The sequence below is a fragment of the Phaethon aethereus genome (genome assembly GCF_964289735.1).
Source record: "Phaethon aethereus genome assembly, chromosome: 1".
NCBI lineage: Eukaryota > Metazoa > Chordata > Aves > Phaethontiformes > Phaethontidae > Phaethon > Phaethon aethereus.
In genome coordinates, this window is record NC_138575.1 from 187,751,347 (window position 1) to 188,014,807 (window position 263,461).

Here is a 263,461-nt window from a genome sequence, read left to right on the forward strand (position 1 = left end):
CCGCCCCCGCGCCGAGCCGGCAGGGCCGGGCCGGGGCAGCGGGAAGGCGGCAGAGCCCCGGCGGGGCAGGACGGGCTGCCGGCGCCCCGAGGGGGCTAACCCGCCTCCCCGCCCCGCGGGGCGCATACTCGCCCGCCGGCCCCGCCGACAGCCGAAGCTGCTGTAAACCGGCTTATGCCCAAGGCGATTTGCACCGTAATCCGTTGGGTTTCCCGGGGCGGGGAGGCTGGGGGGGGGGCGGCGGGCGGGTGTGCACGGCACCGGGGAGCCCCCCGGGGCGGCGGGGGCGGGCAGCGGCGGCGGCGGCGGCGATGATGTGAGCGGCGCGGCAGCCGCCGGCCGGCTCCCCCGGGAGCGGGGGCTGAGCCCGGCGGCCGTGGGAGGGAGCGGAACCGGGCGGGCAGGGAGGAGGGGGCCTGGACGGGGCCAGGGGAGAAAAAGGGAGGAGCGGGGCCGGGGCGGGGGGGAGGAGGGCGGCGCGGGGGGAGCGCTGCCCGCCGCGGGGGCGGCAGCGGCGGGCGGGAGGCGCAGCCCGGCGCAAGCGGCTCCGCGGCCCGTCGGCGCTTTCCCCGCGGAGGCAGGGGAGCTGCTGCGGGGGGATGGAAGAGCACGGGTGCCCTTCCTGCAGCGCCCGCAGCCCCGCCTGGGATGAACTGGTAGGTACATGCGTGCCTTGCAGTTGCACAGGCATTTCCTACACTTTTTCCTGCCGGTATTGTTCAGCCGGGGGGGTCGGGCTGTCATCGGTGGGTCCCCCAGTCCCGTCCCTTCTTCCGACCCCGCTCCGCGCCGGAGCCCGGCCGCCGGCTCTCGTCCACTCCCCGCGGGGAGCGGGACGGCGGGGGCTGGAGCCTTTCGCCCCCGGCGTGACCGGCCATTTGCTGGCGGGCTCGTCCTTCGGGGGGCCGGGGAGTTCATTGCCCTCTCCGAGTTTCACTGCCCGGGTGGAAAGGCTGGGATTAACACCGAGAGCCTTGCCTCCAACTTTGCCGGGGGTGGGGGGTATTGGATGTTGATACCATTAAACGCCTTCTCTTAGCACCCCAAAAGCAACGTGTCCAGAGTTGGGAGGCAGTTTCCAGAAAAGGACACTTTTTTTGTTGTTTCCCCCCCCCTTCTTCTGTAGCCAGGCTGGGAGTCGCCCCCGTCATAGCGCAGCAGCAAAGTGGGCCGTGGCTGGGGCACCCCGCTGCCACCCTGCTTTGTGGGGTGTGGGGAAAGTGGGTGCCTTTCAGCTGCTATGAAGGGAGGAGGGTTGCCCAAAGTGGCCTGGAGGAAAGCTGCGGTGCGGTGCCTTTGTGGTTTGTTTAAAGCAACTCGGAGACCTTTCTTCCAACCGAAGGAAATAATGTCACCAGCATCCTCAGCAGGTGATAAAATCAGATTTCCCTTTTCAGGGCCATCTGGTCCTGCTGTTGGTCTTTTCTCCATTGTACAAACACACACACATCAGGCAGGGAAGGCTAAATATAGTCTTTGGGTAGCTGCTTGGGAGATTTCAGGCTCTCCGAGAGGTCAAGGCTAGGCTGTCTCTGGCTGTGAACTTGGTGAGGTGATGTGAAGCACAGACTCATGCCACTGCCAAGCTGCCCTTTAGATGACTGTGGCATGTTTTGCTAACTCGTTGTGTTGGTCCAGGACCCCTGGTTTTACCTGTAAACCCAGCTTTAAGGAGCAGCCAGGGGAGAGCTATACTTTGGCTGGACAGGTCTGCTTGCTCCCAGGACAGCGGCAGCCCAGCCCTGGAGATACCCACGGTGAACCAAGTTCACCCCCTTCCCTGTTGGGATTTGTAGCCCTCCCAAATACATTTTTACTAGCTGCATTTTTTGCTGTGAAGTTGAGCATCCCCCTTCACTGCCCTCTGCAGTCCTCAAGCCCTGAAGCTGCTGGCTGGAGATGCAGCTGTAATAGGGAAAACAGCTGTATGCGTGTTCCGGTAACATGGAGCTGACACCGAAAGGATCAGGCAAGGGAAACCCGAGATTTTTGCCTGGAGAGATGAAGACATCGTGGGAGGAAGGCGGTGAAGCTGATTCCCGCAAACGCCTTATCCTATTAAACAGTGACATTTAAATTGGCTGCCGTCATCCGAAACTCAGCTGAAACTCGGGAGGCAGATGGGTTTCAGCCCCTCCGCTTGGAAATGCGGAGTCCCGGCTGAAGCATCCAAACCCATTTCCTTCTGTGCGCAGGGCTCAGATAAACAAGGAGTACATCTTTTTTTTCTTTTTTTTTCCCCTTCCGTCTCTCCCTCCCCCAGTAAGGGACAGAATTTGGGTCATGTTTATCATTTCACTGCTGCATTTGTTAAAGAGTACATCCATGAATGCAGTTTTAAGGTTAACCACTGCACTGATTTCCTTTACAAGACTCTAATTTCAGCTAAACCACTCAATCCTTTACCTGGTAACCTGCTGGTAAAATACATAGTCTTTATGGCAAAAGCCGCATCGTTCTTCTTTGTATCTGCTCGTAAGCAGGCTTTTTATTACAATGGGGGCAAAGGGAGATTCAGGTCAAGAACTACATGACGAAGGGAGGAAAAAAAAAGTGCCCAGACCTCTCCCTCCCTCTCAAAACCCAGAAAAAGAGCAGCAGGATAGGGGAAACTATTTATTGCATGTTTTGAATCTGTGCAAGTTACTTATCTATGCAAATTGTCAGAAGTCGTTGGGAAGCGCTGTTCCTATGGCTGTTCAGAGAAATAACTGACGGACATCAAATGGAGCCACAACTTCTCCTTTGACTGCCAGGGTTAGATGTGTCTGTGTGCAATTTCAAATGTCTGTAAAATCCTTTCCTTAATTCACAGCTCACTTTTGAATGGAAAATCTCTTCCTGACTCCACTAAGAGTTGCATTAGGCCCTCCATGATGGAGTTAAATAAAAGTAACAGAAAATGTAAGGCTCATCCTGCATTCTTCCAAGAGAGATTTGGTGGCTTTGTACTCAAAATATACATGTTGTACAAAGTTCTAGATCCGACTTTCATGTTTTTTATGAGACCTGAGTCTTGACTTTACCTTTCCCTTGAAATGCATAGATGGGTCCTAACACATTTGCAAAGTGACTCTTTGACAACCACCGCTGGTTCACACTTTTTCACTCTGAAGTGTACAACACGTTTTTGTAACCTACAGGTTGCCTCGGCTATTCCCGAAACAGCCATGAACTAGGCAGTTACTCTCTTTAACCGTGGTATGGTATATTTTGTTATATTTTGGCTTCATCTTTGGTAAGTAAGGAAGCCAAGAAAGAGTAACATCACTAACTTGATCTGCGGAGAGAGATCAGAGAGGCAGATCTGAAATGAATCTGCTCAGTGTGGAGAGCCCAGTTAAAAACTATAGTTATCACTAACCACCAAAAGTAGGAAAGATTCAATAAAATCTTTTAAACATGATGAATTGTTAACCTGACACATAATACCACTATTCATCCAGATCCCCTCAGAACAACTTTTTGGGGTGGAGGGAAATAAAGTATTACCCTTTGGTTTATAGATGCCAAAGTGACCTAGAGAAAAAGAGGTAAATATGCTTGTTACAAAGGGAATCAATATCAGAGCTGGAATCATTCATGTTCCTGAAAATCAAATAATGCATTAATCTGCATTATAAGCTATAATCTCCAGCACAGCCACAGTGCATGTGTATTTGGATTTTTTTCCATATTGCATATGCATTTTAGCAACAGATATTCTATGATTGGGACTGGATGTAGTCAAGTTAAAACCTTCTCACAGTGCATGTATGTACCCAGCGCTTTGGGATTCATTGAATATAAAGGGCAGATCATCAGCTGATATGAATTGCCGTAGCACAAATGATGTCAGTGGAGCTGTTTTATATCAGTTGAGCATCTCCCTTTAAATGCCAACCTTTTCTTTACACCTTTCACCAGTCTTCCCTTGCTTCAGTTAGGAAATGTAATGCAATTACTAAGAAGCGTGGAATTGAGTATGTTAAATGAAAAGACATGGGTCATGCAAATATTATATGTGTTTTTAATGCCTGCATATAGCCTCATATTCTTCAAGAGCCTGACTGGCCAAAGTCTGGTGGTACCATTTGTACCACGGTATTCATAGCTGTATTCACTGAGCTGAAATGTGCTATTCAGTATTTCTCTTACTGAGCCTGCCATCGATCACCTGCGAGAATTTCAGCTGTGAGGTGAAGGGATGGAAGTCAAATTGGCAGCCCTTACTGAGGCGACTTTTCCTGACTTTCTTAGGCAGCATTACCTGGATAAAGCTGGGAACTGGACCCTGGTTATTTATTAATGCCTTTGAAAAGCAGAACAAGTGGAAACGGTGACTTCTTTAAAGCCCTTTTTGTGCATGGACAATATATATGTTTGTAGAAACAACTTTTTATGCTAACATGAATGAGTAACTCGGGTACTTTCAGCAATGCTTGACACTTGCTTTGTTTCTCCATTCTGAAGAACTTTGTACACATTATCTGACTACAGATTTTAGAGCCTGTAATTTTACAGATTCCACTACATTACAGAACCCATGTTCTCATTGAACCGTACTTGCGGGATGTTTCCTATCATTTGCAGGTTTAGGTCATTACTACTAAAATCTTCACATCAGCTGACCCAAGAGAGTATTCCTAGTACTTGAATTTTTTTTTTTCATAACATTCTGAAGTTTATCAAGATATGATGAAAGAGACTTGCTTGGAAGTGAAAGGCTGGTGCATTCCCTCCTTGTAACGCAGTTTTTGTGTTTGAGCAGTCAGGAGAGAGGAAGACCGCAACGGGGCAGCCCACACGAGGACACATGATGCTCTCTGCATGGTGCAGAAAGTGCGCAGAAGCCACTTTAACTGTGCAGAGCCAGTTAAGCTCTGAAGGTTCAGGAATTGTATTTATTTATTTACTGTATTTATTTATTACAGATAGTCTTTTACCAGCTTCTATGCATTTGAGATGAAATCTAGCGAAGGAAACCTGGGCTGTCTATACAGATATGTAAGGAGATCTCCAGCTCCTCTGCTAGCATGGTAATAGCCACCGGATATCATGGGAGCCATTAAGTTTAAAAACCAAATTATTAACTTGCTTCTATTTTTCCATGTAATATATGATGAAACAATGTATTTATACCCATTGCTAAATAGTCCAGTGTTTTATAACATTCAAGATGAGTTTTTAAATTAGCTTGCAGTGTAACCAATTGTGAAAGCATTTTGAAAACAAACCAGATGATTAGTGTCTTGCTCTGGAAGATACTGGTGCTGTGCATTTATTATTCCAAAACTTCAGTGGAAGGCTGTTCTTGGAAATACACTTTAACAACCTACTGTTTTTAAGGATCGAGGTCTAAATATGTAAGGAACAAGCAACCAGATGATGTTTTATTAAAAAAAAGTCCCCAAACCCCAAGGGACAAATTTGGGGTCATCAGTAGAGTCAACTTCATTATCTCCCCAAGTTCAAATGTCCTAATCCCAATTTATACACTTGCGTAATAGGCTGTCTTTGTGTGCCTTTCCCCCTCGCTGTCTCATCTCTCCTTTTCAACTGAATTTGGAAAGGTATTCTCCGTGGGTGAAAAGTCTACTGGTAAACATTTTTGCACATAACTTTGCACAGGATCCTAGTCCTGTGATACAAATACATAGCAGTCACATGCACCGATATTTTGAATGCTTTTTTAGTATGGGAGCAAATCTAACAGTAGTGTTGTTCAGCTAGCGCTCTTTAATTCAGTTGAATTAAATGGAGTTAGTCAGACTTGCTGGCATTCTGCAAGAACTAAACCTTCCTCGAATCACAATTACAGATAATACATATTAGCATTAATTAGCACACTCTGTCTTGTCCTCTTGCAATGTTCAGTTGTCATTGACCTTCAAAAGACTCAAGGAATTGCAGTGAGACATGTTCCAGTGTAATTTGCTATTCCTGAAATTAAGGCGGAGAAGAGGAAAAGAAGGTGGAAAGAACAAGTGTTCATAAACTTTGCTCTTGACCTATCTTTCTTCCTAGCCGTGCCCTAAATTAATTCACCGAGAGCAGTGAACATACTTGTGCTTGCCCAAGTTTGATCCCATGCTTTTGAAAAAGGAGAACTCTTTCTCGGGTGAGGAGTGAGACAAGACAAGTCATCCCTTAGTTTCACAATAAGCCTGTAAGGAAAAGGGACTATATGAGAACTTCATCTATTTTGAGAAGTGGTATTAATGGTAGGATTTAGGCCCTATTATTATTCTAATAGGGAATGTAGGTAATACGATCAAAATTCCTTTAAAATATAACTTAATAGAAATTTTGACATTTTTAAAATGCAACTTTTGACAGTTTTTTACATATAACTTAATAGAAGTGATCCTAAGTGGAGGAGGGTAGTAGAATTGCATTTGAAGTGCCTGATGCAGTAACACAGAACTAAGCTACACAACATGCAAGGCTTCACGGAAATATCTAATGTTCCCTACTATGAATAAAAGTCACAGTAAAAGAAGTGGGGCACTCTGGATTATACAAAATTAAGATCAGGGCAAGGTGTCTACAGTGTAGGCTAGGTTGTGCAGTATGGGTTTGTTTTTGTTAGAAATATAAATAGAATTGTGGGAATATAGAAGCCACAAGTATTGATTGCTTTCTTATGTTTAATCTAGTCCATGCAGCTAGGAGTTGTGTGTTTTATTTAGTATTGCTGTGATTTAAATGCTTATTTTGAACACTGACTACATACAAGCCACAATAATTTCAAAGTCCCACAATTCAGAACATGTGGTGACATTTCAAGATTGTGTGAGCTGCCAGATCTGCGATAAAAAGGGAAAACTGACCCTTTCTTTCCCCAAAAGTAAAGGCTCCTCTTTTACAAAGACAAAAAATGAACAGAAGAATAAGAAAATAAAATTAATGGGAGAAAACAACTGGAAAGCAGTTGTACACATTGTCCAAAACCGTCCAACGTTTTGACGCTGAAGGATACCACGGGATCGACTGGTAGGAGGCGCGGATAAGGAACCCATTGCATTAGATGCCGTCCACCCAGTCTCCCAAAAAGTCACCCTGTGCTCCCGAGGGAGAGCAACGCAGTCCTCGGCCGTGACGGGCCGGCGCGTGGGAAGGCCACCCGCGGTCAGAGCCGGACGGTTTCGCGCTGCTTGCGTGAAACGTTTAAACCTCGGCTTTCCACCGACGGCCACTGGGGTTTCACAAAGCACACCGTGGTGTCCAGCGAGGGCTGCGAACGGAAGGTGCTCGGATCCCCGACGGCCGCTCCCCGCCTGTGCCGCGTCCCACCTCCCGAACCACGCGGGACTCAGTTCACGCGGGCGCGGCGGAACGCGGGAGCCTCGGCAGGTGCGGGGGGTGCCGGGGACCCTCCCCACCCGCTTTCGACACCACGTTCGCCCCTCGGACTCGCCCCGGCGCTCACCTGCGGCCCGGCCGGCGGGGCGGCACCGGCACCCAGCGCCCACCGGAGCCGGCGGCCGCTCCCGGGGGCTCCCCGCTGGCAGGGGCGCAGGGGGCCGTGTCGGGCCCGTCCGCTCCGGCTCCGCCCGCCGGCGGGCGGCGGCACCTCAGCCCCCCGCCAGCGGGGAGCGGCGCCCGCCGCGGCCGGGCCGGGGCGAGGGCGCGGCCCTTCCCCGTCAGAGGGGGCGGTGGAAGATGGCGGCCGGGCGACCGACTGCTCTCCACTCGCGCCCGGCTCCGTCCCCGCCGCCACCGCCTCTGTCTCCTCCCCCCTGCACCGCCTCTTTCCCCACCCTCCTGTGCCGCCTCCTCCTCCCCGGGGAGGGGAGCGGCAGCGGCTGCCCTGGCTGAGCCGGGCTCGTGTGCTCTCTCTCGGTAGGAGTCCGGGAAGATGGCCGGGGCCGAGGCGGGGATGAGCGGCGCCGGGATCCCACAGCAGCCCCAGCCTCAACCCTCGGCAGCGGCGGGGCCGGCGGACGAGTCGTCGGACAGCGAAGGGGAGCACGAGGGCCCCCAGAAACTCATCCGGAAAGTGTCCACCTCGGGCCAGATCCGCAGCAAGGTAAGGGGGGCAGGAGCCGGCCAGCGCCGCTGCCTCCGGGGCAAGTCTCGCCGTCCCCACCCAAGAGCGGGGCCAGCCCGGAGCTGGGGGCGGCCGCTGCATCCCGCCCGCATCCCCGGGAGCGGTGGCGGGGCGGGGGGGGGGGAGGCAGCCGTGCCTCTTCCTTCCTTCCCTCTCCCCTCCTCCCCGTCCAGCTGTTGCGTCCACATCTGTCCCCGGCTGGCAGGAAGAGCCCCCCGGGGCTCCGAGGGGCCGGAGGGGAAGCCGCCTGCCCCGGCGGCCGCCCTGCCCTGCCTGGCGTCCTGGGTGTGGGGGAAGCGGCGGGCTGCCTCCCTCCGGCTCCTCTTCCTCGGCGGCGGGCACCGCGAGGGGATCCCGCCCAGCCTCCCCACGGCGCGGGTGGGCTCTTTCAGCGAGTCTTTCCTCACCAACTTTCCTTCTCCCACACAGCCCGTCTTCTTCACCCCCGGCACCCGGGGGGGGGGGGCCGCCGCCGTGCGCTCCGCCGGAGCGGCAAGGCAGGGCAGGCAGCGGCAGGCAGCGGCAGGCAGGGAGCCCGCCGTGGCACAGGGGACTCCCGTTTTGGGAGCGGTAGTGCCGCGAAGGAGGGAAGAGCGGTTTCCACTTTGAAAGGCGCCTCGCGGGACAGGAGTCAACTTCTATGCATCCTCGCCCGTGGGGCTGGATACGTAAAGCGGCTGTCAAAATTTCAGGTTAATGCCGTTTTGTGGCTGGCTCGGGCTGCCAAAGTCATCCTGGTGGAATTAGCTTTTTGATGGATGGTGTATTTACATTACTTCTTTTTTTCCCCCCCCTGTAAAATGAGCTTCAACAAGCACGCATTTGAAAGTACAAAAATAACAAGACCTGACTTACTTTCTGTGTAGAAGGATCTCATGGCTTTGTGTGGTCCGCATCCAGGGGTGGGATCTGCACAAAACCTGGTTGGGGAGAGCCAGTGGGTGCAGTGACATCAAGATCAGGGTTTTTGCTGTAAGCGTCTGATTTGAGGGGCAAAGTGAATCCATGCAGGCGCAGAGAGATCACACTTACGGTTTGGTTTCTACACAATAGGTCATGTGTTGCTGTTTCCTTTACAGAGCACCCGTTAAAGTTTGTAAGGGGCTGTTTGTGGAGTCCTGTCGGGTTGTTGCTGTTCTTCCTTTGAGCTTTTGCTTCACACGCTACATCCAAAGGGCAGCCACCTTTAAACAGAAAGCATTCGTTGTTAAACAGTAGCCTTATCCCATTATGTGAGGTGGAAAGCCATTTTTTTTCCTGAAATGTCCTGAACACAATGTGTGATCCCATTTTATTGCTAAATGTTAATTTTGCATTTGCAGATGTTGGCCCTGGCTGAAGGGTTAATATAGTAAATATATACAGCTGTTGTTGAAAACATAGTCCTGCACAAATGTTCAGCTTTAACACCACTTCTGTGTGGCGGTCTTCAAAATGTTTTAAAAGTGACAGAGCATGGTACTTTATTAGCTGTAGTGGTGTTAAGTGCATTTGAGGCTTTGCTCTCATAGAAGTTGATACTTGCGTAAGGAAAAACGTGGATTATGAAAGTTACCGAAACAGGTTTGTGAGCATGAGATCCCAACCAATTCTTACCAACTGTTATGGGTTGGTGGGATATTCTGTATCTGAGGGCTATGAATGAATGCAAAGCTGGCATGGCCTGAAGTTCTAAGGCAATTCCACAAGTGATGCTTTCGCTTATCGTAGTTTGCGTTTCAGTTCTATTCCTGTGAATTGGATATATATAGGAAAAACTGACTGCTGACGTAATTGGAGTCATAAAAAGTTATTTTACTGGTTGCAATTTACAGTAATATGCACCCTGAATATACACATCTTTCTTCCCGTTTAATTAAAAGTGATATATCTTTGTTAAAGATGAGACGCATGTTAAATAATTCAGTAGCACTTTATTTTATAACTCAGGATGCATTATTTAAAAGTATCTATATTTAGACAGACAACTCCCATTTAGTTTAAGGGTGTTGTATGTTTGCTGTTGTAGTAGTTGGTGATCAGTGGTTACATGAAACCACTAGAGCAAGGAACATCAGGGAGCTGCTCCTTTACCCAGCTAGTCCCTTTCATTCAAATTAGATTTGCTAAGCTTCACTTACTCGGTGAATGTGTTTGTAAGCTAAGGTTTTAATTAAATGGATTGGGTTTGCCTTACAGCTCAGAATAGACTTTTGAAAGAATCCGAAACATGTATATTACATTTATCATTGATGCTTGCAGGCCATTTAATGCTGTGCTGTTTTTCTCTGGAGGTTGCTTATATACTTACATGGAACGTTTCTGCAATGTGATATTGATTCCTTAGCTTAGAACTATACCCAAAAGTCTCTGCTGGTAATTGTTTTTATTTTGCTTAAGGAAGATGCTATTTTTAGATGTTTTGGTACAGCTGATCATTTGTGAAAGCTACCATATGGTGATATATTGCAGACAGAATCATTCAGGAGTGGAATTTTTTTTTAGTGTGTATGTAATAAGATTTAGCAAATGTATGTATACGAGCAAACCCCTTTTGCTAGCACAAACTGAAGTCTAAAGATTTCTAACACCTGTAATGCTCAAAGGGAGTTTTGAAGCTTTTCCCTCTTCTTTCTAAATAAAAACAACTAATTATTTGTCTGGGGGCAGGGGGTGAAAAACAGGATGGGAAAATGGAAAGAAAGAATACTATACTGGTCGATATAATAACTCTGAAGTTCATTGCTTGTTTGTGATACACTAATCATATGTGTACTGTTCCACTCAGAAATCTGTTGTCCGGTTTTACCACCACTTGCCCACGTTGAATAGCAACTTCCTCTGTAAACTGCTCGCTTGATGTCAATGGAACTACTTTTACAGTAAATTGCTGCAAGAAATGGATGGGTGATAGGGCCAGATGTTTGTGTAACTTCTATTATGGGTATGTTTTTAGTTTATGCAGATGTATTCCTCACATTTTGAGAGTGCTTTAAAGGCATGTCTGTGTCAAAAAATGGCGATTATTGATTTCCCCAAACAGAAAACTTGAAGATCAACATGTTTTGGTATCTGCAAACCTGAGGAGGAGGGAACAAGTTACGGTGCAAAGGACTAAAATAGCCTTTGGGCCAACACCTTTTTTGTACCCAGGAGACGTTCGCCCCATGCTTGGTTACAGAGTGACACTGTGGCAGGAGGTGTCTTGAGGGGAGTCAGGACCAAAATTAATTAGTACTTCTGTGAGATTAAGGTCAACATCTTTAAACCTCATCCTGGAAGCTGGTGCCATCTATGGAGCTCGTATATGTTCCATGGAGACAATAATAAACAGTTGGCAGGTACCCTGTGAAGTTGAGCAGTTTTAAGCTGAAATCCCCAACAGAGAGCGTTGAAATTATTTTTGGTTTCCTGATGTTTACTCACAATTTCCCCCCCTCTGGGAGACCTGAATATTTAGTACAGAAAAAGTGTCTTGGTAAAAAAACATTTTTGGAATACACATTTTGTTCTTATGAGGACTTTGGAAAACTGTAGTCAGACAGTTTTGAAGTAGTATATATGATGCTGTACAGAGTGTTATATTGGGAGTTTAAGTTGTGGAAAGTTCTTCAGCCGTCTGCGTTAGATTTGTCTTCTTAACTTTTAAAGATGCTGGTTAAGACAGGCAGCATTGGTGCCTTTCTTAAATGAAACAGATGACTTCAGTTCTTTGGGGCTGCAGCTCAAAAACTCCGCCTGTCATCAGCTGGGTTGTAGTTTCTTCAAAGTTAATCACTGTAGTGCAAAGTACATTCCTTAAAAAAGATAGTCTTGCTTCAGTTCTTTATGGCTGGGACCTGTCGAGAAGGGAACATTCAAATTAGAGCTGACACTTTTTCTCTTTAAATTCTGCTCATCTTAGGGGTGAGCACAAGATTAAGAAATGAAATGGTCCCTGGATATGTGGAAGTAGAGTCGTCAGATGAGCACAGTTATAGTTCCTACTCTTGTCTTGAGTACTCTCTGCTAAAAAGTGGGTATAAAGAATAGCACTTTCATCGCTGACCTGGCTTCCTACTTTAATGGGTCCATGTGCAGTTAATGGGAAAGCTCTGCTGGATACATGTTTTGCTCTCAAGTCTGCGATTGGGTATCTGGCCTGTGTTTATTTTTGGATGAAGCAGACATTCTGGAGCAGAAAGTATAAATCAGGAAATGCAAGAACATAGAGTGTATTGAGCGAGATAAATACACTTGTAATGTATCCGGGAGAATTGTTTCTTCCTCTCCTTCACCCTCACTAGTTTTTGTTAATAATGAAATTACTGTAATGTGGGAGATGTTCAGAAACACTGGTGTGTTATAATTAGTGGAGATGATGCAGCGTTGTTCAATTAAATGGCAAGAGTTGTTACTAGAATTATCTTATCTGGGGTCTTAATATACTTTTTTAGATAGCCTAAATCATTATGGAGTAATAAAAGTAAATTAATTAAATTCCCCACTGTGTTTTTATTGGCCTTAGTGGATAACACCAGCCATTTAGGAACTGAGCCTTCAAAAAGTTTCCAACCTCTTCCATATGGTGACATTTGACAGTGCCAAGTCCCAGTAGTCACTTCCAGTTTGTTTCTGCTATACATTTCTCTCCGATTACCATAGCTTGTTGGTTCACCTAACTGTAAAGTGCTGTGGTTGATACCGGTGCTAGACTTCACCGACACCATACTCTGCAATGTAATCTGCTTTTTCTAGCTTTGATAGTTCCTAATTTACTTAGCTAAGTAGTGGTTGATTCCTTTCTGGTTAAGGAGACATGATTTTTGGGTACCAGAAGTTCTCAGGAGAATGCCATGGTAACAAAATTTAACCCCATTGGGGATCCTGTATGTGCATTAGGATTGTTTGAATCTGCACAGCTTTAAAATGCACTGTAACTTGCAATTTATTTTGCAAAGGCAGTAACGTGTATAGTGTCATTAAACTTTATCATTGTGTTTACACAGCATGGGGCAGAACTGAAGTGACCAAGTGCATAGAAATTGTCCTCAAGTTCTTGGCGCCTGGCAGTGCCTACAGAAAATATTGAAGGGTGCTGCAGGATATCTGTCTGCAGTATTCGTGTTTTCCATTATTTTTGCTCTGTAATTAAATTAGTTGTTCAGTGCCTGCCATCCTTAGTAAAATGTTTCACCAACAGTTTTTCACAACTGTTGTAAAAATCTCGGGCAAATTTGATTCCCTCCCCGTATCCTGGGGTCTTTAACCTAATTTTTAGGGGAAATATTTAGAATCAGTTCATCAGTGTATGTTCCTGATACATGCAGACACACGTACTGATGCACAGAGAAGTATATTTAAGGTTTCATGTACATACATGTGTTATTCAGTCCTAGAGTAGGCCTGGATGAAGCAAACCAGTTTTTAGCGTGAGATAGTGTGCAATATTTATTGCTTCTCCTACTTGCTGTATCTTTACATAAGCTTTCAGAAAAGGGTCCATTAATGGAAAATTTCAGCCAAAGATGTGATAGTTTTGGGAAGTTAAAAGTGAATGAACTTGCTATGTAGAAAAGAGCAGCCTTAGGATGGAAGGAGTTAACACTATTTAAGGCACAGTGGTCATTACCACTCCAAATCCTGACACATGTTTGTATAAAACTGAAATGAAATCTGCTAAGGCATTTTAGTGATGCATGTATTGGCAAAGCTTAAATTGCTAGCTAAGTACCAGAAAGGAGGAGCTTGTAACGTTTTTAGTAGATATTTGCAAGAGGTCTTCGCAGAAAATTTGCTTTTGGTCTTTTTTTTTTCTTTTTTCCCTTTCTTATTTCTAGACTCTTTAAAGGATTAATGCGATTTTGTACTGAAAAATAATATGAATTATACTTCCCCCCCCACCAGCTGGTGAGCTATGAATGTGAAAAAGACAAGATAATCACACTCTCATCTTGAATAGAAGAGATTTTGATTGTTTTGTGTTTCATTCCAAGGGGCTGGGGAATACTTTTCTGCCAGAAAGATCAGGTGAAACACATTGAGCTTCTTGTTTAATTTAGAGAGAATTTCTGGTTTTAAGAAGCACAAGAAGAGACTAATTCAAGAACAAATGACAAGTGGGTATCCCTTTCCGAGATGCCTTATCTTGTGAACTTCATGCACACAGACCCGAAGACACATAACAGCCATGCAAGAGCTCGAAAAAGGACTATTCTATAGCTGTGTCTTTATCCTTGTAAGGCTATATAGATAATTGGTGGACATTTTGAATTGTTTCCAGCAGTTACATCAGAATCTAAGACGTATGACTGTTGTATGACTGCTGTATGACTAGCTGGACTAGTCAAGTTAGTTTGGATTATCTGTAGCAGAATACATAGAATTACAGTGATTTTGTAATTGAAGTAGTGATCACAAGCATAGGCTTTGTGATATCCAGCAGACTTTAGCTGAGGGAGGTATTGAATCCCCTTGACTTACTGAAGGTGCTAAAGGCAGCTTAGACTAGTGTTCTTGCTCTGGAATGCTCCAACAGGCTACGTTTTTTTTAAACATGTTACTCTCATTTTCTTTGAACTCTGACCAACCATGCTTCTGGTCAGGGATCTATAGAACAGCATAGTCTGGAGATCTCAAAATCTAAGTGCAGGCAAGAAGGTCATGTGAAGTGTTGTGTGTTTGTGTGTGGATTCACTGAAGCTCAGGGTATGGAGTTTTGGATATAAAAGAATGCTTCTGTAGTCATTCTGATGTTTTGGATGTTTTCCTCTGATAGGGATAATTAAGACACACTTTGGTGTCTTGTGAAGGTAGTTCAGTAGCTCACTTCCAGAAGAATCGCAAGACCAATATGTTGTGCTGGTTGGCCGTTAGGTTTTTGAGATTCTCTATAGTTATTTGTAATGTAGGTGGATGCGATGTTATAAAGTTATTGACAACATGGCTAGCTTTGTTCATTTTTTTCAGTTTGATACTTTGGTACCTGGACTTTATCTTCTATGAAGAGAGCGAGCTCGCTCTTTCACCTTTATATGTGCCGCCACTATACACTACTGTTTTATCCTTTCCCCTCCTGCCTCTAAAAAGTAAGTTGCGTTCTCCAAAATCTTTTAAAAACCTAAGAACAGGCTACTAAATATCAGTGCAGTAACCGTAGCTCTATTATACTGAGTTCGAGCCACCACTCTCAATTTGCTAGCAATGGCAAAAAAAGCCTAGCTTGAGGACATCCATAACTTACATCCTCCACATGATAATAAAAAGAAACCTCATTCTTTCTTAATGTAAACATTGCATTTATCACAGCAAACAAGATTAATGCTGACCCAAAATAAATATTATTTTGTTGATATGCTAAAAATAAGACCGCTGCATTAGATCATTAGATGCTATTTAAAATGAAATAAGAGATTTATTCTAGTAAAACATTTAAGCACATACTGAAACACTTCAGTCGTCCTGTACACTTTTATATGATTAATTACTTCTTAAAATTAAGCCGTTGCTTAAGTACTCGTTGGGTGTGAGCCATAAAAATTTTGTACACGAAGTCAGAACGTAGTTGACTTATAACACTTCTACCATGTAGGAATTATCCTGATATATTGCACGATTATGAAGAAAGAGCAAGTAATTTTTTTTTCCAGCTAAGTTTTTTTATTTGACTAATGTTCTTGTTTAGGAATATTTCACCACTTAGATACTGAAAGCTTGATAACAAAAACCTGAGCTATACTCCTGGGAGAGTCAACGTTATTGTAATGAATTCAGCAAGGCTTTACACTTGATGAGAATTTATTTGTTTATTCGATGGGCAGCATGAGGTTTATGATGATCCGAACCATTCATTTCCTTGCCTTTAAGCATTTGGGGTCTGCAAATAGTGCGAGATCGCGCGACGTTATTGTCACTTAGCAACCTTAATAGGGTTTTGCAGCTGAGTAGTAGCTTGTGGGTAGTGAGTCTCCCTCTGTATTTGCCAGGTGGGAAGCAACACGAGCCCCTCTGTGGGCGGCCGCCGTGAGAATGCGTGTCCAACCCAGGGTCTTTCTAGATGTGCTCGCTGAGGAGAGCCAGCCGTGCCCTCGGTGTCGTTTTGCACTGCTGGCATAGTTCCGTGCTGGGAAGATCTGCCGAGATTTTTCATTCCTGCAGAGATTTAAGTGGATCTAAAGGGCTGTCATGCTGCTCTGGTCAGTTATGTCCTGTTGTGCGGTTGCTTAAATTTAGCAACTGAGTTTGACTGGCTTCAGTTTGACAGCTGGTAGTCCTTATTGCCGCTGTGATGCTCCGGAGCGAGAGGGAGGTCAGTGTCTTCCCAGCTCTTGGTGAGAAGGGTGGCTTGCTCTGCTTCAGCTAAGGATGTCTGGAAGCATCAGTGTGGCTAACCAGCAGTCCCGGCCGCCCGTCGGGCCGAGACTCCTTCCCTCCCCATGCACACTCTGTTGATCGTGAGGACGGGCGCATACTTCTGTGTTTGTTTTAATGCTCCCATAGAGACACCTTGCTTCTTGATCTCTCTCTCTCCCCTTTCTTGCCTGCTGCTGTCACGGTTTCTTCAGGAATTTGAACAGGGAAAGGGTGACATCGCTTTTCTTTTCAGCCTGTGCCTCTGCCAGGTTTCTCCCAATAATCCCCGTAAAGAGATGAGTTGCCCAAGATCAAAAAAGTTTGTTGGACATGGAGTCTTAGAGAGGGTGCAGATGTATGAGGTTGCTCCTCTGGATAGTTTCACTCTACACTGCCTCCTCCTTCGGTGGTACCAATCAGTCTTGGGAGCAGGTGGTTCCCTGGGGAGCTGTTGTCTTGAAAACTGATGCACCCTTTTTGCTGATTTTTCAGCTGTAACTGTCATCTTTTGCCTGATATCTGGGGGAGCTTTGGATGAGTTACATTGGTTGGCCTCAGTCTCAGAGGTCTGTTCAAGCGGAAAAAACAGAGAGCACAAAGGGTAACGGGGTTTAGTGAGTCAAGGAGCCCATCACTGAAAGAATATGGTGGTGTTTGTGGTGTAAACAGTAATTCTTTCTATGGTATATTAACTCAACACATTTATAATATGTGGATTCTGCCTGGGAAGAATGCTGGGAGGATGCAGGTCTGCACAGGCAGTATGAGTGAGTTGGGTTTGAGATGAAGAGACAACGTTTCTGATTAAACCAGAGCTTTTATGGGAAGAAATATTTTTATCATTCACACAGCTTCTCATTACAGACAAAATAAACAGGATAACCTTCAGAGCCACCTATCTGATGTTGTTAAACTTGATTTTCTTTCCCCTGAGTGAGTGAACTTGTCTTAGAAAACTTTGCATATAATCTGGAAGTCTGCATTGTAATGCTTTTGTAGGAGGAAAACAGAATTTAAGAGAACTTCTTGAAGCTCAGTTGACTGCAGCTTGGTTTTTGGGGGTTTTTTGTTATGAATGAATGCTGGGCTAGTACACATTTGTATGCTGCTTCATGCCTGCTTCTGGAAGCAGGCAAGCTTTAGGAAGCAAAGAAAGGACTTTTACCTGTACTGAGCCCACTGGATAACATTTTGTAGGGAGAACATTTTGGTCCATGTGCGTCAAAACTATGTGCAGGCAAGATAAAATTTATACCTGAGACACTTTACTGCTTAGGCCAGTGGCCTCCAACCTTCCCCGATCCACTGGCAAATAAGCTTTCAAAAATTCAAAGGCGATTACACAAATTAGGGTCTGTTCTTCTATGCAGTCTACCAGATGAGAAGCTTTTTCCCTTGCCCTACTTGGTAATTTTGTAAAACACATTAAAAAAAATACTCTGGGCTTCAGAGGGTTGTTAGATTTCTAGCTATGCCCCTGATGCTGCATCGCAAAACTCTGTTCTGCTGCTTCTTCATCATTTCAAAGGAAAAGATGATCCTAATAAGTACAGAAGTTCTGATGAGCTCTTGTCAAAAGCAAGCTATTAAATGTGCTGGCAATGTCAAGCTGTATGCTTAAAAACCCATCAGTGCTTTTGTCTATTATCTCATGTTACCTGGTGTTGCCAGGTAAATGCAACGGCAGTGAATAGCTATTTTTATTTTTTTAAAGAATACATAATCTTTATTGCAGTTTTTTGAAGCTTTTCATTTTTCCATAGTTCTGATTATATGTACACTTCAGATGATCTTACTTCTTGCATAAAGAGACCAGTAATTCTGTGCACATGTGTCTGTGCATGTGAACAAATACGGAATTTTGGTTTTTTTGCTTACACTGTTTAGTGTAAAAAAAAAAAAAAATACCAGTTTTTCACTTGGTTGCTGTGTGCACCACTGAGGAGGAGATAAAAGGAGTTAACATCACAGGTTCTACTCCTTCCCCACCCTTCTCCAGCCAGGCATCTGCTGCCAGCAGTTTTACAAAGGGCTCCTATTATAAATTACCCTTTGAGCCCATGATACACCTGTGTCCTTGGGAGGTTATCTCACAGTGAGGTGTTGGAAATGACTAGGAAATCTTACATTTTTCTGTTTGAGTAAAAAAAATAAAATAAGTCACAGCCAGGGCAAGAGGCAAATGAGCTTCTGCTGAATTTTATGCTAAGGATGATTACACCTTTCTTTGAAATATACACCGAGGTTATTTATAGCTAATCCACAGTTTAAATTACTGTGTGTAGGTGTGAAAGGTTATAGAGAGGGACTTTTTCTAGGGAAAAAAAATACTTACGGGGGTTGTTACAGAATCATAATAGTAATTTGGGTTGGAAGAGACTTTGGGGGGTCATCTGGTCCCACCCCCATGCTCAGAGGAGGGACGTTTTCAAAGCACCATTGGGTTGCCCAGAGCCATGGCTCTCTGAATGTCTTACGAGTTGCTGGAATATGGTTCCTGATTTATTTTGAACTAATTTTTGTCCTGCTTCCTTTTACACAAGTGTCAAGGATTACCTGTGTCTGCTGAGGAAGATTTGTCAGTATTTAAAGGCCTGGTTAGATACCTTCATAAGCAAAAAAAAATATTACTTCTTTTCAGTGGTACAACTTTAAGAAAGGTCTTAAAAAAAGGAAAGTGCCTTTCTTCCCCCTCACCCCCCATAACATGGAGCAGCAGTGAAATGCTGTGGTTGCTGTCTATTTATAGAGTCTGTAATGTGCCAGTGTACACTTATTATACCTAATTAGGAATATTCTAAATAACTTTTTGTTTGCATTACAGATAAAGCTATGTGATTGCAGATCAATGGCATGGAATCATGTCATGCCTTATCAAGGTCTAAAGTCTTTCTTCTCTAAATTAAGCCTCCCTGGACTGATGGCTATTTCGAATAGTCTCCCTACTATAGCAGTGATTTATTTGCCATAAGACCTTTCGTATGCTGCTTTAGTTAAAATTTGAAAGCTAGAATTTTAAGAGGCACTTGGGGGAACTGGGAACTAAACGCAACTAGAATTTCCTACACAAGGAGATTGCAAGAACTTAAACTATTTCCACATTTACTTTTGTTTCTGATGTCATTCTGCATCATGTTTGATGACCTAGGGTTTGACCAAGACGCAGTTGGTCAAGATGCAGTTGAGGGTGTCTGTCATCATCTTCACCATTCTTTCCACATCACTGGAGGTGGTTCTGCACCTCTTGCAGGTGGTGACAGATGACTCAGAGGTCATGAGCAGGGTACAGAATAGGACCCATCTAAATGCAGCAAAGAAATGCTTGGCACAGGGACTTGATAAAATGTAGGCTTCTTGACCCTTTCTGTCCTGGATATACTTTTAATACTTTCCCCCTTGTAAATTATTTGTCGTGGAAGTGATTATAAAACTTCTCAAACTATGCAGTTTAGTTGAAAGACTGTATGTCTCTTGTTTGAGCGCAAGCTTGGTCTTCCCTTTTACTTCACCTTGGACCACTTAAACTTTGTCGGTTGTTGCTAATACCACTAATCAGTTTTACCACATCGTATCGTGATGGAGAAATACCGATTCCAACTCCTCTCCCCAAGGTGTTAAACGATACTAAACATCTGATTCTTGATGTGTGCAGAATTTTGCAGGGTACGGAAAAGCACTTACGTGTTTTTCTTTCATGGGGGAGGTATGTAATGTAACTTACACAAAAATAAATTTATACTAAGCTGTATGATAAAAATAATATGCAGTATCCACAGAAGAAAAATGGTTGACAGTGCTGAATTTTGCTTGAAAAATTTGATCAATGATGAATGCCTAAGAATATGTGCAAGGCTGTAGCACTGCTGTGTTAGAAACACGTGTAATAGAACTTGTGTTCTCTAGGTAGCTACGCAGTCTATAAAATTATTATTCATCTGATAGGTATAAATAAGGAAAAATGTTCTGACACCTAAGATTTAATGGTGGCTTTTGTTTTAATTGCAAAATTACCTTATTTTTAGATGGAAAGGTTGAAAATCATTAGCAGTATCTTGTTAAGTGGTATAATAGGCCAAGTTTTTCTGTTCTTTAGAGCCTCCTAAATTTGCCTGAATCTGCACTTAATTTTTACTCTAGGGAATAGAGCTTACAGGGGGAATTTCTGTACATGCTGTCTGAATATTGCTTATTCTCAGATTTTTTTTTTCCTTAACCATTATGTATTAGTTATTCTCATCTTTACAGATGTTTCTTTCAGGTTTAAAAATCAGGAAAAGCAGTGCAAGGCATGAAGTCTGAAGTTCAGGCAGTTCCCTGACAAAGTTCAGCGTAGCGCCTATTATAGAAGCACTGTTTATATAGTTCCAGTTAAGAACATCATAGCATGTCTATTACAACTATCTCCTTTTATATATCGTCTATAAAAACTAATGCTAAACTGAAACACGAACATGGTCTTGATGTTTTATTGCTTGGAGTTAATATATAGTAAAGCCCATTTGAGAGTATTCAAGACTAAATGCTGCTCATCATTGCAGTCTCTTGGCAACCTGTGCCGAGTTCATTGCATATAGGCAGGCAGCATTGGTGGGAGGTTTTTATCTTCTTTGTTATTTTCATGAGTTGCATAGAGATGAGTACAATATGAAATGTCAGCATCCTGGGGATGGATACGCTTAGTGTTCCTAAAAGCGTCCGCGGAAGAGAGTGAAGAATGGAGCGAGCAGCCAGGACGTTTCATCAGGGCAGTTTAAATGGAGCGTAACATGTGGGACAGCTTCCTTCTGAAGCTAGATCAAAGCGGAGGTAGAGGATTGTTTGCGAACAGCACAGTAACTTGGGAACAGCTTTTTGGGCAATGTCTTGGAGACCTGGAGCTCCAAATCCCACTAAACGCTTAGCTTGGCTGTCTCTTTCAGTGCACTCTAAGTCTTTTTTTCCTTTTTTTTTCTCTTTTTTCCCACTGGATGTGGGCATAATGTGGCCAACAAGGACAACTGTTGTAGCTTCCAGGGTGTCTTCACGTGTTGTCACAGCCAACAGAGGCATAAATGAAGGCTCAGTGGAGGGGAGGGTGTTCAGTGCACCAACAAGGAAGGACGTAGTACTTGATCCACTTGTGTAAGCTCCTGCTCTGGACAGAGAACCAGATGGAAAGAAATCAGGAGCATCTCTGGAGTAGGAGAGAGAGTGTGTGAGATTTTTAGCGCGTTGCGCACTATGCTTAGTGCACACCTAACCTTCTGCGTTCATAGTAAGCAGATCACACTGAGGAATTTTATAGCAAACAAGAAACAGGGTTTAAGTGCCTGCAGAGTGTGCTGGCTGCTGCACGTGTGTGCCTAGAAATACCGTGGGGTGGCTTGGTCAGGAGGGTGACTTGTGGGGGTGTTCCATCTCTAGCATAGTGTCAGGTATTGCCTGTTGTAATGGCTTTATAACAGCTTTTCTCCTGGAAGCTAGTGATGCTTATGGGACATGCTTAATTCTGTGGGTGGATTTTAAAAGAGAGGATGTTGCCTGGAGGGCAGCATTCTGCCTATGAAATTTTTCATTATTTTTCTGCAATCTGTAGCTCCTGAGGCACTCTATTTTTTGTTTTCCTTATTTTTCCTCAGGTAGGTCCCTACCCACGAATTCATGATGTCATTCAGTTAAGAGTATATTTTTAATTGCTGCTATTTGAGTCCAAATAATAAAACATGACTGCCTGTCTTCTTAAAAATCTGGCTAACCCTTTCCGTCTTTCAGGAGTGAAATGATGATATTCTAAGCCTTGTATGTCTTCTGAGGATAAGAACTTATTTTAATATAAAAACATTTATTTCCCTAATCATCTGCTACACAAACGTGGAAGGCATAGTAGGCTAGTGGGATCAAAGGACTGGGATGCGGATGCAAGTATGGGAAGCCTTTCTGTAACTATTAAGACATTTTAATTTTGCAAGGCATGTGTGTTCTGAAATGTGCATTCTCATGCCGTAATTATCTGTACTTATGACATGAACTTATATTTTAAAGCCTATCTGTCAAACCAGAAAGGCCAGATTCTTTTTTTTTTTTTTTCCTTTTTCTTGGTGTGGTTTTTTTTTTTTTGTTTCGCCTCGCAAATGAGCTTGGGGATTCTTCAGAAAGCATTTTAATTCCTGAGGAGAAAGTTACAACTCCTAAGCTGCGTCAGGTACTATAGAATCTATTGAATGCTCATTTAAAATGCCTTTTAATTTTTTCTTTAGTCAAGTTGTGTACCACTTAGGCATTATGTCAAACGCCTGAGGTCTGCTGGTTACAGTGGTGGGAAGGGGGGATGGCTGCCATGAGTGAGTTCTTTAAAGTTGTTTTCTCTTCTTGTGGCTTTTCTTTTTTAAAACTGGATAGCTTCAAAGGACTTTTGTGTTGCAGAGAACACCAGGGTAGGATGCTGGGCCATAGTGATGATCAGATATGGCAGAATGCCGATCAACAGCTAATTTTCTTGGCTGGGATAAGCATCATGACCTGTTGTGAAAGCAGCCGTGTAGGAATCTGTGCTAAGGCAGGATCCGTGCTCTGCCAGCTCCTCGAATGGAGGAGCTCCCTTCCAGCTTCGGTAAAACAGCCGACGTTTTGGGGTGTAATTGGATGTTCTCAACTTTCTTTTTTACAGCACGTACTTCACAAGTACTTTTCCAGTGAAACTCCGTCTCTTCCTGGGGTGATGGTAATGATGATAATGATGATGATGATTATTTTTATTGTGTCATGCTTTACAACTTCAGCTGATACACCAAGGAGGTGTCTATCTGGAGGACAGTCGTGCCATGCTGAGGTGCCCTAGCTAGCCCTAAATGAACTTGCTTGCCTTCTGGATCCAGTGCAGCCCCCTTGGGCTTTGTTCCTGAGGGAGCCGATTAGCTGGGGTGTTACATCATGCTAAAGCGGTTATCTTGCTTCCAGTTCCAACGTGCTTCATTTAGCGATAGCTCACATATCTCTGCAAAACACAGCGTTGTATTGTTTAGGCCTGTCCCAAAATACTTAACGAGGAGAGATTTATAACAGTGCTCAGTTCTGCTTCCTTCTTTCCTTGGTCTTTGCACAGTGGTGAATTAGCTCCTCAGTTTGGGATGATTTCTTCCACACTGGTGAAGGCCTCTTTTTGCACCACCTGTTTTCTTGTTTGTCTTCGTCTGCCTCGCCACCAAACTCGCCTTTCTGCATCCTAACTCGCCCCTGGTGCTTCGCTGGCTGACGGCGACGGTTGCCCTAGGAGCAGCCTGCCTTTGCTTCTCTCCGTGCTTATTTAGGAGCAACGTATGTGAAGGGTTATGTCAGGAAGGAGAGGGAGTTGTGTGCTTCCACTTCACCGCGAGAGGAGAGTCCGAAACCTTGCCTGCTTTCTGTAGGAACAGTATTTGCACCTGCACGGTGCAACGAAATACCACTAACCGGTGTGCGGCAAAACTCCAGGAGCATCCTGGTAGTTGCCTTACTTCATTCCAGGACTGAGATCAGTGGATGTGGAAAATAGTGCGGGGAAGAACCGTCTCGTGTTTTCAACCGTTTCATTTTTTGTGATCTATGTCCCCAGTAAACAGTTGATGTAAAGCTGAAGTGGAAGGAGATTCGAAGTGCCCTAGTCCAAGTAGAAATACCGACACTATGAGATGGTCTAATCAGGATCAGAGCTTCCCTGGTTCAGAATTTTCCAATGTGTGTTTGTTGCTTTTTTCTTTTTTATTTGTTTGGGTTGTTTTAATCGTCCATTGACCTAAGAAATACAGTTATTGTAGTTAACAATACTGTTATAACACACACTGACAAAATCCAGATAACTCGAAGTTGGACTGACACTTGATCTTTTACTCATACTATTGTTCCATAATATTTTTTCCTCCATGACATCATGAACTATGAAAGTGCCAACATTTTTTTTTAACCGCTTAGCCTTTTCTTCCTTCATGCCATAACCTTTACGATTAAAAATAACTTATCTTTTTTATTTATTTATTTTTAATTTAGTGCACATTTCAAGAGGAACCTGATGGCCATGTGAGAATGTTTAACATCTGCGGTGATTTTACCGCTGCGTATCCCAAGCAGCTGGCACATGCATTTATCTGCAGGGGTACAATGACATTTTTCTCGGCAGCTGTATCCATGACAACAGCTGGGAATGTCCATGCCTCCTCTTTAGTTTTCAGAAGATTATGAATTCTTACCTTCCTAATGAAAGACCTGGAAGCAAAAGCTGTGCAATTTTAATCACGGCATATTCCCTTCAGCCATTCAATAATGGCCTCTCCCAAGTGTTCTAGTACCAAGAAAGTATCAAACGAGCAAAATTAAAACACAAGTATCCATGTGCACTGCGAGAAGAGTGAGTCTGTTTCGTGATCACCTGCTACAACCTAGGATGAATTGTGCAAGTGTTTGAAAAATAAGGGTACTTGGGAAGTTTGTTTTATTTTCATTGTTGACATCTATACAAAGTATGTAATTTAAACACTTAAGTTCAGGGATGTGAGGAAGAGTGTATCGTTATGAAATGTATTTCTGTAACATCACAGAACTGTTCTCCCTGTGTGCCTAACGATCAAAGTTACTCCTGAGTAGTGCATTGTCTGTCTATCAATGTCATCTTTAAATCCAGTGAGTGGTACGTGAAGTGGTACAGAAGTAGTAGATGGGGCAGCTCTTCAAGAGCACTCAGCATCCAGCAGATCCAAAGTAACTTATTTACATGCCAAAATGGGAGTTGTTGATGCTGAATGCTCTTGAAAATCTGATGGTGTTTAAAGCAGTCTCTTCTCATGAACAGAGCAGAAGTTGGAGAATAAAACAAAGGGCCTGGGTAACTTTATTTTCTCTTAAACAGAAATCTTACAAGGACAAGGCCAATATAACACGTCCTGCTAAGGCTGCCAAAAAGCAGTGATTTCTTAGGAGTTGAGATTTTGATTGCTGTGAAAATGAAGGTACAAGACTTACTGCTTTGGGAGACTTAACATCTGTCTTAACACCTCTTCTGCATACTGTCTACTCTGTTCTCACGAGTAGTTTACGGACCTCCAAGAAGAGCCAACTATACCTCATACCAGATTTTCAGATCATTTGTTGCTTCAGGAAACAAGAAACACTATGGCAGATGGTAGAAGTATTTAAATTGATTTATTCATAGTTACCTGTACAGATGTTGTCTATTTTTTCTTCAAATGAACGAGAGTGTGCGAAACAGGGTAGAAGACAGATTGTTTACCATTTTCTGCCTCTTGCTCTCTGGCAAGTAGAGGGGAGGGAGGGGGAGTTGGTACCTTTAGCTTTTCAGAATTTGCAGGAGAACAGGGGAGCCATAGAAGTGATGGACGGAGAGACTTTTTAGAAACTCAGAGGGGCTTCTGAAGAACATGTTCAGTTGAGAAAGCGCTGAGAGCTGCTGGTCTACAAAGCAGAGACTTGGCCTCTAAGGCTGTAGGTAGTTAGGGGGAGCTTTGTGTGCAAAGCTTTTAAATGTTTCACTTGGCAGTTCTGAATTTTCACTATTTATAGGTATATTATGTGTTATAATAAAGTATTAGTTCCAGGGTTCAAAGTTGTTTGGTGCCTTTTTCTATGCCCACCTAAAGGGAAAGGAGGTAGAGGCCACCAAACAACAGTTTATGACTGTTCAGGCTAAGATCAAAAGCTTTGCCATTCCCAGGCAAGAAGAAGCAGCTATGACAAACTCGGGAGTCCCTGAGGACCACCTGGATCCCCTTCTAGAGAGAAACGGTTCTCCAAAAGAGAGAACAGCATGCCTGGCTGTTACAAAGCCAGTACATGGAAGAACTGCCTGTTTTCTCATCAGGGCATGGACAAGCCTGGCTTATCTGATGATTTGTGAAAGAAGCTGGAGGCAGGATAGAAGCCCTTAGGAGGGGGAAAGGTAGCCAAATGTATGTGGGTTTTGGCGTGGAATAAAGAGAGGTCTTCTCTGCCTCATTGTGGAGCTTCTGAACTGCTCCATGGGAGAAAGATCAAAAGACTTCTTGCTGGGAAGGGTGTCGGGACAGTTTCTGTTTTGTTTTGAGCTCCCAGACTCCCAGCAGAAGACCTCAGTAGATCTGCCCCGCTGATTTAAACCCTGAAGCTTTAATCCTTTCTCAGGAACAGCTTCTCGTGAGTTTAGTGAGTGAAGTAAATGAAAGCTCTTATTCTGAGCAAAATCTTGGGTGTGATAGAGAATATGGCCCTTTTATCCTTGCAGGAAATGAGGAAAGCCTTGGAAACCAATTAATTGGAAAAACAATTAAAAAAAGATAACTTCTGTTACATGAGCATTGTTGCCTGTAAGAGAAATTTGGTTTTACAAACAGAGGTGGCAGAATTACATGCTTTATTGTACTGGGGTAAGAACTGGCTATCCTTTTGGAAAGCTCAGTTGCTGAAGTAGCTCTTTACTGCGGGGTTTGTGAAATGTCTGCAGTCCTGGTTATGCATCCACAGGCTCCTTTTCTTATCGCACGTGTTTAACCAGAAGAAAAGGATGTAGAGAAACTGTCGGTGAGTTTTCAAAGTGGCAACCCCAGAGCAGCACCTTTGGATGCAGCACGTTGGCTGGGTGTCCGACGGGCACTTACGGCGTCTCTTTGTCTCTCGGCTATGGGTGGCATGGCTGGAGGGGTCACCTTCCCTTTTCGGGGGGGAATTGATGGGCAGCACCTGCCGCAGTGAGTCAGCAGGGCTGGACTGGCATCGGCTGCGACGTTCCCGCACCTGTCGGGAGTGGGTGCCAGCCAACCTTTGACAGCATCAAAAAAAAAAAACAAACCCCCGACAAAAAAACGATTCGATAAACAGCGGCGGGCTCCACTGTCGGTATTTTGTTGCTGTGGCCTGAGTTAGCGCCCTAGAAATGTCCTCCCATCCCCGTGTTGCATTTGCTTCTCTTTCGCAGCTTCTTTTTCTTTTTGCTTTTACATTTGTTGCATCATTTCGTGGCAAGTGATGTTTGGTTTATGCTGAATGCATACCTGATGGAACTACTCATTTGAGCTCTTGGTCTCTATGCCAATAAACAATATACCTTGGCAGTGCCCAGCATTTTTTCCCAGTGAATGTGTCAATGGTTGCGGGGACTGTATGGGAATAAAAACTCATGGATGATCTTGAAATAAGATGCATATTTTCAATGGTTGCACCACCTTTATTTTTTTTTTTTTACACTTTGTAGTTATTGCGTCCAACAATTTTATCAAAGCCAGTACCCTAATTTTTCTCAGAAAAAAATGTATGTGGCCATAATTCAGCAATTCAATGAACTTATTCATTTTAAACCTCAGTATTAGTTTCGTGAATCAATTTACCAATAGAACAGGCTATTTCACTAGAAAGATCTAAAAGAGGGATAATTAACTCTGCATCTGATTCTGTCTGTCTGTCTTTTGTCTGATGCAGTCTGGAAGCAGCTTAATAGAATATAAAGTATTTAAAACTTCATTATCTAAAATTGCTTTCCCGAATTCCATTCACTTTGCATGTTGCAACACCGAATTAGGGTGTATTCTGTTCAGAGCTGCTAATGAACTATGTTCCATTTACCTGGTTACTCCTAGGCTTCTCTAATAAAGTCATGAACTAATAAACTTCAGAGTTGAGGTACAGCAGATGTATCTGGAAAAGTGTCTGGTAATAATGGACTGAGCTTCATCTGTTTTGTTACAGACAACATGGAAAAATAGTCTAAACTGTGGGGTTTTTTTAAGGGAAAGGGATCTTTGGTTTTTGATATTGATGTAATTTTCTAGCTGGATCTTCTTGCCACTTAGGTTCACATTGTTCATATATCATGTCCATGCAACATTTCTCAAGCAATCTTTGAATGATTACTTTTAAATACTTAACAATTTTGTAAATACAAATATTAATGCTTCTTTCATTAGAGAATTCATACTCCTTTTATCATGCTTTGCCTTCAAGAAACTGTTTTATGATGCAAATAAACAGATGATATCTGTCCTTTGAAATGCTTTTAACCATCATTGCGAATATAAAGCCATAGTGCTTTTTGAGGTGAAAACAGTGTGTGAGAAAAGCTACATGAAAAATTAATTAAAAAACTGCTCTGCTGAACCAAATTTTTTTACATAAAATTTATGCAATACATACAGCTAACATAGAGGGAAATTTAGCTATTGTATTGTGAAGATAATAGCTTTTTTAAACCTCTGAAAGCAGTAGGTAAGGTGGGATTCATGTCACTTCATTTCACTGATACCAAGGTTAGTCATTTACCTTGTCACCCAAACTCCCTCTATAGCCAGTGGAAAGAAAAAGGTGCCTCTCCAAAGCAGTTGGAGAGGCACCCATTTCCCCTGCGTTTTTTGGGTGTCCCTTTTCTTTTTTATCACTTTCTTTTATCTGGTCAGCTTTTGCTTCATCCACATGACAATTGGTCAGCAATGGGGCTTGCTAACAGGGAGCCTGATGGAGCAGTTTGCTGTTGATGCCAGAGGTTTCTGTAGGATATTACTGCTTTCCCTCTCCTCCCTCTTCCCAGTAATTTAGTTTTTGAGTGTGCATTATCCATTCTGGGGTGCATTCATTCTCTTCTGCTGTAATATACATAATTTCCCCTGATAGTTGGGGGCGATCTGCTCTGCTCCCAAAAAGGTGACTGTGTTGGTGCTCAGTAGGGAGTTACCAAGTCCTACCTAGCATTTAGATCACCTGCTGAAATGTTGTATTAATTACCTTAGAAGAGCATGTTAAATAAGAACCTGAACAAGGTATTTGGATAGCAAGAACAATTCACTCACAAATAACTGTCTGAATGCTCATGGTTTCACTCACTGTTCAAAGCAAATCTCACAGATCTAATCTTTCCCATGCCCTTTTCCACTACATGAAAATGACTTTCGGTAGGGGAGTTTTACCAGTTCAAGACTGCTGGGTAGAAGAACAAAGTGTCAAGCATTTCATGATTGATTTTGTTAATATCTTCATGGAAAGTATGAATCAAAATAGCATGGGAAAGAGAATTGTATTTTCATTCACTAAGTATATTGGTGGATTGAATTTACACAAGACTCAGCTGACTGTTGCAGGAGTGCTCGCACTGTATGATAGGCATTAAAAAATGTTGCTCGCAAAACAGGGAATACGCATCTTGTAATGATCACCTAAGCCGTTTCACTTCCCTTATAGATAAATAAAGAGGTAATAGGTGTAGATGAGGTGCTTTTAATGAGAACAAAGGCGAGTGTAGCTCTTTGATGCTGGAATATAACTGATTTCTCTTTGTTAGAAGATTGCTTTAATCAATGGCTGTTTTAGACAAGGAAAAATGATTTTAAAAAAATACAGGTGTTAGTTAAAGATGTTAGTAGAAGTTTTTAGGATGTGTAGACAAGTCAAAGTGTCGGTTGTCAACTGGTTGAGGTGACCTTGGGAGGCGGAGGGCAAAAGTTCTGGTATTTACACTTCTTCATGTTTCTTCGACGCTTTTTCTCCCCCATCCTTCACTCCAGTGCTTTTGCACTTCACAGAATCACAGAATCACTCAGGTTGGAAAAGACCTGTAAGATCATCAAGTCCAGATGTGAACCCAACACCACCATGACCACTAAACCATGTCCCGAAATCACCTGTGCCATTCCATCCACCCCCCTTTTTTCTTTCTGTCCCCCTGCTCCTGCCTTGGTTCTGTATTTTGGGTTCCTACTTGTATCGCTTGTGCATTTCAAAATTACCCACAGCATAGAGGTCATCCATTGCAAGAAGGCTTTTGCATGAACATGAAAGGTGCTGGGAGATGAGCAGGAGTGTTTTCTTTTTTGTGTTTCGTTTCTTCTCTTCATAGCCCCTATCTCTTACCTGACCCTGGGTAGGCAGCAAGGAGGAGCAGAAGGAGTGGCTGCTCCCTCCTTTGAGCTCCGCGCTGGTTCAATCTCGCGTTTCTCTCCAGTTTGAACCGCACCGATGCTGATAAGAAATGCAGATGTTTAAAAATATCTCAAATAGCTGAAAACGTTTGGAGTGTAGCTCTCTATTTACTCGTAGATGGAAATTTTCTTTTCCTTCAAAGTGTCGTGCTCATGGAACATCCCAAACTGGAAGCTCAAAATATTGCTTTATATAGAAACATTTCACTGTGCAGTTTAGCCAATCGGGTGAATTCTTTCTATATTAGATTATGTGGGGAGTAATAAATCTGACGGAGGGCAGTGGCATATAAAAACCTTGAGAGGCAGACTAGCCACAGTACGTACTTGAAATCTTGCATTTAGCAGATCTGGGAGGCAACTCCTGGGAAATAAGAGTTAGACTAGACTTTGGGTTTTGTCGAAGACATAGTTCTAGAGAATCAGTGAAGCAGTAAGTATTGTAAGAAAATTAAGCCTGTGAACTATAAGTATATATCTGTAAAACCAGATTTCCGTGTAAAGGCAAATGTGTCTGAGAACGGTGGATTTTAACTGAGCTAATTTCAGTAGTAGCATTTAAGTTCAGTAAACTTGTGCAGTGGGCATCGTTTCTTCTAAAATAGTTTTGTTTTATAATTGTCAGTATATTGAAGGAAATGACATTAGTCTCAGTATTTCTCATCTCTTTCTGGTCTTGTGTCTGTGCTTTATCTTTTGTTTCATTTTCATTTTGAATTTTATTTTTTAGTAATCTACAGGTGTCTCTCTCTTTGTAATATATGCTGTTATCTGTGACTGGTTTATTTTAATAATATGCAGCGGGTACCTAGTTCTTTGTGCAGCACCTGTCCTCTTAATTTTTCTTTAGTTTGAGGTATATAAATGTCACTTACCTGAAACCATCTTCCTTATAATGTTTTCTTCTCAAACTTTTCATATTCACTGACAATAGCAAAGATCCAGAATATCGTCGTGCAGGAATCTAACTTATGATTTTGTGTTGCTGCTGGAGGTACAAAAATATTATCCTAGTTTTATTTTGATCCCCATTTCTCTGAAGATGAAAATGGTTAGTTATGAACACTTAGTGTAAAACATTGCGTAATGAGTTATTACAAGAGAAATGCTCAGTGGTTTGTGACTGCCTTCATACTAATTTTCTTAATTTTAATGCCAATTTTAAAAAATACATTTTGTCAACAGCTAGATCATCAGCTTCCTCTTGAAGCTTTTTACTCAAAAGACAGATACTTGGGAATCTTACTTTACTAAAATAACTGTGTACTTGACACTGCAGAAACAGGTATTTAGAACCTATCAAGGAGGGCATTGTACCTTGTTGCTGAATACTTACTGATACATACTAGTAGATAAATTGGTAGTTTAAAATGCCTTATTTTCAGAGCACAAAGAAGCAAGATAACAGTTGCCTGTTGAACACATAGCTGCTTTCGTCTTTTACTTAAGTTACTTTTGAATGTGACTATTAAATGGCATTGTGTAGTATTAAATAATTTAAAAGATTGATTTATTGATGTTTCTATTATAATGTCTACTGCACTGTCTGCATTGCTGTGAAGCAGAAGTGTGATCTGGATATCACCATCATCAAAAATATCTTCTTTAAATTATTGATTTCATTAAATGGTTCTAGTAAAAAGCTGTGAAATACTAAACATAAAATTAAGTCAAAGAAAAAAAAATCCAGTCTCGGTCTTGACTAAGTTTCCCACTTAAGTACTATAAAAAGTACTGTAAAAATGGGAAGTCCATTTCCAGTCAGTGAGTAAGTTCTGGAAGTTACTGGCGGTATAGAAATATCCCCACAGGAGAAGGGGGTTATTTTATATTATCACACCTTGTTATATATTGTCATATAGACGATATGACCAATTTCTCAAAGATTAAGGTAGATTTAAGTGCAAGGGTTGTCACTGGGATGCTTAGGTGGTTATGGAAGATTAGCTTGCTAGGATGTAGAGTGAGAATGCAGATAAGGAAGAGAAGGGGAAAACCTGAAACGAACCCATCAGGAAAGTGCACGGGTAAATGCATGGCATTGTTCCTGGAAGGGGATTCTGGTTAATTCAAACTTGTATCGAAGCCATGAAAACCAGCAAGCTCCATGACACGGTGAAGCTCCTCCTGGTCTTATGTTTGATATGTTTGCCTTGCAAAAGAAGTTACTCCAGTGTTGTTAACTAAGGTGGTTAAATGACTTGCTAACATGATTGAAAATACCATCTGATTTTCCCTCATCTCAGCTTCACTGAACAGGAAACTTTCATCAGAAAGCTGACCATTTTTCCCTGGTTTGGGCAGAGCTTTGCAAAACCAGTAGCAATTGCACTTTCTTCTGATTTTAGGTGAGGTGTGGCAAACTCTTTTTCTTTTGTGTCTTCATTGCAGTGTTTCACACTCCAACTACCAGTATGGTGAAGCCATACCGATTCTATTCACCATTGGTATCACCATTCAGAGATAAACCCCCGTTAGGAAATTTATGCCGCCCACAGAGGTCTCCTTCTGTGGCTTTTATTTTTTGGTGTTGCCATTTGCTCCTCTTAGCTATGCTGGTGCAGTTTTATGGTTCACTCTGTAAATGAGATTTTTGTCATGATCTGGGCTGAAAATAGCTTTTAAATAGAAATTTTTTTTTTTTTTTACCTCAATCATTTCATTGATCTAGGTTGCATCAGCATTGTTGACAGGGGGTGAAATACAAGTCAGTATATGGGTGATGGGGAATGGGAAGGAGAGAACGAGCAGCTTTAAGCTGAGTTTGCATGTAGGAGCCAACACGTCGTGCAATCAAGTGAAGTTTCCTACCTTGTCAGGAGAGTAGAGGAAGATGCCTCTGAAGGCCTCCAGAGGGAGATCCTGTCTGCTTCAGTTGAGGTACCTCAACTTTAAAGGGGATTCAGAATAAAGCTTATCGTATAATTAAGATTAATAGTAAATTCTGTAGCAGCTGCTGCAGCTCCATCATTTAAAAAAAAAAAATTAAGTGGATTGATTTCCCATGAAAAAAATCTCTATAAGTTGCCAAGTCATAATAATAAAATTTTTAGTTTATTCTTACGATGCTAAATTTCACTCCTCCTCAGTTCAGATATTCCTATTTATAAACTTAAAATTCCATGGCCCTAAATGTATGTGAAACTGGGAATATGTTTTATTTTTCATCTGCGTAGCTCTATGTCGATATCCAGATTGCTATTTAAGGAAATAAACTGTAAAGTAAGGCAAAACAGCTAAAAATAGGACCCACTAACTAGTACACACTCATCCAAGTAGAACATGTGGAAAACTTCCGTTGAGCGTGCTGGAGATTAATTTTACAAAGAAAAAAAAGAATTATGTTAAACTGGGAATAAACACAGCGTTTTAACAGAGAAGGGGAGCTACGTCAGTCTATTAGTTTGAAACCAGAAAGGAAATGGGGAAAGGAAGAGGGAGGTCTGTGCAGCCCGCGTGGTGAACTTGATCTGGCTCAGAAATAACTGGGAGAAAATTGGGAAGCAGAAACAAGTGAGAAAAAATCTGGGATGTTTGCATAGGGATTCTTGGTTGTGTCTGTATATCTACCGTTTTCATACCATCTCAACCCAGTGGCGAACTTAGAGTATCTCCAGTTGAGTGATTGGGAAATAAACTGGAGATTTCAAGACCCCTGTACAACTGCAGCATCAGAGCAAACACTTTAATTCCATTTTTTATGCTTTTTGCACACACTTTTTTTTAATTCCCTTTTTTTTTTCTGTCCAAGCAAATGTTTTCATCTAGATACAGCATTTTCTGCCCACTTGTGCTAAGAAGTACTTTCCTGGATTATTAAATCTAATTTAAAAAGGTCAGATAGAGAAGAAACAACCTGTTTTGAAATGAGATTGAGAAAAAAAAATAGTAAAAAGTAAATATATTTTGTTGAAAGGGCAGAAGACTAGATGGAATGAGTAAGAGAAAAAGGCATGATCTGCCCTACCAGTGTTGGTTGTTACAACGGAGCAAGTTGGGACAGACCTGCAGAGCACCAGGAAGTGAAAACCAATTATCTGTAGAGCATGAATTGTGTGGGAAGGGGAATAAAGTCCAATCTTTCCACTTCATTTAACCCGAGCACTGAAATTTATACAAAGGCCTCGTTTAACTGCCATCCTGCTCTATCACTTGAGCAAGGATGAGGTTAAAATTTTCATCAAAATAGTGTAGTATTTTGGCAATGGAGTAGATTCCAGTATCTTGAATTCTGTTGTTAATTTTAATTCACAGTTTAATAAGCATACGTCCTTATTTTGGGGCTCTTGATAGTATAATCAGTCTTCACCACTAGATTCAGTTCTGCTTGTATAAACGCAGTTTTTGAGATACGAGAAAAAAAGGGAGAATTTTTGCCAACAGTTTTAATATTTCTGATTCTGTCAGTAAACTGCTTTTGAAGAAAGCAGAAACTGGTTTCATTTATGCATTTTTATAAGATATTGCCCTACTGTTCAGGGGAACAATTTCAGCTTGTACATGACCTAAAACATATAGGGAAATTTATTCTCTAATTGAGAAAAAACTGCAGATAGATGACTGTGACACTTTGAGCAGATGATGTTTGGGAACTGGGATACTTCATTTCTCATGAGTTGTGGGGTTTGGGTTTTTTTTTACATTTAAAACTTGTCCTAACCAGATTACCAAGGAGTGTTTGTTTATTCATCCAGGAGGAGGACACCTGTATGCATGGGACCACGTATGTGGTAAACTGTACGTAAAATACGTATTGTACTGAGGCATTTTACGGTGTATGAAATTCTGACGTACCAAACTAAGCCAGTTGACTTGTGCTAATCAACAAAACCAAGAAACTCAGGTTGCCTGGGATAGAATTAAGTGTTCGGTATTTGTTAAAAAAAAAAAAAGTGATAAATAGATGCAAGCAAAAAGCAGTAACTTGTAGGAAATCAAGTCAGTCACTCTGGAGATGGGGAGCTCTTGCTATTTGTTGTGATTACTCTGGTTTAACAATTATAACTCCTTCCATGTTAATTCAGAAACCAGATGTTAAGTTGATGAGGACGAATCCATTGTTACGTTTTGCCGGTTCTGTTGCGAATTTTTTGTTCCACTTCAGTAAATAAAGTCCCAGTTCAGTTAGTGGAAACCTTGGGGTAGGATTCAGATGAAGCCCCCAGACTCTGCTTGACTTCCTGTAGTGTTATATAGCTGTATGAAACTGCATCTGTGAAATGGCGGTGATAACCCTCCCGTCTCCCCGCTGGGTGGGAGCGCTTCTGAAGTACATCGGCTGGGATGGCCTGGTGAACTGGAGATAACCTGGTACGGCATGCTTTCGCCAAATCCACTGCTTGTTTTCATTTAAAAAAATAATTTATTCTCTTTTTTTGCTCCTGTACTTCACCTACTGCCTGTTCATGATGAGAAGTTGGGGGTCAACACCTGACACGTGGAGTAAAAAGCCTGTGTTTTCAAGAAAATGGTGATCTTAAAGGATTGGGTGGGGAGCGTGGTGTAGGGTAGAATCTGAGAGCTTAATTTTCTTTGGGTCTAAGTAATACTTAAAGCTGATGTTCCATGTTTTGTAAGGACTTTCAGTTCTGACATTTTTCTCATGTTTTGATAGCTTTAAATACATTTAGCAGTTGAATCAAATAATACAATATAGCAGTTGACTTAGAAATGTAGAGAGGCCAGTGAGTAATCCCTCTAAGTCAAAAAAGGAAGAGTTCTTCTTTTGCTTCAATTAAGTTTCAGATACTCACTTTCATAAATTTCTGAGCTATGGCCTGTGAATTAATTAGTGCCTTTTGGGGCGCTGGGGAGAGGAATACGGTGTAGCTCTCCTCATTTCCAGGCTTGTCAGTACTAAGCAGCAGTGTGAAAAAGAGGACTGGAAATAAGAGTGATTAATGCGCTCTGCTGTGGAAACAGGTAACAGTCCAAACTATGTGAATTACGTATTAATAAATAATATGTTATTTATTATCTCTTTCTCTTCAGCAAAACTTAATCTTATTCTTTGGATGCAAATTTTGAGAAAGGAGGCATGGCTGAGATTTTGTATGTGTGCGTGCACATATATAAATATATATACATATAAGCATATTAACATATACAGAAATATCTGTTTGTATGTTTTTGCTATTTTGTTAATGTTATATACATATATAGCTATTTTATACATATACACACTGTACACAGACACATACCCACATATGTGTGTGTGTATATCTGTGCACGCTCTGTATGTATATTAGACATGCATGGAAATTTTTAGGGGGTTTGGGGGTTTTGGACATGTTTTCCCAGCAGAGGAGCATGTATTTGGTTTTGTTTCATGTTTTTCTCACTCTTCTTTTTCACCCCAAAAGCCGTTGACATGCACCAACATGTAGTGGCATCCCTGCTCTATTTCAAAGAGGAGAAAATTGTTTGGACATGAATGTTGGTTTGAAAGGCCATGTCTTCATTGCAGTTTTTAAACAGATGTGTAATTGGTGGATAGGGTTGGCTGCTTTCTGTCAATATTCTGTTAGTCACTACAGCTGCAAGCTAGTAGGATCTTCTGGATCATGGTTGTTTTCTAATTATCCATTTCCAGCGTCTTCTCTTTTAATTTAATTTAATTTGCCTTTTTTTGGTGTGGTTAGGACTGAGTTATTAGAGGTGTAAGTGTCCCCTAAGTATCTTGATTTTGCTTGTAGATGCATATGTTTTGTACGTAAGTATCTGCTTAGATACTACTCAGTAATAACCCATTTTCCATCTTTTTGGGGGGTTGCATAGCTAGTTCCATATGTTAATATGAGAACTGAGGGCTAACTTTTCCTTTGAGTCTGGTAGGGAAAGAGTAAACAGAATCGTGGCTTTAAATGGTGTTACTGTAATAACTGGGATGCTGTCAGCTCAATTAGAGTCTGAGAGCAAATGCCTTAAACAAACTGCTGGTGAATACCTATACAAGATCCAGTGAAGTAGGGCAATCAGTCTGATAAAAGGACATTTCTTTTTCATATATCTACTTGATTAGGTATCTCAAATATTTTTAAAACATACAGTTTTAGAAGCTCAAAGCCTTTAATGTAGTATTTTTACCAGGTTATTAGTGCAATGTTCCACCATAATCCATGCAATTTAACTATTCTTCTATGGTTTTGCATTATGCCTGTTTTCCATCTACAATGCCTTTACCTCCAGCCCACAATCCTTTCCAAAACATGTTGTGTGCTAAATTAAAAGATATGCAAACCTTGGTCTGGTCTCTAGCTTAGATTTAAACTTAAATTTGTTGTGCAATATATTCTGGATGGTGTGAGAAGATAATTTGTGAGGTATATTTTTGATCATCTCGTTTTATTTGATTTTGCTGATAATCTACTGAATAATATTGCTCATAACCTACCTTGATTTTACTCATTTATTTTGCTCATAATCTACCTTGATAATTTTTAGAGAAAAAAAGCTTTAAAAAATTGGTTTTATCTGCACCTGTTTTTGTTTGCTTTTTGTAGTGCTGTGTTAAGAACTGTAAGGCAATATATACACTCGTAGCATTAGTCGGAGATGGTTCACCTAGTTTTCACAATTTTTGCATCTAAATTTCCATATTTAATCTACATTTCTGCTGAAAAGCTAATGGAATTTTATAATTTTCTGTTTAATGTACTAGGGAGTTTTCATGCACTGAGACTGCAATTAAGGCATGTTTGTCTTGGGTAAAAAAGAGGTATACCTTTAATAACCATAATTATGTATTCTCAAATGGTTTTGCAGTTTACTCACTTAAATTGAAATGTGTTATTGAAATCTAGTTGAAAACTTTCAGTGATTAAAAGAAACTTTTAAAATTTCCTCCCTTTAGTAGCTAGTACATCTTAATTAAAGCAAAAGTAAGTTGCTCCCCCTCCTGCTCAGTCTCCAGCCTCAGAGATTTTTTTAAATCTAGGGCTGTATTGCCAGTTAGCCTAAGTCTTTGCGACTGAAATGAGTTAATAAGCGGTACAGTATTTTTGTTACTTGGAGAAAGGTCTGGTTAACATTTTCAATAATAAGTCATTTTTTTTTTTATGTCTCCTATTTTCCCTAGAAGTGCTGGAACCCACTATCTCAGTTTTTAATTCATAGGATTTGTAGATATGTAACATCTCTGTTAAAAGTGAAATTAGACAAATGAATTAGGAAGGGAATTGGACAGAAAAATGTTAGCCATAAATCTCTTCATATGTGAATTTTCAGCTGGTCACTAGACTGCATTAGAATAACTCTGTGAAGTTTGAAAACTGTCTTTGGGTACAACAGTTTAATAAATGATCTGTTTCTCCTTTATCTTCTGTATTAGTTTTGTGTCTTCTGTGTTATGTGCATAAACGTACAGCAACAGATACTTTTACCTAACAACTGGTAGCGTCTGGAGGAAAGTCATCCATGTAATGTTAATGTTACTTTTTTCCTAAGAAAAAGTACATGTTTAAATTGTGAGAATAATCTATTCAAACAGACTTATTTTTAAAATTAATTTCCACTCACTGCTCAGTGATTGTTCTGCATATCATTCCTTTGATATGTATGTTTTTTTAATGTCAAATTGATGTTTGGGTAGAGAAGGTGCTTGTAAATACAGAGTGACATAAAAATGTAAATTCTCAAATGATAGGAAAAATATTTTTAAAACTCTGCTTTAATGTTTCAATGATTTACTTTGAGGAACAAACACGTCATTTTTAAACATCCTGCTAGATGCAAGTTTTACCAAATGAGCTAGACTAAGACTCTTTACATGCATCTCCTCGTTGCTCTCGTGCTGAATGTCCAGATACCTTCTTTTTAGAGCGTACAACTGAATTTCCAGCTTGTGAGGGTATGTGAAGGCTGACAGATTTCCTAAACTTGCCTGCAGTGATCTGAAGCATGAGATTAAAGGCTGAGTGTCCCTAAAAGGAGGAGTATGTGGCATTCTTGACTTCATTAGACATATGACTATTTTTTGAAAAGAGTTTATCATAGAATCTTAAAGTAGTTTGTGTTGGAAGGGACCTTTAAAGGTCATCTAGTCCAACTCCCCTGCAGTGGTGGACCAAAAGCAGTGGACCAAAGCCCCCTCCAACCTGACCTTGAAAATTGCGTTGCTTTAAATAGTCAATCCATCAGCTCATTTGCTTGGCCCATGTAGTATTTCTAATGAAGAAGAAGTGCAAGAAATAGGAGAATATGTTTTTTTGGTAATTGACTAAATTAATCTGAGGTTTCCAGCTCTTCGGAATTTAGATTTTTATAGATGATCATTATTTTTTTCTTAAAAATAATTCAGATATATTTGATTTAAGCACTGAAGCATACATAGAACGGCATAAAATACTTCTTTCTTCAGAAAGGTCTAATTTAGTCCTGTTAATTCCATGTATGTGTTTTTGTGGGTGACCATGATGTTCTCCTCCTCTTGTTCTCTCTGTCTTTACCATTAACCATCAAATGTGTGAATTGACATAGTCCCTCCCTTCGGAAACTATAAATATCTCAGATAAAACAGCAAGTTATAGTTGTTGTTAGCAATCTGCTGAGGCCTGACTGCTAAGATACATATAAAGCCTATTTCAGCTGCTTGATATTAAAGAAGGAGAACGTGAGAAATAAGTGGTTTGAGCCTGATCTTCCCTATGGAGCCTTTTCTTTACTCCTCTCCAAAGGCAGGAAGTATCTAGGCAAGCTAAAAGCCAAAAAGGAATTAACATAGTGATATACATGTATAATGTACATGCAAAAATCCCAGGAGTATGAAAAATAATGATGAAAACCTATCGTGGGTAGTAATAAATAAAACCTAGGTCTTTATCTATTTATCACCCTTTTGCAGCAACTTGAGTCCCTGCATTGGGTGCATCATAAGCTTTTAGGCAATTTGCATGCAGACAGGATTCTGCAAAAACAAGTCATCTGCTTGGATTTTCGCTGTCAGGATTGGCTTTCATCTGCCTTGATCAAAGTAAATCCTGAAGTTTGTCTGTAACCAAAACCTTGGATCCAAATGTTACATTTATAATTAGCTTTTGTGTTCATTGGTTGGGTTAGGGTGGTGGTGGTTTGCGTTTAGGGTTTTTTGTTTGTTTGTTTTTAAACTGTATTTTTCATGCAGCGAATCCAACTGACATTTGGTAAGAATGATTCTCTGGCGGTGGAAAACAGATATTGGAGCCTTTAACTCCACGCAAAGAGAATTGGCGAAGAAGAGCAAACAGAATTTAGAAGTGTACAGGTTATGCTATTCAGTGACAGGAAAAAAAAAAGGCAAGCAGAAATTAGTCTAGACCAGGAAGAAATGACAGAGGTAATATTCATCTTACCTAAGGTTGAGCTGGTCACTTCCACTTTATAATTAGTGGGGAGAAATGGGCACTTTTAGGCTGATGTCTGGCCTGGTTTAGATGCCTACTTCAGGATAAAGTGCATCAAATGGCAGAAACACCTTTTCTCCACTGTCTGCCCAGACAGGCTGGGACGACTGTAAAACTTGTAAACCAGGGGTCACGAGTTCTCAGGCCCAGCCAGCATGGGTTCATGAAAGGCAGGTCCTGCTTCACCAACCTGATCTCCTTCTATGACCAGGTGACCAGCCTAGTGGATGAGGGAGAGGCTGTGGACGTTGTCTACCTGGACTTTAGTAAAGCCTTTGACAGCGTCTCCCACAGCATTCTCCTGGAGAAACTGGCGGCTCGTGGCTTAGACAGGTGTACTCTTCGCTGGGTGAGGAACTGGCTGGATGGCCGAGCCCAGAGAGTTGTGGTGAATGGAGTTAAATCTGGCTGGCGGCCGGTCACAAGCGGTGTTCCCCAGGGCTTGTTCTGGGGCCGGTCTTGTTCGATATCTTTAAAGATGATCTGGATGAGGGAATTGAGTGCTTCCTCAGTAAGTTTGCAGATGACACCAAGTTGGGTGGGAGTGTTGATCTGCTGGAGGGCAGGAGGGCTCTGCAGAGGGATCTGGACAGGCTGGATCGATGGGCAGAGGCCAACTGTATGAGGTTTAATAAGGCCAAGTGCCGGGTCCTGCACTTCGGCCACAACAACCCCATGCAACGCTACAAGCTTGTGGAGGAGTGGCTGGAGAGCAGCCCGGCGGAAAGGGACCTGGGGGTGCTGGTTGACAGCCGGCTGAACATGAGCCGGCAGTGTGCCCAGGTGGCCAAGAAGGCCAACAGCATCCTGGCCTGTATCAAGAATTGCATGGCCAGCAGGAGTAGGGAAGTGATCGTGCCCCTGTACTCGGCACTGGTGAGGCCGCACCTTGAATCCTGTGTTCAGTTTTGGGCCCCTCACTGCAAGAAGGATGTTGAGGTGCTGGATCGTGTCCAGAGAAGGGCAACAAAGCTGGTGAGGGGTCTGGAGCACAAGTCTTATGAGGAGCAGCTGAGGGAACTGGGGTTGTTTAGTCTGGAGAAGAGGAGGCTGAGGGGAGACCTTATCACTCTCTACAATTACCTGAAAGGGAGTTGTGGCGACGAGGGTGTTGGTCTCTTCTCCCAAGTAACTAGCGATAGGACAAGAGGAAATGGCGTCAAGCTGCGCCAGGGGAGGTTTAGATTGGATATTAGGAAAAATTTCTTCGCTGAGAGAGTGGTCAGGCATTGGAACAGGCTGCCCAGGGAGGTGGTGGAGTTGCCATCTCTGGAAGTGTTCAAAAAACGTGTGGATGTGGCGCTTCAGGACATGGTTTAGGGGACATGGTGGCGCTGGATTAATGGTTGGACTTGATGATCTTGAAGGTCCTTTCCAACCTAGTGATTCTGTGACTGTCTGGAGTGGATCCCACAGTACTGCCTGCTACTTGCAAGGATAACAAAAGGGTATCAAAAAAGATGCTTTGCTCCCAGAGGATTTTTACCATGTTGCTTAAAGTCAAGCTTGTGGTATAAGCACAGGTAGGATTCTGAACTACAAAGGAAGCAGCCTAATGACTCACAAAATAAAACTCATTAGAGGAAAAACTCTTATAGCCTCCAACAATAGGGAGAAACCTAATGAAGTGATGACAGAGGGTGAAATAACATTTTCCAACTTCATCTTCTTAGTGGAGTCCATCCTTCCAATAGAGGATCCAGTGGTACTCTTCAATGTGTTTACCAAGCTCATGCTGAAAGCACAGTTAAATGTCAGCCAGTTTTTTTCTTGAGTATATTAGACTGGAGAAAGAGCCTGCACCTCTTTTGTGACCAAATATCTATTGACTAAATTATTCCTATGCTTGATGTGAAGGATGAGAGGTGGTTTCCTCTTGCACGGTGTTGGGTAGCTTTTCTTTCCCGTACCACTGCTAGGGCAGGTTTACGAGGGGGACAAAGGACACACCGGTCCCCTTTTTTAGCAACCACTGATCATCATAGGGGAAACAGCTGTATAGCGGTTCTCCACATCCACATTGTGTCTGCATCCAGCTGTGTCACTTCTGTGCTCTGCAATTCCTATTACATCCCCAATTGGTTTTTAGACCCAGCTGAGGACTTGATCAGTCCTCAAAGATGTTAATGGACCAAGTCATAGCTGTATCAGAGACAGTCTTCTGTCTATACTTAGCAAAATACATTTCATTCTAGTAGCTGATCAGACACTTTGGGGGGAAAATACTTGAATTTCAAGAAGGAGTTTCTAGGCTAAGGATGTGCGTTTTGTCCCTGTCCCAAGAGAAGACTAGATGTGTGGAGGAAGGCAGATGTAATTTCCCTGTTGAGTCATTACCAACACATTACTGGCTGGTTTAGGACAATATAATGGCATATTGATGTTTCAGAGCAATTAATCTTCTACAATTCAGAGACAAATCAAACCTGTTGAATACATTTAACTAATGAAAGTTTTGAAGAAAGATGCCTCTGTGTGGATGTTTTGTAAATGCCAAGAGCATGATTTGACAGGATCAGTGAAAACTAAGTCATTCACATGGCTTTAAAACAATTAGTTATCATCTTGTATAGCCCACGTTTTTAGATTCTTAAAACGCTCCTTAATGTAATTCTGCTGAAGAAGGGGGGCTGCTTTTTCACTGTGTTTAATATTTTGAGCATGAGAACAAGGAGGTTTCAGTGTTGTACGTTACACAGAGTTTGGCGACTTTGACAGTTGTTCCCTCCCCCAGCTCTTTGAACCTGCATTGTAGAATATTTTCCATAGAAACCTCCGTGGAGATTCCTTTGCACAGTTTACTTTGTAGGTGAACACTTAAGATCAAAATTGTGATGGTTTTCTGTGGCAGGGGCTGCACTTTTCATAGCTACTGATTCAGAGATTTTGTCTCTCTTTTCTTCTGAATTTGAGCTCCCAGCTGGTTCCCTCTTGTTTCCCTGCCTTATCTTTGGGGGCAGGGATGGGGACGGACACACAAGCAAAAAACAAGCTATGAAAGAGGTGATACAGCCCCAGGAAACGTTATTTTAATTGCAGATAGTTGGTAGACCAGGAGAAGTATCTACTTTTGTAGTGTTGGCTACTGCTGCTGCCTGATGAACTACACTTTTAATTATTTTTTAAGGGCACCAAGAGTCTGTGGTTGATGTCCTTTTATTCTAGGCTAGGTTACCTAATACTTTTCGTAATAAAAGATTTTTGTACCTCTATTATTTTTTAAAGGGCATTCTCTTAAGTCTATTATTTACTGCAGGTCTTTGGAATTCAACAGAGATAACCACAAAGCCAAAAAAAGTGCTTTTTCTTTGTTGCTTGAAATCCTAGAGTGTTTTTTTTAGCTCAGTTACAAAAGATTGAAAACAGATATTCTTTTTCTCTCGTTGCTTTTGTTGTCTGCAGAATTTTGGCAGCTTGTCAAAACACTGCCTGAGCACAAATATTCTTATCAAAATCTGGTCCCACACTGCTGTCAGCAGCACACAGTGCTTTACTGGGAAGGAGGGAGGGAATGGTAACACTGAGAAGAAGAAACTATGAGAAGGGCAGGTTTTTTATTTAATACTACATGGTTAACAGATGGACAGGGCTCAAGAAGTTTGGTAAGAGTGAGGGCAAGATGCTGGGGCTGTAGTTTGAAGGTGCCATGTCTCACCGTGTGTGTAGGGAACGAAGCCAGAGATTACAAAGACACGTAGGCTGTTCTAATGAATTAGATGGATGATACACAGAGGAGGCTGTATATAAGCCTTGCTTTCTCTTTAAAGGATTAGTTAAAGTGATTTTAGGATGCATGGCCACTAAAATTGCAAGTCATCCCCTTTTTGGATGCTATTTATGGCAGAATTGGACTCTTATCACTTCTCCTGAGGTCCGTGGGAACATTAAATGCTAAGTCCATCTGTGATCTACAGGAATGAGCAATCTCTGAATCTGTGACTGGAGACTAGTTCTGAAATTCTGCCCTCTGCTCTATCAGTAATTCACTGTCCTTATTTATAAAAGGAGAAAGGTAGCATGTTCTTATTCCACAGGGCAAATACGAAGATGACATGCACTGATGCTTGAATGACATGATGGTGAAAAGTGTCTTATTAAAAGGAAATTAACAGTTCTGAAGCCAACAAAAAGACTGGATGGCATGGCATCCCCAGATGATCAGGATAAAAATAAATACACCGTTTTCTTGCCCTTTGGATATCTTCTGTCCTGCTCACTCCCTCACCTGCCTGGAGTGAGGCTCCAGTGGGAAGAAATAGCATACCATTTTGTAATTACAGGTCTTTAAAAATATGTATGTGATTTACAGAGCTACATTATGGTAGCTCAGCCAAACTGTTTTGCTGTTAGTTATTTTCTGAGTGCTTGACTCCGTCAGTTACAAAAGTGTTCAATGAATGCAATGTGATCATGTTTTTGAAATAAAGATAGAGCCAGTATAAATATTTGTTTCTTTGTTCCTCTTTTTTCCCCTGTGATTGTAAAATGCTTCTCATGCTCCGAATAGTAACATTTGTGTTGCTAATGCTGATTGTGTAATTAGGGCTTTTAATTTCCTGTATGAAAAATGGGAGTAGGTTTTTATTTTGCTTGTTGTTGTTTTGTGTAAATAGCAAAGTGTTATAAAGTATAATTAGATGTCTTTGCTGGCCTGTCTTCTTCCAGGCGGTAGCATCTCTTTTCAGTTTTGTATAAAGTCTGGCCAGAAGTGGGTATTTTGCAGGTTGCAAGGGGATCGTATCAAACTTTCTCTCAGGCTTCTTTCAGCTAAAGCTGTTTACCAAGAAATTCTAGTAATAATTTTAGTAGGAAAAATCTCTATTTATAGCTCAGCTCTCTGTACTCCTGTGTTTTTTGTTGTTATGTTCCTAGAGAGCTTTAGGAATGAAGGAAAGTACGTCTACCAAAGTCTTCCTTATACAGGCTGCTTAATATACTACGTACATGTGAATGTTTAAACAGACTTTTTATCTCCTGTTTATTCCAAGAAGAAGACATCACCTGTTTTGAGGCGAGTACTCAAAAAAGCAAAAAAAGTACTCTCTGCTGCTAGTGGGGATGAGCAGCTTCTAAGTATAAACTCATGACCTCCTTACTCTCAGTTTTGTGAAGAATGTGACTGGTGTTCAGGATTTTTCAGAGTGTGCCCTGTATTGCAGGATTGATCCTCCTCTGTATTTAGCTTGCTCTTAGAAAATAAGTCCTTTGCTTAGCAAAAGAAAAGAAGAAAATTTCTGTGGAAGGGGAAGGATGTTAAGTACTTGAAATCATGCTCTGATCTAATTCACTCTCTGCTCTTACAGTGAAATGTCTGTGTTTGGGACATTGCACTGTGAAGAACTGTTCTCCGAGGCAGTTCTCCAAGCTGTACATGGATATCCAAACCTGTTTGGCTGCTGAACTACCATTTATTGTTTGATCAGACTAAATTTGTTTATGAACCTCTTGGAGTTTGGTTACTTATCAATAAGGATGATCTATTAGCCTGAAGATGCAGAGGGGGGAGAATATTGTCTTTATGTCTCTTAATTTCCTTGGTGATCTCTTGTCTTTTATTTTTTACTTTTTATTGAGAGAAAAAATACATTTTAATCTGATTGAAAGTAGAATTTGATTCTTTAGATACGCCCTTATCTATGGCACCTTAACTGAACATTGGAAGAGTTCCTCATTACAAGAGGAAGTGAGAGAACAATTAATGTCTTTCTCTTTAACTGTTTTCATGTAATGATTTCCCATCTGTGCAGCCTCAAAATTCTTTCGGTTTTCTTGGCTGCCTTAGAACTTTCTTTCAATGGAAGTTTGGGTACTGAAGGGCAGTTGGCAAACTACAGAGTGTGGATGTGGGAAAGGGAAATTAAAATGAAAGATGGAGTAGAAAAGTTTTAAATCTTGCAGTTTGGTAACCAGGAGAGCTGGTCCTTTGGAACTGAACTTTTGATAACATCACTGAACCACAGAAAAAGTCTATTCATGAAATATGTTTTGGACTAGAGTGATGTCCTAGAACTTACTTTTGCTTAGTAATATTCTGCATTTTTCTTCTTTCCTTAAACACTTGACCCCCTTGTACAGAACACTGCATCAGGAAAATGTAACTGTAACTATTGGGTGGACTTTATTCATATTTCTGAGCTCTTTTAGAAGAAAATTAGGTGGTTTTATGACCAAAGAGATCTGGAAGATCTGCTTCACAAGCACACAGAATTCTTGTGGTGCTTAACTTGTTCCAGGCTTCAGACTTCTGTTGATAATAGTGTGTTAAATAGTGTGTTAAATTTGGTATATGAGGCATACATTCATGCAACTTTGAGCCAATAACCTAGAGCAAAACTTTTCAGATGTATCCTAGTCTGGCAAAATTGCTGGACCAGACATTACCTGCAAAGTAGCACTAGTTCTAACAACCTCACACTTGAGCAACTACTGAAAGTGTAAATCGTTTTAAAATCAGCTGTATTGCGGCTTGGTTTATCAGCCATAAATAGGAGAGGACACCAAAGAAAACAGTTTAAATCACAGATGATGTACCACATTTTGTTTATGTAATGCAGTAAGTCTCTGTCTCTTAACATTAAACTGTATATAGCAGGTGAATAGGATCGTGCTATCTCTTCAGTTCCTTCTTTTAGTGATTAACATCCTCAAATTCTCTGCAGGCACAGCTTACACCTTGTGTTCTCAGTCAAATCTGTAGAATGATATACCCTATAGTGTATTTTGCTTATACTTACTATTGACATTGCAATGTTTAACTGAAAAATCTGTTCAAAAGCCCACTGATACTTACTATTGTGAGAGCACGTCTTTCAATTATGACCTTCAAATTCATAAAGTTTGTAAATAACCCATATTACTTTTTTAAATGTCGAGTTTCCGTTTATATTTTCCACAAGTGAAGTTTCCCAGCCACTTTTACAACCAAGCAAGACTAACTTCATATCTTGTGATGAGAATGTCACGAGGGATTGTCAAAAAGTTTTAGAACAAGCTGATTTTACTGTACCTACAGGTTTGTTACCCTATTGTATTTTTCAGTATTTTCCTAGGAAAAATACTTTGGCCATTATTCTTTGGCTCTTCCTTTAATCACTTTTTAAAGACGAGGGGGATGTTTTTCTCTTTGGTCTTCCTGAGGTTGTACTTCCCAGACTCCCTGACTTCTCAAAGGTTATTGTTGATGTTCTGGCATGAATTCTGTCAGACTCCAACCAAATGTTGAGAACTGATGTCTTTTGCCAGTCATTTTTGGGAAGGTGGGTGAAGGGGTTTGGAGTCTGTACTTGTGCAACCGCTGCTTGACAGCTTTAATTTTCCCTTCCCCCTGCTTCTCCAGCAAGAGAAATCTTAATCTCCCTGGAGCAAAATAAGATCTACAGGTGGGTTTTTTTTTTCCTTCTTTGCAGTTTCATCATGTATTAATTTTGTTTTAATGACTTGCTGCAAATAGAAGAAAATGATACAGTGGAAAAGCTTTCCATTTGAAGCAGAGTCTCAGTTGGAATCAGATTAAACGATGAAATAATTGCTGTTTAATGGTCAAACAATCTCAGGAATAAATGTCATATTGCAAAAAATAACCTCTTTAGTGTCCTTTGGTTATCTTAAGGTTATAAGTTCATTTGCCTATGCCTCTGTGTCTGGAAATCAGTGTCAGCAGAGATAGCAAGTACGGGCCATAATTACTGGTTTGTGGTTGGATGTTGAGTGTGAAAATAACTGGGTGTCATTGAAGAGGTTAGATGAACTGTTAGAGCTGACAAGATATAATTGCTTATGAACCACTTTCTTTAACAATGAAAATTGTGTTACTTGAGGCTGTTTCTTCTTAGCATAATGTCTGTGTCTGGCTGTAGAACTGTTTTTAATTAGAGGTTGAAACAGCTGAGAAGTGCGTGCTCACTTATTTTTAGCCAGGGTAAATATCATCTAAACCAGATTTTCCTCAGAATTATATGAATAAAGGGTAACGACAGACAAATATTTGAAAATGGAGATACTGGTAGCTTAATTGAGTTTGAACAAGTGACTTAAAGCCCATAGTGTATATATAGAATGCCTGTCTTTTAATTGATTTCACCTTGATAGTGCTGAACTCTGAAATTATCACACTTTAACATGAGTTTCCTCATTGTGTCAGTGTGCAGACTCTCAATGGACCTTTTCAGTTGCCTGGTCTTGAGTAGCAAGCAGGGGTTGTTGGTAGTGGAGTGTAAGTCTCACATTGTCACAGCTGTCTTACTAGATGCAGGTTTGAGGAGGAAGGTTTTGTATATCAGGGCTGCTGGTGGATGCTAACAGAGTTCTGAGATTTTAAAGTTCTGACAAATTACATATACAAAGAGGCTTCAATTAATTTCATGTATAGTTCTGGAATAGACTTTATGATTAACCAATGCCTGTTTCCTCTTCGTTATTTTTTCCTTTGTGGGGCAGTACTCAATTGGCTGCACTTCACAGGGGCTTGAGTTCTTCAGTCACCCTTCTGGCTCATTTTGGGCACCCAGAATCTGTTGAAGTTTTTTGCCCATCTTGTGCTAGTGCCTTTGTATCAAAACTACTCATGCAATGGGAGAGAATGCCCGAAAGAATGTAAAAGCCCTTCCCATAGTGAGAGTGGTGGCCAGAAGGTGGGTCACAACACAAGAGTGGATCTCTGTCAAGCTGGGTGCTACATGAATTGTTCTGGAGGGTTATGCCTATTTCTTAGACCTAGGATGACTATGCCTGATCTACAACATGAAAACTTCAACACACATCTCCATCTTATTTTGTGCTCAGCACTAATGTGGTGGGTCCCCAATTCTTGAAATATTTCATGTGGCTGTTTGGAGTGCCTAAGAAAGGTGGTGATGTGCAGTCCACCACTTCATAGTCCAAATGCAAATAAGCCTTGTGTTTTGATAAAAATGTAGTATGAGAAGAAGTTTTGTCACCCCTTCTTGACTTGATTGATTTTTATATGAGTCTTTACAGGTTGGTCAGCTAACTGTAAACATTCTTATATGTTACTTGTATTAATGTTTCATCCTGTAGACTTGATGTATTTTTTTGAAAAGCAGCTCAACTTTCTACTGTATTTTGAAGAAAATTTGTCAAGGCTTTTAAGAGAAAACATCAACTTAGGGCTTATCCCTTTTCTCCTCATTCTTTGAAATGACCACTGAATCCAGCAACATCTTACAAAAAATTTGCTCGGGGACCTTTAGAATGGATTCTCAGGTCTGAAAGACTCCTTGGCCTAATTTTACCTTTTCCTTTCTCTGATCTCTCTCTTCATCTCTATGTATGTAGATAACAGAGCTGCATCTCCCATGGCTATGTGTCATGGAGAAGTTGGGCAGGTCTTGAACCAGTTTTAGGAGAATCATAGAGTCATATAGTGGTTTGGGTTGGAAGGGACCTTTAAAGATCATCTTGTCCAACCCCCTTGCTATGGGACATCTGTTGCTAGATCAGGTTGCTCAAGCCCCATCCAGCCTGATTTTGAACACTTCCATTTCTGTTAGTGCTCTGAGGCAGGCAAGGAGCGGAAAACTTATTGCCTTGACGTGTCTAGTTTACTTCCCATGTGGTTCTGATGAATAGCTCACCAGGTTGATATTGGTAGGTGGAAATTCAGAGCTACCGTATGGAGGAAGTCTGCACTGTTATCAAAGGATACTTTTCTTTCCTGGTCACAATCTGAGGTACCATATGAAAAGTCTTAATGGTAGGATATTAAGGCTGAGCTTTCCAATTCTATTGGCACCATTGGTGTGTCTTTTCCTGGGAAGGAATCTCAAGGTGAGATTTTTGAATGGTTTAGATTTCTTTCGTAGTGACAAAATTCTGCTTCTGTAGCCTTTTGGGAGAAAGGTGCTGCAGCTGTTTTCTGAATAGTTATGGAATTAGAATGGAATGTGCATTTGCAAAACTGAAAGGCGAACTGAGATACCTGATGGCCATCCTCTAAGGAGAGGGAAAACGTCTGCCTTTCCCTGCATGCCTTCTGTTTTTTGTTCTGTTTTGGTAAGACTTCTCTGAGAGCAAGGAATCCAAGCCTGTGGATATGGGGAGTGATGGGTAGTGTAATGAGCTGTTTAATTAATGCTTTGAGCAGCCGGAGTGACTCCTTCTGAGGATCACATGCCAGGAAACATCTTACTTTGCTTGTGTGTGAAGACTTACTGGCAACACTGCTCATGCTGGTGTGTGCGTTGTGCAACGCTGGAATGCTTTATGTGAGATGTACACAGTTCTTCATGAACTGCTCCAGCCTGTGTCCCCCCACGGGTGCCGTCCTTCAGGAACAGGCTGCTCCAGCCTGGGTCCCCCACAGGGTCACAAGTCCTGCCAGCAACTCTGCTCCAGCCTGGGCTCCTCTCCCCATGGGGCCACAGGTCCTGCCAGGAGCCTGCTCCAGTGTGGGCTTCCCACGGGGTCACAGCCTCCTTCGGGTATCCCCTGCTCCGGCGTGGGGCCCTCCCCGGGTGCAGGTGGAGATCTGCTCCCCCGTGGAGCTCCATGGCTGCAGGGGCACAGCCGGCCTCCCCATGGGCTTCCCCAGGGCTGCCGGGGAACCTCTGCTCCGGTGCCTGGAGCCCCTCCTGCCCCTCCTTCTGCACCGGCCTGGGGGTCTGCAGGGCTGTTCCTCTCACATGTTCTCACTCTCTCCAGCTGCAAATTCTGTGTGCATTTTTTTTTCCCCTCTTCTTAACTCTCTTATCCCAGAGGCACTACCACTGTCGCTGATGGACTTGGCTGTGGCCAGCGGTGGGTCTGTCTTGGAATCGGCTGTCTCTGACTCTGTGGGACACAGGGGAAGCTTCTAGCAGCTTCTCACAGAAGCCACCCCATCAGCCCTGCTGCTACCAAAACTTTGCTATGCAAACCCAATACACACAGTCAATGTACTAATATAACGCCTGTTAAGATCTGTGATGGCAGAGCTTTCTGCGGAAGGGAAAAGCATTAAAGCAATGCATGAATGGATTAAGGGAGGAAAGGGAATCTCTGTCTGCTGTCCACAGCTGTAGAAGAGGACTTGTTTGGAGAATGTTAAGGGACACATCTAGTACCTCAGAAGTGTTGAACGGCTGAAGACTGCAAGAGTACATGTGAAGTATGTCTCAGTCATTAACCACATGATCTTCTTGTTATCATCCAGCCAGGCTCCTCCATTTCCAAAAATCATGTCTGTGAGACTCTTTTGTCTCTCCTTAATTTGTCTCTCCTTACCTGTTCTTTTGTCTCGCCTTTGGGAACCCATGCCTTCAAAGTTTCTTTCCTTCCCTGGAGATCCCAAGAATTCTTTGAACATGTTTGATTTTTCATAAGACGGTTTACCTGATATTTAAGGAAGTGCCAGCAGCTGTAGGAAAAAGAAAAAGAGAGAGTTGGAAACAGATTCTGCTTGCACTCATCTGTCTCATGACAGCAGAAGTGCTGTCTCTCAGGAGAGTGTCTGACATCATGACTTGGTGTTGATTTGATTAAAAAAATGGAATCTGGATCCTACTGCATTAGACTGGTGACCCTTAAGAAATATGCTTGGCCAGATGTGTGAACTTTATGAATGGTCTATTTCACAGTCTCATCCCTTTATTATTGTATTGTATCATCCAGCATTTGCATTCAGATTCATGGCTTTCATGGATTTATGTCTCTTGTTTTTCTTGGTGATAAGATCCAATAATTTTTTGTTGTTGTCACTGATGGGGAATTTCCCAGAAAATGCACTGGTTGAGCAGTGAGATGTTTTTATAGTAAATAGTCTCATAGATACAGCAGCCCCAAGAGTTATATTGGAAACTGGAATGTTATCTTCTAGCTTTTTGGAGTGCACTTCTCAAAAACCAGCATTTTTTAGTTTGTGTCTAGGGACACAGGCTTCCAAAAAGTCATAGAGAAGAGCAAACCTATTGTCAGAGAGTGTAAAACTGGTATTCAGAGGTCTGTACCTTTGTTTTGAGGGCATTCAGGTAAAAAAAAGGTTGAAAACCACTGACGTGAAACTACACTTGAGTACTCTGGTCTTCCACAGTGATCTGGAGGTTTATCAACAATGCAGGACAAAGTACAGATGGGCTTTCAGACACTTCTTCTCAATGGCATGGTGGTCAAGAGGCCATGCTGATACTCATATAATAAAGGATATAACTGCATATGAATTCTTTATCATAAATAGTCACTGGCTGTGTGCTTGCACTTAAATTGCAAGCTAGCGGTGGGTCCACGATGACCTAATAAGATTCATAAATTCTCTAGCTTTTATGATATTCACATAAAAAGCTGGACTGTCCACGTAGCCAGAAAAGCATGAGGACTAATAATAGGAGGACTTGGTAGATAACCAACCATTACTTTAGGACAGTTAGACATACACATGCACTTCGCTGAACTTGTCTGCAAACGTACTTCAGTGTCAAAATACGCTTTCAAAATCGATATAACGATGTGTAAAACATCAAATGTTTTATAGTAAAAAAAAAAGTAAATTCAAATGATTGTGTTGCAGGTTAGCTTGAGTGATTGTACTTTTGAAGTGTAGATAACCCTTTAACTTAAGCTGTAAGTACTACTGGGAACATCCCTAAGTCAGGTACTTGATCTCGAGGCTTTGCTTTGGATTAAAACTCTGTTCTGAGATTCTGTCTACCTGAGCTTCATTCCATCTATTACCTGGGTTAGAGTATCTGTCCTTGTTATACTATATAATTTCTGATTAACCTTGAACAACTTTGCAGACACTAATCTAAACAGTCTCAAAACATTTTTTCTAGGGTTCCTGCAGCTAAAGTCATGATCTTCATCTAAATAGTTCAGCTGAAAATTGTCTGCTTTGTTTAAAGTTTTTAAAACATACACAGAGAAAGGTTTTCTATTTAGAAAGAAATTCTGTGTTCTACTCTAGAAAGTCCCCGATCAGAGTTATACTCTCTCCCTGGCGTAAAGGTAAGCAATGCTCCCATGTTGGTAGACTGGTGAAGTAAACCAAGAAGGTGTTGTCAGCTCTGCAGGCATTGGACTGACTCTAGATGCTTCCAGAAAATATAAGTATAAAACCACTATCTTAAGTTGATTAGGAAGATGTATCTAAAAACATTTAATAGGACTGTGTACTATTCAACACTGTGTTAAATTCATCATGCCATACAGTCTTTTCACTTCTCTGGAAATCTTACATGAATGCTCTTTAAAAGAATAGATGGTTCCCTTCTGATTGTTTGATGGACTGCAGTACGATTTGATATTGCATAAGGATTATTTGAAACTTCTGCCAGTAATGCCTGCCCGTCTAACTTATTCTGGATATTAGAATGACTCCGATGGCTATTGTACCGGAATGAATCATCTAAATAACTAAATTTATTTTTTCCCTATTCAATGAATAAAAGCTTATTTTTGCCATTTCCAACTGTGAAATGAAGGTAAAAAAGAGAAGTGAAAACTTGCCTAATGCAATCATCAGGAAGTCTGTGGCAGGTAGGAATTGAGTCCCCATCCCTGATTCACAAGTCATGCCTTCGCCATACTGTTTTTCCTGGGCTTCTTACAGTGTTTTGTAAAATCCATAATATTTTCAGTACTGTTTATATTCTGTAAGAAGTCTGTACTTGTTAATTTACTTTCAGTTTTGACATAAGATTGGGCAGGTTATAAATTCTGTTTCCATCCACCGTGTCTTTCGGGTTTCTCTTCTGTGAGATAACAGCAAAAAATCATCGAAGCCTCTAGACTGATTCTAACATAGTTGCCCATGTGAGCATTTGTAAGAGGTGTTGTTTTCAAAAATAGTATGATAAATACAAGGTAAGAAAAATGGGTGCGAAATACAGAAACCTTGTTTGCACTTGCAGTTGATTTTTGATGCAAAATTTTAAACCTTAATCTAGATTGCACAGGCTGTTTCTGAAATTTTTGTTCTTTAAGACCAAATGCCATAGCAGATCAACACTTGACATTCTCATGGGCTCTTGGATCAGGTCTGATTCTGATCAGTATTTTATTATCTACAATATAAGTGAAAGCCAAGACACCACAGTCCTAAATGGTATCACTGTATTTTGGTGCTAATTTTGTTTTCTTCTTTCTGGCAGAAATGTTAATGAAGTAACATAATGAGTAATTGTGTTTACTAAATATTTATGATTGGCATTTCAGTCTTGGTTGCTTACTGTTTAGAAAGAACTAAAAAGTATTTCAGGAGATAGATATTACTTTACTCTTAAGAGTAACGCATGTAAACTGCTATTAAATATGCAGTGTGGTAGGTCTATTGTCTCCAGAAAATAAAAAAAAAAGTTTAAAAATAAAATTATTTTGACATTTATTCATTGGTCTAATGCATAAAACTTCCTTTTTATTTGGTTCTTGCAGACTACAAATAATTTAACAAACATGATTTGCAAGCCAGGAAGTTGCCAGAGAAACTATGTTCGCAACATTGTCTGAAACAGCAGTCCCTATCCCAAAGTATAGAAAAACGTACAGTTTTAGTTTCTCACAGTGTTTTTTGTAACCAAAAAACCATTCTGACTTTAGGTGGCAAGAAAATGAAATGTGCCAAACTCTGTTCTGGGCTGCTTTAAAGCACAGTACGCAACAGATGGGGTAACACAGACGGTTAATTCTTCGTATGTGTCTGAGTTAGCATAAAGTTATGGAGTGCTCCCGAATTTGCATCTAAATGGAGTATGCACCCCATTTGATTACAGACACACATGGAGATTTTTCTGTTCGTACAGTTGAGCTGAGAATAGGGAGGGGGAAGATGAGATACGATGCTGTGAAAAGCCATGTAGGTCCTGGGGTGCAAACGACCTACAAGGATCTACAAGTGAAGCTGAACTGCAAGTTCTTTGGGAACTTAATCCTCCTCCCATCGAAAACAAAAGAATTTTTGCTGTTGACTTTAGAGGGGACCTTGAATCAGATCTGGGCATAACAGGTTGCTGCATCTGCCTTTGGGACTGCTGTATCAGTGCAGGAAAGGAAGAAGCTGTGCTCCCTGTTGGGAGTTTATGCCTGAAAAAAAACGTAATTTAGCAACCGTACTCAGAATTGCTTCCCTATTCATGACAGTAGTATCTAGACGTAGAGTGCAGGATATCAGGTGCTTTTGTTGTGTCTTAAACAAATGTAATCCACTCACTTGCCTTGGCGCTAAATGACTCAGTAACTCATGAAAGCATCTATTTGGGATTATCTGCAGCCCAGATATTAGAGCGTTAACCCAGTAGGAGGGGGTGGGTTGTTTTTTTTTCTGTGATAGTTCATTTTAAATAAATCAAAATTTCAGCAACCAAAGTACTTGTAGAGATTGAAATAGATTTGAAAAGTTGTAAACTGATGCGCTAAAACCAGAATATTAATTGCTGAATGAGTGTCAAATATAGTATGGCACATTCAAAAATAGTTTTTTTTGGGTACTGGTGGTTATTTTAAGGTAATTGGCTTGTTGACAGCATAAAAACAATGACAGTGAACTCAAAAAGGTACAGATGTAAAACTGAGATGCTAATTTACAAGATTTTGTGGTCTAAATACATCTATAAAACTAGATTTTTATTATTTAATTCTGGAAATAAAACTGCTTTTTTTCAGTCAAAATTTGTGGATTCAATAGAGGTTGAGTAGCATTTCTGGAGATACTACAGCACTGCCCCACCAATTCTGGATAAAAAAATACAGCCCGAGGTCATATTTCTGCAGAAATAGAAGGGAAATAAGGACAAAGCCAGCAGAAATTACTGTCTTTCTTGTAACTTCAGAGATACAGATTTTGGTTTAAAAGTTTGCTCTCGTTATGTTTTAGACATCCTGCTCACTTCCCTCAAGAGTTAAGTGGCAAAAGACATGATTATGATGTTATGGTCTGAAAATCATAGTGTTAAATCCACAAAGTGATGCAACCGATGCAAAAAAAATACATAGCTGTGTTTATCCAGTGGCTGTATGACATACACTGCATAAATGGTTGACGGAGCAGAGGTCGCAACCTTGGTCCGATGCTTTCTGGGAAAGTATCTGTTGGCGCATGGAGTCATGCTGATTTTTGAGAAACTCTTTGAACATTGCTAAGTATTTTTTTCAAGTGGTGCACCTTCAGCTTTGTTGAAGACAATTGCTTCATGGCTAAACAGCTCCCAGTGAAGTTATTGTCTTCAAAAGGGACATATGGGTTTGGGCCCCTTCCAGCTGAAGAATGGGGTGCAATCATAGGTTTCTTGCATCACGGACCAACACTTCAAACTCTGACCTACTGGACCATCAACGCTTTTGTGTGTTCCTCAGTAGAAGTGACTGTGATGGCTCTTCTGTGAAAACCTCTTTCCTGGTGGTATGATGTAGGTTTTGTGCACATTTATGTTGACAACACTTGCCAGATCAGACACTTCTGGAATATTATGAGAATCCCAAGCATGTTTCGATGTGAGGGAGCATCTGGACTGCTCATTGCTGCCAAAGTGGGGCCCAGTCTGGACACTTGTAGAAATAGAGCTTTAGCCCCTTATACAGTACTTTTTAGTATTTGGAAACTTAGGAGCCTGAAGAACCAGGTGGTGGGTTTTTTTGCAGTCATGTTTTGGAGCTTAAATACTTTATAGAAATTATTTTGTCCCAAACCAGAGAAATCTGTTTCTTACACCATCAGCTTAAACGTCTGTGGAGGGTATTTGTCATCTACCAGGATCATGCTCTGGGTTTGGGTTTGGTTTTGGTTTTCTTGGAAGAAGAGCTTTCACTTTTTGGGTAATTTTCACCTAAAGGCAGTTTCTGTTGAGAAGGTTTTCCTTCTGTTTCCTTCTCTTCTTCTGCTCGGTGGAGGTGAGGAGAGCAGAAGGAAGGCACTTACCAAAACTTGTGTTGGACAATGTGTTTTAACGAACATAAATGTTAGAAATGTATGGTGCTTAGAGTAAGAGGATTTAAAACCTGTAGGGCTGTGCTCCTTATTTATCTTCAGTGCTGACTAACGGGGTGACCTGCAAGCAGGCAAGTTTTAAAAGTGCAAACCAGTAACTGCCAAAGTTGTATTTATAGATATGTTAAAGTAGCAGGTATACTTTCAATGACTGTAGAAGTCTATTCATTTACCTCTTGCGCTCCTGCTATTCTAGAAAGAACTTTAAACAAATAAAACTTTTGGAACATAACCACTTTGCCTTCCAGAATGGTTCCCTAGTTTGTCATGAAACCGCTAATTTTGCTTGTCCCCGTTAATTGCTCATGTGCTGTGGTGAGCAATCAGACATCGTTGGGATGGGCGGCAGTACAGACCCGTACAGTGGACTTGCATCCTTCTGTACTATTTCTTTTTTCTCACCCCCTTTATTTTTTTTGATAACACGTTTTTTCAGGCTGTTGCTCACCTGTAGGTTGAAGTCTTGTGTAAGATTCAGGTCCACTAGGTTATGTTTTCTGTGGTGTTACTGTGTGGAGGATTATTACAAGGATGTGTTTAAGTTATGTTCATGGCTGAGAGTCAGAGTTTTTACTCAAGTTTTTCATATTTAGGAGGCATATATACATGAGATTTGTCTTAAAGTATGTTTCAGCCTTAGACTATTTGCAGTATAATTATATGAACTTTGCTCTTGCCTTTGGACATATTTTTGAGAGGGTATTAATTCTCCTTCTTTCCTGTTTATCCCCGTGTTTGTTAGTTGTTCCCTTATCTTCCAGACCTATGATGAAGTCCAGTATCATGTCTATTGCTATTTTCCTTCCACTTGGAGAGATAGATGCATGTAAGGTATGTAGCCTGTATACTGTTGCTAGTATATAGTTCCTGTGAAGAAAAGCTAGATTTTATGATGATTATTTTTGATGTTTATCCTTATCTTTGATCTTTACTAAATGGGATTCTGATTCTTGTTAAATTCTGTGGCTATTTACTCATGTAATGTTTCCAGATATGTCTGTATGGGACAATTAGAATTCCTGGAAGAAGTGTCCTCAGTGATGTACCTGAATATTAAGCTCTGTTTTGTTAAATATGAATTTTTTCTGTATAACTCTCTATTGAAGGAATCTGTATATCAAAAATTCAACTCCTTTTCTACCCCCCCCTTTTATTGGTATACCCACAAAAAGAAAAGGTCCATATTAAACTGAATTCTTCCAATAAGTCCCAATTTACCTGTTTTTAATGCTTGGATTTCCCAGTGCACAGTAACCAGAACCAATAACTTTCACAGTTTGTCACTTGAGAAAGAAAGCCTCAGCACATCAGTGTTATCACATCTGTGTAACACAATTATGTGAATCGTGTGCATTACATAGACTTAAGAGGCGCTTAGGGATTTGGGGGTAGATCTTTTCTTTTTCTTTTGCCTTTTTTTACTTTACCTCTGGCATTTTGCTTGCTTGATCCTTAACAGTGTCAGAATTTTGCCCGCTAGGAAGCTTCTCTATATCGCTGGTGATAGATTGTTTTTATTTTGGACTATTTATACATGCTGCGCATTTTTTGGGAGTGCAATATTTATGATTCCTTGTTCTGTTCGTGCTTGCCCGCGTCTGCACCTTCGGCTAACGGGACGCTGGGAGCGGCACGGAGGCGGCCGGCTGCGGCGGAGGGATGTTTTTTGTAAAGTGGAGAAGTGGAGGTTTTGGCAGCTGCCTTCTGTTCCCGCCTGCCAGCCTTCCTCTTTAACCCTACGCTAGGCACAAACTCTGCTGTTTCTCCTAACTGTGCGGTGGGGTTCCTGCTCCCCCGTGTCCTGGGCTAAATGAATTTGTAAATGCGTAGAAGCAAACGCTTTCAGATCTTCTGGTGAAAAGCTGGGTATGAAGAGCTAAGCCTTACTAATACTTCTGTTAAAATGCGAGCTGTCCATCAGCAGCAGGTGTTTTTGTAAGAATGAAAAAATCTCATTTCTAAGAAATCTACAGTAAAGCCTTTGCCAATCGGTTGTGAACAGAGTGGTAGTTTCTCGAGAGTGTTTGCTCTTCCTGAGTAGCAGTGTTCAAAGCTATGTCTCACTCTGACTGATCTGTTGAGGGGAAGTATGCGGGACAGATGCACTTCGTTCCCCTTATGGAAGTGTGGCATGGAGAGTGTGAGTGGGTATTTTATGGTTGCTAAACAAAAATAGTGTGACCTTTGTACTTAACTATTGATGTTGTTTTTTTTTTTTTTTTTAAAGAAATTGCTCCACTTAAAGCTTGAGATTAAGTAAATCCTCCCACAATGGGTCACATTTTAGCCTTGGCCTCTGTTTCCTGTGACCGTGATGCTTAGAGATGTAAGGTTGGGTTATTCCATCATCTTGACATAGCCCTGTACTGCTGGCTATTATCCAGAAACGTTAAAGAAATATTTTTTCCCCTAAAAATAACAGCTTTTGAATTTTTTTTTCCATTGAGAGATGTGACAATACAATCTGATCGAGGCCAGATTGCATCAGTCTGGTGAATAAATTAGGTTTGTTATAGCACTTTTTATCCCTATTTCTCTTGTGCTGCTACGTAATATTCTTTGTTGTATCCCTCAGAGTTTAGTTTACTAAATGCTCTAGAAAAAACTTCTTGCAACTTGCTGTTTCATGCCATGAAAAATTCTAAATTTTACTTCTAATTGCATAAATATTTGTAGCAACTATTGAGTGTGTTGACTGTCCATTTAGAAATATTCTGAGGTGCCCTTTAAACTGCCTCTGTTCTCTTTACAAAAGTTCACCTCCCACCACCGAACCGAGTAGATTATGGAGTTTTGCCAGTGAGAAATCTTAAGGGAAAAACACTGTGTTCAGAAAACGCTGCTGTATTCGGAATCCTAGGACTTGTTCTAAAAATAAACTTAATTGAAAAGATTTGGGTTTTTTTTCTAATGTGGTTTACATCACTGTTTTATTAATATTTAAATAACAGAATGTCGTAACCCAGAGTACAGAAATACTTCTGTACAGAGCTCCCACCAGAATCTTGGAAACCTTACATGAAGCCTTACGATGTTTATTTTGCCACTGGCAATTTTCTTGGTTTAATGTTGCAGTACAAAGGAAGATGAAACTCTGGGCTTCCTCCAGAATGAAAACCAGATGATTAACGGGTTAAAAAGGAAAGTAATTAATTTTACCAAGTCATTATGCATACTCAGGAATAAGGCTTTATTTGCCAAGGTTATTACTTGTGAGAATCCCTTTAGAAATTACTTGGAAATTTTTGCCTTTTTTCGCCAAGCCACCAAAAGACTGATGCTTGAACACAAAGAGCAAACCTGATATTTTTCTTTGTATCTGTAATATTGCAAACATAAATGTGAAACTGTGGATGTGGTATGCTTTCATGTATATCTGCAAAAAGGGAAAGTCCGGTTTGAAGAATCTGGCCCTACACAGCTTCTATGGGTGTTCAAACTGTGTTTTGGCATAACACATTTTTAATGTAGAGCTACCAAAGGGTACGCATTTTAGTTGAGTAGGAATCAATAAAATTATACTTCATTTTGTGTTAACTTCTCTGCAGCAGACAGCTGATTCTAAGCAAAGCCCTCTGAATTTAGAAGTGACTAGCAATGGGCAGTTTTAGAGCTTCCCATCACTGTGAGAGAAGGTGGAGGGCTACCAACTGCTTGTCTAATTTGCCTACGGAAAGCTGTATCAATGTAATACAGCCAAGGTTTCTGTCCTTACAGGTGTTTTTCCTGGGTACATGGTATAGAAATAAGAAATTTGCATTGCAAGAATTCAGTAAAATGGCTTCTTCGTGATGGAAGAAGTGGTTTTGTTCAGCTTTTGGTTCCAACCCCTATTTTACAAGGAGGGTATTTAGTCTTCAGAAGCCCCTTTTCCTCTGAGACTTGGGTCAGAAACTTGGATGTTAGTCAGAGGTGACCACCAACAGCATCCCTGCCTTGGTGTACGCCCTTGCAGAGGTGTTGGAGAGGGGATGGGGCAACTAAGAAATATTTTTCTCTCTGAACATAAGTACTTTCTTGTGATCCAAGAAGGGCACATCACTGCTTGAGTGAGCTGGGTCTGGATGGCAAAGTGGACAGCCAAATAGCGTGCTGACTGACGAGCACGCTCATGGGTTGGGAAATCTTAGCTCACTGATTGAGCAATTGATCCACATCTTAAGATAAAACTGCCACTTGCCTCAGTTTCTTTAAAAATGCTACTCAATGACAGAGAAACAGGTTTTTCACATCCTTCCCTCTCTGGCCCTGGGCTGTGTTTTGAGAAAAACATGTTCAACTAAAGGTCTTCAGCCTTTCCAAAGGCTTCACCAGTCTTTGGTCAGACAGTTGGGGAGAAATGAAAATGGGATGTTTTATTTTAAAATATAAAAATTGATGCTCTACTTAGTATCACAGAGTCAACATTTGGTAATTCTTTTGTCACTCAGTCTGGTTAGAAATTAATATGCATAATTATCTTTACCAGATTTTTTTCTTCTTATATTTAAAGAATGGGGCCTTTTAAAAACCCTTTCCTCTCTGCAGTGCTTTTTTTAATATGAAGGGTATTGAACTAAACCTTACACCCTGACAAGAACCTGAATATAGATAAGGCCAATTTTGATAAATTATATTTTAATTTGCAATTATTTCACTATATTAAACACAAATTGCCTAGCTTCCTATCCGTCTCCAAATAATTATCCTCCTATATTGTCTTTCAGTAATTTGAAGTGAAATAATTGGATTAATGCAAAACTACAATGACTGGCTTGTAAATGAAAATCAAATTTTCCAAAGGAAAACATTATTTTTAGTAACTTCAGGCTTGCAGCTTCAACTGAAAGCTTATGGTAAGCTGGCATCTCTTCCAATGGCTACCTTGGATATATTAATGTGTATCTATTGAGTGTATTGATTTCTTTTTCCTTTTTTCCCTGCTGTATTGTCCTCCCATAACCTGGTATGATTATTACAAATGCGGTCATAACAAAAATAGGTGCTCGATAAATTCAGATGCAATGAAACTAAGGTCAGCTTAACATCATCAGGGACTTTCTTATGAAGAGGTTTATGACATAGATTTTCCCTTGCAAAGCTTGAGTAGGAGTACAGAGCAATTTGGGGACCGGCCAGCGATTTCTATTTGTCTTTGAGTACTAAAGTAACAGTAAAGTGGTGAGCAGTGGTGCTTTATAGTCACTCTTCAAACAATTACTTTGTATGTGTATATAAAAGTTTCGGTTTTGTTATTATTTGATAATTTGGTGTATAAACTTGAGGATTTTCTTTAAATCATTTTGAGCTATGTGAGAAAATAAGAGTAGACTAGAAATGATGAGAAAAGTGAAAGCTTTTCCTAAGGCCAAAGGAAATCATGTTCATTACTCTTTTTAAAGTAAATCATTACTTAAATGTGATAAAAATGAACCCTTTGGAGACTGCGTATTTGTTTCAGCTCCAGGCATCCATCCTTGGCTGCTCTATTTGAAGTGATGTTGAACGCAGTTGTAGAGGTGAAACTTCTAATGGACTTTTTTTCCCATCAACTTTCAGCTGTAATTCTGCTGATGCTAATGGAAGCTGCACCACCCTGTTATATTTTAAAGACATTTTAACAGCGTTTTAAAATATTGAATTATCTAACATGGTAATGTGACGTACCAGCAGATGGAGACAGAAAGGAAACCAGGCTGTGGTGAAGCCAAATTTCTTTTATCTGGAATCACCTCCACTTAAAAAAACCAGTACATTTTAATTTTTCAGCTGTCCAGTGATTCAGATAAGCTGCTAATTTTAGCAAAATATATCAAACTCTAGCTGTTTGCCAGAGGTCTTATCTCTTGCCATGGTGAGATTGCTTAGCTAGAATCAATTAGAATCAATGAAAAGCTTTTCCTTTTCTTTTTGTGCTCTCCGTCTTAGGCTGTGTAGAATACTCACTGTTCTCTCCACTCACTGTTCTCTCCTGTTCATCTGCCTTTTTGGAAGAGGGATCAATGTGTGTGATATAATGAGAATATAATATATGCTATGGTGTAATATAATATATAATATCATGTGAGATATAATGTGTGTTCTGCCTCTGATTTTTCCCTTCATACCTTTCCTAAAAATGTAATTTCCTTGCTTTCTGTAGCAGTAGCATGTATGTGGTGTGCAGTTCCTCAAAATTCCTATGAAGTTGTCTACAACTTCCTCAAACTTCCATGAAGATCCTCAAATTTCCCATGAAGTTGTCTACAGATGGCGATTTTTGTCCCAATTCCCACTGCTGCTTTTTTGTTGGGTGGTTTGAACCTGCTGATCCGAGACAAAGATGGATGCCACAAAGAGAAGAGAGTCTTTTGGTGTGATAGAAAAAACCCGGTAGCTCAATGTCACTTATGGAGGAGGAGCTGGAGATGTGGCCTCTCTGTATGCAGATACGCTTGTGGCATAGAAGATTTTTTTTAAGCAATATGTGCATCACTGGTGCTCACGAGCTCACACTCACATATCCATATACACACCTCTTCTTCCATAGTTCAGTGACACTGGAAACTATTCTGAATGTTCACGTCAGGTATATGTAAGAATTTCACTTAAAGCCTTTTAGTCTGGGTGTAAATGATCAAAAAGACTCTATTTCCTTAGGAAGCTATTGTAACATTAATTTTTAAATGGTCTCCTCATTTAAAAATGAGGATATTGTTAAGTTGAAGTAAAACCAATGAAATGCAATTTCTGAAGATTTTTTGAATAATAATTCAACAAATAATTTGGCATAAAGCGTCTGATTAATACTAGCGTGGGGTGTAAGTTTCATTTGAAACTGTGACAGAAATGCACACCTAGCATCCAGGATTTTCCATTTTTAACAGGATACTGAATTCTAATATACTCTTATTTCACAACTGGAAAGGAGCAGCTAATTGAAGTAAAACACTTTTTTGAAGTTCATTGAAAAATTACAATAATATTCAGAGCCTTCAGAATTTTCAGTGTGATTTTATACTCATTTTCCAAGTCACTTTTTCCCGCTGATTCTAAATTTGGGGACGGTTATTTGTTTTTCATTTAAAATGGCCTGATGGGTTGAAATTAGCCAAGTTACACAGAATTGCTTTTGGTTTCCCGGTTGCATAAGCCTACCAGGAAGGTTGTGAGAGGTCATGCTGCCAGGGAGAGCCTGGCTGCAGTTTGGGTGTGCTCTGGCTGAACTAATCAGAAAAAAAATGTTTGTAAGGCAGGGAGTGGCTCTGTGTTAGTTTTTGCATGAGGAGAGGAACAACTTGCATCTATTCTTCTCTGTTTTCTAAGGCAACGGGAGAGGGCTCAGTGAATGTGGTTGTCGAGTCTTTTGCATTGCAATATGACTTCAATTTATAGACACCTATAATGTCTGTCTTTAGGTTCCTGAATTGCCATAGGCACATAGTTTCATAAAATTTGCAAAAGCAGTGTTAGGGACCTGCTGTTCCGCATTATTGTTACGAGTAACGTAGCAATTTGAGAAAGTGCTATTACTTCAAATGTAGTTCCTCGTTATTCTTGTCTCTGCTGAAAAATACTTTCAGCAAACTTCATACAAAGTCCTCTGCAAGAAGGGATGTACTTGGAGTTTTCCTCTGCCCTTGCAATCAGCATTCCTTTTACTTGCAGAGAGGGAAGGTGGATAACCTGAGAATATATTCTTTCAGTAGCGAAAGGTAGATCTAGCTCTATTCTGGATCAAGCATAGCTGGAGGAAGTGATTTAGCAAAGAAGCTGTTGCACCCCTAATTTTATTGTGTAGATGGAGATGCAAATTTCTGATGGCAGTAAGTAGAATACACAGATTTTATATTCCACAGTTAGAACCGGGACACTTACATCAGTGGACAAAACTCTGTTCTTTACGTGCTTGAAGGCTTTTATTAACTTGCCTTACCTAGTGCAGAGACCTACTTTATTTGGGTAACTGAGAAACAAGAGCAGAAAAATTGTGCAAAAACCTGATTCTTTTAATGTGCCAGAATATGGAGATTTTGCACAGGTGAAATATTAAAATTACACAGCAATGACTGTGTTACACCTCTACATGCACCTGAAATTATTATGTTTCAATTAAAAAAACCCCCACACTTTTCATAACGTTTTCAGATTTTTGTCTATGTACGAAACTGATCTTCCATTAGACTTCATGAAACAGGCCAGTCTTGCGGTATAAATGGTCCCATTTTCAGAACACTTGATCATAAATATTTTGAACCACCAATGGATAATGCACGTATTTTGGTAAACTGTGGATCTTAACATTCCTTTTTAAATATATGGTAATGTTCTGTGTTAGAAAAACATAGAAGGAGAAGATACAAGGAGAATACTTCTGCTTCTGGAGGTCAAGACTGTAAAGCTGAGTCTTCTAATAAGCAAGAAGTAGTGCTTTCTCTGTGAGTTTGGATCATTTGGTTTATATCCATTGCAGGATGCACTGAAAATAACCTGGCATACTGTAAAACATGTGGAGATCATACTGTGTACAAAGACTAAATAATTACTTCCTTGCCTTCTCTGATGGCAGAGGCGTTGTCCGCACATCGTATCATGGGAAACTCGGGTGCTGGAAGATGTAAAAGGCTTTCCAAGATTACTTAGTGGATCAGTGTGAAAGGTTTTTGAATCTGGAAAGCTTGATCCCAGTCTTGGTTTCCTAAAAAAAAACCAAACTCAACATTTCTTTACTCCAAGAGAAGTAATTGGAAATACGTATATTTTTTAGACTCATTTCCAAATCACACCTGCCCAACCAATGAATAATGTAATCAGAACAATACTCGGTTTACTGGTTTATGGTATTTTCTGCTCTAAGCCACTTTATTTTTTGAAACAGGTATGTATTTTCTAAGCAAGAGGAGTGATTTTACCACTATATTAAGTAATATAGTCTTTAATTCAGAAGTATTTTCTGTCTGCGTATCAGAAGGCGGCATGGAAGAGTGCAGTCTGGGCTAGCACTTTATGGAGTTCATTATTTCCATGTTCTCGCATTAAGTACATTGCATTTCTTAAAAATATGTGGACAGTTGATATTGGAGTTCTGCTGGAAATGGAATCTAAAGGTCTTGAATTTGGATACTAGCTTGAACTGATTGAAACCCTTCATTCTGTCCAGCTTTAAAATTATGCGGTGAGAGGAGTATGCAGCGTGATCATCTCTTTAACATAGATTTGACATGAATTTGTCAAATTTGTCAGTTCAGTAAAACTTTTTGGACTTGATTCTTTTTGAGTTAGGGTTGGACAAGTGCTCTTGCAGAATCTGTTCAGCCGGTGTTTGTGCATTGGCAAAGAGGTTCGGGATCTGTGAAGACCCAAGAGAAACTTGTGTCATTGTGAGTGTGGGATAGGGGTGTGATTACTCTTTTTTTTTTGGTCAGGAATCTAAAGACACTATATCAAAAAACACCAAAAGCTTTCTTGTACGGTTTTAAAAAAATTCTTTCCTAGTGCAGCTTAGAGTTCTTCAGGCAACTGATATAACTTCAGCTGGCAAAAATTTAGTTTGCTAATAGATTTGTCTGACTTTCATAGCATCTGTGAAAGTCTGTTGTCATACAGATATGGGTGTCATTACAGTTCTACCAGGGAAATATTTCTAATGGAAATGGAGCTAGAATGGAGTGGGTTTTATATTGCTGTCTTAAAAACCTTGGTGGAATCTGACAATGGACTTCTCCCCCATTTCTCTTCTTTCTTCTGGGCTTTGAATGTATAGTTTTCTGCTCTAGTACCCATGTGTTCATGGCCTTTTTCGAGGAGCAACCCATAACACCTCATGTGGTCCCAGGTAGCAGCTAATGCACCGTTTTCCAGCTCTTGAGCATTTGGTAACGGAAAGTTTCACACCGAGGTAGCTTTAGAGGAGTGAAGAGGTGACGTGTAGGAAGTGCATCCAGTGGCCTCATAACTGCTGCCTACTCTTTTCTATTCCAGATTTTGTGTTCTTTACCTTTCTTTGTTCTAGTATAAGGGTCACTCGAAATATTATTAAATACATGGTATAAATATAAATAAATGCAATATATTAATTATATTATTATAGCCTTTCAGGTACTTTAGAGGGCATCACATTAACAAGGGTGTTCCTTAAACAGTGAACTAATAATTTCATAGCCTCCAGACTGCTTAACACAACCAGGTGTATCATGCATCTGATTTTTGCTCTAGAAATGTAACGTATAGCTTAAGAAATCTTTGTGTGATGACTATCTCCAGGCAGAATTTCACATCTTTCCTACTTCCCATAACGTGACTGATACTCTATGCTGCTGCATCCTTGGGGGGTATGAAGAAATTGCAAAAGAACAAGAAGAAATTCAACTATTCCCTATATGCAGCAGTGAATATATTAAAATCCGAGTTTTTTGTCCCTTCAACTTTTGGATCATTTGTGAATGAAGTGATGAAAGAGAATTCTGAAATTGGAGTATGGCTGCAAATGCCAGCATTTGAGGTAATGCCAGAAAAGGCTGTCTGACTCCCTGGCACCCTTCGGAATGAAATTTTGGGTTCTTCTTTAACTTGTCTGGGCAGGTCTTTTGGGTACCTACCAGCCAAATGGAACTGCCTTCACCCAGTCCTGAGACCTGCATGTCTTCTGCTGTACAGGAATGTATTTGCTGCATTATGACACTCTTCTTGACTCCCTCAGAGCTTTTAACATTGGCAAGAGAAGCAGCTCTTACTCTTCTCAGTGAAGTACGAAACATGCAGGTTTACAGATTTAGATGAAGTGCAGAAGAGAAGCCCTTGGTATTTGCATAGACTCGTGATCCATGTTGTCCATAACAGTTGGAGGCAGAGTAAGACGCTGCCCTTTTTTTCAGCAGATAATGCTGGAGCTTTCAGTGATCAGATCCAGGCTAAGCTGGTTTTCTTTCAGACTTCTTAAGTGCTTTTTTCTGCAGGGGACCTTTCATGAGAATTGGGAAAGTGAACTTTCTTAGGATCTTTGGCATCATTTATCACAGAATCACAGAATCACTAAGGTTGGAAAGGACCTTCAAGATCATCAAGTCCACATCCACACGTTTTTTGAACACTTCCGGAGATGGTGACTCCACCACCTCCCTGGGCAGCCTGTTCCAATGCTTGACCACTCTCTCAGTGAAGAAATTTTTCCTAATATCCAATCTAAACCTTCCCTAGTGCTATCATTAGTTAGCTGGGAGAAGAGACCAACACCCACCTCACCACAAGCCCCTTTCAGGTAGTTGTAGAGAGCAATAAGGTCTCCCCTCAGCCTCCTCTTCTCCAGACTAAACAACCCCAGTTACCTCAGCTGCTCCTCATAAGACTTGTGCTCCAGCCCCCTCACCAGCTTCGTTGCCCTTCTCTGGACACGCTCCAGCACCTCAACATCCTTCTTGTAGTGAGGGGCCCAAAACTGAACACAGGATTCAAGGTGCGGCCTCACCAGTGCCGAGTACAGGGGTACAATCACTTCCCTACTCCTGCTGGCCATGCAATTCCTGATACAGGCCAGGACGCTGTTGGCCTTCTTGGCCACCTGGGCACACTGCCGGCTCATGTTCAGCCGGCTGTCAGACAGCACCCCCAGGTCCTTTTCTGCCGGGCTGCTCTCCAGCCACTCCTCCCCAAGCCTGTAGCATTGCGTGGGGTTGTTGTGACCCAAATGCAGGACCCAGCACTTGGCCTTGTTAAACCTTGTACAGTTGACCTTGGCCCATTGATCCAGCCTGTTCAGATCCCTCTGCAGGGATCTGTTATTAGTTATCTGTTATCTGTTATTGTTATTAGTACCTTCTGGCATTTTGAAATGGTCAAGTCCATTTTTTATGAAAAAAATCTTATGGTTTTTTTTAACCTAAGACAGAGTAGCTGATTCCTGAAGCATATTGTGCATTGATTTACAGATATGATGGTTTTAACTTACTTATTTTGTGATCAAGGTTTTTTGTAGAGACATATTCCTGTACAAATTCTTAAGAAGATGCATTAAGACTATTTTATATCAGTCATGGAATGCCCAGTTTGACTCATGTATCTAGCATTAAGGAAGGATATACAATATGACATGGGAAGTGAGATCACAGAAATTCATTAAAAAGTAATGAAATTTTCCTTGATTGATTTACAAGAGTGGGCTGTAACATGAAAAATTCCATTTACAGAAGCAACTTCATGGTTTGAGAAGGGTATTGCATAAAATACAAGCAGAGTAACTGGATGTGGGAAATGAGTCAATCCAGTAGTTTGAGAATGGGATTAGGATTTCAATTCACTGTTCTGTTGGTGCTGACTCACCATGACTTTACGCAAGTCAGTTAAGTTTTCGACATATCAGCAGCTCAGCCTAAAAATACACTACCCCTCTTACCTTCTTTTACTGCCTGCAAGCTTTCACTGTTGCAAATGAAAGGGCAGAAATCCTTTAAATAATTCTAAGAAGTTGTCAATACTTGTTGTGTTCTGAAAACACTCTGTGGTTTTTTTAAAGTTGCATTTTGCTGCTTTATTACTGTTTTGCAATGTTTTTCTCTGCTGCACTTTGGAGAGCTTTACAAAGGGCAAGAATTGACTCTTTACCATAATTTATAATTAAAGAAACTGTTTTGTAAAATATTTAGCAAACACATGAAGTAAAAACAAGAATAGCTTTTCTAATCCCCTTTGATTATGGTCATTTTAAGCCTAACACAGACGTTTTAGTTACCAACATGGTTGTGCCAACACAAACTGCTCAGCCTCATCTGGCTTAGGAAAAAGGGTATTAACCAACAAAAGAAGTCCTTTGGTATTACAGTGTGGTAATAGTATATTATATCGATTAATAATATTTAGTTATTGTAATATTATTATAAAATAATATAATTATTCAGATGAAGCGAGATAACATCATATTTAACCAGGCAGTTGAAATTCCTGTTTAAAAGTAACCTCCTCTTCCAGAGAGGGTTGGTGTGGCAAATAAGTTTTGTGCTCTTGAATTTTGTTGTGTTTAGCGGTAATCACTGAAGATGATGCTGCCTTCACTTGTCCACCGTGACTTTATCTGTTTTTGCCATGAGATGCCTTGCCCCATTCTGACCTTTTTTTCTTCCTGTGTTTTTCTTGGGTTGTCAGAGCTGAATTTGCTCTGTTGAAGAATTATTTCAGCCATAGCTGTTGATTTAATGAATCATCCTGACAGCGAAGAAGAAGTTCTTTAGCTGGGGATTAAGCAAAACAGGAATGCGATGCTTTTGCTTGAGCCTAAGAGTGACTGCACATTGGGTTATGGGCCAGCTATTACGCTTGGGTGTCAAGCACTCCCATAATCTGCATCAACTTTCAAGTCTGGGCAAGCCCTTAACAATACTTACTGCGATTTTAGTACAAATGCTGCCTGTACACTGATCGTAGGAAGGCTGGAGTTTATTGCAACATATTACTTGCAAAAGCATTGGGGAAAAAAAGGTTGGAGAGGAACAAATTGGTGGCCTATAGCTCAGCTTGGCATGCCAAGATCAAGACTTCTTTTTTTTTTCTTGTTTGTATTCTCTTGGCAGTCTCTGACCATGTATAGCAATGCTATCAGATGCATTTGGGACCCCTATACGTGTAAAAATAATATATATTTGTAATATGTGTTATTATGTATCAAAAATAGAGTGTATGTGAGTAAAATAATAAAAAGTCTGTGAATCAACATAGCTGAATAAGAACAAACTATATGGCACACCCAATTTGTTTAAATGCTTAGCTGTACTATATGATCTTGTATGTACTTATAGCTATTTATATAACAAGTAACCACTTTCGCCTTTTTTCTCCTCTATTATGTTTGTGTGCAGTACAAATCTAATAAATATTTATATACTTACCGTAAAAAAGGCAAGTGACTTTCACAAGACCAACTCTTGTGATTTATTTATGATACTGGCTGATGTAACTAAGAGAAAAAAAGATGGATGCTGTTTTACACTTGAAAGAGAATAGGAATTAACCTTTCTTTAGTAAAGTAGAAGAGTAAAGCCTGAGCGTCCTCTTTTATGTATAGAAAATTCAAATCTAATTTTAAGGCCAGAAGTGACTAACCACTGATAGCTTACCAACTTGCCTTACCAAAAATGTTTACTCTTCTGTAATTTAGGGACTGAAAATGTCAGCTATCAGTTCATGACTGCCAAAACTCCTTTAGATATTTTCTCACTAAATGTTAATTTGTGACTGTTCTGTTTTTCCACAAGAAATGCTTTATAGAAGGTAAGGATAATTTGTAACACTTTTTCCCCGAGTCTTCCAAATTTCAGGTTTTGATACTGCAATTGGCCACGTGTATGTGCAAGTATGTATGCTCTAAAGAATCAAAAACCTGCTGCAGAAATGCACTTATTTCACACAGCGGATACACTGGTGTTTCTGTGTGCTGCTGGGCGCAAGGCACTTGTACCTGAGCATTACTGTCACACTGCTACCCCCGCGTGGTCATTAGCTATAATCCAATTTTTAGAAAAAGGAATAAAAGCTTTTGTGGACTTATTTTCATTTAAAAGGAAATTACCATTTTTAGAGGGACGCTGTGCTTGTGTTTTATCTTAATATTTGTTCAAGACATTAGCTACAGGGTCTTGGGAGATTGTTAAAAATCAGCATATGTTCATCTGCTCACATAATATAGTGACAAGGACGGTGTTAGGAAGCGGCTCTAACTAGCTTTTCCAACAGTTTTTATGGCTTGATTAGAGAAATAACACCTGGAAATTTCAGGTAAAGAATCTACAATAATTTCAATAACCTGTAAAACATAAAATGGAATGTATATAAAGAAGATTAACATGACATTTCATTGGCAACAGCTATTTTGTATTAAAATATTCAGTGCAGTATTTACTTCCAAAGTAGTTTTTATGTCCAGAAAGAGTATGTGCATTGGAAGTGTCCGTGACATCCTGCTATGTAAAGAACGATAGTACTCAGAAGGAATCACAGAATCACAGAATCATAAAGGTTGGAAAAGACCTTCAAGATCATCAAGTGCAACCATCAACCCAACACCACCATGCCCACTAAACCATGTCCTGAAGTGCCACGCCTACACGTTTTTTGAACACTTCCACCACCTCCCTGGGCAGCCTGTTCCAAAGCTTGACCACTCTCTCAGTAAAGACATTTTTCCTAATATCCAATGTAAACCTCCCTTGGCACAACTTGAGGCCATTTCCTCTGGTTCTATCACTAGTTAGTTGGGAGAAGAGGCCAACACCCACCTCACCACAACCCCCTTTCAGGTAATTGTAGAGAGCTATAAGGTCTCCCCTCAGCCTCCTCTTCAGACTAAACAACCCCAGTTCCCTCAGCTGCTCCTCATAAGACTTGTGCTCCAGACCCCTCAGCAGCTTCGTTGCCCTTCTCTGGACACGCTCCAGCACCTCAGCATCCTCCTTGTAGTGAGGGGCCCAAAACTGAACACAGGATTCAAGATGCGGCCTCACCAGTGCCGAGTACAGGGGCACGATCACTTCCCTACTCCTGCTGGCCACACTATTTCTGATACAGGCCAGGACGCTGTTGGCCTTCTTGGCCACCTGGGCACACTGCCGGCTCATGTTCAGCCGGCTGTCAACCAGCACCCCCAGGTCCCTTTCTGCTGGACAGCTCTCCAGCCACTCCTCCCCAAGCCTGTAGCGTTGCATGGGGTTGTTGTGACTCAAGTGCAGGACCAAAGGATACACAAGAGACATCAGTGAAATAAATGGTTGTTTCAGAGCAATGGATGACTTCTAGGAAGGTGTGGAAATACTGTTTGTGTGTTTGTATGACTTGTCTATTTATTGTAGAAAGCAGCATTACTAATTATAAACCAGTTTATGATCTCTTTTCAGGAAGTATATAGGTGGGTATAAATTATGTAGAGTGTGAAATGCACCCATTAAATTAAAATAATTTTTATATTTCCTAATAATTTATTGTCATTGTAATATGTAATGAATTTTAGAAATAATTACAATTTATTTTTTGAAACATTGCGGGAAACCTTTGCTTCATAATGATATCTTTTAGAACCTATAAAGTATTAAATTATTTTCATGCAGGCTGATGACACACCTTTAAAGTCAAAATTACCACTGTCATGTATAAATTCCAAATTCTATCAGAATTCCTTACAGTTAGTACCATATTGATAGTGGAGCTTTGTGTCTTGCATTGTAAACTGACTCATTTGGGTATAGAGATTTTATATTCTCAGCTATATGTGGGTCCCATGGAAAGGTAATACACGATTCCTTCATATAGATAGCTTCCATATTCCTATATAGAGTAGAATGGTTTGAGTTGGAAGGGACCTTAAAGATCATCTAGTTCTAGCCCCCCTGCCACGAGTAGGGATATCCTGCACTAGCTCAGGTTGCTCAGAGCCCCATCACCTCTTTCTCCTCACCATTGGTGCAATTATAGCAAGTCGTTTCTAGGATTATTTAACTGGCAGTCATTGCTAACCATCAAGACCCAGAGTGACTCTGTTGCATCTCGTATTGATGATTTAGTATCATGTGGAATGCTAGGGCGGTGAGTGGTGGAGAGAGCTTTTTCTCCATCTGTTTCAAAAACCTGTCTTGATTTTCACTAAACACAAAAAGGTGGTCAGTGGTCATCATTTATTATTCAAATCCTAATTTGTGGATACCAATATATCAATCATTCTAAGAGACAGAAAGAAAAAAATTCTGTATTAATATTATCCAACCTCTGTTCTGAAATACAGTGGCTTCCACTTTCTTTTCCTTCCGTTTTTACTGTTAACATATCCAATTACACTATAGTTGGTGGATGCTGCTTATAGATTATTTCTCTTTTATGCTAGAGAAATGTTAGTGTAATTTAAATATTGCTTAATAATTTATACTTTTTCAGGGATCTTTCCCAGACAACTGATTAGAACCAGTTTCCAGCTATCTTTAGAATGAGAATATGCTACTTTGCTTACCAGTAGGTATGGTGATGTAGTTTATGTCGCTCTCCTGTCTAATAGTGCTGGGGCTTTCTTACCCAGAAAGATATCTCCTCTTTGATTGCAATGTAGTGCTCATGCCCTCAACAAAGGTTTGTGTTTCAGTATTGGTCCAATTTGTTTGTTGAAAAGGTTTCTAGGTAGGTGGATTAAACAGCTAAACTCAATTGTATGATTTCAGTGACACCGTGCATCAAATGATAACAAATGTTGTTAACAAATTTAAGCTGAGACTCCAAAGTATAGTTTTTCTCAATCGTTGATTATTCATAATGAATATGATTACTCATGCAAATAATTCTTGATTATTCATAGCATATGTGAATGGTTACTGTAAATCAGAGGATGTAGGCTCACACTGCAGGAGACCCTTGCTGATTTGTGTGTGGCTTTTCCCATCATTGGCAATGATGCTAGACTTAATAATCCTGACTTTTTACTTCCTTGCCCTTTTTTTTGTTCCAGTGGATCTTATTCCTCATTTCACTCATCTCATGCCACTTGTCTCTCTCCTTTTAAATGCCTTCATCTCCTTTTGGTATTCGAACAGTAATATAAATTTTGTTGCTTCTTAGTTAAAAATTGATGGAGTTCTTCCTCAAGGTGTCTTAGTGCATCCTTTTTGTATCTTGATTGTTTAAAGCTGCAGGCTCTTTGGGGCACTAACTCCTTCTTTTGTGCCCTGGACCAGATTCAGCCCATTTTTGGTCCAAATATAAAGAGCACCAAAGGGATGCTCCAAGGCACAGCAGGCTGCTTATTCATCTTTGGTGATTAAGGCAACAGAAAGTAAAACTACAGTAAAACTTCTTAAAAATAAAAAACAACAACCTGCAAAGAAAACACTTCCCCCTCCTCCAGTCACTGTGCTTTATATGTCAGTACATTTATTTTTAGTTACTTTTTTAATTAACCTCCCACCCCAATGAAGTTGAGTCTTAAAATAGATAAAGGCGTATAAGTAATAAAAAAAAGATGGTCTGTAATAGAAGTGTAAAAAATACAACATCCCTAACCTGTGTCTCCAACTTGGACAGCCAAGTTTTTTACATGTAGAAAATGAATATTGCCATTCCATCAGCCTTAAAGTATATTAAAAAACACACTAAGAAACCTTCTGCCTTCTCATTCAAAATTATAACCCAACCAGTTTCTAAAGCAGATGAAAAGAAAAAAGTCTTGGTGCCTAGCAGGACCCATTAATTAAATGGGTTTCTGTAGTTCGGTGCTGCATTCAGATAGATGGGATGGGCACAAGGAAGATGGAGGAGCCCATTAGCCTTCAATAACCAACCTGCCTCAAGGCCTCCTGCTGTTCTCATCATCTATTAGCTTGTCAGCGCCTGTCTGTGTGTTTTTCCCCACGGGCTTCTCTTGTGAGTTTAAGACCTTCATTAACTAACAGGTATATAAATTAAACCATGACTTCCAGTGGAGAATAAAGAGGTTTAAGACTGTTGTTGGCGATGGCGCCCATGGTATTGTGTTGACAGGCCATTTACCACACCAGTTAATGGAAGGGAATGTATGCCCAGTCCTATTCTGCCACTTCAGAGGATACAGAGCTACATTTTGAAGTGCAAACGAAAGTTTCTGAGGGTTTAGCAGTTCTGATTTGTAGTTTAGAGAGAAAAGTCTGGTGAGAAGTATTTCCTTTTTTCTAATTAAAATGCCTTACATTTTTGCTGTATGCTCGTATTGTGTATGGAGAACTATTCAACATCTTATAGGATAGTTTGAAAGCAGCAACTACAACATCATTAGATGAATAATCCTTTATCAGTTTGGGTAACTGTAGAACAAATGAGCACCCTTAAAGGCTGCTGCTCAGTGAAGCTTGATGGAAAGCCCTCTTAAAATCTCTGGCTGCTGTTAACCAGTTTCACTGATCGATCACCTTTCACTTGGCAACCTGAAAATTGGCTACTAGCTGTGGTGTTAAAGGAAAACTCAGTCTTTTCAGCTGATGGGATAAATCAATGGAACAGCTTTAAAATCAGCACTGCTGATTTGAGACTTGTCTTAGGTTGTAGGAAACATCCATTTTTTTGCAGTGTGAACTGCTGTGTCTCTAGAATTGCTAGTGATGGTAGTTTCAGCCCGGATAAATAAAGACAGCATATCATACATAGGAAAGTGGAGGTTTTTTTCTGAATCAGCGGGGCTACCATAGCAAGATATAAAGCATACAGGTGGTCTAACTGTTTGAGAAGCATCTCTTTGGTGTTAAAAAAAGTATATTAGTCACATTTATTCCCAGACTTCTTGCTAGTATATGACCATTTCAGGAATTTACTTGAAATAAGAGAGAGCGGTAAATTCAGATGACTCAGAAATTACTCTTCATGTAGGTGCTTTGACTTTGTTGTCACCTTTCTCTCATTCCAGGTCCTTCTGATCAGCAGCTCCAACTACTGTCTGGAACCAATTAATAAACTCTCAGTATCTTTGTGCAAATGAGATTTTGGACTAATAATTTTTTCTTAGAATATTCCATCTAAAGGATTTTTCATTTTTTAACAAGTAAAGCATTACAACAAATATCTAGAATTTTTTTTCTTGGAACTAAGATTGCATAAGGCTATAATTACCTAGCCTTTTCTTTGAAGCCTAGCGAGTTTGAAAGGAGACTGAAGATCTTCCTGTAGATTTAAAATTTTCATCATAAAGCTTAGATCTGATTAATAAATTTTTAATGTTTTTTAGCTTGTTCTCTATGACTTCATTGGTGCATGGAGAAAGTTCTAATGTAACTCTGCTTCCAGCACAAGTGTGCAAAGAAAATGGGATGCTCTGGGTCAGCAGTTTTGTGGTTTTAGTGTTAAAGAGCACCTGCCCTGCCTTTGTGCTTGAAATTACTGGTCCTGAAACATGTGCCTTAGTCATCAAAGCTCCTAACGTTTTGTCTCAACTCAGACTTACTGTTGTTGGCTGCTTAACCTGAAATGTTGCACGGTGGCTGTATCTTCCCTTCTGTGACTGTCACAGCATAGGAGACAGCATGGGCAAGATTTTCTAGGGTTTATCTGGCAAACTCCTCAAGCTCTTATCAGAAGGAACAGATAGCAACTGCAGACGTTCCTCAAGTACTTAATGCTTAGAAATTGGATGAATCTCAAAAGTTTATAGTACCTATATTAAACACAAGTAAGCAATTATGAGAATAAAAGTATTACTTCAAACAGAAGAGAGTAGATACCAAAGAAACATAATCAGGAAACAGAAGGGAAAATCTGATTAACCACATCTATTTAAAAAAAAAAAAAGTCCATGCTTTCCACTTTTATGTGAAAGGCCAGTGAAATAAATAGGACACTCGATCCGCATCCCAGAGAAGAATAGAGCTTCTTGCTCATAAATGCTCTTGAAGATGATACTTCATTGAGAGGTTTCACGCAGCATAATCATATCTATCTCAAGGGCTGTACGCTAAGCCTAATCTTAGTACATAGCAAGATGTAAGACTTTCATAACTTATATCCTCTGCGGAAAAACATTTGCAGTTCTCCATCTTCGTTCTGTTTAAAAATACTTCTAAATGTAAATTTATTAGTTTAGTCAAAAAGCAGAACAACCTTATGACTCATTTAGTAACTGTATGTTTCTAATGTTTTCTCCTGATGAAAAGTTCGTGTGATTTGAACAAAAGAAAGTTGGGACATGCCAAGTGAAGAGTAATAACAATTGTCCTATCAAGTGATTGCTGTTCTCTCTGCTTTTCTCCTTACAAAGTACTGTGAATGAGGGATGGCCTTTGAGTTTTGAGTTCATTTATGGACATTTTACGTCTGTATCATTGTCCTACAACAGCACTTTATGGGTTTAAAGTGCAACAAGGGAGGTTTACACTAGGGAAAACATTTTAGTGGTACAGGATGTCTGTAACTGGGGGCTTTAAGAACATCGTAGGTAAATGTCTTATGGAAATAGTCTAAGGATGGCTGACAAAGGCAGATGCAGACCTCCTTTAAATAGAAAGGAAAGGAGGATGCTGTATTTTTGTAATAACAGGACATGTGAAAAGCCATTTAGACCGCCATAGTTCTGTCTAGGGTTTCTGCGACTGGGAGCTGGACATGTGAAGATTAACTCTACAGAAGCAATGAACACAGGCCTATGAGATGCAGAGCTTCTGCTGCTCATGCATTGCTGCCTTCTGATGCAGATGTTGGATGACAGTGGCCATCTTGCCAACAAATGGGCCAGAAAAAAATTTCAAGTGAAAAAGCAGGACATCTGAATAAGATGATAGATAACCTGTTTCTGCAAATCTGTATACAGTTAGTCTTACCTTGGAGGAGAATGTGGATTATTATCTTTTTATGCCTCTTCTAGGTCTTTTATGAGTCTCTGATTTTGTTAGTGGATATGGAGGATACATTGTTAAACAAAGATTTCAGAATGTGCTTAAGGTTTTATTGATGCTGAAATAGAATTTGCCTTTTTTTAGCTCCCTTGAAAAGTAGCTTTTGCATAACAATCTGAAAGCAAACACACTGTAAAACACATAAATACTCTTACCTTCAAGGTGTCAAATCCTCTTAGGCAATGGATATGTCAAGTGACAGGTTTTATAAAACTGAGAATGTATTTATATGGAAAGTACTTTCCTCAAAAAACCCACAAACCTGACAACAACTATAGTCAACGTTTTATTCTAGCACATTTATTTCCATGTTTCTTGTTTTACTTGGTTTTGTACTAGGACTGTTTTGTTAATAGCAATTTGTATTGTTTAAATGGAAAAAAATACCATCAAGCTGTTTAAAACTGAAAAGGCAAGGTTCATACTTAACTGCTCAACTCATTGAAAAAAGAAAAGCGAGTGACTGCTACATTTGTTATATTTTAGCAGTAAGAGCTGTTGAACAGCAAGTGGAATGGGAGGTGCCATGCTACCCCTGTCTGATGCAGGGGTCTTGGAAAAGATTCCCCGATGTTCGGGCATGATGTTCCTTTGGTAAGCCCACACTAATTGTGTCCAGTCACCTCCTTCTCCTTCATGTGCCCAGAAATACGTTTCAAGAGGACCCACTCCCTGATTTTCCCATGGACTGAAGTGAGACATTGCACTGTATTACACAACTCAAGAGTTTGGACATGGATTAAGATCTTGAGCCTATATAGAGCTGGAGAAGAGGTTCCTTGATGGATAGATGATCGTGAACCACATTGTATAAAATTCTGAGAATTACTGATCTGCCTCATTCCAGTCAGAGACGTGTGTTTTGGAAGAAGAAGCTTTACTGTGCTTTCTGAATGAGAGAAAATAGCATGTACATGAATGAGCCTGGTCACAAAGGGAATGTGAATTCAAAAGTAATTACAGGCTCTTATTTCCCATCAGTAAACAGAGGGGCAGGGAGGAGCCGATGTATGTTATTCTTCTGCTCTCCAGTCTCCTCATCTCAAAAGAGAGAATTTCCTCCTGTCATTGTAATATGAGAATTCTGCTTCCACCAGGGTTGGCTGGTAAAGACTGAGAAGGAAAATAGAATTTTACCATGAAAAGCACTAGGAGCAGCTGAGACCCCGTCCTTTACTGAAAGTGCCTTGCTCTTTGCAGGAATTCATCAGTAGTCTTGCGATAATAATCTGTTCCCTAAATTCATACTGGTTCAGTAGGTACACATGTAATATTTATATGTAGCTGCACAAACAAGTGACTGTATCAGCATTATGTTTCTTTGAGGTGAAGAAGTATTATTCCTTTTCTGCTTGTTCAGAATCAAGGTACAATGAATAAGCCACCTACTAGAGGTTATAGAGGACTGTTAGTGGCCTGGAAAGTAAACTACAGATCTATTTGGCAGATCTGTATATTACATAGTATATATTTCAATCTGTTTTTTTATCTTGCCTCAAAGATATACCACGCTATCAAATATTTACCTACTAAATTTAATAACTACATATTATGTAAAATATAGTAACTGGAACTGTTTTTTTTTCATGCCAGTTTGGGCTCCAGACATTGTCTAGATTTTTGTATAATAAAATCCTGACTGGGAGAAATTGTGCATGGGGTAATTCAATAATATTTGTAATGAAATATAGGAAAAAACAAACTTAGGAAAAATGTGTGGTTTTGCTACAGGGAATTTCACTTTTAGAACTTACAGAAGGTAGAGTGAAAGACAGAGTGTCAGAATCTGGCTGCTTGTGATAGTCTTACAATCTTAAGAGCAGTCTACAGCATGGGTGAACAAGGAGGTTCTGACAAAACTCAGATGTAAAAAGGAAGCGTACAAAAGGTGGAAGCAGTGGCAGGTGACCCAGGAGGAATTTAGACAGACAGTCATTCAGGGATGGGGTTAGGAAAGGCAAAGCCCACCTGGAGTTGAATCTAGCAAGGGATGTGAAGGCCAAGAAGAAGGTCTGCTACAGGTACATCAGCAGAAATTATCCCCTGCTGAATGAGGCAGGGGACCTGGTGATAAAGGACATGGAGGAGGCCAAGATACTCAGTGCCTTCTTCACCTTGGTCTTTGCTGGTAAGACCAGCCTTCTGCAATCTGAGGTGCCTGAGACCAGTGGGAAAGTCAGGCGCAAGGAAGACTTACCTGTAATGGAGGAGTATCAAATTTGGGAACACTTAAACTGGGTGTACACAGGTCCATTGGACCTGATGGGCTACACCTCCAAGTGCTGCGTGAACTGCTTGATGGCATTGTAAGGCCATGCTCCATTGCCTTTCAAAGGTCATAGCAATTGGGGGACGTTCCTGAGGACTGGAAGAAAGCAAATGTCATTCTTATATTCAAGAAGCAAGAAGGAGGATCTGGGGAGGTACAGACCAGTCAGCCTCACCTCAGTCCCTTGGAAGGTGATGGAAGAAATAATCCTGGAAACCATTTCCAAACGCATGGAAGACAAGACAATTTTTGGGACTAGTCAGCATGGTTTTATGAAGAGGAAGCCATTGGCCTGGTAGCATTCTGCAGCCAAGGGACTAGCTCAGTGGATGAGGCGAGAGCAGTGGATGTTGTGATCTTGAGTTTAGCAAGATTTTGACAGTCTCCCACAACACTCCCATAGACAAGCTGATGACGTACAAGCTGAGTAAATGGCTGATGAGATGGACTGAAAACTGGCTGAGCTGCCAGGCACAAAGTGTTGTGATCATGGCACAAAGTCCAGTTAGAGTTCAGTCACTACTGATGTACCTCAGGGGTTCCTACTGGGGACAATGCTGCGTAACATCTTCATTAATGGCCAGGAAGATAATACAGAGTATACGTGCAGAAAATGTACAGACAATACAAAATGGGAAGGAGTGACTGATACACTTAAGTGGCTGTGCTGACACCAGAGGGACAGGCTGGAGAAATGGTCCCACAGAAACCTCATGAAGTTCAGCAAAGGCAATTACTGTGTCCTGCACCTGGGGAGGAGTAACTCCATATGCTGGTACAGGCTGGGGGCCAACCAGTTGGAAAACAGCTTGGCAGGAAAGAACCATGGGGCAGTGAAGGCCAACAAGTATCCTGGGCTGCATTAGGAGGAGTGTTGCCAGCAGGTCAAGGGAGGTGATCCTTCCCCTCTACTCAGTACTGGTGAGACCACACCTGGAGTACTGTGTCCAGTCCTGGGCTGTTCAGTACAAGAGAGACATGGACATACGGGAGAGAGTCCAGGGAAGGGTCACAAGGATGATTAAGGGCCTGGAGCATCTTTAATATAAGAGAGGTTAAGAGAACTCAGACTGTTCAGCTTGGAGATGAGAAGGCTCAGGGGAATCTTATCAAGACATTAGTAATATTCCAAATATATGAGGAGTGTAAGGAAAACAGAGCCAGACTCAGTGGTACCCAGTGACAGGCTAAGAGGCAATGGGCACACATTGAAATACAGAAAATACTATTTAAATACAAGAAAAAAAACCTTCCCCCCCCCCCTCTTTTTTTTTCTATTTTAAGGGTGATCAAACACTGGGCCAGGTTGCCCAGTGAGGTTGTGGAGTCTCCATCCTTGGAGATACTCAGAACTTGACTGGGCATAGTCTTGGGTGAACTGCTGTAGGTGACGCTGCTTTGTGGGGGGGGAGTGGACTAGATGGGTCTCCAAAGGTGCCTTCCAACCTCAACTGTTCTGTGATTCTGCAGCAACTATTCTCCTTAATTGTGAATATATGTAACCTGCACCTACAGTACAAGTATTGATTAAAGTGTACAAGTATTAACAAAGTTCTGTGTTATTCTTTGTCTCAAAATGCAGCTTTATATCGTGCAGCTTTGTTTACAGTTCTGTGCTTTTCAACATTTTTCTCTTGTTGTGATCATAAAAGAGAGGGATTGTGAAATTCTTTAGTTTCACTTTTTTTTACTTCTGAAGGCCCCGTCATTCAAAAAGTCATTCTTGAACAAATTTCATTAAAATGAAATGCCACTTCTAGTGAGACATTCAATAAAAAATGGTAAGAAAGCGCAACCAGACTCCTCTGGAGGAGAATGAAGAAGGTATTTTTTGCAGTGCGGAGACCAAACAATACACAGTAACTGATTTACCGCAGGTCACATACAAAATCTGCGGTCAAACTGCGAATGGATTTCCAATCTGTAGTGTATCCATCCTGTATTTGTGCTTTCTCTAAATGATTTTGATGATAATCAAAAGGAATTTTCACTGTCTATAATACGTTAGCTTTTCTAAGTGATATTGAGATTTCCTGGAACTGTGTGTTTACGATGTGTATTAGAAGATGGTTGTAGCTGAACCATTCTATTCTATTCCACAACTATTCCTGGCCTTGTGTAAATTCTGTTGCTAAAAGCTTTTTGTCTTTCCTGACTTGATTGGTGAAAGTCAGATAGAGGTGTGGAAAAAGCCCGCAAGAAGGAAATGAGTTGATCCCCAGCTTTCCCTGGGGAGTCACAAGCTTTGAGTGGCTCTGTGTAGGCTCTTTTCTGCCCAGCATAACTCCTAGGAAGTCTGACAGCATTACTGGAATTTGTTTAAACATTCTTGGAGGGGCAAAAATTAAAACTGCAAGAAGTAAAACACAGAAGGTTTGTTATGACAAGCTTAACTTATGATTTGTTTTCAAGAAAGGATCACTTGAAAGTTTGTAGCAGTGTTTAATATATTTTTGTTATATGAAGCTTTTGTAATTTCCTCAAATAATTGATCAACTGTTATTTGCATATTAACACTGTCTAGAACTAGAGCAAGAGTTTGCTCTTTTCTGTGGAAACATAATGGGATTTTTTTTTTACACATGTTGCTGTGTGAGGTGGCAAAATGGTTTATTTTGGACCTATGCTGCATATGCTTTACAGATTGGCAAGTGTGTTGAGTGCTCCTCCTATATAGTTGAGACCAAGACTTAAATAACTTTGGTAAAGAAGAAAGATTGTGGAATTGTAGAATCATAGAATAGTTTGGGTTGGAAGAGACCTTTAAAGGCCATCTAGTCCAACCCCCCTGCAGTGAGCAGGGACATTTTCAACTAGATCAGGTTGCTCAGAGCCTCGTCCAGCCTGACCTGGAATGTTTCCGCGGATGGGACACCTACCACCTCTCTGGGCAACCTGTGCCAGGGGTTCACCACCCACCTTGTGAAGAATTTCTTCCTTATACTTGCCAGATGATTTATGGGTTTTATTTTTTCCATTTTTTTCCCTTAGATATGTATTATTCTGTCTGAAAACCAGTTAGACTTAGTTGTTTTAAATCTCTCTGCTCAGAGCATGTGTAATTTAAAAGAAACAGCTATTGAAGCTCCAAATGGTAGCTGTAAAAGGTTACTCTAAGACTAAGTTATCTGAGTTGTGTAATAACACCAAGACCCTTAAATCTTTGGCACTAAGTCACATTCCTATGAAGTGTTTTATCCTTTTTCAGTGTATTACAGCTGTTTCATGCCCTGATTAATGAGAACACAGAGTGAGATCAGCATGTTGCACATGGGTGGAAGTTAGGAGTTTAATACCTGAACTGCAGGTAAAGTTTCTTCTCCGATTCGCAATCTAGTATCAAGCTCATATCTAAAAGAGTTTTTTTTTTTTTTTTTTTTAAATTCCCAGTGTAATGTTTCCTTCTAATATGGCAATATCCTATTCATTTTGGTATGTGCTATAACCTCTATTTTTAAATCAATCTGCTAACTGAACTTCACCTTGCTACCAAGATATTTTTATTATGGCAATTTCTCTGCAATTTCATATTTGCTTCATGTTTTACTACACTGCCATATATTCCAAGTAGAGGAAGCTGAAAAGCTGAAAGCTTTTTTTTTTTACAACAATAATGCAAAATCTGTTTCCTCAGCATAGGCTGGAAGGGAGAACAAGGTTGAGGAAAAAGTGCACTGCATGAGCTATGTAAGTGCATTCATTTGTATTGCAATTTCACTTAGGCTAGAATCCATCCACATAAAGGACCCCAAAACTCAAAAATATGGAACGTAAGAATAACTTCGGAAGAACATACTGTTTTATTATTACGCAAAACTGATGATGCTTAATCACAGGTTAGTGTTGTGGTGGGGAGTGGGGGGAGTTGGAAAGCTGTTTTCTCAAAGCTGGCTAGACTGTTTGTATTTCTTTAATGGGACAGTGTTGTGGTTTAGCCGCTGAAACCAGGACAGACAGGAATAACTATCATCATCAATGACAGACTGAGCCTATGCAACTTGCTGCTATTTGTGATTCTCTGTCACTAATGTAACCTGGAGGATGTGTTAGCAGCAGCAGTCTGGGGCATCTCAGTTGAAGCAAGCATGGTGCTTTAGGTAGCCCATGATATAGCTCCACGTGTTCCACTAAGTGATCAGTTCTTGATCGTACCTTTTTTAATGAAGATTTTCTTGAAATTAAAGCAATGTTATATATTCAACATGGTCATACCGATTTTCGATTTTATTTTGACCAGTTTTTATCTGTATAAATTCATAGGTATAACAAAGTTCTTGGTTTGGTTTTAATTTTCAGATGTCAGGCTCCCTTCATTGTGGTCAGGAATCTTCAATAAAAATGTAACCTTGCACTGAGCTGCTGATGAAGTTTTTGTTCTTGGTAGATAAAAATCTATTTTTATTTTGACACAACTAATGAAAAATCTGTCAGCATAAGTGACAGTAATGGAAGCTGCTGTACAGAGATTGTCAAGAAAATCACAAGCTTGGAATTCCTGGGTCATAATTCTAATCAAAATCAAGAGTTGTCACATTTTTTAATAATAAAAGTAATTTTTGATGTACTGAACACATGGAATATTTTAAGGGGCTCTGAGTCAATATGAGCTGTGAGACTTTACTTTGTAACATAATGAAGGCTCTGTCTGCCTAAAGTATACCTGTGCAGATGGTGAAAATGTACCAAACTCTTCACAATACTAAAAAGAAGGTCGGTTTTATTTTAACACTTAACTTTGCAAAGTCATATGAATAGGAAGTGTCACAGGAGGGCGTTACACAATATAAAATGCTATTGTGTCTCTTTTTTTTTTTCTTTAATGGTCTGGTCTGTGAACAATCCAAATATTAATTATTTTGGTAAATGAGGGCCTAGGTCCACTTATAGACACAAACATCAGACTGTAAAGCAAAAGAGATACCATCAACATAAGAGGAAAAATCCAACCTGCAAAATTTTTTGCTGGGTCAGCCAATAATCCATCTTCAACAGTGGAAGAGGAAAGGCTGTTCAGGAGCAGCACATGAGTTTGGCTGCATTCCATTCCTCTGGTACTTCCCCGTGGTGGCTTAAAAGGACCACATACAGAGGTGATGCTCTTGAATTTGTCTAATCCTTTTTTTTTTTACTTGCTGATGCTGTGTGCTTCTACAATCTCTTGTGATGTCAAGCTTCATAAAATCACTACCTGCTATGTAAAGATATGCTTTTTATCTTTGTTAGGTTGTTCTCAGTATAGTTTCATTGCATCCCTCCTTGTTATAATACTGTGGGATTTGGTGAGCAATAGTTCTGCATTCACCATACTCTGCTTTAATGCTTTTATAAACTTTCATCATATTACCCCCTTGGTCTTCTGCTCATCAAACTGAAGAGTTCCAGCTTTTTTAGTCTCTCTAAGGCAGAGAGAGACTGTCTCTCTGTCCTCCAAATCATTTGAGTTGCCCTTCTCTGTACCTTCTCTTCACCCTGTTTCTTGAGTTGGAGAGACCAGAACTGTCTGGTACACCAGTGTTTAGTATAGCAGTAAAATGACATCCTCTCTCTTGGTTTTGTTACTTTTCTTGGTGGCAGCCAAAGTTTTTTGGCTTTTCTGGCTGTGGTTGAGCACAGAGAGCTGCAAACTGTGACTCCCAGATCTCTTCTGCACTCAGAATGTTAGTGAGGTTTAGATTTTTTCCCTGAAGCAGAGCATCTTATATTGACCTGGGGTGAAGCTCGTCTTCTGCCTCTTTTCTCAGTTCCTCACCATTGGCATAGAATTTGACTACTCAAAAGAGCTTAGTATATTCTGCAAATCTGAAGATTTCATTGTGTGATCCTTCTTTGGTTCACTGAATTTGGATAAACCTGATTCCTTGGGAATCCAGAAGAGAGTGACTGTTAAGCCCTACTTGTGCTTTCCATCTCTCAAGCAACTTTCAGTCCACAAGAAGCCCCTGTTTCTAATTCCATTCTACTTCTTTTCTTCAATAGTCTTTGGCGGAAGCCTTGTGAAAGGCTTTCTTATAATCTGAGTCCACTGTTTTTTCATTTATCCATATGCTTTCCTTTCCACCCCCTGAACTCCCTGCAGGTAGCAAGGCAGTATTTTCCTTTACAAAAGCTCTGTGTGCTTTTTTCCCATCGGTTGTGTATGGGCTCAGCAGTATTATTCTTTTGTATGGTCTCTGCTGTCTTACAAGGATTGGAAGTTCGTAGCTGTGGTCCTTTCAAGACCTTCAGGGCTCTCAGGTCAATACCATCTGGTCCACATGACTTGGTGATTTGGCTGGTCTAGTACTTCCTGTATATGTGCTTCGTGTTGATCTAGCTGTTCTGATGTTACGAAGAACATGTGTGAGATACCATCTCATCATCTTCATTGGTAAAGACAGATACCAAGAATTTAATGAGCTGCTTTGCTGTGATCTTCTCATCCTTGAGTAATACCTCTGTTGAAAAATGATCCTGCCAACTCCTTGACTGTCCTTCATCTTTCAAAGTATTTAAATAACATTTTAGTCTCAGCGTGAGCATCTGTTGCAAGGTAATCTTAAAATTACTCTCCACCCTCTTAATTTCCTGTTTACATCTGACCTGCCTTGTTCTGTGGCCTTTCCTGTTCTCATTTTCATTCTCCTCACTTTCAGGAATTCCCTGATGTTCTTTTCTTCACTCTCATGACACATTTTGAGCAGCACGTCCACTTATATACCTGAAAAGGAGTAGAGGGGAGAGTTTTATCTTTAAGCATTCAGTGTTTTAGTTTGCAGTTGTCAATAATGCATCCATAGTCACGTTACTGTTTTCTTTTCTAAATTCAGAGTATTTTCTCCTTTCTTTGGGTCTTTCTAGCAGCAGCAGAAGTAAAAAAATTTTGAATTATGCACAAATGTGGGACTTCATAAACTGAGTGAATTAGAAGTAAGGCAATGTGTTTGGTTGTCTTTGAAATTAAAACTGTTCATTTTGGATTTTCAACTGTTATATACTAAATATTTAAAAATCTGCTGATATAAAAGAAGATGCCTCTCATTCTTTAGTGATCAAAATACCCACAAATGCCATTTATTTTTGTCATTTAGATTATGGCGATGTAGAGTTGCATTCAACATTCTTGTATAATTGAACACATATGTACACCTTCTTAATTTTATGAAATGTGGCTATGATTTCTATAATTAGATTTCTTCAGGAAAATATACCACTGTGGATCACTGTGATGTGATTGTAATATTGTGAACCATTTTCCTAATTGTTAATGGCTAAAGTAGTAAAGTTTGTTAGTGATCCTATGCTATGCTATTCTTATAATCCCATACTTCTGGAGGGATGCTTTATTACTAGATGATACAAGGTGCTGCATGGGGAGGCCAGAAGTTTTGGCAAGCTGATGAGAATTGATTCTCTAAAAGTGAGAAGTAACGTGGGATTGTGGGATGTGCACTTCTTGTTTCTCCTAAATTACAGTAGGAAAGCAGTTAATACAGCTGGCAGTGATTATTGCTTATGCTTCAGATTTAATGTACAGCTGAGATTAATTAGAAGAAGGCTTCTCAGAACAGCGAGATCTTGGAACATTGCCTTAATTGCTGTCAGGAGAGGAAAAGGTACCGATAACTTTCTTAAGGTGTAGCTGTAGCCTGATCAATGCTTGTGAAAAACTTTGCATGACCTGGTTGTAGTCAGTAATGTGGACCCAATTTCAACAGCCTGAGAGATCCTTTCCAATCTCGCATTACTCTAAGTGCTGTAGATTCAGAAAAGCATTATTAGCAGATTATTTAATGACTCAGTTGGCAGCTGGAAGTTTTTTGCACATTTGAAAGGCTAAATGAAGTTAATTAAGGATATCAGACCAAAGCTTTATGCTCAATTTTGATGCCTACAGCTATGGAATTGTCTTATTTAAAACGCTCGCCCCCCTCTCCCCCGCCAGTATATCGACTGGTGGTAAAATGTAAACTTCAGATGTATACTTCATGAAGTGCTTCCATTTCTTGGGTAAATGTTTACCAGTCTAGTACTTTTTTTAACATTTTGATACAAAAATGCATTCTGTAGAGCCTGCATGGTTATTTACTGCCAACTTTAGGGAGTTAATTTTAAATGGCTGATTTGCAAAATAGCATTAATCTTCAAGTTATTGATTTCATTTGAGGGATACCAGTGTTTTAAGGGGTGAGTAGAAATAGGAGGAAATGGCTTATGTAGGCATAAAAATGACATGAAAGTTAATTAGTTTCTTTAGTGAGTAATAGCTCAAGGTTTAGGGAGATTTAGGTTCTTTGAAAAGATTTTTAAATTCTTGAAAATGTTCAGAATAATGTATGTTCTGTGCCTCCTAGTACACATAGTGCATTTTAGGGAACGCAGATTTCCTTCCATTTTGGAAATTTTTCCAGTAAGTCAGTGCCTGCCATGTATGTGGAGTACTGTTTCCTTGGAACTGAATTTCTCTGGTCTTACATCATCTGACACTTGATAAACACATAAGTCATCTACTCCCATGCTGTGTGATGAGCTTCCAAAATCTCATATGAAGATACGAAACAGAAGTGCTGCATGGCTAAAACAGCTTTGAATAAGTACTTCTATTCGCTTACTGATTAAATCTATTTATATCGTGTAAAACTATCTTATCTTAGGGTCTGGTCAGAAAATTGCAAGAAATCTTAAAATGGTGTGTGGTGAGCAGACCCTTTCAACTGGGAATTGCTACCCCTTAGCTAGAGCAGGAGGGCTGGCTGAATGCGTTGGTCCGGGTTGTTGGCGTGCGAACTGAGATAAATCCAAACTTTCAGCTGCAGTGTTTCATCTGAGGCTTGCTTTTCTGAGAGCATTAATTCAGTTGCTTTGTGATTGTTGGACCATATTCTTAGTTCGTGACGTTAGGAGTATCTCAATGAAGGGTGCAATGTATGTACGTAACAGTGATGTTTCTGATTTCAAGGAAATGGTAGGAACATTAAAGTGCTTTCTGCTTTTTCCGTGTTTTTATTACTTGCATTGAAGTTAAGGAGAATTTGACATCTGATAACAGAAGACAACGTTTATGAACTTTAGATCAGGTCTTGGTTAAGTCTCTAAAAGGTCTAGAATAACTTCAAATGATGTTTGTATCACATTGTCTAGAAATTCTATTATAAGATTTGCATCATATTATTACACTACAAATTGGAAATGTTCTGGAAATATGAGGAACCATTTTGGAATATAATAGCCAAATGTACTTGCTTTTTCTCATATCCTTTGTGTGCTTCAAAGCTGAAGAAAATGAATTTCGAGACTCATGCAATTAGTATGCTGTGTCATGTCATTTCATCTAATTAAGTGGAGAATTTCTGTAATCAGTTGGATGAATCTCACACACGCTGGCAAAAGCAGCATGCACATTTAAAATACACTGATTTGTGTTTTACTAATTTCAAAAAATGGGCTTTTTTTTAGGCAGGTTCAGCCTGCAGTGGAAAGGTTTGGATCAACGAATCATTTTTGGACTAAAAATATTTGCCTGGTAAAAATATCTCTAGCTGTTACTGTTCTCACACTTTCCATATAATAATTAATCCTATTTATAAGCTGATTTCATGCTGAAGGCTTCACTTCAAGTTCAGCAATGCACTTGAAGTCATGCATGACTTGCATCATACTGGATCATTCCCACTACTTTTAAGCCATAATTCATGTGCTTGAATCAGACACTTGTTTAAGTACTTTGTTGAATTAGTGTCTATATGGAAATTGTTCTTCTCCTCAATATAATCAGATTCTGGGACTAGAAATGACCTTGTGTAGATGGTTTTTAGCATTGTTTTTTTTCTGAATTGTGCCACCATCAGTTGTTGCTCACTTTAATATTTGTGGGTGTGCAGCTATCCAAACAATCAAATTATTTTGTGTTCATCTTCACAATAATTACATGCTTCTTGACTGCCTTTTCATTTTACATGCAAGATTAGCATTTTGCCAACATTGACGTTGTCTGAAAAAAAGCAATGCAAAGTCTGGTTGTCCAGAGAGTTAGTCTCAATTTAATGTGAATAGGTCCAAATTTAAATGCACAGTTATATGAGATGTAATGTATGTTTTAAAAAGTGTAACTTTCATCTATTTCCATAGCTATTTAGATATGCATTTACCTTGTCTTCTGTATTAAATATTTTTCAGACAAGTATAAAAGAAGGATTACTACTGAAGCAAACTAGTTCTTTTCAGAGGTGGAAAAAACGTTATTTCAAACTTCGAGGTCGTACCCTTTACTATGCCAAGGATTCAAAGGTAATTCTATGCTATTAGCACCTAATGTCATCTACTCATAACTTCAATTTTATTTAGATTTGTAAGTGTAATAGCAATAATAATGTAATGATTTGTTAGTGATTGCTTAAAAAATGCTGTATATAAGATGTGGTATGCTAAATTAACTAAGGAAGACTGGTGATTTCTCTTAAGTTGTTTGGTTTTTTTTAATGAAAAGTAAATGTTGGACAATACTCAGTTATCTCTCAAACTGAATTCCATTAAACTCCTCTAGTCTGATGCCCATATTGCCATTAAAGGGATGCAAATGGTTACGTGAAATCAAGATAAGATTCTGCCAAAGCTGATTTAAAAGGGAAAAAGCTGTTTCCCATCAATTGAAGTTTTTGGTGGGAAAATTGGCAGTGGGCAGAGGGGAATACTCGTCTTCTTTCCAAAAGGCATTTCCTCCCTCCCCCTCAGGACTGGGACTGAGAGCATTTTGGATTGTAGGGCTGGCTCAGATTGTGCCGTTCCATAATGGTGGGCATGTCTTTTCTTTACCCTGCGGGGTTGCAGCAACTCATGGGAGCTGTAGGTGAGGTGCTTCAGGTCTACGTCATCTTCTATAGCCTGGTCTTCTCAATAAAACTTTTACTAAGGCATAGAGACCTCTCTTTTTAGGACTGTATGACTATAATTGTGTGATGCACGGTTGTGTGGCTGTGATGAATCAAGAAAAACATTGTCTCTCCAATGAGCTCAGCACTGAAGTACCTCTGTTGTCACACTTCGCTGCACATGGTGCTATCACAGGCAGTTTATATAAAGACATAATAAACATGGCAGATCAGAGCTCTGAGAATGGCAACATCATCTGTGCCATGAAGGTGAGAAAAGGAGATGTAACTAGGCATTGTACAAATACTCTGTAGCGTTGAATCCAGACTTGCTGAAACTCCCCCAACATTGATTCTCCTTCCCAGGACACGGAAGAGGAAGAACATGGTATGGCTAAAAAAAGGGGAGACATTTTTGCTGGTCTTCCCTTCTGTGCTTCAAGACCCATCATGAGTTTAACAGAGCCTAATTAATCCTTTGCCAGAGGCTGGGGTGTTTAAAGAAGACATAAATTTCTCTTGCTGGGGCATCAAACAAAGGAGTGGAAGGGATCTCTTCAGGCCCTTGAGCTCCATTTTCTTACATGAATACAGTATCATAGATTACCTCTGATGAATTTAGAGTTCCATTCTAAAACTGATCAATTAATTTGTATTTTATTAAGTGTGAATTTCTTTCATCTGACACCACGTTTATGCTACGCAGTAGACACCCCAAAGCTGCATCTATATAAAATAAAATGCTTTAAAAGAGATTTTAAAGCAATTTATGTTTTTGGAGCTACTTTATTATGCTCTCATGTACCACTTAGGTAGCAAGTAGGACTGTGTTTAGGAATGAAATAGGAAGTTTTATCACATCATCAGTGTTTTCTATTTTTTCACCATTTTTTTCCCATTTTTATTTTCTAATTGGAATGGACAGGAGGGAATGAAAGCACAGACTGTAAGCATACCTGAAAGTGGACTCAGGCTATATTTAATGTTTTTGTGGTTTTTTCCATTCACAGTCTCTAATATTTGATGAAGTTGACCTGTCAGATGCCAGCGTAGCTGAATCGAGCACAAAAAATGTCAACAACAGCTTCACGGTATGGAACCATTATAATACTGGTCTTGAAAACTGTAGAACTGTAGATAGACTGTTACTAAGAAGATCAAGAATCCTCTGAATAGCTTCTTATTATCCACTATTTGGAAATGGTATAACATATCAGAACAATATCACCTCAGCTATTGATAATTTTGTTTCTGTGATTTTTTTTTTTTGAGCAGAAATTAGAATGTTAGGTAACAGTTGCTTCAAAAGATGCTGATACAAGGCATTAAAAATTTAGCAAGATTCAGTATTAGTATTTGGTCAGTACTTATTAGTACAGCTTGGTTTTATGGTGCAGTTTGAGGTGACATGCTGAATTGATTCAAATGTAATTGTGTTACTGTTTTAACTTCTTAAAATAACATTTTTGGTTTTCTGTCATATTGAAGTGTATCTTATTTTTTTCATTACTGATCATATCCCTGTATGTTTCCAAGTAATATGGAAAAGCTGTTTTCACAATGGTACCTCAATTCTGATACTGATATAGGAAACAAAGAATGTTCATAAATCCCTGTTTCTGTAAGTTCACAAGTGTGTTTTACACACAAGTCTTGCCTGCTTGAACAAAGTTCAGCTGCTTTGTTGGAACTAAGTGATAACATCTGACACTGTTCTTCTGCTGATTCTTACCCTCTGGAAAAGTAAATTTTTTGAACAAGAACTAGCTATGAGGAGAATTGTGGGTAAGGTTGTTCCTCTGAATGTCTCAAGTTCTCCTGCTGACTGCAATGGCATCATTTTTCTTAACCTGCAAATCCAGTTTTTCTCTGTTAAAACACTGATTTTCCATTTTCCTGAGGATTTTAATTTCACAGATGGTCCATGTTACCAGTGTTGGTTGTTCTTCTCCAAGGCAGTCCAATGTGAGCCTCCTGAAAGCTTCATCAGGTCTTCCTTGCTCTGGTACCTCCCAGGCAGCTACTGAAGTAGTCAGAGCACTTCAAAAATGTGTTCGTGTTGGCCTGGACAGTCCAGCGTGTTACGTCAATCTAAGTTTCTTTACTGACTTAAGAATGCAATTAAAAAGACTACTTTGATGGAAGGTCTCAGATGAGGGGGTGGCTGTATGAGGTACCAGCTTGCCTTTTGAAAAGGTTCTTCCTGTTGCTTAGAAGCTCTGCTTCTTCCTTGCCTCTGGCCAAAAGTAAAGCTGTCATGCAGACATCAGGATAGCTGAGGAATAACAAGATACACAGAAATGATGAATTGAGGACCCCAGCAGTCATGACTGTCCCTTACTGTTGAAGACGGGATATAAGGCTCAGCAGTCCCTAAAGACCCAAACTTCTTTCATCGTAGCCTCCATTACGGGAAAAAAAAAATATTAAGAAAACTCTGGCTATAGCGTTACTACTTATCACTGAATCATGAAATAAGACATTCATCTAGAGATCTGGAGAGCTGGGCAATCACCAACCATATGAAATTTAACAAGAGCAAGTGCTAGAGTCTGCACCTGGGATGGGGTAATTCTGGTTTTATGTACAAATTAGGGGACGAGAAGCTGGAGAGCAGCCCTGCAGAAAGAGATCTGGGGGTTTGGGTTGATGGCAAGTTGAATATGAGTCAGCAGCGTGCCCTGGCAGCCAAAAGAGCCAGCTGTGTCCTGAGGTGCATTAGGCACAGCACAGCTAGCCGGTTGAGGGAGGTGATTGTCCCACTCTGCTGCACTGGTGCGGCCCCACCTCAAGTACTGTGTGCAGTTTTGGGCACCTCAATATAAGAAGGACATCAAGCTATTAGAGTGTGTCCAGAGCAGAGCAACCAAGATGGTGAAAGGTCTCAAGGGCAAGACTTATCATTTGCCTTGTTCAGCTTGAAGAAGAGAATGATGAGGCCTGACCTCATCACAGTCTACAACTTCCTCAAGGGGGAAAGTGGAGGGGGAGATGCTGATCTCCTCTCTGTGGTGACCAGCGATAGGACACGAGGAAATGGAATGAAGGTGCACCAGGAGAAGTTCAGATTGAACATCTGGAAAAGGTACTTCACTGAGAGGGTGGCTGGTCAGTGGAAAAGGCTCCCTAGGGAAGTGGTCACAGGACCAAGCCTGTCAGAGTTCAAGTAGTGTCTGGATGATGCTCTTAGTCATATGGTTTAGTTGTGGGTAGTCCTGCAAGGAGCGGGAAGTTGGACTTGATGATCGTTATGGATCCCTTCCAACTTGAGATATTCTATGATTCTATGCTCTTGGTGTAATTTTGTGTGGGGAAGAAAAGTGGCATGTTTTGGGGAGGGTTTTTTGTATTTTTTTTTTTCTTACAATGTTTGGTGTTTTAGTATCCTTTATAATTCTTTAGGCCCACTCAGTATGTCATTTTTCACCAATGATGTGTTTTGTATTTAGTATCAAGACTTATCGTGAAGATGACAGTGAAAAAGAATCTCAGGAGCTACAGTTTTAACATTTGGAGACACTATTTATTTTCATGTCCTGGATAATTTAGGGCAAGCATTGTTTTCTCTAAGGAGTCTTCAAATTAATTTTGAAAAATTATTTGGATTTATAGCTCTCCTGGATTGAAGTGTCATCTGATTTGACTGTGAAATACGGTAATAGTCGTCATCACGCTTAATCTTTTGGCTTCTTTCTTTGTGTTTGCCTAACCAGGCTCCCAGCAACACAGCTCAGTGAAGTAAGACATCTCTGGCCTTGCCTGCACTGGTTTGAAGTTGGGAGTGGGGTGGGGGTGAGTGGTTAGCTTTCCAGCAATACTCCTTATAAATAAAAAGAAACATTTCTTTTTGCTTTTTTTCCCTTCCGCCTTAAACAAGGTAATCCACCCTTTCATAAAATTACTTTTTTTTCTTTATGTTGTGAGTGATCTCTTAGCATTTTCTTTGTTATAAATCCTTAATTTTAGCTTTGTGTAGTTAATGTACTCCTCTTGTTTCGTTGTCCCAGTAGACAATGTTTTTAACACAAACTTACGTAGATGGAATATACACAAAATGACCACATTTCCAGGAAAACACACATTTAAAAATTTACATTAAATTTTTTTTTTTAAAATCCATTTTTCATTTCACTTGAATCTGCGCTCCCCCTTCCGCCCGCCACCCCGCAACCTGCCCCCCCAGCTTGTAGAAACTACTAGTTTTGCCTTTTGTCTGTTTGGAGACAGAGGTGTGTGTGTCAAGATTTTTCATGCTCTTTTTTTGTTGGATAAAGCTCAAGTCCTAAAATTAGTCACAACACAGAGATTTAAGGTTGAGTTTATTTGTAATGCGCATGCTTGCAGAATATTTTATGTAACTAAATATCGGTGTTTATTCACCAGAATCACTTTTCCTTTCTTACTACAAACAAATTGAGGTTAAGGGGAAAGTTGAGATAAATAAATATCTGCTAATTAAAATGAGAAGCCGCTAAACTTAAACTAGCTCATCTGTTTCAGTTTTTTCTTTATTGCTGATGGTATTACTTTTCAATGAACAACCAACTCATTTTTAGCAAATAGATCCTAGTGAACAAGCTTGCACTAGGGTGCCTTGTCATTATAGGCATTTTATGGTTCTGAGCATCCTCATCTAGAGGCTATTAAATAGTGGAAAAGGTGTCCCTTGACTTCAGAGTCTTTATATGAGACCCTCAAGGCCAGATTCTTCCTACTTGCTTGTTAGGTACCAGTCTCTAAAGTCTGTGGGAAGACAGAAGAGGTTCAAGAAGCCAATTCAGCCCATCAGAGTTATGCATCACCCTCTCCATCAGCCACATCGGGTGTCCATGGGGGCTTTTGCTCTGCGGGCAGTTCAGTGCCGTGGGTGGGCACTGAGTCCTTGTAATGCTGTTAAGTTCTCTGCTGAACGTTTTTTTCCACAGCACTTTGCTTCGGGCCTCAGTGGGTGGTTTATGTTGTCTCAGCATGTCCTGAGGAGTATTGCACAGTGTGTTCCCTCTTTGGGGAGACTTTGGGGATGAATCAGTCTCCCATCTTTATTGCACACTAACAGATGGGGCAGTGACCAGTTCTGCTGAGAGCTGTAATTCCTCATGCATTTTGGTTTGCAGGGATGGAAGATGGCTTGTTGATATCTCAAGTGCATTAAGAAAAATCTCTTTATTGTTCTCCAAACAAGACTTGAAACTGAATGAGGCTGAGTAGTGCTCTCCAGCATGCAAGCATGGGCATGTGGAACATTGATGGTGTGCTTTTGTTCTAATAGGTATAAGGAATGGGATTTTTAAATACTAAAATGATTCTTGAACAGGTATATTCAATAAATGAAGCTCCTCAGGGCAACAAAGGCCCTGATAACAAATTATCAATTGTGATTTAAAAGGAGATTTTGACAGGTTAGCTTTTGGCTTAAGTTTCTACCTCTGCCTCGCTTTTGTTGATGAAGAACTTCTGATACAGTTTGGCAAGGAAAAAATTCTGTAGGCATTAACCATGCTGCCTTTCAATTGCTGAGCCACATGGATGTGTACAATGCCCTGGGTTATTACAAATCTATCCTAGAGTCTCATGTAAAATGCACAGGCATCGTGGCAGCACTTATATTTAGTCCATCCAAACTGATGTTTGAAACATTTAGTTCAGTTATGCTCTTCTGTGATAAATATGATGGAAAATAATAATTTCAGGGTAGAAATACTGGCTTTGAGGCATTACTTCATATAGCTGGCTTTAGACATTTGATTTAAGTTAGTCCAACGTCTAGTGCATTTAAGGCTTTTACACAAAGCCATGGAAACTCAATTTTGTACTATATATATATATTCAGAGAAGTTAAAATCTAGACCAGATTAATTCTGTTATCTAATTGTGCCTGAGAGGAACAGGAAATAATTTCGCTGTCGTCCTCGAAGGTGCCCTCTAGGAATATGAGAATTAACATACTAGATGATGGGGATTCAGCTTGCCCTAACCTCAAGGTGGGATTAAATGATGGGTTTATAGACCCCTACATTTAGGTATGTAAGATAAGATTAATAGTTCTTTAAAGTAGATTCCTATAATTACTCAATTCAGTATAGTCTCCACTGATTATTAAATATTTCTCTCTTAGGTGTGACAGGAGCTTTGTCATCCAGGGCACCTAAAATGTTGACCCCTGGTTTCAGCTTTCTGAATCAGGTGCTGAATCAAGTACTTTTTATGGAATATGCATCTTCTGAAAGTGGTCATCTTGCGAGGGAGGAAGCTGCAGTAGGCAGATCTGCTGTCCTGGAAAGCCTACTGCAATTCTTAGGAATTAGAAATTGGCTGGAAACGAGACCTTATATTCCAGCCAATAACATTGATTACTAGGATTCTGGGTATGCTTGCAAAAATGTCTAATATAAATTTTTGCTGATTTCTTGGTTTTAGTGGTGCTATACGCCATATAGACCATGGAGTCTAATTATTTATTCTTTGGAAAAATACTTCCTTGGAGAGCTCTTAATGTGCTGTGCTTTAATTAAGTATTCTCACCTAGTGTTATGAGGCAAAGACAGCAGAAACCTATAAACCGTCTGTTCTTTATTTTATACTTTCATTACCTCCTTCTGATTTGACTCTTTTCCAAGGTAAATAATCTTTGTAAACGTTTTTCTATACTCTTACCCATTCTTGCTGTTCTTCTGACTCTCATTCTGCAGCATCATCTTGTAAGTGAAGTGACCAATTTGGCACTCAGGGAGAACAAGTCACAGATATTTGGGACTATTTTCTGTATTAATGCTCATTTACATTCCTTATGGATCCCACAGCAGCACATTATGCATTTTTTTAATCCTCTACAAGGATACCAAGATCCTTTTCCTGTTAATAAGCAGCTGTCTGTAATTCAGAAATACTTCTTCTATGCTTCTGTGGTTTTTCTTTGGTGTGTGTTTCTTTGTTTTTACTAACACTGAACTCTTTCAAGTCACTGTACTGTCTGTTCAATACCTTGCTTGGCTTGCTCTGAAGTGCCTTGGTGATCAAAGGGGGAACTAAGTAATCAAAATTTTGTTCTGTCTGTACATGTTCCTGTATCACTATACTTCTCGTTCAGTGTAAGAATTGCACCACAAAAAATTGTGAGATAATACTAAGATGCTTATTATCCATTAATATTTCACCATGTTAAAAATTCCTGTTATTTCTTCTTTTTGTGTTTTTAAATGTCCCTTAATTTGCTTTTCATCTCATCTCATCTCATGGTCGAGACACAGAGATAATTGATTTTCTCACTTCAGTGACTGAAATGAAAATGATTATTGGTCAACCTGATGTTTTAACTTTTTTCAAAAGAAGTTCTTAGTTTAGTTCAAATTAAAGGGATTAAGTTTTGTTTTAAAGCATTTTTTCTTACTATAAAAAGACAAAACCCAAGCATGAATGGTATTTCATTAAAGTTACTTCTTTAATTTAATTTTCTTACAAAAAGTTAAAAGTTTTTTTTCTCTAATTTCCACTTTTTTGGTGAGATCTATCAGTTCATTTTGACTTGCAAGCAGAGAGTTCTGCTTAATATGTTCTTAAACAAAAAAATCTTTAGCCACTTGCCTGCAATTTCCTTGATACTCTGTAAATTTGGATAGATTTTGAAAAACTAAACATGTATATTTGTTCTTTTTCATTTGGCCTATTACTTCGAGATGGTTAGGTATTTTTTTATAGGTTAGTGAGGCCAAATTCTCCATTGGAACAACTGTGCTTCAATTGTGCTTAGAATTTACATTGTTATCTTCCGGTTTATATTGGGGTTTTTTTTCCAGAACTCTGATTACCCTATTTCCTCTCCATATTTCTGAATGTGGCATATCCTACGTCTTGGCTGAGGATGTAAAGTTTACGGGCATATAATTTATGTGGAACCAGCTTAAAGTATAAACCAATTCTTTTCATCTTTGAGTCCTCCTGTACAGCTGCTGTTTGTAATGGGAGGTTGCCCAGTTGTACTGGAAACCCAATTCTTGCGATTCATCAGAATTTCAAGCTGAATATCACGATGAAGCCTGAAGGCGTAGTGCTTTTTAGCAGTTTATTTCAGCCCTGCTGCTTCTGACATCAGTCAGCTCTCTGCTCATTGTTGAGATTAGCTGCTTCTAATTGATTTTAGAAAATGAACTTTTAATATGTAGAATAGGCTTGGAAACCAGAAAACATTGCCAGACATTTGCAGTGTGTTGGAGAGGTAGTGTTAATTTCTTAGACTTGGACATATTTTGCTTCCTTTCTTGCCACCCAGGTTTTTTCAGAGTTGTTATTGAGACTTTTCTTCAGGGACTATGAGAAATTCAGGGAATGTGAGAACTGCTTAACCTTCCCCAAGCCACATCAAGAGGAAATGAGAAAAGCCTTTTCCCAAAGGAGTCTAAAACCTTTCATCTTTGGGCTTGTGCACTCCAATCTTCTGTATTTTTGAATAGAGAGATAGTCCCAAAGCTGGGAATAATTATCCTAGTACGGGGTTTTTTTTTTCCTGTTTAAATAATCAAATATCAATTCAGTTTTATTACTGACTCCTGATCTGCCCAAAGTTCAGGGTCTTGAGCTTTATTTAACTACAGAAAAGCTTATATGGATGCCAGTGGAGGTATTTCGCTGATGCTGTCCTGCTTGTTTACAAAATCCAGTTTACTACAGTTTGGTCTCAGTGGACATCAGGAGATGGTTTCTTTACTCATAGCCTCAAGTCTCTTTCAGACACTGTTCTACTTCAGTCTGGTTTTTTCCAAGGGCCACTCACCTAAAGGTTGCACTGACCTTTTCTGAGCTTTCTGCTGCTTCTCTTTCACTGTCTTTCTTATTTCTGTAGTTTGGTGAAATCATCTTGCAATTCCTGCATTGGGAGACTCCTGGGATCATGGGGTCAGCAACCTCCTTCAAGGCTTTGGCTTGTTCCAGAATGGGGGTGGTTTCCCCTGGTTTCAGCTATTTCTGAGCAAACATTTTTCACAGCCTTGTTCATCCTTGTTCCTAGCCTGGTTGATTAAACTTGCTGGTTTGTTCTGGAGGAATAATCTGGAGCACAGCTATCTGTATTTCTTTCCTTTGTGAAAAATGTATTTTGAATAAATTTCTACGTATTTCTGCTGGTGTTCCCTTGAAGGGAGACACTCTTGCTTGACTTCTTCCTTTAATAAACCACAGGGACACAAAAGGAATGGCTTTGTGTTTGGAAACATGTTTCTGTTTCTTGATGAATTTAGATAAACCAAATTTCAAATAGTTTACCCATTAGATTTATTTAACTGAACACAGTCTTGTGTGAACACTCTTTAGTCTGCATGAACCTCTGCTAGGTAGGTGTATCTTAATTGCATATTTATTTTTACTTCTTTATTAATAATAATAATAACAATAATAATAGCGATTCAGGTATGGGTAATGAGCTTACTCATAATGAGTATTCTGAAATCATTTGTGTGAAGGAAGACAAAAGAAATATTAGTGAAGTGCTATGTACAGTGTGTGGTTCTATCATTAGGATTCCTCTCAGCATACTTTACATCAGATTTATCCTTTAGACATACAATAATTTCCTGGGTTTGTGAACACTTTGAAATTTCCTTTGTGTTCCAGTTGAGTGTTAACATTGCTAACAGCTCATACTGATGACGGTGGGAGTTGACACATTTGTAGATGTCTTTATGTAACGTGCCTTCCTCTCTGAGCTGAATCCCCCTCCCAGAAACACTGCATTTTAAATTTTGCCCTTGGTGTTACCAGGAGGGTCAGAGCATGGCACTGTTTCAAGATGGGGGAAAGGCATATCCAGGTATTCCCTGTGCCCTGTTTTCAATCTAGCACAGGACTGACAGTGGTCCTGGAGCGACATCCGTGAAGATCTCGGAGCCTCTTGTTATCTCCGGGAGGTGGAATATGGCTGGAAACAGTTCAAGTTCCTGAGCTGGCCTCACCACCGTGACTCAGCTTTGCATGGGTTGCTAACTCTTGGGATGGATTTAGTTTTTCCCTAGTTGTGAACTATCTGCTGTTTCATACAGATGCTGATTAGCCCCTAAATGACGAAGGCTTTTTGGTGCTCCCAGCCCGAGCAATACCCAAACCACAGAAAGAGAGGGGAAGTGCTTTGTGTTCCATTTTGTTCAATTTTCCACTTAGGTTTTTTTTATTTCTTCTATATTCAGGCAGCTTAGAAAGAAAACAAAAACTGAAATAGCAAATTAATATGCTGCAGGAAAAATAATAATTGGAGAGACAAAAGCAATTAGCATGCACTTGTGATGCACTTAGGTTTTTTCCCTCCATTTAGCATTTGCTCATTTTCCCCCACTCTCTGACAGTGACAAAAAAACGTAATGAAGCTGAGAGCTCTTTGGGTGGCGTTGGGTGTGACTTTCAAGTTTCAAGCTCCTTATCTCTGACTTGATGCGCCGTCTCCCTTTCCCGTGTGTCTGGAGATGTTGAAGCTCTAAGTTTCATTAGGAAAAAGCAATAAAGCATTTCAGCAGTGAGGCTAAAATCCATAGATAAATCGCTTGGGATTGAGCTATTACAAGAAAGTTGAACACTTCTCAGAAGAGGAAGACAAGAGGATGCTTAAAAATGTGACCGTTCTGGGCTATATTGTATGTTTTGGTTCTAGCTACATTTACCTGGAGCTTGTTTTCCACAGATTTCAAGCTTAAGAAGAATTTTTTTGAAAATAGCTCACAGAAAATGTCTCTTTTTCTTCATTCAGTTTTCTAAGAGTTTATTTAATTTGTGAAACACAATAAGAATAGTTGCATAGAGGTAAATGCATTAAAAATATCTTCTATTTCGTGGTCTGAAGTCATGGTATTGCACTGGTGAAGCAGTTGGGATGTTTGGAGAACAAGCACTGAGGGTTGCCAGATTTCATTCTTCCTGCAGTTTTACACTTACCTATTCTCTGATGTTTCTTTTCTGGCTTTAAAAGTGGTTAAAATACCCGGAGGAACCTTAAAAAGTATCCCTCAGTGCAGTTCCTGTATGCCAAATAATTTTATAAACAACGCCATTGGTGTAAACTTGGAATAAAGTTCCTGCTTCTAGTGAACAAGGATCCCTGGCTTCAAGCAGCTGGATCATGTTTAAACAGGAATCTGTTATTACAGAAGAAGAAAATACTCACTTGCTGTTCTATTTTATATAACTTTGCACTTATTGCCGTTAAATATTGAACTAAATGTTTTCCTTTAAGCACAGCAGCCATCCCACCTGATAGTCACGTAATGAACTGGGGAAGCTGGAGCTAAGGACACAGCAGTGCGAAGTAACGTGCTTAAGAAATCTTTATGTGAGGACTTTAAAGAAACTTGCAGGCCTTGAACTATATATAGCAGTTTCCAGTTTACAAGAATGGTTTATTGTTTTTGCTATACTTAAATACGGATTTAAGATAAATTTCTAAGTCTTCAATCCAAATTCATGAAACATTCCTCTGCTGCTTCTTGTAACTGTCTCTTTATAAGATTATGCTTCTGAAGGAATAATATTTTTCTGTTAGCAGTTGGTTGTCATTGGATATGTGAGGTCAAATTTGAGGAACTGTAGATTTCTGATGTATTGACCTTTGCTGGATACTTTTTGCATCTGTTTTACAGTTCGAGGCTGGACAAGTCATAACTGGATTACTTGATTTATCTGGATTCCGTTTTTGTTTTTGTTTTTGTTTTTTTTTTTAAACTTAAAAAGGGTGGAAGGGACTTCTGGATGTCATCTGGTGCAACCCCCTGTGCTCACACAGTGCCACCTAAAGTAGGCTGCCCAGGACCATGTCCAGACGCCTTTCAGTATCTCCAAGGATGGAGACTCCACAAACTCCTTGGGCAGCCTGTACCAGTGTTCAGTCACCTTCACAGTGAAAAAGTGTTTTCTGATGTTCAGATGCAACCTCCTGTGTTTCAGTTTATGTCCACTGCCTCTTGTTCTGTCACTGGGCACCACTGAAAAGAGCCTGGCTCCATCCTCTTTGCACCCTCCCTTCAGGTATTTACATACATTAATGAGATCCTCCTGAGCCGCCTTTTCTCCAGGCTAAACAGTCCCAGCTCTCTCAGCCTGTCCTCATATTTGAGGTGCTCCAGTCCCTTAATCATCCTTGTGACCCTTCCCTGGACTCTCTCCCGTATGTCCATGTCTCTTTTGTACTGAGCAGCCCAGGACTGGACACAGTACTCCAGGTGTGGCCTCACCAGCACTGGGTAGAGGAGAAGGATCACCTTCCTTGACCTGCTGGCAACACTCCTCCTAAAGCAGCCCAGGATACCATTTGCCTTCTTTGCCGCAAGGGGACATTGCTGGCTCATGTTCAACTTGGTGTCCACCAGGACTCCTGCGTCCTTTTCTGACAGGTTGCTTTCCAGCTGGGTGGCCCTCAGCATACACTGGTGTCTGGGGTTGTTCCTCCTCAGGTGCAGGACTTTGTGCTTCTCTTGTTCAACTCCTTGAGGTTTCTGGTAGCCCATTTCTCCAGCCTGCTGAGGTCCCTCTGGACAACAGCAAAGCCTTCTGGTGTATCAGCCACTCTTCCCAGTTTTGTGTCATCAGCAAACTGGCTGAGGGTGCACTCTGCCTCATCATCCTGGTCATTAATGAAGATGTTAAACAGGACTGGACCTTTGGGGTAGACCGCCCATTACTGGCCTTCAACTAGACTTTGTGCCACTGGTCGCCACGCTTTGGGCCCAGCCATTCAGCTAGTTTTCAATCCACCTCATTGTCTGTTCATCCAGCCCATGCTTCATCAGCTTCTCTACGAGGATCTTGAGGGGTAGTGCTGAAAGCCTTACTGAAGGTGGACAGTATCCACCTCTGTCACTTCATCCAACAATCCAGTCATTTCATCACAAGTTATCAGGTTGGTCACCCCTTGGTGAATCCATGCTGACTACTCGTGATCACTTTCTTGTCCTTCATGTGCCTGGATGTGTTCTGGGAGATGCTCCTTCATTTTCACTAGGGATGTGGTACAAGGCAAAGCCACCTAAATTACCTGGTCTGGATTCTACCGCAGAGTGAAATCAGAGTAGTCCTTATACCCGCTTCTGTGATGTAACCATTTTTGTCCTGCCTTTTAGTTAAGCCCGCTTCTCCTGGTGTACTGGTGCAGGAGATGCTGTGTGGGACTAACCCTTTCCTTCCCCCTCCCTAAGAGTTTTTATTGTGGGGGCCAAAACTACAGATTACTTCATGACTTGGAGTTTGGCAACAGTGAAATAGGAGAAGGCCAGCAAAAAGAGGGAAGCAACATTTTAGTGGAGTAGACAGAGCTAATTGTTCCGATTATAAATTCTGTATTGTACTCAGGCAAATATAATAGCCATTTATTACTTGCCTTGCTTTTAAATCCTCTGCTCCCTTTGTAATTTATACTTTTGCCTGGCTCAGCTCATCCTGAAGAATAATAGTGACAATTCACCATAAAGCACCAACTACACCTTTGACAGTGACAGTACTGTTGTAATTTATTTAGTATCCTGAGTCCAAGAAATTAAAGTACTATAGAAAGCTGCCCAACTGTTAGCACTGTGATTTTTGCAGGCAAATTCTGGGTGCATCAATGACCCCAGCAGTCTACTCCCACCCCTGTGATGCAGGTGTGTTCATCCATCGCATCCATATGGACCCACGAGCATGAGGAGAGGGAAGCGGAGGGGCAGGCAGAAAGCAGGGGAGGCGTAACATGTTACCCTGGTATTTGCCAAAACTCACTTGCCAACGTCTAAAAGGGCAGAGAAGTTACAAAGCATTAAATCTGTCATGTTCATGCCCCAGGCATCAGATGCGGTCCCTAAGAGGAGAGGTGGGAGTGGTCCCTCTCTTTTTTATCACATTCTCTTCATTAGTTCTGGAAAGATGTTTTAAAAAATAACTGTTCAAAGAACAGGAAAACCATTTCCCTACCCATTTTGGATTCTAAGTGATGTTTCTACATTACTAAAGTCAATTCAAGATGGGCCATACAAAGTGCTATTAGTGTAATGCCTGATAATAGTTTAGAGCAGCAGAAGGTACCTTAATGCAAATATCATGTTGCAGGAAGCGGGGTGCTTTACAATAGCTGCTGTCTTGCTGCTGAGATGTAGACCATTATTTTCGTGATTAGCAAATATAGTGTCTGCATTTTTCTTTGAATCGGAAAAGGAAACCAGAAATGTAGCCACCAAGCTTTGGGAACTGTATTTTCTTATACATTGCTGATATGATAAAATGTGTTAAAAATTAGGCAGTTGGCTTGTATTGAACTTTCAATGATTTTATTTTACAGATCGTAAGTCTAAACCCATTGGGTTGAAGGCATATAGAATGTTAGTGGTAAAGTTAGCCCCTTTGAAAACGAAAGGTGCTTTCAAATTGACACCGAATTTAATGGCAATTTAATTTCCTTTCAAGATGTTAAGCTTGTTCCTAATGGGTGCTGTCTGAAAAGTTGCAGTAGTGGCCTAAATCTTGACCGTGTAATATTCATTAAAGTAATTTCCAGATGTGTATGTACATATATGAGTATGTGTGTATTTTTAGAAGCCAAATTATCCTAGTGTCAGCATGTGTGAAAACCCCAATTTATGGCAAGACCTATGTGGTGGTAGACTGAACAATGTCCTCTTGTTCTCTCTTTCATTCCCCACTCAAAAAGCCCCCTATTTTTCTGAACAGAACAGGAACATTATAGCAGTAATGAGCCATTCTTCTTCCTACCCAGACGTTCTTTATTCCCTATAATGTTTTAGGACTTGTGATGCTTGCCTTCAACTTTTAAGACTGTATATGCTCACTCTTTCCCTATGCCTACCGTGTTAAAAACATTTTTTATTCCCACTACCTCAGTTTCAGTACTTTCCAATATACTGCAGTATCTGGCTTTGATAACTCTCTCTTCCAAAATCAGCAATGACTTCTCCCTGGCTACTTGACAACGGTGAAAATTTTCAAAGTAACTTAATCTTCTAAATTAAATCTGCTTGATTTATTTATTTTTAAGGCCTTTTGTCCATCGTCATCCTTCTTGATTTGTCTCCTGCTTTCTCAGTGTGTGAACCACTAGCACCTGAGCTCCCCCAAGATGTAGGAGTTTTCTCATCCTTATGTTACCTCAATGGTCTTCCAGTGGTTCCTGTGACACTTCCTTTGTCATTGTACTATATGATACCCTCTTGACTGTTGAGAGTTTAGAATATTCAGAGTGATCTATAAATAATAATATTTGGGGTTCTGAGCATTAATTTAAAAAAAAAAGTAATATGTAATAGAAGATACTGACTTTGGTCGGTAGAAGAAAAGATACAGGACTTTGAATATGACTACATGTAATGAGATGACTAGTAAAATCCAAATTTACATGGCTGGAAAATAGTTTTAAGGACAACTAAATCCATTTTAATTTTGATTATATCTGCGTACAGGTTCAACTGTCTTTAATGAATGCACTCTAAACATACCACGTACATTAGTTTATCATAAATTTCTGTAAGCATCCATAAGAAAGCATGTCTTCTGTACAAATGCAAATAAGAAGGTATATAAAGTCATTCTCAGTTTAGGACAAGCAAGAACAGGTATACTGAGTTAGCATAAAGCTCATAAAAACATACTGAATGAGTGTAATATAATAGCAAAAGCAGGTACTCAAGAAAGGAGTATAAGCAGCAGGGCATGTACAGCGATTCTTCTTCTTGTGCAACTTCCCAGCGTTCACTAACTGTTGGATTTTGAGGACTTACTAAGTCGAAGGTCTGGGATATTGTGTTTTCTAGTATATGAGGCATCTATCCATGATGGATTTGTCAAATACCTTTTTAGACATTTATACTTCTGGTCTCCTCAGCATCCTTTGGGAACATTTTTCAAATCTTAGTAATTCATTACATTTAGGAGAAAATACTGTTGTTTGCGAATAATTTCCTTGGTTCTCTGAGTTATTATGTTATGTGAAATATCTAATAAATAATGAGAGTACACGTTCCCTATGATATTGTAGACTGAAATAGATGAGAACCTATATGGACTGCTTAGTTGCTCTTTTTTTTTATTTTCAAGAAAAATTCCAAGCATTGTCGATATTTTTTGCATATAACGCATTTTGTCTTTTTCCACATTATCAGAGTCCTTCTTAAAGTTTGTTAGAAATATGTAAATCAAAGAGAATATGTAGTTTAATCATCATGTTACAGATGCTGTATTTACAAATATGTCTTCCAACTTTCCACTTTATTTTTATAGCACTAATAATAATTTATCCTGTATTCATGTGATTGTCACCGCATAATTTAACTTTTAGACTGCTGAAATGCTCTGAACTTTTATAAGTTTGTTATGCTCTGAATTTATATGGAACTTGGGATATGGGTGTTTATGGTATGCTTATGTGCATTAGTTAGCAACGTTTGGTGACACGATTTGGTTGCCAGTGCATGGGTGTGTAGCACCTTTAGAGGTGGCCTTTGCTGTTCCACCTGGCTTATTTATAGCTGCTGTGCTGGGTGCTATGGTCCTCTGTCATGTTTACCTGCGCCGCGCCGATGCTTTGGATACCAAAGGGCATCTCCATTGGCACTGGACAACTATGTGTGAGCGACTGAACTAAGGCCTTGATTTTGGGAGGGGAGCGTGGGGATTTCTGTGATCGGTAGTATTAAAGACATGAGTAATAGAAATAAATATTACTTGAAAAAATCAAGATTTTCAAGAGGCTTCAGCAGTAAATGCAGCTGTTGTTGCTTAATGGCGTTTCATAACATCTGGTTACAGGTTTGCATCAGTCATGAGCGTGGGGGAAGGACGAACGCGAAGTGCAGAGTTTTGGGTGGACTAGTCCTTACTTAATCTGTGTTATAATGTCATGCTATATAATAGGAAGTAATCTGGTGGGTGTGTTTGCCCAAATAAGATTTCTGAGTCCGCTGAAACCTGGAAATTCCAGCAGAATGCTGATTATTGTTGGAGCCAGGGTTATATTATGATTTAATGGCTTTTCTGGGCTTCATTTGATGACCTGGCCTAGAAAAACATTTTGAAGTAATAAAGCGTCTGTTTGGCTCCAAACTAATGAGAGAAGCATTGCTCTTTGCATTAACTGTTCTTTAGGAAGAGCCGCAGAGAGCTACTAATAAACCTTATTAAAAAGCTTAAGCCAGATTGAAGGAAATAGAAAACAGAGAAACTATTCCATTCCATGTGGAGTGAGTACATAAGAAAAAAAAAAAAAGGCAAAAAAAAAAAGCAAGCCCACGGGGTTTTTGCCTCTCCTCCATGTGACTCGCAGCTTGCTGCACTTCAGTTACGTTGCCTCTGAGATATGTTAAAGTGCAGCTCAGTTTAATGAAGAAGTGGATAGGACAAATCAGGGCTAGAGACTATTGACAGCAGAGATTGGGTAAGTAAATGCAACTGTAGATAAGTGTTTACTAATATTGTGCAATTGTTACAATATCTAGCCTGTAAATACTAGAGCTATCATTTTTTTGGTGGTCCTTTCTTAGTTTTACTTAAGTAATTTGCAAATGTGGGTGGGACATGCTATGTGACGAATTTAATTTTATTTTTTCAGACTTCCTACCACAAAACAAATAACTTTCCTTTAATTTCATGTACTTAATTTTGTTTTAAATTCTTTGCTATGTAAGTAACTGCTTCATCTATTTTAGTGCAGTGCTCAAAATAATTTCAGTGGGAGTTAGCTGATAGTTTCTGGTGCCTTCCTGTTATTTTACTTATTTTTCTACTGGTGAGGGAGAGGGGAAAACAGCTTATACTCTGAACCTCCTAGATACAGTATTTTCAGATTTCTAGAACCTAACTCCAGACCACTGAAAATTCCCCAGCATTAACTTGTTCCAGGAATTCATTCAACCATCCTAGTAGGATCTGATTTCAGCTTTTGTTCTCTGTATCTTTTTATAAAGCTTTGTAGGTATTCCTATACTGAGTTTTATATAGAAAGTTCTGTTTTAAATGTATTTGTGTTTACATTTGTGTAAATTTAATATCAATATACAAGATAGAGAAACATGATGAAAGCTTTTGCTGTTGCTGCTGTTTAAGACTTCCAGGCTTTTGACTGTGATTTGGTTTTGTCTCTAGCAATTTGAATGGACCGTGCAGTTGCTATAATGCTGTTATGAAATAGGATTGCAACCTTAGTCGATTAGGAATTTCCAGAAGGGTTGTTTTAGCAGTTTCAGTACCTGCCATTGGAGTATTTAAATCTCAGTGCATTGACAAAAAGCTGAGAAGCAGGCATGAGCAATATACGTTTGAAAGACCTATACTGAAGCCTGATTAGAATCTTGGGAACTGGAAAAGGAAAAGCAAACTCCTTCATTGTTGGTAGTGTATTAAAGAAAACGTTTCTAAGTGTTTAATGTCTTGTGATCTAGGGCGTGTCATCCTTTTGCATCACCTCACAGGAAAAGAGCATGTTAAATATTATAGTCTATCATGAGTTTTACTCTTTGGGTTAATCAGAATGTGTTACCTTTTTCAGATAATCACTCCATTTAGGAGGCTAATATTGTGTGCTGAGAACAGAAAAGAAATGGAGGACTGGATAAGCTCTCTGAAGTCTGTTCAGTCCAGAGAACACTATGAGGTAAGTTGACATCCCTCTTGGTGCAACCTGTTCTAGCTCAACAGATCAAGCTACAGGAAACAGAACTGGAATATTCACCCTCCTTGCTGTGAAAAGTGTGTCTAGTGTCAGAGTGAAGCTTCATGTTAAGACCTGTACTAGCAAAATGAGAGCTTATTATCACACTTTTGTTTAGAAGTTTGGAGGGAGAGCAGGCTCTAAACCCTTCAGAAAATACTTTTGGTGAACATTGCATTGTCGTCCCCTCTAATATGGAACCGTAGGTAATTTCAGTCACCGTAGCTGTGTTCTGTACTTGCAAATTTGTCTTAACTTCTCCTTTACTAGACCGCACAGTTTAATGTGGAACATTTCTCAGGGATGCATAACTGGTACGCCTGCTCCCATGCCCGACCTACCTTCTGTAACGTGTGTAGAGAGAGCCTCTCTGGAGTCACTTCTCACGGCCTGTCTTGTGAAGGTAAAACAAATGCTTTCTTTCCCCCTGTTTATAATGCTGTGTATGTAGACAGATGGCCGAAAGTTTAAGATGGTAATGATTCTGAAAATAATGTGTAAGAAAAAAGCCTGCAGGGAGAAATCTACTGGCTAGAGTGACTTTCTTCTGGGCAGAGGACTGCTAATGATCCATCCCACCTTCTTCGTGCTCCAGGTTTCTTTTTCTAACTCATCTCAAGAAACTCATTTCAATAAAATGGTTCCTTCTGCTGCAGTGACCACTTTGGAATGTGCTGGGTGGACGGGCTGCAAGAAAAGGTAGTGTTGATTTGATTTGCCCGTCAAAAATGTGAAACAAAATAGCCTTACTGGTTTGCAGAATCAGCATTCCTTAGGAAAAAAATCATAACGGTAGTTTCTGCCTCTTCCCTCTTCCTCCCCAATTCTTGTTTGCTCTATTGCTGTTGCCTGATCCTGCAGTACAGGGAGGACAGATGAGGACAGATTTATTCCTTTAAAAATTCTGTCATGCAATGAGGGGGTAGAGATGTAGATGCCTTTCCATTTTGATGGTTCAAGAGATGAAATCCAGCACAAAGAAAAAGGAGATGTGGCTAAGACTTCAGCATTAAGCTTATCTGGAGAAATGGTATTTTGCAAACAAATATGGATAATAAACCTGAAACACCTTATTTATTTTCTGCTGCAAGTTCTGTGAAAAAGTGGTAACAAGTCTGCTTGTGTTAGAATCCAGCAGAAAACAAAGAATCCCTGTGACCTTATGATATATGCGAAATGTAGAGATACGTAAATACCACAATAGCTAACTGTCTACAAAAGAGTTAGTTACACCATTCAAAACTTGATTTTTTGGATGCATGTTACCCATCTGCAAATGCATTTCTGCTATTGATGCTGTTATAATATTTGAGGTCTGAACATAATAATGTGTATTAAGGAAATCTTACAAAGGAAACATTAACCCACTGTCCTGAATTGTCCATGCTTTTAATGTAGCTAATGGTGCAGTTGCCAAGGAACGGGACGAACCTGTTTCATAGAAATTAGAAGTAGCATAGTTACTTCCACCTTCTCTGGTGTATGTTTTCCACTGTGTATAAGTCGCTTGGACAGTTTTAAGGCAATTATGGTATTTTCAATGTCTGATATCAGCAGATGGAAGTATCATGTGCTTAACTGAAATGCAGTTATATTGCCTCTGTGTACAAATACAGTTATATTTGCTCAGGCAAAGGAAAGGAAAGATGTACTTTCATTTCACAAAGATTGTATCCTTTCCTAAGTTAATATTATACCTATTTAAAAAGGCTGTGTAGCAAGAATTGTTCTTGTAAGATTATCAGTGTTAATGGTTGTAGTTCATGATTTTCTGTTTTTTCAGTATCTTATTTTGCTTCTAAGTATGGTTTTAATCTCCAAGGCATTGGCATTAACTTTACGTTAACAAAGTTTCCGTAATTTCCGGATTTGGACTTAGTCAACTTTTTGCATAACTTACTACAAAGTGATGCTACATTTATCCACATTTATGATGCCAGTTGATCTTTCATGAGTTTTTACAAATGGCTTTTTATGAATGTTAGATTGGATTCGCTTTCACTGGTTCACAGTTTCATAAACACGTGTGGCCTGGATTGATTTATATGTAGATAATATGATATTCTTTTACCCATTAATAAGTTTACCTCCTCTTACTTTTTAGCTACTAGTTTATATCTATTTTTTAATTTTTTTTCCCAAGTATTTTTAAAAATAAAAGGAGAACCGTAATTATGCATCTAATCAAAATCAGTTGGAGGTTGACTCTTTTACTGGAATACTCATACTTTGTCCCTGATTCCGTATATATGTAAAAACCCACGTTTAACCATCCTTAATTTCTTCATAGAAGAAGTGTATTTTGGTTTGACACTACTTTGTTCTCTGAGAATCTTATGTGACTGAGTTCATATCTACTTGCTTCTGTCATGTGCACTTCTAATGCATTTCACCATCTATTTTTTTGACTTACCCCATGTTAGCAATAGACACTGTTTCAGGAGACGATATAGGAAGTATGGAGTCTTAAGATTTGTTCTTAAGGACAAATCTGTTGTTTTTTCTTTGTTCTTAAGAACCCAGATGTGTTCTGTGCTAGTTTTTCTCATTACATCTTTAAAAATACCTGTTTAAATATTCATGCCTGGCATCTAAAAACCTCCAGTAGTGCTTTACGCTAGGAATCCATTTATATCTATACTAAATTCAATTATTTGTGTGGTCATTGAGCCCAGGCTACTCCATTAGCTCCTGAATTGAGAAGCATGAGAGGCTTCTTCTCAGGAGTTATTGGAGCTCTTCCTCCTGTCAGTGGTTTGGGTTACTGGCACACCAGGTTATCTTGAAAGTAGCCTAGAGTCTTTGTACTCTTGATGGTCTGATTCTTGACTGTTAACTGTAGGTAAAAATAAATCCCACTGCTGATATTTTGCAGCTTATGATACTTTAGAAGATCAGTCCAGTAATGTTGTATTCTCTTAGACCTGCTCATCTCCAGCAGCGCTATACAACTATTTTTTTTTTTTTTTTTTTAGCCTGACCACAAAACAAGCCTCATTTCTTTTGGAGATAAAGTGGGTACCTTCTTTTTTAGGGCCTCCCAGTAGCCTTTGCCAAAGGTTGACCAAATTCATTGCAGGCCACCTTGCTGTAAGTTTTGTGGAAAGCAGTGTAGGAATAGGCATTAACATACATAAGGGTATGTTAATGCCTTCCCTAGGGAAAAGACTGTAGTGTGAACTTGCGTCTGAAGTCAGAGAATCAATACGTATATAAAACTGAAGATGTAAATTCATACCAAACCAAGCTTAGTCTTCCTGCATCTCAAAAAACAATTGACTTCTAAAAAATTTAATTGTATGCTCCTTTGAGATGCAGTGCTATTCTTCCCACTAGTTCCTTCTTTTTTATCTTCTCCAAAGATAATCTACTTTTCAAATGTTGTCTATGTGCTGTTGAGAAATTAAAATTTTCCTCTAGCTAGTTCTAAAGGACTTATCTCCCCTGCCTTCAGCCACAGCCTTTACTAGGGCAGAGAAGTTATATTTTTTTGCCTTGTGTTGGAAATTGTTCCAAACCAGCTGAATCAAGTAAGGCTTTTGTTCTTGATGCTCCTCAAATGTTTCTCTAATTCAGAGTTTAGCTTGTTGTATGCTCATGAGTCTAAGTCTAAGAGGTTGCCAGATAAACATAAATATACATGAAATGTTTAGGCAAAGAAAGCTGAAGAACTGTAGGTCATTATCTACAGAAACTCTTCAAAAGCCTCAATTACTGTGTATTAATACTGCATTTCTATCCAAGTCGTTGCCACTGGAACGCTGCCTTTATAATTATTCTCAAAGATGTATTTCTCTATGTAGTGTTATCATAATCATGACAAATATAAATTGTTAAATATCAAATATACCTAATAAACTGGAGATTGCAGCTTAGATGAGATGCTTTTTCCTGTGATGGAGTGCCCAAACAAACAATATTGAAAGAACACTATAGGATTGTGAATTCAAGCAATAAGAAAATACTGGGATTAAATTGCCTCTACATATGCACTTTGTGCACTTGGTCTTTTTTTCATTATGATTGGGGTTTTTTGCCCACAAAACCCTGTTCTTCTTACCCAGTGCACATACATTCACTAGCTGGGTAGTAGTCTCCATGATTTTTGCCACATTTTTTGCACAGGCTGGAGAGTGAATACTGAATGAAGTGGTCAAGAAGAGGAGGGGTATTCATAGTTAAGAGAAAACTCTGTGTTCCATGGCTTCGTATCATACTGTACCCCTCTGTAATCCTGAAGAAATCACTTAAATGAGATTTTTGATAAAATCAATAGTTGTGTGTTGTTTATAATCTGGGACCTATATCGCAGAAATGGTGAGTTCTATGTAACTGAAAAAATCAATTGAAGCTGTGTTTTGAAGTCACTGATACTTTGAAGATATACAGTATTGAAAAAGAATGATCTTCATTGTCTTTTTGACAGACAAATTTATTGGACGGTGTTGGCCTTAATGTCTCTGTGCTTCACTTACCCCTTTCTTAGAATGGGTATAAAATCAAACCCGTATTTTGGCAGTACATTGTGAAAACAAAGGTACATTTTTAAGTATTCAAAAACTACTACTACTACTAATTTTAAAAGGCTGGGAAGAAATTAATATTTCTGTCTAAAAAGCAGTATTTCATTAGATATTTGTAAATAAGGCAAATACTTGTTGAAAATTATTATGAACCAGAGCATGGCACAGCTATGTGCTTATCAAGAACCATCCCTTCCATGCAGTGAATGAGGGTCCCATTCCCAAAAAATGTATGATCATATAACTGAAGACTTTACATCTGCTTACGGAAGCTATATTAAAGTTGCATGAGTAACCTAACTGTAGTACTTGACTTTGTAATATGAGTATTCTTTTAGTGCTCTGTAATATTAAATTAACTTAGTTTAGTTGGATGAAAATAGTAAAAACTACCAAGACACGGCTGGATTTTATCCTTTAAAACATAGGCATAGGCTTCAAAATGGAGTGAAGTTACGTTGCTGTTTTCATGTGAATCACTCCATTTTCACTGTGGCTTTCCATCCATCATGTGATTGAGCAGGTTTCTTGGAATACACCAAGAGAAATCCTTCCATTTTGACAACTTAAACTATAGATACGAGCTCAAGGATTTTCAGATCAGTTTCATAACTTTGGCTTTGACCTTTAAAGTTGGAAAAGAACAGCCTGAGCCAGTTCTTCTTTGAAGAACACAGAAGAGAAAACTTATCATAAAATAGGTGGTAGGTGGTAAGTTTGGGAAAAAAAAACATTGCCTGCCAAAGTAGTTGGATGAATTAATGGGTGAATAGAAGGAAAGGCCTTCTATTCAGAAGTACTATAACAAAGATGTATATTTTCAGTGCAAGAGATCCTATGATAATGTTTAGTAATGTTGACTTTTCTTCATTATAGATAATAGTCGCTGTAGATTTAATCACTGTGTTGGACAGCAAATGTTGGTACAACTTTGACAACTGTTTGCTCATTAGATTGTTCTCTTGGTTGGCTTTCTGAGAGACCTGCTTCATATTCCAGCTAGAAACATTTACACAGGAAATTAAAATTTGAAGTGACATTCTAAGAATATTCTAGATTTAGTTTGGCTAAATTTTTCCTTTTCTCATCTTTTAACTTTCATTGGCAAAGTAGTGCCCATTGATGTCTAGCAATATGTCTGCATGTTTCCAAACAATTTCAGATATCAGACTGATTCATGAATGTGTCATCTGAAACAAAAGAAATTCAGAGGTAGCAGTAACTAAGGTTGAGATTTGATTTAAAATTTTCCTTTCTTTACCCATCTCTTCTCTACTGCTATGTATTTTGCTTAAAAGTTACATCTGTGTCTTAAGGTCATTGTTTTTGATAATGTTTAATGCCCAGAGGAACATGAACAGTTGTTTGATGATATTGGGGTTGCAGGGGGGGTGACCTACAGAAGGTCTCATCTAAGATTCAGTTGTATACTGTGCCCACAAAGCAAACATTAGCTGTCACTTGCCATGGCATGGCTTGCTGCAACTCTTTAAATCCTGGGTTTGAATTTGTCTTTGCCTTGTTGAGAAAGCAGAAGTTAAACACAGAGTCCTGAGATCTAGTTGAACTGTAGCTCAGTAGGGTTCGAAAATTCCTTTACTTTGCTATGCTGTAGTCATTTGGGATTTCCTGCTGCCCCTCATCCCTGTTTTGTATTTTGATGTATTTTGATCTGTGTGACAAGACAAATGCATATCATTTATGAGTAGGAAGCTGAATTCAGTGGCATATCGTCTCAAAAACATTCAACTGGCAAGACTTCTCAAGGCCCATCACTTGAAAATGCAGCTTTTATTTCTGTGCTTCTGTGAGAGCTGACTTCTTAGATGCTTGGAACTGGCTTAGGTTGGCAAACACACACAGTGTGATGCCGAGCTGTTTTGAAAATGCGAGCCTACCCTGTTAGTTGAATAATATGGGATATTTGCAGACTTTGGGTCTATGAATGCTACTTTTTGAAATAATGAGGGAAATTACTGTAAAAGCAACAAAACTAACTTTTCTGTTTCCTTCTCTTTCTTTGAGCTAAGCACATACTTTCACACATCTCCCAGAACAGGGATGATTGGTTTCAAACTCAGATGTTGCTTACATAGTCTCAATTCACTTTTTAAATTGATCTGGCAATGGATCAGCGGAATTAAAATGAGAAGTTTATGAATCACAAGACCTTTTGTACCATGGCTTAATGTTTTTAATGGTGGACAAGTGACGGGCCAAAGCTTTTGATAGTTTCCTGTCAAATATTTGTTTGAAAAGAGACTACTACTTCTGGTCTGCTGGCTAGTTCTCATAAACCTTTAATGATATTTGCCAAAATAATTTATATAATGCACTCTAAATAGAATGATGTAATGCACTTCCAGTAACAGAAATGCCCACAGTTGGGTGCATCAGTCTGTTTGGTCTAATATGATATCATTAACTAGTCATATTAATTCAGTTGAACAAAATACAAATAATTATTAGATTGTGAAAATGTCTGCCTGTACTACACACTTGTGCTGAGTATTCCAGTTAGTAGACTTTTAATAAATAATCCAGTAAGAAGTCAGGCTCTTCCTCGCTTAGTGTAACGTCTTGGAAAATACGGTAATCACCAATATCCTGTATCAATATATCACCACCTAACCCTTCACTTTCTCAGCTTGTGGGAAAACAAGCATAAGTATGGTGCCCAAAAGGGATCCTTTAAGGAAAGAAACAGAGCTCCTGAAGCAAAATACTTCTGTGAAACACTCTCCCATCACCTCCTGTAAATTTAAATCAGGTACCTGAGTTGTGTCATTGGAGGAATAGAAAAGGCAAAAACCACAGTTAAAGATATAGTTGTAACTTAGTACCTTGCATTGCACCTGCAAAAATGGGGACCGATGTGAATTTGAGGGCACATTTAACATGGGCCACAGCTAAGCAGTTAAACCCCAGTTTAGAGACTTAAAGCTGGAGTGATTATGAACGGAATTTTCTTTAATTGGGTTGTGTCATGTCTTCAACTCTAAGTGGCAGGTACTTGGCTGCTTTATGGAATATCTGTGTTTAATTTTTTAAAAGATACTGTATATTGCATTATTGTATTACCTGAATACAACAAGTAACATAGTATACATGTTTATGTGTGCCTTCCAGTGTGTAAATTTAAAGCACATAAAAGATGTGCTGTCCGAGCAACAAATAACTGCAAATGGACTACATTAGCCTCAATTGGAAAAGACATCATTGAAGATGAAGATGGTGTAAGTACTATTCAAATTTAAGAGTATTTTCCAAAGCTGTTTCTTCTTTTTTGGGGAAAAAAGAAGGCTAAGCGTAGATATATTGCCATGTGACCCATTGAAGTTAATGGTAGGTGGCTATATTCCTGAACACTTTTCAAAGATTAACGTGGTATTTAGAATAAAAGTTATATTCCTATCTCACATGACAATTTTAGTATCTGTGGACACTAGATTGCAGCTCTGTTACCAAATTTTAAAGGCCACATGCAGGGAAACTCTGAAGCTGGAGAATTGGTCCTGTAAGGTCCTACTGCTCTTAAGCAAAGGTGGTATTTTATGCTGCTCCCATGCTGTTTTGGTAATTGATTTTTGCATCCTCCTTACCGACAGCTGTTCCCCAGGAGGCCTGCTTGGCATTCACTGATGTGTGTGGGTTTTTTGTACTGATGAAAGCAGAAATTTTAAAATTAACAGGAGAAATGACAAAAGCTTTTCAGAGGTTTATCGTGATAGATGGATTATTTTTACAATGTATTTTTACAAACACAACTATGTATGTGCCACTGGCATGAAATTTCTTCCTAGAAGGTTAGTACTAAGTACACATCATACACATTAGTGTCATGAGTTGCCCATGGTATTACTGGGACAAAGAATGCACTTGGGTAAAGGCTTTGCACTTCATTTAGGAACTGCTTTATAGAGCTGTGACTTACTAGTCATGGTGACCGAGGGGGTACATAAAGCCACGGGGATATTCTGCCATCCTGCCTATTTTGAATTTTAGTTATTTTAATTGGTTTGTGTCATGTAGTCAACATTAAGTGAATTGGTACTTATTTGCATTATGGAGTCTCTAGATTTAACTGCCCTGTTGTTTTGTGGTTAGTTGCTACCATAGTACCATGAGTAGTTGAATGAGGTGTGTTCTTCAGTTGTCATATTTTCTGCCTAGCATGTGAAATATCACCGTAGTCCACCTTCATAGCTGTTGCCTTGTGAGCATCAGTGTCGCTTATGCTGGTCAGCCACACCTGCTTCTTTGATGAAAGGGTAGAGCTATGGGAAATAGTTTAAATCCACCTATATTTGAGAGACAAAAGCCTCTAATTTCTATTTCTGAGTATTTAACTTCTATGACTACTTCTTCACAGATAGCTATGCCTCACCAGTGGTTAGAGGGTAATCTGCCCGTCAGTGCCAAATGTGCAGTCTGCGACAAGACTTGTGGCAGTGTTTTACGCCTGCAAGATTGGAAGTGCCTTTGGTGTAAAGCTATGGTAGGTGCAGCGAACCACGTCCAAGCGTCTAGGATTTTGCCAGCTTTATTGCTCACCATTATTTTTATTTTGTCGTTTCATAACTGTGCTTTTGGATTACGTAGGAGCAGGCAGCTTTTGCAATCTCAGGTCTCTCTAACGTTCATAATTTCTCAGGACTGTCATACTTACTTCAGTTAATTTTTAATACGCCCACAGATGCAGCTTTTCTTTAAAAGGTGTCATCCAATGTGTTTTCTCTGCCTTTGAACTGAAGGTTCAGATGCCTGTTCTGTATGCCTGAGAATCAGGTTACTTTCTGGTGTCTTTTATCATAGATATTGCTGTAATAATATTTTAGTAATATTTAGTAATATTATTATTAATAATATTTGTTACTATGTATTAACATTATGGTAGTAATATTTTTATTACTGCAAAATCCTAAGGTTCTCTTCTTCAGCACACTCTGTAGGCTGCTGATTGAAATTCTATAACATGTTATTGTGTTTCCCCGAAACACCGTTTTCTCTTAATTTTTTAAACTTGTCTAAAAAGATGGGTTTCATACGCTAGGCTATAGAAGTGGAAAGTCAGTAGTTTTTTTGTTATTGAGGCTTTTGGCATATAGATGTCTGAGGCTCTGTGGGAAATGATCGACATCTCCAGAGGCGATTTGAAATTTAGGTGAAGTGTAGCACCCTCTGCGTCTGCCTGTCTTTCTGATAACTGCAGAAGAGGCCTCTACAACACATAGTTTACGGGACCCACCTTTGGCGAGTTGCTCTGGCTTGATAGGTGTGCTGGCTTTAGTGCAGATACACCTTCCAGAACGTCCAGGTGGACCAGGCATGCAGAGAGGTCTTGCCTTGCACGTGCACAGTGTGCCCGCTGCCCCCAGCACAGACGCTGGCTGCTGGGAGCTTGGTCCTCCCTTGCTCATGGATGGAGGTGAGCGATTCCCTTGAAAGGACAATTCATGTCTGCTATAGGCGTAGCTGAAGATGAAGTACTCCAAACTTTGTTTTACGGAATGGCTAACAAGCCCTTGTGATTGAACACTCATGTTTGGTTTTTTTTTCCAGTCTCGCTCCTCCTCCCTCTACACCTAAATGTTATGTATTAGTCCATTTATTATATATCTAAATATATTAGTATATTTTTGTTACACAGATACTCTATCAGCTATATTTTCACCCCAAAGTTCCACTGTAGGGAAATAATTTTTTGTTTCTTTTGTAGGTTCACACTGCCTGTAAAGATCTGTATCCTCGTAAATGTCCACTTGGCCAATGTAAGGTATCGATCATACCTCCAACAGCACTAAACAGTATAGACTCTGATGGTACGTAGTACTCTAGTGTGTTCAGTGGTAGCTCTGGACTTACAGTGCTTAGTGAGATCTGTTTTAGGCTAAAATTCTGCTGCTGAACACAGGAATGCAGTCTTCAAATTTAGAAAATACTATAATTTTCCATGTAGCTTTTTAGAGGATTATTTAACTGATATGATTTAAAAAATATTTTTGAAAGTTCCCCCACTAGAAATTTTCTCCCATTTTATTTATGATCCTTGGAAACTTCTCAAATGAATGACCAGAGTCCTCAGATGAAGTGGGCTGATGCCTGCCTGGCGTGCATCACTCATTCTATATATTCTCAAATTCTAGATAACTTTGCTTTATGCAGAAGTAAGCTAGCTGAACAGCTCAGATCCAACAGCTACTTTACTAGGCTAAAGAGAGGCATTTCTTCCACAGCCTCTCTAAATTTCTTTTAAATGTAAGCAGTGTAAGAATCCTGCAACACACTGATTAAAAACCTAGCAAATGTTCAAAACTCAGAGGTGTTTTTGGCGTCTCAGGTTAGAGATGTGTGAGCAGTGGGAGACTGCATTACAGGTAGGGAGTGGATTTAATAAGGAGTATTCTGAAATCTAACTGCTTTAATTTTACAATTTATGTTGATGGCAAATGTTGACCAACAACTTCAACACAATTTAATGAATTTTGTTGTATAACGTTAGTAAAAGTGATTGTTTATGCTGTATATATTAACTCTTTTCTGTTTACTTGCTGTGTGGTGTCTCAGACCAGAGCGTCATGCTGCTATTTATTATTCATGCTAGGAAGATTGTTCCATGTGTGAAATTATTTTTCTTGGCATTTAAATAAATTAATCAAACCTTATTTTAAATTATACATTATGTTAATGTGGAATTAAATTAGCATCCTTTAATGACTTTTTTTTTTACCTGTAGCTTTAGTAATTTTTTTAGGCAACTGAAAACAACCTAGTAATTTTACTATTGCCTGAAACAAATGTCAAAACGTATACCTGCGATGACTGATTTTGAAGTGTTGCTGACAAACCACTAATTCCATGGAGTGGCCATGTTAGTGACAACAGTGTCCATTAGTACTGCTTAATAAGGGCCTTATAGAATGCCTGCTGTAATTAGTTAATACCTGCGTTGACTTTAAGAAGCTTTGGAACACAGCTGAAGGTCCGTTGTTCAGTGGTTCTGTTATAATTAATTAATAGTATAACTTCAGTCTGAGATGAAAATTCACATGAGAACTTCTATCTGGGAACAACTGAGTACAGTAACTTTTAAAATCTGAGTAGTCTTAAAAGCTCATACAGGCGTAGATGATCCAGTTCAAGAAAAATCAGATTAAAAAAACAAAGACTTGTAACTGAAATATGTATTTAATTATGTGATAGTCTGTGAGGATGAGATTTGAGTATTCTAAAAGGTTAATAAACATTTTCACTGTGGAAAAGCAATAAAGCTATTGTCTTCAGGATTTTACTAAATCTAGGCACTGAAAATACTGGAAAGAAAAAAAATGAACTGGTATATCTTAAGCAATTACGTTTTCCTTGCAGGGCTAATATTCAGTTCAGCGTTTACATTAATGCATGATAAAATGTACTCCTTTTGTCCTTCATTTCTTTCTTCCTCTTTCCCATGATTTCTTTTTGTGTTGTTCATGTTAGAAAGCCTTATTTATTTCATTCTTTCTAACTATGTTCACAGGTTTCTGGAAAGCCACATGCCCGCCATCCTGTGCCAGTCCTCTTTTAGTTTTTGTTAACTCAAAGAGTGGAGACAATCAGGGAGTAAAGTTTCTTCGTCGATTCAAACAGTCGTTAAATCCAGCTCAGGTGTTCGATTTAATGAATGGAGGACCTCACTTAGGGTAATGACATTGGAAATCTTGAGCAATCCTTTCTGCAAGGGAATTTAGTGCAAAGCATAGTGTTGTGTTGTCCCCTCGTTGCTGTAATTCTATCACTGTGACTTTCTAATTAAAATCTAGGAGATTTTAATTAAAATTTAACAGAATTTCAGGGTGAATTCTGGTGGGTGAAGGGATTGTAGGATAATATTTTCTTTTTAGAGAAATTAACTTGAAAATTCAAACCCCAAACCCATCAGCACAAGTTTTTTATGTCTTTTTGGCTAGCTTTGACTTCTGTTAACCGGTAAGGTTCAAAACTGTTGAACATGGGTACATGCTTTCCTGAATCAGGGCCTTTATGCACAGTTGCCTGGGTGCTTTTCTTCCATTTCATGTGCGTAATTCAGATATTCCTGTGACTTCGTTGTGAATAGCTATGGAATAAAACTATTGTCTAAATGTACTCTGTATCTTTTTGAATTCTGAACACAAATGTCAATGGGGGAGTCTGCAGCGGGTGATGGATGAGTACACTAAAACTTTTGTCATTGGAAAACTACATTCAAAATACGGTTTTAGGCGACATATGCAAATGGTCAAGAAAATGAGCATCCCACAAAATTTGGAGCAAGAACACAATTAAAACCATCAGGCATTCTACAAAATCTAAGGGCTGATTGTTGAGGAGATAAGGATGAAGTTTGCATAGCAGTGGCCATAACCCAAGCATCTTTGCACATTCATAAAGATTAAATTCATGCACATTTTTCTGTTGTGTAGTTTAATTCCACTCAGATGTAGCACTGTGTTTAAATAGCCTGCTAATATCAGTTACAGCAACTAGAAACACTAATTTTTGTACTCCTACAGATGCAGAATTATGCTTGCTTGATAAAAATGTAGATGAAACAAATGCACAAAAATTCAGTTCAAACAGTAGGCAAATAATACAAATATAATGGAATACAGATGTGGATTTTTAGAATTAGTACTGTGTTACGGACATGTTATATTAACTCTTTGAGTTGTAATACTCTTTTCATTATAACCCTGATTTAAATCTGAATTTAAGCTAAGTGCCTTTGGGCTAATGTTCTGTGCATGTAATTATAATGTCAGATAAAAGTAAAGAAGGTTCATCTTAATTGGAGAGACAATTTTTGAGAGAGAACAGTTAAAAATATGTCTGTCTGTTTCCAAGTTCTCTTGCTTTATATAGTTGTACCTACCAGCTGGATGGTTTGGGAGGCTCACTTTGGCTTTGCACAGTAATCGTAGGTCAGGTTGGTTGCTTTTAAGTATTTTTCCCAAACAGTGGTCCTTAGCAGTTATTGCATCAGGTAGTGCTGATGTTTTCTTTTTTCTGGTTGATCTAAAAAGCAGAGTTGCGTTCTTTGAGACAGTTTATTTCTAGGGGTTTTCTCCCTTTTCTCAAAGTAGGAGAAATTGTTCTGGTTTCAACAGTTTTTCCTTAAATATCTGCATCTTTTGTTCTGAGTAGGCATCTGCCTATCATATGCAAGTGACATTACTTTCTTGAGGAAAAAATATAAACGCTTCAAAAATTTGTGATCTTAATATGTTGCTTTTTAGAAATAGTTCTGAGATTATACATATTCTGGAAAATAACATGCGTTAAAACTAAACATCTTTATTATTTTAAGATTTTATACTTTCCAATTCTTTTTGGTTTTTCAAGTTTAAATCCCAGTTGTTTTTACCTCTTGGCTGTTTCTTCACACCTCATTCCCCTTTCCTCTGTGTCTCACCTCTCTGCTTGTTCTGTCTCTCTTGTCCTCCATTTCTGTTCTGCCTAAGTGTTGTATCCTGTAGCTGTTAAAAGTCAGAGAACAGAAGGAAGAGCCAGAGGAAATGAAAGCAGGATATGGCTTTAAGGATTTAATATGAAATATTAGTATTATTTGTCTTACATTGTTGTGATCACCTTTTGTGTAATAATTGCCTCCAACTGTCCTTGTATTTGGTTAGTCACGCGTTGGCAAAAGCCCACCCGTATTGTGGAGCACATCCTGTTGTCCTGTCTTAACCTCTTCTTACGAAAAACTCCCCATGACTTGTGTTTCTGGCTGAAGTGGGAAGCATAGACAGGTTGCAATTTCATAGCTTAGAATTTTTTTAAAATATTGATAAAATTAATAAAATACTAATAAAATCCTGAAAACAATATCAAGGGCATTTTTTAAAGTAAAACTTGGCATGTTATTTATCAGAAATGTCAGTATAAGTGGAATATACAGCAATAGATGGGATGCAGATAGGTTTATTAAGTAGTTGATTGTATCCACATACCCCAGAACAATAAAGGAACCACCATAGAGGTGGTGGGCACCGTATTTCCATGAAATTATTGCTAATGAATATAACTGGTCTCTTCCTAATGGATGTAACTGGCTCTAACAGGCTGCGTTTTCTCTGCAGTTTGCGGTTATTTCAGAAGTTTGACAACTTCAGGATTCTTGTCTGTGGTGGCGATGGAAGCGTGGGTTGGGTCTTGTCAGAGATTGATAAGCTCAGCTTGCACAAACAGGCGAGTGTGTACATTTACTTTCCTTGACTATACTTACTAAACTTAATTTTGTACCCTTACTTTTATTGACTTGGTTCTTTGTCATATATGTGGATATGGGCCAAACTCAATAGTTACTCTTAAATGAAAATTTTCACTGTCATAAACAGGACAAGTTGTATCGGGATAACACAATTTGATTTACAAGCTTTAGACATCAGCTCTATAATGAACATTTATTGCTTGAAATAATAAGCATTTGTAATATCCTGTGCTTTTTCTTTCTAGTTTTCAATAGTAGATTTATTTGCTCCTGATTTGTGTTTCAGTGTCAGTTAGGAGTGTTACCCCTTGGTACTGGAAATGACCTTGCTCGTGTCCTCGGTTGGGGAGGATCCTGTGATGATGATACGCAACTTCCACAGATTTTGGAGAAACTAGAACGAGCCAGCACGAAGATGTTAGACAGGTAAACCTAAATGTGCATATACATAATTTACCATGAGGTTCAAAGTGTATTTGTTTGGGTTTCTGATGGCCTAAATCCCATCTTGAAGACGTAATGATCGGTGGTTTTGGTTTTTAGGGTGCAAATCGTAATCAAGATAGCAATGGGGACAGCTCTTCAATGTTCTTTTTAAACTGAAAAAGTGAGAGGGGAGAGTGGTTGATGAAGCTAGGAAGCATGCTCTCCAAAGATAAACAAAAGGAGACAGTTTATTGTATAACTGATGAAGCTGCATAACTGCCTCTTAAAGGAAGTTGTAAGCATTAAGAAATTGTTTAGATTCAAAAAACCCTTTGGGGCAGTTTTATGGACTCCATGCATGCTATTCAGTACCATTAAAGGTAGCATCTTCAGGAAACACTTGAGCTTTCTGTCCCTGGATGTGGGGAGAACTTGCAGCCTGTGCTTTCACCCTTCATACTATATAGTCATATAGTATGACTTCATATAGTCCAGCTGTGGAGAAGATGCTGGGCTAATTGGATCTTTGGCTTGATCCACGACGAATATTTGTGTTGGAGGCATTTTCTTAGTGAAAAACAAGTGGTTTTCCCACTCCTTGTTTTGTGTGATTTTCATCCACAAAGCAAAGGAGCAATCCTGATTTAGAAAAAGTCAGAGGAGATAATGGTCATGTCATTCCAGTGAAGGTGTAACACTGTTTTTGAGAGGAGTATTATTCAATTCCTCTCTCTCATGGGTGTTTCTGTTCTTGCTCGAGTTACAAACACTTGAATGTCATCAAAGAGGATTTTTTTTTTAATGAAATAAAGAAACAAGTCCTTTATTTTAAGCTTTTCTGCAGACTACTTGATCATGTTGCAGCAAAGTATGCAGAGAAATGCTTGATCTACTGATCCTTAGAAGTAATTGTTGGCCTAGGCATTCTGAAAGCTTCATAGATTAAATAATTTTTGTCTTTTTCTGTACGGAAAAAAAGCTCAGTTTCATTTTTTGCTCTAATCTCAGCAGACTTGTTCCTAAGGCCATCTGCAAAGATTACTTGTTCTTTTCATCAGGCTTTGAAGGATGTTGCTATTAGCAGTTTCATACTATCCATGCTCTACAGTACTGTCCTTTACCAGGGGAAGAAAAATATATATGTCAATGAAGATACTTGACCATTTGCTTTGTTCTCGTGCCTCCTTCCCGTAGCTGAGATGAAAAGCTAATGTCACCCTGGAGCTTTTTCTCTAGGAACACCTATATTTTCCTTTGACTTCTGCAGTTGGTTTGCATGAATTCTTTCATACTCTGAGTGTTTCAATGGAAAATCTTTGCTGCCTGCATTGAATGTCCCATAATTTGCTCACAAAGAAGGCTCATCAACAAATCAGTAACAAAATATTTGAGCAATAAAGCAAATTGTTACCTTTAGTCTCAATTATTTCACCCGTATTCAGCTAGCATACAATTAAAAATTAAGATGCTTTACTTGTTGGTTTGGGTTATTTTTAACAAGTTATTCTGTGGCATGACAATGAGTTTTCTTTTTGTTGATATGTTGGAGAAAAGATAAAACCAACAGTCTGGAAACTTAAAAGCTGTTATGTTTCATTCAGGTGGAGTATAATGTCATATGAACTGAAATTACCAGCAAAGCCTTCTATCCTTCCAGTGACTGCAGACGAGTCGGAGGAATGCCAGGTGAACTTTTACGTTTGTTTTGTTGTTTCATATACTTAACTTTGAGCTTCTGGGATGACAATATTTATAACTGAAGGATTTGTGTGAAAACTAGAAACAGATGTTTTCTGATCTGCTAACTGAACTGAGTTAATATCCGTTCATGGCATATATCTCAAGGAATTAGGGTTTCCAGTTCTGTATTATTTGCCAAAAATGAACGAAGGTACGGAGTCTTCAGCAGAGAAATCAGAAATATTTCTTCCTGAAAAAAATGTTAATATATATGTTATATATTTGTTTATATATTACATATAATAGATACTATTTTCTATGTGAGAATATAATACAGTATTTTATTCTTGTATAATATAACTATTATATACTTTCTATAATTATTTTATATAAGAATATATTTATGTATTATTTTATATATAACAATATAGCATTGTGTTACTATGTAATAATACTAGCGGTACTATAATAATATATGTAAATATATTAAAATATTTATATGTACATATAAAAGCAAAATATTTGCTATCTTGAGTTTGGAGTAAGTATTGAAAAAACTCAATATTTTGAAGACAACGTTTTTATTCTGAAAGAAAGAGTCTTTTTGCAACTTGTAAAAGTCAGTTAGATCGGGTGATACCACCTAGCTTTCTCTCTGTTTCAGAGAACTCAAAATCATAAATGACCTCAAAGAAAAGCTTAGTCTATCTTTCAGAGTAGATTTGAGCTTGTACTATCTGATGAGGTTTCGATTCTGAGGGAGAGCGAGATGCTTTAATCAAATTAATTGGCATGAAAAGTCTGACTAAAAGTGAGAAAATAATATATTCCTTTTGAAAGTTAATGCATATCAACTTTAGCTCAAAAATACTTGAGAAGCAATAATTAATCAGCAGGTTCTTGAATAATTTAATAACTCAGGCTGTGTTAATTGGCAAGGAGGTTATAACCTTTGACAGCTTGCTGGATATAGATTATATGTATGGATTGCTGCAAAAAGGCTGAGGCTCCACTGGCTGATGTTTTAATGGGGTTGCTTTGTACACAGCTCTGTTTCCAGTGTCAGACCGAGGCTTTATCTTCTCTAATTTTGCAAGACTCTTAAAATTTTCAAGTGTATCTTCATCACATAAAGGAAAAAATACACGTTTTGTTCTAGTTAGTTCTGGGTTTGAAATTGTATTTAGCCTCCCTTGAAAATGGGAGGAATTGCTGATGCAAAACCAATTTTTTGGAAAATCAGTTCTGTAGGCTATAGTTACCTGCCATTACTCTTGAGAAAGCCTTTTTCTTTTGAGTACCCTCTTCAATCTCTATTTGAATGGTTTTTACATAGTTTAAGTTACGATATTTCAGAAAAAGAATGATTAACCTTACAGTAGGTAACGTATTAAAGTGCAGTTCAAAAAGTAAAAAAGTGCATATCCACATTTTTTTTTTCTTGCCTCCATTTTCAGGAGATATGTTTCACTTGGTTTGGTTCCCTAAGTTTTATACTGATGTTTGAACAACAGTAGTTCATTCTAACAGATCAGATAGTTACATCTTTTTTTTCCTTGAAATGAAAACTGACTTACTGTCAGAGTTCTACAACCAAGGCTGGGTTTTAGGAGAAGAAAGGAGTAGTATACCTACCTGTTCAGTATCAAGGGCAAAAACACACAAAGAGATTTTAAGAGCTTCATAAAGGAAGGCGCCAGAAAATTTCAGAACTGCATTTATTTTTAGCTTTAGATTTGGAATTTGGTTAGAATTTTCTCTTAAAACTGAGGTCTGGATCCATGCCTATTTTAAGACAGGATATGGTACATGAAGATGTGAATCTGATCGATTCCAAATCTTTGCCTGAGTATTTCAGGATTTAAAATTTTTCTGTGCCAGAAAAGACAGGCAATGCACACATTCATTCTCCCAAACGCTATTCTAAAGCCCTAAATGGTTTGCTCCTTAAGGACTGGTTTTGATAACATTATAGCAGTTCAGCAGCCTTTGTCAGTAGGGGTACTTGGGGAATAAGAGCCCACCTGACAGTAAAAAGAAAATTCAGGATTATAACTGCAAACTTTTGATTTATTCTTTGTTGAGCAGCTTAGTTTGAGGGAAAAGCTGCTTGTTTTAGAAATAAAACATATTTGATTATAATAATTTAGGTTGTTATAAATCTAAAAAGAAGGTAGATTTTTTTTCTGTCTCATGGACTACTTTTAGCCTAGAAATAACTTACTGTTTCCTCTACAGGAGGAATAGAGCTGTGGAGCAAGTTCTCAGATGCAGTGTTACTTTGAACATTAAAAATCTGGTACATAAAATAGAGTACGCAGGTAGCATCTGCACTGCCAGCTGCTTGTCCTTGTATTATATCTGAAATGGAAATCCTGCTATTTTTGGAGATGTTTTAACTCACTGCTTGGTGTTAAACCGCTGAAATGTGTGGAAATTGAAGTCCTTTTTCTCTCTGTTTTCAGATATCTGCTTATGAGGACTCAGTTGCTGCTCATCTTGCAAAAATTCTCAATTCTGATCAGCACTCAGTTGTCATATCATCTGCCAAGTGAGTTGATCGGTTTTATGTACAATGTGTGGGATAAATCCCCTGTGTAACATCATCACCATAATAACCTTCTGTATAAGCTTGACTTTCATATGGCTGGCCCAGCTGGCTTGGCTTAATATATCCTGACATATATATTTTAGAGAGGGTGTGGCATATGGTACAATTGTAATGGATATCTTCTTTCTAAACACACCAATTTTTTTTTAAAAAATCACATAATAATATAAACTGATTTTATATCAGTCTAAATCAGTATGCAGCTTAAATATGAAATTTATTGTTACTAATGCAAGTATGCTATCTGCTTCACATTAGATTTTTTTATTTTGTTCTGTGAATATCCATATCATTCAGAGGACAAACAACTTCATCAATGTGAAACAGAACTTCAGCTATGTAGCTTTGTCATAGCTCTGTCTATATCAATTCAATAAATAGCAGCCTCAGACAACAAGGTTTTTTTGCCCAAATTGAAACACTTAAAAATGAGACATAATTACTTGGCAAATCATGGACATCATCTGAAAACAGAAGTATTCTGTGTATACCTTTTCTGTGAAAAAACTTACATTATGCAATATACAAAAGACCAGTGACAGTATCTTCAAAAATAGATCTGAATGTCATTATGTCTCTTTTTTTCCTGCTAAAAGCAAGTTAATAAAAATTTTGTTTTTAAACTATGCATAGCACATGTTGAAAATTAGTCTGCAGGATTTTATTATACCTCCACATTCTAAATTGGATCTGTATCTTGTTAAATCTATTTAGTTTTCTGTCAAATAAATTTCAACCAAATGAACAGTACTAAGCAAACATTGGTAGGTTTGCTGTCTGTCTTTCTTTGATTTACACAGTGCAAATTCATTGCAGCCACTGTAGTTTGCATAGATATGCCTCAGGGTCAGCTGGGGCTCAAAAGCATGAGCTGTGTGGCCATATGCTTTCATCTAAGAAGTGCCCCATTAAAGCCAGTGGATTTTCTCCATGGTATCTAGGCTCCATCTCCACATGGGAGTTTGCAAGACAAGTTAACAAAGTGAAGGCAAGGTTGCTAACAACTCTGGTGTGGAAGATGTACGAGCAAGGGAATGAATAAAATTAGTCAGTTCTTAGAAATAAGAGACTTGGGTATAACGTGTGCAAACGCTTAAATATAAAGGGAGGAAGCGTTTTTGTTTTAAAGCTTAACATGAATTTGCAAGCCATGGAAAAGAGCACCGTCTGCTTTGCAAGTATGATCACAGAGCTCAGTTTCCAACAAGAATGGTGTATAGCAGTATGCATATAAACCAATTGCAATAAGAATTTAATATTCAAAACATATCTATTTAATTTCATATTTTCATCTGAAGAATATTATGCGAAACTGTAAAGGACTTCGTTGCCAAAATAGGGAAGACTTATGAAAAACCGATGGAAAATGCAGAGGAAGCCGATGCCATGGCCACTAAAGTAAGACAATGACTATTTTCTCAATTAAAGTTGTGTTTTTCTGTTATAGCTCATGGGTGTTTAATTTTTAAACCTCTCCAGGATGCCTAGCTTGGGTTCCATTTCAACCAGTGACTTTAAAATTCTTCTCTTCATACTGCATAGAACAGTTATTTCCCAAATATCTTTAAACTCTAAGACTCTATAAACTCTGTTTACTCTTTCTCCTTTGGAAAGGATAAAGTACGTGGTAATGTACATAGAGATAAATGGAAATATTCTGCACTAGGAGTTACACTTTTCTCTGAAAGGGATTAAGTTAGCTAGAGGAAAACAGTGGGATAATGAAGAGAGAGTATGCTGGAAGAATGAAGGGAAGAGAGACTACAGGGTTAAAAATAATGGTTTAAGCAGTAACTTGTAGAGATCATGTTGTGTGTTCCTTTGATGATAAGGTGACCTGCTTAGGATGAGGGAGAAGCTGTGGATATTGTCTGCCTAGGCTTTAGTAAAGCCTTTGACACTGTTGCCCCACAGCATTCTCCTGGAGACGCTGGCTGCTCATGGCTTGGACGAGTGTACTGTTTGCTGGGTAAAAAACTGGCTGGATGGCCGGGCCCAAAAAGCTGTGGTGAATGGATTTAAGTCCATTTGGCAGCCGGTTGCAAGTGGTGTTCCCCAGGACTCAGTATTGGGACCAGTTCTGCTTAATATCTTTATCAATGATCTGGACGAGGAGATCAAGCACACCCTCAGCAGGCTTGCAGATGACACCAGGTTGGGTGGGAGTGTAGAACTGCTTGAGGAAGGCTCCGCAGAGGGATCTAGACAGGCTGGATCGATGGGCTGAGGTCAACTGTATGAGGTTTAATAAGGCCAAGTGCAGGGTCCTGCATTTGGGTCACAACAGCCCCATGCAACGCTACAGGCTTGGGGAGGAGTGGCTGGAGAGCTGCCCAGCAGAAAAGGACCTGGGGGTCCTGGTTGACAGCCGGCTGAACATGAGCCGGCAGTGTGCCCAGGTGGCCAAGAAGGCCAACAGCCTCCTGGCCTGTATCAGAAATAGTGTGGCCAGCAGGAGTAGGGAAGTCATTGTAACCCTGTATTTGGCACTGGTGAGGCCACACCTCGAATACTGTGTTCAGTTTTGGGTCCCTCATTACAAGAAGGTGCTGGAGCATGTCCAGAGAAGGGCAACGAAGCTGGTGAGGTGTCTGGAGAACAAGTCTTACAAGGAGTGGCTGAGGGAACTGAGGTGGTTGAGTCTGGAGAAGAGGAGGCTGAGGGGAGACCTTAATCACGCTCTACAACTTCCTGAAAGGAGGTTGTAGTGAGGTGGGTGTTGATCTCTCTTCCCAAGTAACCAGCGATAGGACGAGAGGAAATGGCCTTAAGTTCTGCAAGGAGAGCCTTAGGTTGGATATTAGGAAAAATTTCTTCACCAAAAGAGCTGTCAAGTATTGGAACAGGCTGCCCAGGGAGGTGGTTGAGTCACCGTCCCTGGAGGTATTTAAAAGACATGTAGATGTGGTGCTTAGGGACGTGGTTTAGTGGTGGACTTGGCAGTGCTAGGTTAATAGTTGGACTTGGTGATCTTAAAGGTCTTTTCCAACCTAGATGATTCTATAAAAAGCATTTAAAAGAAATGAGAAGTATTTGGTATGATGCTCAAAATTTACATGAGCTAAAAAGAAGAAAACAAAATCACTAACAAGCCCAGAGTCAGGAAGTTTACTTGCTAAATGACAGTCCCTACTTGACGTTTTTATTGAGTGTATATTTTAGAAAATGAGTTTTCTTTTTTACTGTTCCAGGGCTGAACAGTGTTGATTTCCTTTCACTTAAGCATAGAAAATCACCTCTTTTCCAGTGTACCTAGAGAGCAACTGCTTGAGTTGGTTCTGGCTTGAGCCTCTTTGCTCTGTGACAACTCACTTCCTTAAATGTACAGCCGTGTTGCAAAATGCCTCCCCCAACCACCACGTGTTTTCAGTCTAACAGCTAGGCATGTCCCCATAGGTTCTCTCCCCAAATTGGGGTAGTGAACACCCATAATTTGTTATAATGCATAGCATGGGTAAATCTGTGCTGGTTCTCTCTGTGCTGCAGGACATCTGAAGAAGAATAAGATCTGATATGTACCCTAGTTATGTGGCAGGCTGAGTTTAGCACAGTGTGTTATTTTAGTCTGAGTGTAGGGTTTCTTTGTTTTAGTTTATCTAATCTGCGTGGGTGTCACAGAGTCTGCAAAAAACCCATGCAGACCTACTCATAATCTGATATGATGGAATACTGAACCTGGGTTTGTATTTCACGTAGACAATGACATAGACACTTAGACATAAACCATTTTAAATACCACCGCATGGATAATTTAGCTCCCTCCCTATAATCTTGGTGCTTAACTTCCTGAAAATGTTCATAGGTTCACTGGTTTTTTTTGTGTGTATGTATTCTTTTCCTCTTCATCTTAGTGCACCGAGTTAAATGAGAAGCTAGACCTATTGCTCCAGGCTCTTCACATAGAAGCCCAGGCTGCTCCCATTCTCCCAGGCATCGCTCCCCCCATTGTGGAAGAAGAGGCAGAGGAGTTTTCAAGTGAAGAATCCTTGTCTGAAAGTAAAGAGCAATTAGCAGAGTGTGTCTCAAAGTCTTCCACCCAGAAACTATTCAAACCGAGGGAACAGTTAATGCTCCGGGCAAACAGCTTGAAGAAGGCTGTGAGGCAGATCATTGAACAAGCAGAAAAAGGTGCACATCAGCAACATTCTGATCCTTACTGATAGAATAATGATGTTGTGGGGTTTTTTTTCAAACTAGCATAAATTTTAATTATTAAAGCTTGATTTCTACATTCTTACATAGGTAAAATTATGTGCTTATTACAAGCTGCAAGGAAAAGAAATGCATCTTGTTTGTATGTTGATGACTATCTGCATAGATGAATACCTATGTATACACGTGTGTGCACATATACAAGTGTGTTTCTTTTGTAACTATTCTTCACAAAATGAAAATTTCTGGCAGTAGATCTCTATCAATGGGCAAAGGATAGCTAGACTCTTTCACTGAATTGGCAGTAGAAATCTTTTGTTAATATTTTTCAACTGAAAGTTAAAGCTACAGAAAAAAAGAAGGTAATTTTCCAGTTTTGCAGATTTTATTTAAAGATCTTGAAACTTTCTGTCTTTTTTTTTTTAATAAGCAGTTGTGGATGAGCAGAATGCTCATAGTGAAGAACAAGTGAACCAGTCGCCACTAGAATATAGCAAAGAATTGGATGAATCCAAAGAAGAGGAAAAAGAAGAAGATACAAAGGAACTTGAGTCTCCATCAAGTGAGTACATTAGGAATAAAATAATTTAAAATTATGCTGTCTTCTTATAGTTGTATTACAGAGTATAGTTGACTGCGTAATAAAAAACACTAGCATGTTGTTTCACTGGAAACTAGTCACAATTTTTAATAGATTTGGATAAATAAAAGTTAGGGGAAAATGCAAGAGATGAGATGAACAGTCTTTTGGAATAGATTCACAAAGCTGAGAAGGTATTTCTTGGGGAGAGAAGTGCCTGCATTTAATCTAGCGTTTACATTTGCCTTTCTACGTGAACCTGAGCAGAGACTAGAGCCTCGGTAATGGTGGCAATAGCATGTCTCAGTTGTAGTCATTTTAGGCCATATTATAGGAAGTTCTGTCAGTCACTTCTGTTGAAGGGGTTTCAAATTCTGTGAAACAGACATATTTGTTCATTGTATTGACAACAAAACCGTGATGTCTCAGCTGGGAACTTACCTTGAGACAGTTATTGGAATGGAGAAAATGAATATTTAAGTCTTCTATATGAAGTGGAGCAGCGTAAAGCAGGAAAGAATACAATAGAAACTGGAGCATGGAGGTCTCCTGAGGAGTCTCCCACAACATCCTTCTCTCTAAATTGGAGAGAGGTGGATTTGGTGTGTGAACTGTTGAGGGGATGAGGAATTAGTTGGATGGTTGCATCCAGTTGGTTGGTAGTGGCCAATGGCTCAGTGTCCAGATGGAGATCGGTGTCGAGAGGTGTCCCTCAGGGATCCGTACTGGGACCAGTGCTCTTTAATATCTTCATCAATGACATAGACAGTGGGATCAAGTGCACCCTCAGCAAGTTTGCAGATGACACCAAACTGAGTGGTGTGGTTGACAATGCCTGAGGGATGGAATGCCATCCAGAGGGACCTGGACAAGCTCGAGGAATGGGCCCATGTGAACCTCATGAGGTTCACCAAGGCCAAGTGCAGGTTCCTGCCCCTGGGTCACGGCAACCCCTGGTATCAAAACAGGCTGGGGAATGAAGGGATTGAGAGCAGCCCTGCCGAAAAGGACTTGGGGATACTGGTGGATGAAAAGCTGGACTTGAGCTGGCAATGTGTGCTCATAACTCAGAAGGCCAACTCTATCCTTGGCTGCATCCAATGAAGCATGGCCAGCAGGTCAAGGGAGGTGACTCAGCTCCTCTACTCCGGTCTGGTGAGACCCCACCTGGAGTCCTGTGTCCAGCTCTGGAGCCCTCAGCACAGGACAGACATGGACCTGTTGCAGCAGGTGCAGAGGAGGGCCACCAAAATGATCGGAGGGATGGAACACCTCTCCTGTGAGGACAGGCTGAGAGAGTTGGGGTTGTTCAGCCTGGAGAAGAGAAGACTCCGAGGACACCTTAGTGTAGGCTTTCAGTACTTCAAGGTGGCTTATAAGGAAGCTGGGGACAGACTTTTTATCAGGGCCTGTTGTGATAGGACAAGGGGTAATGGTTTTAAACTAAAAGAGGGTAGATTTAGACTAGGTCTAAGGAAGACGTTTTTCCCAGTGAGGGTGGTGAACCACTGAAACAGGTTTCCCAGAGAAGTGGTAGATGCCCCGTAGATCCCTGGCAACATTCAAGGTGAGGTTGGACAGGGCTCTGAGCAACCTGATCTAGTTGAAGATGTCCCTGCTCCTTGCACAGGGGGGTTGGACTAGATGACCTTTAAAGGTCCCTTCCAACCCAAAAATTCTATGATTCTGTGATTCTAAGTGGCAGTACTAATGTCACCCCCTCTATTTGTCTAATCCAGAACGGACATTTGAACCAAAGTCTTCAATATGCTAGAGCTCTTTCCCCTGAAAAATTTCTTGTGGTGTTGTCCTAAATACAGGTCGTTAGTCCAGCTAGTTCCTTGCACGTGTTTGCTGAAGAGCAAGCCATATAGCAAGCCACTATACCAAGCTACTCTTGCTTTCCAGGGTGTAGAGTCCCCTACCTGCTCTGTCCTTGGTGGGGTAGACCTCATCAGCTGCTGCTGTCTTCTTCTTCTGCTTTCCTGTAGGAGCCTCATTCTGTCCTCACTGTAAGGCTCTGCAGGTTACTCTCCAAAAAAAGGAAGATGGTGTTTATGTGTGGGTAGCCCATGCTGGGTTTTAAAATGCACAGAGAGAACCCGGTTATATTATTGTGGTGGGTTTGACCTTGGCTGGATGCCAGGTGCCCACCAAGCCGCTCTATCACTCCCCTCCTCAGCAGGACAGTGAGGGGAGAAAATGAGATGGAAAAACCCTAGTGGGTCAAGGTAAAGGCAGTTTAATAAAGCAAAAGCCATGCACAGAAGGAAAGGAAAACAAAAGATTTATTTTCTACTTCCCATCAGCAGGTGATGTCCAGCCACTTTGCGGGAAGCAGGGCTTCAATACGCATAGCGGTTGCTCCAGAAGACAAACATCATAAGAAACCATTAATGGCCCCCGTTCCTCCCCTTTTCTCTTAGCTTTTATTGCTGAGCTGATGTCATATGGTATGGAATATCCTTTGGTCAGTTTGGGTCAGCTGTCCCGGCTGTGTCCCCTCCCAAGATCTTGGACCACCCCCAGCCTACTGGTGAGAGACAGCCTTGACGCTGTGCAAGCACGGCTCAGCAGTAGCCAAAACACTGGTGTGTTACCAACTCCTTTCTCGCTGCCAACACAAAGCACAGCACTCTAAGGGCTGCTGTGGGGAAAATTAACTCCATCTCAGCCAGGCCAAATACAATTATTTGTATCAATAATTGTACAAAGCAATCAGAATATTGAGTGATCTGAGTTTAAAGCAACTTGCTTGGAAGGTAGCATTTTCATAAAGTAATAGCCCATTTTGTCACCTAAGCTTTCCTTTTGGCTATTTAGTGTTTGGTTACTGTGTGTAAAATGTTATTTAGAGTATAGTCATCTCCTGAAATAGCATAGTACTAATTCCTGCATTCAAATGATAGCATAAAATCTCTCCTTCATGTGTCCTTTATGAAATCTGCCAGTGGAAGAAGGAAGGACGATTTGTCTGTACAGGACCCTCACTTACCTCCTCCCTTGCTTGCTTTTGGCACCAAGCCAATCCAGACAGTGGTCATGTTTGGACATTTCCCATCACAAATGTCAACGCTGCATTTTGTGTTGACTGGTAGTTCATGTGCCAGGGTTGTTCAAGAGTCTGAAGCTGTGTAGTAATTTTAGGAAAGCTGCTTCTTACTGTAGGTGGAAATTTCATTTTTTGCCATATTACCAAACTGGGCAGCCATGCACTGCGGGTGAGGTCTCGAGATAATCTATGAGTCATGGAGAAACAGTGGTAGCTGGAGGACAACAAAAGCCATCCTCTAGATATTTACTGAGCAACTTCCTGTGGCAAAATGAACAAAGTTGTTTGGGATTTGCATCTCCTTCTGTTACCCTAAGCCACACCAAAATCGTCAAAAGGTGTTGTCCTCATGAGGCTCTGCTCTGAAGCTGGTGCCTGTGTTGGTAGCTCCTACCTTAGAAATACGTTTGTCTCTTGAGGCTTCTGTTGATTCAGAATATCACATTCCCTTTTCTTCAGGAATGGATTTCAGACTTTCTCCAGTGATCGTCTTTTCGTTGGCCCCTCTCCTTTTACCTGGGTTATAGGAATCAATGCTTGTTGGTTGTCCAGTTTCAGTAGTAGCTCATAGAGCATGCTGGCCCTATGGATAACCCAATCCTACTGCCATAAATATATAACAGAATGAAAATATACACATATGTATAACCATATGTAGAAATAGTATAAACCCCTTGTTTCTTGGTGATATAATTTCTCTGTTTATTGGGGAGCTCTACCATTCTTCATACAACTGATATGTGTGAAATAGAGTGCATATCAATGCTGCCAGTGGAAGATAAGTGTTTAGGGACAAAGCATGAAACATGAATTCAATTATCTGCAATGAAACATCAGTTTTACTCATTAGGGCTCTGTTGTTTTTATCAGAGCACAAACAGCAAAAGTTTATCTTTATTGCAGTTATCCCCATGAGTCTTATCTGTCAAATAAAGAGCAGCTGCTCTGTTGATTTTCCTCTTTAATATAACTGCCTTGTTCCCAAGTACAGAGAGAACAGACTGTGTGAATAGCATTGTGAATTTTTCAGGAGCATTATGAAAAATGAATGTTAATTTTGTTCTGACTATTATATTTTGCTCTCCAAGGATATTCCTGGTCATTTTATGAAGATAATATATTTGAATATGTTATTTACCTTCATTTAAATATTTGATAAGTCATGTTAGATATCGCATGTTTTTATTAATTTTCATTTTTTAAATTCATATTACAGTGTTTTGTCAGATACAAATCATTGTGTTATATTGTTATCATGCAATACTGTAGCATTTTGTGCTAATTGCTAGGGCTGCTATATGTTGAAGTCAGAAGGAGCTGTTAGTCCACTTGGTCAGACCTTTCATATAAAATAGTCCAGAAAATTTCACCCACTTACCCCTGTCCTGCGTCTAGTAATTTCTGTTTGACTTAAGCAAGCCATCCAGAAAGGTGTATAATCTTATTCCTGGCATAAAAGAGGGTGACGAATTTGCCATTTCATTGATTGTTCCATGCTAGATTATCATCACTTAAAAAAAAGTGAATGCCCAAATCCTGGCTTGAATTGATTTGAACACAATTTCTGAACCCTGGTTCTTGTTACTACCTTTGCCTCTAGATTTTCCCACTCTGCATTTTCTTTCCATTAATGTCTTCAGACAGTACACCCACGTTACTCTCAGGCTGAGTTGTCATGATTGACATGAACTGATCTGTCTCCCTCCTGCCACAAAACGGAGAATATTTTGTTCTTCCCACCACATTCCGGGTGGTGTTTTTCTTCTGCTTTCTTGGTGCTAGTCCTAATCATTCTATTTTTGCTAAATTAGTTTTCAGGTTTTGAGAGGAATATATCAGATCACTTTCAAATAATTTCATTTTTGTTCTGAGCTTCTTCAGATGGTCAAGTTTGAAGCTGACCTAAGATGGAGTAGTTTTAATCTGTGAGATAATCTGGACCACAGGTAACCAAGAAATGTCTGTGATTATCTGGTGTGCAAAAGCTTTCCACATGCACATGGAAATGCTATAGCAAAGCATTCGGTAATACCCAAACTTTCTTCCCTGGGGCATCAATTTCTGGATGTATCTGCTGGGGCTGAATTTCACCGATTAACTTCCCCAGGCTAAAGCAGACACTGGCATATTCTCTCAGTCTGCATGAAACAAGTTCTGCTAAGAAAGTAAATTACAGCACCTGAGGTCTGCCCTCTGAAATGCCTGTCCCTCCTTCATCATCTCCAGAGGCAGCCCCAGGGGTAACTGCCCTCACTGAGCTACCAGTTCTTCTTCGTGAACATCATCTCTTTACCCGTGATTTTCATCTCCTCCTTTTTCCTGAGCCATTACCTGCCTTTGCCACCAACAATTTGATCAGCTACCAAACTTTGCTATCTGTCATGAGGTGTTACTGATCCATCTTCTGGAGAATTTTAACACCTAAGTTATTTCAATTACTTTGGGAATTGCCTTTTTTTTTTGTGTGTGTGTGAAAAAGATAATGGGAAGCTGATCTCTCCCGTGTTCTGCAGAAGACAGGAATGTCTGAACATGGCTTTCCCTGCCCTTGCAGGTTTCAGGTCGGCTGTAGAAAACGATGTCAGAGTTTTGTCTGAGGTTTCAGAAACCTGAAGCAGGCAGGGGTTCCATTTTAGCTGCTTGAAGCAAATAGCATGGCTGTTGATCAACTATTTCCATGGCCTATGGGTTAGATTAGCTAGCTATATTAAAATTGTTATAAATAATACTGAACTATGTAATATAGGTATATTTGTAAGCAAATATACATTGAATTTACATTTAAATTCGTATTACTTCATTAACATGTATATCAGAAGCTTACTACAACATTAAATACTATTGCATTTTAAGGTGGATATAATTCAGTTTTTGCTAATAGCTTGAAGCATAAGTTGGGAACTCGTCACATTGAATGCCGTGCACACTTCATTTAATTTGTGCTTGTCACTTGATCTGTTTCTGAGTTTTCTTCCCTGCATTTAGAAGAAAAACTGTGGTGTGAGGGGGAAGGACATTTGTCACGGAATAGTAACAGATTAAATTAATGCTTTTGAAATATTTTCAGGGCTGTAAAAACTATGTATTTGGTAATGTCATAACAGGTCTAATTAGTGCTCTTACTTTTACTTCTTCTGCACAGTTAAAACTGCACCAAGATCTCCAGATAGACGTACAAGCCGAGGTACTCATTCTCAGACAGGATCTTTCTCTGCTCCAGCTTTGGCTGCAAGCAAGGAAAACCTCCCAGTGCTTAACACTAGGATTATCTGCCCAGGTAATTATGATTTTGAAATCTGCTGCTCCTTACACTACTTTAATATTGCCTTCTGTTCCCCTGCTTGCTGTCAAATAATGATTTTTACTTCATGCAGGAGCATGAAGTACAGAACCAACACACACATATTTGTGTTGTATCATATAGTAGGAAATGCAAAACAATGTAGAAGATTCCTGATCGTTTGGCACAACACCAGATGTAGCAGCAGTGTGGCATTTGATTCTGGAGGTTGAAAAATGAAATTCAGTATCTTAGAATCTATAGAATCGTAGAGTTTTTTGAGGTTGGAAGAGACGCTAAAGATCATCTAGTCCAACCCTCTGCCATGGAGCTGAACCTGGCAAGGGTTGAGCTGCCTTTCTGCCCAAAAGAGCCAGAGACCTGAAAAGATGACCAATATAGGTAAAAACTGAGATAGAAACACAATCATTCCCTATATGGATTTAATGAATATTTTGTTGATCAGTATGTGGCTTACATTATGACAATATATCTTTCTCTGTTTATTAAATACAAATTCTTTTGGGGTTTTTTCTCTGTTTTTTTTAATCAGGTTTGAGGGCTGGTCTAGCTGCTTCTATTGCAGGAAGTTCAATTATTAGCAAAATGTTGCTAGCAAACATCGATCCATTTGGTGCTACGCCATTTATTGACCCGGATCCAGATTCACTGTAAGAAATTTTTTTTTCCCAAATGTACTATTTTGCTTAAGTTTGCTTTTCTTAAGCTTGTTTTTTTACTTTTTTGTAATCTTTTTTTTTTTTAATGAAATTCTATTTTGCTGTTATTTGGCAGTAGACCTCAAGATCTGAAAACAGGTTGGACTGTGCCATTTTAGTTATCAGTAGTGCAGAATTGTCTTGCAGCAGCAGAAATAATAGGAGACATTTGCTCACTTACCCCTTGCCCACTGGCTCTGAGAGGAGGCAGCCAGCAGCCTTTCAGAGGTGGGTTTTCCTGCCCAAACCGCTGGTCTGAACACAAGCTTAGCCACCAGCAAAATCACAGAATCATTAAGGTTGAAAAAGACCTTTAAGATCATCAAGTCCAACCATCAACGCAACACCACCATGCCCACTAAACCATGTCCTGAAGTGCCACAAGATGTTGAAGCAGGTCTGGGAACTTCATAGTGGAGGAAGAAGAAGAAGAGTGTGTCTTAAGCTGTCACTGCTTCTCAGAACTGGGTGTGGTGTTGGCAGAGATTTACAGATAGTATCTGGGTTGTGGGCTGCGGCCCCCCTGAAACAAAGCACTGCTGTGCCAGCAGCATGAGCCAAACATCTAGGACCAGCATGCCTAAACTCAGTCTGGGTGCTCAGCCTGGTGTGGTGCTGCTGTCTCAGAGCTGTGCCTGGGGCAGCTCTTTCCCCGTATCTCACTGTTATTTTAGGTATGGTGGAGACAGTGCTGGATGGGGATGTGGTACAGTTTCTTCTTTGACCTATGGGAAGTAACTTGCATGTGCAAAGGAGCTAGCAGCCGATCTGTCTCTTTGACTGCTGTTGTGTTTCCTCGGGAGATTCAGAGGAAACATCTTTTGAGGCCTCTTGGTTGATGTATCTGTTCTGAGATAGCCACAATCTTGGCCAAAGCTCTGTATGTCCAGGTGCTGTACAAATGTACACCTAATTATCTCTTTTTCTTCTAACAGGGAGGGATATTCAGAAAAATGTGTCATGAACAACTACTTTGGAATTGGGTTAGATGCAAAAATTTCACTAGAATTTAATAACAAGCGAGAAGAGCACCCTGAAAAGTGCAGGTAATACAATTGTCAGTGACAGAGCCAAGACGTTTCTGTTGCTTTGCTTTCCTTATCTATTTATTCTTAATTTTTTCCCCATCCTACAACTACAAGGCATAATGTGTATTTCAATATGTGAATCTTGTTTTACCTATTTTCAGAAGTCGGACAAAAAACATGATGTGGTATGGAGTTCTTGGCACAAAAGAGCTACTGCAGAGAACTTACAAGAACTTAGAACAAAAAGTTCAACTTGAGGTAACTTGCTGGTATAGATAATCTTTCGTAATGTTCACTGCATTAAAAGGGAAGACCAGGTTTTAAGGACAATAACAGAAATGAACATACACTGAACAGAAGGAAAGAGATAAGGAGTCTTAATGCTTCAGGTTAATTTTAAACTGTCTGAAAGCTTGGCTACACTTAGAGAGAGAGCACACAGATAATCTTAGTGAAAAATTCCTGACAAAAGAGGGGAGATTCTGAATGTGCATCACAAGAAGCCCATCTACAGCAATAGAGACTTTCTCTAATAGATGTTTGAGATGATCACACAAAAGAAGCAAGGTTATTATCACAGTAACAACAAATGCAGTGTTAATTACCTAAACGTGGTTACTTTTTGTCTTTTAAGTTCTAACGTCAAATCGAAGTCTTCTCCATGATACTGGGAACTTAAAGGAGATATAAATGATTACCAAATGCAGAAAAAGACTATGGGATGGTTACAGTTATTTTCACCTAAAGACTATCTGGATTTCGACAGAGAATATACATAATATCTCTTTTTACTTCATGCTAAGTATTTCATATGGAAGTTCATGATATTTATATGAAGATAACTTTGTAAGTTGGAAGAGTAATTTTAAGTTACTGAAACTCTTTCTCAGTCCTCTGAGATTTAGGAGGATTTTCGTCTGGTAGCAGCAGATTGCTGTTATCTAAGGATTGAGTAATTATCAAGGAATTATGCAGTAGTTAGCGAATATAATGACAGGAAAGAACGTTATGTAAGCTGCAGATAGAATTCTAATTTAAGGATCTTTTGAATAAGATTCAAATAACATTCAATAAGGCATTCAAATCTGACCTTTCCATAATTATTTTTGAATATTTCTGGAAGTAAACCAGCAAATAGAAATTTCATATTTAGTATTGCCTGGCATAATATTAGCCTTATGCTAAAATGTGTGATGAGGTGCATGGCACTGGAAAATTAAAAATACCAGTTTCAGGAATTGGAGGCAGACCTCTACTATAATACAAATGGCTTTGCAGCATCTATTAATATCATAGCATATTTTGGATACTGTCACATTTTGATTAAAATGGTAAATTCTCTCTTGTTGCTGAGATTTAATCATAAAAAGAGAGCACTAAGTACGTTCTGGAAATAATTTTGAATTTCTCTCTCCTCCTGATAAAATTGCTGCAAATTTTGTCTTTATTTCCTGAGGATTTCTATTTCATTTGTACAATTTTAAGATCCTTCTGTGGGACTGGTAACTTGCAGTTAATCTAGCAACCTTCTTCAAAGGCAACTTTACCTGCAAATTCATGATCCCCAAAGTGACACGTGAATCCAGTATTTATGACCCTATATTTCCAAATTGCTTCAAATCCACACTTGTGGCACTGCTGCAGGACTGCACTTTTGACTCCCAGTTGAATGGTTTGAGATCATTGGGCTCACCTCTGCCAGCAGTTGTACTGCTGTCAGTCAAGGGTCATTTCACTGAAGTCTGTAAATTTACTCTTGGCTGTGAGTAGGGTGAGATTGACCTACGACATCCCGTGATCATGTTGAGTAGGGCTTGGAGTTGCTTATGGGTTTTGGAGGATAAAGAGGTAAGAAAGAGGGAATAAATGGTTGGTCATAGGAGCAACTTCTTACCTGCAAGATCAGCATCCCTAGCCACGGCCAAGGTAACAACTGTGGGGTCAGTCCATTTGCCTTTGCATTTTTGGGAGGAGAGGGAGTTATTTTTACAGGAAGGCAAGTATACAAGTATACAACACCTACATTTAACTGCATGTTTGTGATCATGGCAGAAATATTCTTGGACTTCTTAAATTATTTTTTTCCCTGCTTAATAGACTCAACTAAATGTGAAATTTTGAAAATGTTTCTTTGAAGAGTCATGGAACACCTCTGCTGTAGACACTAGTGTTTTTTCAGCTCTGCAAAAATTGGTGCTAAGATTGGGGAGAAGAGGTTTGTATTAGAGCTGTTTCACAGCATGGATGGAATAGGCTTGCGTCAATCCTGTTTATGACTCTGTACTCCCCTGCCAGCTCTGTTGAAGCTTCATATGTTAAAAATGGCTGATTACTTTTATCACATTATTTATATACTGAATGATCTTTTATCCATTACAGTGTGATGGACAGTACATCCCCCTTCCAAGTCTGCAGGGCATAGCTGTGCTAAACATTCCCAGCTATGCTGGTGGGACTAATTTCTGGGGTGGAACCAAAGAAGATGATGTGAGTAGCATTAAGGAGAAGTAACCACCTGGGCAAAACCAGCAATAAATACCATGAACTGCTCTTCTCATTTAATTTTAATAGTAGTAGCATATAGTTTGGATAGCAACTCTTATTCAGGGAGGCTGTTTGAGTTTAAACTGTATTGTCATGTATTTGATTTTTCTATTGAAACTATATCCCATGATTTTTCACTGTCTGTTGCTTTCTGTCATGTCTATTCCAGCAAGATGTTCATAATACGGCTTAATGATTGTTTTTAAAAATGGCTGTATGAGAGGGTATTTTTAGAAACTAATTTTATAAAGAGAGACACAAACAGTTTCTCTCTATATTGTTTTACAAACTCCTGTAAATAAGATTTCTCAAAGCATAGATTCCTCTGTTTGCTATATTCTAACAATAAACAAGGTGGACAAGAATAATCACAGTTTATACCTGAATTTTCCTCCTGTTCTTCAAACAGCTTTGGACTAAGGGATGGTGATTCAGAAAATTAGGACTGATGCATCTAGTGACTGATAATTTAGTGGGGGTAGTAATCTGTTTTTTAAATACTGTTTTCAATGAGCTTCTAAAGTATTTTAAGGTATCTTTTTTCCTTTCTTCCTCACATCTCCTAAGGAACATTACACTACACAGATACCTTACAACTTGGAGCACTCTTACTGCTGCCATCCACTTCACGCACAGTGCAACAACTGTAATTACTAGAAGATTATTCTAATTCTGCATGTCCTGACTTAGTGTGTGTGAGGTCTGAATCACCTAAAACTGTAGTTGCGAATTAGCTTGTGATTTGAATGTAGACAATCCAGGACTTTTTGCAAAAATGCTTTTGGTTTCTTGTGAGTTATTATCCTTTGCTTATTTTACATATATATATATATGTGTGTATATATATATATATATAAGTCACAAAAAATATTTAAACATGTTTCAATATCCTGTTCTTTGATATATGTCAGAGGATGGCAGTTGTGTTTGTATTTGGCTACGGATATCTAAAGTTTTTATATACTCCATGTTCATATTCATAACTTTAAAGTATCTCTAACGTCTGCTTAGCTCCTGTTCAGGAGTTTATTTTTCTCCCTTGACTGCCTCACTAAGAGAGAAGATCTGTCCTAGCTGTCATACTGGTGTACAGCAAATGTGTGTGTCTTGGAGCAGTTTTACTGATATTCTTAGTCTTCTGGTGATCAGATGCGCCAGCAAAGTGACATGTTTGTTCTGGACAGAGTTAGGAGCATAATTCACTGCTTTAGTGCAGCCTTGAGTGGCTGATCATCAGAGGTGATGGTGGTGGTGGTGGTATGAAGTGCTGCTGGTTCTGCTGATCTAGACAAAAGAAAGATGTCTTGACAGCTGTGACTATTCCAGAAACATTATTGGTGAGCCAAGCAGGGCAGCCGCACGCTGACCAAGTTGAGCTGGGCTTGTTTAGGCATACTTTTTTGGTGTCCAGAAGACAGGCTGGAAACATGACCTGCAACAGGGAAGGAGGGAATTTTCTCGAATGTTGCTCCGTAGAGATTTGTTTGGCTTTCTTTAAAAAAAAAAAAGTTATGGTTAGTTTTCAGTACAGGTATGGTTTACTGGTGGAGAAACACAGAAGACTGGGTTATGGTTTGCCCATCCTTTTGCTAAAATGGAAGCATAAAATAAATGACATTTTGCAACTACTTTTTCTCAGCCCCTGCTGAAGTCACCCTGTAGATGTCAGTTTATGCTTGTTAAAGCTGGATCAAGGACTCTCCGTACTTTTTTTCCTTGGAATAACAAAATCGCTGTCATTGCTCTTTTCAAGATGGTCACATGCCCATGGTAAATGGAAGAATTCAGGTGGAGAAACCTTTTGCTTCAAAACAGTCTAGACCCAGTAAAATTGTTTTTTTGTTCTTTGACACTGATCTGCTCAAGACCTATCTGTGCAATCCTGGGATACTCTGAGGGCAAGTGCCACCTGGATGTTGCACTGAACTATGGCAACTGTGCTGTGTGGCCCTTTCCCTGAGAAACCCTCCTCATCCTCCTGGCCAAAGCCACTGCCCACTGCACTGGGGTGAAAGCTCCTGCTGGCTTGGTAGGCAGCAGGAACCAAAGTCCCTCACCCGGTTGCCCATCCTCTCCCTCCCTGAGCCATTGCTGCAGACACTATCTGGATTACACAGTGCTGGATCTGCATCCTCTTATTCTTCACCTCCAGGAGATCCTCTCTCAGGTGTCACTGATGCAGCTTAGTCTGTACATGGTGCCAACTGAGGTATTCTTAGTACCACTCGGAGAGGCGTTCTCTCTACCCATTAAACTCTTACTGGAGTGATCTCTCTGGCTGACTTTTCTCCCTCGTTGCTCCCTATTGCATATCAGGATGAAATGGTCAAGCTTCAAGTGACCTTAGTATGGTATCTCCTGCCAGACCCAGCTAACTCCAGCCTGACTTGTCCTGTGGCATGGCTGAATTCCCCTGCAGGTGGCAATGGCACACGTGAGACTTCGTGCACTTCATGGAAGCTCATGCAAATTCAACGTCTTGGCTGGATATCAGGATGTTTATTCAATACAAAAGCGGTTTTCAGGTTTACGGTGGATAACTGTATACAGCACAAATAAGATCCTCTTCAGTATGAAAGCTGTGTTTAACAAAGCCGAACATGGATTCAGATGTTGGTTTCCAAAGAATTCAGAATATAAGAAAATAAGCACCTCTGAGAAAAAAAGACACCATTACTCCTCTTAACCTCAAGAACCTCTTAGATATTAAGTACATTAACCAAGTGGAGATTTGAATTGGCCTTTCATCTTGCCTTGAAAAACATTTCTTAGTCTGCATGCTGAAACATGCCATCCTTCCTACAGAAGTATACATCGTATCATTCAGATACTTGAAATGCTATTAGCATTGCTGTTTGAAAATAGAGTTTTCCTACTGTCTGTGGTATCTTACTCCTATGACTTTTGAGACACAGTTATTCTACAGTAAATAAGTTCGATTATTTAAATGTTGAAAATGAATCTGTAACAGAACCTGTATTTCATTGAACATGCAAACTAAGCACTAGATTTGCCATCAAAACCAGAACGTTTTCTTTTCCTTTCAGATATTTGGGGCTCCATCGTTCGATGATAAAATCTTAGAAGTTGTTGCGGTATTTGGCAGCATGCAGATGGCAGTTTCAAGAGTCATCAAGCTGCAGCACCACAGGATCGCTCAGGTTTGTTTCTTACTCGAAAGCACGTGACACGGCTAGCAGCAGTTTGGGATGCTGGCGAGTAGTGGTACTCTTGATGACCACCACCTTATACATTAATAAAGAACTGACATTGTTTAACGGGTACCAAATTGTCTTCAATGATGAATGAAGTATAGAAGTGCTCCATCCTTGAGACAGTCCTGGAGGGAAGCCACAGCTCCTAGTAATCAACATATTTCAGGTGGCCCATCATTTCATTATTCATCATAATTTCATTAGTATTTATTGCTCTGTGAAGTAATGTGTTTGTTCTTTTCCAGTGTCGGTCAGTAAAGATCACCATACTTGGTGATGAAGGGGTTCCAGTGCAAGTTGATGGAGAGGCATGGATCCAGCCCCCAGGAGTTATTAAGATTATACATAAAAACAGAGCTCAGATGCTAACACGAGACAGAGTATGTTGCAGAAAATGTGTTATGAGATATCGTTACTAACACTGGTTTCTGTAATGATTTGATTAAGTTACAACGTGAACAAAACAGCGCTTGCAAAAATGTTTTATAGCTATTTATATAACTTATGTAATTACTTACAGTTATAGAATTTCTATAATAAGCTGGATAAAGAATTGTTCTTTTGTATAGGTGACACAGTTCTTTGTTAGCTTTTATCAGTTATATTAGTGCTATTCCTGTATTCTTATTGATATATAATAATAATAATAATGGTAAAAATTTTATTCTTTCTCTCTTTCTCTTTTTCTTTCTCTCCTTCTCTCTTCCTTTCTCTCTTCCTTTCTCTCTTTTCTTCTTTTCCTTCTCCTCCTTCTTCTCTGGATGAATCTTGTATTAGTTTCAAATTTGAATCTCACTATCCTCACAAAATGTGCCTTGGTGTTCTTATTGTTTTGGAAGACACTTATTGAGGATAATGGGGAGGAGATAGAGCTTTCGGAAGTGACTTGTTCTCTATACTAAGTTTTAAAAAATTAAATGTAATTTTATTATTTATACAGCTTGTATTATTTATATAAAATCCAAATTAAATTAATTTGTTAAATTAATGTTAACTAAAATTTTATAAAAATTAAAATGTATATAAAACATTAAATTAAATTTTAAAATAAGTAAGAATACTCCAAGTGCTGTGAACTGAATGTATAATTCATTTTGATTAGGCCTTTGAAAACACCCTGAAGTCCTGGGAAGACAAACAGAAGTATGATTCCTGTAAACCTGTCATTCGATCTCCCTTGTACCCTCAGCAGGCTGTTGAGTTGGCTACAGAAGAAGAAGTTGCACAGATCCAGCTGTGCTCACAAGCTGCAGAAGAACTTATTACCAGGTACAGTAAAATTAGTAAGTTTGGATCAGCAACCTAGACACCAAGACTGAATTATTCATGCAAATGCATACATGGACTTGGAAGTGTGTATTTTCCCTGGTTTTTTATTGATGTTTAGCTGCCGGTCTATCAGTTCTTTTCTTTTCTTTTTTTGTTTTGTTTTATTTTATTTTATTATTTTATTTTATTTTATTTTTAAGGCTCAATTTGTTTATGTATGTTTTTCTTAGGTATTTCTGTAATTTTATTTTTGTATGTTTATGTATCTTTTTGCTTGTGAAAAACAACTTTCTGAAGGAGCAGTGGGAATGGAAAACTGGAAAGCTGCTTTTCAGAGAGGCTTTTGATTGAAACTTCTCTTTTATGCAAAAGCAAAAATATATTTATTGAAAAAATAACAAACCCTTAGAAGTCAACTTTAGAAGCCAACAATGTGAATGTATCCATCTGACCTTAACTTCTCCTGACCTTATTTCTCCTTAAAGACTTGTTACTCACATTTTTAAAAAGTTGAGCGCTTTTCAATAAACCTGAAAGTTTTCTTAAAATATTGTACAAGTAAACAGTTAACACACCAACGTTCAAGGAGTACAAAGTGCCCGATAAAATCTTCATACCTTTTGCATTCGTCCACTCACTCATTGTCATTGCAGCTTTCTATTTCATTCCTAATGCTCAAAATCCTCATCTGTGTGCCCCTGGACACTTCAGTCATTTGTATGGGTTGAGATGATAGTGACCTGATGGTATAAAACTGATCCCACAGCCCTGCTTATCTCCAAGAACTACTTTCTTCCTGAGATGCAAGCATTTTAAAAAAGAAAACACTTCAATTTTCACAGAAAAAAACCCACATTTTTTTTTCAGAAAAGCATTTTCTTTAAAAATCGGAACACTTTATAAAGCTGCTATTCAGTTCCTCATAATAACAAATTATCTTAAGCATTAAAGTAAATTCTTGGAGAATGTGTTGAGTTGCACTGATAATATAAGAAAGGAATTGAAGAACTAAGTATTCTTTTTATACTGTACTGATGACTTAAGTAAACATAGAAGAATAATTTAGGTTATAAAATACCCAAAGTGGAATTTAGCCAAGAGAGCTTAAAAACTTTACCGTTCTAGAGATGGTTCTGAGGTTGTAATGGACTTCCCATAACCTCCAATGATTGCAGCCAATTTTAGTGTCACATCTGAAGGTTATGCCTTGTGAAATAGGTTTAATGGTTTTTAAGGTATCTTCAAGTAAGCTGTTTTAATTTGCTAGAGTTTTCCTCTAGTTTATTTGAATTAATAGCCCCAACATTTTTTGATACAATTTTTGTGAAGCGTTTCTGTACTAAGACAAATAAATGTGTCTCAGTATTTCATAGCAAAATAAATCATCTGTGTTATGGATATAATTTATATGCGGTGCTGTATTGCTTGAAGAGATACTTGTATTTCAACTTCTTTTATAAAGAACTTTTTTTAAAAGTGTTTTGTGAAACATATCTTTGTATATTTTCTCATCTGATAATGTTGTGTACTCTTAAGAATTATTCTTTAAAGGAGGTAAGAAATATTCTTCTCTTTTCTTTATATTTTTGTAGAATCTGTGAAGCAGCAAAAATACATGGCCTCTTGGAGCAGGAGCTTGCTCATGCTGTTAATGCATGTTCACATGCATTAAATAAAGCCAACCCAAGGTTTCCTGAGGTAAAGGAAGGACACAGATTTATGTATAAGTAAATAAACTATAATAGCTGTGTGCATAAGCTTGTGACATGGGAACTGTATTGTACTCCTTATTCCCATATTAAAACAAGTTGGATGATAATTCTTCAAGTTTTTGATAAATAAGACTTCTAAATGTACATACACATGCTCAGATTTAAATGAAATTGCTTAACATATGAATGGATGCTGTATCTTCTCCCCTTTTTTGCCACTTTTTCCTAAGGTGACAGTAAAGGGAAAGTTACTTCTAATTCTGAAAGTGCTGCTCTGTATAGCAGCAGGGAGTCTCAGCCTTTCACATGCACAGGGAGACACCCCGTAGCTCATGAATTTGTTAGAGATCATGCTCAGTGATTCTGAAATATATTAATAATACCAGGATCAGGAATTAGGAAAACTGCCTTTTTACAGAAGAGTATTAAAGAGGAGAGTCCCCTCCTGATGTTAGATCAATACGATATCTGAGAAGGCAGAAGATGCAGTTTTGGCATTCGTCAGTGTCCCCCTCCCCAGCTGATATTCTCTTTTGTGAACCTTGGGTGTTAGAAAGGGGCATTAATGACACTTAAAATGCAGACCTGCTGGGTGGTGTTGCAGGGGGGAGAGTGCAGTCGAAATGGAGATAGGGAGTTTGGATTAGTGGCACGGTAAGAGTATATCTGTTGCCTAAGCAGTCAAGAATTTGCTCCATCTGCAACGGAGGTTCACAGCCAGGGGTGCTCATCCCGAAGTGACGCAGCGGTGCTTATTAAATCAAGTGAGGTGGTCTACTAACGTAGCTCTGAGCATGAATAAACCAGACTCGGGTCAGCAAACAGCAAAAACAATAGGCAAAGTAAGCGCACATCTGCTTGCAGGCAACTGTGTTGGCCATGTCCCCAGACACAAGAGTGGAGGCATGACAAAGGCTGAAAAAATGCTGTTGCTACATACAGGTCAATTCTTGTGGATGCATTCGTAGAAATTTTCATGCTTAATTGTTATCCAGGTGCTATGCAGAGAATGCAGAGGGGGTGAAGGGAAATGAGTTTCCTGGTTTCTCTCTTCACACACTAGACAATCTGGGTGTTTTCAAAGACTGGATGCAAAAAAGATTAATTAGGTAGAGGCTGTCTGTATTTAACCTATATTTATGTATGGTAAATATATTAGTTAACCTTTGCTTCTTAAAATATGGCTAGCATCTTACTTCTGCTAAGGATAAGGTGAACAATTCGACACTTGTTGTTAAAGGAGACCCACAACTTTTCTGCTGGCCTTTGTTATCATAGGTGGCTGGTCACTTGATGATCTTCAGAGTTGTATAAAGTCATATTAAACAAAGTTGGGGAAAAGACAGTAAATAGATACTACATTTTTGTTTTCTATTCCAGTGCTGAAGAAGTTGTCAGTGTAGAGCTAAACGGATGTATTTCTTCTAGGAGAGGATGCTTAAGATCTGTGCTGTAAGCCCAAAGTACTTATTCTCAGTCTGACTTGCATCACTTCAAATAATTTTTATGCTTCTTATTCCCCAGAGCCTTACCAGAAACACTGCCATGGAGATAGCAGTCAATGTGAAGGCCCTACATAATGAAACGGAATCTCTGCTAGTAGGAAGAGTTCCTTTGGTAAGGTCGCAAAATACATGGTTTTATTCCCTCATTCAGATTGTCTGTGATATGTTCTTTGCTGATTTTTTTAAATCAGCACAGGATTTATGACATGCTACAAGAAGCTCTGTAAGGCCAGTTCGAGGATATTACAATGCATTCATGGTTTGAATTGGAATGAGTTATGAATTCTTGTCCTAGGTTGGCATCCATCTTACCTCACTTCAGATATCTAAAAGGTCATTGCCTGGGCTCTTATTTTTTGTAGTCAATAGAGAGAAATAAGTATCCTTGTTGAGTTGATTCATACTCAACTGTCTTGGAGGCCCATCTTAGAAAAAGATAAATCATCTTCTGGAGGACTAGCATTTAGGAGAACGTCTGGAGTTCTGTTATGTGACCATCTTCAGAGTTTAAAGAGAACCTGGGGTGACAGCTGTTTAGACTCATATATTCAACTTCTAAAGATCTAATTTGGGCAAGTAAATCTCACACTTGTTCTAATATCTGTCCAGAATTATTTTATAATCTCTAGCTGGTAAGTGTTCAGTAGACATCTGATGGTACTTGAAGACTTTGCATCTTCTTTGGCTAACGATCTGTGCCTAAAATGATGAAGACTGATCAAGAATTGCTGGATATATAAATAGAACATTTCTATATGTGACATTGTGAAGAGAAGAAAGAAGTCAGTTTTGTATGCTGGTCCAGTTTTACATTAAGAAGATACTCAGTAGGAACAGTTACACTTTCTTTGGATTCAAAAGCAGATTTAACACTAACTTACTGTTTACTTAGCGTTATAATTAAAAATTGATATCAATAGGAATGTTTTAATTTCGCTGAGTTAGGGTATGAAGCTTACTGGTGGAGGTTCAGATACCTTTTTACACACGTGATAAGTGGTACAAGTCTATTCTACAGTAACGAAAATGGCCTAAAGGCTAATAACCATTTAAGTTCTAGAAATATTCAAGGACTAGGCTCATATGATGTATTTTATGAGTTTTTAGAAGGAAAAGTTACTCATTAGATATTTTTATCCCAGAAAAGGGAAAAATATCTGCTGTTTTTTTTCAAATTGCTCTTACTAATCCCCCATATTTCAAATTGAATGGGGAATCAAAATAAAGACATTTGTTTAAATTTTAAAATAGTTTAGGAGAGGAATTAGAAGAAAAGGTTGAAGTTAGTGATGCAATACTAGGACTAGTGTAATTTATCAAGGCAGTCTGGAAATAATGTTGTTATGGAAACGTTCCCATTGAAACATTGCCTTTTCTATAGCCAGTTGTGATCTCATTGTGTTGTCGAACTGGTCCCTTGTTCAGGCTCCAAAGCTTAATTTGATTCTGTCCATTTCTGATTTTTACATGTTGTACTTCTGCTTTCATTATGGTCTGTGCAAATGTCTTTGTGAGTCTACATCAAATCCATTTTTTAATAAAAATGCTGTTTGGAAGATATCGATATAATCTTCTGGAGATGTCCATTACGCTCATTTCACATCATGCTTGTTTAGAACAGTATTTCACAGTCACAATAACAAGGCCTCCTGGTTAACCTTATTGCCATGTATTTTATAAATGCTGAAGCTGCATGTATGTTGGTCCCTTGCTCTGATAAAATAAAGACAGATGAAATGTAAGGTGTTGCTTGATGCATCAGCCGCTGCCATCATACACTATTCTCCACATTACCTTTCTCCTCTGACAAAGACAGACCTTCTTTCTTTAATATCTTCCTCTTTATTTCTTTTTGCCTCTTCAATTCTCCCTCACCCTTTTACGATCAAAGCTCCTGATATCAGTAAATTGATGTCTTCTTTGTGTATAGTACTTAGTAAACTTTTTCTTTGGTTGCCATTACCGGCTCTTGAGTCTTTCTGTAGTGGATCCTGAAGGAGACAAAAGAAATGTAAATGCATATACAAGGAGACTGTGATTCCTGCCACCTCCTATAAGATACATTTTAAAAGTTCATACAACAGTATTAGCTAGGTGACATCAAATGGTGAATTAGCTATAAATACCATTTTTAGTGAAACAATAAGATGGGACAGTGAAGCTGATTTGTGGAATCTCCAGATGGTTAGGGATGGAACACACTTTGGGAAAAAAAAAAAAAGTCATGTTTTGTCTAGATACTTTCTAAAAGTATTATTTCAGTTTTTGCCTTTATAAAAGCATTTCCAGTCTGGAACAGAGCACAATTTTCCAATGTATTAAGGGAGAATTATGACAGAATGTTTCATTTCGATTGAATGAAATGATCTGAGTTCACTAAAATCAAGTATTTTCATATAAAAAATTTAATTTGGGAAGGAATTTTAAAAAACCCTTGATTTTCAACGTGTCTGTTTCATTCATAGTGTTAATTTTCATTTTGGAAATCAGAAGTTTTTCCTAGATGGTCTAGGAGGAGAATTTACTCTAAATTGCTGACTCCTGCTTTACCAGAATTGCATTATTGTTTTGGGTTTATTTCAGGAGCAATATTGCCAATGCATACACTTCCTTACCATCAGATGTGAGGCTTTTTGTCCCCAAGCAAATTGTTTTCCTTTGAGAATCAAGCAAAGACAAGAGAGAAAAGAGAGAACTCGTTGCTTCATTCATTTATATAGAATAGATGACTTAAATAATTTTTAAAAAATGAAAACATGAGAAAAGTTGTAACTTCTTCAAAGACAAGTGGGTATTCCACTGTGCTCCAAATTAACTGAACTTTTCAAATTGAAAAAAAAAAAAAGGAAAGCAAAAGAAAGATCAGAGTCTGCTTATGAGCACTGAATTCTGTGAGCTTTAGAAGAGAAAAGAACATGATAGCAAGAGGAGCTTGTATTGCCAGTATTACTATACTAAACATGGTATCTCCTTTGAAAGGTGGTAATGTATGCAAAATACTGAGACAAAGGAAAGAAGTTTCCGTTTGGTAGGATAAATTAATGTGGGCTTGTAATTTATCACCAAACCCCAACAATGTCAAAATCTTTTTCCAGCACTAGAGATCAAAGATTTTCTTACAACTCCATTTTAAAAATGCATTCATTGGGATATAACTTAATTAAATCCTTTCAAAAGGATACTCTGTACTGCTTTGGGACTGCTTTTACTTCAAAGAGAGAACTAGATGTTCAGATTGCTTTATTAGTGATTCCAAGCAACTCGTTCCAGGATTCAGCCTTGAAATGGTGTTTCAGCAACCCCAGATAAGCCCAAAACAGCTTTGCCAGGGATCAGCTGCCTGCCTTACCTCTTCCTCGCAGGTTTGACTCACACAACAGCTACAGAATAGTTTTCAGACCAGGGTTTTAAGGAAAACTGTTACCTCCATGGGGTTCTTAAAGTGTCAATAGAGCCAAAGTCCCATAGGTCAGCAAGTCACAAGCTTTTTACACTGCTACCACTTTCTTTTCCTCTTTGGCCTTCACTGATGTCTTTGGCTTTTCGTCTCCTGTCTGGGGCTGCAGTCATGTCCCTCTTGCAGGCCTGGTCCCTGTTTTTCCCATTCTCAGCCAGCAGCAGTGGCTATCGCTCCATGCCTCACCTCTTTGGAAGGGGTAGTGCTGGTATGGTATCACCACTGGAAGAGCTTTGGGAATGGAGCATCTTTGGTAAGATCCATTTCCTCTGACTTGACCGTGAGAAAGTAATCTATCATATAAAGACATTTGCAAACAGTAACTCAGGCTTACTACTATCTATTCGGTTTTTTTACACCACTTTTCATACAAATATTTTCCAGGCTCTTGTTCTTCTGGTCAGGTTTTATCTCCCTTGTGCCAGTAGTTTCCATTTCTAGTGTCTTTTAGTATTGGTATTATCAGATAACTTTGGCTTTATGAAGACTCAGGAGTGTGGTGAATGATGACAGTGATTGACAGTTAGGTCCAGCTGGTCTGCACGAAAAGTCTCAGCTGTCAGTCATCCCTTTGTGGTTGGGACCATACTAAATGTAGTGTCAGGATGGTCTAACCCATCTCTGAAGGAAAATCTGATCTGCTAAGATTATTTGTTTTCACTGTTTGTTTATGCTCACCGTGAAGTAGTAATCTGTTTTTGTGTGGTAACAACTTATCTAGAATTCAATGTTACATGTTAACAAAACTAAAAATACTGTTTTTCTGGCCTGTTTATAAACAGCAGTTGGAAGCTCCCCATGAAGAGCTGTTGTCTGATGCTCTGCACAGCCTGGAAATAGAGTTGAGAAAACTTGCTGAGATACCTTGGCTTTACTACGTTTTTCAACCAAATGATGATGAGGTGGGTTTGATTTTAATACTTGCTGTTTCCAATTGAACTTAATTTTCTCTCAATACGGAAGAGTAAGTTAGAATCCCTCATGATCTGGAGAAGCAGTTTCAGTAGCGATGCAGACTTTCTGTCTGCTGTGAACAAGCTTCTAAGCTTAGGGCTTTTTTTGTGTTTTGTTGTTCCCTTTTGTGAGTGTAAAGGTTTTGAATGGTTATTTAATAAATGAAACAAGTATAGAGTTAAATCCTGACATTATTCTTTACAAAAGTCAAATTTGGTCTTAGTTTTTGAGATTAAGTATGAATTACCATCTCAAGCATGTAATTTAACTTTTGTTTTCTGTTAATTAAAGGTAATTATTTCTCTTCTTTCATGCAGGATCCCCCTCTGGATTATGCTAAAAGAAACAACAGAAGTACAGTGTTCCGCATAGTGCCAAAGTTTAAAAAAGAAAAAGTTCAGAAGCATAAGACCAGCCCTCAGCCTGGTATGTGTTTTGAAATTACAAGAAAAATAGTAGCATTTGGGGAAGATGTAATTTTTGGGGTTTTTTTTTTTTTTGGTAAGAGCTGATACAGTCTACCTGAGAGTGAAGTCAAAGTGAAAAACAACTGAGCTAACTGGCATCTTCATTAGGATGAAGATTTCTTTCAATGCACTTAGAAAGCATTCAGTAGGACCCCAAGACTTCCAAGTGAACCAGAGATCTGCTGCAAAAGTATTTAAATAGTTTCATCATGCAACAGGACCTGTGTCTTTGACGGTGGTTACATTTGATTAACTCATAGCAATACAAGTCGTAGGTAAACACACTTGTTTCCCTGTGAAGCTCCAGTTCAGGTGCTTCAGGCTAGTTTCAGAAGCTGCACAGTAGCTTTTATCACACTGGTTTAATTAACCAGTTATTTTTAAATTTCAGATGGATTTTAAGTTCAGCAAGTGAGAAATCAAACAAAAAGCCATTATAGTCAATATCGATTGTTTAATTAGAAAAAGTTGAACAAACTCCACTCTCCTCTCTTTCCACTCTTATCCATGAACTTAATTCCTTAAGATTATGTCCAGGAGTTAATCAGTGATCAGATGGTCCTGAAACTGTTTCTACATCTTTGTCTTTTTAATGGACAGTTGGTCATAATCTGCAAAATCTTGTAGCTGCTGATCAGACTTTAGATTCCAGATTAGACTTCAGATTTCACTTCACTGTAAAACTGATTGGCATTGAATGAAGTTGCAAAATTATAGCAATAAGTAGCATAACTACTTTTTTTCAATAAAGGTGGTCTTATTAGGACTAATGTGGGCAACTAACCTTAGAGAACAATGTTTTACAGAGAGCTTATTAATGGCCTGTGTAACACAGTAGGTTAAAGAATACTTGTTGCATTAATTAAGAATACTAGAAAATGTTAATTAAAACTGGACTTGCTTGCTGCCATTGCTATATTCGAGGTATGGTTGATATTTTAATTTTACATGTTAATTAGTTTTTGAAGGCTTCTCCTCTTCCTGGATGACTACTAATAAATTAATGGTATAAAGCAGAACATTAGACTTTGCGTCACTGATCCTAAGATGATTGAATGTGAATTTGTTGGGACGTGAGGTTTTAAAGGCTTTACTGAAGAAACTGGAGTAAAGCTGAAAGCATGGCTGCAAAGCAAAGAACCCCAACTTTATTTAGATACTTTCTCATGTTAACTGCTAACCTGTAACCTGCATGTAAAAAGGAATTGTCAGTTTTTGTGGAAATGACACCTCTAACCTTTCCCTTTGCTAGCACGGCAATTCTACTCTGTTTTCCACTCTCTTTGGCCTAACCTTTGCTTGTGATGCATTTGAGCATGTAGAAATTAAGGGGGTTTTGCTCTTAACTTTGGTAGTTCAAAAATGGGGCACAGATGAAGTTGCTGCTTGGCTGGATCTGCTCAGTTTGGGAGAGTACAAAGAAATCTTCATCAGCCATGACATCCGAGGCTCTGAGCTTTTACATCTGGAAAGGCGAGATCTTAAGGTATTTCCTTTGTGCTACTTTTCTGCTATTGACCATTTTCTTTGACAAAACAACAACCAACTTTTCTTCTTTCCCTGCACTTGTTATGTGCTTGTAGCTTGGCTTACACTGTGCAGATATGCAATAAACTAATATGTGCTGTCCTTTGGCCTGAATTTCTGAAGTGCTGACTTGTACTCACAACCAAGAATGTCTGTGTTACCCAAAATTTCCTTTTTTTGCAATTTAAGTAGAATGATAGCATTATAGCTTATGTCAGAAGGCATAGGAGAAGCACGTTTCATATCTTACTGACATCAGTGTAATATAATGTTATCTTCAAGAGTTCACTGTTTCCATTAAATAGGATCAGTATGGATCAGTTGAAGGTGGTGGTAATAGTTTTTAATCCATCTACTGCAAGGTCAGCAGCTGCTGACCTGTTTCAGGTGATTTATTGTATACATATTGGATGTAGTGAGTGTGAGAGACATAAGCAGCTTAATAAATTGAGGCACTGGACTTACATGGCATTGGTGTTTGTGTGTCAGAGTAGACCTTCACAATAGGTGTTCTCGCCCGTGACCAACCTTTGCCTGATTTTAGCTGTACAGATTTAAAAAAGAACATTTTATTTTGTCTCCAAAATTGTAAAACTTTCTTCCTTTGAGGTCAGATTGATAAGTTTTGCAGGGAGAAATGTTACCTAGCAGTCTGAGGCTGTTATTTGAGCTCGTTGGTCTTTTTCAAGAAGGACTTAAGTGCATCTATTATATGTAATAGAGGCTGTATCTTTGGGGATTCATTACATTACTTTTTCCGGGAACTCAGTAGTAATGAGTTCTTGATAATGTGTTTTGCATCTGCTTTTAGAATGTAAGAGAGGAAATAGGATATTTTTTAAATCGCAAACATTTACATTTAGAGTGCAAGTCATTGGTCTAGCCACAGTGCAGTAGCCTCCATAGAGGCAATACTTTCATATAAATGTGCCATTTTTCGTAAAGTTTCTTATATAGTATGAAATCCTGACATTATAGGGTAGTGCTTACGTTGTGTGACTGTTGCAGTAGAATGCAGCTGCTGAAGATAGCTGGGTTTGAGATGATCTGTTTAGCTGTTGTGTGTTATTTTACCCTTCGGTATTAGGTCACCTAAGCTTCTTTCCATGGAAGTTAAATTCCTTTCTTTCAGGATAGTTCCTGACATGGAGGGACAGTTTCAGAATAGTCCCTCCCTGCAAAAATTTAGAAATAGAAAACTCTGCAAGCAATCCGCCACAATGTTCCAATGATGGATGTTGCAAGTCCCTATTCTGAATGGGCACTGAACAAATCTAAAACTTAACTGGGAAACCCAGCATCACACGGTGCATAGGTTTGCTAAAATGTTAAGAAATCTTAATTAAAAGAAAATCAAGACATCAAATTTTCTGGAATAAGTAATAGTGGGTAAGATCAATGTTAAACTAGACATGGCTTCTGGCCGTGCCTCATTTCTGTTAGGTACCAATTTGACTGCATGCCCAAAAGACTGGCACTTCAACCAAGTAAATATCCGCAGCAGGTTAATCACCAACCTGTTATCCCTGTTGCTAAGACTCCTGCTGATTCAGCATAAATAAAACCCCACCACAAAGACCTACGCCCTGAACGTCTGAAAGCTTGTCTTAGAGCCTACAGAGAGGACAGACTTTTGCTGTCCCCTCTACCTAGCGCTGCCTGGAAGCATGTATGCAGTTTTTACATTGCTCAGCACAGCTGGGCGAGGAGTTGCTCTACGCCGGGTGCCAAGGGTGTATCTTGTGCTAGCAGAAGTGTTGCGCTAGAATCGCTCCATCTGTTCATTAGCGGAGCTGAGAGCTTCCGGACCAGTGCTGTTCATAAGGTAGGCCAGGCTTTTGGCCAAGCATGGCTTGCACTCGAAGTAGCAACGCTGAATTTAAATAGCAGAGTTTATCACTTGTCCTGTTCATTACATACGGAGCATTGATCTCTGCAAGGAACCAATTAAGGATGGCTCAGGATCCTGCAGTTTTTTGGCCGGTGACCTGAATTAGTGTCAAGATGTGTAATGTGGTACCTAGGAAATGAGCAACACGTCACAAGCTGCCCTGTTAATTTTTCCTCCCTTTGACTATTGAGGTGTGCCGAAGGGTCTTCAGTGCTCTTGCGAGCTATAATCTGTCTACAGCCTCTCCTCCAGTGCAAGGCTTGTGCTTCCTTCCTAAATGGGCTCACCATTGATTCACAAGCTCTTTTGTCATGTGCAGTAGATTTACCTCTCATGTCTGCAACAGGAAAAATCATTGCCTGTTTTAATAGAAACCTCTGGGCCTACCTTCCTTTCTGTGGTCAAAGTAGAGAGAAAAAGCAATATGTAAAAAGGATTTGATGAAACTCTCTTCCTTTGTGCACATCACTGAAATAGATCAGTACGTTGACTGAAGAATTGGACACCTCTAATTATATTTCTGCGTAGTTTGTGGATCCCGTTCTCAGTTAGCTCTGTGTGGCAACTGACAAACGGAGAACACCTCCAAGAGGAACCACATACCTCTCTCCACCCAGCCCCTGCAGTAATACCCTTTCTTCAGCCTCCTACGCCTGATTTTATTTAGAGGAAAATTAAACTTTTACACCCGTGTGATGTTCTTTCACCTGAGGAAAGGCTGGGCAGTGAATTGCGAACTATGCTATAGAAACTGTACAAAGCTTGTTGCGACATTATTTTTAACCTTATTTTACAAGCAAACTCATTGAAAACTAGACTCTGATTTTTCTGAAATAAATGTTAGCACTGATAACCACGTTCCTATGGACGCAACTTAGTAATAATCAGACCTGCAACACATTCAGTAGGACGAGGATGATGTCTCCTTAGAGCGACACGGCAATGTTGGTTTCCTTGGAGGAAGGGTTTCCATGCCTCATGTCAGCTTGATGAGCAGTGCCTGTCAAACTGAAGACTGTGCTGAGAACTGCGGCATTTCACCTCGGTTTCGCAGTAGCGCGTTTTGGAAAAGTTCTTCTATGGAAAATGATCTGTAAGGTTTGTTAGACGTAGGCATGCTAGATGGCTTTTGACACTGGGAATGCAAGTGGGGTAGGTTTCTCATCTGGAATATGAGAATATATAATATTAATTATATATAATTAATATAAAGAAATGTTCTTAATATTAAGAAATGTTTATATAAATTGTTTGGTAGTATTACACTGGTGGTACGTTTGGCCAAAATCTGTGGGGCAAACCTGAAATAAATGGGCTCTTGGCTAAGCAGACAGGCAACCACCATAATATGATGTAGACTAAGAACTCCTGAAAGCTGTTGCAAGAATTTTTATCAGCTTTTTCTTGTCCACTCTTCTTTTTCTTTTTGAGTATTTTTTGAGCCTTACCCGCTAAAGGGCTAGAGATGGGAAAGTGGTTAGGGAGAGCAGAAGGAGAGGTGATCCTTTAGTTTTAAGACCATAGCTGGGGAAAAAGAAGGGTTATTTTCTTCCTCAAACTCCGGCTACAGTCTTGTCTTCAAAACCATATTTTAGTCAAACTGAATTTTTGTTGATCAGGTATCAATTAAATAGGGACAGATTATATAAAGCATGATGAAACTCAGGCATGCACAAAAATGCAAAGATCTTTGGGGGTTCTTGCTTTTGTGAGTGATGCATGTTATACTGCTGTAGAGATCCTTTTAGTCTGAGAAGACAGAATTTTTGCAAACTTTCCTGCATCAGTAGTAAACTGAGAATACTAGATAGCGTCTAGTGTCAGGAATGTATAAATCTTAATTTCCTCCAAACCAAGCTATTACACAGCATAAAAATTCAGAGGTTATTTTATCAGTTGGGTTTGTTTTTTTTCTGGAAGTGTGGCAGAATTTATCAAAAGGGTCCCCAAAATTGTGGTAAGCCTCTTGAGGCTTGCTGTTCTGATCTACTTCACAGCAACTTCAACTTGAATGGGTATAAAACTGAAATCTCTTGCCTCTGAAGCACAGGCGTTGTTGATGATACTTTGTAAAAGTTGGATGAAAAACTGGCTGAGTTTTCTGGGCATTTCATAATGATTCTTTCCTCTGATCTGATCTTTGAAGTCTGGCAGCATCTCGCTATGTTGCTTATCCAACAGAAGTTCTACTCATGAAAAATGTTTGTTCTGAAGAATTTGCAAGTTCTTAACCTTTAACACATGTGTGGCTTCTTGTGGTTTGGAAAGTATCCTTATGTAGAATTTCCTCCACATAGCAGCTAGGCTACTTCAGTAGTTTCAGTATTTGTGTGTATTTTTGATTAATTGGAAAATTAAGTTTAGTGTAAACAAGAAAATATTCTCCAAGGCTAAAATGATAAATATTACCGTCGTTGTGGGATGAGTTTAACAACTGCTACATACATCAATTTTCTTAACTTAAAACTTATTACTACATTTTTTATAAGTTTTGATAAAGTGTTTATGAACTGACATGATGTGGAAAATCAGAAGGTTTTTTTAGATAGGTTTATGAACAGCGCTTCATTTGTGGGCTTTTATGAACACATCTTGAACTCTTTAATGCTGACACCTTCATGCCAAAGTACTGTAAAGGTTGTACTGTACACGTATTTAGAGTACTGACAGTTTTCTACTGAAGAAACAACCAGGGTTTTTTTCATCTCTAACATAACCAGAATTAAATCTTTATGCTCTGAGAATTAATCCACCTGTTTAATCTGTGCTGTGCTACCTTTACAATAAAATAATTAATTCATGCACATCTTACCACCCCTTTCTTGCTTTGGCAAAATGCAAAATGAATTGCCTGCTAACACTTGTAAGTAATATAAAATGCAGATTTCCTGAGGCTTCTGTGACTGTAGAAAGGTAGATACAGTCTTTGTGTAGAGTTTGTATAGAATATTTTATTTGGTTTCATTTTTTATGCTGTATAAGAATAATAATTTCAAGCTGCTTAATTACACTCCCTTCCTTTTAATGTCTTTGTAATGGAAAATCTTCCTATTAAAATGAAAGAATTTCTATTTCAGAAGAATAGATAGTGAAACTTTACTACGATTTTTTATTTAATCACAATGTATTTACATAAGGTTTATTCTACAAAGAACTAATGTTTGAATCTGCCACTTGCTCAGCATCACGAACACCAGGGTTTTAAAGGGTTTTTCAGAGCTGGGTTTTACAGATAAGGGATGCAGATTTCCACCAAACTGAGCTGAAAAGTCATTAGCGCAGTTGGGGATCATTAGCACAGCTGGGCATCCCACTCTGCTCCTCTGATGGAGGAGTCAAAATTTGGCCCAGTCAAAATTGAAGAAGGATGCTGCTAAAGCTGTTATTAATGCTGGAAGAGGTTTACTGCCAAAATTTCTTGCTTGTTGTCACTCATACGGAGGTGGGTCCCAGAAACTAGTATTAGAAACATTTCAGCTGATGCGATTGCTTTAGCGGTGGCTACAAGGAGATTTACACTCGTGCTTTTTATGTTTTCCTTTGGAATGTGACTGTCATGTTTCTGTAGAGTTTTCCTTCCAGCTCTCTAAACAAGAAGATCCACGATAGGAGACGTAACCTGTTTGGAATGAAAACCAAATGGTTACCTTTTCTGTTGCTCTCTAAAGGGAAGTTGTCCTACATGCCTGTAGCTGTTATATCCGCTTTCCCTCGAGATGTGTGTGTTTGTTGATTAAAACAGACATCATAAGGCCTCAAATCAAGTGACATTGCTGGACAGAAGCTCTAATCCATCACATCCTACCAAGCATTTGATTGCTCCATTAGAGAGGAGGGGGAGATTGTTCTTTTTTTTGCCAGAAATTGTGAAAGGTTTTCGTACTTCGGTGTCAAGCGAAAAAAAATTTTTGACAGATAATGCAGTGCCTTGGGTTGCCATTGTTGCAGGTAAGTAATTTTCTGTCTGCGAGACAGAGAGGGATTCATTATATGCTCTAAGCAATTTTTTTGTTAGGCAACACGTGCTAGTGCCGTAGAATCTTTTCTGGTTAATGTTGATTGCAGTGAGCACATTTCTAGAGATCTGTTGCATGGCTAGATCATAATCAGTGGGGTTTTTTCCTTTTTGGTAAATAAAGTTTCTTCTTTTTCTCTTTTTTTCTGTCTTTTTAAATTTCTGTAGGACCTGGGGATAACGAAAGTGGGTCATATGAAGCGAATTCTCCAGGGAATTAAAGAGCTCGGCAAGAACGCCCCTTTGTCTGAAGTGTAATTATGCTGGTGCTCTCCCTAGAGAGCGACGTGAAAGTTGCTGGAGAAGCAATGCTGTTACAGGCACTCAGCTGTCTTTGTAGCTTACTCTGGAAGGATAAGCACCGGTGTGTTTGTACAGGCTAGTATCTCTGTATTCTTCTATGGTGAAGAGCTTGCTGCAAGAGTACAAAAGGATTTGTGCCAAAAAAAAAAAAAAAGAAAAAAAAAAAGAAAAGGTGATAAGTTCTGCGAAGATGTTTTCTTGGTGTGCAAACTTGGCCAGTTCAGATAAGCACATTTTGGTAAATCGATTGGTTTATGGTGAACTGCACTGACTGGAAAATATAATTGAGAAATGATTGCTTCGCTTACACGCAGCTCAGTATGCCTCTCGTTACGCTGCAGCAAGGTATCACTGTACAGCGTGAGGTTGTCCAGTTAGCCTTCGGAGGCACATAAACCCTCCTGTGCAGGTGGCCAAGAGGGTTTGGAGGTTTAACACGTGAGCCCAGCAGTGCCGCTGGCACCCAGCGCTCACTGGCCACGCAGAAGCGGGGAGAGATACCTTGTGATGTCGTGAACACAAACTATAATGCATGGTGTGCCTGCCTGGATCGTCTCTTGTTCTGTTGCATGACACATCTGATACTTTAAACACTTGAACAACTTTTGTATTGGTTTGGATGAGATTTAATTTATTACTCCTTGAGTGTCTTGTCTTTTTTTTTTTGGTTTCAGGCACTTTTCTATTCTTCAGTGTTGTGTAATGCCTAAAACGTGTTTTATGGCAAAGGATGTGTGGGTGTGGAAACTTAGCATTTGTGCCATATTCAGCAGATTATATGCGTTATGTATGATTGAAACACTGTACAGTTAGATTTTTAAATATACCGTGTACAGAAGGTATATCAGGTAACTAACTTATGAGTATTTTTGAAAGACCGGTACCTCACAAAAATATCAGTTGGCTTCCTGCATGGAAAATGATAAAGAATTTTCTCATGGTGCATTTTAATGTAGTTATTCAGTTATCTTAAACATCTGTAGCATATTTGAACTTTTAGGCACTAATGGTTTTATTTATTCTATTGTTCAAAAAGCAGGTTGAAAGACTAATGAAAATTTTTAAAAGGAAAAATCATTTTATTTATCATACATAAGAAGAGTTTTAAAATGTAGCAGCTGATCTGGTTTTTGTGGGGTAAGCTTTTACTCATTACTAATTTACTATTAATTTAAGAATGTCTCTGTATGCGTTTCTTTACAAAGGCATCAGTTTGTTTCTTTTCAGCACTCCTACATTGGTAGATCATAAAAATTTAAAAAAAAAACTCTAAGGTTTTACACTATGCATGCAAAATGAATCACATGCAAGATAGTAATCCATGAGTATAAACAGGTTACAAATGAAAACCATCTTTGTTTAGAAATAATGTTAGACCAGAACTTATAAGGTTATTTACGGTTTACTTAAACAAAACATAGCTTCATAATTGGAATTTCCTGGTTAATTTTTCACAAAAATATTAATCTAGTAGAAAAATAATTTGCATATATCTACAGAAAAGCCTACTTAAATGTTTGAGATGAGATGATATTGCACCACCTGACAGAAAGCTTGCATAGAATCGCTGTCTCCTTGCTGTTCCTAACAACATGTCATGGTGGCATGAGGAACACTTTACTTCTACTTAATCAAGTAGCTTTGACATTTCTTACAGGTTAAAGAGTATCTTAATAGCTATTTATGTTTTCCTCATAGGCAGCAGAGTAAGGTTTCCTTTTTTTTTCGCCCCCCAAAGCTTATTTTCCCTCTTTAAAGGGGCCAACGTCAAGTACTGCATCCTGGTTTTGCCCTCCCTTTCTCATGAGAATGATGGGAGTCGTCCCTTGGAAAGTAGGTGGGAATCATCCCTTGGAAAGTAAAATCTATTCCCCTCACTGTTTTATTGCAAAAAAAAAAAAAAAAAAAAAAAAAGGAGCAAAACAGGCTTCATTTATATCTGGTTGTAGTAGTATATGCTCTTGCTGCTGTAGGTTCAACAGGCACCACTGTGGGAGCTCTGTGAACATAATCGATCATTCTGGTAAAAGGCTGTGTTCCATTAGGTTTTCTGCAAAAAAACAAGCTAAAATCCCTCTGCCAAGTGACATGATTTTCATGCTGTTGTATGAAAAGCATATGCAAACAATGGGAAGTTAGGCAAACAATGGAAAGATTGGTTGGGGTTTTTTTTAATGTACTTGACATTCACCCCTTTAATGATGTTCAGATGGCAAGTCTTTGCAAGTTGTATTTCCTCCTCTCTTTGTTCCTCTGTAAGCTATGCTGTATTTTAATGTGTGGCAGCATTCTAATATATCAATGTTATGGTAGACTATGTAGTTAATTTTCCTGGTCGATTTAAGGATATAATACACTTTCCTTTCCTGACTGCAGGATACACTCTCTTTACAAGTTTCAGCCTTGCTATATGCAATGCATTAAGATGTGCTATGGAACAGGATCTCTTCAGGTCTCTGTAGCAGTCTATGCTGAGTATATTAAAAAATGGGAGCTGCTTTTAGGCAGGGAAAATGGCCAAGTAGTGTTCATAACGCAACGTTCTTATGACGCTCCTCAAATTACCTCAGTATAGGACAACTGATCAATTATCTTTGTATAGTTTGGATTTTTTTTAAATGACCACCAAAGAATTTAACTTTGATTGTCCTAAGCAGAAGGCTTTTTTAAACGTACAAATAGAAAAAAAAAATGTAAGCATCATTTATGCTGTATTTACTAGATGCCCAGGAGCGCAAATTTTATGCAACTCTATGCCTTAGACTAGTGTTGGCTACCGATTCCAAATGCATCTGACAAGGGAGCTCAAAATATTTTATGGGGTTTCTCTGCCAAGGTCATAGGTTGTAACTGTGTTTAGTGATGAAGCTTTTTGAAAGAAAGACTTTTGAACACAGTGTTACTATCTCATGATTATTGTGATTTCCAAGTGTTGTTTTTCTTCCTTGCTGCTGAAAAGCCCCAGCTCCTAAAGCTAAGGACATATATAGTTACATTTTAAATGAACTGAATTCTTTATAATTTAATCATGACGTTTAAAGCGCTTCAAAGCATACATCCCGGTATTTCAACAAAAATAAGGGAAACGCATCCCCTAAAAGAAGTTAATTTTTTAGAAAACAAGTTATCCCAATAGATCTTGTGGTGCCTGATTCAAGATGCTAGATTCATGAAGACAAAAAAATCACTTTACAAAGTTTACTGCATGAATTTCTTTCCCTAGTCAAATACGCTTAATTTCTGCGGTCAGTCAGCGTACCTTAAAATCTGAAAGGAATACAGAGCAATCAGCATTTTTTTGAAGTGGTTGCTATTTGTATAGATGACATGCCCTACACCTCAGAAAGAGGAAGAGGAGAAATGCATGTTTTAAAATGGCAGCAGATTGCTAAGTGCATGTTTCTGTTTTGTCATTTTCAGATAGGATTTTTCCAGCTTACTGTATTCAATTGCTCTGGCAGCCTCTGATTCAGGTCATGCAAGTATTGCCTTTATAATGCCTAATGCCTTCTTCTTAGAAACTGAATGAAATCAGGCAAACACGTGGTTCTAGGTGTGTGGGGGGGTTAAAAATCTTTAAAGAAAAAAACTGTTCAAAAATGAAAATTTTTATATGACAGCAATTGCAAATTTTCTGTATGAAACATTTTTATGTATTTTCCCTTAACCACTGTTTTTTCTCCTGAACATCTCTTTCTTTCAAAGAAAAATAGTGTGAACTTGGAAGAACAGTATAATGTAAAGATGTGATCAAAACCACTCCCAGACTATTTTAATCCAGTATTTCTTACTTTGAGTCTAGAGTAAACGTGCTTGATCCTGTAAATAATAAATAGATATCATCTTTCTCTCTACAAACCTGCCCAAAGAAATTCAGACTGCAATGTTGTGTAACTGTAATTGAAACAAGAGGAATCGATTTTTTTGTAATGGTCCATTTCATATTTTCCTATGCTTTTTGTAGAGAATAGATAACCTGCCAGTTTTGACTTTTTAATTGAACTCAGCGATGCTAATTCACTTCATGAAAATTTCATAATGCCTTGATAATGAACAGATCTTATTTCAAGGGTAGAATTATCAGTGTTTTTCAATGCATCTAGTCTTCCTTTCTGGAAGACTGGCAGGAGACCTTTTTCACATGTAATGGAAAATTAATATACAAAGCAAATATGAAAGACATTCCATAGTGCTACTTTAAAAATAAGATGTAGAACTACATATTATACATAGATAATTCCACAATGGACATGTAAGACAAAAACCCTCAGAGCGATTCCGTTTTGCTTGATGCTTCCTACTAATGATTGCGTTACTAATGTTTACTACTGTTTCTCCATTGCTCTCTCTGTGCCCCCAAGTATTAACTTCTTGCATATAAGTTTGGCAGCTCTGGTAACCAGTAGTTAGCAGTGCAAAAAGTCTTTGTGAAAGGTGAAGTCACAAGTGATGTTATGTTGCTGAGGATAACCAAGCTGGAGCAATATATTTAGCTTACAACCAGGACATCATCTTGTCACTCGTGTGAGAGCCACAGAAAATTATATGAGTAATTATAATCTTTTTTTTTTTCACCCCAATAACGTAAGTACCTCTCAACTGCAGCGTCCTGAGTGTTACATTTATACCACGGGCTCTCCCATTTTTTTGCTTTTCATAGATTGTATGTTTTGTGGTATGATTTTCATATCATCAGGGTTTGATGCTGCTTATTCTAACTGCAAAGATTTAATGTTTGCAGGAACTGTACATGACTGTATTGCTGTCTTAAGTAAAAGGAGGAGTTTTTGACGACTTGAGGAAGCTGGGGAGTTTGGACAGGACTTAAAATGTCTCTGCTGGCTCTTCAGAGATGAATGGTAGTGTCAGCAGGATTGATAAAGCATCATTTGGTAATTATCAATGGAAGATCTTTACTGGTTGTATCAATTCCTGTATTTATGTATAGAATATAGTGTGGAACTTGATCTTTTTTACAAAAAGAAAAACATTTTCTAGTTCTTTTCTACTACTGTTGCATTAGGTTTAATAGCTCTGTTAAGCGTTAGCTTATTACTTGAAATGCTCGTTTCTGCCATACAGAAGCCCAGTCTGTTTCTCAGAAATTATATTCCATTTGAAAGCCATCTGAAGACTTCCAGGACGCTATTTCTGTAGCCAGTTGGAGCTAATACCAAAACTCATAGCAACTTCTGTAGGCTTAATAGTGATTTCCCTCAATATTTCAACTGGAAAAAAAAAAAAAATTTTTTGAAAGGTTTTTTTTTTTCAGTCTGTAAAATTAAACTTAAAACATCCTTCCCTCATCATCTACAAATAATGAAAACATTAGCACTGTTAACACTTTAGGCACTAACACTCAGCAAACTAGGAAAAATGCTGGCAGTTACAGACCCGAGAGTGTTCCTTGACAAATTGTAATGTATTCAGCTGTAGCTGTTAAAGACCGACCACCTTCAGAGCAGTCAACAGAAAATACATATATGTACATGGTAAAATTATAAACACCTATTTTAAATAATTGAAGACCTTGTCTCCCAGTTGACAGAAACACTTTTTATATAAGCTCGTTGAAGGGATTTTGAGTTCATACAATCTATTGCTTATATTAGTGAGGGCAGAAGCAGCTGGTGCATAATTTATGTGTAACACAGATTACGCCTCTGCTACCGTTCCCACACTGCTTCCCAGCTCCTGTGCCTGGATGACTTCCCAGCTGCTTGGCAAGATGAGACCCTCGCATGTCTGCCCCCATTTCCGTTCAGAAGAGCTGGACAGGCAGGCTAGGAAAAAGCTGTAGGATGCGCCAGGAGATCTAGATTGACCAAGGCTTCAGGCTCCAAAGTCCAGCATAGCCATGGTGGACTGCAATCCTTTAAGTTATGCTCCTGCAACCCCCACTGAAAGCTGTATTTAGCTTGCCCTCCTACTAACCATTAACACCAGCTACCGGAATGCCCTTGGAAAGAGAGGTGCTTTGGCTAACTCCACCAGCTGTGGAGACTTTTAAAAATGCTAGAAATTACGGTAGCTATTAGCAGGACAAGTATGCAAATGACTAATCCATACTTTATTCTATGGAACAAACACTTTGGAAAAATATATTTGTAGTAGGATTGAAAGATAAGTGTTAGGACTGAAAAGATACTGAACGTAAAAGCAATATGGTACAAAGTTTGAAGTACTTTAAATTTTATTTTTTTTCCAAATTCATTGGAAACAATTCTTTTAGGAGGCTGTTTTGATCCAGGTATAGCTATGTTATTCTAGAGCATGTGAACTGGAAGATGAAACCAGGAAGAAATGAACTAAAAGTAAAATGGGGTAATTTGGTTTCGTGATGGAAACCGAGTGAAAAGCCAAAACTAAAATCCCCACAGTGCCCCAAATCCCTACTGTGAGCATTTAAATAAAATTAGCATTTTAAGTCCTACTTTGAATAAACTAAAGTATTAATTGGATAGAAAACATTTTAGTTTAATTAGTATCCTGACAATGTCATTAACAGGGAAAGAGTTACAGCTATGACTGTTTTGCTCCCCGCTTTAGTTGAGGTAAGCTGTCTGAGACTAATTTTCTTTGCAGTTACAGTCAATTATTACATGAATGGGGCAGGCAGGGAAAGCCGTTTGAAGCTGCTTGGTCCTGCTTTTCAGGGAGGGAGAGCAGGTGTGCTGAGAAATAGGGCCTGAGGGCTCTTAATGAGAACTCTGCGAATATGAGATTTTCTACAGGGACAGTTTGTGGAGGTTTACAACGAGCATACAGGCATGCGGATACTCGCCGTGAAGGTTTCCAGTGGCACTGTCCGCGCAAGGTGCCGTCTCTGTGTGTTGAAATAGGCATTTGCACCGCGCCGCTCAGCCAGATTTCAGAGGATTTTCTACGGGCGTCTGTCACTAGTGCACCGTGCCCGTACTTTCTGTCCTGGATTTCTGTCTCCTTAAAACATCCACTTTGAGCAATGCGGGCGTCCCCATAGGACGGAAATTACCATTTTTCCTCTTAAAGAGCACAGCTTGTGAACCTGTCCTGAAAAGACTCATTTCATTAGCCACTCCCTTCCATCATGGTCTTCGAATCCTGAAAGAGCTCGAAAACGGGACGTCCCTAGAGCTGCCAGTTGTATACTTAGTAATTTAATTTGCTGAAGCTTGTATGTTGAGGGGATCATCAAAGGGCGAGATAATAGTCAGAGCAGAAAATGAGATGTGCAATAGATGGGATTTGTACACAAAGAGAAGCTGTTGAGGAGCTTCTGAGAGGTGAAGAGGGCCCGATCTCTGCAACAGAGATCGGGTCCTTTGTTGCTGTTGTCACACGCAAATCATTTAATGACATCTAATGCTAGCAGCTTCCTGTCTTACTTCACGGTGACATCAAACATATGAGTTAGTAGTAACAAAACTTCTCGCTGTCACAACTGTATGTCAAGAGCAGGTATCTTCAAATGCCAGGCACTATGGAATTGCATCAATGTACTGGCAGTGTATGCTCCGGCATTTAAAAAAGCAAATTTAATCTAAAGGTATTTTAAAGGTCCTGAGAGGTTCCCAGCCCAACATGGGTGATCTAACTCATTAGCCAGGTTTGTCACTTAAACTAGTTTTCCAGTCAAGAGCAGCTGTTAGTTAATTCTGTAGTAACATCCACTTACTTGCATGAATGGATGCATAAAGTGCACATGGAAGCGTTGCAGAGATGTGACACCGTATAGTTGTCTGCGTAACTCGTATTTGGGGTCTGGAATGCGTTTTGTAGCAAAAAGCTGAAACACGATTTCCACCCAATTCAAAAATATATTCAATAGGAAATGAAAACATCTAACGTGATTTGTACTGGTTTAGGTAAAAATTGCTGCACGCTCAGTAGTTTCTGCCCTTCGTTTCCCCTCTTCACAGGAAAATTCATCGTCTTTGCAAATATACGGATGTGTTGCGACTTAGGCATGTGCATAGCGCTAAACAGCACTTCAGTCCCCCCTTGGAAGTGGCTCGTGTATTTTAGTTTTAGTATTTCTGTGTAAGCCTAGAAAGGATTTGAGTAAGTAGAAACTCCTCCTCACATAAAAGTTACCATCAGACTGACCATCGATAGGCCTTTAAATGTCATACCTATGAATGTTTTTTCCTTGCCAGTATTTGCGTGCGCATATGTGTATATCTGTAGTATTTAGTTTGCAGCGTGTTTGTGCGTGCACACCTGTACATATATATACATATGTATATACATACCCTGTTTTTGCCCAGTAGAATGATGCCAACCTGTGTGTAGAGCCAAAAAAACTTAAAACTATACAATGCTTGAGATGCTGCATTGTTTTTATTATATTTTTTTTTTATATCGGATGAATTGCAGGATGTTTACAGATGCTTATTAATATTTAACTTATACAATGGAGTGGCAGGATGTTTATGATTGTCAGCTAAAGAATTGTATACGATTCTGGGTGAAATTTTGGCTTTGTTGAAATCCTTGGCAAAACTCCCATTGATCTCACTGGGGCCAAGATTAAACCCCTCCGAATCTATTGTTTACTGGCTATTTTCCTACTGTGATCATTTTTTTAAATGAGTGAAATGTATTTATCTTTTTCCCAATGTGAAATCTGCAGTTGCTATTTGGATTTTTCTGCAGAACCTGCAAACTACAATACAGGTGGGAATATATGCCTCAGAGAATGTACAGAATTTTTCATTGGTCTGGTCCTTGAATATGTCTAAGAAAATACCTTCTAAAATAACTTTTGTAAGATTTAATATAGAATCTTCTAAAAACAGATCACCTTTCATACCTCTCTCCACGAAGAGGGCATGCAACATGGCAGGTGAAAATGAAGGATTATTTATTGATAAATAAAAAGTAGTCTTGTCTATTTTGTATACCTACTGATTTCATACAGCTCACCTGGCTCTGCAGATCTGGAACGAGACACTTGAAGTACCTTATCCAAAAGTACCTTGTCAGGGAAAAAAAAGGTGATATGGTACACGGCTTTAAACTTCTCAAGACATGGAGGTATCTTCAGAGACAGTCTGTAGAATGATTCTTTTAATAATTCACAGATTAATAAAATTATGAAAATATTAAATGTTAAGGCAAATCAGACAACTGCTTGTTGAGAGACAGAAGGATCAGTTCTTTAATAGCACCAGGGAGGAAAAATACCTTAATGCAGTGCTTCCTAAATCCCTTTCCAGGATATTTTTTCATTGTGTATGTTCTAAGTATCTTCTTCTGGTAAAAAGACAAAAGGCTGTGAAACAGCCAAGTAGATGCATCTTAATTTCTTCAGCTAAGGCTAAAAATATCATTTTCAAACAAGAGCTATCATGCACTTTGACATATATGTGTCTCGAACAGGTAAGTTTGTATTTTTCGTAGATAGTCATCCCAGGGATGCAGTAGGATTTGTAAAATGAAGTAGTTAGGCCAGTGTTACCAAAAGCTGAAGATACAGCAAACCAGCCATACCCCCCCCGTGAGGCTTTTTCTGAAGACATCCGTGTGGAATGCCCACCACTCCCAGGAGTCTTTTGCTGTAATTTTGTTTTAAGAAAGGATCGTATTCAGATCCTACTCTTCCCTTTGCTAATAAGGAAGGAAGTATGCACCTTGGTTGAACTTTCCAGGAGATTGTTGGCTATAGAAACAGACCTCAAAAGCATAAACAGTCGAGGCAATCAGTAGCGTCGTGGAGGATGCACAGGGCTCTGCCCGGGCTCACTAGTCTGCTGATGCAGATCCAATGTCAGATTCGGGGGAAAAAAAGCTCCTATTGTGCTCCGGCTGCGGTCAGTGGCAAACCTCCATGGTTATTAGTGGGAGCTGACGGGCACCCAAGTGAGCAGACGGCTTTCCTTTTGCATGTTGGTTATCTTTCTGTAATTCTAAGCAGGACTGGAGTTCAGGACACACCATTATTTCTCTAAAAGGCCAGGACGAGTAGAGGAGATGGGAGGAAATGAGGAGGGAGCGGCTGGAGGTCGGGATTCTGCCTCTAGTTTCCTGCCGCGGAGCTGGTGCAAGACTGGGGGCAACTCAGTTAACCTTTGTGTGCCTCACTCTCTCCGCCCGTTGGAGTAAGGACGCGTCCCACCTTTGTACAGCCCCCCGAGACCTATAGGAGAGCAGTGGTATATAGGCGGCTAAGTTTTACCGACACTATTATACGTAGTATAAATAAATGACTTTTGTCCATAACACCGCAAATATTGCTTTTCCTAGCTTCAGTTCTGACTGTTTGATGACCTGCTACATTCTGGGTAGTCGGTTTTGAAGCTTAGCAATCGCGCTAGTACTTACAATTACACACATAGCGGGCTCTGTTTGCTGCAGAAAAGAGTAAAACTTTAAACTGCCTGACAAAACTTGCCAATGAAGTATATCTAACAGAGCAGGGGTGTAACTTTTGGCTTTATTTACTTGTAATAATGGTAAGGAACAGTGAATTTTGTTTGTTTACATACTGTTTACAATGGCACAGTTTTATTTTTAATATATAAAAAACAATTGAGGTATTTATTGCATATACTATTTTAAAGATGTTTTATGTGTTTTCACCTTTGGAATATATTGTTACATTTTCTTGTACAGATAATTTGGGTGGCTTTGTTAATATAGTTAGTAATTTTTATGACTACTAAGTGACCAGTTTTCCGTGCCTTTTTATTGTTGGATGCATGATTACATATTTATTATTGTATGGAAGTCACTGAGATGTGTATTTTTGTATTCTGCTGGAAGCAATGGTTGATTTTATTGTACATGATAAGAGATGCCTTCCATAATGGGCACTCGTATGAGATCTTCCTTCTCAAATAAACAGAATGCATTCAATGTATATAAGTCCGTGAACTTTTTCTGTGTCTGGAAATCAGTGGAAATCCTTGACCATTGTGACACTGAATTTTAGATGTTACCCGCTCAAAATGTGGGCTGCTATCAATGTCAGCAAATCCAAACCAAAATTCCCCATTGAAATCGATACAATGGCAAGTCCTTGGGACAGTGCAAGCCTTTGTAATTTAAAAGAAAACTCTCGATGTTGAAACTAAATAAAATTTGGATGAGTGACTATTAAGCATGATTTCTATTCAGTCTGCCACACACTGCATGGAAATTGTTTTAAATTACAGGCCTTGAATACAGCTTTTAGACACACTATGTGGCTACTTGCAGGCCCACATGTAACGTGTAAGTAGGTCACTGTGCATGTAGGTGTTTACATTTGCAGGGATCTTCTGCTAGACCCTGCTGGCATACGGCATATTAAATGTAAAAATAGATTTACATCTGCATCCATAGTAACAACTGTCATTTAAAACAGGATACACAGCAGTGCCCATTTTTTCCAAGGTAAGCGGCAGTAAAACAAACACGTTTTTCCTTAGTAATATATCCTGAACCTCTCTAACAGCGACCCAGATAGATAAACACTCATGTGAGTTGACTCCGTGCCAGAACCTGAAGACCGAGGGCAATTCTGCAGGCAATCATCAGCTTCTGTGTTGTAGGTCAGTGAGCTACTAGGCTAGTGCTTAACACAAGATGTGATGTGAAAGTAACTACAATCAGAGGCATATACAGAAGGAAAAATACAGCGTATAGGAAGCTAAGTCAGTTGACGAAGGCGATCATCTTGTGGTTGGGATCCTGTTGTCCCGAAGTGATCGTATGTGGGAGAGGCATTTTTACGGATAACCTAGAACGCTTCAAGGTCAGAGCTGGCGGTTTTAACACACAGTGAATTCCGGGTGCTTACAAATCTCTTCGGATTGAAACCTGTACTTTAATTTTGGGAGTGTTCCATGTGCATTCTATTTCCTTAACTAATCTGAAATGGTTGTCGTAAAGCATTGGCATAAATGGGACACTCCATTAGGAGAAATAGCTAATGAGGTAAAGTAGAGGACACCACTGGCGACATTTGAGTCGCAGGATTTGAGGAGACTGGGTATGATGGTGGTGCGATACCGTGCACTCTCCAGAATTGCTGCTAGCAAGGAAGACTTAACAGAAGGTAGGCTTCCCCTTCATCTTGCCTGAATGTTAGATTTGTGTGAATAAGAAGCCAAAGAATGTTCAAAAAAGTGGCTGCATTATAAGCCTTAACTTGGGAGATGCACTTGGGGAAGTTTTTAATAATTCTGAGAAGAGTTTGCTAAATGGGTGAACTTCATAGCACAATATCTTTTTAGTACCTGTGGTGTATAATAAATCTGTTCGTGCCAGCGACACTGAATGCTGGATGATAAAGACTTTGAAACCGTGCTAACTTTTAACTCCCATGGCTAAATTCAGTAACGGCTGAAAAAAAGAAGGCGGTTAGGCAGGAAAGAGTTTAAATCAGAAGTCCCAGAGCAAATCCCTAGAAGCAAATCTAATAGAGTTCTTGCCCAGAGAGTTTATCAGAAAGGGCTGTACAGATGTCTAAAACACAAAATCTAGTAGCAAATTATGTAAAGAGTTGGGATGGAGCGAAAAACTACAAGGGCAAAAATGAAACTGATGGCAGTATGAGCAGCTCCTTCAGTTTATGTTAATATTAGAATATTCAAATATTAGAATAGTACAATATTAAGATATTAAAATATTAGAATACTACAATATTAAAATATTAGAACAGTGGGCACAGCAAAAAGTGGGAAAAAGAAAATTATTTTACAATGATGCCGTTCAGGCCACTGAAAGTTTGTGTTTAGATTAAAATCTGCCCCTGGCCTGGAAGCAAGATGTGGGCGGCAGCCCGAACTGGTTGTGTATTTAACTAGTTGTTTGTACCGTTTCCTCTGGAGTTATTACAGGCCGTTTTCTAACTATATAACTGCAGTTCTGATCATATTTATAAGGATACTTTTAGGATATAAAATAACCCGTGTCAGCAGAACCACGGCTTTGATCGTTCCCAGCCGCCTAATGGCGGGAAGGCATCAGGGATCGAATCTGTACTCCAAGCACGACAAAACACGCGGAGCGGGGCAATGGCTTCTGTCCTGGCCTAAGGCACAAGAGATGAGTGAGGGCAGCAGCTGCCCCGAGTCCTCTTTTAGCTGAGAAGCGAGGGGATCTACACGGAAGTGCATCTTTCTTTTTATAGAGGGAGAGACGGATAGATGTCACGGTGATGAAATGGGACATCCTGGGACGTGGCAGATGCCTCGTCGAGGCAGCAGGGTTTCTGCTCGGGCTTTAGTTTCCATTTCCTTTCTCTGACAGCAGCACACAGCTGTGCCCACGCTCGCCCCTCTGAACTCATCCCTCCACTCTGCCCTTTAGCTGTTATTTGCCTCTCCCATATCTCAAAGCTTTCAGCCCTTCTCAGGTGCCTGTCATCGTTTCCCAATTACACTTTGCCAAACGCAATTTCCTTTCTTCAATTTCATTCTGAAAAAAAATCTGCCTGCTGCCTAGCGACGTCAGCGTAGCAGCAGATATACGTTCTCCTGGTAATCACGCTATCCTCTGACTAAATCGGTTCATTAATTAAAAATCATATATGTAATACTTCTGAATTCCTAACACACTGCCCCTGGTAATAATAATCGACTAATGGCGTAGCTATTCAGCGAGCGGCGTGTTTGCTCTCACCCTGAGGGAACGCCGCTTTGCTGAGACTTCCTGGGCACCGCTTCTCCGACCTGCTGTTGAAGCCATCAGTTCATCTGTTGAAGGTCAAGTCAGCAAGTTTTCACAAAGGACCCTGTAAGGAGTATAAAACTATGTGCTTCTGATTTATGCTTGATGACTTATTTTCCAGCTAACTTTGCTTAAAAGCATGAATTCAGTCCATTAGAAACATTAATGGGCTATTTTCAGATGAATAAAAATGAAGAACGTGCAGGAGTAGTCGAAGATGCCATGGAGCTGCTTCCAAAAGACAGTTTGTTTGGAATTGGGGGAAGGCACTTATTTAAGCATAGTAGGTTCACAAGTTAGTTACTCCAGAATACCTGCACAAAGAGCTTGGTAGGTAATGGTTTCAGGCCATCCTTTCTCCTTTCCCAGCTTCTACAGACACCGGCAGGAGCAGGTGGGTTCTGGGGTCACCTCCTCATCTGAGACAGAGTGCAGATCGGGAGGAGGGTGCCTTTACACGGAGCTGTGTAAACAGAGCTTTGCTAAAATTAAAACCCATGCACTTAAAAAAAAGTGTGTTATGAAGTGGGTTTTTCTTCTTTAAGCGCTGACTTTCTAAGGCAGTGAGCTTCACGTGATGCTGTTCTGTCATTCGGTCTCTCTCGCTTCCTCTCTTCTGGGCCTCCACCTTCCATGCCACCACGTTTTGTGTCCCTTCTCTCAGGTAATCTGCACGCCATAAACCCAAGGACGTGTTGGTACCAGAGGGACACTTGGGATCACAAGGTGGGAGAGCATCAGAGAGCATTGATTGCCTCATAAAATCCAGTTGAAATCTGAAATAATTTTTCCAGATGCCAGTTGAAGTCATGAATAAAAATCAAACATGTTCCTTAAAGAGTTTGTAAAAGAATTAGACAGCTAAACCAGGGGAGATGGAGTAGACAATACCTATGCCAGCCCTGCTCCACCACAGCATCAAGAAACGAACAGTATGAATTTTACAGTTTCAGTGTAAAACCTTGCCAGAGTTATATTAGGAAGGTATATAGTGCTTTAGAAATCAAATGTCTTCAGTATGAAAATTTTCAATGCAATTTCATCTCCCTGTGGCCACTCAGCCATGAAAATGATTACTCTGTAATTCCCAGAATCTCGAGCCTATTTAAAATATTGATAAGAAGATTAATTAAATCTTCCAAACATTGTGGAAAGAGTAGCCTGGGCAAATAAGCCTAAATTCCTGAAAAATACAATAACGATTAATTATGTCAGTACAATCAATCACCACTTATTTCTCAGTCAATAAGAACCATAGCTAATGGCTGACTAAGCTCAATTAAGGTTTGATGAAGTGCTAGTTTTTAAATAGAATTTAAATTATTAAACCATATCATTTGCCAGCAGGATCAACAATAGGTCACGGGTTATTTTTTATGCACAAATCCCCTCTGAAAATGTATATATTTTGAGATATATGTACATATCTTGAAGGCAAGATTCAACGTCCTACATTTTCTTAGATGACCAGTCAATCTGGGATTTTGTTAAAGACTTTTTCCCTTGCTGGATTAAATGGAGAAAAGCCTGGAACAGAAACCCTTGTGATTCTTTTACATCTGTTAAACTAATACCTAGTTTGAATGCATCTGATATCCAGACTAATCCCTGGGGAAGTGTCAAGAAAAAATATTTTCCCTCAATTTAAAGAGCACTCTTATCCTCAGTAGAGGATTGCAACTTGTGGGAGCCTGACCATCAAACTACCTTTAGGTTGGTAGAAGGTGTTTGCCTGGGAAGAAGAACAGTGATGGAAAGATGCTACATGAAATTTTACCAACCCATTAATGTTCCCATTCTGGCTGCCAGGCTCACTTGTTGCTGCCATCAGGTTCCCACCTTCCACATTAAACACAGAAAAATGAGAATTTTAGAGTCCATGCCACACTAGCATTCTGCTGCAGCTCAGCCTTAGGCACTGGGTGATCATGGCACCTAAAGCACCATTGAGCATAAGGAGCGTATAATGATGCTGTTGCAATTTCTTGTTGAGAGTCCTTTACTATTTCACCAAAGCTTGGTTTGCTTTCAATAGTAATGGAATTTTTTTTTTTTTTTGGTGGTTCAAAACCTTTAAAAAAATACTTGAACTTTTTCTTTTTGCATTGACTCTTTTTACTGGCCTAGAATGGAAGTAACTCTCTTTTAAGATACAAAAATCACAACTGCTAACAGGACTTTCCCAGAAGACATTCATATATCCCAGGTAAAATGCAGTTTCTCTTTCTGAATCTCGTCTTTACTTTTTCTCTTATCCTCCCCTTTTGACAGGCAAAAATAAAATTGGAGCAAATAGTCTGTTGATGACACCACACTTTGCAGGGCAGCTGCATCTCCTACCTTCCATTCTCCTTTGGCCCCCGGTGTCTTTGGGGGCATCCAAGACTGGTGGTGTCTCTTTCTTCAAGCATATGACTGTCATTTTATGGAATTGTTGAAGTCTTTTTTACTGGACTGAGCATGGAGATCATAGAATCACAGAATCACAGAATCTTTGGGCTGGAAGGGACCTTTAAAGGTCATCTAGTCCAACCCCCTGCAAGGAGCAGGGACATCTTCAACCAGAGCAGGTTGCTCAGAGCCCCGTCCAACCTGACCTGGAATGTTGCCAGGGATGGGGCATCTACCACCTCTCTGGGCAACCTGTGCCAGTGTTTCACCATCCTCACTGTGAAAAATTTCTTCCTTAGATCTAGTCTAAATCTACCGTCTTTTGGTTTAAAATCATTACCCCTTTTCATATCGCTACAGGCCCTGCTAAAAAGCCTGTCCCCATCTTTCTTATAAGCCCCCTTGAAGTACTGAAAGCCTACACTAAGGTGTCCCCAGAGCCCTCTCTTCTCCAGGTTGAACAACCCCAACTCTCTCAGCCTGTCCTCATAGGAGAGGTGTTCCCTCCATCTCTGTGGCCCTCCTCTGGACCTTCTCCAACAGGGATGGGGAAATGCACTTCTGAAAACACAGATGATATTGTTTCAATATACAGAATTAATCCTTAACTTCTGCCATTGCTGAGTTGAAAATAGAGTCTCCAATGGCTCATACTCATGATCACGTCATAGGGTACCACATCAGCTGAGCTGTGGTAACTGCATCTGTCACAGCAAGTATGAAGCAATTCAACTACATCATTATGAAAGAAGTTTAAACTAAGGTACAGCAAGGGCATGCACCCAGATAGTTTTCATTTATTAACTTGATCCTGTGCCTAAACCATCTGATATATCATCTCTAATATTCATGAAGTGAGTACAATATTCTGTTATTTTGCTGCACCACAATAAATAAAACCCGATATTCCCCGAATTTATCACAGAATAGCATGATTTATCAATCAGACACATCACTAGTGCAAAGTGTACCTTTTAATCCTCTGTTGTATGCTGAAATGGATGGGGTTTCACATTTCCTTTAAAAGCTGGCCACCTAGTGCTTGCAAAGCTTAATCACAGTGAGAAACCTACTGCAAACAGCTTGGTTTGCTCCCTCACTTGCACTCCCTTTAATCCATGGACCTGGCTCACCGACTTTTCAAGACATACTATGCTATAGTGCAACTTAATAGAAATTTTAGGTAGTGATTTCACATGCCTGTTCCCTTTCTTGCTCTCTGCTACTTAGCTCCAGTACCGTCTGTTAGACCTCTCTGTCAACCAGGGTAACTCCCTAACGCGGTCAAGGAGAGGCAATGACCACCACAACTTGTAGGGATCTGCTGGGTTAATGAACTAAACAAAGTGATAAATGGATCTAGCGCCAGGACTAGCCCAAGGAGGAGGTAGTACTGGCAGAAAAGAGGAATGACAAAAGGAAAAGAGAGCACAATCTTCCTCTTTCACCACCAGCAAGCTGGCAGAAACTGCATCCTCAGGTTCACCAGAGAAGAACAGAATTAAGGTAGAAAGACTGACAACTCGTCCTTCTGCAGAATGACACCGAAGCACTATTAGCAGAGAGAAAAAGCCCCAGTCCTTTACAAGTGCTATTAAAAAAACATGAGCTAAGTAGTTTCCATACTGGAATGTGACATCTCTAAAGAAAGCCGAAAAGCATAGCTTGGAATGTTGTTACTAATTCTGTAGCTGTCCAATTTGACATGCAACCGCTGTCCCAGGAAGACACTTTATCCCAGCATTTTGCTGGAACTTTCCTTCCTCCCCACAGTGAGACAGAGAGAGAAAAGCCAACAATTTGCAGTCATTAAAGATCCTGTGGCACTTTTCATGGTGTATCTAAATTCTAGTGATGGTCAATCCTGTTCGAATTTTGCATTGGATAGATTGGATAAATCTCTTGGCGATCTCAAGTGAGAGGTGAGTTTGGGGCTTTTTGTGCATATGTAAGAATGGTAAATACTGAACTATTCAGCCCTGTATATGGTATAGCATTGCTAAATTCAGCCCTGCATGGCTGCCACTATATTGGACAACATTCTCCTTTTTTGCACAGGTTCAGCCTTTCAGTTAAAGCGAAAAATCAGTGATTTTTCATTCTAATCTGCTTTTAGAGAACTGCAGAGCTTTCACTTTCATTAAAAAAAAAAAAAAAGAAATCTAACGCTAGCCAGAGGATCAGATCTGTATAACTAACACATACATTTGTAGAAATCCTGTCTCTCAGAATGTAAAACTTGATAAAATTATCAAGAGTCAGAAGTTATAAATAAATGTTTCTATATTTGGTCTTCATTGATTAATGGGCACTTTAATGTAACATCTTTTGTTAACTACCATCAGAGACAGAAAATGGGCTGGACTGTTGTATCTGGCATAGAAATGCTGACATTTCTATGGTGTTAGGAAATCTAACAGAAGAAGAGGTCTAAATGAGCTTGTTTTGGTCACAAATTTCAGAAAATTACAGAAAGACTCTGCACTTTAAAGCAAGCTTTGCATTCTTCAAGAGAAATGTGTCTAACTATACTATATACTGCTGCATGTGTGTGCTTTGTGCAGCTTCTTGTCATGTATTTCAAAGGAGACCTGTTATGTCAAACTGACTGAATGTTTTGTCACTGGTAAAAATAGTACATACATGGATAGACAAAAAATCTGTAACCGTGCTCCTCAATGCTTTGTCCTGCTGGCAGAACTTTACTTTTGACTTAGTATCATCTCACATTGTTTCCGAATCATCCATGGTAAAAGGCTGTTGCATGAAGAGAGGTGTGCATGATCACACTTCAGGTGAATGTTGGAGAGTTTTTCATGTAATGAATATAGTCCAAAACCCACCAGCAGTCCTTTATGTACACACAGTACATTGGTGCTTTTGAATTAGGTTTTTCTTTCTAAGTAATTGAGTCGTACTTTACAACGATCCGTACCCCACCACCTCAGGACTGCTCTAGGTCACTGTGTGTGGAAAATTTATGAAGCGCTTTGGAGCAGAGGGAGGAGGGTGCAGTGCAGGTACCTTTAAATTCACTTTCTGCCTTCTCCCAGATGCTTCTGAAGACTGAGGGACCATAATGGTCTGTCTACGTGGCACTCCCTTCCTCAGTCCATAACGTGAGCAGCAGTCTTAGCTCGGATAAGCCTCCTTCACCTGCCGTGTGCATCATTATTTTTCCTGCACAGAACCGGGAAATACCCACATTACTTTATTTTAATGCAAATGAGACATTGTCCCTAGCACGATTTGTATTTTTCTGTCACACACACATATATATGGCCCTCAGAAATGCCATTTAGGCATGATAAGTCACAATTTATTATTTAAACTAATTATAGATATTGATTTCAGTTTTTTAATGATGTCTTAAAATGTGTCAGCTATAAACCTGAAACTTAGAAACTCAGCCTTAACACAGTCAATATATATCAGTCTCTTCAAGTGCATTTACATAGCTGATTATCCTCCCCGGCACACCTGAGATAGAAGGGGACAAAAGGACAAAATAAATGCCTTGAATTACATCCCCCCCCCCCCCCCCAAAAAAAAAAAAAAAAGGCTATAATCTGTACTCTGGATCCTGGCACATTTCCCATTTCTCAGGTTTAGGCTCTTCCCCCATCACATACCAGCTATCAGGAGTATCAGGAGTGGGCTTGTGTGTTCTAAGGCTGTGCCTCATAAAAACCCTCTATTTTTTTTTGTGACAAGGAAAATCAGCCATTCAAAGCTGCAAAGCTCCAAAGGGTTCACCCTTTGGATGATGAAGGAGGCAGGAGGAGAAAGTGTGCCTTCAGGCAAACCTGCCTTGCCAGAGCCTGAGAGAACGATGATCAGAAGACAAAGCATTAGACTATTTCCTAAAAAAAAGCCACATGCAAACTCCTCAGTGATTCTTCCGAAACCCTAATGTTCTTCCCCACACAAACCATTCATATCAATCAGTTTTCAACCACCGAAAAATGCTTTCAATGCCCTGAAAAATCAACATAATTTTGCCGATGAATAAGCTAAATCAGATTAATGTAACTTCATTTTCTGATATAAAAATGATAAAGTTAGGCTTGTAGGGGAAATGAAATCCATTTCCATTTTTCTCCTTTGGTATGATATGTTTTAGAAGGCATGTTACTAAAGAATCCATCATCAGTACATTATTGTAACTTAACCTTCAGTGATTTTATTATACTCTTAACTTCAGCTCATAAAGGATCAGATGGTTCTACAGTTATTATCGTGGACTTTTTAGCATAAAGTAAAGAAATATCGGTATTATAGAGGCTTCAGCCACTAATTTCTTTCCTGTACCCCATCTTCACTGCCCCTAAAGAATAGAAAATCACAGCTGGTCAATCCTTACCTAACTTTTAGTAGCAGGAAACCACTTAAGAAACTTTTTGACCGCAATCTCACAAGACAACCACCTTGCAGAGGCGGGCCTCAACATTTCCATGTATTCAAAGCTGATGAAATTAAAAGCTGCTGGTAATTCTGGAAACTTTTTGGCAGATAAAGAAAAAAAAATTAATACTTTTACAACACAGGCTTCAGGATCAAATTCTGACTTATCTATAGCACATCTGCTTTATTATGCAGCATGTGACCTGGGCAATTATCTGAAAGCAAATATTAATTCTTATTTTCCATTTGTTTATAGATAGAACAGAGTCTTATCAGTTGTAAACGATGACACATTGTTAAAGTTCAAACAACCTGATTTTAATATACTTTTTTTTTTTACATTTTCAAATATTCCTAATGCACTTTCTTGCAACTGAGCGAGCAGACAATGGATTATTTCCCTTTCAAGTGATGAAAAATGTTTGGGGTTTTTTAATATATAAGTTTCCACAGCTTTAAAGCATCAGTGACCACAAAGAAGAGATTTTCCTTTCAACAGACTTAAAAATTATTTTTCTTAATTACAAGAATACCTAATACAACATTGGTACGTGGTCTACAGTAATACATGGTCTTACCAAGATGTATAATTTTAAGCTACGTTTGACTCTTGAAAAACTCAATTTACTGTCACAATCAAGTGAGCTACAACTGTTGATAATACCGTGTAACATTTTTGTTGCTCTGCAACAGGGACTGTATTTTCTGTATGTCACGTTTTTGCAGCAAAGAAATATGAAGACTTGTTCTTAGGAGCTACAGTCAGCTCCATTCATGTGCTGTCTTACTAGTCAATGCAAAATCATGGAGCTGCTTCTTCCAGAAAGTGCCACGCTTGCTTTTTTCCAAGCTGCACATTGACTTAATGACAGAATATTATAGACATTACTGTGATCATTATCCACATATCTCTAGATGCAGAATTTTAAAAAATCATTCCTATTTAGACTCAGGCGTCGTTTATCATTACCCTGCCCATCCCATTACTGATCCAACAGACTCCAGATGCTGTACTCCATACCTCAGGAGTACACGGGGTAATCACCCCCCCAGATACTTTAGCTAAACTAGATGTATTCTGGAAATACATTTCAGACGTTGTTTATATTCTACATTTCTGCTCTGACAGGCGTCAGTGACAGCTGAAAAATTTAACTTCTTTGGTTCTCAATAGGTTGTGTAAACGTAACAGTTCTGAGCTGAGAAATTTTCCTGGAAAAATTCATTGGGAAAATGAAATAGCCTTCAGCAAAGGTAGCTCAGAAACAGCTACTCAGAAATCTTACGGCAGTCGGGAAGAACTCGCAGTATTTCTTTCCACCATTTCTATTCTTTGTCTCATTCTGGCCAAGATTTTCCACCTTCAAGCAGTGATTTTCAAAGAGGTCCTTGGAAAGGAGTGTTACTGTGGCCATTTTTTGCAATGGCAGCCCCCCGGGGTAATAATTCCCTCTCTCACACATAAGGCTTTTCAGGATTCTGTGTAGCACAGTGAGCTTTTATACAACCACGTGGATGGAGGAGTGAGGCACTCCCTAGTTTGTCTTAGGTGATTGACTGCTTGTCGCTCCTAGTTTTTTTTTTTTTGAGAGAGAGAGAGAACTGAAAATGAAGTTTGGGAGAAGCTGTGAGTACTTCTAGTATTGCTGAAAAGGTGTCACCAAGCAGTATAAGGATTTGGAAGTTCCCCTCAATATTTTGATGGAAAAGACAATAATGCTTTCATTAAAATGCACTCATGTTTAAAGAGCATTTCTTTTATATGCTGAATCAGGGACGAAAGGAAATAATCTCCGAGTACATGGCAACACTGAGAAAATTAAGAATCAGGGAGACTTAAATGACACACAACAGCAGTTATTTGTGTGGGGAATGTAAAAGCAGACAATCCAAATGGACATATTGATTGAGACTGTCTTAAACCTTAAACATATGCTCATTACTAATTCTGAGGCGAAGAGCACATTTTAAAGTATGTTGCAGCAGCGCACAGCAAACTGCCTAACAAATCCACCAGGAATGAAGAAGAAAGCACACCATGAACAGCACATTAGATTATTTTCATTGTGGGAAAAGACTCACAATGCAAACGGTTTCCAGTTCAAGAATAAACTCTGTAAAAACAGCAATAAACTGGGCCATGCATAGAAAATAAAAAGGCCAATGAAAAGCAAAGCAACTGCCATAAAATTCATTTGGAATCCAGATGGTAAGAGGATGGGATTCACCAAGACTGCAGTAGCATCGCCGCAGTCTTTGAATTTGAGAGAGAAAATAGGAGTCAGGTTTGTTTACATGTGGAAGGAACATGATTTGAAATGTCACTCAGTTCTCCAGCAGGAGTATTAGAGACTACTTAAATAGATGAAGTTGCAGAAAATTTAAGTACCACTAAGCATTTACAAGGGAATTCAAAGTTCCCTGGAGTTACCACAGTTGAAGTAACGATGGTATATGACATCTCTGAGCTTTAGGTTGGAAACAAAAGTGTACAGAGGGTATAGTATCTGCGGATGTAAGAAATAATGAGATTTATCCTGCAACAGAAATTATCTAAACTTTTGAAAAGAGCAACTGATGCCTTTTATGATGATACCATAACCATAAACTGTAGGAAGGCAAAGGTGCAATTTTTTTTACAAACTTGTCTGATACCTTTTCCAAAAATACATGAAAAGGGAAAAAAACCTGGAACATTGCAATAATTCTGCAATAATGTTTAAGGTTACATTCAGCAAACTCATCCCCCGAGCACGGCTAGTTCTGACAATGACGGGGGCTCTCCATATTGGTGTTGACCTCAATATTACCAATTACCCAGTAACGATCTTTTACCTAGTTGAGAAGATGTATTTGCCTCATTATTGCATTTTTGGCAAGTTCATCCTAACATAAATTCATACAGAAATATGGACTGAAGACAGTGAGACCGTGCATTATCTGACAGCAGACATAAGAGTTTATTTCAATCTAATAGTGTGTTGTCTACAGTAACTATACCTTCTGGCTAGCAGGCATACACAAGCAGATACTATTAGGTATTGCTGGCATGCACTGTTACTTGAATAACAATAACCACAAAACTAGCAATGAAGGACACCCTGAAAAACTCCCTCAAGGGTTTAAGTATCATCATTGATCCTTAAGGAAAAATTCATTTATTTAATCAGCTCTTTCTAGCAATAAATATGTGCACAAATCACACGGAAAAAGCTGAAGAAATCCATAAGGAACACACAGCAGTACAGTTACATTCTTCCCTGACAGTATTCAGTTATTGAGAGGGCATTTGACCATCTTCTGATTGAACAGATTGGCACTGGAAGTCCCGGATCTTACTGGTTCCACCAAAACTTTCTACAGAAGCTTAAGCCATGATCTGGCTGTGGCCACTGGCCAGAAATCCAACCAAGCTGTCTGCTTACTGTAGCTCAGCTGACTGGCTATCTAGCTCCCTGGCAATATGCCGACTGCTCAGTTGGTTTCTTGGCTCCCCAGGCTTGTCAGCTGGCAAAGAAATAGATTGTTTCATTCTTGCCAGAAAGGCTGCAGAGCCAACGCGTTTTGTTCCAGCGCTCGATGAAACAAAATATTGACAAGCTGGAATTTCCTGCAGAATAAAAATTTTGCTTTCCAGCCAGCTCCAGTTATTATTGTACGCTCTTGTGTAACACAGTGACGGCATTATCGCATCCTCTAAGTAAACACAATGCACAGAAAGGATGTGAATCCAGAGAGCCTTCCAAGCCTTTGGATAAGAATCTCGTAGCATCTGAAACCTTCTCTATGGAGTACAATGCAGCTTTTGATACAGTTGGTTTGTGACACTTTCCATTTTGCGTTAAAAGGTCTATTAAGTCGGCTCTGAGAACTCATTTGTCAGCAGGACATAACTGTCCAACTGAGGCATGAATTCAGTATATAGTCTGTGGATTACGCCCTTTATGCATGTTGTTTTGGAAGATGACTTACGCGGGTTACAGATCAAACTCGAGGGAAAGAAAAAACAGTAATTGCTGCAACAGAGTTACATATATAAAGATTATTATGTTTTCACTGATGAAAAAAGGAGGTGAAATATCCATGAAGATGTAAATAAAAATGACTTCTCAAACATGTAACTGGAAACCACAGATTTGTGAAACATTCAGTGAAAAGAAACCAGAAAATGCCAACACATGATATCATAACACCATAAACCGAATCCTTGTCAGAGACAAACGCCATGGTCCAGCCCAGGCCAAAGATTCATGACAGGATGACGAATGAAATTACGCACTCAGACGAAGAGTTCCAGTTTTGTGTCCTTGGTAGGTGTGTCAAGAGTGTTTTCCAGAAGAGGCTGAGCAGGGTTGAAACAGCAATGCAAGTCAACACACGGGTATGCACTCGGTGGCAGAACAGGCCCATTTAAAGCTGTTTCCGTCCTCGGTTGTCGCTGTGCTATCCCCAGTGCCACGCTGACACATTTATTATGTTGGTGAATTGGATCAGCAAAAAGGAAGGAAAGCAGGTTGTTTTCTAGTATTTTCAGTTCGATCTCATTTACTGCTTGATTTCACAGATGTTCATGCTGGCAGAGTCCAGAAGCTGTGCAGACGTAGAAGCACGTAGCTGGGCTGGGGAGCAGAAGGGTATGTTATAAACAGATAAGCCACTAAAAGTCATTCATGAAGTTATTACATTATGAGGTTTAGATTTTTTTTTTTGCGGGGGGGAGGAATAGTACCAAGCATGGCAGATCCTTCCCAGCTTGCTGCGAAGGGATCAATGGAAAGACTAACCCAGGTTTTGAGATAAGAAACATATGCTATGCCTCCTGTTAAAGGTAGAAATACAAAGACTATAAATTACCTATGTGCCTTTGAGAAGGCAATCCGTATTGTTATAAATTACATCATTGTAGCTTACTGGATGTAATTTAAAGTCTTGCCTGAACTTAATAAAGCTTTAGTTATAGAGGGACATATTTCAGAGGTAGTATCATTAAAAAAAAACCCTCCACTGACAGAATCATGCAACTGTGTAGTTTTCATGTACAGAGAAAAAATTCTAAGTAAGGGACTAGTAAGAAAATGGATAGAAAATGGCCATAAAGTCACAGACTAGTTCTTCATCTCCTTTTATAGAACTGGCATTCAATACCTTAGAGAGATGACATACAAGCCAGTCTGAGATAAACTGTCATCAAGTTGCTCCAAGCCAGCGATCCCGAAAATATCAAGCTTAAAAGACAGGTGCAGACAGACACTCAGGATACTACCAGGGACATGATAATATTTCTGACAAAAAGATTCTAAAGATGCCCATTTTTTATACAGAAAGAGCAGGTAGAAAACGCTACAGGTGCATGGCCCTGTCCAGTCAGCTTTGCCTGATGCTGGTTCCCCTCATCGGGTCTGATCCTGGCCCCCACGCATGGCCTTGACACAACATCCCTGTCCCCACAGAGATGCCTGATGCCCCAGGCTGGGAGTAGTGGGACGGGCTCCGACTGGCCAGACCCTACCCTGAAAAATATAAAACTGAACAGGGCACAAAATACCACAGCCTAGAAACCAATACTCTATTTCTTCATAATTAATATAAATTTTAAGAAGCGTTGGCTGACCGGCCAAGTTTCCTGTGCTTTTACATAGGCAGTATTTACATCAATTGTAAAAAAATAAATAAATCACTATTTCAAAGCTATCCCCATTTTTATTATTGTATAAAACCCCCCATTTTTTTCTGACAAACAATGGTGTGCTGTGGGTTATATTTCATAGTTTCCTGCTGAGGGTAAGTCTTGATTTTTTTTCAAGGTTTTGGCAGGGACCCATAGGAACTCATTATTCTGAATAGTCTAAGGGGAATTACAAAACAAAGGGAACATAAAGGTTGAATTTATTTTTAAAGCATGCTTTCTCACGTTTACATTGCTTCCAGATCTATTTTGTTTTGGAATTTTTTTACTTACTGTGAGTCTTGATAGATGAGAAACAACAAAATGCTCTTAGAGAATTTTTAGCTTTCAGAAAAACTGAGAAGTGTTTTGAATGAAAGAGTTGGTCAAAGAGAGGCATTTTGCTGGTTAACCAAAGACGTGCAAACTTTTAAAAATTCTTTACTCAAATGACAGTGTATTTCCAAGGCAGACTGGTCTCAATGGGCATTGAAATGATGACTAACATGAGTTAAATTTGATTCTATTATTCATTTACTTTTTCCCCATCCCATTGGGACCTGCAGTCCCTGGGAATATGAGAAACCTTTTATTTGTCCCACTTAGCTAACACTGTGACATACTTTAGAACCAGTAATCCTTGGTTTCTTTTATCTATCAAGTCTGTGCATGGCTTGTGGGCTTTGTCGCACAGCATATTAGTTTTTAGGGTAAATTAAAATGTAGTTTATCTACCTGTTGGCAAAATGAGTAAGTAAATATGCATCCTCTGGCTTCTAAAGCATCTAAAACGATTGCACAACCTGGAAACAGCCTATGATCAAGGACGGAACGGAAATAAGACGCCGCAGCTTATGTAAAAAACAGAAGCTAGGCATAAGCAGGAATTATCCAGAAAAGTAATGGACATCTAGTAGCAATAATTCTAATTTCCACAACTCGGGTGGTGCTCAGAAGAAAAATGCAACTTATAAGAAAATCAGGGTAGGCTCTCTGTCTTTCTCCCTGCAGAATGGGCAGGTTAGACTTTGAAATTCCCCAGTACTGAAAAAGCTACAAGGCTAACATCTTTTTATGATTTTTTTTTTTCTTTTCTTGTTTTCTTCCCTACCGCCTCCCCCAGTATGCAAAGTTTTGGTTTCCTGCTCAGTTCAGCTTTAGGGGCTCTTTCTTTTCCATTTTCCAGAAGCTGTTGCAACCACATGCCACCTTGTCTGCACCTATAGTCACAGTGGAACTCTGGTTCTGTTGTTTCTCCTCCTGAGGTTCACTCTCCCATGCTGACTCTCAGTAAGACCTGTCCAGATTCTGGGAGTCTCTCTTTTTGGGAGGGACAGAGTCATTAGCTGACAGCGTTACACTATCCATCATCTATGGTTCAACACAACTCATTTGTGTCTTCGTTGTTGTCAGGTTAGTGTCTGAGGGAGCTGCTGTTGAAATGGAGTAATGTCGGGAAGCTACGTAAGATTAGTGTTTCCATGCAAATAGAAAGAAATCCCAGGCCCCAACAACATGTATGAGTAAATACACATCTCCATTATAACTCAAGAGGACTTGAAAATCAATTGCGTATTTGCTGCGGTAAATGACACACCTGATGTGCAAGAGACTCTGGCAGCACTGAATTTAAAAATGAGTAGGAAGGGCACAGGAATTTCAGACAGGGTTTGAGTCTTCTGTCTGTGCCTTGTCTGACAAAAAACAGACTCTTGCCTCTAGCCCATCTACCCTGCTGAGCCAGCCAGCCAGCTGGAAAGCAAGCCTGGCATGAGAGGCTTTCATGAGCAACCAGGAGGCAGGCCTCCGGTCCAGACTGACTAGGCAGGAAAGACCCACCTTGCACGTCAGCTCTCCCTCACACCTGGGAGGCCAGAGCTTAGCACACGACCTCCCTTTGCGGAGGCTCGTAACTACCATGCCAGGCACGGAGGGAAGCGCCAAGCGCCGTGCCACACCGCTCATCTGCCGCGGAGCGGATCCTGACCGTGACTGTGCCAAGCCACACTGTTGCTGCGGATGGGACCGCGCCGGACCGGCTGCAGATGTTCCCCGGCGGGCACGCTGAGGGAGGGGGGCAGCTCCACCCTCCACAGCCTACAACCCCCTCCGTGAGAGCGCCCGGGAAGGACCGGCTGGGTAGACCCGACGCGGACACGCAGGGGTCCCTCTCGCGGGCGGGCAGGCACAAAGCTGACTTTTGCTCCCGTGCGGGGAGCGCGGCACGCGGGCCGGCCCCCGAGCCTCCAGAGGCCGCGTAACAGCCCCCACGGCCGGGGGCGGCGCGCGAGCGGGCGCGAGCACGGACCGTGACTGCGCGCAACCGCCCCACTCCACCCTACCCTCCCCTCCACGGGGCCCCTTCCGGGACGGGCTCCAATTCCCGCCAATGGGGGCGCGGCGACAGCTGTCACGTGACCTACCTCCCGCCTCCGGAGGCGCGCGAGGCTGCGTGGAGCGGGAGGGGTGAGGGGGGGAAGCGTCGCGAGAGCGGAGGCGCGCGCCAGTGGGCGGGGCAGGAGGGGGGGCGGTGCGGTCGGAGGGGCGCTGAAGCGCGGCGGCTGCGACGGGGGTGGCGGGGCTGGGCCGGGCTGGGCCCGGGTGCTTGCTCCGTTGCTTTTGGCGGTGAAATGGCAGCGGGCGCCGGGTACTAAGGAGGCGGTCAGGTACGGGGCGCCCGCGCTTTCTCCCCCACCCCAGCCGTCCCCCGTTGCCTTAATGGGGGGCGAGGGGGGCCCGCTGCTTCCGTCCCGGCGCAGGGCGGGGGGCAGCGCTGAGGGCGGGGCTCGCTCCCACAGGTGGCCCCGCTCCCGGGTGGGCGGAGGAGGGGCAGGGCATCTTCCGCTGCCCGTCCCCACGGGGAGGAGACGCGGCTGGCGCGGCCCCCCAGCCGGCGCTCCTGTGGCCTGGGGCAGCGCGGCTCTGGGCAGGCCCTGCGGGTTCCTCCGCGCTTGAGGGGAGGGCGAGGGGCGCCCTTGTGCCGCGGAACGGAAGGTGTGGGTGCTGGCAGCATCCCTCCTGCCCGGCCGGAGTGCCCCTGGGCCGGCGCGGCGGCCTGCGCCGAAGGCCTGGCGGGGGCGCGGCTGGGTGGGAGGTCCGGTGCCCCCCCTCGGCTTGGGGTTGTCTGCAGCCCCAAGCTAGCTGGAGACCGACTCGTGCTTTGTGGTGTTGCGGTTGATGCACGGAGTCTTAAATAAGTTCGCGTTACCTCCTGCGTTGGTTGGCTGGTGATTGATGCACAAGGGTTAAATAAGTCTACCCCATTCTCAACACTTCGCTTTTAAAAGTGTCTCTTCCCCCTCCCTCTCCACGTCCTCTTCCCAATTTCTTTCCTCCCTGAAGGGAGGAGGAACAACGGGTATTGCTCGTGTGTTTTCTCGGCTCTTTTGAGGGGCTTACTTCATTGCCACTGAAGTGCCTATTTCTGGTTTCCCCCAGTAGCCAAAGGCGGCAGCGGGAGTTAAAAACGGTGGATCCGGTTATAACCTTCTTATTGAAGCCCTGAGATGTTGCCAGAGTGAGATGGGGCGGGGGAGGGGGAAGTTCGATTGTAGCTGAGAAAGATCGGAGGTACTAAAATCAATGGTAACACAATATGCTTAACTTACCCATATTACACTTGGGAATAGTCTTAAGGTGCCTTTGTATTTGCAAGATCATTTCAGAATTGTACAGTTAGCCTTTAGTGATAGGTACTGCCAGTATTTAATTAATTCTTGAGAAATTAAGTATTTTAAAATAATGCTGGTCCCCTTTGTCCAGGTGAGTTTCTTGATCTGCAGGCAAGATGATTTTTTGAGGCATGGTAATTGAATTATGCCGTTTTGGCTGATGCTTTGTAATTTCTAACCCTTCAGGGATTCTTTAAAATCTGTTGGTAGATGAAGAAGTATAGTGGTGGAAAGTCTTAATCAGTGTAGAAAAATAATAAAATAGATTAGATTATTCCCTCTTTCTGTTAATTGTTTGGTGTGATATAATCTGAGGTGGGGGGGAAAGTACCTCCTAAACAAGGTATTCTCTGATATTTCTGGTGCGATGAGTAGTAACTTTTTTCTCAAGCTGCCTAGACTTAGGGCTGGGGGCAGTGATTTTTAGCGATGATCTAGGCAGAGAAAATGAAGGAGTCTTTTGGAATTGGTGAAGGCTGGTATTCATGTCACTATGTAATATACATGGCTCTGTGTAACAAAAATGCAATGTAAAACAGCTAGAACCAAACAAGAAAAGAAAAATTCGGCCCTTTATAATTGTCATTAATGCTGACCAAGGGAGGTGTATTCCCCTCTTCTTTGCCCTCTTTTCTTAGTGTAAAGGCAACTTGTCACTTAATAAAACAGAATTTTTCAAGATTGCCAACCCAATTAGTGAAAGTAATAAATCATTAGAAATGAGAAATAGAAAAGGATACGTAAGACTGTTCTGCCTGCTTGTCAGTATAGGGTTGTTTCATTTGGTTTTCAATAGTGATCATTTTGCTAAGGTTGCAGAAGAGTACATATTGTTTTTAGGCTATTTTGAAATTGATATTTGGAATGAATCCTTCACAGATCAGTATTTAATTAAACCTGGCTCTTGCAAATCATCAGCAAAGTTCTTTTGGCTGCTTCAGGTCATTGTGCTGAAGACCAAAAAAAGTACTTTTGCTTGAAAACAAAGATGTCTCTTCCTTAAGAGTAGTCCAGCAAAAATACTTTTTTGAAACATAATCATAGAGATACAGTTGTCCTCAGCTAGAATCTTTTATTGTAAATACAATTTAGTAAGAACATATTACATGCAGTTCAAATTTATTGTGTGTATGGTTCAAATTCCTCATGTCCTTGTATGCCTTTAACATAGATGTGCACATGTACACATATACCTGTATAGCTATTTAAGAGATTTACTCAGAGCATTTGCGCTTCACAGACAAAAGATAAATTTTATTCCTTTCTGTCAGCTAATGATTGTCAGTACACACTGACTTTTAGTAACTTTAAGCATAGGATAAATTTATACAGAGAGAAGAAATCCATGGGAAAATACCTGTTGTGTTCCCTTAAGCTGATTTCACTATTTAATTTTGCTTTTTACATACGTTCAAACAAGACTGGAAAAAGCTAACTAAATGCTTATTACATGGTCTTATGAGAAAGGTGTCCCTCAACAAATCACTGGAAAAATGGCTTTAAGGTGATCCAACTTGCTCTAGCAAGGTAGAGATGGCTAAACTTAGTGTGGGTATTTATCAGTTATTCGCATAATCATTTTTTTTCTTTTTTTTGGTGTCTACTGACAGTTATTCAGGAACAGGAAAGTCCTCTTACATCTGATACCTCTGCCATTTATTCCCCCTTTTTTTGAGTTTACGGTAATGAAATTTAATAGACAAATACAATATGTAGAAGTAAAAATAATTTTAAATGGTGGGTTTTATTTACACAAGAAACGAGCTATTTCCAGGCTGTTTTCTTAGTCAGTGCTTTCACTGTCTTTCCAGTTAGTTTTAAGGTTTTGGTACTTTTCAGGTGATTGGACCATTATTCTTCTGAAAATGGGTAACAAATTTATCAGGTTTTGTTACATTGTTGGACAAGTGGGACCCTTCAGGTTTCTTGATGATGAAGAGCTGAGATGCTATAGGTCGTGGAAATAACCTGTATAATTCAAGTATTAAAGGACAGGATGCAGGCAAGACAAAATGGCTATAGTGTTATGTTGATAAACCAGTACAGTTTCTGTCCAGCGCCTTTCAGAGTCTTTGTACTGTGATATACAAGACTGTTGGTTTCATGAGGTAGGTGATGCTGCAGGTGGCGCTCTGTTGATGCTCAGGTCTCCAGGGTTTACTAGCTGATGCCACAGGAAAATACTTAACCTACTGTCTGAAGGCAGTATAATTGTAGACTACTGTACCTGAGTAAATACCATGGGACCCAAGTTGTTACAAAGTCATCTTCATGGTTTTGCTATGCTGGGCTTTTGCCTCAAGGAATAGCTGTGAATAGCTGTACCTAATAATCTCTTGCTATTGTATTCTTGAGGAGGTTTTGCTTTTATAGGTGCTGGGGGGGAAGACGAAGAATACAATTACTTGATGCCACTACTCATCATCTTATTTAAATTACATATACTCAAGAGTAAACCCATATAAAGATTTATTTCCCATATAAAGGTTAAATATATGCTTGAGATGAGATTGAGAAAACCAAGCCGGTCAGTTGTGCAAAGGAGACCTATACTCTAGTGTCTTGGTGTTTATTTTTTATTTTGCAGTCATGTTTACATGCATTTGCTCCTTACCTGGTTTGTTTTTGGTAGTCTAGGAGTTCTTTTTTCTAGCTAAATTGTGTGACCCTGGGAAAAGGTGAAATAGTAAAACTTACATAGAACTTAAAAGCCCAGCACATGCTTTCTGTCTTTATTAATACCCTATATTTATTGACTGTTGTGGAGGATGCAGAGATGAATGAAACAAACTAGATTTTTCTGTTTCATTGCTGCTGATTAAACAGGAAAACTTGGAAAGCCTTTTTTATTTCATGGATTTTTTTTGTTTGTTTGTTCTTGTTTTTAGAATTAGATTTGAGATCAATAAGGGTAGCTAACTCGAGCAGAAACTCTTCTGACCTACTTGGTGAAGTAAGAATGCTGGTAAACGCATCTTTGGGCCCCTGTGTTTTGCCAGCAGAGGCAGGACTGCCCAGAGCAGTGCCAGAGAACAGAACAAGATTGTTGACACACGTTAGCCTAAACAGGAGTCACATGTGTTTCTCTGTAGTACTTAGAGTTGACAGAAATAAATGGGCCAGTTGGTTGAGTGGGTAAGTAGCACATTTTCCTCTTGAGATTGTTGAAGGGTGGTTCCAGTGCGTTGTATGGTACAAGAATCTGCTGATAGATTTCACCAGAGTATCAGTGATAGTGAAACAATATTTAATATTATGTTTCCCCCTCCCCTCCAATGCAGCCTTGAAATCTAGTTAAAGAGAAATGTCGGAACTAACTGTAAGGTGTGTTTTACATTTCGCGCATCATTTTAAAAATCATTAAGGCAGTACTTTTTCAGAGGCAGCAATCAATATGGATGGTGTGCTGTTTAATCTTTCTTGGTTTTAAAAAGCTTTTAAATTGTTTTTATTGTTTTTTGTTTTGTCTATTTGCATTTTCAAAATGTATACAAACTAAATGGGGAAACAAAATAATCAAGTATAAATATTTTTTGTAGGTATTTTTGAGCTGTCTTCTTTCATCGAATATTAAGATTGGTAAAATCATGGATATGTACCCCAAGGCGCAGGGCAATCGAATGAAACCAAGAGTATCTGTGAAAAAGGTAATTATCTGTATTAAAAAAAAAAAATCTCAGATCTTTTCATTCTTTATTGCACAATCTAATAATGAATCAAGTCAAGTGGTAGGTTTGTTGGGGGTTTTTGGGTGGTGTTTGGGGTTTTTTTTCTTCTTTATATGTTTTAATTTTGTTTGTCTAACTTTGCAAAGAGGCAAAGAAATTGCCTTTGCTTTATGCTTTGGCATATTTAACATAGTTGAACTGGGAGGCAGAATAGTTTCAGGAAGGAGTGCATGCTTTTGTTTTTGCCTTGTGTTTTAAGGTAATGTGATTAAATTATATATTTATTTACATTTTGAGCACACATTTTTCAAGTTTATATGTAATAAATTTAAATAGAAATATAAATATGTAGTGTTCATTGAAAACTGTTCTGTGAAGTCTGTGTTAGGACTTACTGACCTTTATCTCTAGATCTTGGTTTCTTGACTGGCTTATCCTTGTGTTTACTCGAACTTCTAGGCAGTGCTTTGGTGAAAAATAAAATATGTCTAGCACTCATGAAAGATGTGATAAACTGTAAACTGTTTTGTTCATCAAACTTTGTGTCAGATGCCTGTGATAGGTGTTATACAATTAAGTCCTGTGATATGTGTTAGACAATCTTGCATAACCATGTTTGCTAAAGTTCGCTAAAGTTTTCTTAAAGCATTAAAGTTTAGATGGTACAGAACATGCCCGGCAACAAGACAAAACATGCCCTGAGGTAGAAGGGGAGGGGAGAGCGGAGTAGATTGCAATTGGAAGATTCGAAAGAAGGCGCGAGTGAAAACGGATTGTGATTGGAGAAACTGACAACCGACGAAAAGTATAAAGAGAGGACTGAAAGACTGTTAAGCGGTTGGCCGTTGGTGGAGCAGGAGCCTCCGCGGCCACCCCAGCGCTGTTTTGCTTACTTGTCGCTTGCTTTAATAAATCAAAAAATTTCTAATTGACCAGCCTCTGTCACTCAATTGGACAGGTAAATTTATAACAGAAGATATTAATGTTTTTTTAGCAGTATTTATTTATTCTTTTAAATTTTGTTACTTTAGCTTGGAGAACATAAATACTCTCTCTCAAATTTTCTTGCAACCTCTATAAGCACTTACTGAAATGAAAGTTGCAATTTATCCTGAAGGAACAAATTTATTTATCCAGTCAAAATTGTTAAATACAGATGCATATTTTTCTAGGTCTTTAGTGGTTAATAATAAATTATTTACTTAAAAGTGTGTGCAATACTTAAGAGGAGAAACTGAGCGAGGAAGTATCTTGTCATATGAAAATTGCATTATTTTATTCCATAAGCAGATTTTGTTGTTTTAAGGGAACAGCGTCTGTGGTATAGGTCCTGTAGAAACTGCTTGAAGGCAAAGGTAAGGATTATGGGACTGTCAGGCAGGTAATCAGTTTTTTCAGGTCCTGATACAGAATGTTAACTGCCATACGTTAAGCAGTTTGTAATCATGGGTGATATTTTTTCACTTTAAGGTACATGGTATAAAAGGTTTTATTGGTTTATGAGAAATCTCCAGCTGAAATAGAGTTATTTAACTACGTCAAATCATTTTGCATTCTTAACCTGAACATGAAGTTGATTTTAGAGGACTTTTTTTGGCCTGCCCTTTATTTGTTTTTGGGTTTTTTTCCCCCCTTCTTCAATTTAAAGAACAAACCAAAAAAACCACCCCCTCCGTCCATGCACCCCCACATTTTTAGGCCTTTAGGTTGCAGAAACATCTTTCTGATAATGATGGTGACCAGTGATTCTTCACTGATTCTAATGGTTGCCTAAAATACTAGCTCTATGAATTGCTCTGTTAATTGCCATCAAGCATTCTGGACTGTGTGGTTCTAGGAACATGAATTTGACCCTTCTCAGGTGTCTTTCTCAGAATTCTACATTTTCATCCAGCCAGGCGCTGATGTTTTGATCTGTAGCTGCCTCCTCTTGATTTTTCCTTCAGGAGTGGATTACTTAGAGTGTGGTACTTTCTTTCTCGCAGAGCCAGGCAGGAGGGTGGTGAGAATCGCAGTATGCTTTCCTCTTCTGTTGATTTACAGTTTGCGATCTGGTTCATGTCCACTTTGTAATACTTGGTAATACTTAACAGGAATTGTTGCAGTAGCTCTTAGAAGTCGGTGCATGGTTGCAGTATGCACATTTAAAGCCTAAGTTTCCATTTTTACAAAATGACTTCAAAATATGCAGTCCATTTAAATTTTACAGCACACGAAATCAGGAAGAGCTGTTTTGTTACTTAAGAGCAGAGGAGACATGACTCTCCAGCACTGGACTTGACTTCTCAGCACATAGTGGCATCTTACAGGTTTGTGGGTTGTTTGAAAAATTAGAGAGCAGTTGTTTAAAATAGTTCATGAGATTGATTAGTATAGAATTTCCTCCAGTGTACTATGAAGGATCCATGGACAATGACTTCTTGATTTGCTGACCACTAAGGGGACAGTGCAAAACTTTGAATTGCTCTTTTGAGCTAGAGGCTTGAGAAGGATTTTCATCGTTCAGGTCTGTCTAGCTCTGTGCCCATTTGAGGATATTTGTGCTTTTCCCCTAGTATGACTTAGTAAGTTTGAAATCTGTCTTTGCTATTGAAATAGGATTTCTTGCCAGACATGTGACTGGAGTACATGGGCCTAGAAGTAGAGCTTTATAGATTGCTTGGGTTTTTTTGCCCATATGTCGATGTATATTGGAAGTAGTTGTACTATTTATAAAAACAAATGACATCCTTTTGTTGAAGATGACCTCTTGTCCTTACCTAAACTGAGCTGATAGTCTTGGGGACTTGCTGGTTTTCAGTTTTTAATGTAGTTGGGTGTCTCCTAGACTGGGATTGTGAGAGAATTTGCTTTCGTCATCTGTTGGTTAGGAGGATTTCTCTGAAATTGAGTCCAGTCCTTTGCTGTCACAGGCACAACTTTGATAAGAATATGAAAAAGTGACTAAATACAGTCGCAGAATTAATGAGGGGAGATTAAAAAACACAACAACACGCTGCTGTCTTTAAGTCTTTTTGAACCACACTGCTGTAATAGCTAAGAATCTTATGAATTCCAGGCTGAAGCCATTCACAGCAAATTTATACCTGTTTGTTCATGGATGTCGTTATTCTTCAGCTTAAATATTTGTTTTTTCCTTTGCTGACGTTCACCCTCGTGATGTTTTTACAGTTGGTAATCTGTCCTCTGTTAGCCTTGGCTTTTGGAAACTGTGTAAACTAAGGTTTTAGTCTGCTTTTGTATGAAAGCCTCTGCATTCCAGCGATTATCCTTCAAAGTCCTACTTTCTGTGCTTGCTGTAAGTTAATCTTCTTTTTACATGTGGATGATACTGTATGTGCAATTACACAGGATGTCCTTCTCAGTGACTCTGATGTCAGTTCTTTCACTAAAGGATGTGTACTAGGGTCATGTTTGCTATTTTCAGTGGTCTATCATATTGACCATTCATTGCTATACCATGATCAAGAAGTCAGCTCGGGTCTTTTATTTCCCAACTTGTGAATTTGCAACTCTATTTTAAAGCTTGCTTTTAGTTTTTTAGGATGTAACTGCACTTCATACAGTTGCATTTTAGAATACTCTCACGTTGAGCAAGTTCCTACTGTATGATGTGCTGCTCTTCCTCTTAACTGAAGAGGAAGGCTTACTTGGAGTTATCATCAGCTTTCATCTGCATATTTTTTTCCCATTAAATATATTAATGATGATGATGCTTGACTTGAGTCTCAAGATAAATTTTGAGGAAGTTGGTTACTGACATAGATCTACTATATATTCAAAAAAACCCCTTGTTATCTCTGTTCATGCAAATTCTTCTTTTCCAGAAACAGCACTCTCTGTCTTTTTCTGTTTTTTTAACTCTTCATATGTTTCAGTGTAAATAATCTATGGAAGTCCAGATAGATGAGACCTTTCCTCTGTCTATGCATTGTGTCTGTTAATTTCCGTATCTTTATTCTTTCCATGTTCTGAACTCTTTCATATTTGTTAATATGATCTTAAAAACATGCATCATTTCCTTCTTCCTCCTTTTTTAATTATGGTTGTTTTATCACTTCGGTTATGTAGCGCCACCATCAGTGTGCTACCAGACCTAGGTATAGTTTTGAATGCTGGTTCTTCTATACCTCAACTATAGTAGCTCTTAATACCATACTCCTGCTCTAGTTATAGATCCTGCCTTTTATTTCAGGATGTTAAACTAGGGAAAAATACTTGCTTATAAATAAGGTGTATGTAGTAGTTTGTAGCCTTGGAAAAGCTGACTACTAGAGAACAATGATAAGCCTTTCTCAAACTGGATCACTTGGTTTGCAGAAAATTAGCAGGTCACACTGTATGACTTTTACTATTTTGAGTGTTGTGATTAAGTTACTGTAGAAGCTGAAAATGAGACATTTCAACATGCTTGCTTGACTTCAGAAATTACTTTTGTATGAAATGAATGGGGGAATTACTTGGGGGGAGTCTTTGAGCAATATTGGTATCACAGCCCCCTGTAAATCTGGAAGATCCAGAGAATCAAAGAGAAAGACACTGTCAGCATACTTTGGAAAGTACAAAGATATATATGACTGCAAGACAGGAACTGGAGGAGCAAAGTCCCTCCCACTGTAAGAAGATCAGGTTCATGACCACCTGAGGAACCTGAACATATACAAGTCTATGGGACCTAATAAGGTGCATCCTAGAGTCCTGAGGAAATTGGCTGTTGTAGTTGCCAGCCATTCTCCATAATATTTGAAAAGTCCTGGCAGTCAGGTGAAGTCCCTGGAGACTGGAAAAAGGGAAACATTGCACCCATTTTTGAAAAGGGTCAAAAGGAGGACCCTGGGAACTACTGATCTGTCAGCTTCACTTCTGTGCTGGGAAGATCATGGAGCAGATCCTCCTAGAAGCTATGCTGAGGCACATGGAGGGCAGGGAGGTGATTTGAGACAGCCAGCATGGCTTCACCAAGGGCAAGTCCTGCCTGACCAACCTGGTGGCCTTCTAGGATTACTGGTCAAGGGAGGAGCTATGGATGTCATCTGTCTGGACTTCTGTGAGGCCTTTGACAAGGTCTCCCCCCAACATCCTTCTCTGTGTATTGGAGAGAGAAGGATTTGTTGGGTGGATGAGGTATTGGTTGGATGGTTGCATCCAGAGGATGGTTGTCAACGGCTCAATGTCCAGATGGAGATAGGTGACGAGTGGTGTCCCTCAGGGGTCTGTAGTGGGACTCTTTAATATCTTCATCAATGACATAGACATTGGGATCGAGTGCACCCTCAGCAAGTTTGCAGAAGACACCAAGCTGAGTGGTGCAGTTGACATGCCTGAGAGACAGGGTGCCATCCAGAGGGACCTGGGCAAGCTTGAAGAATGGGCCCATGTGAACTCACAAGATTCACCAAGGCCAAGTGCAGGGTCCTGCCCTTGGGTTGGAGCAACCCCTGGTATCAATACAGGCTGGGGGTTGAAGGGATCGAGAACAGCCCTGGCAATAAGGACCTGGGGGTACTGGTGGATGAAAAGCTGGACATGAGCTGGCAATGTGTGCTTGCTGCCCAGAAGGCCAACTGTATCCTGAGCTGCATCCAAAGAAGCATGGCCAGCAGGTCAAGGGCGGTGGTTCTGCCCCTCTGCTCTGCTGGGACCCCACCTGGAGTCTTGTGTCCAGGTCTGGTGCCTTCAGCACAGTAAAGACACCCGTTGAACCTGTTGGAGCGGGTCTAGAGGAGGGCCACAGAAATGATCAGAGGAATGGAAGACTTCTGCTGTGAGGACAGGCTGAGAGAATTGGGGTTTTTGAGCCGGAGGAAGAGAAGGCTCCAGGGAGACCTTATTGCAGCCTTCCAGTACTTCAAGGGAGCTTATAAAAAAGGTGGTGACAGAATTTTAGCAGGGCCTGTTGCAACAGGACAAGGGGTAATGGTTTTAAACTCAAAGGGGGTAGACTGAAACTAGGTAGAAGGAAGAAATTTTTCCTAATGAGGGTGGTGAACCACTGGCACAGGTTGCCCAGAGTGGTGGTAGATGCCCCAATAGATCCATAGGCAACTTTCAAGGTGAGGCTGGAGGGGGCTCTGAGCAACCTGCTGTAGTTGAAGATGTCCCTACTTCTTTCAGGGGGTTGGACTAGATGACCTTTAAAGGTTCGTTCCAAGCAAAAATATTCTGTGATTCTATGATTACTAAAATGTGGAAGTAAATTGCAACTAAACGTGTGGGAACAAAGGAATAGGTGAAAGTGGAAATTAGATGAACAGTTTATTAATTTATTTCATATGACCTAATAATTGCCTTAAATGCATTTTAAAATAGTTCAGCTGTTACTTTTCCATAAAAGTGACAGTTCTGACTGCTTTAATGTCACTTGGCCTTGGCTGTCTGAGTGGTAGTCTGGGCGTTGTTTGCTAACAGTTTGAAATACATTTTGGTAATTTGAAGGATCCTCAAGTGAAGTTTCTATTTTGCTTTTGTCCATTCATTCTAGAAATTCTTTCTTAATTTTGTATTGCCATGATTACAAGTGTGGTGACACTGGCCGTGCTGTAACAATTGGGCTTCCCATCTAGTGGTACTTGATACCATTTTTTCCACAGGGGAAAAAAAAAAAATCTGTCTTGAGGTTTAACTGTAATACATTAAGATCACATTTTACCATAAAGGGATTGTTTTTGCTGTGGGAATATCAGAAATGCAAAACATTCTCTGACTAAATTTAACTGTCTCGCACTTCTGCTATTGTTTAAGAAGCTATGCAAATTTTAATGAATTTGTCATAAGTTGGACATGCTGATTTGTCACTTTATTTTTAACAGGGCAATCACATAGAGAATAAATAATCAAATTAACAATTTATAACCATATCATGATCTTATTTTTCTTCTTAACATTACCACTCGCTAGAGAAGATGACAATTTTAACATAAAAAATAAAGGTTGCTAACTTCCTAAAACAGGTGAGAGGATGTTGTCTTTTATACAAGCTGAGTGAACCAGTTTCTGTTGTTGTTCTGTCTTCTTGTGTTATTTGACTTCAGATACCAGTGATGATAATTCTTTTGTTCTGCTGCACTTTGTTGCACTGGGAGAAAGTCTCAGATTCTTAAGCCTTTTTTAGCCATCTGTGGGTGCTTGCATATCACTGTAAGTGTAAATATAAGAAATGTTACCAGAAGTTTTTACATGGGATTAGGTTACAGTTGTTTCATATTCTTCAAGGAACGGGAAAGGAGAATGTGTGTGGATTTTCTTGGGGTTTGTTTCTTTGTTTGTTTTCTTTCCCTCTGACTTTTGAAGCCACCTCCATCGCTTTTCTTGGCTAAATTTGCTTTTTATCCTTTTTAAGTAAGAGCTGATGGAAAAGTTGCATATACAGCCTTTGATGCAGGGAATAGATGGGGCTCGGATTTCTTCTTGGATTCATCTGTTTCTTTTCTTCAAGTCTGCATGTTCTCACCTTTTTTCTTTTTTTAAATACCGAATGGTCAACTTCTTTTGGAATAAAAGTATTGCTTGAAGAAAACAACTTGCCTGTTTCAGTTCCATGTCCTGAAGTAAATTTAAACTTCAGACTTGGTGATTTATATACAAAGTAATTTGAAATAGTACTTGGAGTAGGGAAGCCTATGGGAGGCGGGGGATAGATGGATGGACACTGAATGCAAAACTGAAAATGCTTTTTTTTTGTCTTACATTTATTTCATTGTTTTTCAGAGTTTTGGTGAAGGTGTACTGCACTCTATGAAGTCACTGCTACACAGCAGAAAAGAGTTATGCAGTGTATCAGCAGAGGAATGTCGAAATCTGGAAGAGCAAGATAATTTTATTGAGGTTTGGCATAACCTGACCATTTATATATATTTTGTGGCTATGATAGAAAATGATTTAGCGTGAAGCAGTATGGGAAATTGCAGGATAGTAAATGGGAACAATGCTGCAAGTTACTGGCTGTAAAATCTGTCCCCCCTGTTGTCATTCTGAATTCACTCACGGTAGTCTTGAAAAGAGCTGTATACACTTCAAGATGACATTTCTCTGCTTTGTAGCATTGTGAAATTAAAAAACCAAAACGTGTAGATAGATAAATTTGCAAGAATTGTATAACTGGGTGTGCTGGATTTGTGAGCAGTCCTGTGATCCAGGTTGTATGGCTGGTATCCTAACTAAGTAGCAGAACATTTTGATCCAGGTCTGAAAGTAAAAGTTGAAGTGATTGCTCTTGTTTTCCCTGTGCTCAGCACTAAAAGCTGAAGCCTCAACATTGCAGATCTGGACTTCTTTTACGTTAATACGAATGGGCCAAAAGCTGGGCAAGATCTGGAGAGAAAAGTAGACCTGGACAGAATGCAGGTCTGTAAAGTATTTGTAATTTTAGTTGTTAACATTTTCCTCTTTCCTAGAGGATGAGTTGGCTAGGTTTTTAGGAACACAGGGAGGGATGGGAGTGGCACTTGACATTCAGTGTTGTGGGAGAAAATTGTGTAGAGCCGTAGGCTGCAAACTGAAACCGATTAGGTTCATTAGATGCCCAACAAAAGAGAGGACTGTCAGTTTTTCATTAGCAGTATGCTTATAGGAAACTGTAGGGAAGCAATCTAGTGTCAACCTTTAGAGACAGTAAATCTCAAGCTGTGAGGAGGCATAACTAGAGCTGTTTTAGTTACAAGACTAACAGCATCTTCTCCAAAGGGAAAAGAAAAAAGGAAGAAGCAATGTGTACCAGGTATCTTGCATTAAGTGTTTTAGAAGACTACTAAGTAGTAGTTGACAGGCATGACAAGGAGCTTAGAGAAGGAGACGGTGACCTGAACTGGCCAGGCAGAGGAACTGATATAAGGGGTAATAAAACAAAAAAGACCTGGGAAGTGGTTAGAGAACACTGATAATTGGATAGGGAGTAGCAGGAGGAAAGGAAGAGGCAGATTGTGTGACCAGCAGAGATGAGTTAGGATTGCCTGGGTATCACGAGGATTTTTGGGACTGGCTGGTTGTTGAGGTTGTGACTGTATGAAACGTTTGGGGAGCAGGCAAGAAGCTGAATTTGTGAAAGATGAAGAGCTGTGACAGATTAGAGGTAAGGAAGAAATGTTAAGCAGTGGAGGAGTGGGAAAAACTTCTCTGTGTCTGTTCAGACAGACCATGCTCTAGAATCTATGAAACTCCTCAAATATTGGGCCCCTCCTTTTTTTTTTCTTGTAGCAAATAGCTGACAATGTGTTTTATATGCCTATAATGATGGTCCCTATGGAGAAGGATAGCTGACTATATTTAGTTACCTTATTACCTTGAGCAATTAAGAGCCCTCTGGTTGAAATGTGAGAGGGTCAATATCCTGCCACAGAACAGTTTTTTGTTTTGTTTTGTTTTCTTGTAAGAATATAGGGAAAGATTCCTATATGTAGAGTAATGCTAAAAGAATATTATTAGGACTGCAAAGGTAATTTCTCACACTTAACAAAAACCAGAATTTAGGTTTCCTGTACCATTTTAATTCATTTCCTCTGTACACGTGGGTTATGATAGCCTTCAAATACAGTGTCTCATGCACTATTTTTACTTTAAAGAAAAGGCTTGTGTTTACCAACTGTTGGGCTTTCTATCTCGCTGGCCTACTCCCCAACAACTTCTGAACTGGTGTACTAATTTCAGACATGTTTGATGTCTTAAAAGGTGATTTATTTTTCTGTGAAAGCTGGAGTTTGGCCACTATAAAGAAATCCAAATTAATGTTGTCAATGAGGCAAAAATGGGCAGATTTGTCAGTGGTGTGGTCTCCTTGACAGCAGTCTGCTAGCTCATCAGTGTACATATGGACTCATGTGCCTTCATCGTTATGAAGCTATGACTCCTGCATGCTGCCCTATATTGCACAATGAGTTATCCCACAGGAGAAGGAAAGGGTTGGAATCATTATCTTGAGGAAGAGGAAAGGGCATGTAAGAAGACAAAAGAGCAAACACCCATTAAAAAAAAAACAAACTACCAAAAAAACCTCAACAGCAACAAATCCTGAAGCCTCCCAAAATGCTCAGAGAACTAGTTTTTTTTCCAAGTCCTTTAAATTGTTTGCTATTTTTCCTCTTCTGTTGAAGAATTCAGTTCATATTGTAGGTACAGTACAGATAAAAAGATGTAGAAAATGAAAGGTGTCTTGCAGCTACTGTACAGATAAAATTAGGAGTTGAAGAAAAGGTGTAGGAACTGAAGGGTACATTGCCTAAACAGGATTGTTGCATAGTTAACACAGTGAATACAGTACTGGAGACCTGTAATTTGTCTGGAGCTATTTGGAATGCTACTATGAAGCACTGTTTCACTTAGAATTTTGTCATAACTGGAATAAAGATAAGTGGATATAAACAGGAAGATATTTTCTGGGGGCACAGTAGCTTCCTAGCATGAGACCCCCTGAAATAAACAAGTCAACATTTTTAATATTTTAGTATGATTTCATTTTAAAAGAAAGTTTGGGGTTTTTTTTGGTCACACATTGAAAGAACATACTCAAAACTCAAATACAGTTCAAAACATTTTTTTTTTCAGATGTTCTGTTTTATAGATTTGTCCCTTTTATGTATGCATGATCAAGTAGCTGAACCAGTTAATAATAAGTGATTATGATGTTCTTTACTGTTTTTAAACTTGAGAACTGACTGACTACCTTACAGTAACAGGGAGTAGCTGCTACAAATTTGGTGTGAGCTGTGACTTCAATACATAAAATTCAGTCTATTGCATAGTGCTCTGAAATAATTGAATCCAATCCATATCAAACTTGGGTCCAAACATCAGTGGAAGTATTTAATCTTTGTGCTTTATTCCAAATCTACAAAATAGAAGCAAAGATTATTTTTTTACAGCCCTGATTTGAAAATAAATTCTTTGGGATTTTTTTTGAGCATTTGGATACACTTGATTTGTCATTAGGGAAATACTAAATGAGAACTGAGGAAATCGGACATCTGAAACAAAGTTTGTGTAGTGGATGTAAAATAGATCATGTTCTGACCCTGAAGAATGAAGGTAAGACAAAACACCGCCTCTCTTTTGTCTGTGTTGAACAATACAAGACACCTGTAGACAGAAGAGAGGGAGAATATGTGATAAAATATCTTGCCTGTCCACAAGCACAAAAACCTGAGGTAAAGCTGACATTTCTGACATATTCCAGGTTCCTGAGCCTGACAAGGCGCTTTTTTTTTTTTTTTTTTTTTGACGTTGACTGTTTTAATTCTTTTTACTTTAGGGGTTTATCTACTTCGATATTGCATGCAAATGTGTGGCTTAATTAATCTGTTCTGTTTTGGTCTTAGGCTAATCAATTTACATGGTAAATTGTATAATGTGATGGCATTATGCTCTCTTCAGTATATCCAAATGCATCACAGTTAGCATGGACAGATTTCAAACTGGAACTGTTTTATATGGATCCATCTTGAAGCAAGGACAGATGAGCACTGATCTTTGCAAAATCATGTTTATTTTAACAGATGTAATGAGACTTACATGTGTTGCTCAATGTATACTAGCCAATAGTCCACTAGAAAATAGTAGGTTTTAAATGTTGTATGTGCTCTTTAGTTTGAACTGACCTTTCACAAGTCAAATAGCATTGCAGTACTAGTCTTTGTGTAAGACGATGTGCTACTGTTTGAGCAAGGTATGCTGCCCTGAGGTACGGTTTTTGTGGCAGTAGAATGAAGCTTTATGGTAAAGCTTGCCGCATTTTTAACTGTTAAGTATCTGCAGAAAATGAAAAAGTTATTTGCTGTACTTTAATATGTTCATGCATTTATTTTACAGATTACATTTATAGGTTTTGCTGAAGAGATGGGTACTGGTCATTTGCAGGTACAGCGTATATTTATATTGGAAAATAATGTTCTTCAGCAGTGGAGATTTCTTCTTAGTACATAATTTTTTTGATAGAGGAATTTTGGTGTTTGAGGAATGAAATATGTGCACCTTGAGCATTTAAAAACCTAAGTTCTAAATATCACTGAAAGGCTGAAAAATAATTATTTTAATATGATCATCAATTTTTGGTATGGATTTAAAATATTACCTGGGCCAGTCTTTGTGTTGGAATGGTTTGGAATAGCTTACTTTTAAATTGGGGAAGGGGGGGATTTGTTTTGTGTATGGGTTTTTTGCGGGTGGGTGGGGTGTTCTTGTTTTATTGTTAAAAAAACTATGTGTATCAGTATTTTGGTTTGTAACCTTCTCTTTAGTAAAGTTGTGATTATTAATATGGTGCAGTTGTCATCTGCAAAGCTAAAATTTTACTGAATTGACTGCTAGCTGTGAGTTGCTGGTGGGGAACCAGGAGTCAGTATTATAGTTATGCCTAAGATATTACTCTGGAGAGTTAGATGAGGAAACATTATTTTAAAAGGGGAAGTGTAGCAAACTAGTGGGGTTGTGCCATGCCATTTTAAGAAGTTAAGGATTTAATCTTCCTGTGCAATTTATGCATTAGTATAACCCGTAACATCTATGTTTACTGTGCAACTCCACACTTCTACTCTGTCTAGATCTTGGTAGATAGAGATTGCTCTAATAGTTTTCTGATGTTTAAAAATGAAAATCAGAAACTCTCAATCCATTTGTGTTCAAAATTGTATCAATGTTGGTAATTAATCAAATGATGATAGTGCTAGACACTCTTTCAAGTATGGGTAATAACTATTTGATTGTCTAGAGTTAGACGAAATTTAGAGAAGACTGTGCTGAATATGTTTATGGAGACTTGCTTTGTACAATATGGATCAGTAGTGTTCAGATTGTTTAAAGAAAATCATAAATCTGTCATAGGCCTTTTCTATATTAGGTAAATCTAAAAGTCATCCACGATTATGCTTAAAGAATTGCCTTGTTCCTGTTTTTGTAATAGGGGGCTAAAACACCATTCCAATAAAGCACACGAAGAGCATGTAGAGGTCCATTGAGAACCATTATTAGCTGAGTTCAGTCTTCTCTTTGTGTACCTTGTAGGATGAGCAGCTGATTTTTCAGTGCTTACAGGATTCTCCTTTGTGACTTTTAAGCCTCTTATGGCCCCTGATAAACAGTGGAATTTCTTCTGTTGGTAGAACAGTGAGTTGGAGATGAGTGTGGACTGAATTAAAGCTTGTTTACACGAGCTTTACACCACAGTTCAAGAAAATAAGTGGGGGATGGGGCAAGAAATAGGGGAGAAAAGAGAAGCTTTAGCAAATTTAGCAGCTGTTACTATTTAGGGGGGTATGAGATCAAAACCATTATAATTTTTTTTTTTTTCCCCACTTTGTATTCTCAATGTGTTTGTGTATTTAAATCAGGAGTTGGCAGCTGTTTCTGTAGAGCTTCCAGGTGTTCTGAAATCACTCCAGTTGTGCAAACTAAAAGACAATGAGGTTATATTTCTAAAAGATGTAAAGAAAACCTTGGCAAAACCTTATGTCATGAAACATCAGGTAAATGTTTTTTGTCTTCTTGCATGTCTTAATTACAGAAGTGTTGTATTTGGCCTCATAAAGAGTTTAGTCGTGTCACACCTTGTCTTGCTTGTGTTTTTGGGCTATCATAGCCACAGCAGTATTAATGTTGTTGTATTGCTGTGGTTTCTTTAAAATGAATGTTAGAAAATCTCAAAATTAACTTGATGCTTTCAAGTGCTGTGTTATTAACAGAAAATATTTAACAAATATTTAATTATGGTGCTGATCCCATACTTCTGCTAGAAGTCCCTTTTGCTGCCAATTTGGAAAGAAGATGAAACTTGTCAAGTTACCTATCTCTGCTCTGCTCAAATATAGCTTTCAGCCTCTGAAGATTTTTCTTGAAACAGAGGTGCCAAAAATTATAAGAATATCAGGTGTTCAGAAAACTCAGTGGGCTCTTTTCTTGTTTAAAAATTATTTACAATTATAGATGTTGTTAATTACATGATTTCCATTACTTTTATTTCCAATATTATTATTATATAGTTAATTATATTATTTCAAATTATAAATGTTGTTAAAGCAAACTTCTTAAAGCCATATTGACTAATCATGCATGTTAAGCCTAATTATCTTCCTCTACATATTTTTAACACACATTCTTTAGATTCTTGAGTACATATTATCAAGGTTGTGTTATGCAACCTTTTTTATTGCAGTGATTTATTCAGAATGCGGAAGTTACAAAAATGAGTGATTTAAACTATCGCTCTACACAAACTGTTTGATTCATTTTCTTATCTTTAAACTATTTGTAAGTTGTTTACTGTTCATAAAAATGCATTGAAGGAATCCCTTGTTATTCCTGACAGTTGAAATTGTTCCAAGGTTGTTATGTTTGTTTTCTTGTTGCACTCTTTTTCAAGAATCAACTTCCTGAAGTTTTTTGTGTGATGAGACTGTCTCCTTCATTCCCAAGGATCAAAGTTGATTATATATTTACCTTGCTGAGCAAGTATACCACAGGCATAAGATATGTAGTGGAAATAAACTCATCACAAAAACATCAAACAGAGACATCCCATGGAGAAGATGATGACACTAATCAATCAGTTTCTTCAATTGAGGATGATTTTGTCACTGCTTTTGAACACTTAGATGAAGATGAGCCTTCAAAGATACAAAGTGCTGGTAGGTTCTTGCATGCTGTTGACTTGTAGAAATTGTTATTTGAAATTTAGGCTGTTAGGATTTAATGAGAAAATAAATGTAAATAAATAGTAATTTTTTTCATCAATTGTGTTTTGTAAAAGGTTATTATGCAATTGAAAAATTTTTTTTCCTGTTCTTTTCACAACAGTTTATCAACTCATAAACCAAAGATTCTAATCTCAGTGTCAGATACAGATCAAATAGAATCTTGTTCTACTTTTTGTGCTAAAAAATACATGAATTTGTCAGTGATTAGAATAATAGGATTTGAAAAAAATTAAGGATTGCTTTAATCATGAAAGATCAGCTAGCATTTTGCAACAAAAAGAAGCCCAGCAATTGCCATCAAAATCTGTCACTAGTTTTCTGTAGTTCTGTGAAAATTCCTGGTTTTGAAGCAATCTTTATTTTTCTTTTTTTCCCCCAGGTGCATGCAGCTTTACTTCTCAAAACCATCGAGATGCTGCTTCACAGACCATCCCTGCTCAATGTTTAGAAGCTGTTGACTCAAAGATCCTTGTGGGTTCTGCACGTCGAAAGTCATCTGCCAGATCTTCTACTTTGATTGATATTTTGGGACTTAAGGAACTGTCCTCAGTAAAAAATTCAGTTACCACCTCAATTTCTGATCCTTGGATACAAAGGAGTTTCTATAAGCCATATAATCCTTCTGATCAAGGTGTTAATTTTTTATGTAAAACATTGTTTTCCTCCTCTCCAGCTGAATCCTCTGAGTCGGATTGCTCCAGCCCAAGCCCCATCATCTTCTTAGATGAAGAAGGGTATCAAAAAAGCTTGAAGGCAAAACTTCAGCTGCCAAAAATACCGGTAGTGAAAGATGGTATAGAGGATTCAGACTCAGAAGTAAGTGAATTTTTTGATAGTTTTGATCAGTTTGAGCTGGAACAAGCCTTGGAAAACTCTTGTGAAGTTATTAGGGATCCCATTCTAGGGAATCCCCCCCAGAAAAGGAGGATTGCACATGAACAATTGTCTTCTGCAAGCATTACAATGAATCCTCAGAAATTCAAGTCTGATCGTCCCACTCTCCCAGCCAATGTAAAGAAACCAACTCCTCGTAAACCAGAATCGCCATATAGCAGCGTCTTTGATGTCCCGGATTCCCCTCGCCCAGTTAAAACATCAGGGGAAGAGAATGGAGGCTTATTCAGCCCTATTAGGTCATCCGCTTTCAGTCCCCTAGGGAGCTGTGGTTCTTCTGAATGTTTGTGTCGAATAAATTTTGGTGGTGATGGGACAGGTCAAAATCGCCATGATGCAGTTTATAGTAGTTACTCAGCATACGCTGATAGTGTTTCATTTGAAATACTGGGTTCTGTTTTTCATTCTGAGTCATTGTCGGAACAAGGAAATTATTCAAAACACAAAAGGATGACTTTGAAAGAGAAAAAAGGTCAAGCTGCAGATCTCAAAATGAAAACTGGTAAAGAGCCAGATAAACAAGCAAAATCCAATCATAAGTCATTAATGATTAGAGATAGCATTCAAAAATTTGCAACTGAATTAGTTGAAAAAAGTTTTGGCAGTGCATTTAAAGACCTCCAAAAAGGTGTTTCGTCGTGTACCAACGCGCTGTGTCATTTGGCTGCTAGGTTGACTTCTTCGGTCTTTCAGATGGCTTTTTATGAGATTGGAAGACGTAGAGCAATCTCCCTGAAGAAGCGTGCCATTAATGGGATAGCAAACTTTTTGGTGAGCGAAGCTATAACTGGCGCTTTGAAAGAACTGCGGCATGTAAAGAAACAAATGTTTACCAACACCGTTGCACGATTTGCGGCAGAGCTTGCTGAAGAACTTGTGTTTGAGGGAATCATGGAAGTATGCCAGTTTTCGCATCCATCGACACCTACAGCTGCACAACCTTCATCATTTGATTATGATGACAAAGTGGTAAGATCCTATGCCAGAGATTTGTCTGAATCTGTCATTCAGGAGGCTTTTATTGAACTATCTCAGGTTGATGTGACCTTCACAACACAAGCAGCCATTAGTGTTTCCATGGACAACATTAAATATGTGAGTGCAGAAAGTATGTTAGAGTCAACGCGGACTTCCACTGTTTTTCCTAATTTTAATGATAGGGTAGCACTGAAGCCAATCCAAGATTCCAGGAATGAATATACAGTACAGCAAGCTCTATTTTGTACCTCTGGTGTTGTAAGTTCAATACCTGTGCCCTTAGCTGGAAGAGCTCTTTGTCAACATCAGATTTCCTCTGATGCTTATAAAGCAGAAGTGTTCACTTCTCCAAATTCTGGTGACAATATGAAAATATACAAAGACTCCGCTCATCCATTTCTCACAAGCAGAAAGAGAGAGGAGGAAGTCGCTTCTTTCAGAAATATATACCTAACTTCAGATCGCAGTCAAAATACTGAAAATACTCCTTCATTCTTACATAACCAAAACAATACCAAACAAACAAATAACAGATCTGGAATGAACAATAATTCAGAATTAACAAGTGGGTCAAAAGGCATTAATACTTTCTCTGGAACTATGGTAGATATGATAGTAAGTGAAGCTTATGACGCCATAACCTCATCTAGAGTAACAAAAGCAGTAGAAGAGTATACGGATTTTTTAACAAGGAAAATAATAGATAAAAAACCTTATGTGCAATGTATTGGTGAAGATTTCTCAAAAAATATGTTTGCAGATTACTTGGCCAAGTATGTCATAAAACAATCTGTGGATGAAAGTAAAACTGTGTTATGCAACAGTAGTGAGAATGTAGCATGTAATGTGAGTTCCCAGCCTTACGCAGATAGCAGTAGAAAAGAACAGTGTGTGATAAAGAAGCAGGAGGCTGAGAAACAAAGTAATGTTTCTATAATTGTGGGACAGCAACAGATGCCTTTGAATAATCCATGTAAATTTCTTCTTACTCCAACTCATTCTGTTCAGTGTTTTTCAGAATCTAAAGATTGTTGGCAGGAACAAAAAGGACACAGGTTTTCTTCAAAATCACCACCACCTTGTTCTGCTGTGACTTTTGCTAGGCAGGTTCTAGAGGACTTTACTGACACAGGAAGCTGCTCAATAACTTACTTAAACAAGCCCTCAAAAAACCATGATACTCGGAAACCCTCATCAGGACCTTTGACTTACAGGCAGGCTGATTGTTTTCTGCATGCCAATAGCTTTTCCTCAGTGATGTTTGGCAGTGAAGATGCTTTGCAGATGGAAGATAAATCAAGTCTGAAAGATGGAAATACCTGTGTAATGCCTAATACACCCCCACCAACTCCTTTAGTACCATGTCAAGGTAGTTCTGAAAGAAACCTAAGAAAACTATCTAAGAAACTCAAGGGAGAATTAGCAAAGGAATTTGCACCTGCAACACCACCTTCTACACCATACAATCCATCTGTTACTGGTTTGTCTGAAACTGAACATGACTCTTTGGAAAATGAGGAATTTATGCTGAAACTCATGCGGTCGCTTTCTGAAGAAGTGGAAAGTAGTGAAGATGAAGATCATTCTGAAATGCCTGTTGGGAAAGAGGAGCACTCAGAAAAAACAATTCAGTATGCAGATTGCTTAGCCAGCCATATAATTTCAATAGCAACTGAAATGGCTGCTTCCCATTTAGATGGTAAAATGAATGAGAGAGAAGTTGGTAGACAGGTTCAGTTAGGTATGCAGAACAAAAGATGTGGATATACTGCATTTATAAATATCCCAGAAGAGACGTGCAATTCTTTATGGAATTATGCAGGTGATATGGCAGGAAAAGTCATCAATGAGGCCAAGAAAATAGTGAAATCAAGGCATTGTAAGCTGTTGAGGTTGAAGCGGGTTAACTGTCAGGTGGATTGCCTTTATCTGAGAAAAGGTGATAAAGACTACTGTTCAAAAGAAGGCTGTGGTCCAGTGCGGGACCAGTGGCCAGGGGAGAGAGATACATCTGTACTTCCTTTACCACAAGGTTCGGGCATGACAGGTTTGACTTCCAAATACCCAAGCTGTGAAAGTGTGACTGATGAATATGCAGATCATATTATTCGTGTCTTGAAAAGAGAAGGTGGTAATGCTGAACTGTTAATGGATCAGTATGCTAGCAGACTTGCTTACAGATCTATCAAATCAGGCTTACAGCAAGCTGCTAGAAAAACCAAACTGAGATACAACAGAAAGACGTTTCCTGGGCAAAATGCACAGGTAAATGGTAAACTGGAGCTGATGGAAGCATTGAATAAAGATGTAGTACAGCAAGTGAAAAGCAGCATTCATCACTGTGAAGACCAAACGTATGAAAGGAGTACCAGCACACAGAGAACAGAATGCACAGAGTTGTTACATTTTTCAGAATCCCTTGCTCGCAGTATCACTTGTGATGTCAGGAAGAAATTGAAAATGTCGGGAGCATGTTTGCCAAAGTCCCTGACAGATTCCTGTCTATATAAAAAGACTGAATTTGATGAAGTCACAGGGGATCTTATTAAAACAAGATTTTCTAGGACATTTCTTCCTTTCTCCTCAGATCATAAACTGTATCATAGTACAGGCAGTTTAAATGAAAATGGCTACAGTGAAGGCATAATTCAAGCTATAGAACAATATGCTAGGAAGGTAGCAGATGATACTCTAGAAATGAGTTTAGAGTCAGCTGTTCTCCATGTGGCTGAAAACAGAAAAAATGTGGATAGGCTCTCATATACTGAGAAACTGTCTCCTTTTTCTGGAACTGTCTGTAGATGCTGCAGTATGAAGGAACATCGGTACTGTGCAGAAAATATGTCTCATCATCTACCCACACAAGAATCCTCCATTCCAGCGAGGCATTTTCTTCATTCTGGATTAGGTGGCGCCTGTCAAAAATCAAGAGTGTTTCAGCTTGATATTCCTAAAATTCATGTTGATGTAGAACAGAAGACAGTGTTTTCTGGCAAGGGGGCTACTGCGGCCATAGAGAAAGCAGAAGGAGAGCTAAGTTACACAAGTCTGACAGCTGACAGTGGTATTGGACAAGATGGAGTCAGTTTTGCTGAAAGCCTTACTACTGAAATAATGACATCAGCTATGACTAATATGGGTCAGGCAGTTAATATAAGGTAATACTAATTTTCTCTTATTTGTTGCATTTTGTAGCAGAAAAAGAAGGGTTGTTCGTACAAATATGTGTTCAGAAGGATTTTTTTTTTTTTTTAAAGTACATGCTTTACATTCTGAATGTTTTCTGCTTTTATTCTGGTGATATTTAAATGATTCAGAACTAGAAAAAAAGACTTTTTTCCACCTGTGAGAGCTTGAAACCAAGGTTTCTAGGTATATCGGCATGTGTTAGGTTCCAGTAGGTGACTAATAAGTTGAACTTACTATTTCAGCCAAGCTAGCCATTCCTTTATAGTATGAAGGCTTTATTTTGATTATGACTGTGTTGTGACAGTGTCCTTATTACTGGGGAAAAAAAACCCTTACTTTAAGAAAAAACAACTTAAACACACTTTAGCTTACAGATTAGTAATACAGTAGACAAGGAACTGACTTTCAAATTCTTGTCTATTTAGCAAAGGCTAATACATGGTTTCCTTTAATAGGCTTATAAATAGGAAATAAGTGCCACAGTAACTTTGGGGCAAACAGCAACTGTTTCTTAAAACTGACTGTGCAGTGATCACAGTGACTTGAAATCTCTTCTTCTTCCGGTCAAAGACCAATCTTTACCATATTGTTTTTTCCAATTTGTAGTAAGATTTATTTTCCTACTTCTTTTTTTGTAGGAATTCCTCACAATAGCTGAAGGTTTATTTTCCTAGTTTCTAGAGGGGCATCATGATGAATAATAAAATTGATTTTTATATGTTCAATGGCTAAAGGCTGCAGTGGGACTGAATTTAAATTTTTCAAGGGTTGATACGAAACACATACTAGCTTCTGCTCCATGGATGTGTATGGGAAATTTTGTTTTGTGTGTGGCGGTAACTTTTGCAGAAAACTTTAAGATCTGTTTTAATTTTTATGGCCTTTCAATGAAAGCATTCAACTAAAAATTATAGCAGTATAAAAGTCCTAATAAGGTGTATATTGTGGTTCTCTGAACAGGGTTGAGTCACACTCAGCGTGTGACAAAAAAAAGTAATGTGGTGATGTTTTCCTATACTTACAGTATCAAAGATGACACTTTTTTGAATCACTTCTTAAAAATACCATTTAAAATTTCTAGTTAGAATATGACAGCAATAAAATGCAGGATTCAAAGAGATTCTGTTTATTGTTACATCTGTGACAAGGAGGTGATATTAGCATTTTAACATGACAATTTAATAAAGTTTTCTTACATCGTGATCTAATGTATGGTACCTAATGCATACGTTTCTTGAGAAGCTACCTGTTGTGGTGAAAAGAACTGGTATAACTTAATAAAAATGGGGGGAAAAAACCACAGCCTTGTATTGCCCAAATGGGTTCAAGTTCAAACAGTTAAACTATTCAAAGCTACATACTAGTCTTGAAAAAATCACGCTCACTGGAGCAAAGCGTTGTCAGTGATGTGGTTAAGGTTGGCTTTTTAAATAGTGAATGTTACAGTGGCTGCTTGCTATGGTGGTAATAGGGTGATAATTTTTCTTGAACTTTCCAACACTTCATCTGTATATAGATAATCACAGTTTGCCCCTGAATCTTAGTTCATAACTGCATGTTCTAACTTTTTTAACAAGGAGCTCAGACTTCTTTAAAGTTATCAACCTGGATTTTTTGATGTATCTTATGCTCAATGAAAGGTTGTATTTATTTCTGCTTGATTGCTTTTTCGATAAAAAATTTAAATTTCTTTTCTGAGGGAAAAAATTCTTTACAAGTCATGTGTTGCTACACTTCATTGAAGCAGGAAGACAAATCTTTATCTACAGAAAGACCTTTTTAAAAAATGGAATCCTCACATTGTAAACACCTACGTGTGCTTTAGCACTTTGTCTACAATAGTAGACTACCTAGCTTGTTGTACCGAAGGCAGGCAGGGGACAATAGCCGAACTGTCCTATGGTGAACAAGTTAAAAAATGGTAAGTATTCTGCTTGAAAAGTGTACCTTGATATACAGTCTGTAGGGCTGCTACAATGCCATCTGTGCTTTATAGCAAATAATCTTCCAAATGGGAGACTTATTTGTACTGCGCTCTCTGTCTTTTAGTGAAAGGTTTTGAATAGCAATCCCTGACCTAATACTGTTGAAATTGCAAATTCATTTGCTTACTCCATTTCTTGTGTTGAGAATACAGTACAAATAAATGGATTCACACACACACACTTCTTCTTTCTTGGAATTTAATGTCTTTAAAATGGTGTTAAACTGCTGTAAATGAACTAACACAGATCAGCATGTAATGCAGTGATGTTTTTGTTTTAAATTTTTGTTTAGCTCTGTTGGAAGAGAAGGATTTCACTCTGTTGAATCTATTGTTAGCCAGCAGATGAGTCTTAGTATTGGTGATGATAGCACTGGGAGTTGGTCCAATCTAAGTTTTGAAGATGAACATCCTGATGAGAGCAGCAGTTTTCTTCACCTCAGTGACAGGTAACTATAAACATGTTAGTATAGTTAAACAGTTATCTTGACATCATGTGACTTGGCATCAAGTGGTTTTCTTCTGGGGGTTGGGGCAGAAGATATTATTTTGTCTTCAACGTACAATGACTTCTTTATTAAAAATGGCTTTAATATTATATTTGTGTTTTCTTACAAAATGTTGTTACCCACAAATGTTCATGCTATATGCTCTGTAAAATATGTGGAGTATGCCTTGTCATTGATGTCAGGGAGTCACATCAAGCAAAACTGCATATGTATAATTTAAGTATTAACAAAAGATGTAGGTGTTTTTAAAACAATTGCCATGTATAAAATACAACTTGAAACTACTGTTTTTATACTGAAATATTAAAACTTCATCATTGAGAATGTGTTTTATGTAAATTCGTCTGTTCTTGAAAACAAGTAATATGAGCTTAATTTGCACGAGGAGCTTTAACAGGTATTTTTGTCTTTTTTGCACTTGAATTTATGAGCTGTTCTAACTGATATTGGTGGAGTATTTATGTTCTACTAATGATGAGCTTACAGCTGTGTAATATTGGAACTTACCTGTTCAGGGTAGTAACTTTTTCTACAGAGCCTCTCATTACACTTTCCCTGGCTGATTGATAACTAACAAAGTTTGGAATGGGAATTTTAAAAATCTGCAATGTCTCTGCCTCTTTCCAGGGAAAACTAGATTGAGAATTGTGGCCTGAGCTTCTATAATAAGGATTATACGAGGAATGAGTAAACTTAGTTTTTTATGATTGGTAATGCCACTTGTGTTACTGTAAAAAGTTCAGTGTTTCTGTTAAGAAGAGCAGAAATGGGGGAGAGGCTTTTTCTTTTTAGTTAGTGCTTCAAGCATCACTGAGATTAAAGAAAATACAGGGGATATGCTTCCTTATGTAATGTACAAATAGGTTATTTGGTACCAAAGTGAAACTGCTCACTTCAATGTCTACAATATTTTTCATGTTTTGCTTAACTAAATATTTTAATCAAACCACTACTATAATTTATCACTCATACAACTGGATAATTTTGTAAGAGAATACATTGCCTTAAAGTTAGTTTAAAAAAACATCATCTGTTGAATGAGTGAAAATGAGTTAGACATACATGATGAAATTCAGAGCGTAAGGAAGAATATTCAGCATACGGGCAGTTACAAATAATGAATAAAACATAGATTAGTTGATGCTGGGGGAAAAAAGATATAAAAAAATTGCTGGACCCATAGTGCCCATGTTGTGTGTGTTGTTTGTTTTCATTTAAATCTGTTTTGGGGATGACGAATTAATTTCTATAACTTGCAAGAAAATCTGTGGCTCGTTAGCGGAGGGATGACCTAAATTAGTGTTTAACTCAGAGAAGGGCAGGCATAATTTGGATAGCAAGGAGTCGTCAGAAGAAACTGGCATGCGCATATTGATTAGCTAGTTTTACAGAACTAACTGTGGATTGGTAACAGCATATGGATTCGTGTTGCTGAGGTTTAGCAGGTGGAAGTGACAGGACCTGGGGTTATTGCCCTGAGTACAAAGGTATGGGGCAGGGGAGCCCTTCTGTAACAAAACAAGCTTCAGTAGTAACACTGGTTGTGGAACATCTTCTAAGGAAATAAAAAATTGCATGGTGGTGATGAAGATGTATTACTTTTATCTCCTCTTCTTAACATAAACTTTTATTAAACAGGAAAATGTCATTCAGTCTTTGAGGGGGCATTCATTATGCACTTAACAGTTGAAAGTTTGGGGTTTTGTCTGGGGTTTTTTTGTCCTTTATCTTATGGTCAGGGCCATCTGCTTAAAAAATACTGTGCTGATTGCACATTGTGACATGGTTTACATACAACAGTTAAATGTACTATCAGGTAGTGTTGCTCTCCTGGCTGCTATTTCTTAATGCAGATGGCTTCCTTGTGTCTAAGAAGCTGTCAGCAGTCTTGCTTGTAGCATCTTTGAGTTACTAGGTACACCAATTTGTTTGTAGTGCTGGTACAATATAATTAAGTGATGTAGTGAACATTAAGCAAGTTCTACTTGGGCAAGGACCTCTCCCTTCCTTAGCATTTTCCAGGCCGTTTGAAGTATTCTATGGATACTAGTACTTGAGGCTCCTTTAGCTGACACTTTGGAAATGATCTTCATCATAATAAATCTAGAGATTCCATTAACGGTAGTTGACATTTTTTTGGAACACAGGATTGCAATCCCCACAAAACAACACACAATACAAGTTACAGTGGTCCAGTTTAATTTACCTGGCTTTGCTTTACTTCAAGGAAAAAAAAAAAAAGACCTTTTTTGTAGTAGTTCTGTTGAAATGGTACATGCCCTCTGTGTCTCAGATCAATATAAAAATTGTACTTCAGTGCTTCACAGAGGATTAAACTATGTGTATACAAGGGAGAAAGACAACTTGGAAAGAATTATCAAAGCATGATCTCCGCAGTTACATTTGAATGGAAATAGGAATGGAAGTTCTTTAGCTGACTTGGTAAAGTTAGTTATGTAGGGGAGCGCTTGTATGTATCTTCTGCTTTGTGTGCCTAATGTTAGTGACCTAAATTTAGAAATAAGAGTCTTAACCTTTCTCTATAGTTAGTGTATAGACATAAGCTTTTCCAGGATGAATCAGAGCATCCAGGTTAGATTATAATTCAGAGCAGAACCCTCTTGCCTTTGACTGTATGTACATAATGCAGAATCTCAAAGCAGATGGTCCGAGTTATCGTTCCCATATATAGAGTACATAGATAAAAGTTGAAAGCTTTTCTTGTGATTCTGCTGGCTCATGTTGAACAGTTACATGAAGCGTCATAGAAGCACTATAATGCCTGCGTCTGTTCATTGCTTCTTCTGTGATGCAGGACTTTATTTTAAAGACTGTTATTTTGTTTTAAGATGACAAATGTCACATTACAAAAAAGTCACACACATTGCTATGCATTGTAATCATATGGTTAAATATGATTATTTCAGACCAGGTTTGACCTCTGTATAATATATTAATCTCTCACCTAATCAGAATAGTAGTCTGCATGAGGTCATTCTGTTAGGTTGCAAATACTTTTTCCTTTAGTTCGAGAACTGGGACAGCTTTTGCTTCCACTCACATTATCCATTTTTAACTTTCAGTGAAAGAGGCTGGTTGAGTGCAAAGTATTGTTATCGATAGGCTATGTTAAATCTTTTCTATATATGCAATTCAAACCAAATTTAATACTTCATATATACTGTGGTAGTCTCACACGGTAGCTTGAGAAATGTTCTTAAGGCCAGGTTTGCCTTTTCTGTGCAAATCAAGTTGGTTTCTTTGGAAGCTTCTGCTCTTTAATTTTCTTTTTTGTGTAAGGAGACAACTGTTTGATTGTTCTTTGCACATGTAGTCTAAATAAGCAACAATTTGCTGAATGAAGCACCTGCAATTTAATTTTTTTTTTTTTCCTGTTATAATGTGTTCATATTGCAGGCTGGCTAACCTGCTGTTACTGTTTTGAAATTAGGATCCAAGCAGGCATACTGGAAAGCAAAGGAAACTGATAAGTAATGCTGTTACTGTCAGACTCTTGAAAGACGTTAATGTCTATCTCTTAAAATTTCCTTCCACCGTTTGTGGTTTTAAATTTTACTATTTGCCTTGAGTGGAATGAGCGGAAAAGAAGAGCTTTAATAGTCACACTAAACTTATGCGAAGAAAGCACCTTGCAGCAGTTGTTCTCTGGAGTTGCTTCATGGCTTGTCATACCATCTATAGTAGGCAATCTAGCTTTCTCAAGGAATGATGGTTATCTTGAAATCCATTCTTGGAAGGCTTCCAGACATGCTCTGGGGGAGGTAGGAAGCTAGGGAGCAGGATATTTAATCATATGAGTAGCTCAATCTTGTACATAAGCACAGGCTTAACAAACTCTGCTAATTATAATGCCTAAAATGTACCAGTGTTATGGACACACTCATTTTCAGTTCTTTGCATTGGCTTGAATGTAGTCACGGAATAAATACAGTATGTTTATGAACCATGAGTTAATTAACCTTTTTACTATTGTTTTCACTGATCTATAAACCTGCCTATTTTTAAAAGAATCAGCTATAAAAATACGCAGAATTTAAAAAATGTTTTATTTGCTTTAAGAATTCCTTCTCATCAGGCTGTTGGAGATCATTACTGGATTTTTGTAATGAGATGGGAGGATGTTATTTGTGCAGTTGTCTTCACAATGTATAAATTTATGAACTCTTAGCTAGTCCTTAAGCAAATATTACAGCTGTAATCCATATTCCTATGAGTAATCATATTGAAATTGTTGAGCTTGTATAAATAACGAGCAATGTGCTTAGACCTGAGGGCAGAATTACTGGTAGCACTGATCTGGAAAATTAATGAGTACAAATTAATACTTTTACCTGTGTACTGGAACTTAGCAGTTTTGCATTATTGTGCACGTTGCTGCTCAAAATGCCACTGACAATCATGTCTGTACTCTGTTCCAGCAAACCTGTTTAGGAAGTTTCAGTGCTCTTACATTAAATGTCTTGACAAAATGGCTCTAAGGAAAATGAAGGTTCTAGTTTCAGCTATTGTTCTTTTCTAGTTCAGCTGTGTTCTCTTCTTCTCCTGGCAGTAATGGTAACAGCAGTAGCTGGAGCAGTCTTGGTTTAGAAGGGGATATGTATGAGGAGAATTTATCCTTTCCAACATCAGACAGGTTGGTTGAGTTGAGAAATATAAACCAGATGGGTTCCTCATAATTAATGCATGAAATCATCATTTTGGAAAATAAAAATATGGTGCATTTTTTAATGCTGATACATTATTCACACGCTTCTCACTTAATCACAATATGATTTTTTCATTAATTAATCCATACTGAATGGTTAAATTTTGCTGTGCTAAACTGACAAATGTGTTTCGCTTGCAAAATGAAAGGTCCTTTTTGTGCATGTTCTTGCTTGCAGTTTTATGAGTCTTTAGATTTACTTTTTCATGCAAACTAGAGCTTGCTTCCTACAGGATTTCTGTTTTTTCCTTTAGCTTGTGGAAACTTTCAAAATTGCTTGGTAATTGATTTTATAGAACACTTAAGACTTACAGCTTTGAATAACCTATAGCTGTTCATAACTGTGGCATAAGATGTCTCAACCTTTTCATATATGAAGCAAAACTAAACCGTCCTTCTTAAGAAGAAAACATAATGATTTTAATTATTTTAAAATGTCTTTATATTGCAGTCCTCCTTTTTAACACCCTTCTCTCGTTTCTCTCTTCTCCCTTCTTTCCCTAAGAGCAAATCTTGTGAAGTTCGTGATAAATCTGTTTCCAACATGAAATGGTGTGAGAAGCAAAGCTTCTTTTAATGATCGCTTCTTAATTCTTTTATCATCTTCCTGTCCTTTAACCTTCATTGCACTCTTAGGATTGACTACATTTATTATGCATATGTTGGATTGTATTAATATTTTTGTTTTATTTTAAAAATACAGTGATGGAACAGAAGATAAAGATGAGGACTCCAAGGATGCTGTAGAAGGTAACGTCAATTCCCGCATATACTACTGTTCTTGACCTATGCACTCTACATGAATTATTTTCATTAATTCTTTGCTTCTGTGGTCTGCAAAACAAGGTGACAACCCTGTTATCCCTATTCATCATAATGCATGTCAGTCATGTGTCAGAATGTATTCTTAGACTAATATCCTACATACACCCCAGTGCACTGAAATTTACAGCCTTCGGGAAATACTAGTCTCTGATGCTCAGACAGGTACTTAATAACATAAGGTAGTGAACTCTGATCAGCTTGTTGAAAGCATAAATTTATGTGTATAGAATAACTTCTTTGTAAAATATTTGATAAGGAGCCATGGCAATGCATCTGCATGGCTATGTTTGAGATACTGAAGATGTTAGTCAAACATGGATGTATTAACCTTGGAAGAGGAGTCAGGAGAAACAATGAAAAAACCTGCATTTGATGCATTTGTTATAATCTCTTTCTTCTTAGTGAAAAACACTAAGGGTTTTTAAAAAACACAAGGGTCTATCCAGAATCTTGTTACAGCTCTATGGTTTGTAGATCTCTTCATTGGTTCCAGTCTGATTGACGGGCCAAAGGGTGTTAACTCAAATGAGAACAGCCTGAATACACAGTGTATGAGGCCGAGTTAAAGATGAACTGATGTTAGAGCAAGTTGTAACAGAGCTTTTCTTTGTGTTGGCTGTATTCTGAAGATGAAATAAGCATTTCAAGAAACCTCTACTACCCGCTTACAGAGGATATTCAGCCATGTTGCACATCTTAAAATAGTCTTGATGTAAGCAGAAAGATGTGTGGTTATTTCTTTTTTTTTTTTTTTAAACTAGTGGAAAAGCGCATGGAAGTGAACTACATCTCTCTTTTTTTTAAAATAAGATATGACTAAGGCTATAAGGAAGTAAAACTAAACTAAATTATTGAGTAATTTTCCTCAGAAAATAATCATAATCAAAATATTTTCTGCGCTGTAGGTTTCATCTAGGTTGTTAATATATCATTGCTTTCATTTGGTCTCAACTTTTAAAAAGTTCTAGCATCTAATGTTCAAACTGCTCAATTAAAATAGTGCTTGATTTTATTTCTTTACACAGTTTAGGTGTCTCCTGGAGTACAACAGACTGCTTTATACTGTATTAAGGATTTTCTAGTGAAATTTTTCCAGTTTAATTTCTTCACTGTCACTCTTTCTGTTACTTTCATTGTAGGACCATTTAAATAGCGTTCTAGGTAGAAAACCTTTGTACCTGGTCTTGTACATTTTGAAGTTCTGTTCATGTCATACCTAGAAATGTCAGGCTTTTTCTAAGCTGACTGTGCCTTGTTCACCAAAGAATTTGAAACAAAGCCTTGGTATTACAAAATGTACATCTATTTTAGAAAACTTGAAAATATATCAGAATTTCCCAGTGATACATTACCACAATGGTTCCTATCCACTAAGTGCCATGAATTTTTTTTATAATTAGTTCTTTCTCCTATAAAAATACTAGATTTTGGGGGCTCCTACAGAAATATTCTGTTATCCACCAAAAGCACACTTATGTTGACAGTTCCACTAATTAATTTTCTTTCTTTTCCCTCCTGGGGAAATATATTACATCTTGGTTAACGTTGCCAGTTAGGAGTTTAATACCTTATGTACCTAAATTTTATAAGCTTGATTGCAAGAGTAGTGAGACTGAGGAAAACTACACATGAACATATGTCTTTATTGCAAATATATTCCTTGTTTCTAGAGAGTTAAGTCATACTTCCAGAATGAGGGCAGTAGTCTGGAAGTAGAGACTTCAAGAACAACTTGGAGAGCACTATGCTTACTGTGATACCTGGATACAGAAATTCAGAGTGAGAATGGAATAGAATAGACTATTTCAGCTGGAAGGGTCCTACAACGATTACCTAGTCCCACTGCCTGACCAATTCAGGACTGACCAAAAGTTAAAGCATGTTGTTAAGGGCGTTGTCCAAATGCCTCTTAAACACTGACAGGCTTGGGGCATTGACGATGGCAATAGTGTAATTTCTCCGTGTTACTGATGCAGCTGCTTTTTCAATACTTTGTTAATTTTTGGAACTCGTGCTGTAAAGGAAGTGTTGAGAAATTGGATAGGCCTCAGTAAAAACAATGCTATATTTGGGAAAAACTCAGAGGCAGTCTGATCAGTCTACCTGTATGGGAAAGAATTCTGAAATACGAACTTTTTAACATGTAGTAGGTGAAGGTATAGCAAAAAAACAGCAGCTGGAAACGGAAATGACTGATGGACAATGTGAGAGCCATTTTTGTTCAAACAGTTTATGAAAGGCAGTGTTAAATTCCTCGTCATGTGGAATACGTATGAAAGCTTGGATGTCTTCTAATACTGAGCTATGTTTGCATACAGTTGTAAATGGAATAAACAGTAGTTCCTTATGTGAAAGTACAGAAACACTTCAGACCAGCATGATTTTTTCCTTTCATATTATTTGTGTGTACTAAATTGTTTTTTTTAAGATAATATAGTCTAAACAGTGAACTACAGACACTTTTTTAAAACAATTTGAAGCTATAGATTTGATGATGTTATTTTTAATGGTAGGTGTGGAGCAAATACGGAATACTTTAGCAATAGTAAATATTGATCTGGAACCAAATCTAGTGGACCCCCAGCTCAGAGCAGCACTCCAGTGGCTGGCAGCTTCTGAAACAGAGGTGTCTGATCTTCGTCTTCGTGACACTGCTACAAAGGAATTTGGTTTTGTAAGTATGTGGGTTTGGTGGATGGTGGGAAAGGGGAAGGATTTGCTTAATTTCCATTTGTTGTCATACACCAGCTGCTACTACCTTATTTGCCACTCAATAATAATAAAGTATTTGCTGTTGAAGAAAATCATTATTTAAATCCTGAGAGGTCAAAGTAGAACAGCCTGTTTAGCCTGTGCATGTACCATAAATAAAACAGTATTAATCAAAGCTGAGGTAACTTGTTTCACAAGTTGTTTTCCTTGTTTTACTCCAGAGAGGCTACAATTACAGCATTTTTCTTTATGGAAAAATATTTTTTTTCCAAGCATTTTTTTACTTAGTAATTAATTGTCTATAAATTTAATCTTTCTGAGAACTTGCTCATGCAAATTAATTTCTAACTTAATATTCTGATGTTCTGCCTCAGGTGTTTTTGCTAGCAAATACACATTTTCTTATCAGAAGTAAGTTTAGGCTTTAATTAAATATTAAGTATGTTTTTATTCTGTAAGCAACTGCAACCAAAACTATTAAGGAAGAAGGCTCAATAAAATTGTTTGATTTTTAGGTGCCTTTATTTTGGTTTTATAGATTGCATTAATATGTGACCAAAAAGAAAGCAGAAGTGTAAAGAATTAGGCTTTAGGATCCAACCAACAGTACTGAGGGAGGTGGCAGAAGTGCTCTCCAAGCCAGTTTCCATCATTTATCAGCAGTCCTGACTAACCGGTGAGGTCCCAGTTGACTGAAAGCTAACAAATGTGACACCCGTCTACAAGAAGGGCTGGAAGGAGGGTCTGGGGAACTACAGGCCTTTCAGTCTGACCTTGGTGCCAGGGAAGGTTATGGAGCAGATCATCTTTAGTGCCATTACACAGCAAGTACAGGACAACCAGGTGATCAGGTGCAGTCAGCATGGGTTTATGAAAGGCAGGTCATGCTTGACCAACCTGACTTCCTTCTATGATAAGGTGACCCACTTAGTGGATGAGGGAAAGGCTGTGGATGTTGTCTACCTAGACTGTAGTAAAGCCTTTGACACTGTCTCCCCACAGCATTCTCCTGGAGGCACTGGCTGCTCATGGCTTGGATGAGTGTACTGTTTGCTGGGTAAAAAACTGGCTGGATGGTTGGGCCCAAAAAGTTGTGATGAATGGAGTTAAATGCAGTTGGTGGCCGGTCACAAGTGGTGTTCCCCAGGGCTCAGTATTTGGGCCAGTTCTTTTTAATATCTTTTATCAATGGTCTGGATGAGGGGATGGAGTGCACCTCAGTAAGTTTGCAGGTGACACCAAGTTGGGTGGGAGTGTTGATCTGCTTGAGGGTAGGAAGGCTCTATAGAGGGAACTGGACAGGCTGGATCAAGGGGCTGAGGCCAATTGTATGAGGTTCAACAAAGCTAAGTGGTGGGTCCTGCACTTGGGTCACAACAACCCCAAGCTTGCTCTTGGTTCTGAAATTTAGTACTGACTCTTCAACTTGGTGCTTTCCAAAGCTCAAGTCATCATTTCGGTATAAAAGGGGTGACCAGGAAGTAGGGGTCAGTATGACTACCAAACTTAGATGAATGTGTGTATCTGTGGCGCTTAGTTACTGTAGACTTGTATTAAGAGTGTGAAAGGTACCTAGAGGTCAGATCGTACCTGTGCTGAATTTTCCTGTGGCTTCTCCCTTTCTTCTCCCTCCTGTCTTTTAGCCCAGAAAAAGAATGCTGGTTTTGTTTTTCTTTCACCTGTGTAACTGTGTGGTATATATATTCAATCTCAAGAGCAGGAAGTCTTGCATTCTTACCTAAAATAACCCAGAAAATAAGGAAATGTTTTGGGGCAAGTTGAAATACAGCCCCTATGCTCCTTTTCTGGAGGTTGGTATGTTTGATTTAAAATTATTTCAGAAATATGTTTTGCACATATTGATCTTACACTTAGAGGGGACTTTATGCTTTCATAAACTGGAAGGCAGTTTGAGAATACTTTTGTCTTTCTGTTTTTATTTGAAACTGGGTTTAATCCTTATATTCATATGTTTGTTCCCTGTTACGGTTTATAAATGTCTTAACATTAAGAAGAAAAAACTTCACTTTTTCTGTTCTCACATGCCTGCCCCAGCATACTCTGAAGTTCTTTTGACGTGAATGAGTTGGGTTTAGTGACTATAATCATTCTGACCTCATGAGTTGTTTTTGCCATCTTTTGAAGGTCTATTATCTATTTCATGCTTGTCATATGTGAATTGCAGTGTTGCAAATACTCAGGCAGAACAGTGGTAGAACCCACAAGTGTTAATAATGTGTCTGAGTGTGTCTGAGACCTGTATCTTACACTGCAACATACCATGTAAGACAAAAAATAGATGGCAGGTACCTGTCCTTTTTTAATTTTTCCTCGAGTCTCTTATTCTTCTGCCAGCTTTGACGTAGTAGATTTCAAAGTTGTGATGAATTCATATATTTGAGCCAATGCCTGAAGACACATAGGAGAAGATATTATTAGCTGGCTATGTATCCGAATACCACTCTGGCTACCCTAATGAGAGGATATACTGAGAAGAGCACTCTGGAAAATAGTAGTGTCTATTATGTATGCATTCCTAAGAACTTGTAATATTTTTCTACTTGATACCTCAGTCATAAATTGATACTGAGTTGACACCTAAGGATAAAACATAAGACCTTCAGGCAGGCAGTAGTCATGCAGTCCTGAAAAATGTTAAAATAGTTAATTGATTCACTTAGTTTTACAGATTAATTTTTAGTTCTCCATAATGCAGTTACCTTAAAATGAACTGGAATCCTGTTTCCCCCCTTGGGGGCAGGGAAAGATTATCTGCTTTTTATTCTATCCCATTTCCCAGTTGAAATGATCACTGACCCAAACTGAGGGTCTTAAATTAGAAATAGTCACTCAGTTCTGTCACTGGTAAAGCTAGATAAGCACCTCCAGAGGGCACTGCAGCCCAGCAGAAAACTAAACTGACCTCTGTATACTGATCTGCTAGCTGTGGGGTTTTGATCATCTCATAGGTACTTTGGTGAGTTACCTCAGTTACATGGGTAATTAACCTGGGCTTTAGATCACATTGGAAAAGTAATTTTCACTATAAGCAGCTGGTGGGTTCTGGAAGGGAGGAAAGGCTTGTGTTAGCTGATCACAGCAGGGTGATGAGCCACTGATGTGATGTGGCTGTATAAAAGACAAAAGTAGTCCTAGCATGTATCAGGCAAGGTATTACTTGCTGCAGCTGGGTTTACTTAAGGATATATGTTACATTCAGCAAGGCAGAAAGAAGTTAAATACCTATGTATGAAACAAATACATTTGTTAGGAGCTAGAACAAGAAACCAGTAAATTAGGATAGTTCTTGACTTCTTTTAGAAACCTGACAGCATGGATATACAAGTGCCTGGATTAAAAAAAACATATATTCAATTTTTAATCAGACCTTACCTAGCTGTTTTAGGATTCCTGGTGTCTACTTCGAGTAAACTCCAGTATTTCACTTGCCTGACGGTAAGAAACAGGTCAGCTAAAGAAATATGGGATTGAACTTTTCAAGTCTAAATTGAAATAGAAAGTTTGGTGAAGCCATGTGCCAGCTCTGTCATCTCTGTCATCTTGCTATGGTGGTATCTTTTCTTTGGACAGAAGTTTTACGCTGTATTTGCTGAAGTAGGTCTTTGGACGCTAGCCAAAATTTCCTCTGGCATAAGAAAAATTACCATTCTTTTATAAACCAATGAATACCATTTACAAAATTGCCTGTTGTAGACTATAAAACTCTTGCTTCCTGTGCTCTGTTTTAAAATTCACAGAAATAACTACAGATTTCCATCTCCTATGTAGAAAAGACCTATTTTTGTTACTGAAAAACGTTTCCATGTTCAGGTTCTATTGTACTCAAGATTGGAGAGGATCTTTTTTGCTCGTTCAAGTTGTTTCCTCAAGAAGTTGATTGTTTTATACATGTTTTTATGCTCACATTCTTTCTGTCAGTTCCATCGCCTTCTTCCAGTTGGAACATAACCTTGGTGAAGAAGTAAGGAGGGGGAGAGAGAGAGATTGTCTTTTCATTTGCTAATAGAATTTCATACTGCAATCTGACAGGTCTTATAGAAGAAACATTACAATTATTTAATTTTGTAGCTGTGAAAGATATTTCACTGAATGCTCTTTATGACTTTTTAAAACTTAATGTATAGAATGTCATGGTAGGGACTACAAAAGGCAATAAAATTCTACAGTTCCAAAGAATAAGTAGGGTAGGTGTCTAAATTGTGTTTATTAAATGCAGCACTGATAATGGTCCAGGAAGCTATGGAGAATAAAGTTTGTGTGGGTGTTGGTTTTTGTTTGTTTGTTTGTTTTTTTAACCTGAATTTTTTTTTTACTTGTGGGCAAACTGGCAAATTCATCCTTGTCTTAAGGGTACACTTTATTCCATATATAGCTGAGCTTGACACATAAGCAAAGGAAGACTTGTTTTTTGTTGTTGTTGCTTGGACCCTGGGCAAAAAAAAAAAAAATCTTGAGCTACACTAATCACTTCTCCCAAGTGGTAGTTTAACTTAACCCTCACCTTTTCCTCTTCTCCAAGATGTTAAAATTTCCCAACTCTGAAGACACTGTTTTTATTGAGGGTAGCATCTGTGTCACCTGAACCACATTATATGTTGTGAAAGGAAAATCCACATCTTTTTATTAAGACTGAGTTTTGTCTTTTTATATGTGCATTATTGGCATGAGAGGGGTGGCAAATGTCTTAATCTTGTGTTCAGAATTTCCTGTTTCCTGCAGTCTTTATGAACCACAGCCCTCATACCTGTGGCGCCACATCATTTGAAAATGTTGCTCCCCCCAGAAGAAAATTTTGTGAAAACTGCTCTAAAGAAAAGTGTCCGATTCTTGCAGAACTTTTTGTTTTCATAGATGTGGGAATGACAATTAACACATTACAAGTGTTCTTTTATGAGCTAATGTTTCAAGAATAACTCCTGCAACTGTTAATCAGGCTGTGCTGGTCAAAATATTTTGTTTTGTGTTCCCCTGTCTCCCCTTTAGCTTTCCAGAAGACTGCGAGAAAGAGATTGGAAAGTTGGAGATCTCTTGCAAGCAGTGCTGAAATACTGTGAAATGATAGAGAAGGTATCTGATGGAGAGCAAGCTCTAAACAAGTCTTTGGTTGGTTGGCTTCTGGAAAATGTCTGAAAAATCCAAAGATGCAACGCTCTTCACTTCATTCCTCTTTTGAAAGGAGATCGAAAGAACACAGATATGTAACATAAAATTCAACTTATGAATGTTCAAGTAAATGTCAGCGTTTAAAAGACTTTGAGGTGAAAGTCAAAATAGCTGTGCTGTGCTTTGTGATACTGTGCACATGGTATGTTTATTCAGTCCATAATTGGTATTGTCCACCCACGCATAACTTGTATTTACTGTTGTGTTCAGACCATTGAAATATTTATGAAAAAATCCCTTGCCTATGATAGTAGTTCAGAGAGTCCCAGGCATTATAATCAGGATTCCTGCTGTGCCAGGATAGCTCTTTTTCCCACTTGTATGTGTGCTGTATTCACAGTGGGACTAAGAGCACTGATGTTCTGCAAAAATCTGTTCTGGAATACCTTGCTGCAGACAATGGAAAAAATTACCAACATTGGCCAGGTGTTATGTGCCCAAGGGCACCATTGCCAGGAAGAAAATTGTGACCTGCCCAAGCAGTTCCATAATACAGTCTTAATACACCTTCATCAAATTTAACTTTATGTGAAGATGTGAGTGTCCGCTCTGAAATTGTTGAAGTGCAAATACATGTTCCCTTTTGTTGACTACTGTAGAGCTGGTAACTTCTGGTAGAAGGGTAGAGTGGGTAGCTGAGGATAATTTCATACATACCTCTTCAGCAAGGTTTCCTGAAGCTTGCCAATCAAGTTTAAATTGCTACATTTCTTAATAAAGCTTTTTGTATGCAGGTATTTCTATGACATTAATTCTGTGTCAGAGAATTTGTATGTTAGTCTCCCACATAGATGTGTTAAAAGTAGCAGATAGAAACTTCTTCCTCTGAGGATTTTGGCCACCTTTTTAACTAGTCTAATTATTTCTCTAGCCTCCATATAGGAATTTTATTTTCAGTAATAAAAAGAATTTTGTTACTCAGTGAGCACTTAAGCATTTAGCAAAGAAAGCTAATTAAAGCATAAAGGGGAAATGTCTCACAAATTGATTTTTCATTTTTCTTAACTACCTTCACTGAATTTTCTTTAAAGGCGCTTTTAATCAAGTCTTTTTAGCAGTCTAATCAGGTTTCTCACCAGTGCTGCTGACTTGCCTTTCTGTCTGAAGGGAAATTTGGACCTTTACATATCCTGTGGCTTGAAAATGCTTTTTTGGGTTTGTTTTTTTAATACATCCTTTGAGAGAAAAAGGCACATGCTGGTAATTACAAGGTTGCCACCTCAAAACTCATATCACTTGCAAGAGAAGCATGGAATCTTACTTATTTTGGATGAACAAAAGAATCTTAATAGCTTTTTCATAGAAAAATATACTGTTGATACGGTGCCGAAGTTTCTGATCCCAAGCAAGGAGAGAGGAAGTCTCTGAAGCTATTAATGAATTTTATTGGAATGTGTACAGTAGCAGTTTTCTGCAATTCCCCAAATTAATATGAGGTGTCACGCTGGTAAACTCAAGAGCCCTCTCTTTGCAACGACTTTGTGTTTCAGGACGGCATTCCACTGGTCTTTTTACAGAGACTTGGTTTGTTTTAGTCCTCATTTGTCATCTGGATTTCTGCCTTGGATCTCACAAAGTTCACCTTTCTCACAGAGTTAAAGATTTTTAACGTCTTTGTGTATGCACATGTGTCACACATGTGCATACACACATAGGTATGTATATGTATCTATATGTGTATGACATCGCACCAATATGAACTTATAATGTAAATTTTTACCACTAACTTAGAATTCTGTTATGCTTATAGTTTATTACCTCACTTCATATATCATTTCACCGATTGAAAGATCTCTGTATGCCATGTGACAAAAAGACCAAAAACCATTACAAGGTCTTTTGTCTTGTTATAGGTAATATAATGACAAGTGTCAGGAATCATTTTTCTCTAGAGCCCAAAGCTGGGGGTGGAAGTTACCTTAATTCCTGTATTTGGAAGAGGGGGTTAGTAACAAATATTTGAAGAGTTGCACAAAAGTTGTCTGGATTATTTTTTTTTCTTCTCCCCCACTCCCATACTCCTTCCTTGCTTTTTTTTTTTTAAGCTTGACTTTTGATGTTTCAGACAAAAAATTTGAAACTATTCTCTGTCTGTAACATCTTTAACACAGCAATAATGTATTTGGACAAATTTACCTATAAAATTGAAACGTCAAGAAAATACAATGCTAAAAACAGTGCCTCAGGACTAAATTTTGCTCTGGGTTTTGGACACTTGCATTCTCACTGAGTGGAATTTAAGGACAAGAAGATACACTAGTACTAGTACAGTGTCTCTGTACGTGTCCAAAACCATACTGGAGGAAGATATTGAAGGCATTGTAAATGTACAAAGCTGTACATTTGAAAAAAACCCACCCAAACACCTCCCCCCCGTCCCCCCCAACCAAAACAAAACAACAAAACACCACCACAGGAAAAGCCAGTTTTTAACTGATATATTCAGTATGTTGGGTTTTGTAAAGTTGGTGAAGTGGGTTTTCTTTTTAATTACTTTCTTGGAGAAAGGCAGAAGATAGTGCGATTCCCAAAGCTTACAGCTATTCAAAAAGTTAAGTAGGCAATAGTTGCACTAAAAATGATTCTTACACTTTGAAAATGAGATTCCATTTATATCAAATACATTATAGAACAATTGATTGGTGTTATATTAATAAATTAATTTATTAGGCTCTGAATAAACTAGTATAGTTTCCAAATTTACATGAGAAAAATGTTACAAAATACTTCATTCTTACTTTAAAAAAAAAAAAACAAACAAACCCACAATTTTCTACACAGATTTTTTTAAATCTGTTCTGGATTACTTGACTTTTCTTATTGGGTATCAAAATTGGGAAAGCATTAAACTAACCTGGAAAAATTATTATAATTTAATTTTAATAATCTTTGGGAAACCTTACTCTGGGTATATCTAACTGGTGCTGTCTGCCATATTAGGGAGAGAGCTGTTCTTTGCTAATGGGAGTCTTAAATTGCGCTATTACTAAGTTTGTTTAAAACTCCTGACCACAAATACAGAAGTGTAAATGAAAACTGTAAAAACTTGAAGGGGCACACTTTGGTCCACTTTTAAACCAGACAACTCTGCTTTATAAACAAACATAATACGGTAGAGTTTGTTTCACCTTGCATTTTTTCTGTATGGGAGACCTGACCTGGTAACTTAATTTTTAAGTTGAGGAAAATATAGATAATGTTGTTATTGTTCCAGTAGACACCCTGTCTCAAACACTTCATAAATACATTCGGTGAAAAATAGAAGTGTTCAGATGTTTTGTAAGATTCTGTAGAAAAAGCATGTTGAAAATAGTCCCTCTAAATTAACAATTAAAAGTGGCCATATTTAAAACAAGTTTAAACATTCAGAACGGGGTGCATAAATAATACAGAAGTATGCATAAAGCCTTGAAATAAAAACCAAACAAAACTCAAACCCATATGCTAAAATTAAAGAGGATTTGCTGTCTCAAAATAAGGATGTGAAAAAGTAGCTAAGACTATGTACTTTAGTGCAATTTGTGTAGTATCTTTGTTCTTGCATTTTAAAAGATTGTGTAAGCTTTTTAAAAACAAACATAAACCAAAAACCCAGCAACCCACATTCCGAGACTAATTAGGTCTCTCAAAAATGGTATCAGATTTTTAACGTTACATTTTCTAGTGTAACTTTGCCTGGGACCTTTTCTGTAGAGCCACATATAGGTGGAGATGGGAACACAGTAAGTAGTAAACAACTGTCACCAGCGCAAAACCCCATAGTTTTACATGGTTGATTTGCAAAGAAAAAAACAAGGTTCAGGAATGATTTTAGTGTAAGAATTTTGGCTTTTCAGCAAGAGCCACTACTGTCGAGCATTTACTGTACTTGAGCTCTGAAGAGGCAAGTACAGAGCCCAGCCACTGTAGTCACTTTATTTTGTACCATCTTTGTACATTCCTGTTGTATAGCTGGAGTTGTAGTTTTAGAGGGCCTTTGTTCTGTTGTAATGTCTGAATAGTATTTAATACTAAAATTTATTACAATTTGCTGGAACTGCTGCTTATTTGTGCAGTATTACAGTAATTCACAGCCCAGTTAGTGATGCAATTGTACACCAACAGCAGTTTGAATAACTATAAATGTTTATGTAACTGTACTCAATGAATATGAAGGTCTTGTACTGTATAATGGTGACGAGTTTTGCCATTTTAGTAATTTAACTATATTCAGTTTTCAGATTATGAACTCCAGGTTGCACTAAATTTGTCCTTGTTTTAGCAGTGGCTTAAAATAAAACAGATTTCACTGGCTTTGAGAGCACTGTCATTTCTTGTAAATTCATAGAATATTACTTTTCTTTTCTAACACAGCTAAGATTGGTCTTGGTCAGTGGTTGTGTGAAGGCGCTTGAAGAATGATGTAGTAAATAGTGCATCAGTAGATGGCATACTTCTTACAGAATTAAACTGGTGTCCAGGGAGATTCTTCCTAACTTCCTAAAACAGTTAGAACACTGTTTTACAGTCTTTGGGCTGAAAGGTAAATGCGTATTTCTGGTTACATGAAGTAAAGTGTTGCATGGATTCTGTGAGGAGAGACTGGGCAAGAAATCCACCCTAATATCTCAGTACGAGTAAGATCAAATAACCAGTCTACCTCAATCTCATCTTGCCTGGAAGCGAGGTTAGGGAGGTTGGCTTGATGTTTCCGTGTGGACTGAGGTTGGTCTTTGGCACATTGTCCAGTATTTTGGGAATTGCTGTAAAAACCACCTTTAGAATCTTCTGGACAAATGCAAGAATACACTACTAATGAAAATGTTGTATGAAACATGGAAGTTTCACAGGCCTATTCAAAATCCTCAAGTGTTTTGGCATCTTGTGAAATCTACCAAAGAGCATATTGTCAAATACCCCAAGATAGTAATGCTGTAGCAGAGATTTTGTGCACGGACAAGGTTTCTAAGATTTAAAAGTACTGTCATTGCAAATAGCTGTCTTAATGTTTTTTGATGTGTATGTTGTGAATCTAATAATCTCGGCAGGGTTTCATTTCAAGAATTAGGAAAATTTTGCTTTTAAACCATTAAGCATGCACAAGTCTTGATCCTTTATTTTTGCAATGTTCATTTAAAGGAGGTTTCTATAGTATTTATGAGATTACTTCCAAAAGGAAAAACATTATTTTGTTTCATTACCATATCTATTTTGAAGATTTTTATTGTTTGGGTAATGCCTTTCATTCAATCACGTAGAAAATATATGTTAACTGAAGCAAGTAAACATTTAACTTATTCTTAAAATATTGTACAGCCAAAAAAAGATGGGCAGCAAGTTTGGGAACAAAAAAGATTTTTGTGAAGGGAAAGAAGAGCATATTCATGTGGAAGATTAGTCTGAGCTTTTTTTTCTTCCTGCCTGGACTTTATTTTTCTTTCTTTCAGCAGTCTGGTTCTGGCTGGCTTTATTCAACCACAGAACAGTATCCATGCACTTTGTTTAACCTTGGTGTATTAAATTGAGAGTTAAGTCTCCAGCTATTCCGTACTCTTCGCCCAACGTGTGTGCTACTCCATCTCCTGCTGCCGTTGCTCGGACCTTCCTCTCACTCCCTTCCCTGAGCTTCTGGTGTGACTGAATTCCATGCTGGTTACTGCTCCAAGCCTCTGGTTGGAAGGTGGCTATGGAAAGTGAGTCATGCCAAGGCTGAAGAAATGTACCCAGAGCACTAACCGTACTGGTTATTGAGCACCATATTAATCAAATGCTGTCTCTTCCCCTGCTGTTAAGGCCAACCACAAAGCGTGTGACTGCTTGAGGCAAGGGAACTAACCATGACAAGCATGAGACCGTGTCTGTGGTCAAGGTACTGGCTATCTAGTCCATGACCACAGAACACCGTTCCACAGGAATTGTGAAGACTAAAACTGGGGCCTCTAACATAGTCGGAATATATAGTCTGTCTTGCCTTCATTCCTCCTGAAGTTGGTGCTGCTTCTAGGACTGTGAAGTAGCTGAGTGTATGTGTCTATTTTGTTTGTTTGTTTTTTGTTTTTGATTAAGAATGGGCAAAAGAGAACGCTTGTACGAGTCACTTGACTTGGTTTCCTGAAGTTCCAGTGCTTCGGCCAGGAATAAGATGAATATCGAGAAAAGAAATGGTGCAATAATGTGGTATTTTTTTCTGTTATCTGCCCCTGTAGCCCACTTATTGCCAATCTCTTATTTTGTACAGTCCCCACCTTGTATAACTTCCAAGTCTCCTCCTACACTTTCCTTGTGGCTGTTGCTGGTTTCTACTTTTTTCTGACCCTTGTCCAGTCTTGTAGTGTGACTGTCATCTTCTGCTTCTTTCCTGACCCTGCTCTGTTGTCCTGATGTGACTTCTGGCCTTCTCATTCTTGGCTGGCGGAAGTGGTTAAAAACCAGCAAGGGGAGTCTTCTTAGTTGAGAGGCTATGGAATAAGGCTTGCCTACCAGAAATCATCAAGCAGTGAAGAAGAGCTAAACTTGCTTTTGGCTGAGTTTTTTACTCCTGTAGGAAAGTAATCTGTGGTTGCTTTGGTTTGGAACCCAACTTACTGCTTGCAAAACTCTTGGATTTTATGCCGATCCGAAAGACACTTTTAAGCTGATACTGAAGTATAGTGTACCTCTAACTTGCTGTTATTCGTGCAGATGTATATTGTGTGCTGCATCGCAGCGGCATCCAGACACAGGCAGGGCAAAACTCACTCCTTTTTGAAAGCTGGCAAAATCCCAGTTGTCTCACCCACTTACATCAGGTCTCAGTTTAGATAGATAGTAACCTTTAATAACAAACAGTAGACACAGTTCTCAGTGTCTCTGTTTCCGAGAAGAACATGTTTTCATAATTATTGCCCAGTAATACAGTGCTGTTGAGCAGATGTTGCAGCTGGATTGATTAACCACACAAAATCAGACATACTATTCGTGCTGCTACAAAAATGCTAACACAATATGGACAGAAATACCATCTCCTCATGCTGGAAGTCACAGATTTAGAGGAGATGCATAATGTTTCTTTAGAAAACTAGAATATGACTCTATGGAAAGCAAACTGTGAAAGCAGCTCATCAGAATGTGGTTGTTTAGAGAAATCATGTCAAGAGATACAGCAATACTCGGCTGTCCTGTCGAACAGAACTCTTTACAGTGTGTTATGCAGGAGATATCAGAGAAGAGTTAGAGTTCACAGTTAAATCTATTGGATTTAAAAGGCACTGGACATAAGAGAGGTTCCATACTCGCAAGACTGTGAGAGGTTTAGCTAATATTTCTGCAACAAGAGATGATACACATTGTTCCTCCTGTTAGTTTAGGAGGTTCAGGACTTGGCTTACATCCTAATTTAATGCTGTAAACTACAATGTGAAGATAGTATCTTCACGGTGGTCAGTCATGAAAGGGTTAAGCCTGAGACATCTTGACAAGCCTAGTACATGCTGGCATCTTCAACAAAACCTCTTTTCCTGTGACTGCCTGAGAAAATAAAGAGGTGGGTGTTGGAAATTCCCCAAGGAGTCTGGAGGGCCCTCATCAGTATGATCAAAGTGCTTTTGAGAGGCTCCTAGAGACATGGTTTCAGAGAAGGGGTAATGGTAACTTCTGTTGAAAATTATTTTGTGAGATTTTTTTTTCTTCTCCTTAAAGTGTTGGAATTCTACTGCTTATGGTATGTGCCCAGCTTGTAGTTTGTGTGCTTAAAATTTGACTGATTTTATTTTTTTCTGTGTATTAGCTTGCCACAACTGTTAAGAGAAAATTTAAATACATAAAGAAGTCATCCTTGCTGCATTCATCCAAATTACTCTGGATGAGTGGTTTAGATTAATTAGGGAAATAACCATTAATCTGAATACATGTCAGCAATGAGAAGGTTGTTTATTACCATCGTTCATTTTTAATTTTCTTCCTTAAAATGTGAACCTTTTTTTGATAATTAGACTGGAAGTGCACTAAAGCTAAAGCTCATGTAATTGTAGCTAATTAACAAGGAGAAAAAGAGAGAGACTGAACTGTGGCCATAACACAGTCTTGACCCTGGCAGCTCACTTAATTTGAACATAAATTAATTTCCTACCAACTGTCTTCTGTTTGCAAGTCCAATGTTCAAACACACATGTCATAAATTCAGCATCTGTTTTTGTATTTGCAGTTTCTACAGTCTTGGGATGTTGAGAAGAGTAAAGGTTACAAAGATTTTTTTTCTTTCTTCTTGGTTGTGGTGTCCTTGCTGGGTGGGACTTTTTCTCCAGTCCATCTTCCCAGTCCAACCTCACATTCAGTAGGGGTTGTAGATTGCACTGACCCCACTTGGGGGGTGGGGGACTTCGAATTTCTCTGCCTTTTGCTTCTCTGACTTGGTCTCCCAACCTCAGGTCCTATACTCCAGACACTTTTCCAACCCTGAAGATGGTCTGATACCCTCAAAAAAGGTGAAACCTCCTTTGGGAAGTGTCACTCCGGATAGGAGCACAGCAGCCAGGAGAAGGCAAACAGCCAGCCCTCTGCTGTTCAGCCTCTCCCCTTCTCTTGAAACGTGCACAGGGAACTGCCACTGAACAAGGCTTAGTCACCTGGCTGATGAAAATCAGTCTAGCGTACTGTCTCGGAGAAGAGACAGACAAGATACACGAGACTTGAAGGGCTTTATTTTCAATTTTCCTGTGATCGTGGGTTCGGTACCTACCTCTGCTGATGCCTTGTTTTGACCTGAGGCAAACTTTGCCCTTCAAAGGCCCTTGTATGTTCCCCTCTGTGAAGTGGAACAATGATCCTCGGCTCTTCTGAAGAGTTTTGGACTTCCAAAATGAGGAACACTGCTTGTATTTGCCAAATACCACAACAGTTAGCATTTTTCTTATGCTCCCAAATATAATGAAACATATTTTCCAATTTCATATTCTTTCCTTTAATAAAGCTTGAAAATTGTATACCTCTCTAGGCAAATCCAGAAATTATTCAGAGACTGTCCCAAACTGGTTTGCATGTAGAAAAGCCCTCATAATTTGGAAGCTGATCACATCGTAAGGTAAGTACCTGACTCTGGGAAACCTTTCTGTGGGTCATAAGGATGCAATGTCTCTTTCCCTGTTCTAGATGATTACTTACCTTCATGGCAAACCCATGGCTACGTGTCCAGAAAGTCTAGGAGTTTCCGAAGATAACATGAGAAATGCCAGGATCTGATATTCCATATGATGTTATCCCTCTCTGTATCATTTTCCAGAGGGTGTTGCATTGGCATAACATGAGCCAGCAGTGTGCCCAGGTGGCCAAGAAGGCCTGTATCAGAAATAGTGTGGCCAGCAGGAGTAGGGAAGTGATCGTGCCCCTGTACTCGGCACTGGTGAGGCCGCACCTCGAATCCTGTGTTCAGTTTTGGGCCTCTCACTACAAGAAGGATGTTGAGGTGCTGGAGCGTGTCCAGAGAAGGGCAACGAAGCTGGTGAGGGTTCTGGAGAACAAGTCTTATGAGGAGCGGCTGAGGGAACTGGAGTTGTTCAGTCTGGAGAAAAGGAGGCTGAGGGGAGACCTTACTTTACAATTACCTGAAAGGGGGTTGTGGTGAGGTGGGTGTTGGTCTCTTCTCCCAAGTAACCAGCGATAGGATGAGAGGAAATGGCCTCAAGTTGTGCCAAGGGAGGCTTAGACTAGATGTTAGGAAAAATTTCTTTACTGAGAGAGTGGCCAAACACTGGAACAGGCTGCCCAAGGAGGTGGTGGAGTCACCATTACTGGAAGTGTTCAAGAAATGCATGGACATGGCACTTCAGGACATGGTTTAGTGGGCATGGTGGTGTTGGGATGATGGTTGGACTTGATGATCTTAAAGTTCTTTTCCAACCTTAATGATTCTGTGATAAAAACCAGGGCAGTAAAGACTGCAATAAGGTGCATGATGTCTATTACACTGTGCTTGGCTGGAATAAGGGAATTCCCTACACAGCTCTGACATGGGGCTCCTGGAAAGTCTTTTGGGTAAGTCTTCTGTCTTACACTGCTTTGTTTCTCATTTCATGAAGCTGACTGATACTTACTGCCCTTTGCGCAGGGAGCTGGTGGGAATGGTCTCCCTCTCTTCTCCTTCTGAAGGAGTCGTCTCCTGCCAAGCTGAATTTGATTGATGAGGCTCCAGGGAAACAGGTCACGAGCAGAGGATGATGGGTGACAGATGGATGTTAACAGGCATGTTAGGAGCTGGTCATGGATTAGTTGAGGTGTGCATAGCTAATTCAACAGCTAATTCGCCACCTCTTGAGAAGACCTGAAGGTGACCATTTCAGTATTGCAGTCCTCTCCCATTGAGAAAGTATTGGTTATGGATTGCCACAAAATTACAGCTTAAAAGGCAGAAGTGTTATTTAAGTTATGTTTGAAAGACACAAAAAATGCGTAAATAGAGTTATATAAATAACTGGGTGCTATTTCCTGCTTGGTGTATCCGAGTTCAGACTGAAAATGCTCCTTGTTAGCCTTAAAATTTGTTCTGATGCTTGCAGCCCATCCAGAGAATGGTTCTTCATACACTGTATGTACAGCTGGGCAGAAGGGGGGTCCTTGGGACAGTACTGAAACACAGATAATGGCAACAAGGAGATAAAACCATCCTGGCTGTGCTACTCACCTGACAAATACTGTGTTCTCAAGAAAGCCACAAAAATGTTTTGAAGAAAGCAGCATAACCACTCTACTGCTGGTGGTTTGGTGAACCTCACGGGGCGGCCCACAATCGGATGTCGGCCATATTTTCCAAACAGCAGTAGGGCTGGTCAGTGGTTTGACATGAAATGCAGCCAGGCTTGTGCTTTGGCTCCAGGTAACGCCACCACAACCTGTTTATAACGTTTGCTCTGTTTTTATGGTTAGTGATGCATGTGTTGGCCTAGCTGGACCATCATAAGCACCTTCACGATGAACTATTTTATAGAAATTGCCCTGAGCCATCTTGGTCTTTCTGGCTGAATCTTATGTAGATGCTAAATGTTCAAATTTTTACCCTCATTGAAAAACACAGTTGGGCTTGCACGAAGGCAAACTTTGCCAGGTTTTCAGGGAAGGCCAGTATGTTAAACTGTAGTAAATGTAGTGCATACTTCTTTCTGTAGCCTGATAGCTGTAATTTGTTAGCTAGAAATGCGCTATTACATACATACTGAGGTTTTGTGGATTTCCTGGCTTCGTTGTTACAATGAGGACAAGTGATTAATCGTGTAACATGTCTAGTGATGAGTGAGTACATCCGGTCTAGTTTTTATTGTTGTTTTCTACGACTGCATTTTTCTGTACCTCTCTAGGTTGTACGTGGTTTTATACCAGTTCTTCTGCTTCAGCTTGAATCTTTGCACTAATCACTAACAATTCCAGCAGCCTTTTAAGGAGGAGAATGACACAAAATTAAGTCTTTAAAATGCTACAGAAAGATTGTCTATAGTCAGGTTTTTTCTTTGCAGTTATAACCTTTTAGTAGGTAGGAAGTTTCAAATGTCTGTGTTTCTTACATTAAGGGTGAACATACAACCCTGGAAGTCTAAGGTAAAGTTGTGCTTTTTGACATCGTAAGAAGCAAACCTTTCCTATCAAATCCTTACACATGAACCATATCTGTGAGATTAGATGCATCTTTATTTTCAGTAGCCTTAAGTGATATTCCATGTCTTCCACCTGCCTCCCACCCTGTATTAGAGACATTACACATAACCATGAAGAAAATATTTTGTACCAAAACAATATCAGGGCGGCTCAGCATCAGCAATGTCTTATGAGCAATATTCAGAGACCATATATCCTCTAAATATGGACCTATTTTTAGTTCTTTATATCCTTCCCCATCTCCTTCTAATCACTTTTCTCTGGAATAGAATCACAGAATGGTTTGGGTTGGAAGGGACCTTAAAAATCATCTAGTTCTGCCCCCCTTGCCATGGGCTGGGACACCTTCCACTAGACCAGGTTGCTCAAAGCCCCATCCAACCTGGCCTTGAACACTTCCAGGGATGGGGCATCTGCTACCTCTCTGGGCAACCTGTGCCAGTGCTTCAGCACCCTCACAATAAAGAATGTCTTCCTTGTATCCAATCTAAATCTACCCTCTTTCAGTTTAAAGCCCTTACCCCTTGTCCTATCACTACATGCCCTTGTAAAAAGTCCCTCTCCAGCTTTCTTGTAGGCTCCCTTCAGGTACTGGAAGGCTCCTATAAGGTTTCCCTGGAGCCTTCTCTTCTCCAGGTTGCACAAACCCAGCGCTCTCAGTCTGCTCAATCCTTCTGATCATCATTGTGACCTTCCTCTGGACCCATCCAACAGGTCCATGTCCTTCTTATGTCACGGGCCCCAGAGCTGGACACAGGACTCTAGGTGGGGTCTCAGCTGAGCGGAGTAGAGGGGCAGAATCCCCTCCCTCAACCTGCTGGCCACGCTGCTTTTGGTGCAGCCCAGGATACAGTTGGCCTTCTGGGCTGCAAGCTCACATTGCTGGGTCGTGTTGAGCTCTCGTCAACCAACACCTCAAGAAGTTTCCTTACCAAGAGATGACAGTAAAACCTGGCTCACAACTAAGTTTACTTTTAAGATCCTTGCTTTGTTTCAAAACCCTGTCACCTTTCTCCTCACCACAGTGAGAGCAGCAATTCCAGATTAAAGGAAATTGTTACAAAAGTTATGGTTGAGGCTGTGATTTCAGTGCTGGATTTAAAAGAAAATGCACATTTACCCAGCTTCAACGATGACAGAGGTGTCTTTCTGCAAAGGGGACTTTCCTGTTTGATTTGTGTCGCAAGAGAGTGAGAAGAGCCGAGAGGCCGAGAGGTGGATGAGGTTACCCACAAGCACCAGTGGTGCACCCAGTAGGGCTCGATTGCCGAATTGCGGGGATAAGGGTCAGTGAAAAGGTGGAGATCACTGCAACAACAAAGAGAAGTTGGAGCCAGGGAAATCTAAGTGACAGCAAAAAATAGGCAATATAACATGTCAGAGTTGTAATGCAAAGCCAAAACCAGACACCTTTGCTGTGCGTGCTCAATAATGAATCTTTGGAAAAAGGTATGGATCTTTTAACTCGTACGTGCACACCTCCATCCAGTGTACAACTAAAGAAGAAAATGTCACCGTTTGTGGAACCAGAAATAGAAGTCCAGAGAGAGCTTTTAAGTTAAAACTACAGGCATAGTAAAACCTAAAAGTAGTATTGGGTTTTCCAAGATAAGCATGCTTATTTATGTCATCAAATTTGGCATTGTCTCCCTTATGCCTGTCTGTTTGTTCTTCAAATTGCCTATGAGCATAAACTCATGTTTAGTTGAACAGCCGAATTGCTATGAATGTGCAAATACCCACGTTTAAGCCCAGCTTAAGATGTGTGCCTGGTATAAACACAGTTCTGCATATCTAACTCCAGATTATAGACTCCACAGCTTGATGCTTGGCAGTCCACAGTTTTTAGCTCTTTAGAGAATGTGTGCAGTGTCACCAGTTCCAACTTGTGGCAGGATTTTTTAGATATAGAGAGAAGGAAGATAAACAGAGTTCTCAAGTTCACAGTTTCACAGACCTTTTGGGTTACTTGGAGAGATACTTTTGTGTAGACATCAGCAATGGTCACAGTCTACGTATTTCAAAGCCAAAATAGGATGCTGAAAATTTTGGTACTGATTTCCAATTCACAATTATTTGAACTGTGAGATCATTCTTAGTATTGGAAAATCTTTTAAGACTGATGGAATTATCTAAATAAAGGAAGATTTTTGGATGGACAAGAATCCTATAGGAAGAGGACACCTTTGTTATTGACTGTTTTTAAGAACATATCAGAATGAAGCTGACAAGGCTTGTTATTCTGGTGGCTACTGTTATCTTGAGCTTTTTTAAAAGCCACTGCATCTGACAAATCAAGATGACTTATGGATGGCTGAGATGGAGATATCCAGTATCCTTACTACTTAACAGTGAGGTAATTTTCTGCAGAAATGTCTACATATCCTCCAATGTCTGGCCTCTGTAAAAGGGGTCAATAAAATGCATTTGTCAAAATGAATGCCTGTTTGGAAAATGGCCACTTTGGTACACTAATGGGTAAGAATCCGGAGGAAAATAAATAGCTAGGACTCCTTACTGGGTTATTGGCTTTTTTAAGGTTCAGAAATAAACATACAGAGATGTCATCCGTTTTATTTTATGAGACTGAAAAATTACTAGCAGAATTTAAAAAGAGGGTGTTTATGTAGGCAGAATCTGTTTCTTCTGCTAGAGGCTAACATCACTTTTACTTTCCAGAAACGTGCAGGATAATGTCCTTAGCCTGTGTATAAATATCAGTATTTGACAATATAGTAACTGCTTCATGATGAAGATGGCATTACCAGCCCATTAGAGGAAAATAGACATATCCCAGCCCAAGGCATGCTGCTGACTACCTCTGTCCTCGGGTAGGAAGGCAGCTTGGGACCATTGATAGACAGGCTGAGGATCCACTCTGAGCCCAGTTCAGACAGGCATCCTCACTATAAACTTCTGCAGTGAACTTCTGAAGGGCTGAGAGACTGAATCACCTGTTCTGCTGATGGATATTTTTATTTTCTTGTAACGTCTCCTCTTCATTCATTTCGGTATGGCTGACAACAGTAAAGCTCCAGCCAGATGAATAGTCAGGCCAAGGTCTTTTTGCTAAGTGGGACAGGGAAAGACATTTTCCAAAGCATTTAAGTCTTATGTTCGGAAGTGGTCCAGAGACCGCCTTTTGGCAGCCCTGTTACAGCTGTTTATGCATTTTCTCCAAAGCAGTTTAAATGGAAAGTCTAAAATTGCATAAGCAGGCCTAGAGGAGAGGCCAAGACATTCCATGTCTTTAGAGAAGATGCCCGTTTATGGAGTTATGGTCAGATTGCTCTTCTTCTTTCTATTGCTCATTCCATGATATCCATAGGGTATTTTGCAGCAAGTAGATGAGGCTTGGTTAAGCCTGTAAAGTTGAATCTGGTTATGGAGTCTAGCAGTGAGGACCACCTCTTGGAGCGCAAGACCTTGGAGGTTTAAACTCCCCTCAGATGAGACAGGCCTCGCAGCAGGTATATCCTTTCTGGGCACAATATTCCTACCAAGAAGCAAGTATGTGAAAAGCAGGAGGCATCTCAGTTGTCTTCTGAAAGGATCTCTGTGAGTCCAAGTCCTTTAGGCATCGCTTGAGCAGACTAGATCTGGCTTCCCTAGTGAATTTAGTAGTGTTTTAGAGCCCTTCCCTCTCCAGTTTGGAATTGCAGCAGAGATTTGGGGTATAGCTGAGACCCTGACATAAAACCTGCAAAATGATAAAAGACTCCTATTTCAAAGGTAAAGTCCTATCAGAGCTGCAATGTTGTTTGTGAGAGATGTAGGCACATAAGCAGTGATCCACCTTTCTGGAGGACTGCAGCATATGTTGGAATCAGTTGCCATAAGTTCCCAAAACCAAACAGAAAAGTCTCATTCTAGGGCATGATTAGTCTCATTTTCGTGTAGACACTTGAAAACAGACCAAATGAATTGGACTCTCTTTTAACCATAAAGGAGTCTGAGTTACTAGCTAATGTGTTGTTACGTATCACAGAATCATAGAATAGCCCAGGTTGGAAGGGACCTTGAAAGATCATCTGGTCCAACTTTTTGTGGGAAAGTGAGCCTAGATGAGGTTGTCTAGCACCCTGTCCAGCTGCATCTTGAAAAGCTCCAGTGATGGGAACTCTAGCACATCCCTGTGGAGGTTGTTCTAGTGAATGACTATAGAAAATTTTCATCAAAATTCACTGTAGAAATTTTCTTTCTTATATCAGGATGATTATATAGTAGTTGTCTGATGTTAGTAGAGATGAATCCTGCTCTGGGCATCTGGCCTTCTGGCTCAACTGCTCAGTCCCTTAAGATATTTGTACTAAATTTCTGTCTATATGACCTGCTTGTAGGACTATTTTTTAAGCCAGTTCTGAGATGACCATATTCCTGGAAGAAATTGGGAGGAGGGAATGGACACCAATTGTGGTCAGTGCTTGAAGTGGACTTGCTTGTTAGTGCAGAGATATTGTCAAGCAGAAAATGGACTGGAGTCTTCTGTTGTGGGAGCTTCTTCCTAGAATGGCTGCCACTGAAGGACTCTGTGTTGCCTTCTCTGGGGCAGGTGGTATTTATAGACAGCCTGAATTCGCCTGCAAGAGGCAATATAGAAAACCAAGTGACTAGCCTTGGGACTGTTCTAGTAGGGAGAGGGTAGAGAATGAAATCACGTTAGAAAATGCAACTCATCTGGGCACTTCTGAAGAATGTATCTTTGGTTACCAGACGACTCATTACAACTGTCAACTCATCCTGCATTACTTTTTTCCCAACCCTTATGACTCAGCTAAGTATTTTCATAGAAAAGCCCAACTACTTAACTTTATTTCCACCAAGAGGACAATTCCAGAAGTCTCTAGCCATAGCAGAGAAAGCAATTCAAACCAAACAAACAGTGGACTGGATGTACTTGTGTTCTTTTCCATCCTGCTCAGTTATCACTGGTCTTGAAATATTGCAAAACTTCTGTGGCTAACAAAGTTAATCTGAAAAAAAATAAAAATCATAATGTCTGTCAAGGGAAAGACCTATTTATTTTACATTTAATGCTTAAAAAAAAAATAAAGTATTCCGATAATGCGGAAGAACACGTCTTGGAGCTGGGAGAGGTTGTCTCACCAAGGAACCTCAGCCCCTAGCATCGGAGGCCTGGCATAAGACAGTAAACCACATGTTCCTCGGGATGAGTGATTATTAGTGACAAACAAACGCAGTTTTGGCAACCCCAGACTTTCGACACTCATGAGTCAGGACCCCAACCAGTCAAAACTGAGAGACATACAAAAAAATGTGTTTTGTGTTGTTTTTATTTGCTCGCTGGTGGTTGAGCATTCAGGGCTCAAATTTGTGTTTTCTTTGTAAGATTTTGAGACAGTCAATGAATTCATGCTGTTGGATGTTAGGGGGGAAAAAAAGCTAGTTAGTTATTGTGACACCTATGATGAAACCGCAAAAGGTTGCAAACCCACATTGTTTTGAACCTGAGATTTCTTTCCATTTGCTAACCAATGATTCCTGATGATTATGGACATGTTTGTTAGCCATAGTTAAGAGTTGCTTGGAAATTCTGTCTTAAAAATGGAAAGTGTGGTTCTCATAAAAATCAAAATTTACCACAGGAAAATGGTTTCTTTTTTTTTATTTCTGAAATGTTTCCATCAACACGTAACACTTGTTGCCTCAAGTTGGGAGGACCCAGGATGCTTGGCAAGTTGCTTGATAGAACCAAAATGAAAAAAAATATTATTAATTTAGTATTAATGTTAATCCACGTCCTCTGAAATGCTGGAGAGATTCTTTTTTGAGTCCTAAAGCCCCATTGTTTTCAAATGGCAGAGCTTTCCAGTTGCCATTCAAGGCTCATGACATACTACTATTTGTCTTCTCTATGAGATGCATCGTAGATATCTGTGGCTGTCACATAGCATGGAGGTACAATCTGACCTGATAGCCTGATGGTTGCCTGAGTTGCAACTTCCCTAAAACAGTTTTCATGCTTCTTCCCCTATTTGGAAGTGTGAAGAGATTTGGACATATCCAGTTTTCTCACTAGACAGAAATTCCTCTTTTTGATTAGCTGTGTTCATAAGTACTATTGAAGCTGTTTGCATGAAGACATTTCTACTTATAGATTGTTAAAAAAACTGTTCATTTTGCCTATTCTCAATATGAGTTTGGTCACCAAAGTCATACAAAGTGTTTCTTTTTCTGATTAGAAACACTTAGAGCTAGATAATAATGAAAAAATAATGTATTTCTGTTTGAAATTTCAGATAAGCTAATATATTCTGAAGTGCTTGAAATATTTTTGCCTTTTTAACATCTTCATAAATATGTGGTGGCTCTTAAAATATTTGTGGAAAAAAAAGATTTTTAAAATGCCATAGGAATCTCAGTTTGTTCCTTTCTTTTGTAAATGATTAGATTTTGTAAAGGACTAGATTGCTTCAGCTCTGACTATAATCAATGGAGGGAGAGGAGATAAGGCAACTTTCATAAAATAGAGTCATAGAATAGTTTGGGTTGGAAGGGACCTTTAAAGGTCATCTAGTCCAACCCCACAATTTCCCAAAGTTTGAATTTGCTTCTGGATGTAATTGTCCATTTCCACAGATAGTGGAAGGATTCTAAGGGTACGTCCGCATTGCCAAATAAAAAAAGAGCTGGGAAGTGAGCTTAAGCACTGAGCCCCAATCAACCACAGTGCTGAAGAGCTGGCTTTCTCTCCAATGCTGTTTTGGACATGCCTCAGAGGCTGTCTCCAGGACAAACCTGCTATAAAGGGGGCTTAGATTTGTGCAGTGAGGACAAAGGCCCATCTGGACCTCAGATCCCAGTTCAGGCACCTGGATTTCCTTCTTTTAAGACACAATATTGTACAGAAGAGGTGGGAATCTAACATTGAAATGTTGCAAAACTCAATTCTCTTTGGAAATCCAGCCACAAAGACAAGCAAATCCCTACTTGTGCTGTATAAACGGTTCACCTGTTGTCTTCTAATCAAACTCTTGTGAGTATGTGTCTAATTTATCATGTTGTGTAGTCCTGCTATTATGAAAAACTCAACTGACAACAGTGGCCTCTAATTTTCAGTGCCTCCAATATTTGGAGGACTGACTAGAGACCACGAATTTAAAGGAATCTGCAAAGTCAAGGGGAACTGCAAATAGTTATCACCTTTAAAAGCATTGTTCAAGATATTACGTTTTAGGTGGACATGAGGAGCAAGGCGCCTATATTTAAAATGCTCAAATTTTTAAAACCTTGGAAAACTTTGGCTGTGAAAGCACACAAGCTAAGGAAGAAGAGAATGGTGATTCAGAAACCCATCTGCACCTCAGCAGTTCTGTTGGGAAGAGGCAAAGTGATACATAATCCTGATATTTAAGGTTTCCTATTGACTGGCCATCCCTAGAGAAGAACAGCGGATTGTCTTTGACAATATCTGAGATCAGACTCTGCTTTCATCCTTTAGTCAATCAAATTAGTCACAGTTCTGCTTTAACATAATGGAACAAAATTGCTACGTGGTTTCAACTTGAATTGTTTTGAATTCAGTTTTTCTGTTACTTGGACTGGTCCCCCAAACCCTTCCCTCCATCTCTTCCTTCTTATTCCTCCCTCTCTCTTGTCATGTGCAATCACGTTAGAGCAGGCAGTTAGTAGATGCTGGCCTGGCAGTCGTTAAAAGTTGCAAATACTTCTTATGCTTGGTGATTACATCCTGGTTAAGCCAGACCATGCAGGACTGTATGACGAAGCCGGAACATCTGTGTCCTTCCCTGTCATATCATTAGAATGTATATATTCACAGAGTATGGTGCGCTGTTGGCTGGGAGTCTGAACAACAAACCATAAATAGGATAATGGCTTTCCTCAGTACATTATCATTATTCAAAAACAAAACCTCAGTTGTTTTTGAGGACCTTTTTGGTTTCTCTAAATTTCTCCATGGATATGGCATTCTACTAGGGATTGATGACAGAGGTACGCGTTTGTTGTCATCTTAACCACTAAAAACCCTGTGCCCTGTCTGCGGTACATGACATCCTCCCCGTGTCTCCTGTTACGTTTTCCACTCCGCGATTCACAGTTGGTCCTGGCACTCTGTCAGGAGGACAGGCAGTCGCTGGCGGATCATCTCCTCTCTACTCAGGCAAGCTGTTTAGGCTACATAAGGATGCTCTGTAAATACAAACCCTGTTACCTTCAGCCATGGAGAATGGATGTCTATTATTTATTAGCACATTTTGACTCCCACAAATTAAATCTCTGATGTAACCAGGCATCTGCTAATTCCAGGGCTAAATATAGCATGGTTTTTAAATTCACTAAATGGGAACATGGTGAAGAGGTTACTCGGCTTGTTAAACGGAAGCCGTGGGCCACAGAAGTCTTGGTGTGGACACATACCCATACTTCCATTGGTATGAGGTATTTTTAGATTTTGTATGCACAGGAAGAGGTAGGTACATCGATATCAACCAGATGAGAGGAATTAAAACAGAACTGCAGAATTGCAGCTGATATTTTTCTTTCATTTCCTCCCTGAAAGGAAGCACAACGTCTTGCTTCTCCACACAGTTAACAGTCAAGCTGGCCAGTGCTTTTGCTTGCTTTGAAGGAAGCCAAAGGGAGAGATTCTTCTTTCCTATCCCTGCAGTGGAGCTGCTCTAGTTATTATGGACATGGGAGAGAGTCTTGGGCTACAGCATTTCAAAACTGTTTTCCCCTATTTCTTATTATGTTGCTTTTCCATTAATTTTCTAGATTTTAATGATTTACAGCTTCTTTCATGATTAATTTTATAGAAAGTCGTTCAGCGTATTATGGGGTCCACAAAATACTGCCTACATTTTAACTGCTACGCATAATTACAGTAGCCAAATACCAATGTTCTTACAACAGTCTGCAATTCAGCTCTAGGCCTTGCACTGGCATCCTATATAGCACATGCAGCAGCAGCTGAAAATCACATTGAAGCTTTTAAATATATATAAAATCTTTCTTTTCACTTAGGGAATCCAAGGGAAGAGTCATAAATGTGTATTTTATCACTAAACTAAAATGGTGATGGGTGCGCTCTCTCATCCCTAGCGTCTGGGTCCCAACCTCTCCCTCCTATGAGCAAATGTCACAGCACACGTTGCCCTGTCTCATCTTGCACTGCGCTGGCATGGATCGCTGGAGCCTTTATGCAGCTGTGTACACTGGATGCTGTCGGGAAGCTTTGATGGGCTCCAGCCTCCCTGGGCAAGAGTGAAAAGACCTTGCTTCAACCTCAGCGTCAACCTTCGACTTCACAGCCCATGACTGAGTTCATGCACTTAGCCGAGCCTCGATACATTTGCCTCAGAGCATTCTTGGGAACTGAAAAATTTTGTCTTTGAGTTTTGCACCTTTATTGAACGCAATAGTAATGATATTAAAAAAAATATATTGCCTGTGATTCCCACATGCAGTTAATTACTGAAATAAAAAACAAGCCCCAGGGAAAGATCCCCATCTTACGTGTGGAGCTTTATACTAGTTCTTGAGCTTTGTTTTCATCACTAGCTATTGGCAATTTTGGAATTGAAAGAAAAAGCTTAAAAATATCACCTGGGCTCTCCCTGCTAGCAACACCTCTACCAGTTAGCGTATAATGTCCAGGCACTGGAGGATGGTATGGCCAAAGGACTGCTCCTAACAGACAGTATGGAAGAAGCAGTGCTGTTGTGGGATGGAAAAGTTAATCTGTGCGGAGGTGAATTGGGCTCTGCCTCTTGTCCTTGGGCTGACAGAACTAGCAGAGATGTACCTGGGATACAGTAATGCAGAGAAATGGTCAGGAGGAAAGATTTCTTTAGTATCATGTGCAGCAAGTGTTTTGTATTACAGTCCTTACACAATATTTAGATTTTGAAGCAACATCCCCTTCGGTTTTCCCTTCCTCAGAACATTTTAGAGAGTACTTTAATCAGCCGCTATGCTGGAAATACTCTTGCCTTTAAGAAAAAAAAATTTTCAGGAACATTTTAGACAACCCTATTCTAAGGATGGTGTTTAGAGAAGAAGTGACATAGTTCTGATCTGCAGATTATCCATGTGCTTCTAGGGGAATTACGTGTTTATATGCCTCGCTTTTATCATTGTGTTTTGGTAACAACAGTTAAACTTGATTCATCATTGAAAACGTGTATCCTCACTCTTTCCTGCCACTAACACTGGTGGTTCCTGATCATAAGCAGACATCTCGTTCTCCTGTTGATAAATATTTTGAGAAAGGATGAGCCTACAGTGCCAGATTAAGAAGCAAATGCACATTTACCCATCTGCAAAGATGAAAGAAGTAAACTCTGACACAGGCAAAATGTATCATGCGTAGGAATGATATTTTTTTTAAACTGTGTTCTTCCCCAGTGCTCAGTCCCACGGGAGAGAATTAAAAAGCCCTTGGATGAGATGCAGAAAAGGCCATTCATGTACCTATAGACACCATCAGCACACTGGGCATGGCCTGATGGCTGAACTGAAGAGACGTGAGTCGTAGAAAAAGGCTGAGACTGCCAAGTGGGGTGGGAGGAGGGGATCAAGGTACCCCCTTGTCCCCAGCACATGAGAGCAGTTCCCAGGCAGCAGCTGGAGTGAAAGGCTGGCTGAGGCACAGGAAAAGAGAGAAAAGGAGAGAAAGATGTTCTCAGCCCAAAACAAGATTGATTGCATGTGGCTACGGGGGCAGCTCACATCAGAGGCAACAGATGCAGAAGGAAGAAACGACAATTGCATGACTCAGAGGAAAGGCAATGAGCTACTTTTTCAGGACCTCATGCACCTCAGCAGGCTGTGAGGACACCAGATTGCAATGTGGTGTGCGAACCCCGAGAGAAGCAAATGGATGGGGAGGCCTTTTTTTGTGTCCTGTTTTGGTCTTCTGTAGGGAACAAATACTTTCAGAAGCCTTGGCAAAGCCAGTGGCTTTTTTGGCTCTGGTCGCATGCCTGTGAGGAGATCTGAGAACCTCAAGGACTAGCACAGTCAGTGCATGCAGATGGGATGTGCTGGTTTAATCTGGGGAAGCTGTAAAGCTGGGGTTTCATGGTCAGTGTTTGCTCCTGGCACACCACCACCCTCCCTACCAGACCCATCTCGGCCTCCCTGCAACTGGTGTCGGTTCTCATGGCCCTGTGGCCGCTCCCATCAGCAGCTTGAAAATTCATCTAGCAAACATAATTGAAAAGAACCCAATTTGCCATGGCAGAGCATGCTTACAGACTGGTTTGAACTAAACATGTAGCATTCAGTGCTGGCCCGGTGCTCTCACTGAGCTGGGCTGGGGTCTCCTCCCATGAAGGTGGAAGGCTGTCGATTGATGGAGAGGGAAGGGAACTTTCCAAAAAGACATAGCACCTTTTGACTAATAAATGTAGGCTTCCAGTAACACAGCAAATGCAAAGTTACTGTTAGCGGAGCAAGAAACCAAGCCACCAGACAGGCATACTTTTTATCTTTTCTCAGAAAATTTTCGAGTAGGTATTTTTAAGGCTGGGCATGCACTCTTAGCCCTTGTGTGTCAGAGGGAGCTGCCAATAAAACATAGGTCTCAAGATGGATAGCCCATTTGAGACATCGATGTCCATTTGGTGCATAAGGTGACGAAGTCTGCAGGACAGAGTGCTAGGTTATTATTTTCCTTGAGGCTTTGAATGGCAAACTGGAGATTTATAGTTCTGTATCTTCAGTCAGCACTTTTCAATGCACCTGGAGGCAGGTATCAGTAAACCAGATGGAGGGAAGAACAAATTGCTTAGGTAACCATTAAACATACCGTCACTCTTACGTTGCGATGCATCCTGCCCGTGCCAGGACACCTCTGTGCCAACACAGCTATAGACGGGCACTAGCGGTTCAGGGGAACACAATGCTGCATCCAGAAGGTGGGATACGCAAGATCTCTTTGACACGCGTGAACTCCAGCCATCTCACACTCCATTTCTAGGTATCATCTCAATTCCTACCCTAGCCGCCCGCTCCATCCCACTCCACCTTTGCTTGAAACCAGCCTAGTCATGGTATCTGTCAGACTTATTCAGATTGAAAGCAAGCGGTGGGGGAGGGTGGAAATTCAGCAAATGCCATGTACCTGCCCCCTCCAAGGCAGTAGCGGTGTGTGGTCCCTCGTGCCAGGAAATCTGGAAACTTTCCGTCCTCGATGAGCCAGTTCGTTCAGTGCGTGAGGTATGTTCGTAGTAATTCGTGCTGACGTGCAAGTAGAGACCGTGGGGCAGCAAAGGAATTGTTCTGGGTAAACAGCATCCAAACTGGTATCAATGAAATTAATCTTTTAGCTTATCTGTGGATATTAATTTTAAAGAAAAGTTGGCTGAGATGAAAGAACATGTTTCTCAGGTGCCACTTCGTCTTTGGAGGCCTGGCAGAGGGCTGGGGGCCACAAAATCCTCAAGATTAGAAGAACCAGTCAAATTATTAGTGACAAGCAATAGCCCCATGTGCTCAAAACCTGAGTCAGCCTCCAGCAAATCAAGACATCTGCTTAAAAATCATAATTACATAATTACCCCTGCGATTACAAGGGCTTTCAAATGAAAGTAGGGGAAATAATCAGGTAATAATTTGATTCTAGGGACTGAGTCTTTAAGAAAACAAACCAAATATGCTTAGGCCCAACCATTAAACCACAAATACTGGCAATTCTTCAAGAGCCATTTAGGAGTTTTTTTTGTTGTTTCCATGTTGTCAGAGAGCGATGTCGGAGCCCTCTGGGACGATGCTTTAGCGGGGCACTTTCTTCAGGTCCTGCCACTGGGCCCATAATTTCTTAAGTCTGTGTTTGGACACAACATGCGTTGTTTTTTGGTTTGTTTACTTTAATTTTTGGGCACCTGTGCCTCTACAATCTCTCTGCCCCCATTTAATGCAGATCACACATGTATACCCAGCTTTGACACTTCTACCGGGCAAATGCAAGGCGGTTGCTAAGTTCACCCTGCCTCAGTTTTCTCATGAGTAACATGGGAAGGACCTGCTGTGTGTGTTTTAAGAAGTAAGTAGCCGTATCGTTACTGTTATTATTCAGCAGTACTGCATTCAGAAGACAAGTCCAGTGGTCAAAGCAGCACGCAACCTTGAGGAACACCACTAATCATTCCCCACCGGTGGCATCCTACAAATCTCCTTCCTTGTGCTTCCACAACAGAGGTAGGTCGGGTTTATCCACACCTTTCTGCTCCCCTTTCTTGCATTAAAATGCAAAAACTTTCCTTTTCATGTGTTTGTCCATGTGCCACAGGTGCTGTTTGACTGCCTCTTCCTCTGGAGGCTGACAGACCAGGCTTCAGTCAGCCACTGAGATGTCTGAAGCTGGGACATGGTGGCTTTTGCCCAAACAAGTAAATAAACCAAGTCAAAGTACGCAAGGCAAATGAGACCAGGTTGCTTTTTTTTTTTTCACGTGAGCCAGGTGGTCACAAATCAATGCTATTTTAGTGGCAGCTCAATATTATTCTGCATCTGCTTGAATTATTGCTGTCCTGTGATGGAGCTGTAGCTTGAGTTCCTTACCGTTTCCCACCTCCACTCCCTGCCTGTTCTCAATGGGTGTCCGCTCTACCTGGATCACAGATGGTATGAAGTGGTGATTGCTTCTCTAAGAAAGTCACTGAAGTTCACTATGGAGTACTGTGAATGGGGAGTTCCACTGGAAGTATCACTTGGCCAGGAATCACTGCTGAGAGGTAAGAGTGCAAGCCTGGACCTTGCCTCCCATGAGCTTATTATGACTGTACTAGTGTTTATGCCCAAAATTTTAACCCATTGAAAGTTTTCTATCTTGACCTTTTCTCTCTCCATGGACATGCAAATAAATGTATCTATCCACATTTTCCCTAAGACATTCTTTAAAACTACCTTCACTCATAAATAGTCATGAAGACTCTGCACGTGAAATTTCAGTTTGATACTCTTTCTTATTACTTGTTTGCATCATGTTTTTGTAGTCAGATATTTCTCAGGAGAGATGTTTAAAGCAAGGCGGTGCCAAAAACAACAACAAAAAAGGTGTTCTGATTAAAACCCCCAAAATTTAACAGGAAAAAAGGGCTATGTGGTCACAAGCACTGAAGGGCTGCCAAGGGCTTAATGAATTAGCAGTGGCTGTTCTAGCCTGGCAAACTTCTTTCACCCCAAGAGTAGCATACTGCAACATGCCCAGTTCTATTCCCAATTTGCCTGTACTATTGTATACACAGTGCTGTGTCCTTTGATGATCCTGACCTAGTCATGTAACTGTACATTTATGAAAGGAATCACTCAGTTTCAAAAGATCTGATCACTTCATTTAGGACCACATCTCCAAATGACTCCTCAGAAGCTGCCATGAAAAGACGGTGGGAAAGTCAGGGGATTGGCACATCTGAACCTTCTCTGGTTTTACCTTCCCCAAGTTGGATAGCCAGGAACCGATGCCATCAAACTTTTACTGTTGAGACTTGACTTCTCTGTGTAGATTTCATGTCAGCAGATCTCAGTCACCTTTATTACCACTGATTCCCTTTATGGTGTTGAAGCACTTCTATGGAGATATTAATCTCAGTGATGTGCAAAGTAGGTCAGAAGAATAGGGTGGATGTCTGTAGTAGGAAGCTAGCTCAAGTGCTGACTACTTCGCGGAACTGATCTAAAGCTGGGTGAGATGCAGGGCACAGTCAGCGTCCCTATTTCCATTTCTGAAAGCAAATGAGAAAGCAGAGGATACTTTGTGTGGTGTTATAAACACTGTCTTGTTTCTTGGGTTTATTCCTGTTGTGCAGACATGATGTGCTTACAAAATGCCACTTTGCTTGTGAATGGCAATATCTGTTTGATAACTGTTGATACGATGTCAGAATCTTGTTTCAGCAGCCCTGTGGACATAACTTGTCCCTTGCAGATGTTTTCAATAAAATTGGTTAGCTCTTCACCTGGCCAGATGAAGTGCCCTAACATTTTTAGCCACTGTTCTCTTAAATTTGAGTTCTAATTTCTTGGAACAGTTTTGCAAAGCCTCCTTTGGACTAACTTATGGAATTAAAACATTGCAAGTCAGCTGACATTGGCCTGGCTTTCATTAAAGTACCAACTGATTTCTTATACTCGGTGAGTACACCCAGTTAAAATAAACTATACAGGACTGTATGACAAACCCACAGTGGTGAACCAACCTGTTACAACATTACAACCTGTATTTCACAATATATAGTACTGTGTCCGCTCTGACCCTGAAAAACAAACCATAAATAAGATAATGGATTTCCTTAGTGCAATATTATTACAGAGACAAAACCTCTGTTATTTTGAGGACCTTTTACTTTCTCTAAATTACCTCATAGGTACTTTGGTCTTTTGACTGTCAATTTCTGCTAAGAACTGATGACAGAGGTGTGTATCTTAACCACCAAAAAATCCCTGGCCTCTCTGCAGTACATCACATCCTCCCCATGTTTCCTCTTAGCAGATTCTGCCCCGTGGTACACACACAGCTGGCCTTTCTGCAGACAGGCAGAAAGAGACATGACAAATGGCTTGGCTTGGCTTCTGCTTGACAAAAGCACACTTGGAAAGAAGAACCTCATCCTTTCTTATCTAATTCGCCAGGTGGAAGCAGCCATCACCTCTTTAGGTTCCTCCTCCTCCCCATCCACAGTTCACCAGCAGAAACCCCTCGCTTCCCCCCACCTGGGGTTAAGCCTTGGGAAAAAGGAGGCCTCCTCACTGGAGAGACATAAACAACCAGAAGTGGAAAGGGATGTAGATGCCTGTAAGCTTTTGGTCCTCAGGAGAGGAGCCCAGACCCTGAGGTGGTCATCCTGGACATCCTGTGTCATGGAGTTACAGGCCTCCACCTGGGATCCAGGAAAAAACATGCTGTTGGAGAGCCACTTCCACCTAGTTAGGAGGAAGGGCTGAGGATGCAGGGGTGCCTTAGACTCCACACTCATAGTAATTTTAATTAATTTTATTCTAAACCTATGTTATTTCCCATAACACAGACAGAAGGTGGTAGGATGAATGGCTAAGCCAACAGATCCTTCAGCCAGGGGTGGCAGTGGGCTACAGACAGTAATAATCATTGAACCCTGGGGTGGGAAATCACCAGCATCAGTATAAACTGGGTGATGAATGGATTGAGAGCAGGCCTGCCAAGAATGATTTGGGGATACTGATGGATGAAAAATTGGACATGAGCCAGCAATGTGTGCTTGCAGCCCAGAAAACCAACCTGGTATCCTGGGCAGCATTCAAAGCAGCGTGGCCAGCAGGTCAAGGGAGGTGATTCTGCCCCTCTACTCCACTCTGGGGAGACCCCACGTGGAGTCCTGCGTCCAGCTCTGGAACCTTCAGCACAGGAAAGACATGGACCTATTGGAGCGGGTCCAGAGGAGGGCCACAAAAATGGTCAGTGGGATTCAACACCTCTCCTCTATGAGGACAGGCTGAGAGAGTTGGGTGCATGGAGAAGAGAAGGCTCCTGGGGATACCTTATTGCACCCTTTCAATAGATAAAGGGGCTCATAAGAAGAACGGAGAGAGACTTTTCCCAGGGTGTAGTGACAGGACAAGGGGCAATGGTTTAGATTGGACATAAGGAAGAAATTTTTCACAATGAGGTGGTGAGACACTGGAACAGGTTGCCCAGAGAGGTGGTAGATGCCCCATCATTGGAAGTGATAGAACAGAGAAGAAAAAGAGAAGAGAAGAGAAGAGAGAGAAGAGAAGAGAAGAGAAGAGAAGAGAAGAGAAGAAAGAGAAGAGAAGAGAAGAGAAGAGAAGAGAAGAGAGAGAAGAGAAGAGAAGAGAAGAGAAGAAGAAGAAGAAGAGAAGAGAAGAGAAGAGAAGAGAAGAGAGAGAGAAGAGAAGAGAGGAGAAGAGAGAGAGGAGAAGAGAGAGAGAGAGAGAGGAGAAGAGAGGAGAGGAGAGGAGAGAGAAGAGAAGAGAGGAGAGGAGAGGAGAAGAGAGG

General features: G+C 39.5%; 2 protein-coding genes across 3 annotated transcripts; both read left to right on the plus strand.

The window, feature by feature from the left end:
* Positions 1-599: 599 nt before the first annotated feature.
* Positions 600-166,546, plus strand: DGKH (diacylglycerol kinase eta; the record flags this gene model as incomplete). 2 transcript variants are annotated; one of them, XM_082013185.1, is made up of 31 exons in its annotated part: positions 600-656; positions 7,829-8,011; positions 91,279-91,389; positions 92,981-93,061; positions 110,464-110,568; positions 110,896-111,028; positions 118,278-118,384; positions 119,521-119,646; positions 120,868-120,970; positions 122,668-122,830; positions 125,252-125,360; positions 125,669-125,808; positions 127,410-127,494; positions 129,954-130,039; positions 131,398-131,497; positions 133,951-134,227; positions 134,685-134,813; positions 141,026-141,160; positions 141,717-141,834; positions 142,818-142,928; positions 143,072-143,168; positions 145,290-145,397; positions 148,502-148,615; positions 148,915-149,049; positions 149,772-149,938; positions 151,531-151,636; positions 153,175-153,267; positions 157,395-157,514; positions 157,884-157,992; positions 159,389-159,519; positions 165,635-166,546. In XM_082013185.1, 31 exons carry the CDS (start codon positions 600-602, stop codon positions 165,722-165,724), a joined length of 3,729 nt encoding a protein of 1,242 aa, XP_081869311.1. In that variant the 3' UTR covers positions 165,725-166,546. The 2 variants fall into 2 exon arrangements, with proteins under 2 accessions (XP_081869311.1, XP_081869312.1); XM_082013186.1 differs by lacking the exon at positions 159,389-159,519.
* Positions 166,547-197,922: 31,376 nt separating this feature from the next.
* AKAP11 (A-kinase anchoring protein 11) lies at positions 197,923-234,849 on the plus strand (the record flags this gene model as incomplete). Its single annotated transcript, XM_082012131.1, has 11 exons — positions 197,923-199,185; positions 206,914-207,030; positions 211,003-211,050; positions 212,520-212,654; positions 213,548-213,812; positions 214,261-218,911; positions 221,220-221,375; positions 225,976-226,089; positions 226,865-226,911; positions 229,500-229,660; positions 234,703-234,849. The coding sequence occupies exons 1-11, from the start codon at positions 199,126-199,128 to the stop codon at positions 234,847-234,849; spliced, it is 5,901 nt and encodes a 1,966-aa protein (XP_081868257.1). The 5' UTR covers positions 197,923-199,125.
* Between the last annotated feature and the right edge of the window lie 28,612 nt (positions 234,850-263,461).